The sequence below is a fragment of the Megalobrama amblycephala genome, linkage group LG7 (assembly GCF_018812025.1).
Source record: "Megalobrama amblycephala isolate DHTTF-2021 linkage group LG7, ASM1881202v1, whole genome shotgun sequence".
Taxonomy (NCBI): domain Eukaryota; kingdom Metazoa; phylum Chordata; class Actinopteri; order Cypriniformes; family Xenocyprididae; genus Megalobrama; species Megalobrama amblycephala.
The window spans coordinates 10,348,272-10,636,629 of NC_063050.1; the positions used below are offsets into that span (position 1 = coordinate 10,348,272).

The 288,358-nt window shown below is 37.8% G+C and overlaps 11 protein-coding genes and 2 long non-coding RNA genes across 19 annotated transcripts in view; 4 read left to right on the forward strand and 9 right to left on the reverse strand.

Moving 5' to 3' along the window:
* Positions 1–20,369, reverse strand: part of epn3b (epsin 3b) — a 22,387-nt gene extending 2,018 nt beyond the window's left edge. The window contains exons 1-10 of one of the 3 annotated variants that reach the window (XM_048195232.1): positions 19,078–20,369; positions 10,434–10,746; positions 7,423–7,771; positions 7,057–7,160; positions 3,929–4,021; positions 3,739–3,856; positions 2,089–2,265; positions 1,753–1,863; positions 1,432–1,662; positions 1–1,351 (exon numbers count right to left, since the gene is read on the reverse strand). The exon at positions 1–1,351 is cut by the window's left edge and continues 2,018 nt beyond it. In XM_048195232.1, coding sequence (XP_048051189.1) covers positions 1,062–1,351; positions 1,432–1,662; positions 1,753–1,863; positions 2,089–2,265; positions 3,739–3,856; positions 3,929–4,021; positions 7,057–7,160; positions 7,423–7,771; positions 10,434–10,661 — 1,701 coding nt within the window. In that variant the 5' untranslated portion in view covers positions 10,662–10,746; positions 19,078–20,369 and the 3' untranslated portion in view covers positions 1–1,061. Of the gene's footprint in view, positions 1,352–1,431; positions 1,663–1,737; positions 1,864–2,088; positions 2,266–3,738; positions 3,857–3,928; positions 4,022–7,056; positions 7,161–7,422; positions 7,772–10,433; positions 11,247–19,077 lie in introns of those variants that run through there. The other 2 variants (XM_048195230.1, XM_048195231.1) reach the window with 2 other exon arrangements.
* Positions 20,370–22,830: 2,461 nt separating this feature from the next.
* Positions 22,831–49,952, reverse strand: LOC125271200 (mycbp associated protein). Of its 4 annotated transcripts, none has more exons than XM_048195202.1 (20): positions 49,897–49,952; positions 49,666–49,756; positions 45,500–45,633; positions 45,247–45,412; positions 45,065–45,171; positions 44,101–44,275; positions 41,923–42,017; positions 41,081–41,255; positions 39,125–39,225; positions 31,985–32,091; positions 31,800–31,908; positions 31,357–31,525; positions 29,328–29,515; positions 29,105–29,251; positions 27,015–27,119; positions 26,211–26,338; positions 24,103–24,221; positions 23,927–24,027; positions 23,358–23,495; positions 22,831–23,231 (listed from the first exon to the last, which is right to left on the reverse strand). In XM_048195202.1, exons 2-20 carry the CDS (start codon positions 49,754–49,756, stop codon positions 23,160–23,162), a joined length of 2,427 nt encoding a protein of 808 aa, XP_048051159.1. In that variant the 5' UTR covers positions 49,897–49,952; the 3' UTR covers positions 22,831–23,159. The 4 variants fall into 4 exon arrangements, with proteins under 4 accessions (XP_048051159.1, XP_048051158.1, XP_048051157.1 ...); XM_048195201.1 differs by having other exon boundaries at positions 49,872–49,933; XM_048195200.1 differs by lacking the exon at positions 49,897–49,952 and adding an exon at positions 49,837–49,895.
* Positions 49,953–50,593: 641 nt separating this feature from the next.
* si:dkey-27j5.5 (GTP-binding protein Rhes) lies at positions 50,594–53,855 on the forward strand. The gene is made up of 2 exons (XM_048195300.1): positions 50,594–51,712; positions 52,418–53,855. Exons 1-2 carry the CDS (start codon positions 51,073–51,075, stop codon positions 52,939–52,941), a joined length of 1,164 nt encoding a protein of 387 aa, XP_048051257.1. The 5' UTR covers positions 50,594–51,072; the 3' UTR covers positions 52,942–53,855.
* Positions 53,856–78,892: 25,037 nt separating this feature from the next.
* Positions 78,893–94,444, forward strand: LOC125273103 (GTPase IMAP family member 4-like). Its single transcript, XM_048198372.1, has 3 exons — positions 78,893–78,927; positions 84,615–85,223; positions 94,309–94,444. Exons 1-3 carry the CDS (start codon positions 78,893–78,895, stop codon positions 94,442–94,444), a joined length of 780 nt encoding a protein of 259 aa, XP_048054329.1.
* Positions 94,445–114,609: 20,165 nt separating this feature from the next.
* Positions 114,610–117,141, forward strand: rac1l (Rac family small GTPase 1, like). 2 transcript variants are annotated; one of them, XR_007185546.1, is made up of 2 exons: positions 114,610–115,502; positions 116,753–117,141. XR_007185546.1 is itself a non-coding variant. In XM_048195383.1 (1 exon), exon 1 carries the CDS (start codon positions 114,826–114,828, stop codon positions 115,402–115,404), a length of 579 nt encoding a protein of 192 aa, XP_048051340.1. In that variant the 5' UTR covers positions 114,610–114,825; the 3' UTR covers positions 115,405–115,701. The 2 variants fall into 2 exon arrangements, 1 of the variants encoding a protein (XP_048051340.1); XM_048195383.1 differs by lacking the exon at positions 116,753–117,141 and having other exon boundaries at positions 114,610–115,701.
* Positions 117,142–118,353: 1,212 nt separating this feature from the next.
* Positions 118,354–119,727, reverse strand: LOC125271331. The gene is made up of 3 exons (XR_007185569.1): positions 119,682–119,727; positions 118,757–118,995; positions 118,354–118,671 (listed from the first exon to the last, which is right to left on the reverse strand). It is a non-coding gene; the product is annotated as an uncharacterized LOC125271331 (long non-coding RNA).
* A 163-nt stretch (positions 119,728–119,890) lies between these two features.
* Positions 119,891–128,376, reverse strand: LOC125273104 (B-cell receptor CD22-like). Its single transcript, XM_048198373.1, has 12 exons — positions 128,134–128,376; positions 126,093–126,350; positions 125,742–125,999; positions 125,391–125,648; positions 125,181–125,262; positions 124,878–124,917; positions 124,554–124,631; positions 124,398–124,481; positions 121,408–121,428; positions 121,072–121,318; positions 120,060–120,296; positions 119,891–119,976 (listed from the first exon to the last, which is right to left on the reverse strand). The coding sequence occupies exons 1-12, from the start codon at positions 128,372–128,374 to the stop codon at positions 119,891–119,893; spliced, it is 1,890 nt and encodes a 629-aa protein (XP_048054330.1). The 5' UTR covers positions 128,375–128,376.
* On the reverse strand, positions 120,340–122,253 carry LOC125271261 (B-cell receptor CD22-like). The gene is made up of 5 exons (XM_048195329.1): positions 122,224–122,253; positions 122,023–122,092; positions 121,072–121,428; positions 120,725–120,973; positions 120,340–120,638 (listed from the first exon to the last, which is right to left on the reverse strand). Exons 1-5 carry the CDS (start codon positions 122,236–122,238, stop codon positions 120,361–120,363), a joined length of 969 nt encoding a protein of 322 aa, XP_048051286.1. The 5' UTR covers positions 122,239–122,253; the 3' UTR covers positions 120,340–120,360.
* A 7,779-nt stretch (positions 128,377–136,155) lies between the features above and the next one.
* Positions 136,156–139,764, forward strand: LOC125271340. The gene is made up of 2 exons (XR_007185578.1): positions 136,156–137,700; positions 139,565–139,764. It is a non-coding gene; the product is annotated as an uncharacterized LOC125271340 (long non-coding RNA).
* On the reverse strand, positions 138,449–187,840 carry LOC125271309 (B-cell receptor CD22-like). Its single transcript, XM_048195398.1, has 11 exons — positions 187,761–187,840; positions 171,321–171,665; positions 170,971–171,222; positions 167,531–167,788; positions 167,187–167,444; positions 147,372–147,629; positions 146,687–146,944; positions 146,412–146,505; positions 146,154–146,199; positions 139,468–139,724; positions 138,449–139,369 (listed from the first exon to the last, which is right to left on the reverse strand). The coding sequence occupies exons 1-11, from the start codon at positions 187,819–187,821 to the stop codon at positions 139,312–139,314; spliced, it is 2,145 nt and encodes a 714-aa protein (XP_048051355.1). The 5' UTR covers positions 187,822–187,840; the 3' UTR covers positions 138,449–139,311.
* Positions 187,841–190,461: 2,621 nt separating this feature from the next.
* On the reverse strand, positions 190,462–195,144 carry LOC125273105 (B-cell receptor CD22). Its single transcript, XM_048198374.1, has 7 exons — positions 195,141–195,144; positions 194,799–195,056; positions 194,581–194,674; positions 191,797–191,836; positions 191,473–191,550; positions 191,323–191,400; positions 190,462–191,176 (listed from the first exon to the last, which is right to left on the reverse strand). Exons 1-7 carry the CDS (start codon positions 195,142–195,144, stop codon positions 191,153–191,155), a joined length of 576 nt encoding a protein of 191 aa, XP_048054331.1. The 3' UTR covers positions 190,462–191,152.
* Positions 195,145–198,215: 3,071 nt separating this feature from the next.
* Positions 198,216–202,187, reverse strand: LOC125271285 (protein turtle-like). The gene is made up of 4 exons (XM_048195364.1): positions 202,143–202,187; positions 201,936–202,005; positions 198,652–198,990; positions 198,216–198,553 (listed from the first exon to the last, which is right to left on the reverse strand). Exons 1-4 carry the CDS (start codon positions 202,155–202,157, stop codon positions 198,231–198,233), a joined length of 747 nt encoding a protein of 248 aa, XP_048051321.1. The 5' UTR covers positions 202,158–202,187; the 3' UTR covers positions 198,216–198,230.
* Positions 202,188–204,503: 2,316 nt separating this feature from the next.
* Positions 204,504–237,744, reverse strand: LOC125273106 (B-cell receptor CD22-like; the record flags this gene model as incomplete). Its single annotated transcript, XM_048198375.1, has 10 exons — positions 204,504–204,576; positions 208,368–208,624; positions 210,669–210,714; positions 210,845–210,941; positions 211,025–211,267; positions 211,359–211,616; positions 232,175–232,432; positions 233,927–234,184; positions 237,052–237,300; positions 237,399–237,744. Coding segments are annotated over 10 exons (2,070 nt in total), but the record flags the coding sequence as incomplete, so codon positions are not given.
* Between the last annotated feature and the right edge of the window lie 50,614 nt (positions 237,745–288,358).

Genomic DNA, 288,358 nt, shown 5'->3' on the forward strand with positions numbered 1-288,358 from the left:
CTGTTTAATAAAAAAAAAGCGATTTTATGTTTAGTTTTCTCCCCACCTGCTGTACCGAAAACCGTACCGAACTGTGACTTTAAAACCGAGGTACGTACTGAACTGTGATTTTTGTGTACCGTTACACCTCTAATAAATTGTGTTTTTACTAAGGCTGCACAAAAAAAAAAAAAAAAAAAAAAGGCAAATTTGCAATATGGCTTTTACGACTGTTGAATCGTAACACTTTTAACAAAGCCATGCCCTTTTTTTTATTGACAGCATATATCGTACCTGATTATTGGCTGTTTTTAAACTGTTGATTATTTTAAATACCGATTATTGGCCCATATATCAGTGTATCTCTAATAATAATAATAATAATATATAATAAATAAATAATACAACAGTATCTAAAGATACATTACAATAGTAAGTGGATGGAAAGGTAAATAATGTAACATTAAACAAACAAACAAAAAAAAAAAATCCAAATATTTTACACTTTTGCAATATTACCTTTTAATTAATATATAATTAATTTTTAATTTAATATATTGGGTCTTTAAACATGCAAATATATATCTGTCTTTTAAATGTTAGGATGAGGATCTGTGATTTTGGGGGTTCGTGGCATCGAAAAGATTGAAAACTCCTGACCTAGATGATGTCAGCCAATCAAGAGACAGAACATGTTAAAATATTGTGATTATGATAACAAATTTTGGAATAACATGTTCTCATGCCACAATAAGTGCACAGTAAGATCAGGATGGTGTATTAGGAAAGTAAATGGAGTTTGTTTTGAGTTCATGTTGACTTTAAGCTCGATATAAATCCAGGCTGAGCTCTTGCGCTTGAATAAATTATCACGCATAATACAGACGAACGAACGAACGCAAGTTAATAAAGTCAGCCGGCATAAAATGTGTCTTATTGGAAAAGTACCGTCACTAAAAACCAACCCTAGTAACATCGCAGGCCTCAAATCAGCTCTTCAGTCCGTTCACACTGAAAGCGAATCACCGTAATCCGGTTTCAGTGTCCGTTTCCCACACTTCAGTGTGAACCGAAGCGGTTCCTCAGAGGAAGGGGTTGTGGCTCTGTCGGCCGGAGGGCTGCAGCGGGACGGGCGTGAGGGGTAGCAGCGGCTGTGGCAGGTTGCTGGGCATGTCCAGCAGGCCGTGGGGTGGCTGCGTGTAGGACGAGGGCAGAGTCTGGGGCCTCTGCTGCAGGAGGGGCTGAGGAAGGGAGGCGCTGTAGGACAGAGCGGGCGCCGGCAGCGGCGAGGTGGAGTGAGGCCGCATCTGATTCAGAGTCAGTCTGGGCTGCTCACAGTGGAAAGGGTTCGTGGGAGACGGCGTGCTCAGACCTGGGACAGACAATCCCAATCATTTTACATGCTTAAAACAAGACACATTTACACCACTGTTCATTCAGAAGTTTTCCCACCTGACAGAAAGGGATTTTTGCTCTTGGCCGGCGGGTTCGTTGGAATCAGTGTGTCCAGGTTCACGAGGGAGGCGGCGGTGGGCCCGAGGAACGCTTCAGGGGTCCGGCACTGTCTGGGGATCACCGCGTCTAGGGGAGGCCCGAGGCGAGAGAGGTCAAAGGTCTCCGGACTGTCATTCGCCCGTCCGTTCACTTGAACGCCCACCACCAACTCCTCGAACTGATCGGCATCTGGAACGAGAGATGCGAATGAGCTTCAACTCAACTCAGAGAGGGAAACGAGCGTGAAGACGGTCTGGTGAGGACCTGCAGGACTCTCACAGCGAGGGCTGAACACTTGAGTTGGCCCCTCCCCCTCCACTACAGGCCCCTCCCCCTCCACTCTAAGCTCCTCCTCCTCTGGAATGGAAAACGGGTCCTTCCCACTCAGAACTAGAATGAAGAGCAGAGAATATAGAGATGGGTCTCTAGAGAACTGCAAACATTTACATATTTAAAGTGAAAGGCTGAGTTATAACATAAAGGATGTCTGGTATATTTACTGTGCCACAAACTGTATATAATGAAATTATTTGATATGGATCCTCTCTTCATTCTCTAAAGGAATGTATTATTTTAATTTACAGGGTCGTCAACTTGTTTAAAATTTTGTCTCACTTAGTCGTGCTGGGCTCCTCCAGGCTTTTTCATCCATATTAGAGGTGGAGTTTGAAGGTGGATCATCCCAGGGGTCAGGAGGCGATTGGTGGGTTCCCCAGGGGTGGGCGGGGCTACTGGAGGAAGGGCGAGCCGTCCAGGGACTACCAACCACCGGGTTACTGGACTTCACTACAGCTGAAACAACCAGATCGAACAACACCCACGCTGCACTGTGAAAAACCCTTGAAAATCCTTAAAACAAGATAAATTTACCCAAGAAGCAACGCTGCTTTAGATAAAGACTTGTTTTCATAGATTTTGTGTTTTGCCTTACTGCACTGCAGTTTTTTCCTCTTGTTTTTTTAAGTATAAACCAGTTTGTCAAATTACTTTTGAGACTAAAACTAAAACTGAAATAAAAGTGAATAAAAACTATATAGACAAAACCTAATAAAAAGACAAAAACACACAAAAAATAACTAAAACCTTCAAAAAATAAATTATATAATAAACACTGCAATAGTATCTCAATGATACTAAAATAATACTGGATTTTTGCTTGATAATAATAATGTCAGTTGTTATTTCAGCATTGAAAAAACATTAAAAAAATGTTAGCGACTAAGAGATTTGCAACTTAAACGAACTTCTTAACCAAAATATGGTTGAAATATTGTCAGTTGTTTCAAAATTGATAAAAACATAAAAAATGCTGTAACAACATTAACTGCTAAATCATTTTAAAAGGTTAACAAAATATTGATCAATCAACGTTGAAATTATAAGATCTGTACAAAAAGACACTGAAACAATGTTGCGATATCAACGAATCAATTTGCAAAATCAATATCCATGACATTGATTAACCCATTAATAAACATTGAAATACAGGCTGGGAAGTAAAAAAAGACAAATTAAACTCATTAAAAAGTCTTTTTTTTGCATTTTTTACAACTGAAGGGAATCAGCGACTGTCAGATTTGAGGCAATGATAATGTTTATATATTTTTTACGTAACTGACCATCTATGTTGAAATTTGGTTAAAATAATTGTTGTGTCAACGTTAAATAAAATATTTAAAAAACATTTACTGATACATAGTTTTAAAAGGTTAACAAAAATACTAATCAATCAACATTGAAATAGTAAGATCTGTTGAAGATCTGTACGAAAAAGATGTTATGTTAGGCATCAATGTTAATTTAATTTGCAAAATCAAAACAAAATTTAACATCCATGATGTTGATTAACCCATTAATAAATATTGAAATACAAGCTGGGAAGTCAAAAAGACTATTTAAACTCAGTAAAAAGTCATTTTTTGCTTTATTTTTCTATTGAATTAAAAGAGATACCAAAAGAGATTTATGGCAATGATCATTATTAGATATTTTTACACAACTGACCTTCTACGTTAAAATGTGGTTGAAATAATGTCAAGTTGTTGTTCCAGTGTTGAAAGAATGTTAAAAACAACATTTAATGCTACATAGTTTTATAAGATGGACAAAATATTGATAAATCAACACTAAAAAATCGTAACATTTGTACAATTGAAATAAAATCACAGTGACCGCAAGGTTTTTTTGGTGACGTGCCGAGGAAATCGCTAACTATTATTAAAAATGAATGTGTGAACGCAACTTAACAGCGCACACATCACTGACCTACAGACTCCCAGGGGTCAGAGTTCACGGAGCAGGTGGGCGGGGCGTCCCAGGGGTCGTCGCTCACCGGCGCGGCAGGCGTGGGACCAAACACATCCACCAGGTCGATCATGGCCGACTGTGAGACGAAAGCAAGCGTGAGGCGACCCAGAGCTCAGCAGATCATGCAGGTGTTCGGTGTCTGTCTCACCTCTGAAGGGCCCGGCTCTCGCCGTCTCTCGCTCTCCTCCACAACCTTCTGAAGACGAGGCTGAGGATCGTCTCCCTGACGGCTGCGCTGCTCCTGCGGGACAGGAAACAAGCTCAACGCAAACCCTGCTGAAGGTGACGCCGTTAGATAGTTAGTGAACGGATTAATTAGGATTAAAAGAGCGGGAGGTTAATGAGCTCCGTGACATTCACAGCAGATCCACAGAAAACACTGGAGGAAAAATACATGTGAGGAACAGAGAAATATAATTAGAGGAGGAGGAAGAAACGGTTAGTATAAGCAGGCCCGTTCACACCTAGGACAATAACTATAACGATAAAGATATGGTAATAAAATCATTCTGAATGTAAAAGAGTCCACAGCAAAACTGCAACGATAACGGCACAGAGGAACGATATCACTTGAATCCCTTTCAGAGTGATTTGATGAAACTGATGAATGATGAAAACATTGACAGCCAATCAGAATCCAGCTTGAGCATTTCAAACGGCAGACGACTGTATTGTCCGTTGGTGTGGACGCCAATTTTTCCAATATGGAAAAAAGATATTTAACATATTTATTCTGTCTTTTTGCAAAACATTCTGTTGCAGCTGAATACCATGAACAAAAATCAGCAGGCTAAAGAACAACTAACTAATAAACTAGACTAATGTAAGTTTCAAACATTATTAAAGACAAGTATACAGTCAGTAATACAATAAGAGCAAATTAGCAATAGCACAAATAAATACAACTGAACAAAGTTCAGAAATTGAAATCAAATGTAATATAACTGCATAGTTTTATTTGTATAAATAAAAATATAGATTAATCCTCATTATTAAAGTCACAAAAGTTATTCAGTCAAGAGCAATGAGTGATTTTTATTTCTTTTGCTCTTTGATTAACAGACAGCAGCAGGATTATTAGGCTGCTGTCACTTTAAGACCTAATGCACCAATCCAATATACTGTTACACATGTGTTTTCTTTCTGTTTATGTTCACTTAAGACAAAACCGACTGTGTTTACGAGGATATTTTGACATAATTTTGTGTGTATTTGTCTGTTCAAATGCAAGAAGATGCAAAAGAAAACTCATTTCAGTATTCGGCTTTTTGTGTGCGTGTTCTCCATGTTCCCAGCACAGAAAACAGCGTGCGAGTGCCGAATTAAGTTCTTTCGCGAGATCATTTTATTACAAATAACCAGTTCCTGATCTCAAGTATCCAGAATTGGAATTGATTTTCGATTTCCAACCCTAGTGGACGCTAATGTAGTTATCGTTCGTGGTGTGAACGGGCCTTAAATAAGCTTGAACCAGAGTTATTATAGTTAACTAAACCATAAAAAAAAATGTTACTTGAAATAAATACAAACATTAAATGAAATAAAATATAAAAAAAAATAAATAAATAAAAAAAACTAGTTACCAAGGAAACATTTCTCATTTAGTACTGATGTACTAAAACATAAATATATGATATAAAATATAAAAATACAATCTAATTCAAACTATTAATAAAAACTATAATAGTATCTCAATGAGACTAAAATAACTGGTTTGAATATTTGAAAAATGCAGAAAATAAAACAGAAATCCTAAAAACATCCTTTTTAACAGTTTAATCCAGTGTTTCTCAACCTTTTTGTCGTGAATATATTGGCTTTTACAGGTTTGTTTTCAAACATTTTTTCTGGGAGTACTGATAAATTAAATTAATTTACTGCAAATCATTTTCTGACTCCAGAGGGTTCAAGAACTGTATGTTTTTCAGTTAAAAGAGGGGAAAAAATTTTGTTTTAATTATATAACAATATGATATATATTACATATATTATTGTGAAATGTTTTGTGCTTTTTAGCATTTTATTTTAGTTTAATCTATTAATAATCATTTATTAATATTGATATAATATGTATAATAATATATATCATTTATATAATTAATGAATAATATTAACTGAAACACTGTTTAGTCATCTTGAGGTTCTCATGTTGAGAACGACAGGTTTAAATGAATGAAAGCATCTGCTGCAGGATCTACCGCTCCTCGGATACCTGGGCAGAGATACTGGACGTCCTCCTCCGTCTCCATGACAACAGCGCAGCAGCGATACACACAATAGCAGACAGTGATTGGCTGTTGGGGAGAGACGTGTCAGCGCTCATATTTAAGGCACATCGGAGCCGAACGCTGCGCCAGATTTGGGTTAATCGGAGTTATTTTCAGCAGCGCGTGCGGTTTCTGCACTTCCACTGCGTCCTGTGGGAATGGAAAAATTCCTGAAACAGCAAGAAAGGTCAACAGGAAAACTCTTCCTGCTCGTCTTTCTCCTCACATTTCCTCCTCGTCGTCCTCACAAACACAGTGGATCGAGATGAAAATGCTCCGGCTGCTGCATGCTGGGAATGAAAGACACTCTCACCGCTGCGTGTGTTCATTTACTACATCAAACACCACAGAAACTGGAGACCTACAGGGATCGTTTACAGTTCAGGAAACAGACTAATGTAAAGAAGAGAGTGTGTTTGAGTGTGTGTGTGTGTGTGTGTGAGAGAGAAGAATTGTGTGTATACAGGGCCTAAAACTAAGGGCCAAACCTGCCAATGGCCAGTGACTTATGAAAATTGACTGAATAATAGGCTGCTGTCACTTTAAGAGCTAATGCACTGATCCAATATACTGATACACATGCGTTTTATTTACATTCAGTTAAGACATTAACTGACTATGTTTACGACATAATTTCATTTGAATATGACTGTTCAAGCGCAAGAAGACAAAAGAGAGCTCGATTCAGTATTTGTAAACTGTCTTTTCTGGGTGCGTGCTTCGGAAAACGTCCTACACGGTGCGCGAGTAACGAAATGAGTTTGTCTCGCGTCTTCTTGAGCTTGAATAATTAAATTGGCAAGGCTTAAACTTTCATGAGCACTGGCCTGTCAGCTGTCCCGAACCTTGTTTACGTTTGTTCACACTCATGTTCTCACAATTTTGAGCCAGCCAACAGGCGGTTAACACTGTTTCATAGACTCACCAACACAGATTTTTACTCATATTTGGCGCTAGGCGAGTGTTAATTTTAAGCCCAGTGTGTGTGTGTGTGTGTGTGTGTGTGTACCTCTCTGCTCATGGCCAGCGCGAGCTGCAGCTGTAGTTCTTCTTCTCCACTGGTCTGCGGTCGAGTCTGTTCCAGATCAGACGCTCGAGGAGACGAGGATGACGCTGACAGACAGACAGATGGGTGAGGGATCATAATGCTTATTTATGAGTGTAATCATTGTGACTGATGTTCCTCTGTCATAAAGCATCAGCATCTCACTTCAGTCATCTTGTGTCACACGCCTCATTAAACAACACACGTGACAGAAGCAGCTGTGACGAGACTCATCAGTGCCGGAGATGTATATTTATGATGATTTTATCGTGCCATATAAATAAAACAAAGCTTATGAATTCAGAGTTAGTCATGCAGAGTTGCTCTCACAGTTAAAGGAGGACGGCGATCCTCTGGAGTGGTTGAACTCTTCTCCGTACAGCGCGGCCATGCTGGGCTGACTGCTGCGCCTGCTGGGATACGCGGGAGGAACGCCGCTGCCCGCCATCCTCTCTTTGGTCTTGAGGGCCTGCGCTCTCTCCAGCCGCAGACGCTCCTCGTCCCGCAGCAGCGCCACCAGCTGCTTGGCTTTCTCGCGCACGTTCACGCCCTGGTCGCGCCCGTCGCGGTCCACGTACTGGAAGTCGCGGAGCGTCTGGATGGTGAAGGCGTTCTCGCGGCACTGCTGGGCGACCCGCTCCGAACCCGTCTTGGCCAGATAGTCCAGCAGGGTCAGAGCCTGGACCAGACACACAAAACCGGCTCACTACACTCCACTACCAGACATTATTAATGATCAAGAGCCTCTCAAACTCTCTGACTCCTGTGTTCAACATACACAAATCTGCTGTAAAGATTTCAACACTTCATTAACTTACAGAAACAAGGAGGTTCCACAGATTCAAATAAATAACTAAAATAATTTTAATTAGAATTCAAATAATTACATTTCAGGATTCCAGAAATTTTAAGAACTGAATTTTAAGAACTTTTTTAACTTTTTTTTTTTTAAAGGTGCCCTCGAATCAAAAATTGAATTTATCTCGGCATAGTTGAATAACAAGAGTTCAGTACATGGAAATGACATACAGTGAGTCTCAAACTCCATTGTTTCCTCCTTCTTATATAAATCTCATTTGTTTAAACGACCTCCGAAGAACAGGCGAATCTCAACATAACACCGACTGTTACGGTAACAGTCGGGGCGTACGCCCCCAATATTTGCATATGCCAGCCCACGTTTCCAACATTATAAAAGGCATTAGACAAGGGCAGCCAGTATTAACGTCTGGATCTGTGCACAACCAAATCATCAGACTAGGTAAGCAAGCAAGAACAATAGCAAAAAATGGCAGATGGAGCAATAATAACTGACATGATCCATGATATCATGATATTTTTAGTGATATTTGTAAACTCTCTTTCTAAAAGTTTCGTTAGCATGTTGCTAATGTACTGTTAAATGTGGTTAAAGTTACCATCGGTTATTACTGTATTCACGGAGACAAGAGAGCCGTCGCTATTTTCATTTTTAAACACTTGCAGTCTGTATAATTCATAAACACAACTTCATTCTTTATAAATCTCTCCAACAGTGTAGCATTAGCCGTTAGCCACGGAGCACTATCAAACTCATTCAAAATCAGAAGTAAACAATACAACAGTATACAATACTCACATAATCTGACGCATGCATGATGAACACTTTGTAAAGATCCATTTTGAGGGTTATATTAGCTGTGTAAACTTTGTTAAGGCACTGTTCAAGGCAAGCACGAGCTCTGTGGGCGGGGAGCACGAGATTTAAAGGGGCCGCAGCATAAAATCGGCGCATTTATAATGATGCCCCAAAATAGGCAGTTAAAAAAATTTATTAAAAACAATCTATGGGGTATTTTGAGCTGAAACTTCACAGACACATTCAGGGGACACCTTAGACTTATATTACATCTTTTAAAAACATAATCTAGGGCACCTTTAAGAATCTTCCCGCTCTTTTCAACCAATGAATTTACATGATGACTTTTCCATACGTTTAGTTTACTGGATAAATGTTAAGGATGATGTTAAGGATACAGGTTAAGGATGAGTTTCCCTCATAAATTCTACTGGATAAAATATTGGCATAACAAGAAAAATGTGTAGTCTTTATAAAAAAAAATATTTAGGATTTTATTAATTTCCATGACTTCTTCCAGGTCAAGAAATCACACTTTGTATATTTAGACTAGAAATCACTTGAAATTACTAATTAGACTAAAAATAAACTAGAAATTACACTTTGTAAATTAGATAATAAACCAGTGTTATTTTAATTTAAAAATATTTTGAATCAGCTTTTATTTTTATATTTGTCTTGTCATTTTATTAGTTTTTTTTTAAAATAATGCTATTTATTTATTTTTAGTTTTTATGTATTTCCAGTTAATCATTTTAGTATTTCAACTTAAACTTATTTTAGTTTATTACCAAGACAACATTTCTAATTTTCATTTAGTTTATTTTTTTTAAATAATATTTATATTTATTTTTAATTTAGCTTTATTTCAATTAACATAAATGTTTTTAATAGTTTTAGTTAATGATAAATACCCTGAAACAAACTAGAAAATACTTCTTTTTGTTTTTAATTAGGCTACAATTCACTTGAAATTACTAGTTAGACTAGAAGTAAATTGTGTTATTTTTATTTTATTAATATTTTGAATCAGCTTTTATTTTTATATTTTTATCTTTTGTCATTTTATTAGTTTTTTTTTTTTAAATATCTATTAAATAATAATTTTAGTACTTCAACTTTATTTCAGTTTATTGTCAAGTCAGCATTTCTAATTTGCATTTAGTTCAAGTTTTTCAACAAATATTTGAACTAGAAAATAAATTATAAATGAACTAGAAATCACTCTTTTTAAATGAGGCTAGAACTCACTTGAAATGACTGATTCAGACTAGAGATGAACTAGAAATCACACTTTATAAATATTATTCAATTTGTGTTTAATTCAGTTTTTATTTATTTCCAGATCATAATTTTAGTACTTCAGCTTCAACTTATTTCAGTTTATTACCAAGAAAACATTTCTAATTTTCATTTAGTTTGTTTAGTTCAAGATTTTAAACTAATATTTAGATTTTATTTTAATTCAGCTTCATTTCAATTAACAGCCTTTTTTTTTTCTTTTTTTTTTTAAATAGTTTTAGTTTTAGTTATCAAAATTAACTAGAAATTACTCTTTTTGAATTAGGCCAGAATTCAGTTGAAATGACTGATTAAGACTAGAGATGAAGTAGAAATCACATATTTCCTCATATATTCAGAGTCCATGGGAATCCTGGTTCTTCAGGATTGATTTCTATCTGGTTTGGTGTGTCTGTGAGTGACAGCGGACAGACTCGGACACCTTGTAGACGTGTCTCCAGTTCTTGCCGTGGTCGTTGAGGCGTTTCCACACCATGGCCATGACCTCGCTGAAGGCCACCACGCTGAAGGTCAACTCGGCGATCTCCGACATCAGCGAGCTGGACGGGCCCCAGGGGTCGTTGGAGGTCGCCTCCCGCACCTTGATCTCCGCATCCGAGTAGTTGTGCACGATGTTCTTCACCTGCCTCCGGAGGGCCGAGGTCGTCATGGCGACGGCGAGAGTGTGTGTGTGGGCGGATCTCCGGCCTCCCGCTGTGAGACGAGGCAGACGGTCACGCTAAACAGAGCCGGAGCTGAGAGAAAAATGACACAAACAGGTGCTTTTACACTTCAAAAACTATAATTAAATGCTTTTCAGTTCTATGAAGTCACATAGACTCATAGTTTCATGAAATGCTAGTTTTAATCTGTAAAGGGATAGAATAATGCTGTTACCAAGGCAACAAACATAAGCAGATATTTTTGTCTTCAAAAATATCTGATAGACATTTTGCCTTCAAAATTGTTTAAAAAAACTGAAATGTATGGAATGTTTCATACAAATTATTGTTTATAGTGCATGGTTATTAACATTTCAATATATCAATATTTGTATATTTTGCTGTCGTATGTAAACGAAACATGACTATAATGTATCCTGAACATGCAATAAACTACATAGCAACACTAAAAACCTTAGCAACCACATAAAAATGTCTTGGCAACCCACATGTATCATGGCACTCTCATCTATCCCAGAATAGCTGTGGTTATTTCCAGCTAAAACTATTAAAAACCGTTTTTGTTAATTGAACCTGAAATAATATAAATATTAGATGAAAAAAAAGAGAAATGAGAAATGTTGCCTTGGATACTTACTGAAATAAAATTTTCAAAAGCTGAACTACTAAAATGATTAAAACTAAAACTGAAAAATAATTTTAAGTTAAATAGAAATAATAAACCAATCTCAAACTAATTAAAAATGATTAAGATTAAAATTAAGATGAAAACAGATCATGTAAACATAAAAGCTAATTCAAAATATACTTATATTCAACAGTTTCAAAATAATACTAAAGTAACTGTTCAAAGTATGCTGAAATCTTGTTTATTGTTGGTGAATCAAGATTTTTTAAATATATAAAATACATTTTAAAGAGGTTTACCGATTCAATTTAAAAATGAAATATGCTTTCAAATGTTTAATTTATTTATTTTACATATTTATTTTATAGTCCATTGTCAAGTATAAATGACAGTTTCCTATAGGTCAGAGGTCAAAAGTCATTTACTAAACATAGTTTATTGTAGTTTTAGTTCATCATGTGGTGTTGTAGAGGGTTAACAAGCTTTTCAACACATAAGTTGACGCAGTTGAGCTGATTAAAAATGCCCCACTCCCTCTTCATTTGCAGCGAGACGAGAGCGATTACCATTTTCAGGATCATCAATAATTCAGCGCGGCTCTCCAGTTAGCACTTATCTTGAAAAACACGGGCACGGGAAGTGGGACGGCGGGAAAGACGTGCGTTATCTGTCCGTCAGGCTCCAAAACAGACCGGCCAATCAGTCGAGCCCGTATACTGCATCTGCTTCCCTGCACTTGCAACATCAAGGTGAAGCGTTCATTTCCCAGATTACACACCCAGTGATAAAAGCATCTGAAATGCGGCCTGAAAGCATCTGCTAATGAATAAATGTGTATTTGACTCATGCATGAGTCACACTCGCCACCAAAGAACTGGCTCACGCTGTCACCCATCAGCCCACGGACACCCCGAGAACACCAGATGACTAGTGATGGATCAGCTGTGAATCACAGCGGCACGTTCAGCTCATGTCACAGTCGGCTTCGACCAGGTGTCTTTCATTCAGACGACACTGGAGAGCGAAGGGTTAATATGCTTACTCTGAAGGAGTCGTGAGTTTGGTGTTAATCACACTCTGCATCAGCAGCAGGCCTGATATCTGGAAACATCTGAGTCGTTCATTCACGAAAAGCCATCAAACTAACGGGATTATGATGAAATGACGTTTGATGGACACGAACACTGTGGGGTTGTGGTTGTCAGAACTTTATGGTTGCAACATTTTAAGTTTATTAGATTTATATTAAATTTACAGGACAAAACGAAGCTCGTGCTTCGGTAGCTCAACAACAACAAAGCTGGAGAATCTCACGCAGCCAAAATGAGGATTGTCAGTAACGGTGTTCAGCCTTACATTGGTCAAACCGGAGTCGACACTGATGGAGAGACTCAGGAAGAAGTTACAACTTTTAGACGTTTCTGAATGGTTAGTGGATAAATTTATGTAGTTGCTGTGGAGTTGATTCAACTCATCCACTAGCATGTGCCATCCTAAAGAAGGATTTTAACTTAATTTTAAAAAGACCAATAGATGTACACCCCTTTATATCCTAAGTTAGTGTGTAATGTTGCCGTTTGAGCACAAACAACATCTGCAAAGTTATGACGCTCAAAGTTCAATGCAAAGGGAGATATTTTCTTTTACAGAAATCACTTTTTGAGGTCTACAACAAATGGATGATAGGTACTACAACAAGCTTCTTCCTGGGTTAGTGACATCACTATGCCTAAAATTTACATAAACCCCGCCCCCAAGAACACACAACAATGGGGGTGAGGCAATGTTGGGCTGCTTTAGAGAAGAGGAAGAGTTGTTGTAGTAGAGTGTTGTTGTCATGCCGTCATTTTACACCGGACTGCTTCACAAACGAGGGTCAATTCAACGCTGGATTTGAACAAAAGATGAACATGACGGCACATGCTAGTGGATGAGTTGAATCAACTCCACAGCAACTACATAAATGTATCCACTAACCATTCAGAAATGTCCAGTTTCATTCTAAAAGTTGTAACTTCTTCCTGAGTCTCTCCATCAGTGTCGACTCCGGTTTGAACAATGTAAGGCTGAACACCGTTACTGACAATCCTCATTTTGGCTGCGTGAGATTCTCCAGCTTTGTTGTTGTTGAGCTTTTAAAGCTCCGCCCTATTCTGGAAAGGGGGCGTGGAGCAGCAGCTCATTTGCATTTATTGGTGTATTTTGAGCTGAAAATTCACAGACACATTCTGGGGACACCAGAGACTCATATTACATCTTGTGAAAGGGGAATAATAGGTCCCCTTTAACAGTATTTTACTGTAAATTTGCATTAATCCCATATAGATTAAATGAACATAACCAATTAACAGGTTTTTACTTTAACAGTATTTACCAGTAAAATTCTGATAATTTCTGGCAGTGTAGCGTCAGCTGACCTGACTGAACATCTCTGCCCTTCACACGGCTGCGCTCATTGACTTTGCATTTCTGTGTATTCGGCAAAACCTAATCCTTCCCGATCTGAATTGATCTGTCCTCCTTCTCTAAAGGCAGCGCTCCTCTCTGTGAAGAGCTCATGGTGTTCCTCAGAGTTCATCAGCTCCCGCCATTTACCAACAAGTCTTTAAAACACCATCTGGACATTTGAGATCCGTTCAACACATTTACAAAGAAGAAAAACTGGTTTTGCATCGGACACAAAACAAGGAGCTGCTAACATCAGCACTTTTTCAGAACTAGACTGACGCAACAAAACTAGATCATTATGATTAATGAAGATGGGCTTTAGTGAGAAGGAATGCAACACTTTCAGTTGTGCAACTACAAACCCGATTCCAAAAAAGTTGGGACACTGTACAAATTGTGAATAAAAAAGGAATGCAATAATTTAAAAATCTCATAAACTTATATTTTATCCACAATAGAATATAGATAACATATCAAATGTTGAAAGTGAGACATTTTGAAATGTCATGCCAAATATTGGCTCATTTTGGATTTCATGAGAGCTACACATTTCAAAAAAGTTGGGACAGGTAGCAATAAGAGGGCGGAAAAGTTAAATGTACATATAAGGAACAGCTGGAGGACCAATTTGCAACTTATTAGGTCAATTGGCAACATGATTGGGTATAAAAAGAGCCTCTCAGAGTGGCAGTGTCTCTCAGAAGTCAAGATGGGCAGAGGATCACCAATTCCCTCAATGCTGCTGCGAAAAATAGTGGAGCAATATCAGAAAGGAGTTTCTCAGAGAAAAATTGCAGAGTTTGAAGTTATCATCGTCTACAGTGCATAATATCATCCAAAGATTCAGAGAATCTGGAGCAATCTCTGTGGGTAAGGGTCAAGGCCGGAAAACCATACTGGATGCCCGTGATCTTCGGCCCTTAGACGGCACTGCATCACATACAGGAATGCTAGTGTAATGGAAATCACAATATGGGCTCAGGAATATTTCCAGAAAACATTGTCGGTGAACACAATCCACCGTGCCATTCGCCGTTGCCGGCTAAAACTCTATAGGTCAAAAAAGAAGCCATATCTAAACATGATTCAGAAACGCAGGCGTTTTCTCTGGGCCAAGACTAATTTAAAATGGACTGTGGCAAAGTGGAAAACTGTTCTGTGGTCAGACAAATCAAAGTTTGATGTTCTTTTTGGAAAACTGGGACGCCATGTCATCCGGACTAAAGAGGACAAGGACAACCCAAGTTGTCATCAGCGCTCAGTTCAGAAGCCTGCATCTCTGATGGTATGGGGTTGCATGAGTGCGTGTGGCATGGGCAGCTTACACATCTGGAAAGGCACCATCAATGCTGAAAGGTATATCCAAGTTCTAGAACAACATATGCTCCCATTCAGACGTCGTCTCTTTCAGGGAAGACCTTGCATTTTCCAACATGACAATGCCAGACCACATACTGCATCAATTACAGCATCATGGCTGCGTAGAAGAAGGATCCGGGTACTGAAATGGCCAGCCTGCAGTCCAGATCTTTCACCCATAGAAAACATTTGGCGCATCATAAAGAGGAAGATGCGACAAAGAAGACCTAAGACAGTTGAGCAACTAGAGGCCTGTATTAGACAAGAATGGGACAACATTCCTATTCCTAAACTTGAGCAACTTGTCTCCTCAGTCTCCAGACGTTTGCAGACTGTTATAAAAAGAAGAGGGGATGCCACACAGTGGTAAACATGGCCTTGTCACAACTTTTTTGAAATGTATTGATGCCATGAAATTTAAAATCAACTTATGTTTCCCTTAAAATGATACATTTTCTCAGTTTAAACATTTGATATGTCATCTATGTTGTATTCTGAATAAAATATTGAAATTTGAAACTTCCACATCATTGCATTCTGTTTTTATTCACCATTTGTACAGTGTCCCAACTTTTTCGGAATCTGGTTTGTAAAACAAAAATGCTTTTATTTAGAGTTTTGCATGTGAATTGATCACTTATTCAACTCTCCTAACAGGGAATGTTTTCAAAAATGTTGGATAAAATTAGTAAATTTTGGTAAACACCATTATGATGTTATTATTAATATCTGACAATGGTTGTAACAATATTAGGAGTAAACGTTCTTAGTATAATATTGTTTGAATGTTCTTTAAACGTCCAGTTTTTGGAGACAGTTGTGAAGTTCTTGTAGTATTCTGCGTGCTACTGTTAAAGAACATCATCATAAATGTGGGGAACATTTTTTGTACAGTTTCCAAATGTTTTTCAATGTTTAAATAATGTGGACAATCCAGTGTAGATGAAGCAGCATTCATGCATATTCAACAACATGATGTACTATTCCTAGCACGTTATGTAATTAAGTTCAAATAAGGTTTTCACTCACTCTAATAATGACAGAGTAATATATCAGCCAGGCCGGCTAATGAGCTGATATTTGGCCATTTTATGATTAATGACTGGCATCAGCAATCGACCATGTTCACTTGGGCAATAAAAGTTTTAGTTGGCCCTTTTTGTGAATTTTGAGTACATATTCTGCTTGTTTATGTCTCATTTACTATCATTAAACTGTAATACACTCCTAAAATGAAGGTTTCAGAAGGGTTTTTGCAGTGACGCCATAAATAGAAGAATCATTTTTTGGTTTTCCAAAGAACAGTTCTTAAAAAAATAAATAAAGTAAGTGCAAAGAACATTTTAATAATCTAAAGAACCTTTTGTACAATGGAAAGTTCCATGGAAGTTAAAGGTTCTTTATGGAATCATCAATGCCAATAAAGATACTTTATTTTTAAGAGTGTATATAATATTACCGTTATTCTGACAATCAGTCATCCTTACGGAAAAAAACGAAACTGGCGCCGTGTTCGTTCTGCAAGTAGAATAGGGAAGGCGTAGGACATTCAGCGTAAGCGTTTTGAAGAATGCGGAAACGGGAAGTACGTTCAAGGCGATATTTTGTGTTTATAAAGCATAAACGGTTGTAATTTTTTTGAAAATGACCAATCGTTTCTCTAGATAAGACCCTTATTCCTCGTCTGGTATCGTTTAAAGCCCTTTGAAGCTGCACTGAAACTGTAATTTTGACCTTCAACCGTCTGGAGGCCATTGAAATCCATTATAAGGAGAAAAATCCTGGAATGTTTTCCTCAAAAACCTTCATGTCTTTTTGACTGAAGAAAGAAAGACATCTCAGATGACACAGGGGTGAGTAAATTTTCAGGAAAGGTTTATTTAAAAATGGACTAATCCTTTCAGTTGAATTTAGAGGCCATTGGTGCGGATCTCCTTAGGCTTGTGATGATTTTGGCAAACACATCCCTGCATACAGGCCATTGTCAAGGTATTAACACCGCAGGTAAGTAAGTAACTCACTCATCATCTGCTGTAGATGAGCAGAAACAAACACTCCATGACTGGAGTAAAATGTGTGAGTAACTGAGCACAGATGAGTGTGATCTCAGCAGAGACATCTGCTCCTCAACATGACACACTTTCATCGAGCACATCCCCTCGGAGACGCTTAATTCTGTCAATGGCCTTTTATGCGTTCCTTATTGAATTATTCCACGCCATGTTCCTGCGGTGATCACAGATTCATCTCACTCACATTACTACAAATTAAGGGGCCAAAGACAGTTGTACAGCCTGGTGCCTCAGCAGAGCCTTCGGATGAACTTAAAAAGGTACTCCTGTGATGTCACAGAACTATTTTAAATGTCTTTTTTTTCAGTTGGGTGATGCCATAGATCATGTCCTAAAAAAGTCATAGCAGAACCTTAAGTTACTATGACGTCACTGAACATTTTAAGTCCTAATAAAGTCGTAGTAGAACCTTTTTAACCCCTTAACTGTGACCGTCCCAATTTATTATTTTTTAATAATTATTTTTTTTTTATAAAGCATAATGAAACAGAAAATTCTAGTTGGGAAATTTTCGAACTATTTGCAAATATTTGCATTAAATATATTGTTAGTCCTGAGATTCTTCACATTAGTAAATAAATACAAAGATCAGCTATTAACATTAGAATTTCCTAGTGGTCTGGTGATAGAATTTTTGTTAACAGTATCAAAGGTTGCTGGTTCTAATCCACCCTCGTATAGGTTTTTTTTTCCTCATGAAAATCAAAGATTGTATATCAAGAGCAGGGACTTGTTCGTGTGCATTTGCTTTGTGATTTCACCAGAAAGAACAGTCTCCGCAATGTCATTAAGTGACAGATTGCCGCACTTGTCTGTGTTGTGAAGACTGTGCACGAGCCAAAAGAGAACATAAACCTCGCCTACTTTGATTTGATTGGCCATCTCAATCATTTTGATATTGACGAGCGCTGTTAGACCACTGAGGTAGACCAGACTAAAAATTTAACTTTTAAACCTTTTTGCCATCCCTACAGAGTGCTGCATAATGAAATGCAGCAGAGCAGTACAAGAATTTCAAATATATTCATATAGTACAAGAATTTCAAATATATTCAATTTTTGTGATATCAACTTCAAATTTAGAACACAACATGGATAGACATATGGCTTTGATTTTATAGCAATTTTAAAGTAAAAATAATTTTGTAAAATATATAGGCCTATTTTGTATTAAATAAAAAATGTTTAGTACAGTACATTTGTTTTACAGTAAACTTCTATAACTTTTTTTACACTTTCATATTTTTAAGTGCTTTCACTTCAGCAATAATCAGAGTGTCTTTTTTGAAAAAGAGACCAACCTTAGGTCTGTATTCCATTTCGTGAATTACAACCATTTAAGTATGATTTTGTCAAATCTATGCACAAAAAGTTGTTCCAAAGTCATAAAACATTTAAAGTCCCAGAACATTTCCTATATGATGCTATTTAACCCTTTTGAATTCCTTGAATTCCATATAGAACATTTCAGTGTTCTAATAGTCAGTGTAGAACCTTTTCAAGTTTCTATGATGTCATAGAAGAATCTTGTTAGTGTTCTATGATTCTTTAGAAAGCCTTATGTGTACTGATGCTTTAAAGAAAATGGGTTTCACATTTACTGTGGTAATAGATGATACATAGACACACTAATCTGACCTGCAATATGAAATCAAGATTTTTTAATTCTCCAGAGAATCATTTATCCAGCATGAGCAGATCCCACACACCAGCATCAGAAATAGACTCAAGACTGTGTGTAAATGCTCCAGTAGGCCTTCAGCTCCTGCACTGAGCATCACACTTCTGATACAGATCACAATCACATCTACAATCTATCAGACATGCACAGTAACACACTGACAGCTATGCGCTTCATCTGCAGGGTTACTGAGAAGATAAATGAATCCCGCTTACCCGCAGCATCTTAGTGAGCAGCCGCGATCCGCCACACCGACACGAACCCAGAGAGACAGACAGACAGACAGACAGACAGGAATACAGACAGACAGAAAGAGATACAGATAGATTTGTCCGTGCTGCCGTCGATCTGTGCGAGAATAATCGCGTGGATGCTGCAATGTCTCCGGTGAAATGATCCATCTACACACGCTCACGCATGCGGTGTGGAGGCACGAACAGTCATCACGAGAGAGAGAGAGAGAGAGAGAGAGAGAGAGAGAGAGAGAGAGAGAGAGAGATGCTCTGCGCACTCAGCATTTAACCGCATTACTGCCGGACTCCCTCAACAAACAAATACATAAATCAATAATAAATACAATACATGTATAAATCATACATGAATTAATATTACAACATAAATTAATGATTAAATATTGTGAAAACAGAAAGGTATTTAGCAGTGTGTGACTGAAAGTTTTTCTAATCTTGACAAAAAAAAAATTCTAATCTTGACAAATATCATAGGAACGGTCTGAGACTCAAGATTCCACATATGGTTACTGTTTTGTGATAGAACTGATATTATGACAGAAATTTGTCACAGGAGAATGCATAAAAAAAATTCAATGGAATTTGGCTATTTTTGGTATAGCGCCTAAACACTTCAATTTTTGTGATATCAGCTTCAAATTTAGAACACAACATGGTTAGACATGGCTTTGATTTTATAGCAATTTTAGAGTAAAAATAATTTTGTAAAGTATATAGGCCTATTTTGTATTAAATAAAAAATGTTTAGTACAGTACATTTGTTTTACAGTAAACTTCTATAACTTTTTTTACACTTTCATATTTTTAAGTGCTTTCACTTCAGCAATAATCAGAGTGTCTTTTTTTGAAAAAGAGACCAACCTTAGGTCTGTATTCCATTTCGTGAATTACAACCATTTAAGTGCGATTTTGTCAAATCTATGCACAAAAAGTTGTTCCAAAGTCATAAAACATTTAAAGTCCCAGAACATTTCCTATATGATGCTATTTAACCCTTTTGAATTCCTTGAATTCCATATAGAACATTTCAGTGTTCTAATAAAGTCAGTGTAGAACCTTTTCAAGTTTCTATGATGTCATAGAAGAATCTTGTTAGTTAATGATTAAATATTGTGAAAACAGAAAGGTATTTATCAGTGTGTGACTGAAAGTTTTAATTGCTTTATTAATGATAGCGAGCTGATGGCTATTTACAATCTAATTATCCAGAGAATAATAATAAAACTGGCAAAAGGGAATTACTTCGGAATTACTTGCTTCGTTTTAAAAATATAAAACTCAGTTTTGGACTATATTTAAGTTTAAATACAGATAGTTCACCCAAAAATGTAATTCTATCATCATTTACTCGACCTCAAGTTGTTCCAAACCTGTATAAATTTCTTTGTTCTGTTGGGCAGTTCACACAGCAGGGGACTCCTAGGCGGATCCGCATTCAAGTTGCCAAACCCGCGTGACTGTCACATTCGTTTTGGCGCCGCACAGAGGATCAGCTCCGCCTCTGGGCGGCGCCGTAAATTCTACTGTCAATCAGCGGATCCTGAGCGGACCCATGGACGCGCACGCGCCTTTACTTTAACGGCTGTATCAATTTGCGGGTCCCAAACGGACCCGCCGCGGAGGTAAGGTTTTAAACGCGGATGCAGCGCGGAGCCACGGCGGGTCCGCGATCCGCCTTCGTTGCAGATCCGTCACTGCGCGCAAGTGGACGCCGATACGGGTCTGTTCGCGGATACGTTCCGGAAGCCGCGATACCTCCGCGGCCGATCCGCCACGGAGTCCTCTTGCTGTGTGTGGGGAACTACTATGGACGTGTGGGGGTCTATGGACGTCAATGCAAACTTTCTTCAAAATATCTTCCTTTGTGTTCAACAGAACAAAGAAAATGATACAGATTTGGAACAACTTGAGGGGGAGTAAATGATGATAGAATTACATTTTTGGGTGAACTTTACTTTTAAAGTTATAGCTAGGAGTTACAAAACGATATGACTGTTTTTTTAGGCTGCAGCTTTGGTCTGTTGGACTGACCGTTAAAATTTGAACCATTGCGCGGGAACAGTAGCTGCTTCCCATTTCTCCATTTCGGAGACTGTGTCCTCTGGAGGTCGCATTCAAAGGGTTAATTCACCACATCCGTAGACCTTCATTCATCTTCGAAACACAAATTAAGATCTTTTTGATGAAGTCTGAGAGGTTTCTGTCTTTCCACAGAGATCCAACACAACTACCACTCCATGGCCCAGAAAGGTAGGAAAAAGACATCAAAGTACTCCATGTGACTCCAGTGGCTTAAACTCAATTTCATGAAGCGATGCGAGTGCTTTGTTTGCGCAAAAAACAAAACAAACAAAACAAAGCAAAAATCTAGCAAAAATATTGATCTGCAACGCACATGCGTGAGTGTTCACGAGAGCTTCACGATGCATGTGTGTTGTGTTCATGCGAGAGCTGGCATTGTTGTTTAGTAAATAAAGTGGTAAATTATGTTGTTTTTTGTTTGTTTGTTTGTTTTTTGCACAAACAAAGCACTCATGTCGCTTTATAAAATTGAGTTTGAGCCTGGTTGGTTGAATTCTATGTGTTGCGTTCTTTAACGGTCCGCCAGGAAACTAATGCCGTGACGCTAAACTCCCTTGTAGAAGAAAACTGTCAGGTTTACAACTGTGACAACGAGCTCTTACCAAGATCAACTAAACTCTGGATTTTCACAAGTATATGAAGTTTGAATGAATGAATATTATATGCATGCCGGTTTGTTATTGTAGAGACGTCCCTAAACCTGACGCGGAACAAAAAGAAATGTGATTGGTTGCGTTACATGTCAGTCAAACATCTTCTTGGAAGCTCCTTAACCAATGAAAGCTGCCATAGAGTCCAGATCTTCTGCCGCAGTGTTGCCAAGTCCTTGGTTTTCCCGCAGAGTTAGGCTACTTTTACACTGTTGCAACTGGTTGTTTTTCGAATCAACCCAAAATAACGTGATATTTAGCCCTTGGAATGGAAATTTTACCACGGGAGCCCTGCCAAAACGCAATTTTTATCCCCTGGAAAGCGATTTTTACCGTGGGACCCCTCTGAAATGCGATTGGGCTAGTTTTGAGGAGCAATTGGGCGGGTTTTGTTGTGAAGACCTGGCAACCCCGTTCTGCCGTCAGTCTGAGGTCGGTATTTTAAAATTAAAACGGTATTTTAAAACTAATATGCACTAGTACAGGGCCAAAGGCTGTATATGTCATCAAGGATGTCTTATTTAAGAAAGTAACAGTAATACAATTGACTGTTATTCCTCGTGAGGTGTAAAATACTGTAATTTTGTTCTTACTTTGCAATCTAACGGTTAAGTTCTTAAATGAGATGTACTCGATGAAGCAGCCTTTAAATGCGACCTCTGGAGGATGCAGTCTCCGAAATTGGGCGCAGCTACTGTTCCCGCGGCAATGGTTCAAATTTTAACGGTCAGTCCAACGGACCGAAGCTGCAGCCTAAAAAAAAAATGTGTAACCCAGTGGTTGGGGTAAAAAAAAAAAAAAAAACCTACGTTTTTTACTGTGTATTTTACTTATTTTTGAAGGTTTGGTCTTCTATAATGTATACAGTATAAAGATTTATTTTTAACATATTTTGTTATTTTCTGCATATTTTATATAAACTGTCTATAACAGCATTGTGTTTATGCTGGGTAGTCTGAACAACACAATGCAGAAGCACTAATCAGTAGGAGTAAGCACTTTTTTTATTTTTATCAGAATATATTGATCAGACGGTTATACAATAAAGACTCATATGGCGCAGTTACATCATCCAGCAGCAGAGAGAAGTGACAATAACCAGCTAAACCTTTTGAACTTAACAGCTTGAAGGACGCGCTCATAAACTTCCTTCCTCATTACTGAACCATTTCAGAGTTGAACAACCATTTCAAGTGTTTCAAACTGAAGGAAAGATGTACTTATGAGCAGTAAAAGTACATATACTGACCAATACAATTAAGATTTGACACTTTAGACGACATGTAACTAGAGAAACACAGACAGGCAGATGTATTAATATGCTGTCTGAGAGTCATGGAGTAAATCACACAGAGAATCCACCATCCTCTCCATCAGCGCATACACCTGAAAAACACAGATATCATCACCTTATGACTAAATATGACAGTATGAATCATGACTGGATGTGTGAATGTGTGCTGAAACATCACTGCGTGTGTCCTCTAGTGTGTGTGTGTGTGTGTGTCTTGCCTGTGTGTGCAGCAGTGCTCTGTATGTGTCCTGCGGTGTGTGTTTGTGTTCAGCACTCTCAGTGGTAAAGCTGGAGTCTCTCTCTCCTGCACCCGTCCTCCTCTCTTCTGGCACGAGTTTCTTCACGCTCCCACGTTCCTGAACATACACACAGTATTAAAAGCACATATTTGTAAGATTGTAGAGCGTCAGTCTGAGTGTTTATACTCCCGCTGTGAGCGAGTGTGCGTGCGAGAGACAGACCGAGAGAGAGAGAGAGAGAGACAGGTTTGCGCTGTTACATGGTGTGAAAATGTGCACCTGTCCTCTCACTGAGAGCTGTTACCATGACGCCCACAGAGCATGAGTCAGCGAGAGATGCGCTGCCTACATAGACATCACAGCCTGTTTTCTTCACTTTCTGAAGAGAACTTGAGTGGCACTCAACCACACCCTGTGGGCGCTTTCTAGTAAAGCACCAGCACACTCTCCTCAAAGGCACACATGATCACTCATGTCTGGAGACTCAGTGCCTGAGATTTGATGGCATCTGCTGTCCTCTGCTGGTGAGCATCACTCATCACACTCACCTCCGCTGCTCTCGACTCCTCCAGCTCTCGAACACTTGCTCGTCTCATGGCGTCTTTCATGAGCAGCGCTGCCTCTGTCCTCTGCTCTTCCTTCTGCTCCACTGCAGATCATGATGTTAAATGTTAGACCATCCTCGGTCTTTCACACAAATGTGTGTTTATGTGTGTGTACTCACAGGTGTGGTGGTTGTGTGTCGTCTCACTCCAGGTGTTGTTCTCTGGAAGCCCCAGTTTGTGTCTCAATCTCACAGACTCGTTGACTAAACCGTCCATCAGCTCCCTCCATAACTGCAGACTACAAACACACACACACACGTTTTATGAAGACTTTTCATAGACATAATGATTTTTATACTGTACAAACTGTATATTCTTTCCCTTAACCCTAAACCTAGCCATCATAGAAAACTTTTTGCATTTTTACCTTAAAAAAAAAGAAAGAAAAAAACATGAATTAAGCTGTGTCCACCAAAGTGTTTTTAACCAGCTGAAAACACTAAGCGCTCTGCTGAAAACGGCTAGTAGGCTTGTTGCGATAGCCGGTGTTGACGGTGTTACCAGTGTTCAGCCGCAACACCGGTTACATCATTTGCCAGCCGTGGCACCGCCCCCATCATCGTTTTGATTTTTTTATAGTTATAAAAATCATTTAGTTCAGTTAGAGAACAGACACTTCAATTAAAAACTGCATGAGCCGAACAAGAGTCGCAGCACAGATCAGCAGCAGGAGTCAGATTTCACCTCACTTCACCAATTTTGCCACACTCCTGACTGACAAGACAATGGTGGAAGATTTGGTTTCAAAGTGAAATGTAAAAGCGCAAGTTTAATTTAAGCGATTTAAGCAAGTTTGTCATTGTACTGATTTGTTGTGTTTTTAGTGAAGAATAATAATGAACCTACCATTCAAGCAATTGACCCTTCTCAAAGACCTTTTTGTTTCCAAAGTTACTGTTGCTTTGTCCGACAAGCCATGGGCTGTCAAATACATCGTGGAGCAAAGAGGACACTGACAACACGTCGACAGACAAGACAGAGCAGGTTACTTATGATATTAAACAAAGTCCCAGCTTTCAAATTGTGTAATTTTTTAGGAAATTCAAACAATAGAAACGGTTTTGTCGTTCTTTAATGTGTCGTGACAGATCGCTGTAGCGCCTCAGCTCAAATGGCACATAAACCGATCATCTCTTCCTACTAGTTCATTTATAGCATCAAATAAACATGAATGAACATGAGAAGGAATGTTGTTTCAAACACAGAAAGATGTCAGTACACACCATTTTTCAAGTTCAAGTCCACTGAGGTTAATCTTCTAACTCCTGACTGCTTTGTCGGACAAAATGGCGGATTCTGCGTTATGATTGGTTAGATCGCTTGTCAATCAAACTCCAGGCAAAGGGTCAATTGCAGCACCCGAAATGGCTCTAATTCTAAAGCGAAAGTAAACTGCACATGGGCATTCATAATGGTGCGTGTCTACTGACACAGAGCAAAGCGAGCGTTTTCAGTTCATTCCTATGGAAGTTGAGCTCTGCACCACCCTGACGATACAGGTATTACTGGTGTTGTCACAGGTCGAATAACTTGTGGGAAAATGTCGGTTCGGTAGCGCAGCGTTTTTTCAGTTGAGACGCTTTGCTTGCTAAGACAAGAATTATCAGCATAAGTGTTACTAGTATTACTATGTGGATACTAGTAACACTTATGCGAAGCAAAGCGTCTGAACTGAAAAAACGCTGTGCTACCGAATCACTGATTTCACAGATGGTTGCTTCTGTGCTTTTTCTATATTAAAATGTCAATACAATGTAAAGTATTTGCTCTGGCTCTTGTTTTGAATGATTTTATTCCATTATTATGCTTGTTGTTGTCATCTGTTGATGTTGTACAAGCAGAATGTGGCGGTTGGTCGGTGTTGTATTTGTCCCGCCCCTTCTCCACTGTGATTGGACAGATGGGTACAAAGTGACAGCGCTGCGTTTTACCCAAAGTTTAGCATTCTTCAACTCGACCGGTAAAAAGCGCTCAGCGCTCAGTGTGAAATAGATGCTTAGAGCCTCGTTACGCTTCTGCCGTTTTAAAAATGTGGCGCTCCTGTTGAAAACAATTGGGAAAATACGCTAGCCTCGGAAAAAAATAGGCTTCGGTGGACATAAACAGGTAAGATTTTAAAATGGTTTCTTCTCGAATCATCATCTCATGTCCCTGTCATTATTTATGTGGTTTTCTTGTGATAACATGTGGCTGGATCTTCATCGTGAGGTGTATGTGTGTGTCTGACCTGATGATGTGTGATGTCACAGGTGGTGTGTGTATCTGCGGCCGCTGCAGCTCCAGCATCAGTGAGTTAAACTGACTCAAACACGTCTCTCTGATCTCACCATCTGTCTCAGGAATGGACAGCACCACCTAGAGGACACAACACACACTGAGTACATCATTTATTCTCCCTCATGACGCTCCAAACCTGTGTGACTTTCTTTGTTTCTTGAGACGTTTAGCAGATTGTTCACACTACCTGTTTCCATACAACCAATGGAGACTTTCAGTGAATTAATGGCTTAAATGTTAGTTTGATTCTCACACAAAGCGATCATACAGATTAATAATAGTTGATTATGGTAGACAAGTCATATGGTTATGCTGCTTTTTTGTTATTTTTGAGCTTTCGAGGTCACTTTGAACTGTCTTTGTAGTGAAAAAGTGCTGCGTGAAGATTGTGTCCCATATAAGAAAGAAAGTCATACGGGTTTGGAGCAACCTGACAGTGAGTGAATGATGACGGAGAGTACAGAGAGTTCACATTATATATATATATATATATATATATATATATATATATATATATATATATATATAGAGAGAGAGAGAGAGAGAGAGAGAGTCCAGAACATGTATATACACAGCCACAAATGCTCCCCAAAAAAAGGAACAGGCTTCATTTAAGCAAAACAAAATGTCTTATCTCTTTTCTTTTGATTTTGGGGTGACCTGAACATGTTCTTGACAGATAAGATTCATCCAGATAATCATCCTTAAAGCAAACATTGATATTTTATGATGAATCACGACACTCCTGATGTACCTGTCTGAGTGTGTTTAATGACAGATCCCAAACAGGTGTGTGTCGGCCGCTGACCTGCTCCCATAATCCCCGCAGCGCCTCCACAGGCTCACGGTGGTACTGCAACTGTGTAAAACACCCCAGTGAAAGAACACCAGACAAAAATATACCACAAAACCCCACTGTAACCCATCAGCTCTGCTTGGAGGAACAATGTGTTTCGGCCGCATTCATAATGCGAGGATGGTCTGTCAGTTCCAGGGTTCAATAACGCTGTTCTCCGGCGGGAACACGAGGGACCCGACACATGCTGAGCTGTACCGAGGCCCTCAGTCATGTTCTGGACTAAATTACACGACTCAAGCAATTATCCGCTTAATGGAGCTGATTATCGCCCAGCTGTCTCTGCTGTTCTCTGTGTGTTTTCACAAGACTGTGTGAGTTAAGGCCGAACAACGAGCAAACAATTAGAGGAAAAAGTCTGCAAAATGAGTGTCAGGCTGATGTTTATGTGTATGTGGTGGATGTGCAGTAAAGGACAGCCCTAGTCTTTAATGCTTATAAATGGAAATAAGTAATGAAACTTTGCAAAAGAGACACAATGCCCCAAATATAATACTCTATTATACAGTAACTTGGCTGAATGACTGTGTTACTATTATGTTCTTTTATATTAAAGATGATGTAAGGCTATATGGAGAAAATATTACTCAATGGAACAGCAAAAAATGTGACTAAATAACATTGGAAACAGCATTATGTTTATTAAACGTAATCATCTTTTGAACTAAAATGCATCCGAGTGCTGTTTTGCGTTTATTATGATGAGAATCTTTTCATCAAGCTGTTATGAAGGGCTGATGATCATCTCAAGGTTTTCTGGGTAAATCAAAGGAGTCTGACATTATGTTGTACGTGACATCTTAAGAAAACCCAGATTTATTCATTTGTGAGCTTGTATATTCCAGCTTTGATGTGATGCATTTGAAGGAGGGATTGAGATGGTTTTAAAATAATATCATTATATTTATTTAATTTAAGTTATAAAAAAATCATATAAATAAAAATATAAGTAAAATAATCACAATAAATGATTCCTATAGTACGCTTACTGGGGTACGCTTACCCCTGCGGGTACGTGAGGAGACAAAAGGGGGTACGTGAACAAAATACTGAGTAGTTCATTTAATTGTACCTTAAAATAATATTAAAATCGAGCATGTATTTCTAACTGCCAAAATTATGATATTTAATGATGATAACGAGCAAGAACGCAGTTGTTCCCAAATATCCACATGACTGCAAACGTGACATTATACAACAGGTCAAAAAAAAAAACGTACATTTTTAACACAGTACTGTCAGCCTATTTAATCTATTTTGCAATGAAATAATAGTTCTAACGAAAACCACAGCAGAATTACAACACGTCTGTGATTCACGAACAATTCTGTGGCGTTGAACGAATCGTGAGAGTCAATGATTCAATGATTCATTCACAGCCACTTGCTTCGTTACTGAATGAATGACTCGATGATTCACTCATAAAAACAGTGACTTGCTGCCACCTACTGGTAGTTTTAGTTTAATATTTAAAAGTTTTACTTAGTTTTACCATCATTGCATATTTCTATATTGAACATTTTTTATTTAAAACAGTATTTATTTTATAAAGTTATTCAGAAAGGTAAAAAAAATGCACTGGAAAATTAATTTAGGGGGCAAATATTGTCCCTTAATGGTAAAGGTGTGACTGCAGTCGGAGTGGAAGAAAGGGGGTACACGGAAGGATGGTAATGCCTTCAGGGGGTACTCCAAGCTAAAAAGTTTGGGAACCACTGAAGTAGAGCTCTTTGAAGCTGCACTGAAACTGACATTTGGACCTTCAACCCGTTGAACCCCAGTGAAAAATCCTGGAATATTTTCCTCAAAAATTTCTTTTCAACTGAAGAAAGAAAGATAAAAACATCTTGGATGACATGGGGATGAGTAAATTATTATGAAATTTGAATTCTGAAGTGAACTAATGGAATCCAATCAGTTGTCAGAGCAAGAACTCTCTGTCTGATAATGTCGGTTATAGTGGTGTGTATATTACTGTAATGACGTACATCAGGGTTGTGCGTGAGGAACAGCTCCTCATCTGTGACGTAGAGATCATCAGGAGAGCTCGGCCGTTCTGGAGAACGAACTCCTCTCAGCAGATCCGTGATGATCCATCGGCACAACGACACGGCCGCTTTCCGCTCCAGCTCCTTCTGCTCACACACAGTATCATTTTAACGATCAATATCATTGAATTTTACATATACAGTATACACACACACAACACACCTCGAGTGCCGCTCTCTGCTGTGCACTTTTATCTTCATCTAAGGCCACGCCCCTGAGAGTGACCTGCAGTGAAGCTCCGCCCATCAGCACCGGGTGTGTGTTCAAACGCCACACCTCAGTCATGATGCCCGCAGACGCACTCTTGAAGGTGAAGCTGATGCGTTTAGTGCTGCCAGGTAAGATCGCCGCTGATAGAGAGCCGAACACAGCAGTGTGTTTGTTTATAAAGGATTTTGTGTGTGCTCAGGAAGAGAAATAGTCTGTTTAAGGAAGTAATTTATATGTGATTTTTTACATGTGGACAAATGTGTATAGTGTGTGTTCAAAAGTCTGGAGTCAAAGTTTTTAAGGCCCATTCACACCAAGAATGATAACTATATTTGCGTCCACACCAATGAATTTATTCTAAGCTCACGCGCTGCGGTTTCAAAGTGTGTACAACATGTTTTTGCTGCATTTACACGGCTTTAACCAGCAGATGTCCTCAGCATGCTTCGAGTGAATAGCTAGTGTAATCGATCTAATCTAACAGTGAATTTAGCTGATGAAGTCAATATAGTGGAATAAAAACAACACCTATTCTTTTTCACTGCAATTTCAAAAGAAACAAGACAATGTTGTTGAAACTTGCGCTGGATAACTGAGGTAATTTTTATGTTACACTGTTTGCTAGCCTGGCATAATGATCTCATCGTTAATACTTCCCAGCATTTATTCCGAGGGTATGATCGATTGATTTTCATATATTAATTTTCTTTAAAGTATTCTTGAAAAGGGGGTTTGAATTGTCAAACAGTGGGACATTTTTCCGAACCTCAGCGATTAACATCTCCGCAATATCGTCTGCAATTTTAAATGCGTGTGCCTTTAAATTGGAATGGATTCTGATTGGCTGTCAGTGTTTTATCGTTCAACAGCTAGAAAAAATCGTTCTGAAAGTGATCCCAATGATATTGTTTCTCTATATCATTACAATGCTATCAATTTTTATAATTATATCTTTATCGTTATCTTTATAGTCCTTGTTATTGGTGTGAACGGGCCTTTATTCATCAAGGATGCATTAAAGGGTTAGTTCACCCAAAAATGAAAATAATGTCATTTATTACTCACCCTCATGTCATTTCACACCCGTAAGACCTTCGTTCATCTTCAGAACACAAGTTAAGATATTTTTTGATGAAATCCGATGGCTCCTGCATAGCCAGCAATGACATTTCCTCTCTCAAGATCCATAAAAGGTACTAAAAACATATTTAAATCAGTTCATGTGAGTACAGTGGTTCAATATTAATATTATAAAGTGACAAGAATATTTTTGGTGCGCCAAAAAACAAAATAATGACTTATATAGTGATGGCTGATTTCAAAACACTGCTTCAGGAAGATTCAGAGTGTTATGAATCAGTGTATCGAATCATGATTCTGAATTCACGTGACTTTGGTGCTCCAAACCGGTGATTCGACACGCTGATTCATTTATGCTCCGATGCTTCCTGAAGCAGTGTTTTGAAATCGGCCATCACTATATAAGTCGTTATTTTGTTTTTGTTGGTGCACCAAAAATATTCTCGTCACTTTATAATATTAATATTGAACCACTGTACTCACATGAACTGATTTAAATATGTTTTTAGTACATTTATGGATCTTGAGAGAGGAAATGTCATTGCTGGTGTTGCAGGCCTCACTGAGCCATCGGATTTCAACAAAAATATCTTAATTTGTGTTCTGAAGATGAAGGAAGCCTCTTACAGGTGTGGAACGGCATGAGGGTGAGTAATAAATGACAGAAATTTAATTTTTTGGGTGAACTAACCCTTTAAATTGATCAAAAGTGACAGTTGTAATGATGAACAAAAGATTTCGACTTCAGATAAATGCTGTTCTATTCATTAAGGAATCCTGACAAATAAATGCATCAAGGTTTCCACAAATATATGAAACTATTTTCAACATTGATAATAATCAGAAATGTTTCTGGACCATCAAATCAGCATACTAACTTGAACACATTGTGTGTGTGTACCTGTAGTGTTGTTGAAGTAGAAGTGTTGAGTGTGTGAGTGTGTTGGTGTCAGCCTCTCCCAGCTGTAGTAAATCGCAGTACTTCCTTCATTCTTTAGCTCCAGATCAGTGCTCACGCTCTGTCCCATGACCGTCTCAAACATCAGCCTGGTAGAGACGCCCTCCTGCCCCTGAACACACATGCACACAGGCCCATGTGACATGAGAGCACTTTGAAAAATTCAAATTCAAATTCTTAATCTGTTAAGCTCAAGGTTTAGGTACATTATCTATGGTTGCCGAGCAACATTGCAACATTTCAGTTGGTTTCATTTACTGCTCTGAATGTGCACTGCATCATGATATATATATACTGCTATATGGTGATATACAGTGACTCATACAGTGATATAAGATCCTGATCGTGCCGCCCACCCTTAGACCTTTAGTTTCGTCTCTTCGTACCTGGTGGGAGGAACTGCTGCCGGTCCAGAGCGCCAGATCCCCACAAACCCTCAGAGCGGGACGCAGCTCCACTTCGCTGATGACATCATCAAACAGCGCCAGAGGGTCTCTGTGGAAGAGAGGGAAGAAAACATGAACACAAGCCAATCACATCAGGATGAGAGCAACAGGACACAGAGTCATACTCGTTTTCCTTCTGCTCTTCATCCTCCTCCTCCTCTTCTCTGTCGTCCGGCAGAGGAGATCGTGTTTCTGACAGACCAGAGCCGAGCACCTCCAGACCCTCGACCTCCTGAAACAGCACAGATGAGATCTCAACAGCTTCTGATAGATTGAAATAGACTGAAATATAAACTGGAAGATTTCTTATCAAATGATCTGAGCTGCTCCACATTATCTTACTGTATGATAAAATCTGTTTTAATTTCTCCCGGGGAATTTAATGAGAAACATCTGAGACAAACAACCTCTGAGACTATGAAAGAGCAGATGTTGACTTGAGAGTAACAAACACTCCAGCTGAACATGCTGCAGTGTCTGTGATGATCTTCTGAGAGGGTTTATTTTAGAAAGGTAAGCTGTTTAGAAACCAGATCTGCAGATGAGCTGTGATTGGACCCGAGACCACGGAAAAGTACAGCGAGTCCGACAAGAACAGAGAGAAACACACACACACACACACACACACGAAGGAGTACTTTGAAAGGCTCATGCGAGTGGGACGTGGAAAATGAAGTAAGGCCTATACCCGGGTCTTAAGACAACTTTTATTTTCTTTCACACACAGCACAGAGAAACAACTTTCTAATAAAGCGACCTAACTGCCTGTCAAGTGATAGACGAAACTGACTTTTTATCTTTTTTAAACTAAAATGAAAGGCATTGTGGATAAACATTCAGAGCCACAATGTACAGAACACAACACAAAGATATAGAAGAAAATTAATAAAAACATTTTTGATCAATAAACCTAAAAAATATATATAAATAACTGCAGAAAGGACAAACTGCAGATACAGTAGGTATGCATGTCACATGTCAGCAAATCAAATTAAATCAGCTAAACTGCCTGTGCAAGCAAGCTTTAACTCCACAGCGCAACATCGATGCACCGAAAAACTATCAAAAATTAATTTACAAAACTGAATTAGAACAGAATATACCATTCTAATAAATAAAAATAATAATAATAAAAAAACCCTGAAATAGTCATAATCAAGTCACAAGGAGCAGAACAAATGTGTGCAAAATGCCTAAAGTGCAGGGGAACATACAGTACAGTCCAAAAGTTTGGAACCACTAAGATTTTTAATGTTTTTAAAAGAAGTTTCGTCTGCTCACCAAGGCTACATTTATTTAATTAAAAATACAGTAAAAAACAGTAATATTGTGAAATATTATTACAATTTAAAATAACTGTTTTCTATTTGAATATATTTCACAAAGTAATTTATTCCTGTGATGCAAAGCTGAATTTTCAGCATCATTACTCCAGTCTTCAGTGTCACATGATCCTTCAGAAATCATTCGAATATGCTGATTTGCTGCTCAAGAAACATTTAATGTGTACAATTGTACAAAATATTTGTGTACAATATTTTTTTTCAGGATTATTTGATGAATAGAAAGTTCAAAAGAACAGTGTTTATCTGAAATCTAATCTTTTGTAACATTATAAATGTCTTTACTGCCACTTTTGATTGATTTAATGCATCCTTGCTGAATAAAAGTATTCATTTCTTTAATTTCTTTTCAAAAAAATAAAAATAAAAATTCTTACTGACCCCAAACTTTTGAACGGTAGTGTATAATGCTACAGAAGCTTTGTATTTCAGATAAATGCTGTTCTTCTAAAATGATCATGTGACACTGAAGACTGGAGTAACGATGCTGAAAATTCAGCTTTGCATCACAGGAATAAATTACTTTGTCAAATATATTTAAATAGTACACAGTTATTTTAAATTGTAATAATATTTCACAATATTACTGTTTTTTACTGTATTTTTAATTAAATAAATGTAGCCTTGGTGAGCAGACGAAACTTCTTTTAAAAACATTAAAAATCTTAGTGGTTCCAAACTTTTGGACTGTACTGTATGTTCAAAACACAAGCCACAACTACAGTGGTGTGAACAAGTGTTTGCCCCCTTCCTGATTTTTTATTTTTTTGCATGTTTGTCACACTTCAATATTTCAGATCATCAAACAAATTTAAATATGAATCAAAGATAACACAAGTAAACACAACATGCAGTTTTTAAATGAAGGTTTTTATTATGAAGGGAAAACAAAATCCAAACCCACATGGCCCTGTGTGAAAAAGTGCTTAAACCTAATAACTGGTTGGGCCACCCTTAGCTGCAACAACTGCAATCAAGCATTTGAGATAACTTGCAATGAGTCTGTTACAGCGCTGTGGAGGAATTTTAGCCCACCTGTCTTTGCAGAATTGTTGTAATTCAGCCACATTGGAGGGTTTTCGAGCATGAACCACCTTTTTAAGGTCATGCCACAGCATCTCAATAGGATTGAGGTCAGGACTTTGACAATAATGGCCCACTGTGGTTCGCTGGAGTCCCAAATCTTTAGAAATGGCTTTATAACCTTTTCCAGACTGATAGATCTCAATTTCTTTCTTTCTCATTTGTTTCCTGAATTTCTATGGATCTCAACATGATGTGTAGCTTTTGAGGATCTTTTGGTCTACTTCACTTTGTCAGGCAGGTCCTATTTAAGTGATTTCTTGATTGCGAACAGGTGTGGTAGTAATGAGGCCTGGGTGTGGCTAGAGAAACTGAACTCAGGTGTGATAAACCACAGTTAAGTTATGTTTTCACAGCGGGGGGCAAGCACTTTTTCACACAGGGCCATGTGGGTTTGGATTTTGTTTTCCCTTCATAATAAAAACCTTCATTTAAAAACTGCATGTTGTGTTTACTTGTGTTATCTTTGATTCATATTTAAAGGTGCCATAGAATTGAAAATTGAATTTACCTTGGCATAGTTGAATAACAAGAGTTCAGTACATGGAAATGACATACAGTGAGTCTCAAACTCCATTGTTTCCTCCTTCTTATATAAATCTCATTTGTTTAAAAGACCTCTGAAGAACAGGCGAATCTCAACATAACACTGACTGTTACGTAACAGTCGGGATCATTAATATGTACGCCCCCAATATTTGCATATGCCAGCCCATGTTCAAGGCATTAGACAAAGACAGCCAGTATTAACGTCTGGATCTGTGCACAGCTGAATCATCAGACTAGATAAGCAAGCAAGAACAACAGCAAAAAATGGCAGATGGAGCAATAATAACTGACATGATCCATGATATTATGATATTTTTAGTGATATTTGTGAATTGTCTTTCTAAATGTTTCATTAGCATGTTGCTAATGTACTGTTAAATGTGGTTAAAGTTACCATCGTTTCTTACTGTATTCACGGAGACAAGAGCTGTCGCTATTTTCATTATTAAACACTTGTAGTCTGTATAATTCATAAACACAACTTCATTCTTTATAAATCTCTTCAACAGTGTAGCATTAGCCGTTAGCCACGGAGCACCATCAAACTCATTCAAAATCAAATGTAAACATCCAAATAAATACTATACTCACATGATCTGATGCATGCATGCAGCATGCATGACGAACACTTTGTAAAGATCCATTTTGAGGGTTATATTAGCTGTGTGAACTTTGTTTATTCAATGTATTATAGAGTCGTGAGCTCGGGGGCAGGGATCGTGAGTATTTAAAGGGGCCGCAGCCTGAATCGGCGCATATTTAATGATGCCCCAAAATAGGCAGTTACAAAAATTAATAAAAAAATATCTATGGGGTATTTTGAGCTGAAACTTTACAGACACATTCAGTGGACTTATAGACTTATATTACATCTTGTGAAAAAGCATTCTAGGGCACCTTTAAATTTGTTTGATGATCTGAAATATTAAAGTGTGACAAACATGCAAAAAAATAAAAAATCAGGAAGGGGGCAAGCACTTTTTCACACCACTGTAGTTAAATTAGATAACGCAGAGTGATCAATAAATAAATTAAAATGAAAGAAATTATTAAAATATTGAAAGTATATCCAGAATTGTCAACTCATCTTTTTAACTGCAAAGACAATAAACGTTAAACTGGAGTGACAGTCTTTTTAGCTAAACATTCACAGCATCCAAAAATCAAATGACAAATGACTGAAATGTTTGAAATCCCTTTTCCCCTACCTGATCGAAAAAAAAAAAAAAATCCAGTCTTTCATGCGATCTGCCTGTGTCCGTTTGAGTCTTTTCAACTCGTTAAAGTTGGCCGGCAGAAGTGGGACATGAGCTGTTGGCACAATTCGCATCTTACTTTTTTTTTTTTTTTGATCATTTTTTACTATTTCAAAGTGCATCCAATTCCACACTTTAGCTTTTCTTATCCCAGACATTGTTAAAGATTTAATCCCTGCCGGTGTAATCATCAGCAGGTGATTAACACTGGTGTGTGTTTGAAGGACACTCTTCATCATCACATGAGTAACTGCTCTCATTTTTTTTTTTTATCTCAGAGTAAGTCTGTTGTACTTTACAGCATCAGTGTTTTTACAGACGGATCAACACGGTCTGTCCCTGTCCTCGCTCTAATTGACATGCAAGTGCAAAGCCTTCTGGGATTCCTTTCTCCAATACAAGCAATGCTGCCAATCTTAAAAGTCTGATTTTGAACGAGAGCAAAAGAGTCCGTGTGTGAGAGAAAGGAACAACACAACAGCACAAACAGCACATCCGGCGTGTGTCGCTGTTCCTGTACGAGAGCTTGACTGTGATAATGGCTGGTAATGACCGCAGGAGATGCACGGATCTGCTCTCTGGGGGCTGATGGGAACATGTGTGCTGCTGAATACTAATACAAACCACACCGTAACAACAACAACACCATCGTCAGGCCGACTGAACTGATCCAGACGTCTGAATGAGAGGAGGACAGTGAGAAGAAGCTGCTTCAGTACTGAGGTGAAATCACATGACACAAGAACAATGCACGCACCTGAAGTCTTTCAAGCGGCTCCGGCTCTTACTGCACATTGAACATGTTCTCAGAGCAGAAAAAGACACACCGCGTCTGCTAATGGACATCATCAACCTGTCACTCACACAGGATTGTAATAAAATGGCTCTTCTCCTTTTCTTCACAATGCAAATCTGTGACTAATTCAGTCTGAAACTCTTAATGTGCAGACGCCATTCAGACTTTGTTCAATAGTTAGCTTCTGCTTTACTTTTTTTTTATATATATAAGCTTTATACTATGAGGAAATTAAGATGAAAGCTCGAACATCATCCATTAACTCAGTGTTCAAAAGTTTGGGGATTTTTTAATGTTTCTGAAAGAAAGAAGTCTCTTCTGCTCACCAAGGCTGCATTAATTTGATCAAAAATACAGAAAAAAAAAACTGTGAAATATTATTACAGTTTAAGATGGCTGTTTTCTATGTGAATATATAGTAAAATGTAATTTATTCCTGTGATCAAAGCTGAATTTTCAGCATCATTACTCCAGCCTTCAGTGTCACATGATCCTTCAGAAATCATTCTGATATGATGATTTGCTGCTCGAGAAACATTTCTGATTATTATCAATGTTGAAATCAGTCATGTTGCTTCATATTTTTGCAGAAACTGTGATACTCTTTGTTTTTGAGGATTCTTTGATGAACAGAAAGTTCAAAAGAACAGCATTTATCTGAAATGGAAATATTTTGTAACATTATAAATGTCTTTCATTTTTGATCAATTTGATGCATCCTTGCTGAATAAAAGTACTAATTTCTTATTGACCCCAAATATTTGGCCAGTTTATTGTAACAATATTCGCCATACAGAATCTCACAGATGGCAGTGGCATCCATAGACTGTAAAAAAAGATGGTCAATGTTTTTATAGCATCAAATAACTAACTAAAAACAAACTTATTTAAAGAATGAACACTTTAAGTAACATCAGCGTGATAAAAACTGCCTAAAATGACAGAAACCATCTTTGGAAAAAAAATATTTGATGTGTAATTTGACTGTTTAGTTTGTCTCATGTCCTATTACATTACATGTACTGCATCCAGCCACCTGGGGGCAATCGAGAAGCTTTGGCTTCACTTTTCAGGTTTTGTGTGGCACGCAATGTGTCGTCACTGTAATATTTGCATCCTGGTTACATTATTGCTTTCCTTGCCTGGCATTGCTACTGTCTTTCTCCTTGAACACATCTATTTAATGAGAATTTGACAAACACACTCTTCTACTGCCTCACAAGCGCCTTCATGAAATGAAAACATGTTTAAACCTGATTTAATTTTCACTGGTTTGAGCAGCAATGAACACAAGTGCACTGACTAACACACTGAATTTTCATGTCCAGCAGGTTTTTCCCATTGTTGTTTAAGTTTTATTGATCTTTTGAATTTGGTTGTTTCACCTTCTTTTGAATTGCTTTATGTCAATTTTAGTTTACAATGTAAAAATCTCCACGTATTTCAACTTAAAAACATAAGTTCAGTTGCTGCCTTAAATTTTTCAAATTGGCTGTACAAGTAATTTCAACTTGAATTATAGTCTATAAAAAAAAAAAAAATGTAGATAATCTTATATAATTTATAAAAAAAAAGTTGAAATTGCTTAAAGTAATGTAAAAACAAGTCATTGATCATATTTTTAGAGTGTAATTATTTGTAATTTCATTTGTCATTTTAAAAATATTGCTATTTTGGGTTTAATTTATTTTTATTTCAGTTTTAGTTAGTTTTAGATTTTATTTATTTACAGTTAATCGTTTTAGTGCTTTTCAAATTCAGTTTTAATTAAGTTTTTCAACTAATATTTATATTTTATTTTATTTTAGCTTTTCAATAAAATTTAGCTGAATCTCATATAACTTAAAAGTTGAATTTGCTTAAATTATTTTATTTTGATGAGTTAATGTAAAAACGTTATATATATTTATACATCACAATGTAATTTTAGTAATTTCATTTGTGATTTTATATAATATTTCCAGTTAATAATTTATTTAGTTTTAGTTTTTCAACTAAAATTTGGATTTTATTTTATTTCAGTTTTATTTCAATAAACAGAAATGTTTTTAACAATATCAGTTTTAGTTGACGATAATAACCCTGGTTTTTCCTACACTGTGGGACTAAATGTCTGCAGAAGGACAGTAAATCCTGAAATCATGTTTTTGATGAAAGCATAGAAATGTTGATAAACAATATCCGAGCACAGAAATCAGTGGAAAGCCCCAGTATGATAGAGTAAGGAGTGTGTCTTACAGGACTGAAGTCTCTCAGCGTGTCCTTGAGTTCATGAAGCCGCTGCTGCAGGTACAAACTCTGATCCCAGCCGCTGATGACTGCGTCAGACGCCACAGTACCTACAAACACACACCATTATCTACAAATACCACACAAACACATTCAGAGGACATTACACTAGCTTTCCTGCAATCTAGGTGTTATGTATGCGGCGTATTGTGTATTGATGAAAAGGCAGACAAACAGATTTCCTTTCATTTGACTAAATCAATCTGTAAATGACCTTCATATTCATTACAAAGCTTCATCTTCAGACAGTTAATCAACAACAGTCTGATCTGATATAATTCAGACAGCCGATGACCTTACAGGATTCGTTTTTCATGATCAACAGGTTCGAAGTAAATGTCTGCTTTAATCAGAGAGACTGTTGCTATAGAGACAGAACATGTGGAAAGGATTACATGACTTATAATCACAATATGTGCTGCTGTTAAAGTTCTTCCGTGAAAACATTGACACGTTTGCAATCTGTTGTTGTTGTTATAGTTATGTAACGTCAAAGAGTTCTTGAGGAGTAAAGCCTGATTCTGTCACGTGGGTTGAGTTTGTGCTGCAAAACCGCTTGAAAGTAGTTTTGAAGACAATTATATGTAAAGTTTTATTTACCCTTTAAAATCTGACATATGAAATAATAGTCAGAAAAATCGAATTTTCCGAAATGGAAGAGGTTACTGAACCTTTAGACAAAACATTTAAAAAAAAGCTTGCATGTGTGTATCATATTTGATCCATCAGGTTTTTATGGCTCATATAGTCTGATACAGCAGCCCAAACTGAGCAAAAATATGCAATTTGGTGCATGTGCTGATATTTATATGAAATTCTGATGCTTGTAATGTAAATCCATCCTTATAACATTACAGCAGATACGTACATTAAATTTATATAAATATCACTCTATATCTGCCAATATTATGTCAATATTAATAAGATGATATTTAAATGCTTAGTTTCATGATCAGAACTCTGTATAGTTTTAAAACATATCATGCAATACAATAATGATTGAGAGATGAACAAATAAAAAAGCCTGATGATCATTTTTGATTTTCTATAAAATGATGTCTGGATAATCAAGTTGCTTCAGTCCAGTAAGTGTTCATCCTGACAATATCAAACACATTCTTACATTTACTTTATAAAACCAGTACAAACTGCACAGACACATGAAGCACGAGCTGAAGGTGGACGTTTGTACAATTAAAAGAACTTTTACTTGCTAAAAATGTCTTTTTTATTTAGATTTTGTTTTTTTTTTTAGGTTTTTCAGCAAAGTTTTGATCATTTAGAGGCCTTAGAAATGCATGTATTAGATATGATATGGTAGACTTTATAGGGTTGATAACAATAGTAATAATAATGATAATAATAATAATAATAATAATAAACAATATTAACACTCTGGTTTACATCATTTAGGCGTCACATTAAGTGCCTGAACACCTCAAACATAACAATAATATTTAATAATAATAATATTCAATAATATTTTGTATATATTTTTTTTATATTCTGAGGGAATTTTATGGAACTAAATAATATTTATGCAGTATTTATGATCCATTTTTTTACAATACAATTAATTAATCCATACAGTTTTTTAAATAGTTTTTTTAGTTTTTTTTGTAATTTTTTTAAAAATATTTTTCGATTAACCCCTTCATTGCTGTGCGCAATTCTGTTTTGCTGGGTTTTTTTCTGCATCCTGGCTGATTTGTAGATTGTACCTTCAATTTTATTATTTTTTTTTTATTTCCCATTCATTTCTACAGCAGATTTAACCCTTTTTAACCCTTTCACATAGCAAATGCCACAAAAGTCACCAAGTGTCATGCCTTTCCAATGAAGTAAAGCCTGTTGAAACAATCAAAAGTGTGTGAAGAGCAGCAGAGAGTTGGGAAGCGTGTTCACCTGACTCCAGGCGTGTGGCGAGCGTCTGTCCGATGCGCGTGGCGTCTGGAGGGTTTCCTCTCTCGCTCCGTGTGAGAGTGGCTGTGATCCCGCTCATCTCGTCTCCGTATCGCTGCGGGAGGCTCCAGAACTCACTGCCCACACGCCGATCCTGAAAACACACGCCAGCAACATGCTGAACGCAGGACAGTCCATCAAACCTCGTTCAGCAGTGTGAGAACGAGAGAAACTGTGACTTTATATTTATGTGCTTTCATCCAAACTGACTTACAATGCATTGAAGCTACACATTCAGTCAGGTGTGACGTTCCCTATGAATCAAACCCATGGTGTTGACATTACTAGCACCTTCTCAATCACAAACTTTCAAATGCTACTGTACTTATATAATTAAGCCTAGAAAAAACTTTAGGAAATACATTACAAAAAAAAAAAAAAAATTAACAAAATTCAAATTTCAGTTCATTTTGCTCTGGCCTTATTTCAGAGAGCAAGTCAAATTAATACATGTGAATGTGAAAGTTCTGCACTAAAAAGGCAATAAATACAACAAACAACACAAATAACTCCATCCTAGAAACAGGTATTAGTCTGAAGACAAATAAAGTTCGATAAAAAGATCAACTTTATGCAGCTGAGCAGGAAAAACTGTGAGTGATTCGACTGTTTCACATGATTTATCTGTGCCCACATGCTGTGATATAATACAGAACAGATGCATGGGAAACCGTGTTGGTGTTTTCCACTGCAAACAGGCCTGGACACGTCTTAACAGAGGAGATTTATCACGACACGTGTATAAACATAGTATAAAGGGATGGGACGGATGGACAGAGCCTCACATGTCCTCTTTGAATCCGATCCCTCTGTTCCTGGATCCGTCTGAATCTGCCGGAGCGGTTCATCAGTAGAGACGCCGCTGGCTTCTGCAGGAACCCTGAAACACACGCAGTATGAGAGCAGACGGTCTCTTTGTGTGGAGCTTTTGATCAGATGAATATCATCATTGCACACTATTACAGGATATAATCCAGTTACAAAACACAGCGTCTGAGGAGTCAGATTACGTGTTTTATGTAAGGATAATAAGACTCATAAAGGTGCGCTATAGGAAATGGCCTTTGATGCGGTCAGGAGTGAGTTGCAGTCTTTACCGACTCATCACATTAGCAAAAGCTTCTCTATATATGGAGACCAGACTGCAGGACTAGTTATATAAGGACCCAACAGTGTTTTGAGGGGCGTCAGGACACCCATTTGAGTCAAAAAGCATCAGTTCAGTGGTCTGAGAGCGGTTTACATACAGCTAACAAACATGTGAATGGTCCAGCTACACTTTAAACTGAACTGTGACCATCTGAGGAGGAGGTGATCTTGTATGGTTTGTAAGTCATTGTTTACAAAATTAGAAAATTTGGTTTTATATTTTCATTATACTAAACCAAATACTTAGAATATTATTTGGAAAAAAAGTAGTGTTTTATATCTGAAATGAGCACTTTTTTTACAAAAATATATGCATATTTGTTTATTTTTAAATAATCACTATAAATCGCATGATTTCTGTCCAGTCTTTAGAAAGCAGAAAGAAATTTAAATGTAATATTATCAAATTCGGTGAAAGCTAATTTAAAGGGGTACTTCACCCCTGGAAGGATGAATGTGTATTTAAAATTGGTCATTTATGTAGTAGAAATGTGAAATTATTTTTGAATTTAGAGCTTTCTAGACTGAGAAAAGGCAGAAAATGTATTTTTGACTAATGTGGATGAAAGACAACAACTCCCAGAATGCACTTGTTTTGCTGCCCTTGCGAGGCCACGCCCAAACTACGCCTATCGGTTACAGGCGGCATTACCAGGAAAATTCAAACAACTAGGCTTGCTTTGTTACATATTAATTCTATAAATCGTGAGTTAGTTCATACATTTACAGCAAAATGGTGCTAAATTGCTTTGTACCTGGATGTACACCCAAAACCAGGAAAGGACAAGTAAGTTTCCATCATTTTCCGATTAAGTTAAAGATTTGGAGCGATGTGAACAGTGGCTGCGGGCCATCAAACACCCGAAGTTTGGAGATGACACCGTTATAGAAAACCTAAAAAACCACAGAATATGTAGTCTCCATTTCAAGCACGAGGACTACGAACCAAATATCCTTGCAATGAAGAGAACCATTCTGAAGGACACCGCGATACCATCGATATTCACTTTCCCAGAGGACGAACAGCCTGGGCATCTGGTACTAAGCGTATTCGCCTAGAGGTAAGACTCGCTGATACTAGACTGATAACACAGTAGCCTATATGTAGTGTTGTAGGTAGCAGTAAAACTGCAAACTTAGAAAAGTAACGTTAGTTAGACAATTACATATAAGTTGCATATAAGTTGACTGTTATCAAAGTAAAGCCACTGTTCTGTAAAACTGAGTTAACGTTAGTCTATTTATCTATTTATGCTAACGTTACCACAAAAGCCTGTTGCTGTATTGGTTGAGATGACTGCAGAGACCGATAAATTTGCGAGATGAACCACTGATGTAGTGCAGACAAAATAAAGTTAATTACTGTAAGCTTAAAAATATAATTGACACCCACTTTTGATAAAATCTTTGATCTATGTCCGTGAGTAACCTCAAACCTATGCCTCAAACGCGCATATGTTATGGGCGTGGTGAAAAAAATGCGGAACTACCTGCTATTACTGGCTGTAGTTTTAAGCCTCTGGCCAAAAAAGCCTCCGATGACGCAAAATGACGATTTTTGCATCATCGGAGGCATTTTTACAGAATAAAAATGCATAAATCTCTCATCTCGGGCTGATATGAAGGGGGAAAGCACGGTAATTCGAAAATACTAGTGGTATTCTACTAATACAAAGCTTAATGCTAAATCCTGAAGTAACCCTTTAAAAGAGTCACATGTATTTCATTAATATCTTAAGTGCGCACATTAATTTTTGACAGACCAAAAATACATTTTGTACCCTACTACCGAGAAATAGGACAGACGGACTCACGTGAAATGAAGTCCTGCTGTCTGCGTCTCTCCGTCATGTGACGGTACCAGTGCTGGAGGGCGTGGCTCTGGTGGCTCCGCCCCTTTTCTGAAAGATCTTTAGCTTTATCGCTGTCATTCTCAGTCTCCACCACTAGAGGGGGGAGTGTCTGTCCGTCTGGAATCCGCCAAACCAGCTGAAGAAGAGAAAGTGTAAGAAGTATAACAGCCCTGCATCTGTGTTACAAACAACCCTAACTTTCCTAATTTTATATATCAATAAAAACTTTCCATCACAGTTTTTTCACAAAATAAAATGTGAAATTTTACATAAGAATGAAGATTTGATGAACTCATCAGAATAACAAAAGCAGTCAAATGTCAAAAATTTTAGTTTTAATGACAAAATGAGTATTCAAAATGCATAATTTAACTTACAATCAGCAAAGGAGTGGAAACAAATATAACCAAATACTCAATTTAATGTCAATTTAAAGTTTACGATTAACAAATAAGCAAAATCTATCATTTTTTGCCGATGTTTGGATGTAGTAAAACACCCACAGATGCAGAAGAAAACATCTGGGTCATGTTTGCCTTTTCTAGACGTAGTTCTAAAATCAGGATTAGGCTTAAAAAAATGGTCAGCATATGTGAAAATTTGAACAGAAAGTCATAATCTGCTCAGAGGAAGATATGAATCATGTCTTTGTGGCAGTTTTTCTGGTCATTTAGGGATAAAACAAGACTTCCTCACTTTTATTATTATTATTATTATTCAAATGGTCATCGAAAGCAAAAATGCAACATATGCACCATATTTTGTGAGAAAAATAAAAATAAAAAACAGCACTATTTTTGAAAGTAACAACCCCAAATTAGTAAGAAACAAGTATTGATTTCATTCAGCAAAAATGATGCAGGGAAATGTAATTATTAAAACAACACAAACATGATGTGTCAGTTCAGCTTTTCGCCACTCTCACCTCCGTCTCTCCTCGCAGCTGCATCTCTGTCTTAAAATCCTCAAGGCATCCCAGAATGCTGTGCGGCAGCACCATCCCCTGCGCATCAAACCGCGGCCCACCGGGACCTTTGGACACAGAAACATCTAGTCAGAAACACCAATCACACTGAACTTCCTGTTCAGCAGCCACGCCCACCCTACCTGCATATTCAAATGGCCAAGGCGGAGCATCATCTTGTGGGAGGGGCCTCGCTACGGTAACCCTGACCTTTCTGCCGAGTTCGTCTGGGGGGCGTATCTTACGTACGTACACGCGGGTCATGGATTTGGGCTTCTGGGAATCTGTAGGCGGTTTAGGGACTCGCAGCTGCACAGAAAGCAGCAGCAAGACGTGAAAACACAGAAGCTCCAGAACCTGAAACGAGTTCGAGTGTGAATGAGGAGTGAGACTCACCCTCTCCAGGTCTTGTGCTGTGATGGCCAGACTCTGGATGTCATGTCCGTTCAGAGCGACGCTGCGATCTTCCTCACCCACACATGATGATGACGACGATGAGATCTCCTCACAGCTTCTCAAGAGCTTCTTATCTGACACACGAGAGATGACGAGACGCTCACTCACCACAAACACACAGATGTGTGAAGAGATGTGATATTTCATGTCATTCATTTCAATTTTTGTCTTTTGTCAATTTTTTTCAACTTTTGAGCAATTTAATGCATCCTTGATGAATAAAAGTATTATTTAAAAAAAAAAAAAAAAAAAAAAAAAATATATATATATATATATATATATATATATATATATATATATATATATATAAAATTATTTTGGCCATTTGCTAAAATCATTTCTGTTCATTTTTTTTCCTCATTAATGTACACACAGCACCCCATATTGACAAAAAACACAGAATTGTTGACGTTTTTGCAGATTTTTTTAAAAAGAAAAACTGAAATATCACATGGTCCTAAGTATTCAGACCCTTTGCTGTGACACTCATATATTTAACTCAGGTGCTGTCCATTTCTTCTGATCATCCTTGAGATGGTTCTACACCTTCATTTGAGTCCAGCTGTGTTTGATTATACTGATTGGACTTGATTAGGAAAGCCACACACCTGTCTATATAAGACCTTACAGCTCACAGTGCATGTCAGAGCAAATGAGAATCATGAGGTCAAAGGAACTGCCTGAAGAGCTCAGAGACATAATTGTGGCAAGGCACAGATCTGGCCAAGGTTACAAAAAAAATTCTGCTGCACTTAAGGTTCCTAAGATCACAGTGGCCTCCATAATCCTTAAATGGAAGACGTTTGGGACTACCAGAACCTGTGGCTGAGCTCCAGAGATGCAGTCGGGAGATGGGAGAAAGTTGTAGAAAGTCAACCATCACTGCAGCCCTCCACCAGTCGGGGCTTTATGGCAGAGTGGCCCGACGGAAGCCTCTCCTCAGTGCAAGACACATGAAAGCCCGCATGGAGTTTGCCAAGATGGTGAGAAATAAGATTCTCTGGTCTGATGAGACCAAGATAGAACTTTTTGGCCTTAATTCTAAGCGGTATGTGTGGAGAAAACCAGGCACTGCTCATCACCTGTCCAATACAGTCCCAACAGTGAAGCATGGTGGTGGCAGCATCATGCTGTGGGGGTGTTTTTCAGCTGCAGGGACAGGACGACTGGTTGCAATCGAGGGAAAGATGAATGCGGCCAAGTACAGGGATATCCTGGACGAAGACCTTCTCCAGAGTGCTCAGGACCTCAGACTGGGCCGAAGGTTTACCTTCCAACAAGACAATGACCCTAAGCACACAGCTAAAATAATGAAGGAGTGGCTTCACAACAACTCCGTGACTGTTCTTGAATGGCCCAGCCAGAGCCCTGACTTAAACCCAATTGAGCATCTCTGGAGAGACCTAAAAATGGCTGTCCACCAACGTTTACCATCCAACCTGACAGAACTGGAGAGGATCTGCAAGGAGGAATGGCAGAGGATCCCCAAATCCAGGTGTGAAAAACTTGTTGCATCTTTCCCAAAAAGACTCATGGCTGTATTAGATCAAAAGGGTGCTTCTACTAAATACTGAGCAAAGGGTCTGAATACTTAGGACCATGTGATATTTCAGTTTTTCTTTTTTTTAAAATCTGCAAAAATGTCAACAATTCTGTGTTTTTCTGTCAATATGGGGTGCTGTGTGTACATTAATGAGGGAAAAAATGAACTTAAATGATTTTAGCAAATGGCTGCAATATAACAAAGAGTTAAAAATTTAAGGGGGTCTGAATACTTTCCGTACCCACTGTATATATATATATATATCAATGACTCCAAATTTTTGAACTGTAGTGTAAATAGTATGAATGACCTTTCCTCATCAAATATTCAACATTTAGAACAAATGATCAATCCAACACAAACTCACTGTCTGCTCACACAAAAACCCCACATTACAATATGTAATTTCTACAAACAACATCTCTTATTGTCAAGAGAAAACAAAACACTTATCAACAAAAGAAGTGCTGCTGGTGTAAATGTCAGTAAGTGACTATCAAAGCAACGCGACAAAAACACTGATGTAATAATGAGGGGAAATAATGATATCAGATATTCAATCAAATATGACAGCTGCTTTTAGTTTTGGAAACACCTCGGGGGCGCGTCGAAACACACAATGACTGTAAATGAGCGGTTTATGTGTGTGTGAGAGTAAAGAGCTTTAGTTTTGAGAGATTACAGTCCGCTCATCATGTGACAGAACATCATTAAGGAATTTCCTCAACTGGAAAATGCATTAATGAATAATTAAAATAAGGCTAGTTTGTATTTAGAAGTTTTTTTGTATTTGTATTTAGAAGAAAAAAAATCCAAGAAAAAAGAAAAAAAATAGGATATAAAATTAACATTACCGCAATATAACAATTTGTTATATTAATAATATTACAGAAATAGTGTAAAAATAATAAAATGTAATTTGAAATGAAAAAAAATGAAAATATAAAATGAAAAAAAGGGTATAAAATTAACATTGGTACACTATAACAAAAAATATATTGTTGTTATTATTGTGTTATGTTATATAAATATTGTAATTAAATACTGAACAAAATAGGATAAAAAAAATTAACATTAGTGCAATATAAAACATTTCAAAATATTGTATTGAATTAGGCCTATATTATATTAGAGAAATATTGTAAATGTAATATAATGTAATTTTAAAAAAATGACAATATAAAAATAATATTCTATATATATTGTACATAACATTATAATATAATATAATCTTAATTAAAATTTAGAAAGCCAGCAGTATAGTGGTAAGGCATTAAAAATATCATTATTTCATTATCAAACTTAAAACATACTACAGAAATAGTGTAAAAATGATCAAATGTAATTTGAAAAAAAATATATATCAAATGAAACAATAGGATAAAAAATTAACATTAGTGCAATATGAAACATTTTAAGTGTATTGAATTATATTATATTATATAATTATTGTAAATGTAATAGAATGCAATTTAAAAATTGACAATATAAAAACAATATATATATATATATATATATATATATATATATATATATATATATATATATATATATTGTACATAACATTATAATATAATATAATTTTAATTAAAATTAAGTGTATTGAATTATATTATATTATTATTGTAAATGTAATGTAATTTAAATATTGACAATATAAAATGAAAATTATAATATCATAATATAATATAATATAATAATATGTAGAAAGCCAGAGGTCTAGTTGTAACTGTAAGGAATTAAAAATATCATTAATTCATTACCAAACTTATATATATAAATAAAATCATTATGAAAGTCATTGGATGTCCCACCAGAAGACAAATGTGTGTGTTTAATAAACAGAGGAAGAGAGAGACGAGCAGCCCACACAGATGAGAGTGAATACTAATGAGTCACTATACAGCTCCACACCGACTCCAGCTGACCCAATGTACTCTCACACTCACACACACACACACACACACACGCACAGTCATTTAGAGTTGACATGCTGTTATATAAGCCTGCGCATCCTCAGCGTTCTGGAGACGAATCGCCGTTGCCATGGTAAAAACACAATAACCTTCTTTTTTTTTACCCCATTCAAACACATCCCAATGTCCTCTGCTTCTTCCAGCCTTTCCTTTTGAGGAGTCAGAACATCCTGTATTGTTTCACTGGTGGGATGTCGGAGGAGAAAAAAAGAGGTGAGACTGATCTCAGAGAATAGAGAATTCACAGGAGGACACCAATTGAGGAGAAGTCTCTTCTGCTTCATCAGAGCATCATGGGAAGTGAGAAAATTAGAGTGACCAGAGTCTATGTCATATTGACACTCAAACACACATAAATCTCTCTGTCAAACCTCATATACACACAGTTTGTCACTTAGATGTTCAAAACAAGTGGCATTTAATGCAAAGAATCAGCACAAGCATTCTGCTCACGTGATCTGATCACCTGACTGAAGCTTTTTTTCTAATATTCACCATATTAACTGGAACATGAAGTTGGTCTCGATTTAATCGTGTATTTGAATGACTAAACATGTTAATAAGTAAATATTATTATGGTTTAATACCTGATGGAGTTCGAGGCCTCGTTTCTCTTTTATTAATCTTGCTGGTTGATTTCCCGACACTCGCCATGAAGCCAGAGCTCAAGCAAACCATCTACAAACAAACAAACTTTCGTCAAAACATGTGGCAGTCTTATATGCTGTTAAAGACCGTCTTAGGAACTCAGGAACTACTTCATTAGTAAAATCAAGCGGACAGGCTTTATTACAGATTAAGTTTAGACGGTTGAAGACCTTCTGCTGGGTCTGTTTACAGCACGTCACGTCCAAGCGCAGTCGCGTTGTCGTAGCAACGGCTGCGCGCGCAGGATCCAGTTGCCGCGAAAGAGCAGTGCTAGGTAAGCTGAGGTAAGTTTAAAAATCATATTTTACAGCATTTCACCGCTGCAGAGCTCTGATTAAAATGAGGGGAAATCAAAAGCGCAAAAAAATGCACAGAAAAACGTCGTTTCCAAATGTATTCATTTACTTAACTGTTTTTGTTTATGGGTCAGTTTCGTGAGGCGAATTTTAGAACAAATACATTAAACTGCATTAAAATGTAATTTATATGCATTTATGTGTAAAAATGACGGTTATTAGTTATTTTTATTTCAGAAATTCCTATTAAAAACAAAGTGGCTTAATCAACACATAGGAAGCTATTTTGAGAATGTGACAAGAAAACTTTTTTCTTTTTTTTTAAAAAGGGACCTTTCAGACCCTTTAAACTGCAGGTTTTATTAATAATATTAAATATGTATTAATATTATATACTTTTTTAAAGTCACGTTTGGATCAGGTAAAATTGAAAAAGGCTATTTGGCATTTTTGTTACTCAGAAATTCGTGATATTTGTGAAAACAATTAATGTATAAAAGTAGATTTTGAAAGATTTTTCTTTTTCTTTTTCTTTTTTTTTTTTTTTTGCATCCCAGGCATCACTGAATAAATTACATTAATACAAATATTCGGCAATATTTTCAGCTAAAATTGAAAAACTCCAAGAAAACTGTTAAATTTGTTACTCATAAACTCGTGATATTTGTAAAAACAATATTTTCTAAGTAGATTTTGAAAGATTTTTTTTTTTCCTTTTTGCATCCCAGGCAATAAAATACATTAATAAACCTATTCAATATTTTCCTTTGAAATAAATGTATGTATGTATTCACTTTTTAACTCTCTTTTCTTTATTGATATTAATTTTCTCTGTCCTAATTAGCCCTCATTAAACAGCCTTTATCGCAGCTGTAAGCAGCTCTTATTATGAGAGTTGGCCTATATCATCGTGCACTGCTCCGCAAAACGTTTTGTTCCTTGCGGGTACACGCGTTGCGCACCTGTCAATCATACGAATGACGTGGACGCGGGTATAAGTAGCGCGCTGGCACGCTGAAGTACTCGTGCAGAGCGAACAGCTCGAGGTGGATGTATCAAACAAACATAAAACAAATCTGCCTGTCTTCAATGTGTCCCGTCATGGACCTGCACCAAAGTGCGAAAGCTGCTGCCCTGCAGGTGATCCAGCACCAGTCTCGCGCTCTGCCCGGTGCCAGCTCGCCCAGCGTCCTCCTCGCATACAAAAACGCGACGCAAAGACTCGGTGCGACCGGGTTTAAAGTCAGCACGCTCTCCAAAGCAGGAATGGGCATCTTGAAACTGGCCACGACGCAGCTGAAACAGCAGGAAAAGAAAGCGAGGGTGGTGCGGGCGTCTAGTCTGGGTAAAGCGCATCCGTCCATCGACTGTAAAAAATCCCCTCTGGACCAGCTGGCCGCGCTGGTTCTACACGGACACGCGCGTCTCCAGCCGCTGGCGAACGAGCCTCACGGCAGCACCAAACCGCAGAACTGCAGGCGCATCGTGGTTCTCGGCGCGCCGCGGGTCGGTAAGACCTCCATCCTGCGCCGGTTCCTGCGCGACGGCTTTGAGGAGCGATACGAGCCCACATGTGAAGATTTCCACCGGAAACTTTACCACATTCGCGGCGAAACCTACCAGATAGACATCCTGGACGCGTCCGGGGAACGAAGCTTCCCTGCCAAGAGGAGACTCTCCATCCTAACCGGTGCGTAAAAGTTTCAAATACACTTTTATCCAGATCAATTTGGCTTGAATAGCGTTCCTGGACTGCTAAATGGTTGTTTTGGAGATGTTGATGCCTCATACTTCAAATTAGTGTATTGGTTTATTTAGCACCATTACACAGATGTAGACAATAGCTAACTAAATATTTTTGGTTCTGACTGGAACCTTTTTGTTTTCAAACATATTTTTCACTGCATTTATTTGTATTTATACAAGCTTAATGGATGCACTAAGTTTTAAAGCATAAGAATCACTCAAAGGTTCAATCTCAGATTAACCCTCTAAATGAATAATGATGAAATATTATGTTTTATTATTTTAAAAAAAATGGCACCAAGATCAAAAATAAGACTTTCCAGGCAAATTATACATTTCTCTAATAAACGTAAATTGATTTTTTTTGTCCTTTTTCATAAAGCAAATGTGTTTATTAATTTTGAGCATATTGAACATAAATCATAAATATGTTACTTAAGCATAAATACATTTATATTATCATACACTCTTTTAAATAACAATGAATGCCACTACTTTAAGCAGGAGTGTCTTTGGTTCATGTGTTTAACTTTCTTCATGCACTTTTAATTACAACAATGTTGCATTTTTTTTTATTTTTTTTTCTGAATAGCCTGACAATTATGTTTCCAGATATTGTTTTGACTCTCTCTCGCCTCTCGTGTTTCAGGTGATATATTCCTGCTCGTCTTCAGTCTTGACGACCGCAGCTCGTTTGAGGAGGTGCGCTCTCTGCACGCCGAGATCGTAGCGGCCAAAACGGCCTTGCATAAACAGAAGGTGTGTGTGCCGACGGTGGTCTGCGCCAACAAGGTGGACTTGCCCTCGGAGCAGCGCGCGGTGTCGCGGACTGAAGTGCTGCGTGGTCTCGGGAATGGCTGCGCTCTGTTCGAGACCTCCGCCAAGGACAGTGTGAATCTGGAGCAGGTGTTTGAGGCGCTGGCGCGGCGCGGAGGGCTCCCACTGGAGACAGGACCCTCGCAGCACCGGAAAGTGTCCATCCGCTCTTACCAGGCACTCAGAGCGGCAAGGCAGGCGGACAAAGGGAGCAAAGCGTCGGCGTGTGACGCTCCCTGCGGGGCGGTCTATCCGCTGGCACGCAGGCCGAGCTTCGGCACAGACCTACGGCTGGTTCTCGGCCCCAAAGGCAACAGAAAACAGGGCAAAGCACTGGACAAGTGTCCGATTCAGTGAAACAACAGACTGAGAGAAAGAGAACTGCTTTTATTTCTTGTAAAAACAAAGAGCACTGACAACATTTGCCATTTGTGTATGGCAGCAAACATTATTTATTCAAACTTTTTCATTCTTTGGTGCAAATGGATGAATAATATATTATATATGAAACTGATCATTGCATTTTAATCCTCGCCTATAAAATGCATACAGTTTCATATGAATGTATTTACATAGTGCACACATTGCAAATCCATTAAAATAATATTTAATCATGTACAGATACATAATTTTTTTACTTAATGAATGATGGAGGGACAATGAAACATGTATCTGAACTTTAGCGTCTTTAATGTTGGCTGAAGTTGTTTTAATATTGAATTCAGACAACAATTTAAGGATCCTCTGTTGAAGACTCCTGCCTTAATGCCATATTTAATGAAAACAATACAGAGAATGATGTCTGAGGCATAATATTTAAAACAGTATGACAATCTGAATGGACTTTAGGCCTCTTTTATCACTCACAGATTTGTTTTTATTCCAGGTAAATAGGGTATCTTCCTGATTAAGATCCACTGAAAATGATGGAAAAGCCTGTTGCACGACTGGTTTGTTGCTGTATAATATCTGTACACATTTTAAATTAAACATTTTCATACAAAACATGATGTCATGAGTGCAGTCTGATGATTTGGTGAATCGCTGCTCTGACAAGATGCCACCCTTACCCGCGTAATGAAGTTGAGAGATGTTTGTCACGATTCATTCACTCAAAATAAATAAATTATTGAGAACATGAGTGTGGGCGTTTTGATGAAACGATAAAGCCTTGACTCCTCTGATTGCATAAAACCCTTCACTCACTGCCTGCCACACAGGATGTGCCGTGTGAAAGAGGAGAGGAAATGAACCAGAAAACATCTGTTGTTCTGCTGGAAACCTTCACAAATCAAGGCTGCGTGAATTTAAGCCATAATGAATATAAGAAACTTCAACATTAATTCGATTAGTCTATCTATCTATCTATCTATCTATCTATATGTCTACTTATCTGTCTGTCTATCTGTCTATCTTTATGAGAGCTGTGTGTGTAAACCTCACTCCCCTGAACTCGAGAGGTGCTCTAGCAACTGACGATAGATACTGTGGTTCGTTAGCCACCTTGTTAGAGTGCCCACCTCCCATGCGGACGGGCCCTGGTTCTATCTATCTATCTATCTATCTATCTATCTATCTGTCTGTCTGCCTGTTTGTCCGTCCGTCCGTCTATCTACAGTTGTGCTCAGAATTATTGGCACCCTTGGTAAATATAATCAAAGATGACTGTAAAAGTCAATCTGAATTGTTTATCCTTTTGATCTTTAATTAAAAAATGAGCAAACATCTAACCTTTTATTGAAGGAAAAGAATTGAAAGTGGGGGAAAACACGTTGGCCACAATTATTGGCACCCCTAGAATTTCTTATGAGTAAAATATCTCTGAAGTATATTCCCATTCATATTTTATTTTTTTTAGCACACCAGGGTGATCATGAACATGAAATTGTCCAGCCATGACTTCCTGTTCCACAGGAGTATAAACATGAGGAAACACAAAGGCCAAATTCCCTTAATCATTCATCACAATGAGAAAAACCAAAGTAAGTAAAATATATTTCTGATGTGCAGCAAAAGATTCTTGGGCTTCACAAAATAGAAAATAGCTATAAGAAAAAAGCTAACGCATTGAAAATCCCCATTTCCACTAGCAGGGCAATAAGAAGTTCCAATCAACTAAAGATGTTACAAATCTGCCTGGAAGAGGACGTGTGTCTAAATCGTCCTAATGTGAAGTGAGGAGGAAAGTTTGAGTGGACAAAGACTCTCCAAGGATCACAGCTGGAGAATTGCAGAGAAAAATCCTCTGCTCTCATCCAGAAACAATCTCCAGCATATTCAGTTGTCAGACACTGGAACTTCAAACGGGACCAGCTTCTGTGGTCAGATGAAACTAAAAAAAGAGCTTTTTGGCAGCAAACCCACCAGATGGGTTTGGTGCACACATGGATAATGCCCACGGTTAAATATACTGCTGGATCTTTAATGTTGTGGGTCTATTTTTTCTACTGGAGGTCCTAGACATCTTGTTCAGATACATGGTATCATGGATTCTATCAAATACTAGCAGATAAAAAATCAAAACCTGATCGCTTCTGCTAGAAATCCTATAATGAGCCATGGTTGGATCTTCCATCAGGACAATGATCCAAAACAAACATCAAAACCAACACAAAAATGTGTCACTGAGCACAAAATGAAGCTTCTGCCATGGCCATCCCAGTCCCCTGACCTGAACCCTAAAGAAAATGAGTGGAGTGAACTGAAGAGAAGAAGCACCAACATGGAGCTGGAATCTGAAGGATCTGGAGAGATTCTGCATGAAGGAATGAACTCATCAGGCATTATAGGTGAAGACTCAGAGCTGTTATCTTGGGAAAAGGAGGATTTATTTCATAATGTGAGTTTCCCCCCACTTTCAATTCTTTTCCTTCAATGAAAATTTTGATTTTTGCTAATTTTATGAATTAAAGATCAAAAGGATAAACAATGCAGATTTATATTTATCTATCCATCCATCCATCCATCCATCTATCTATATTGTTGTTGTTTTTTTAAGTTAGTTTGTGTTATAATTTACAGTTTTTCAGGCACTTCATCATCTCACTGGTTAGATGTTGTATCAGTGTTTGGTCAGTGGAGGGTTAATGTGTGTGAGAGCGAGTCGGATATTTGTTTTTGCGCTGGCTGACATTTATGCAGCTGAATAGATTGAAAGGCAGTGGAGGTTGTTATTCATCCTCTGGAGGGTAGTTTCATAATTACACCTATTCAGATCTGTGGACACAATTTTTATCTCAACAGGCAGAAATGATGGTTTTACACGAGAGTGCTGAAATGAAATACTGACCCACTGAGAGGATGATGAACATAAAAAATATGTTGTAAACTGCACGGATTAGGAAATATATTTTTCAGGTTGTTCAAACCTCCAGTTGTCAAAATATCTAACAAAATATACATTATAAATCTTAAATTGCATTTTGAGTAAATGCAAATATATTTTTAAAATTTATTTTGGACAATATATATGGTATTTAGACAATAAATTTACAGGTAAAAATGTGCAAAAATAGATGAGTAACTTAAACGACTCAAAGATATATTTATGTAAATATTTTTCTGTATTTTTCAAATTTATTTAAAATATAGCTTAAATATGTTGTATGTCAAACATTACATTATTATGCATCAAACAAACTATTTATTTTACATTTCTAAGATGATAATCAAACTGCACTCATTTAATTACAATAAATGAATAGTTATTTGAAAGATTAGTTATTCAAATTTGGTGTGTGTCACAAGATTAGAGGCATGCAAAATCATGAACACATAAAGACATGAATAATGACTTAGATTTGTTTCTGTTCCTGGTGTTTTTTGACATAATTGTTACCAATATCTTATTTTGGGTTCCACCAAAAAAGAAAAACACATGCAAAACAACTAGGCAGTATATACTATCTATAGTATGCAAGCAAATAAGCTCACTTGAGGTACTCAAGGCTCTGTTTATGTTCTGATGGAAAGTATGTTCATCATCTGTTAGAGACTGAGTTGTTATGTGGATGATTGCAGGAGACATTCAGAGCACATCTGATCACACAGATGCTCAGTACTTACAGCAGCTTGTTAAAATGTTCAGTCTCTCCTCTCAGATTTAACAGTGTGATGCGACAGGAATCATCATGACCTGCATTTGGAACAGCACTGGGTTTGTTTCAGGCTGCGGATCACATCAGGAACGCAAACAGACAGTCTAAACTCAAGATGAGAATAGCAGCTATTAAATTCAGCCTTCATCCGGTCCTGTACCTGCACACCTACACACAGATCTGCCTGTATCTCTTTGAATATATGTGCAGAGGTGTGTGAAGGTCATTACTGACTGAATAGAGTTTGCTTGATTAGTGTAAATGCAAGAGATTGAGGACTAATGTTTGTTCTCTTTCATTCCTCAAGAGACTTAATGTTTTATTTATTTATTTATTTAAGTTTTAATGAATATTATTAATTATCAGCTTTGGCCCATGTCATTTCATTCTTTTTTTTAAAAAAAGACCCAAAATGAGTGAACAATTGCCATAAAGTAAAAGTATACAGCTATAAAATGAATGTGGGTATATGTTTGAAATGGAATACTTTACTATTCCGTGCTATTTCCAGAGTATACAATATGTATGTACATTTTCTTATTCTATATGAGCTTGTCTAATTGTGCAGTAAACAACTAAACAAGGAATATGGAAATCATATTTAGATATTTAGTAGCATGCTAAAACTATTCAGAGAGTTGAATGTCATTTCATATTGAGACCTCTGGCACATTTGAGACATTTAGAGGAGATCTCTCCTTTCTGAGAGAAAACTGAGTGATGCTTGTCCATTATAGTTTTCATAAAAACACCACCAATGAACAGATTTCTGGAGATCCTTTGCTTTTTGCCATTTGCACGTGTTTCCACATGTAGCACAGAGGCTAAGGACAGTAGCGACTCTAGTTAATGTGCGTTTCTGTGGCGATGCATTGTTGACATGGCAACAGAACCTCTGCAATGTGTCCGTGTGGCACGCATGTCCTTCATAACACACACTCAAGTGCCTGCTTCCTTTTCTCCTCATGTTTTAAGACCTCACTTACTGTGTGAGTTTGAAACCAAGTGATAGAGACCAAAACAAACACTCCTTGTGCTGACCTTCAACTTTATCTCTGAGAGTCAAGCATAACTATTCATTGTTAAAGAGGTGGTTGATTATGATTTCACTTTTTTTTAACTTTAGTTAGTGTGTAATGTTTCTGATTGATTATAAACAGCATCTGCAAAGTTACGACGCTCAAAGTTCAATGCAAAGGTATATTTTCTTTTACAGAAATCGCTTTTTAAGGACTACAACAAATGGTTGGTAGGGACTACAACAAGCTTCTTCCTGGTTTAGTGACATCACAAACCCTAAAATTTACATAAACCCCACAGACATATTCTGGGGACACCAGAGACTTATATTACATCTCGTGAAAGGGGCAATATGATCACCTTTAAAGGTCCCGTTCTTCGTGATCCCATGTTTCAAACTTTAGTTAGTGTGTAATGTTGTTGTTAAAGTATAAATAAAATCAGTAAAATTTTAAAGCTCAAAGTTCAATGCCAAGCAAGATATTTTATTTAACAGAAGTCGCCTACATCGAACGGCCAGTTTGGACTACATCCCTCTACTTCCTTCTTTAATGACGTCACTAAAACAGTTTTTTGACTAACCTCCGCCCACAGGAATACACAAGAGTTGCGTTTGTAGAGTGTGTTTGTCGCCATGTCGTCGAAACGCTGTTATTTTCATCCCGCAGTCCAATCACCGGGTCTGATTCCGGCTCAAATTGATAGGGTAAAATTAAAGACATGTTTACAATAACACTGAGCGCGTGCATCTCCACGTTATGGTAAGAGGCGTGACCTTTCCGGCAAGATGCGCTAAACTGCTGTCGAATCACAACACAGGAACCGCTGGCACAATCAGAACTCGTTACGTATTTCTGAAGGAGGGACTTCATAGAACAAGGAAGTCATCAGCCCGTTTTTATGACAGTGGAAACAGCGGTATACAGATAAGTAAATTATGTGAAAAATACTGTGTTTTTTTACACGCGAAACATGAACACATGTTATATTGCACACTATAAACACAATCAAAGCTTCAAAAAAACACGAAAAACGGGACCTTTAATACTTAATCAAGTGAATAGACAAAAGAATGATAACGATAAACACAACTATAACAATATTGTTGGAATCACTTTTAGAACGATTTTTTTTTTTTTTTTTTGCAGTGCAGGTTTTGTCGTCTGCCGCTTTAAATGCTCGAGCTCTGAAAGTAGGATGGATTGTGATTCTGATCATTATAGTTTTTGTTATCGTTCTTGGTTCTTCTTGGTTATTGGTTCATCATAATGAACATCGACTAAACTCTGGAAATCAATAATGTCAACCCAACCCTATTGTGTGTGTGTGTGTGCGTGTGTATGCTTCACGACACCATGGTAAATGTCAGCAATATTCACACCTGTTTGACAAATGACAGGTTCACCAGTCTGCGTTTGTGTTTGTTCTGTGTTCACCTGGTGTGAAGTTTATTAACCTCTACTGAAAAAGAAAGTGAATGACACAAAGATTGTCAAAGGTTCTTGTGCTGTTTGAAGGAGATTTAAAATTTGGTGAAACATTTTTCACTCAGAAATTGCTATTAAATTTCACAAATAAACAGCAAGTAACACTGAATAAAACAGTGTATGTTATTCTGGCAGAAACTGTGGTTAGCGTGAGACATTTTAGTTGAGCAGACACTACGTAAAAAGCCTCGATTAGATCAACCTGAAGTCATCGTGATGAGCTGCGGTTACGCAGAAGCACAGCGGTGTGTGGACAGATGAGAGACGGACAGGTGTTTGGAGGGGAAGATGGAGGGACGGAGGAGAAGGACTGGCACGCAAGAGATGTAATCACACACTAATTGTGGAAGAAAGAAAAGAAGCGATGACAGAACGATGATTATGTAAAAAAGCGGTAGAGAGAGAGAGTCGACCGCTGTGATTATTGCTTCGGTGGTTTCTCACGAAACCTGTTCAGAACATGTCTGGGTCATTGTTCACCCCAAAATCAAAAGAAAAAAAAAAAATACTACACATTATATTTTTGAGAATGAAGCCTGTTTTAGGAAATTCATTTTATTTAACCAACATAATTATTATTATTATTGAATACTGTATGACCTGTGATATTCACCCTTTTATGTACAACATTTTTAGTATCTTTAATTAAGATAGTTCAAACTTTCAAATACACTGTGTACATTGAGACAGATAATGTGATTAATTCATTAATATTTCTACCATTATGTCACCTTCTGTACTCACCGATCACATGAGGGTTGTTATTGTTACTCTCCGTGTTTAATGACATTCAGTCACGAGCCGTGGCATTGTCCGTATCATCATGCTAATGGGCAACTTCCTCTAAAAACACCCCAGATTTAAAACCTGAACTCTGCGTCACTCTGCAAACGACTTTGTTTGTGTAGAACAGGCCTGAAATAAAGATTACAGATCGGCCCTCGAATACCCTCAGCATGATTATTCATGGGTTTAATGTGAGATATTATCACATAATCATCTGATGAAAACACTATTGTGGTCGACAGCTCTCAGAGGGAACACGCTTTTCAATGTCGCGTGGAGCACTGGAGATCTGCGGCCTTCAGAACGAAAGAAAGAATTCAAAGCAGCTCAGATTTTCAGTGTATTTCAAAGCAATTCATTCAGCGGTTGGATTATAAGAAACATAAAGTGGAACATTATTACAGTTTTTCTCAGTCGGTGCATTTTTCAGATCACAACTGAACTTCTCAAAACTATCTCCACAACATCTATTCACTTGTGCACATCATAAAAGCAATTTCTCATTCTTTTGAACAAACCGCAAATGCTTTAGTACGTTCATTCAATTGATTTTGTACAGTTGTCTTGTTTCCTATCAATTGTAACAAATATCATGTTCAAAATGCATTATATTGGCTCTCTGTTGAATAGTCTTACCCCTCAAAACATTTTACCACCAAAGGCTGTCTGCCTTTAAATCTAGTCTTAAAATATATTTTTATTCAGTTTGAGAGTTTTTTTTTTTTGTCTTGTTGTTTGTTTCATGACCCTAAATGTACAGCACTTTGGACGACTCCTGTTGTATTTAAGTGTGCTCTAGGAATAAATTAAACTCGAAACTTGAAATTAACTAAGGATTTTGAGCAAGTTACAGGCTTTTGCAGGTAATCCATTGTGTTTAACTATATATACTTAAAGAAATAAACTTGATTCGGATGATTTGAGAAATGTACCAAAGTTACTGAGAAAAACTATAAGACCTGACTTGCCTCGCAAAATCACAGCCTGCCATCAAAAACTCATGGCGTTTCATCAATACTAGGCCTCATGGGAGCCCTTGATTGGTCTACGCTGCAGGTAGATAAAGTAAAAATAGATCAAGTTAAGTAGAACTATTCTGTTTACGTTCATTGTACATTATAAGCCTGTTGAATACTCTGTTTTTCCCCTAAAGATGAAAGATAACATGCCCGGACTCATGTCTGCTGGTATCATTGTTTCTTGGCAGTTTTGTTTGCATTTTTGGAGATAGTTTTTCTTAAAAATTTTCCAGCATGGATTCAAGCCTGATTTGATACTGGTTTAATCCTCTACACAATGCCCATCTTATTCCATTAGGTGGTACCATTGTGTAAAAGGGGTATTGCTACATGTAATTTGTATGTCTGTGTTTATTGTTTTAACCTAGGTGTCTGTTTTGTTTTCTGTTTGCTCATTTTCCTTTGACTTAGTTTTCCCCACTATTAATTCTGTGTCTAAAGGTCTGTCACCTCAGAAAGAGAGTTTCTTCACAGGACATGAATAATGCAATTGTTTATTCATATTGATGTTTGTTATCCAGTTTAAGTGTAAATAGCTGCTATTGGAGAGTTTCTTGTATCACTTTGTATAAATGAATATGCATAAATATAGACATAAAAAGAAAGTCATACTGTTAAGTTTTTGGGTTGGTGATAACTTCATCAAACAAATAGGTAATTTATAAATATGTAACTTACACAATAAAATTGTCATGATCATGAGTTGGAGTGCCCTGTTTAGCCACCAGAGGGCACTCCAACATAGACATTGTTCACCTTAGACTACATTACCCATTACTCACCTCCTGGACTCATTATCCTCGTTTCATTGCACCCAGCTGTTTTGTGTCTGCTCATTAGTTTCTGTCTATTTAGTCTCAGTTGTTTCTGTCTTTGGTTGTGGTTTGTTAATGTTTTTGTTACGTGCACTTTTGTATTCCTGGCTTTTTGTTTTTGTGGACTGTTTACATGGAGTTTGACCCTTGCCTGTTTTTGGATTTACGACCTTGGATTTCCCTATAATAAATGCTGCGCTTGGATCTTAACATCTTGTGTCTGTGCATTCCGTGACAGAACAAACCACCAATGCAAGGATCCAGCAGCAGGAGAGTCCGGCCACCGTCCAGCACACGGGGAAGTGGGAGCAGTCCCCAAGATTTGGCTGAGCTTCGGCAGAGGGGTATGGAGGTGCGGAAATTCACCCAACGATTTTGGTCGCGGGCGGAGAAATTTAATCTCCCTGATTTGGTCCTCAGGGACATATTTAACCTGTCTTGACGAACCCCTGCCGCAATGGGAGATGGAGTTTGTGGGAGATCTAAGTTTCTGGAATTTCTCTAAGTACCTGCATCTGCGTAAGATTGGGCAGGTTCGATTACCTCCAGCACCCCCTCCAGTCCATCAGTCCGCTCCAGAGCCCGCTCCAGCCCATCAGTCTGCTCAAATCTGTGGTTCCGCGAGTTCGCTCCCGAATCCACAGAGGAGGTGGGCGCTGAGTCTCCGCTTCCCACACGTAAAAAGAGGAAGAGGAGGAGGAAGGCTTCCATCCCTCAAGAATCCGCCCCAGCCAGTGAGTCCGCTCCAGCCAGTGAGGCCACTCCAGAGCCCGCTCCAGCCAGTGAGTCTGCTCCAGCCAGTGAGGCCACTCCAGAGCCCGCTCCAGCCAGTGAGTCCACTCCAGAGCCCGCTCCAGTCAGTGAGTCCGCTCCAGCCAGTGAGTCCACTCCAGAGTCCGCTCCAGCCCCGCATGCTCTCCCTGTCAGTCCTGTGATGGCCAAGAGGGCTGTCTTTACTTTTTATGTTTTGGCGGTCTTGCATGCCTGGAGGAGGCACTCAGGTGTTTTTGACCCTGGACCAGTCTGCCAGCCCGAGCCCGCTGCTGTCTCAGAGCAGCCCCAGCCTGAGCCAGCTGCCATCCCAGAGCAGCCCCAGCATGAGCCCGCTGCCATCCCAGAGCAGCCCCAGCCTGAGCCAGCTGCCGTCCCAGAACAGCCCCAGCCTGAGCCCGCTGCTGTCCCAGAGCAGCCCCAGCCTGAGCCCGCTGCCGTCCCAGAGCAGCCCCAGCCTGAGCCAGCTGCCGTCCCTGAGCAGCCCCAGCCTGAGCCTGCTGCCGTCTCAGAGCAGCCCGCTCTCCCTGAGCCGGCCACGGAGGCCGTCACCGAGCTGTCCGCTCTCCCTGATATGGCCACGGAGGCCGTCACCGAGCTCTCCGCTCTCCCTGATACGGCCACGGAGGCCATCACCGAGCTGTCCGCTCTCCCTGATATGGCCACGGAGGCCATCACCGAGCTGTCTGCTCTCCCTGATATGGCCACGGAGGCCGTCACTGAGCTGTCTGCTCTCCCTGATACGGCCGCGGAGGCCGTCACCGAGCTGCCCGCTCTCCCTGATATGGCCACGGAGCACCCTTGGCCAGCCCTGCCGCCGCCGCCGCCCAGGTCGTCTGCCCTGCCGCTGCCGCCGCCCAAGCATCTGGCCCTGCCGCCGCCACCCAGGCCATCTGTCCTGCCGCCGCCATCCAAGCCTTCTGTCCTGCCGCCGTTGCCCAGGCTTTCTGCCCTGCCCCGGCCGTCTGAACCGCTGAAACCCGCCTGGTCAGTTCCTCTAGTGCCACCCTGGCATTCAACCAGGACTCCAGACCTGCTGGAACCCGCCTGGTCTGTTCCTCTAGTGCCACCCTGGCATTCAACCAGGACTCCAGACCTGCTGGAACCCGCCTGGTCTGTTCCTCCAGCGCCGCCCTGGCATTCAGCCAGGACCCCGACCTTCTTAGAGCCCCCGTGGTCTGTTCCTCCGGCTCCTCCCTGGCCTTCAGTCAGGGGCTCTGGTCCTGGCCCACTGTCCCTCCCCCTGGTCCTCCTCCAGTCCACCTCCCTCCTGAGAGTTGTGTTGTTGTTGTCTCATGGAGCGTCTGGTAGCCGCTCCGTAAGGAGGGGGTACTGTCATGATCATGAGTTGGAGTGCCCTGTTTAGCCACCAGAGGGCACTCCAACATGGACATTGTTCACCTTAGACTACATTACCCATTACTCACCTCCTGGACTCATTATCCTCGTTTCATTGCACCCAGCTGTTTTGTGTCTGCTCATTAGTTTCTGTCTATTTAGTCTCAGTTGTTTCTGTCTTTGGTTGTGGTTTGTTAATGTTTTTGTTACGTGCACTTTTGTATTCCTGGCTTTTTGTTTTTGTGGACTGTTTACGTGGAGTTTGACCCTTGCCTGTTTTTGGATTTACGACCTTGGATTTCCCTATAATAAATGCTGCGCTTGGATCTTAACATCTTGTGTCTGTGCATTCCATGACAAAAATCAGTATAACAAACATACAAAGGTTGCACATTAGATATCAAATGATATCTGAGAACAACTTTGATTATGAATTTATAGAGGAATTCAGATAGGAGCGTTGTGTTTGACTGTAATCAGATGTGATCTTATTTTTGGTTTCAATATGAATGGAGGGCAACTATCACACATGACCAACCTAAAATTATATGTCTCCTTTGGTTCTTTTTATTTACAGTCATTTTCTTTTCTTTTAAATTGTACTCAAAACTCTGTAAAATTACAAACAATATCTGTAAATTAACAACATTGGCTGTTATTTTAAGTATTATGCCATTAATGACAAGTTACAGTAATTTTCATATTTATACTGAAAAATTACTCTATTTATACAGTACTTTTTTGTTTTCTTGATTTGCTTACAAATGTATGTAAAATTACAAAAATAATGCCATTAATAATTTTAAAAATCACCACAAGAGGGCACAAAGGGACTGCTGTCATGTGGGACATTTCTGGCACTATGAAATATAGAAAGAAAAAAAACGGTCAAATGACTGTAATAAACAGCTGTAAAATTAAAGTAAAATATCCTAATTTTTTAAATAAGTGCACAAAGGAGAGAAAAACTTTTTTTTGGAATTTAACAGTGGTTTAGATCTTGATGTTAAATTGAAAATAATAAGGTTTAAGTCACCATTATGATGATCAGTGTTTGCTTTAGTTAGGCTCTTTACCCTTAATTTTTGAACATTACTTTTTTTTCTGGCTAAAGTACATTTGTATGGCAAAATTAACCATAATGGCCTGACTCACTGATCTCATCCAGAGTCAACTCTATGAGAATATTTACTGTTAATTTCACATTATTTACTGCAGTCTTGTAATTGTGTGGCATCAGCATTATGACAAACAGATATTCAGATTTTTTTAAAGTTATTATGTAAATGTTTTGAGCTGTCTTTTAGATGCACAGAGGGATCAGGAAATACAGAATGAATCTAAACAACAACAAAACTTGTTTTGTGACGTTCAGAGTTGACCTGTTTATCTGAATAGTTTGTCGATTATGACCGTTGTTGAGATTTATACGCTGATTCTTGATGTCTGTGTGTCTAAGTGATCCTGTATTTACTGCATAATATTATGAAATCTTTCAAAATATCAAAACACTGCAGGATTTTGTGTAGTAGTATAGTAGGGCTACAATAAACAATGTAAAATTAATAATTATCATAATATTACATAATTTAGTCCAAGATTAGACTGGACGAGATCAATCAGGCCACTACATGATAACTAATAAATAACCAAAAACATATGATCAGAATTTCTCCTTTATTTTCACCATAACAAACGTGCTTTAAAAACACATACAGCAGCCAGAGAAAAACTAAAGTTTAAAAAGTCAAGGGTCAAGATCCCAACTAAAGCAAACACTGATCACCATAACGGTGTTAATTCTCATTAAAAACTTTAGTGTGAAAGAAATAAAGTAGTGGTTGATGCAGTGAGGTTGTATTATTATTGTTGTATTATTATGTTACTTCTGTCTATTGTTTTCTGCAGTTGATTGTCTGAATTTGTTGCAATATGTTGTAATTGTATCTGTACTGTCTCTACACTGTATTTATCTATAGGTTTTTATGTATAGCTGTGTTTTTCACTGCTCGTTTATGTTTGCTCTGTTCTTAACCTTTTAATATTAATTATGTTTTTTTTTTTTGTTTTTTTTTTTTTTTTTAGGGAGACACTTTTTAACAACTGTCCAGGGACTATGGATGAAAAATAGCCTTTTGGCTAATTCTAGTGCATTTACAGCAATGTTAATTAATGTACATTGTCCCTGTCAAATAAATAAATAAATAAATAAAAATAAAAATCATATGTGTGCTATTGTCAACAAATGGTTGACTGCAAGAGATTGGCAGTTTAGAGTGAAAGTGCTTGATCCTAAGGTGGGAAATACCTGTAAAATAACTATGTTTTTTTATATATATATATAAAACTTTTAATCAAAATTTCTGTAAGACTTTTTACATTTTTTTTTTTTTTTAATTAGGATATTTTACTTTCATTTTACATGTTTTGTTTGGCAGCCATAGCTCTCAGTCATTTGACTGTTTTTTTGTTTTGTTTTGTTTTGTTTTTGTTTTGTTTTTACAGTGCATGTCTTTAGATATTAAATGATAACTCTGATTATGAATTTATAGAGGAGGTCAGATAGGAGCGGTGTGTTTGACTGTAATCAGATGTGATCTTATTTTTGGTTTCAATATGAATGGAGGGCAACTATCACACATGACCAACCTAAAATTATATGTCACCTTTGGATTTAAAAGAATAGTCAAAGACTTTGAATATTTCTTTCAAAAATGAGAATTCAGTCATGTACTCAACCTAGTGTTGTTCAAATGCTGTATTATTTTATCAGACTATAGAAGAGTGGTCTGAATGAGCTCATGCTCATCCATATGATGACAGTGAACAGTGAATATCTTTAAGCTTTAGTAGAAGTTGGCTATAAAGCTGTATATTTTAATGTTCTGAAAGAATACTATAGCACTGTAAAAAAATATATGCCTCTCCAACATAAAAATTTCTAGTGACCCCTAAAAGTTTTAGTTGGCCCAATTTAAGTTGCGGAAACCAACTTTTTTGTGTTGTGCTGACTACCCCTGCATGTAGACTGAACTTGAAATAGAATGTTGTGTCAATTAAATATTTTCTGTTGACTAAACATAGCTTGTTGGGCCAACAAGCAGACTCAAATTGAAATAAAATGTTGTATTAAATATGTAATGTTGGCCAATAAGTCTATTTTTCATTAATGTTGGTCAAAATAGTCTATTTTTAATTATTTCAAATAAATTACACACTATGCTTTGATAAAGAACATTTTATGTATTTATTTAAATACATATGAACTTGCCTGTTAGGCTCAAGTAAAATATTACACAAGTATTCAACCAGTGCCGAAACAAGATCTGAGAGTTCAAGAAAGCATGACATATCACTCTTAGTCAATAGCTGTACTGGAAAAACAAATATCTGCTTTACAAAATGAAACTCAGTAAAACATGACAACGGCTTTGCCTGTAAACATTTGAAAATTTTTGTCTGTTAGTCTAAGACTAAGTGCAATTACATTACATGTAAAAAAAAAAATACACAGTACTGCCCACTACTGTCAGGTTACAATGGTCACTATTTAACAGTTCTATTGGCAAAAACAATCTCTGCTTTAAAAATGAAACATTTCTGATATTTCTCAGGGATGACTGCTTTACAAATCAAATATCAGCATAAACTCAGATGTTGCTGAAACAAACTTTTGAACTGAAATTCTAATTCCCCACAAATAAACTGTGTGGGGGAAAAAAGTAATCAACAAGTTCCTGAGCAGTTACAAAAATTCAACAAAAAAAAAGTCACTGGCATTAACAGAAACTCTTTTTCACTTCTTTCTCCACCAATGACATTTCCTTCTCCAATTCTTCTTCATCCAAACCAACAGGACGGTCGGGAAGAAAGTTGAGTTCAGATCTTCTGGGTCTCTTGAGAGATCCTCGAGATGAACCTTGTCTAGAGTGGGTATTCACAACCATCTCACTGCATCCTGCAGTTTCTGACGATAATTAGCCATTTTAAACTTCAGGCTAATTTTCCATGCTTCACATCCTGTTGTGTCAGATCCTGGGTCTTTGAGACTGGGGTGTTTTTCTACCAAAGCAGATGCAACCTTCTCTATTTCAGAGTCTTTTGGGTAGGCTTTGTAAGAGTACACAGTTTCAGCCAATTTCTCCAAGATATTCATTTTCATGTCTCTTGGAACAATCAGGGCTGTTCCATTTGCTTGAAGATCCTCATTAGCTTTTTTCAGCCTCAGCTCCACATCATATGAAAATGAAGGCACTGGAAACATGCTTGGCCACTGCTCAAATCTGGATGTAGAGAGAGGAGAAACTGAATGGGGTGATAAAGCTGATGACTGAGTGGATGTCATGCTTGCTGTATCCACAGTGAAATCTGAAACGTGAGCATCATCCACCACTGGGCTTAAAACTACTTCCCAGTGGATCCTCAAAGTAGCCTTGTCTTTTGGAAGCTCTGTGATGTCATGTAAAGTACAAAGTTCATTGTTGAACTCAGGGTCTTCATACTGGATAACAAAATTTCCTATCTGTATTTTTTCACAGAGAACTGCAGAGAGTTCTTCAATTGATGATGGTGTGGGTATTGATAACTTCCTGATGTTGTCAGGTGAGAGAATGACTCGAAGTAACATTGTTTCCTGGGAAAGAAAATTAAGAGATTACATTTTAGCAAAGTAAAAATCTCTTAGCAGACACCATAATCTTTCCACCTATATTGTATGATGCCAGAGGGTAGAAATCAATGAGATCTTGTGGGTTGACAATGGCTACATTGCAGTAAGTACTTCCAACAATTTCATATGCTCTAAAATGTTCAAAGTACCATGAAGACAGTTGTTCCACTATGAATGAGACCTCTGTGCCAACAACCAGAATACTGTGAATTCGACCAAACTCTGGAAAGCCATCACTAAGTCCAACTGGTAGAAATCATTCCTTTACTATACAAAGTCCCAAGCAATGTTGCATTTGTTGCAAGGGACAAGGAACTCAGATTGGATATTTGTTTTCAACAGCTGTCCGCAGCCGCGGTTCAACAGCTGACAATTTGACCACTTTCAATTTTTCAACATGCAATGGTGCTTTGAAGAAATTTTGGGCGTCCAAAGCAAAAGCTTTCATTGGGAAAAACATCAGTGAACAACTGGCGATGATCAGAAATTTTACTCTCTAGATAACAGAGAGATTCTTCTGATAGCTATGAACTAACCACTAATTCCACAATGTCTTTTAAGTCCATTAAAAGTTGCCATGCTTTTTCATCTTCAGGCACCATACCACCTACCATGAGAGGGAGCAGTCTAATTAAGGCCCAATTTTCATGTGCATTTCCTCCAACTGTTTTTTTCAAGTGAAAGGTCTTTGGAATTCTTTGAGGACGATTCACTTTATCTGAATATGAATAGTGAAATGATTGGATAATGTTATTGAGCTGATCAAATGTAAAGTACTTGGCACCAATCAGTTTCTGCAGACACAGAGCCAATTCCCTAGGTATTACCCCTTCAAACAGATCATGCAAAACATCTGGAGGAAAACCAGTGATGACATGAAAGAAGGATAGGTGTTTCTGAAGAACACATTCAGCTTTCACACCATGCACATTTGTTACAAACTCATTGCTCTTCAACTCAGCAATGCATTGATCATGTTGCTCTGTGCTTCTGAGTGGAAAGAGTCCCTGCCTAACTTCTGTGGTCTGAATGTCTTTCAAAGATGCCAAGCAAAATCTGCAGAATTTTTCCACACGAAAACTTTCCTGAAAACCTTCAAGTCCATGCGCACCAAGATTGTCTGCAGACACGTTAAGCACAGTTCCCCTGACATTCTCACCAATCTGTTCAACATACAAGCCTTCCTGCTCTAGGCTCCTTAAGTCACATAAAAGTGGTTCAAAAAATGGTTCATAACCATATACTCTCACTTCAGAACTTTTCCCAAGCAGTGCCAATTGGATAGAGTGGAGACTCGATCTGTACTGTGATTCCCAATTCAAAATGACCCAATAGACTGCTGTAATTTTATGCTTCTTTCTAGAAGTTCCCAATGGATTGGCAATTTCAAAATCATCAATATAAAACCCAAGTGAAAGTCTGAAATCTTGATCATTAACAAGCTTGTTAATTTTGAAATACTGACCATCAAAAGGTGAGGTGTAAAATCCTGGTGTACTCTCCTTTATGGGAAACGTCTTCTCAAGAACGTCAGGTCTCTCCAACAAAGACTTCAAAGTCTTCAAAAGAGGAACATAAACAAATGAGTGATTTTGTACCCTATTGAACACATATTCAACAGGTTCAATTATGCCAAAATTGTTGTTGAAGTAGATGTTTCGCTTGTGATTAGTTGAAAGGGGACCTTTGTCAGTGGTGGCACTCAGAAACGGGTTTGTTTTTTGTAATGTGTCAGTAATGTCAGCAACAATTGACTCATTAACATTGCAGTTGTGCTTTAGCAGAATATTCTGAATTGCACACAGTGTATTTGAGTTAGCAATTGACAGAATGTCATTTACATTATCAATAATCTGTTGAGAGGCACTTTGGGACACATGCAACTGTGACTGCATACACAAGAATAAGGCAGCAAGTTTGTGTTCAAGTACTGGCTGACATTCCTCAAGGTTCGAATCTGAAATATGAGAATCTGCCTGAATGTCATCAGCTTGATCTGATGGACTTTGTGAAACTGAGACTGTGTCAAACTCATTGCCTGCACTGCCTACTGTACAAACAGATGTGCAGAGGTCATTCAAAGTTTGTTTTCTGTGTTTCTTGGACTTGTGAGCTCTGAAAGTTGTGTTGTTGTTGCTGCTAAAATCACAGTTGGAGAATGGACAATGAACTCGCTCATGGTTTTGCAAATGTCTTCCTAAATGTTTCAGAAATTGAGTAAGTGAGCAAATATCTGAGAATTCACATAATTCACACCGAAAACCGGCATGGTCAGTGTCTGTCTGAGTGGGCCTGCCTATTTTAGGGTGTGCTCTCCATAAATGGGTTTTTAAGGCCCCTGTTGTTGTAAAAATACAAACACAGTCTGGATGAATGCAGGGGAAAGAACCTTTACCTGCTTGCCAATGATGAAGCCTGTAGTGCTTAAGCAGGATGTCTTGCTGCAGATGTGAAAATTTACAATAGCGGCACTGCATAGCTTTAAGCCTGAAAAAAATACCTGAAATACAAACAAAGACAAGTGCATAAATAACTCATAGTTCTATACACAGAACAACCATACTTCAGTATTTTTTAGGCTTTTCTTAAACCTAACAATGGCGCATTAGCCATCATGCCTCTTGTAGGCCAAGTACAGCTGGGTACCAGGCTAACAGGGGGTTTGGTGAGGCAAACTGATAAGGTTAAACAGCTTACAACTCTGGTAAGGTTAGCAGCTATTCGTTTTCGTGTTAACACAACTGTTTCTTTTATCGGACTAAAATGTTATTTCACTCTTGCAAAAGGAGGCTTTGTGCAAAGTACTAACTTAGCTGCTAACACGAAGGAACACGTGCTTTGAATGCCAACTGTTAGAACTAGCCTAAATTATTAGTCACTCTGTGATAGCAAAAGCACAAGTTGTCAATACTAGCTGTCTGTTACAGTCAATTATCATATATATCATAAGCCAAAATGCAAATGGAATTTGAAAATATAGACCATTAAAAATATTAAACAGACACATGTAATGCTTAACGTTAACCGTTGGCAAACTGATAACGTTAAACAGCTTACAATTCTGGTAACATTCGCAGCTATTCGTTTTCGTGTTAGCACAACTTTTTATTTATTTATTTATTTTTATCGGACTGAAATGTTATTTCACTCCTGCAAAAGGAGGCTTTGTGCAAAGTACTAGCTGCTAACACGAAGGCACACGTGCTTTGAATGCCAACTAACTGTTAGAACTAACGTTAGCCTAAATTATCAGTCACTCTGTAATAGCAAAAGCGCAAGTTGTCAAGACTAGCTGTCTGTTACAGTCAATTATCATACATATCATAAGCCAAAATGCAAATGGTATTTGAAAATATTGACCATTAAAAATATTAAACGGGAACATGTCATGCTTAACCGTTAGGGTCAACGTTAAAATCACATGCCAGTTGGAAAGGAATGCTAAGCTTTATGGAGTTAAACATGTGGTTTTCCAGCACTGCTAATCACTATAGGTACTCACAATAAAGCTATTTCAAACTTTGTTGATAGACAATAGATATATTCTTAACCTAAATTTGATCATTACCTCGCAGCACAAAGCACTCACCACTGCAATGTCGTGACTCGTGGTGGGGGAAATTCCAGAAGGCGCCTGGTAGAACTCCTTTGCGTATGCTCAGACGATTGACGCTGTTCCCTCTTGCTCGGCCAACATAATATTTTTTGTGCAACGTTAAAAGTTCTGTCAACACAATTATTTATTTTCTCTTGATGAACATTTTGTAGTACAGTCATGGAAATCATGCAATCATTGACCAAACATATTTTTCTTTTTTGACACAACCATTATGTTGAGCCAACATGTATTTCCTCATTTGTACAACTTTTTGCATCAGTAATTTTTTACAGTGTAGGGTGAGAAACAAACCAACACTTAACTGAGTGAACATGGTGACCTCGGCTGTTGGTCTGCTGTGCACTACTGCACGTACCCAGAAATACACACAAGCACACAAGGGTGGTGTCTGTTCAAGATATCTGATAACCCTATCCTCTCTCCCAAAATTGGTGTAGTAAATATTTACAATCCTTTTGTTCTGGTCTGGGTATTTCAGGGAAAATGGCAGAGCAGCCATTTAGGAAATTCTGTAATCAGAAACCCCCAAGCACTGATGGGTGTGTTAAAAACACTCACACACTGTGTGTGTATGCATTTCTTACTCTTAGAGTCATCTTTGAGCAATGCTGTTATGTGCTGTAATTTATTATTTCTGGATTGGCTTATATTTGTCTTGTCTAATCGGTAATTATACATTTTTACCTGAAAAAATTGATTTGATTTGTATTTGTGATATTGACACGGATTCGTATTGTGTAAAAGAGCCAACTACCACTCCTCTGGTGTTAATGTCTGTTGTTCAACAGAGCACTTGTTATATATATATATATATATATATATATATATGTATATATATATACCAGTGGTGTGTGGTGGTGTTTTAAAATGAGGAGGCAAAGTCCTCACATTTTTTATATATCAAATGTGAATGTATGTCCCTGTTACACTTAATTTTCCTGGTTAAATAAGCATTACATAAAAAAGAGAGACCAAAAACATTCTATTTTGTAATTTTATACTAACTATGTAATGTTCTATTTATTAAAACTAAGTATAAATTTAATCAAGTTAGTGTTTTTATGCATTTTACATTTATTCATGTAGTAACTAAATGCAGTAACAAATTAAACAATATATATTATTTGCCATTCATATCCAATCATAACCGATCATATAGCTCAATGGAGGCATTGCCTCTCACTGGACATGTGTCTATTTTGCACTCTTGACATTTTAGAGTGTCCCCCCTTCATTGCTGTGCACTTTTTTTCTGCACAGTGGCTGATTTGTAGTTTGTACCATGAAAAGATTCTCTGAGTTTTTGCATTTTTTCATATTTCCCATTCATTTCCTATGTCGGTAATTTTTGACTGCGAAGACAATTTTTTCCAGATTCTCTAATAATTCTTTACCAAATCATGTCCTTGATATTTTTTTGTGTTCACATAGCTAATGCGACAAAAGACACCAAGTGTCATTCCATTCAAAAAAACATTTCAAAACAAAATTGTTCTGTCATTTTTGACTGAAGAGGACCAGAGGTTTAAAAGTTAATATGAAAGAAGCCAGCAGTAAAATGGACAGTGCCAACACACCTGGCAAATGAGTGAACGCGGTGGCCAGAGAAACTAAAGAGTGCAGAAAAGTGCAGAGTGTTGCAGATGGTGTTGAGAATGTTTTAGACGATTAAGATGCATGAAAAACTTTGCCTTAATAAACCTTTAACACTCATATTACACCATTCAATAACTTTTGTCTGTGAATCATCTGGAAATACATGATAAAAATAGTGAATTATATGAAAAAGACAATATTTCAAACACTCACAGTTAATGATGGTTTGACAATGTCTCTACAAATTATTTGATAATATTGTAACATCAAAAATCAACACTGATCTTTCACAATTATGTTAATTAAACTTCACTATGTCACACATTTTTTATTTTTTGTAAATTGTCTTTAGTCCCTCTGTTTTCAGCGTTTGAATATTTAGAGTGCTTAAAGGGGTGGTTCAGTGTTTTTGGGGCACAGTTTAACATGTCTTAATGCTTCGTTTTTTTGAAAACACTGTATTTTTCATATATTTTACCTTTATTCTACACCTTTGTTTCCACTGTCATATGAACGGCTTGTTTGACTTTCTGCTTCTATGAAGCCACTCCCTCCGAAATACGCAATGTGCTCAGATTGGTCAGCAGGTTGGTAGCTGGCCCAGTGTATCGTGATTCGCTGAAGCTTTCGGAAACGCCACGCCCCTTACCATTCGTAGTAACAAGCTTCGGTGAAAATGTAAATAATAGTGCTGTATCAAATTGAGCCGAATCAGACCCAGATGAAGAGGAAAAAGCAGAACCTCTGCAATCGCGGCTTTTAAAGGAAGTTTATGCACGCACAGCAAAATCCCCAGTGTTAAATTAACACCCAAAGTGTACATATGAGTCCATCTTGCTGGGTGTTAAAAGGTAACACTGAAGCAGTGTTAAAGTTAATGAGATAATTGATTGATGATTGAGTGATGATTGACAATTAGTGGAGACACCTGATGTTAATAAGCAGAATCATTGAAGGAAAGAGAGAAAAAAGGTGTTAATTAATGTTTTATGAATGTTTCATTTCAAGTCACCATGAAAGAGGTCAGCGTTTGCTTTAGTTGGGCTCTTGACTCTTTACCTTTTGTTATTATTTGTTCTCTGGCTGCTCCAACTTTGTGTTAGTAAAGCGCATTTGTTATGGTCACAATATAATTTGATGATATATTTGTCATGTGATGGCCTGATGATGTTTAGAGTCTAAATCTCTGACTGTGTGCTTGATGTGTAGCTTTAGTATTAATGATTGTAGTCCTGTGATTTCACAGCTTGAGATCCAACAACAGTATGACTTTTCCTTTTTTTTTTTTTAGAGAATAATACATTATGCACTGAAGCTCCAGTGTTTAAACACACACAGACATCAAGAATCAGCATCTGATTCTCAAGAACGGTGACGATAAATAAATACAAAATACTGACAAACAGATCAACTCTGAACATCACTAAACAAGCTACTGTCACAACAAAACAACAGAAAAATAAAAGCAAACATGAACAATCTACGAAAATTACAGGACAATACAGCTGCATAATTTATTCATGCAGCAATGCATGATGGGAGCCATGGATGAGTTTTGATTGGTGGCTCCCATCATGCACTGCAACATGAAGCACTTTGTTTGATTGTCACCATTGTTGAGGGTCATATGCTGATTCTTGATGTCTGTGTGTGTTTCAAAAAAACCCTTCAGATTATAAAAGCTCTGCTGGATCTCAAGCGCTAACAGAGAGTTACTATAAAGAAATAATATAACATCTATATCACCAGTTAATACTGGATGTCACCAATGAATCCATTTCACAATGAGAAAACACAACCATTATGACATTTTGAGCATTGTAAACCTAAATTGATCAACTTTGGCTCACAGCACTTTTGGGAAATACAGCTCAGATCATAGTTTCTCTGGCCATAATAAATGTGCTCTAAAAACACAAAGTTGGAGCAGCCAGAGATAAATTAATGTTAATAAATAGAGTCAAGAGCCCAACTAAAGGAAATGCTTTTCACCATCATGGTGACTTCAAACTAAACTTTCATTAAAACATTAACATCTAAACATCTGTTAATTCTCAATATGAACTTTTGTTGATGTATGACAGAAATCAAATCAAACGTTAATAATAAGTGTAATAATGTTTAATGGCTGGAAGTCAGTTGTAGTTGTTGTGTCTCTCTCTTTTTCTCTTGTTTCTTCAGTGATTCTGCTTATTATCATCAGGTGTCTCCACTAATTGTCAATCATCACTCAATCATCAATCAATTATCTCATTAACTTTAACACTGCTTCAGTGTTACTTTTTAACACCCGGTAAGATGGACTCATATGTACACTTTGGGGTGTTAATTTAACACTGGGGATTTTGCTGTGCGGTATTTCATATAGTATTTGTGTCAAAGTGTTTAGATGCTGTCACTGCTGTTTGTTAGCTTTCAATATACAGTTTTATCCTGATTAAAGCTTTACTGTAGCCGAATACATGACTGAGTAGTCGCATTTTTGTAAAGGTTGCGTTTAATTTATAGCATGAATAACTGTTTGTCTATGAACATAAACGTTTGTTGGTGTTTGTTGCACTAGAACTTAGCTAACTGGCAAACAGAAACGAGTTGCTCTTTGTATATGTCCTTGATGCATTAAAAATAGCAACAGAACTATAAGTAATAAAACAATAAAACTTACTTACAGTTTGAAGCCAAAAAACAGCAGCTTCTGCTTTTAAAGTGAGAACTGCTCCATCTTTCAGTAAAAGCCTTTGTGCAAATCCAGCATTAATCTAGATTCTGGAAGCTTCTTCAGCGCCGCATCCAGTGTAGAAAATACCACAGATTATTATGGGTTCTATTATCTTTTGACGCGTCGCGTTGCGCAGCTCGCGCTCGGTGTAAACAACTCTTCCACTTCCATTATGCCGTGTGACATGGCCTCGCCCACTTTGTTGCATGTTCCCGGGAGTGTGTTTTGCAGGGTTTATGATGTCACCAACCTGGGAAGAAGCTTGTTGTAGTCCAAACCGGTTGTTTTTGTAGGCATTAAACTGCCATAACTTTAAAAGACAATATCTCCGTTTACATTGAACTTTCAGCGCTGTAACTTTGCAGAGACTGTATATGCTCAAGCAGCAACATTACACACTAACTAAAGTTAAAAAAGTGAAATCGCATTGAACCACCCCTTTAAAGCTATGGATAGGTAATTCTTTTCATAAACACTTAGCTGTATACATAATAGGGATGGGCAATATATCGCATGCGATTCTCACGCGCATTTCGTCAGTAAAGCCGGTTCCCTGATTACCTCTAAATCGCCATCACCTGCTTTCAAATCATCATCAATCATCAATCAATTATCTCATTAACTTTAAGACTGCTTCAGTGTTACTTTTTAACGCCCGGCAAGATGGACTCATATGGAATGTTTAAAAATGCGTTTAAAATGGAATGCTGTAAAATGTGAAAATGAAAAGGATTTAATAAATTCTGATTTTAATTCAGCGTGTGTGTGTGTAAAATATATATATCTCATTATAGTCAACGATTGTACGCTGTCAAAAAGCCAATTTTGTACTCTTTTGAAGGGTCAATTTTTGTACTGTTAAATAAAGGTACAAAATTGTCACCAAAGGTACAAAACTGATCTCTTAAGGTACAAATCACAAGGGTACAAATTTGTACCTTTGAGGGTACAGCCCCAGTGACAAGCTATTGTACCCCTAAAGGTACAATTTTGTACTTTATATTCTGAGAGAGTACAAAATTGTCTCCAAAGGTACAAAACTGTTCTCTTAAGGTACAAAACTGTTCTCTTAAGGTACAAAACTGATCTCTTAAGGTACAAAACTGGTCTCTTAAGGTACAAAACTGATCTCTTAAGGTACAAATCACAAGGGTACAAATTTGTACCTTTGAGGGTACAGCCCCAGTGACAAGCCATTGTACCCCTAAAGGTACAATTTTGTACTTTATTTTCTGAGAGAGTACAAAATTGTCACCAAAGGTACAAAACTGTTCTCTGAAGGTACAAAACTGTTGTCTTAAGGTACAAAACTGTTCTCTTAAGGTACAAATCACAAGGGTACAAATTTGTACCTTTGAGGGTACAGCCCCAGTGACAAGCTATTGTACCCCTAAAGGTACAATTATGTACTTTATTTTCTGAGAGAGTACAAAATTGTCACCAAAGGTACAAAACTGTTCTCTTAAGGTACAAAACACAAGGGTACAAATTTGTACCTTTGAGGGTACAGCCCCAGTGACAAGCTATTGTACCCCTAAAGGTACAATTTTGTACTTTATATTCTGAGAGAGTACAAAATTGTCTCCAAAGGTACAAAACTGTTCTCTTAAGGTACAAAACTGTTCTCTTAAGGTACAAAACTGATCTCTTAAGGTACAAAACTGGTCTCTTAAGGTACAAAACTGATCTCTTAAGGTACAAATCACAAGGGTACAAATTTGTACCTTTGAGGGTACAGCCCCAGTGACAAGCCATTGTACCCCTAAAGGTACAATTTTGTACTTTATTTTCTGAGAGAGTACAAAATTGTCACCAAAGGTACAAAACTGTTCTCTGAAGGTACAAAACTGTTGTCTTAAGGTACAAAACTGTTCTCTTAAGGTACAAATCACAAGGGTACAAATTTGTACCTTTGAGGGTACAGCCCCAGTGACAAGCTATTGTACCCCTAAAGGTACAATTATGTACTTTATTTTCTGAGAGAGTACAAAATTGTCACCAAAGGTACAAAACTGTTCTCTTAAGGTACAAAACACAAGGGTACAAATTTGTACCTTTGTACCATTGTACCCCTAAAGGTACAATTTTGTACTTTTTTTTCTGAGAGTGTAAAGGAGATTTAAAGGATACAGAACATTTCAAGAAAAATTAAACAAAAAATAAATTCTTTTCAAAAAATTTAAACTTTACGACAGGTAACTTGATATAAAATTAAAAGTAAACCTCTACAATTTTACAGAAAATAAAAATCCATGTACTCCTCCAGAGAACATAACTGTGCAGTAAAATGAACCTAAGCCTTGCAATCTGATATAAAAATAAATTTCTGTAAAGTGTAAACTTTGCTGAATAAAAATTTACCAATGCCAACAATGGATTACAGGAGTGCCAAAATACAACAAATAATGTTTTTATAAAACAATAATAATGTAATAAAATATTTCACAGTGTCAAAACTACCTCAGTGCTAACTTAAAAACATTAGAGGACAGCAGTGCAGAAGATCACTGAACCTTTAAATCTCCTTTGTAAAGCTTTACAAGGCATAAATAGTCGGCAATTTAGATGAGCTCACAAAAATTAACTGACAATTTCTAAATGTTTTATATCTACCTGAATTAATCATTAATTACAGTAGGAATATGAGTTAATAAAGCATTTATTAACACACTGAGTAATTATTATGTCTAAATAATGTGTATAAATGTATGTCTAAATAGGTTATTAATCATTTACTTATATTTCCTAAATGATCTTATGAACTACTGACAACTCCTAAATAACTGGTTTGTAAATAATGCAATACTTAATTTAGAAATGATAAATTGATAATTAATAAATACAATTATTAAACACTTTATAAATATGATTATAAATCAATAACAAAACATTTATAGGTGTATTTATAAACTGCTTATTAATGTCTGTTAATGCTTTATAAATGATGAATTGACTGTTTACTAATGCTTAACCAATGCTTCATAGTGTGAGTTATTATAAAGTGTTACCAATATATCTTTTGTGGAAGTCTCAGGAACAAAAAATGCTTGTCCAATCATGGCATTCGGTCCTAATGCTATGATAGTATGTCCTACCTGTCTGTCAACATATGTATTTCCATTTGATGTGCACCTTTTTTTATCATCTCTGGTATTCCTGATTTTTGCAAGCTACCAATCCATTTTTTTTTTACCGGTAGTTGTTTTTGCTCAAATCCAGTTGTGCCAAAACTGCAGTAACCATAGCCAACGATTAGATGGGAAAATAGTCCAATTACCCTCTCAAGTGGAAGACTAAAATTTACTAGTAAAATCTCATATTTACAGCTGTTTCATTTGAGAATTTCATTGTTTCACTTCTGAACAAGTTCTTCAATAAACAAGTTCTCATGCCCCCGCCCCACAGATTGAAAACCCCTGCTATATAGTATGAATATGAATGTAATCTGGACATACTTCAATAACTTTAAATAAGCGCTTTGGTTTTTTTGCCTCTCCCTGCACAGCATATATTGGTGCAAATAAACTAAAACCAAAAAAAAAGATCTTACAGGTGTAGAATGACACGAGTGTGAGTAATAAATGACAATTTTTATTTTTAGATGAACTAAACCTTTAAACCTTCTTCTGCTACACTGTCAAATTTAAAATGTAAAAAGCATGCAAACTGATTGATTGCTAAATGATGATAAAGATATAATCATCATAAAGTGGTCTGATTCACTGATGTCACCCAGTCAAATCTATTACATTGTCATTTTGTGTTAATAATAAAAGCAAGCCTTTAATTCTACAATATGAAATCCAACATTGTTTTAAGAATTTAAAACAGACATTGTACACTAAACATTTTGAACTCAAACTTTCATAAGACTTATTCAGACATCAATAAACAGCATATGAATCTCAACAATGGTGACATGCTTAGTGCTGCATTGCATTCTGGGAGCCATAGAGGAATTTTCTATCACTCTGATTGTGACCAAAGTGATACACAACTACATGCTGGTCACAGCTTAGCTTGCTGTTCTTGCCATAACAAAAACAGTTACAGCAGCCAGAGGGAAAAAAAGTTTTATAAAGCCCAACTAAAGTAAACACTGACCTCCATAACGGTGACATCAAACCAAACAATTATCTTCAATCAATTAACCTCTAAATTTCTGTTAATTCTCTATTGAACTTCTGTTGACATCTGACAGAAATAAAGTCAATCTGGTTAGTAATAAGTGAAGCTGGTAATGCTGTTTGTGGAGTTGTTGAATCATCTGCTGAGATCTTGAGAGATTTAATGATTTCTTTTATCTTTAAATTTTTAGGTGACGTGATGGTCACAGTCTTTAAACCAGATATCTGACCTGAAAGCTGAAAACAGTTATCAGTTCTGTTACTGAGATTACACTTTGAATAGTCTTACAAGAACAGCCTTGGTTTACAGGAAAAGATATGAATATTAATGAGAAATGAGCAGGAGTGGCTTTTCATCTGTTTAATATGTATCACACCCAAGACTATTTAAGTTGTCTCCACACTGGTGTGATGCAGATCAGGGAAGGAAACCTCAAATCTTAGGATACAAGACATTAACACAGCCAACATCAAGAAGTAAGTTTTCCTCTTTATGACTTTTTGGGTTTCAGGCTTAAAAATATAAATAATATAATACAAGTCACTGAAACAATAACTTGAATTTTTTTTTAATTACATCCCTCATGTTCTGAGCAAACGAAGATTCAACAACTCCTGAAACAGCTGTACCAGCTTTCACTTTATAATTGAAAATAACAATTTTGTTTGAAGTCACCGTTTTGGTGAATATTGTTTCATTTAGGTGTGCTCTTGATCCTTAAGTTTTTCAATGAACTTTTTTTTTTTTTTTTGGCTTTAACACTATTTAGAAAATATTTTTAGAGAATACTTTTTGTTTTTGTTAAAAAGTAGTTTAAGAAAAGCCAAGGGTCAAGTGCTCAACTAAAGCAAACCCTTTTCACTATAATAATGATTGATTAAAAAAAAAACATTGATTAGAGCTAAACCTGTTAATTCTCATAAACAATTTATGAAAGAAATCAAGATGCAAGTGAAGCTGGTAAAGCTGTTTTTGGAGTTGTTTAATCATCCTCTGCTCAGATCTTGAGAAATGTCATTGATTTGATTTGCAGTTGATGTTTCAGTGGCTGAAATCAGATCAATTATTATTTACAGTAGAAATCAATTTAAATGGGAATTAAGTTATCAACCAAAACATGGCTGAAACATTTGAAATAAAATAATTATTTACAATTCTTAAATTGAAAGAACAATTTAAATAAAATTATTTATTTGGTTGAATTAATTAAGTAATTAGGTTAAATGAACATGAACACTTTGGTTTTGAAAACTATTGAACTGTAAATTTAAATAACTACATTTGTCAAGTTGAAAATACTTAATATTCTAAGTAATTTAAAAGTAAATAAGTCAGTGGAAATTAGTACCTCAAAAAGTTTAGTTAAGTGAACATGTTGTGGAAAAATTCTTTATTCCTTTAGTGGTGAGAATGTAATGAAACAAACACTCAGGAAATGTCTTTGTTGGTTTCATTGTTGTTCAATGCAGATACAGAGTTGTTCAGAGAAGAACACCCTTGTCTATTGTGGACTGTCTTCACCCCTCTTATTGTCATCATAATGCTCTAGTCAACTCCCTTGCCTCACTTCCTTTGTTAGTTTCAGAAGTGCTTCTCAAAAAAATAACAGCATAAGCAGTAATTTTCCACTGTAAAGAAGCAGATTAGTTCACGCTCGATCCGCACAATGGAAGAAATTGTTTTCCATCACTGAACAATAAAAAAAGGTAACTGCAAATTCATCTCTCAATTCCGACTTTTCCCCTCTCAGAATTGCATGAAATAAAGTCGCAAATGCGTGCATTATTGTGAGATGTAAACTTGCAATTCTGCAAAAAAAAAAGTCAGTCTCTTCCCCCTCAGAATTAAACTTTATATCTAGTCAGAATTGTGAGATTAAAAGTTGCAGTTATCTATTAAATTGTTTTCAACAGAATTTAAAACTTGAGAAGGACTTTGTTTCATATTTAAGCAGAGTTTATTGTTATTATTGGATAGGTGTGCTACAAATTTTAGTGTAGTTTTGTTCACGCATCAACAAAAAAAAAAAAAAGACTGAAAGATTGATCTTGAAAATACATAGGCATTCAATAATAATAATAAAAAGAATAAAATCAACATATTTGTGGTTTATCCATAATGTGCACGAATTAGAACACAGCCAAAACGTGAGGAAAAGCTGTTTCGGTCAATGATTTCACCCCTCCAAAACTATTTCGATCAAAAACAAAAATTGCTGTTTCAGCCGCAAATTTCCAGTAATTTCAATCGGTGCATCAAATGATATAGGCCTAAACTAAATTCATGTATTTATAGTAAAAGAATACTGTAAATAAATAAATAATGTTAGTCTTATTGGCTAGGCTACATTTGGAGAAGAACTTCAGTCATTATAGCTTACCATTAGCAGAGCTGGCGATGGGGTAATACGTTTGTGCAAAATATAATAATAATTATAATAATAATAATAATAATAGTAATAACAATAATAATGTCTCAGCAAAGACCAAACATATCTGTCTCAGTTAACGGTACACGTCCGCTAACAGTAACACAGCACTTCAAGGCTTGCTGTTGTCTTACCTAACAAACTGGCGATAGAAACAATGGTGAATTTTGTCCCCCTTTTGTGGTAATTTAGCACTATTTTCTATGATCTTCTGGTTGCATTTTTGGGCTTCACTTGGATGAAAAAAAAGAAAAGAAAAAGCAAAGGCTACATAGTAAATAGGTGAATCTGCGATGGGGCCCATCATAGGGTGGGGGCCCCCACGCTCTGCGGGGACTGCAGGGGTGTCCATATGCCCATGGTGACCAGTGTTTGCTTTAGTCTTCTCTGGCTTCTGTAACTGGACTTGGACTTGTCTGATTTACTGAACTCTTTCTGTCTTATCTTTGATTTCATAACATTTGATAAAATTAAAATTTTATGATGATTGATTATAGTATCTCAACAGCATAAGATCCAGCAATGTTACAGTAATAAGGAATAATTAAAAACATAAAGTGCATAAACATTTGAGCTCCTGCATCCCTTAGACACACAGAAACATCAACAATCAGAATATGAATCTCAACAATGTTGACCTTCAAAAGTTTGAGAGTTGAAAATGAGAGCTGAGATCCCACAGTGTTCATGAGGATGATGATCATGTTTGTACAGTCTGACAAGCAACAATCTAAAGGACTGTTATAAATCACAGAGTGTGAACCAGCCTTTACCTTTACTCTGTAGTGTGGACAGTAGAGGATGTTCCTGTGGGGTTGAAAAGGTTAAAGGTGTAAGATAAAAAGACACACCCACAAAATGTATTTTAACAGTTACAAACTGTAAGTTAAAAAACAGTTTTATACTGGCAACACTGTTGCCAGTAGTTTACTGTAAAATTGAGTTTTGTGGGTCACCATTGTGCTGAAGAGTAGAGCCTGTGCTTAGGTTCAGGAGAAGATCAAGAGACACTGGTGATATGTTGCATGTTGTTTTATTTAACAGATGGTGACTGTGTAGTTGGTGGTGCAGTGAAAATGTTTATTTAAATTGATAGTGGACTCTAAAGAAATATGTTCATAGTAATAATATGCTCATATTTTTAGCATATTATAAATATTGGTTTAAAATACAATTTCAGGCAGTTGGTTTCTGCAAATGAAATGAGGTAACACGAGTTTTAATTTATTGCATGGTATCTTTACAGTAACATACTGTAGATTACAGTAAATAACTGTACAATCAGTGTTGCCAGTATTTTACTGTAAAAAAAAAAGCCCGGCAAGGTCTAACAGTGTAGAACTTAATAACTGTATAATTGGTTTGAACACATATACTATACATGAAATTGCGGTGTCTAATACAAAGACAATATTGGCTATAGTTTGATTCAGTTTGATGCTTTCAAGTGAGTAAAGAAACTCATAAATAATGACTTAAACTGTGAAATAAAAAGGGTAAGTTTATTTTAACCTTTGCTTCACAGTGGAAGAACTGAGGATTGTTCTGCTGGGTAAAACTGGATCAGGAAAAAGTGCAACAGGAAACACCATCATCGGCAGAAATGTGTTTAAAGTGGGCTTCTCCTTTGAATCTACAACTCAACAGTGTGAGAAACATGAGGGAAATGTGGAAGATAGAAACATCTCAGTGATCGACACACCTGGACTGTATAACACATCCATTACACATGAAAAACATCTGAAGGCTGAGATTGAGAAGAGTTTACAGATGTCTGCTCCTGGTCCTCATGTGTTTCTGCTGGTCATCAAACTGGACAGATTCACAAAGGAGGAGATGAATACAGTGAAATGGATTCAGAAGAACTTTGGAGGAGATGTTATTCGATTCACCATGTTGCTGTTCACTGGAGCTGATCAGTTAAGCAAACCAATAGAAGAATTTCTGCAAGAAAACCCAGAGCTGATGAAGTTAGTGGATGAATGTGAGAGAAGATATCATGCCTTTAATAATGTGGAGAAGAATGATGGAGCTCAAGTCACTGAACTGATGGAGAAGATCAAGACAATAGTGCAGAAGAATACAGAAGAGTACTACACCACTGAGATGTTCAAAAAGACTCAGAGAAAGATTTACATTATAAAGATGTTAATAATTACAATTCCTGCTTTTGTCTGTTGTGTTGTATTCTGTCTATCAAAAAGTTTCTGGTGTGACTTGCTTCGTAAGATGTGGACATTTTAATGAAACTATACTCATAATAATGTTTATATTATTTTACTATTAGTGTATTTGAGCCTTGTTTAACAGTGGAAAATAATTTTGAAAGGTAACAATCTTTAAAAGATAATCAAAACAAATTGTTTGTTTTGATGGTTTTAAATCACTCACAGCAAAAAAAAAAAAAAAAAACTTTCATGTAAAATGAGCTTATGTAACAATCACTGCATCAGCAACTACACAGTTACTGTCTTTAAATAAAGCAACATGCAGCATAACATCAGTGTTTCTGGATCATCACTAACTGAAGCATAGGCTCTACTCTCCAGCACAATGGTGACACACAAAACTCAAGATTACAGAAACAACATTAAACACTAGGTCCGTGTACTTTTGCGTCCATTCCTTTTTCGTTTTTTAACCACGTCAAGAAAAACAAAAAACGAACGGTTGTTGTATTTTTAAATTCTATGGTGAATACCAAAATTTAAATTAAAACCGAATACACAAATTTCATGTGCACAAAATAAATATTGACCTATTTTAGGATTTTTGTTTATTACGTTTAGCATCTTTATAAACCAAAATTTAAAAAGGACAGATTAAAGTCGAAGAAATGTCAATTTACAAGTTTTCTTTTGTAAAATTGTTGTTTCTCCGCACTTTCGAGATACATGTCTCTGAAACATGATAATACTTGACTTGATTTCCACCCCATTCTCACTCACGAGGGGTCCGATACTGCTGCATGTCCAAGAGAATGCTATACTGGCGGCAAACACGTCCAGCGAAGCGGGACATTTAAGCGCTTAACATGAAAATAATGTGGCTTAATGTAGGTGATATTGGAGGAGCAAATTTTGTTATAAGAACGTTCTCTAAATATTCAGTGTTGGTTCTGGGAATGTTAAAAACGTCCAGTTTTCTTGACGTTAGAGGAACGTTTTTATAAGGTATAATGTTCCTCAAACGTTCTTTCAACTTAATTTTGATCTAAAATTCAACATTGTAGGAACGTTGATTTGTAACATTCCAAGAACATGAAAATGTTCAGTTTCCTTAATGTTAGTTGAATGTTATTTAAAGGTTAGTATGATGTTCCTGAAACGTTCTTTCCAGAGGTGTAAAGTCCAAGGTTCAGAAAGTAAAGGTCCTGCCATATTTTTTATTCCACCCACTGAAGCAATGTTAAAGTTAATGAGATAATTAAGTGATTAATTGAGTGATGATTGACCATAATTGAAGACACCTGATGATAACAAGCAGAATCACCAAAGGAGAAAATCACAATTTTTAAGCCACCATCGTGGAGATGAGGGTTTGCTTTAGTTGAGCTCTTGACCCTTGACTATTTAATACTAGATATTGTTTGGGCTGTTATATCTGAATTATAACAGCCAGACGAGCAAAGAGAAAAGATGCTCAGGAGGTGTTGATTAAATGTTCAATATCTGTCCTGAATCACTGAACTCATTTAGAGCCCAATCTCTGAGTTAGATTGACATTATTGATTACAGCAGCACTGTGATTACACAGCAGAAGATCAGCTTTATTGATATAATCTGAAGGATTTCTCAAAAGGTGTTCTGATCAAAAAAAAAAAAAAAAAAAGGTTATTCATTTAGAGACACAGACATCAAGAATCAGCCTGTGAATCTCAACATCACCTGATCAACTTTTTTCTTTGCTTGTGTGGCAAATCAAACTGGTGCTACAACTGTGGCTGTTAAAACAGCCAAAACAAAATCTAATATTAAAAAAGTCAAGGGTCAAGAGCTCAACTGAAGCAAACTCTGATCTCCATGATGGTGACTTAAAAATTGTGATTTTCTCCTTTGGTCATCAGGTGTCTTCAATAATGGTCAATCATCACTCAATTTATCACTTAATTATCTCATTAACTTTAACACTGCTTCAGTGGGTGGAATAAAAAATATGGCAGGACTTTTACCTTCTGACCCCTGGACTTTACACCTCTGGTTCTCTATCGTATCGAGACTATCCCTCCATTACATATTCCATATGTATGGGAAATTGATTCTCCATATTTGGTAACGTGGATACTCTTTAAGACAATCCGACTGTGCCGGCCATGCCCTAATTAGCGCCCTATAAAACACTCATAGTGGCGTGCATTCGTTGCTTCTTTGATCTCCACTTTGGTGCAGGACGTGGAAGCTCTATACTTCGTTCAACATTTATCCACTTACCGTAAGGTTGGGCGTCTGTCTTCGGGCAGCCTCCCGGGATTGCTGTTGTAAGTTTCTCATATGTTGCATTGATTATAGTGCTCTGGGAGGCGTATTGCACGTGGTGGCGGTAGCTAACGCGCCTAGGAGCAGCTTGGTGTTCTTACTGTTCATAGTAAGATCTCAGCGAACTTCTGTCATCTAATTCTCAGTGTCTCTGGTGTGCTGCGAAGTGGCTAATCCAGATACGGTGAATGTATAACGGTGTGTAAACATTCACAGAGTTTCTCTGGTGACGTCAGAGCAGCACATGTTTGAGCCCAGCTTATTGCGTCACTTCCGGGTACAGTCAATAAATCGCGGGTTCAAATCCCGACAAAAAAAGAAAAAAAAAGATGGCAAGCAATATCTGCAGAACGTGTGCTGTTGCTCTGCCTGTTGAACATGTCTGGGATATGATCATGCATTTAAGGCTCGTGAGGATCCCTCAACATGCATGGACTGTTTTATTATGCCCTTGCGTACAAGAGAGGCTCGTTTGCATTTCTTTGGGACCAAACAGCCACAATCTCCTCAAGCTAAATGTATGAGAATTGACCCTCCCAGTGAGGGCTCGTATCAGACAAGTTCTCACAGCTTAAATATACGACCATGTTGAATTTTAGCCCTTAAAATGCAAGTCTTAAAAATACAATGCATCTAAATGCAAGCACAGCTAATGTAATGCAATTTTTTTTCAATTAGTGCAATTCAACAAGCTTATTAATTCAAAAACATTTGGCATTAATTTACTTCCATAAGAGTTTCACTACAATTTAAAATAAAAGAAAACATTGTACATTGTAATAGCAAAATATTGTTATTTTATATAAAATTTGGATTTCTTTTTTTACAGTGTAGATCATTTTTGTATGTACTGTTACACAGTAAAATCCCCAGTGTTAAATTAACACCCAAAGTGTACATATGAGTCCATCTTGCTGGGTGTTAAAAAGTAACACTGAAGCAGTGTTAAAGTTAATGAGATAATTGATTGATGATTGAGTGGTGATTGACAATTAGTGGAGACACCTGATGTTAATAAGCAGAATCATTGAAGGAAAGAGAGAAAAAAGGTGTTAATTAATGATTTATGAATGTTTCATTTCAAGTCACCATGAAAGAGGTCAGCGTTTGCTTTAGTTGGGCTCTTGACTCTTTACCTTTTGTTATTAATTTTTCTCTGGCTGCTCCAACTTTGTGTTTGTAAAGCACATTTGTTATGGTCAGAGAAAATAGGATCTGGTCACAATATATTTGATGATGATGATATAATCTTCATGTGATGGCCTGATGATGTTTAGAGTCTAAATCTCTGACTGTGTGCTTGATGTGTAGCTTTAGTATTAATGATTGTAGTCCTGTGATTTTGCAGCTTGAGATCCAACAGCAGTATGACTTTTTTTCTTTTTCTTTTTAGGAATAATACATTATGCATTGAAGCTTTAGTGTTTAAACACACACAGACATCAAGAATCAGCATCTGATTCTCAAGAACGGTGACGATAAATAAATACAAAATACTGACAAACAGATCAACTCTGAACATCACAAAACAAGCTACTGTCACAACAAAACAACAGAGAAATAAAGCAAACATGAACAATCTACGAAAATTACAGGACAATTCAGCTGCATAATTTATTCATGCAGCAATGCATGATGGGAGCCATGGATGAGTTTTGATTGGTGTCTCCCATCATGCACTGCAACATGAAGCACTTTGTTTGATTGTCACCATTGTTGAGGGTCATATGCTGATTCTTGATGTCTGTGTGTGTTTTAAAAAAAAAAACCTTAAGATTATAAAAGCTCTGCTGGATCTCAAGCGCTAACAGAGATTTACTATAAAGAAATAATATAACATCTATATCACCAGTTAATACTGGATGTCACCAATGAATCTGGCCATTTCACAATGAGAAAACACAACCATTATGACTGTGCTTCCCAAAGCATTGTAAACCTAAATGATCAACTTTGGCTCACGGCACTTTTGGGAAACACAGCTCAGATCATAGTTTCTCTGGCCATAACAAATGTGCTCTACAAACACAAAGTTGGAGCAGCCAGAGATAAATTAATGTTAATAAAAAGAGTCAAGAGCCCAACTAAAGGAAATGCTTTTCACCATCATGGTGACTTCAAACTAAACTTTCATTAAAACATTAACATCTAAACATCTGTTAATTCTCAGTAAGAACTTTTGTTGATGTGTGACAGAAACCAAATCAAACTGGTTAATAATAAGTCTAATAATGTTTAATGGCTGGAAGTCAGTTGTAGTTGTTGTGTCTCTCTCTTTTTCTCTTGTTGTTTCTTCAATGATTCTGCTTATTATCATCAGGTGTCTCCACTAATTGTCAATCATCACTCAATCATCAATCAATTATCTCATTAACTTTAACACTGCTTCAGTGTTACTTTTTAACACCCAGTAAGATGGACTCATATGTACACTCTGGGTGTTAATTTAACACTGGGGATTTTACTGTGTAGTGATGCTGGTGTGAAATTAGTAAGGTACTTTTTAAATTTTATTAACTTTTAGATCTTTATCCTTTATTATGACAGAGGAAGAAAAATCAGTTCAAACTGAAATAAAAAGCAAGATGCAGAGAAGCAGCAAACAACCTCTAAGTAAGTACTGAATATTTCATTCATCTATCCATCCATCCATCCATCCATCCACCTCATCAATATATCTGTCTGTCTTATTTAAAGTGTCAGATCTGTGTATTGTGCTGTTGGGTAAGACTGGATCAGGAAAAAGTGCATCAGGAAACACCATCATCAGAAAAAAAATTTTTAAAGAAGATTTTTCTCCTGCGTCTGTGACCAGAATCTGTCAATCAGAACAAACAGAGGAGGATGGACAAAGAATCACAGTGATCGACACTGTAGGACTCCCTGATACCTTAAAGACGATTACAGATGTACAAACTAAAATAGAGCAGGTATTTAATTGTGCACGTCATGGTATTAATGTGTTTCTGCTGGTGATCAAACTGGGTGGGAAATTCACAGAGGAGAGCAGGAATGTTGTGACATGGATCGAGGAGAATTTTGGAGAAAAGTTCACAAATCACACAATAGTGCTCTTTACTCATGGAGATCAGTTACTTGGGACAGTAGAGAATTATCTGAACAAATCTGAAACACTGAATTCAGTAATTAATAAATATTCAAGACGTTATTTTGTTTTCAATAACACAAATAAAGATCGTCATCAGGTGAGTGACCTCCTGGATATGATAAACATGCTGCAAGAGAAGAACAATGGCATGAGATACACTGAGAAGGAATATAAGGAGACTCAGGATAAAATATTACAGAGAAAATATTGTACTGGAGCAGCAGTAGGAGGAGGAGTAGGTGGATTAGGAGGAGCAGCAGGATGTGCAGTAGCTGCTAAAGTAGGATCAGTTGCATTAACTATAGGAAAAGCAGCAGTAATAGGAGCAACAGGAGGTGCAGTTATAGGAGTAGCAGTAGTTTGTGCTGGAGTGTATTTATTTGCAAGAAGATACATCTGCACCTCAGGAACAGGAGAGAGTAAGAACAAGAAACAGAACTGAGTATTTCCACTGTAAAACACAGCAGTTGTTCTAACTAACAACTCTACTTAATGTCTCAACTAAATTGTAAAAATATAGTAATCTGTACTATTCGCATACTGTGCCTTTACTCAGAAAACCCAAGTTAAGACTATTTGATTGGTTTAAATGCCATTCTCTCAAGGTGAAAAGACTAGACTTTTTCCTCATGTCCTCCATTTCTGCAGTTATCTCTCTATAGTTGCATTCACTCATTTCCCAAGTCATCTTAAATGGTGAATTGTCAAAACAACTGAAAAAGAAAATGTATTAGAAAAAATCTAAAGTAAATCATCAAGTACTCTCTACAGTTCTTTTTATAGTTACTAGAACATGTGTAAGTGAACTATAGGCCTACTAACTATGCTTTTGTCAGTACAACATACTATTCCTTTTCCACTTAGTTTTTTTAATAAATCGGTTTGCATGTCTAACTAATTGGATTTTACAGCATGGGCTGTAGTTTTACTTACATAAACTTTGACTTCTGTATGAAAAAGATGTTGTTTTTATTTTTTTACACTGTAGATCATCAATAGGTGCAAATCTGAAATGTTTCACATATTATTTTATGGTTGATAGTAAAATGGCCCCTAAAGCTTGTAAAAATAAATGTCTGTTGTTATCTTTGCATGTTAACTTTTGTTGTTCTTCTTTTAAATGTTATTGTTATCAGAGAGCAATAAAAAAATGTGTTTAAGTTCATTCTTACAGTTTTAAAACAGCATAAATACAACAATGCCATCATTATACAAAATTATTTAATTGTATTTTCTCAATAATAATTATCTTCATTTTCAAACAGCAGCTGTCACAATCCTTAAAGCATCATATTTGCAAAAATAGACCTACCCAGCTAACAGAATTTTGTTATAAGAACGTTCTCTAAATATTCCGTGTTGGGTAACACTTTATAATAACTGCACACTATGAAGCATTAGTTAATAGTTAATTAATCATTTATAAAGCATTAATAGACATTAGTAAGTCATTTATAAATACAGCTATAATTGCTTTATTCTTGATTTATAAGCATATCTATAATGTGTTTAATAATTGTATTTTCATACTTTATTAATGATCAATTTATAATTTCTAAATTAAGTATTACATTATTTACAAACCAGTTATTTAGGAGTTGTCAGTAGTTCATTTAGGAAGTATAAGTAAATGATTAATAAACTATTTAAACATTCATTTATACATCTTATTATTTAGACAATAGTTACTTAGTGTGTTAGTAAATGTTTTATTAACACATATTCCTACTGTAATTCATGATTAATTCAGGTAATTATAAAACATTTAGAAGTAGTCAGTTAACTATTTTTGTGAGCTCATCTAAAGTGAGGACTGTTTATGCTTTCTAAGGCTTTTATAAATGAGATTTAAAGGTTCAGTGATGTTCTGTACTGCTGTTCTCTAATGTTTTAAAGTTAGTACCGAGGTAGTTTTGACACTAGGAATATGTTAATAAAGCATTTATTAACACACTAAGTAACTAATACTATATGTCTAAATAATAAGATGCATAAATGTACATTTAAATATTTTATTAATCATTTACTTACACTTCCTAAATGATCTTATGAACCACTGACAACTCCTAAATAACTGGTTTGTGAATAATGTAATGCATAATTTAGAAATGATAAATTGATCATTAATAAAGTATGAAAATACAATTATTAAACTCATTATAGATATGCTTATAAATCAAGAACAAAGCATTTATAGCTGTATTTATAAATGGCTTACTAATGTCTATTAATGTTTTATAAATGATGAATTGACTATTTACTAATGCTTAACTAATGCTTCATAGCGTGAGTTATTCTAAAGTGTTACCGTGTTGGTTCTGGGAACATTAAAAACGTCCAGTTTTCTTGACGTTACAGGAACGTTTTTATAAGGTATAATGTTCCTCAAACGTTCTTTCAACTTAATTTTGATCTAAAATTCAACATTGTAGGAACGTTGATTTGTAACATTCCAAGAACATGAAAATGTTCAGTTTCCTTAATGTTAGTAGAATGTTATTTAAAGATTAGTTTGATGTTCCTGAAACATTCTTTCAATCATTCAAACACCTGCTGTGAACAAACACTGAAAGAAAGAGAAATAAGAACACAAACTACAACTTTCTTCAGCCACAGCGTTAGATGAACTGAAGATAAAAGACATTAAATCTTTGAAGATCTGATTAAACAACTCCATAAACAGCATTACCAGCTTCACTTATTACTAACCAGACTGACTTTATTTCTGTCATACATCTACAGAAGTTGTTCATTGCTAGTTTTCTGTTTAAAACATTGTTTTGTGTCATTTATACGCTCACAGACATCAAAACTCATCATATGAAACACAACAATGGTGACATGCTTCATGCCAGCATACAAAACACATTCATGGCTCCCAGCATGCATTGCGACATGAATATATTATGCTGCTGATTTTTTTTCACCATTGTTGAGGTTTGTATAATGAGTGCTGACGTCTAAGTGTGTCATCTTTTTTAAAAAAATTGCTCAGTGTTAAAAAAACATTTCTACTAAATTTTTTGTTGATTATTTCCTGTTCACATAACACTTCAATATCCACAGAAAACTACAATAAAGAAGTTTGTTAAACCACTTTAATGCAGTTGTTAGTCTGTTATTGAAATAGACATGTTGATCTGATTTATCAATGCAGAAATGGTTTCTGAAATCATGAAATTGATGATAAAGAAGCAGCTCTATAACAGTCAGGGGTAGGGGTGTCCCGATCAGGTTTTTTTGCCCTCGAGTCCGAATCCGTCATTTGATTTTGAGTATCTACCGATACCGAGTCCCGATCCGATACTTCTATAATACATAAAAAAAGAATAAAGAAGAGCGAAAAAACAGATCCAGGATGTTCCTTATTTTTTATTTAATTCACCTTATGTTAACATTCAACAACTCTGTTAACAAACAGAGCACTTCTGTGAGGTAGCTTGAACAATCAAGTAATAAATAACATAAATTCTTCACTTCACTTCACTTTAGTGCAACAGTAAATATTGTTACGTCCCAGGATGTATATCATTCATTGTTTTGTTATTCTGTGAATGTGTATGTGACACTGTTTCCCTGATGCCCAACAGCCTGCTGGGAAGTGTAGTTTTTTCCCTGTTTCCTCTGTTCCTCCCTGTCCTCTTGCAGGAGCCCAATTGATGCCACCTGTTCCTCATTTGAGTATGGAGAGGAACTTGCATTTACACCAAGGGAGCAGGCTGTTCCCCAGAGAGAGTGTGGCCTGTCTTCCCTCCCAGAACTGTTGTTGTCTTTGCTGTTGTGAAAGCTCCTTTAAGAGAAACCTGTTGTGGCATTGTGTAATTGCCCCATTATCAATGTTGCAGATGCAGTAGCGAGGTGGGTGCCCTTTTGTTTTTACTAACCCCTGTTTTCCCCTGTTTTTGGTTAGTAAGGCAGTCAGGTAAGAGATTTGTTGTTTATTTGATGTTTTGTTTTGATAGGTTATTTAGACTCCCTTACTCCAGTTAGCCTATTCCTTTTGTTTGTTATTTTGGCTTTAACCCCCTCCTGAAGCCAGAAGCGTCTTGTTGTTTATCATTACTTGTTTGAGTTTCTTTATTGTTTTGCCTTATCCATGCTTGTTACAAGAGACTTTACTTAGAATAACTTTTCAAAGGTTTATTTAGTGTTTGTGTGTGTTCTGGGAGTGCTGACAGAACCAACTCTCTCTCTCATTTTTGCCCTGTGTTTTCGAAGGGACATATCTTTATTACTTTTTTTTTTCTATATGTTACTCTCCCGCCACCCCTAGACAAAAGGGGGACATAACAATATAAAAAGTCTAATATAAAAAAATATATATATTTGGTTTGATTTGGGTATGATGCAGTCTGTGTAATAACTAAAATAATGATTATATATATATCATATTTTCTGGCTAGTTTACTTTAGATTTTTGTAATACACCATACTTTAACCCAAACTGAATAAATAAAAACAAGTTTAAATGGGTAAATCTCCAATACTAATTTTTGATTCTTAATTTTCTTTTGTCTCATACTCAAATTCTTGTTAAAACACATTAGACATGCTTATTCTGTGCATTTTGAGCACTTTTCTGTGTGGAATGAAATTTTATTTTGTCCATCAAAAGTGTGCTTTCACTTTAATTGAGTGTCAGCAGCGCAGCGTGTGTCTCAATCAGCTCCCTAGTTCAGTAGTCAGGGCACTGATCAGGGTATCAGCCACATTCACTTTCATTATATACTGATTCACGACCTAGGGAGCTGATTGAGACACAGGGATAGACTCGGTGCCGAGACGCCTCCCAGCCAGCAGAGGTGTAAAGTCCAGGGGTCAGAAAGTAAAAAATCCTGCCATATTTTTTATTCCACCCACTGAAGCGGTGTTAAAGTTAATGAGATAATTAAGTGATAAATTGAGTGATGATTGACCATTATTGAAGACACCTGATGATAACAAGCAGAATCACTGAAGGAGAAAATCACAATTTTTAAGCCACCATCATCGAGGTCAGGGTTTGTTGTAGTTGAGCTCTTGACCCTTGACTTTTTAATGTTATATTTTGTTTGGGCTGTTTTAACAGCTAGTCAAGCAAAGAGAAAAGATGATCAGGTGGTGTTGGTTATGTTTTTACACAATCATTATTTGTCCTGAATCACGGAACTCATTTAGAGCCCAATCTCTGAGTTAGATTTACATTATGAATTACAGCAGCACTGTGATTCTACAGCAGAAGATCAGCTTTATCAATATAATATGGAGGATTTCTCAAAAGAAAAAGAGGATTTCACATCAGAGAAAAAAATCTTTCTTCTAGGCACACACGGACATCAAGAATCAGCCTGTGAATCTAAACAACGGTGACAAGCAACATATTCTGATGAACAAATCAACTCTGAACATTAGAAAACAAGCTACTAAAAAGTCACATAAAAACAGAAAAAAATAAATAAATAAAAATAGTGACAATAAAGGAAATTACTGAGACAGTTAACCTCATAATTTATTCATGCAGCAATGCATGATGGGAGCCATGGATGAATTTTGATTGGTGGCTCCCAGAATGCACTGCAACATGATGGCCACCACTGTTGAGATTCACAGGCTGATTCTTGATGTCTGTGTTTCTAATTGAACACCTTTTTGGAATTCCTTTGGATTGCATTGATAAAGCTGATCTTCTGCTGTAGAATCACAGTTCTGCTGTAATCAATAATGTAAATTTAACTCAGAGATTGGGCTCTAAATGAGTTCAGTGATTCAGATCAAATAATGATTATGTGAAAACATAACCAACACCACCTGATCATCTTTTCTCTTTACTTGTCTGACTGTTATAACTTAGTTACAACAGCCCCAAACAAAATCTAATATTAAAAAGTCAAGGGTCAAGAGCTCAACTAAAGCAAACACTCATCTCCATGATGGTGGCTTAAAATTGTGATTTTCTCCTTTGGTGATTCTGCTTGTTATCATCAGGTGTCTTCAATAATGGTCAATCATCACTCAATTAATCACTTAATTATCTCATTAACTTTAACACTGCTTCAGTGGGTGGAATAAAAATATGGCAGGACCTTTACTTTCTGACCCCTGGACTTTACACCTCTGCCAGCCAGCACACCCATGTAGGGCCCACGTGGTTTAGCCCAGATGAAATGAACATTGTTCAGAGAGCACACTACAGGCTGTTAAATGTAACACTGAATCAGTGTTGGAGTTAATGAGATAATTAAGTAATTAATTAAGTGATGATTGAGAATTATTGAAGATAGCTGCTGTTAACAGGCAGAATCAATGAAGGAAAGAGAAACACAAGAACAGAAAAACAAAAACACAAGAACTAGAACTGACTTCAGCCGCAGCCTTAGATAAAAAAGACATTAAATCTCTCAAGATCTCAGCAGAGGATTAAACAACTCCATATACAGAAGCTCTTACTGAGAATTAAGAGAGAGAGTTGTTTTTTATTGTTGAATTTTTATTTAATTTTTTATGTCACCTTCATGGTGATGTAGCGTCTGGACCAATCAGGCACACAAAATTATTCAATATATTTAATGAATTACCCATGAACTCACTTTATCAAAGTTCTCTGAACTCATCCCCCTAAAACTGCAACCAGCATCCCAAGTGTAGCTAGCACACAGGCACAACTAGGTGTCCTGTTACAGTTATATGGTACTTTTACGATCAGAAAGAATGCTGTAGAGACTAGTGACTCATTCTTCCTGAGAAGGACAAATAAACTCTCTTAATCCTATGTATTCTCTATATAACCACTTGGGAAATGTATAAACATGTATCCAATTTTCCCATCTCATGACTTTCCTTTTATAGGCTTTATTCTATGTATTAATTCTTTCTATTTTGGTATTAATGTTCCATAGTTGCAAATGTATAGATAACTGAAATCACATGGGTAGCATGTTTGGTATCTACGGACTCCAAATTCCGTTTCCTATTTGGAAATTTATGTTACATGTTACTAACTCTGTGACATGTTAGTATTATAGGAATCTAGAAGGTTATTCTCTCATTCATCCAATCCAGTGTCTTATGCTAATATCTTGCTACAGAACAAAGACTTCCCTCTGAGGGGGCAACTCCTTATTGGCTCAGACACCTTAAGAGGGTGTGACATCTTCACCCCTTATATTCACTGATCACAAGATCAAACTCTCTCTTTCTCTTCTTCTCTTTTACTGACAAACGCTGATGTCAAGATGACGCTTTAAGAAGCTAGAAGCTTCTAAGGAACCCCAAGCTTGTGCCAGGCCTCGGCCTAGACCTTCCATTCACCAAAGATCCTCTGAATCCAACTGGTTCTCTTTCATCAAGACAATATCAGCAAAGATTCAATGGGAGCCTCCACAAATTGCATCAGGACAGTTTTAATTCAACTTGGAGAGACATGCAAGTATCAAACTTAGTCTTATTATCGGATACATCGAGTATCCTTACCCCTTTTAAAGAAGGGCCTGTTAAAACTAAACTGATGGTTTGCTCAAGGCTGTTGATCGGCTGAATGTCAAACAATGCTGTAACTTCTTGCTTCCTGTAATCTGCTTTCTCTCTCTCTCTTGGTAAACTGTATGCATGTATGTGTGTGAATGTTAGAGTAGTTAAGTGTTTAGTCTAGTTAATAAAGTCTTGTTCATTCCCGTGTTTTGCGCTCATATACTGGAGTCCCTATTCATGTCGGTCCTGACTACAGGCTTTTAGTAGAATAAGACTGTTATTTCCCATAACCTGGAAATGAACATTTCTTAGAATTAATAAACAATTAACACTGTGTGTTCATTGGACAACAGGTTAATTGATTGTAATATTAATTTTATTACATTAAGTTAATTTTATTAACTGATTCAAATATTAATAATTAATTATAACTAGTTATGATTGATTATTCATATTTATTTTGAGCTAATTTGCTACAGTGATTAGTGTTTTCTTTAGTTGGGCAGTTTAACTTGTCTTTGTAATGTTAGAGTTTCTCTGGCTGCTGTAACTGAGTTTGTTATAACAAAAAAAACAAGAGAAAACACAATCTGATGCTGTGGTTGCTTCATAATAAGATTATAATCATTGTGCATTGGGTAAATTTTCTGATCTTATGATTTAATATGAACAGTATCTTACAAATTTTGTTTTATTATGATTCATGTAAAGAACCAGCACAGTATTAGTCAGAAAATCTGGATGAGTTTTAAAACAGATTGTACACTCAGCACTTTAAACTACAGTGAGATTTACTCACAAACAGACATCAAGAATCAGCCTATGAATCTCAACAAAGGTGTTTTTTTTTTTTTTGCATGATGCACCCAGAATGCATTGTGGCATGAAGCATGTCACCATTGTTGAGATTCATATGCTGATTCTTGATGTCTGTTTGTGAGAAAAGTTTGCTAGTATTTCAAAACTCATTCAGCTTTTTCTGATTAAAATTGTTTTATCATTGTTTTTCTAGAAGAGAGTCAACTATGGAAGTAAATTAATACCAAATGATTTTGAAATTAAAAAGCTTGTTGAATTTCACTAATTGAAAAAAAATATCCATTACATTAGCTGTGCTTGCATTTAGATGCATTGTATTTTTAAGGTTTGCATTTTAAGGGCTGAAATTCAACATGGTCGTATATTTAAACTGTGAATATTTCAATTCAAAATATTTCACACACATTTTCATTATTAAAAATGTAATAGTTTATTTTCACCTTTCAGATTTCACTTCCAAAATATTCATTCTGTTTAAAAATACATCCTATAAAATTCGACTAGCAATTTTCAGTCCATTTTATTTCGCTTTACACATTCAGTGGTTCAAATTCGGCAGAAAATTCAACATTTCACATCCGGGAACTGCAGGAAAAGCAGTAGAGTGCCGATGCATGATCTCCATCTGCTGTTAGTCGGCTTCACCAGCAGGTGGCGCTAGCGGCTGTTTACGAAGACCAGAGCAACGGCTAGTAAAGGCTCCAGTATACTTCAAACGAACTTCTTTTTCATTCTTCGTTTAGGGGTAAAACGAAGTTCAAAATGCATGATCAGAGATATACTGTAATCGAACATTTGACGTCGCCCACACCGCTGAGAGCGACGTTTAGATGAATATGTAAATATGTGCCGTGCACTTTCTTCTCAGTAACAAAATAAACACAACAAAAATGAGAAAACAGCCAGCATTTATTATAGAAAGCATAAGAAAAGCATCTGATCATAACAGCATGGGTATGTTAGCACGAGCTCTGCAAAGTAGCACTCCAGTCACGTCACGTCTTCATATAGCACAATGGATTGCTTAAAATCAAGCAGCTTTACAGTATCAAACATGAAAAACAGTGTTAGTGCCTCATTTTTTTTACAAGTACAACTTCATTTTGTACTATAAAGCAGCTATCTAGTCTGTTCATGTTTTCACCTGCAGAGATCTTACCTGAACAAACTCTACAGATCAAATGAGTCAGAGATGCGTCCCACACGAGTGAAGGCGGAGCCTCGGCGCACGCCTCCTGTTACGTTATCGTCACTGACCAATGGTAGTATGAAGGTGTTTTGCAGCTGGAGCGAACTTTTCCTGAAAGTTCGCTTTGGCAAGCTGTTTCGAACTTCCAAAAAGAACACAAAATGAACTTCGTTTTGCCTGAATTTGTTCGAAATGACGTCACATCAGTTCTTTCTTCGATTTCGTTTGAAGTATACCAGGGCCTTAAGTCATCATTCATTCATAAAAACGGATTTACAGAAATGGAGCAAGCGGTAAGTGAATGTGTGATGATTATCAGGGCCAATATAAATGCAAAAAAGCTGATAAAGACACAAAAGCTGCATTTATGTTTAATTCAGTGTCTTTACGGTTACTTTCCCTGTGTAGGCTACATAAGCAGCTTTCTCTACAGTGAATGAGATTATAACGTTATTGCCCGATGCTGGTGTACAGATCAAATGTTAAATCTTAGGTAGACATATATTTCTCTCTGTTGTTTAGTTTCCTTAATTTTATATCGCTGCACTGTATTGTAATACTAGAGTTTCCCTCATAGGATTCTCCTGCCATCAGGACACGTACAGTGATATAAAAGACCAAACTCGCACCTCATTTGTGATGTAGGTTATACTATATAGACTCCAAGAAAGCAGATACACTCTTAGAAAAAAAAAAGTACAAAATTGTACCTTTAGGGGTACAATGGTACAAAGGTACAAATTTGTACCCTTGTGATTTGTACCTTAAGAGACCAGTTTTGTACCTTTGGTGACAATTTTGTACCTTCATTTAACAGTACAAAAAGGGTACAAAATTGGCTTTGATAGTGTACAATCGTTGACTACGAGATATATATATATTTTACACACACACACACACGCTGAATTAAAATCAGAATTTATTAAATCCTTTTCATTTTCACATTTTACAACATTTCATTTTAAACATTTTTAAATATTCCATATGAGTCCATCTTGCCGGGTGTTAAAAAGTAACACTGAAGCAGTGTTAAAGTTAATGAGATAATTGATTGATGATTGAGTGATGATTGACAATTAGTGGAGACACCTGATGTTAATAAGCAGAATCATTGAAGGAAAGAGAGAAAAAAGGTGTTAAAGGTGCTAAAGAGGATCTTTTCATCGACTAAGAAACCAAAGACTGTTACTGAGTTTTTGAAATGAGCGCATGCTTAAGAACAACCCCCCTCCTTCGAAGGAACGCCTCCCAAAACTCGTAAACACTCGTATTGGAACACAAGTGTTTACCACCGGCATTCACTGTGTCGTGTTAGTGGATTCATTATGTCAGGCTCACCGCAGGTAACAGCGTTTCAAATCAGCGTTTGCTTTAGTTGGGCTCTTGACTCTTTACCTTTTATTGTTAATTATTCTCTGGCTGCTCCAACTTTGTGTTTGTAAAGCACATTTGTTATGGTCAGAGAAAATAGGATCTGGTCACAATATAATTAGATGATGATATAATCATCATATAATGGTCTGATGTTGTTTAGAGTCTAAATCTCTGACTGTGTGCTTGATGTGTAGCTTTAGTATTAATGATTGTAGTCCTGTGATTTTACAGCTTGAGACCCAACAATAGTATGACTTTGTTTTTCTTTCTTTCTTTTTTAGGAATAATACATTATGCACTGAAGCTTCAGTGTTTAAACACACACAGACATCAAGAATCAGTATCTGATTCTCAAGAACGGTGACGATAAATAAATACAAAATACTGACAAACAGATCAACTCTGAACATCACAAAACAAGCTACTGTCACAACAAAACAACAGAGAAATAAAGCAAACATGAACAATCTATGAAAATTACAGGACAATTCAGCTGCATAATTTATTCATGCAGCAATGCATGATGGGAGCCATGGATGAGTTTTGATTGGTGGCTCCCATCATGCACTGCAACATGAAGCACTTTGTTTGATTGTCACCATTGTTGAGGGTCATATGCTGATTCTTGATGTCTGTGTGTGTTTCAAAAAAAAAAAAAAAAAAAAAAAAAAAAACTTTAAACCCTTTAGATTATAAAAGCTCTGCTGGATCTCAAGCGTTAACAGAGATTTACTATAACAAAATAATATAACACCAGTTATACTATATCCACTATATCACCAGTTAATACTGGATGTCACCAAAGAATATGGCCATTTCACAATGAGAAAACACAACCATTATGACATTTTGAGCATTGTAAACCTAAATTGATCAACTTTGGCTCGCAGCACTTTTGGGAAACACAGCTCAGATCATAGTTTCTCTGGCCATAACAAATGTGCTCTACAAACACAAAGTTGGAGCAGCCAGAGATAAATTAATGTTAATAAATAGAGTCTAGAGCCCAACTAAAAGAAATGCTTTTCACCATCATGGTGACTTCAAACTAAACTTTCATTAAAACATTAACATCTAAACATCTGTTAATTCTCAATAAGAACTTTTGTTGATGTATGACAGAAATCAAATCAAACTGGTTAATTATTTTAATTAACAGAAACATCTTCTGATGCATAACCTTGGACACATCATCAGTGTTGTTTCCAGGAGTCACTGGGTGTTTCGGGTCTTACAACAGACACCCTCATCCTGGCGACCCCACCAAGGCTGATCAGACCCCGGCCTGTGTCCAAGTGGCATTCTACTGCCCCCACGGCTCTCCCCTCTTCACCCAGAGCCATCTGGATGCTTTTTCTGCTGCCTCCACGTTGTTGCCTATGGCTCTTATTCGGTTGGCACCTGTTATGCCCAGCGTTCCGTAGGCCTTGATCAGGGAGTAGCTGGCAAATCCCCTGCAGCCCACCTCTACTGGCATACAACTGGTCCTCCATCCATTCCTCTGACAGTCCTACACCAGTTCTTGATATTTCTCCCTCTTTCTCTCTTGAGCCTCCTCCATCCTCTCCTCCCAGGGCACTGTCAGCTCCAACAAAATCAGTTGTTTCATGGCCTCAGAGACCAAGATGATATCAGGTCTCAACTTGGACTGAGTGATGTGTGTTGGAATTTTGAGTTGCCTTTCCGGGTCAACTGTCATTGCCCAGTCCCGAGCTGTAGAGAGCACACCTACAGAGCAGTTTTCCGATGCTTTCTCTGGCTTTTGTCCCTCACAGACAAAGTGAATGGCCCTGGCTGTAGCTTGGGTATGTCGGCTGTCCTTGATCCCCTTGCTGATTGTCTCAGCAATGGATTTGAGGACCTGGTCATGCCTCCATTGATACCGGCCCTCACCCAGCGCCTTTGGGGCAGCTGCTCAGGATGTGTTCCAATGTCCCTGATTTGGAACAAAGAGGGCATGCAGGTGTTTCTATTTTGCCCCATCTGCACAGGTTGGATGGACTTGGGAGGACATCATAGACCCCCTGAATCAAAAACTTGATTCTCTGGGGGTTCCACTTCCTCAGACCTCAGAGCGTTAAACATAAATGCAGCTTTTGTGTCTTTATCAGCTTTTCTGCATTTATACTGGCCCTGATAATCATCACACATTCACTTACCGCTTGCTCAATTTCTGTAAATCCGTTTTTATGAATGAATGATGACTTACTAGCCGTTGCTCTGGTCTTCGTAAACAGCCGCTAGCAGCACCTGCTGGTGAAGAAGACTAACAGCAGATGGAGATCATGCATTGGTACTCTGGTATTCCACTGAATTTGTGGAAGCGAATTTGTAAAGCGAAATAAAATGGACTGAAAATTGCTAAACGAATTTTATAGGTTGTATTTTTAAACAGAATGAATATTTTGGAAGTGAATCCTGAAAGGTAAATTATTGAATATTGAATTATAAATATAAATTATTGAATTTTTAATAATGAAAATGTGTGTGAAATATTTTGAATTGAAATATTCACAGCTTAAATATACGACCATGTTGAATTTCAGCCCATAAAAGGTCTTAAAAATACAATGCATCTAAATGAAAGCACAGTTAATGTAATGCATTTTTTTCAATTAGTGCAACTCAACAAGCTTTTTATTTCAAAAAACATTTGGCATTAATTTACTTCCATAGTCAACACAAACGTAACATTTTATTCATATAAATCTCAGTCATTAGATCAGTGAATTAAGCCACTACATGACAGTTATATTCTTATCTTAAAGCAGATGACAGTAGATGATCACTTCTCTTGTCATTGTTGCCATAACAAACAGCTACAACAACCACAGAAAAACTAACACTAAAAAAGTCAAGAGTAAAACAGCCTAACTAAAGCAAAGAATGACCTCGATCATGGTGACATCAAACAAAACTATTATTTTCAACAAATCATTAACATCTAAACCTCTGTTCATTCTCAGTAAGAGCTTCTGTAGATGTGTGACAGAAATAAAGTCAGTCTGGTTAGTAATAAGTGAAGCTGGTAATGCTGTTTGTGGAGTTGATTAACTCCCTCGGGTCGGCGGTCACGCCGGCGTGATCACCGTGGTTTTTTTCTAACTAGTGTGAAAGAGACTCGAAATATTCCGTCAATGTTGCACATACACCATTTTAATCTGTTGAATATCTTCTTTTATTTGTGTACACTCAGAGTAAAAACAAAATGTTGTGCTTTTTGTAAAATAAAGAAAACTAACATGATGCGTGATCTCTCGTCTCCCTCTGAACGAACTCCAATCTGATAGTTCTCAGAAAATGAACTGTATACTAATGACAAAAAAAGACACATATGTCTAAAGAAACGTTGAAATGTCAGGTTTTAAATCGTGTAAGTCAAATCGAAAACAAACCTTCTGTGTTTATGTAATCTGTATGAAAAGAGAGCCATGTCAGAAGTCCTTGATTCAGCTCATTATCCGCTAATGCGGCCACGCCCACGGAGCCAGCGCTATTCAGACGCAAATTCAGTCAATACATGCATACATCGTCTCAATCGTGTATTTATTGTCTTGAAAAGTGTTTTGAATAGCCATAGTTAGCGATCTCTGGCCTCTGTTAGTTCAGTTATTTCCTGGATTGCCTATTCTTCTTTAGCATTGGCATTTGTGGACTAAAAGTGCACATAACTGTTCAGACACTTTGTATCATAGAAATGCATTATATTTTAATAATAGAATACCATTATTTTAAATTGTAATAATATTTCACAGTATTGCTGTTTTTTCTGTTGATTTACATTATGATGAGCTTGAGACATGATCAACAGGGTTTTTTCACAGCCTACCTGACTGAAAGAGCTCATTATTTATGCAGGTCATTAGAGCTCTTTATCTGATTCTTTTGTCTTCTCAGGTGAGAATCACCCATTATTCATGATGATTCACGCCTCCATGCATACTGTGTTTCTTGACCAAAGATGTTTTAGAAAATTTAAATCTCTCTATTGTTTTATATGAAGGAGTAGGAATGATAATTTTTACATAATTTTGAAGCAAAAACTCTAGTCTACAACCTCCAATACCCAGAAGTCTTGTGAACACAGATTTAATATATATTTTTTGGCTTTATTTCAGTCACTTAAGTTTTTTGTTTTTTCAATAACCACGCATAAACATTATTCCTTCAAAAATACAAACATGTACATACATGTTCCTCACATATTATTGTAGCCTAGTTTGTGCTGAATACAGTGTAATGACACTTTTTCCATTAATATGTTTATGAACAACTGAAAAAAGCACAAATGTCAGGGCATGTCAAAACTTCTCCAGGCCCCAAATCAGCCTCAGACCCCTGAGGGTTAATCAGATCTTCAGAGATTTAATGTCTTTTATCTTCAGTTCATCTAAGACTGTGGCTGAAGAAAGTTGTAGTTTGTGTTCTTATTTCTCTTTCTTTCAGTGTTTGTTCACAGCAGGTGTTTGAATGATTGAAAGAATGTTTCAGGAACATCATACTAACCTTTAAACAACATTCTACTAACATTAAGGAAACTGAACATTTTCATGTTCTTGGAATGTTACAAATCAATGTTCCTAGAATGTTGAATTTTAGATCAAAATTAAGTTGAAAGAACGTTTGAGGAACATCATACCTTATAAAAACGTTCCTGTAACGTCAAGAAAACTGGACGTTTTTAATGTTCCCAGAACCAACACTGAATATTTAGAGAACGTTCTTATAACAAAACTCTGTTAGCTGGTACATACTCTTCTATTTGGCAAGAATCCAAATGTTTCTATAATTGCATGTAACATTTTGATTGCTAAGTTATTATTAATTATGCAAACAATTAAGGCCTTGTACTTCACTCGTGTTTCAATATCCACATAAAACATCATCCTTCCCATGTGCAAAAATGTATTTGGCTAGGTGCTGGGCACGCTGATTTACAGCGGAACATTACATTTGAGCAGTGTAACTTTTATGTTTGGTTTACTGTATTTATTTTGATGATAAATGGCTGAAATATCAAGGTAGAAACTTTAGAACTGATGTTGTGTGTGCGTGTGAGGCACCTGTGTGATCACAAAACAAAGATATAAAGAAAATAAATACAATGAGTTAGAGTGTCACAAAAAAGAGCATCACAGTTTTTTTTTCTTTTGTTAATCTGTTAATTATTTAAATGAAATATGTTGTGTAGTCCTATTTATTTTATTTAACTTTAGTTAAATAAAGAAACTTTAGTTAATTTTATTCTTTTTTATTGGTTCACAGAAACACCCCAGCTAACAGAATTTTGTTATAAGAATGTTCTCTAAATATTCAGTGTGTCAGAGTTTTCTTGACGTTACAGGAATGTTTTTATAAGGTAAAATTGTATTCTGCTGCCAGGCCTGTAGTTGGTGATGTCGCTTAGTAAAGAAAGACTATGTGCCTACGAGCATATGCATTCTTTTAGCGCACTCGTGCAAAACAAAAGTTTTCAAAAGTTAGCTTTTTTTAGAAATCCAAAATGCTGTTGTTGTGTAAATGAACAGCAAAACACATAAAAAGTTTTCAGTTTTTAGTTGAAAACGGTGTAGTGTAAACAGCCCTTAGTCGTTCCCACATAAACACAGAGCGGTGTTAATTTTACACTGGGATTTTGCTGTGGCTGTTCCCTCAAATAACCTACTGTATATATAAGGCTATGGGAGTGGTTTTGGGCACAGATTAGGACTGCTTTGTAAAAGCAAATATTTTTGTTCACAATATAAGAGCTCTAAATCTACAGTATTAAGAACACATTAACTTCAGCACACTACATCTTCACATCTGCATTAACAGTACTGTGTGAAAGAGAAGCTACAAGAAAACCCCTAGTTTACTGGAGAGACAGTTGAGGTAAAAAATAAAGACTTTCCTGTAAACTGTGATGATTCATAAAGGCCAGTGGTCTGCCCTCACATTTCAACATGGTGTTTCTTATTCAAACTGATGGGCTCATGGATGATGAGGAGCATGTTCGTCATCAGCCTAATGCCAGAGATACTGTGATTTCTGAGAATGGAAGTTCATACATGAAAGTAAGTCGATGTCTTCTCAGACATAAATATCTTCACTAACAGCTTCACTTGGGGGGTTTTGATTTCAGTTCCTCCAGTGAGTCCATAAAGACCATAGAGATGATCTGAGAGAAACTCAACATTGATTCAAAGAAGTTCACCTCTACAACATCAAGACCATCTGTGACAGCAGGTTAGTGTTGATAATCTGTTTGGTGCATTATGATTGACTTTGTGTATGTTTAGCATTAACACAAATGCTCAATTTAATTTACATTACAGCTGTTTAAAACAACTTTACAGACTCTTCCGACTCTTGTGAGGGTGTGTGGTGACGGTAAGAAATCTATTAGATGCTGTAATCATAAATCATAAATCATAATATACAATAATGAGTGAATATTGTGTCATGGATATAGTTCTTTAATGTATGTATAGAACTATATACTGTTCAAAAATACAAAAGTACAAAAATTAATTTATTATTATTGATTAATTTATTATTATAGTAATTTATTCCTGTGATCAAAGCTCAATTTTCAGCATTATTACTCTAGTCTTGAAGAGCTGCATTTCTTAGAAATAGAAATATTTTGTAACATTATAAATATTTTTGGTGTCATTTTTGAGCAATTTCATACATCCTTGCTGAATAAAAGTATTAATTAAAAAAAAAAAAAAAAGTTTGAATGGCTGTGTTTGTGCAATATAGGCTACACATTCATTGTTACTGGATTTTTACTGAGTTTGCAGTCACAATAATAATAATAATAATAATAATAAATAAATAAAATCCCTAATTGAAATGTGTATAGAAACATTTATACTCTATTACTAATATTACCAGGATTCCATGACTGTGGGAATTCAAGAGTAAAAAATGGACTAAAATCTATACTGAAATAAATATTGTCTCCATATTCTGCTTGCAGGAATCAGAAGGCAAATAAGCTCGAGACAGCATGGACCTCTTCAACATCGTTGGTTCTGTGGTATTGGGTGTGGGCGAGTGCGCGGTGGGCGTGGCCAGAGCCGTGGTGGATGTTCCTCTGGGAATGGTGAAGGGAGCCGCTTACAGCACCTTTGAGGCCGGCGGTAAAATCGCCAGTGTCGGCTCGGCAGCTGAAGCGGTTGGGGCTACTGTTGGTCTGCTGGTGTCTCCAGTGACCGGAGCCGTGACCGGAGGAACTAAAGAGATTGTCAAGGCACCAGAAAAAGTTGTGCATGGTGTTGTTAATGGTGTTAAGAGAGTTTTTGACGATTAAGATGTATGAAAGTTGGAAGGGTTCATATCGATCCTGCTCAAACAGCGCCGCCTGCTGCCAATGAGAATAAATACAGCCTGCATATATTACAAAAACATCTGAGAACTGGACAAAAAGGTGAATTAGGAAAAAGAAAATGTTTCAGTTAAAGATGGTTTTGACAATGTCTCTATAAATTTCTTATTGTAACATCATAAATCATGACTGATCATTTCACAAATATTTCAACCACACTAATTAAAATTCACTCACACATTTTGTCTCCATTCGTCCTGTTTTCAGTGTTTGAATACTTGACAAACATCATATCAAATCAATCTTTGATTTTTCTTCAGAAAACAGATACTGTAAGCTTATATGTCAAGACTCGTTACAGCGGAGATGCTTTCAGATACTCATCATGGTCACTTCGGGGATAGATTTGCTTTGTGAATTGTCCATACAAGCATATTTATAGCATTTCTATCAGACATCATTCTTAGATCATATGCATGTCTGTGTTACTGATCAAGTAAAACTTGTAATCTAATCATCAAGTGGAGAATTTAATATGCTTTTAAATAAAATTTTAATACACCTGAATTGTGTTGATTTTCATCTCATTCGGGCACACAATGTGGATCGCTGCACAAATATGAATGTAAAGATAACTTACTTTAATAATTATTCTACAAAACGGTACATTTTGGAGCTGGGGCTTAGTTGTTCAGATACACAAACAATAAATAAAGAAACACTGATGTCCACCTCCATCAGAAAGATTTAACTGTTGCATTGGGACAATAAATAAAAATAAAAACACAGCAAGATGCCACTTTATTTTCCATAGCTTTCTTAGAGGAATTTATCATAACTAAACCTATCTTTTGTCTCAATTACAAATTGTGTTAAATCCTGAGCTAAAAAACCCTGTGAGTGAGAGAAGACTTTCAGCTGTGATCATGAATTCATTTAACATGTAGCATATTGAGTTTTGATCTGTTTTCATGCTTTTTCCCTGTCTTCAGTTTCAAATTCAGTTTTCTAGTTTGTTAATTGTTTCAGTTCTCCTTGCATGTCTGCCTGTTTGTCTCCTTGGTTACAGATTAATTAGTGTCTTCAGTTCAGGTGTGTCTAGTTAATTAGTCTTGGTTAGTCCTCTGTATTGTATTTAAGCCCTCAGTTTCTGTCTGTCCTTTGTCTATCTTTCTTTGACATTACATGGTGTTTGTTAGTTTATTTTCCTGGTTATTTCTCCTGTTGTTTGTTCGGATGAATCCATTGAAGATTCCTAAAGATATCTCCTTTGTCGTGCAATTGAATATACAACCCTCCCCTCCGTAACAATAGCCGTAACGTAAAAATGTAAAAGTACATTTTATCAGCTTGGATTGCCAATATAAATTGTGAACTATATTATTGCAATTTTTTTTTTCCATCTGACTGCAGCCACACATGATGTTCTGTGGAAAGCAGACTATCCTTACGATTACAGATGTATGTTTCCCTGGAACAGACTCATTTTGACTTGATTTAACTTAGAGATATCAACAAAGATCACATAGATATATTTTACATTTACATTTGCGCGCACACATAAACTCACTGTTTTGAACGTGTTTTATTAAAAACTTTGAAATGAAGCGTTTTGCATTGTTTTGGCTGCAAAATATCCCTTTGAAGAAATCATTCACACAAGTTATATATTTACATGCAGACATTAAAACGTCTTGTACTGTGACATTTTTGCATCTTTTTTGAGATTCTGCATGTGCATGATAATCCTGGAGACTTTTTCTAAGTAAAAATGAGATGCCGGTTAGAAGTATCTTTCCTCGATAAATATTAATGTTGCATTGTATTGCAGAAGCGTTGTGATATAATCACTCCCAAAGTGTGTTTCTCTGTGCCGTGAGTATATAAAGACACTTGAGATGATCTGAGAGTCACTCCTCCATCTACTCTGCTGATTTACTCCATCTCATCAGACAAACATCAGCATCTTCAGGTGAGAACAACATCATATCCACTTATTAATGTGTCTAGCTTCTGGGTTTGATGTGAAATCTTTTTGATTGCATTATTTATAAATATAAAACACTCAAATGTTTCTTCAGGACAATAAAGGGAGATTAAGAGAGACTTTTATTTTGTTTTACATAAAATCCCAGTAATCTCACATGTCTAGAGTTTCAGAAGAGATTTGCCAAGATAAAGTCTGCAAACAAAATCTCTGAATGAACTCAAATATTTCTCATCAAAGAGCAAATGATCTGAGCTGCTATTCAGGTTTATAGTTTATATGTAGCTTAAAGGGATAGTTCACCCAAAAATGAAAATGTGATGTTTATCTGCTTACCCCCAGGGCATCCAAGATGTAGGTGTGACTTTTTTTCTTCAGTCGAACGCAAATTATGATGTTTAACTGCAACCGCTGCCGTCTGTCAGTCAGATAATAGGAGTGATTGGGAACTTGAACAATAAGAGTCGAAAAAACTTCCATAGACAAATCCTAATTAAACCCTGCGGCTCGTGACGACACATTGATGTCCTAAGACACGAAACGATCGGTTTGTGTGAGAAACCGAACAGTATTTATATCATTTTTTACCTCTAATACACCACTATGTCCAACTCCGTTCAGCTTCCGGTTAGTGAGGTCTGATCGCGCTCTGACAGCGGCAGTGATGTCTCGCGCTCATTGAAGTATATGTGTGAGACATCACTTCCGTCAGCAGAGCGGGTTTTTTGACCTCACTAACAGGATGCTGAACGAAGTTGGACATAGTGGTGTTTTAGAGGTAAAAAATGATATAAATACTGTTCGGTTTCTCACACAAACCGATCGTTTTGTGTCTTAGGGTATCAATGTGTCGTCACGAGCCGCAGGGTTTAATTTGGATTTGTCTATGCAAGTTTTATTTACTGTTACAGTAGAAGTTCCCATCCACTGCTATTATTTGACTGACAGACGGCAGCGGTTGCAGTTAAAAATCATAATTTGCGTTCGACTGAAGAAACAAATTCACCTACATCTTGGATGTACTGGGGGTAAGCAGATAAACATCAAATTTTCATTTTTGGGTGAACTATCCCTTTAATGTAAGTCTATTGACTCATATTTCTTTCAAATATTTTAAGTGGCAAAGTTGATACTGTCGATTTTAATACTAAAGCTGAAACTTCAATGTAATTCCATTGTTTCCTGAGCAATGCAATATTGTTCATATAAATAATGTTTTCTTTGCTTTATAGGTGTAAAAGGTGTAGAAAGTGTGAAAGCAGCTCAACTGACTTCAGTGAGTGTCTGGTGAAGATAAGATATCCTCTAGGTCCTCTGATCTCAAAATCCTCATAGATCAATAAATCTGAATTGAATTGCTCACGTGGCACCGTATTGTGTTCTGATATTAAAACACTTTTTTCTTAAAACTTGCAGAAATCACATGCATAAGAACAATTCAAATAAAATATAATAGTGGGAAGACATGGATTTCCTTAAAAAAACTACCAGATGTTCCCGAGCTGCTGAATGAAGCTGCTGACGGCATGAAAGATGCCAGTGACAAACTAAACAAAGTCGCGTCTGGAGGAACCAAGAAGATAAAGAAAACCGTGCCTGGAGGAACCAAGAAGATGTTCAAGAAACCAGGAAAATTTGTGCAGAGCATTGCAAATTATATTAAAAAAAGTTTTAGATGACTAACAAAATAGTGTTATTATATTTATAATATAATGTTAACTTTCTCATATAACATTTATAGTAACACTTTAGTAACACAACTAATTAATCACCTTTATGTTCCCTTGAATATTTGAATTTTACTGTGTACCCTTATTTATTTATTGCTACTAATTGTTTTTCATAATTTTTAATCAAAAATCTTCCTTTAAGAGATGAGCTTGTACACAGTAAAAACTCTGGTGTTAAATTAACTCTTCTGGGACTATGTGAGACAATACTCAAGAGTGTTAAAATAAGGGTGTTTATGAACACTGAAGCAGTGTTAAAGTTAATGAAATAATTAAATGATTAATTGAGTGATCATTATTGAAGACACCTGATGATAACAAGCAGAATCACCAAAGGAGAAAAACACAATTTTGAGTTACCGCCACAGGGATCAGTGTTTGTTTTAGTTGAACTCTTGCCTTTTTAATATTAGAGTTTGTTTAGGCTGTTGTAACTGAGTGGTGGTGTTGGTTATGTTTTCACATTATCATTATTTGACCGTACTGAATGCTATTTCTGTTCTGTTAGCATCAGGTACCTTAACAGAATATCATAAACTATAACATATCTGATAGTGCAAATGTCTACGCAGATACATGGCAATGGACATATTACTCTTTATACCACACTCAATTCTCAAGAAATACATGCTCTAAATCCATAGACATTGTAACAAATGAGATCTGAATGTGTTCGGTGCTCACTCTCACAAGGTTTTAAGGAAAAGTATGATAAATAACATCACTAAAATATCACAAACTCCTTTAAAATGAACACAAGCAAGTCATGCATAAACTCAATAAACATAACTTTGAAAATAACTATTTAGTATGTATCCGCATTACTCCAGCATTAAAGGATTAGTCCACTTTTAAATAATATTTTGCTGATAATTTACTCACCCCCATGTCATTCAAGATGTCCATGTCTTTCTTTCTTCAGTCGAAAAGAAATTAAAGTTTTTGATGGAAACATTCCAGGATTTTTCTCCATATAGTGGACTTCAATGGGCACCAAACAGCTGAAGGTCATAATTAGTTTCACTGCAGCTTCAAATTGTTCTACATGATCCCAGATAAGAAATAAGGGTCTTATCTAGTGAAACCATCACTCATTTTCTGAAAAAAATTGAAAATTATATAAGTTTTAATCATAAATGGTCATCTTGAACTAGCTCTCATCTTCTTTATTAGAATTCCAGCAGTGTAGAAACTGCTAAGTGTATTACTGCCCTCCACAGGTCAAAGTTTGAACTAATTGTTATATACTATTGAACTAGCATATTGCATATAAAAATTAGTTCAAACTTTGGCTTGTGGAGGGCAGTAATACGCTTAGCAGCGTCTACACTGCTATATATATATATATATATATATATATATATGTATCAGGGCCATTTCCTCTGAGGAGGCAAGGGAGGCAGTGCCTCCTCAAAAACAAATAGGATGAGAAATTAATCCATATTACACACAGCAAAATCCCCAGAGTTAAATCAACTCTGCTCAGAGTACATATGGTCCCTCTCTAAATAGTGTTAAAATAACACTGAAGCAGAGTTAAAGTTAATTAATTCCTTAATTATCTCATTAAGTGATTATTATGCATTCGTGATGAACACCTGCTGTTAACAAGCAGAATCACTGAAGAAAAGAGAAACACAAGAACTACAACTGACTTCAGTCACAGCCTTATTAATTGCTTAATTATCTCATTAACTTTAACTCTGCTTCAGTGTTATTTTAACACTATTTAGAGAGGGACCAAATGTACTCTGAGCAGAGTTGATTTAACTCTGTGGATTTTACTGTGTATAAAACAATACAAATATTACAAATTACGACATTAAAAAGATCACAAGTCACTCATATTTCTAAAGGAACACTGCCCAACAGTGACACCCGCAGGTAAAGTTACAGCAGGAGTCATGCCTCCCTTTCAGCTCATAGAAAACCATTATATATATATATATATATATATATATATATATTTATTTATTTTTTTTTAATATATTTAGATATATATTTATCTTGCACTGCTTTGTGATGCGCCACGCATTATGTAATCATGTTGGAAAGGTCATTTTTGGGTGAACTATTCCTTTAACATCTGAGAGTTTGGAGGAGTGGTTGTTTAACTGGAACAGCAACAAACATGTTGGAATGCAGTCGATCAGGTAAGTTAACTTCAAATCGAAACTTCACATTTTCCTTTCATCGACTGTACTTCTTTTCTGTCTGGAATCGCTGTGTGTTGAATTGTGAGATCAGCTTTTATTGATTAATTTCGCAGATAAAGCTAACAGGATAGCATGATAAGTGAACACAGATGCAGGACATAAAGTGTGTGATTGTCGGGGAAGGGGCTGTGGGAAAAACATGCCTCCTGATGAGCTACACCACCGGGGCTTTTCCAGAGGTGTTTGTCCCCACTGTGTTTGAGAATTACTCTGCCAATGAGACGGTCGATGGGAATCCAGTGAAACTGGCACTGTGGGATACATCAGGGGCAGAGGAATACGACAGGCTTCGACCACTTCAGTACCCTCAGACGGATGTGGTTTTGATCTGTTTCTCTCTTGTGAATCCAGACTCGTTTGGGAAGGTCCGTGAAAAATGGTTTCCAGAGGTCAGACATTTTTGCCCCAACACTCCAATAATTCTCATTGGGACTAAACTTGATCTGAGAGATGACAAGGACACCGTTGAAAGGCTGAAAAAGATGAAACTGACCCCCATCACCTATGCTGAAGGTCTGGATATGACCCAAGAAATAGGAGCTGTGAATTACCTGGAGTGCTCAGCCTTAAAACAGACGGGCATTAAGAAAGTGTTCGATGAAGTCATTCATGCGGTTCTATACCGGGGTCCAGTGAAGAAAAGAAAGAGAAAGTGTTTATTGCTCTGAACTGACTGAACACACACCAGCTGTAATCTGAGCTCACCTGAGAGGCAGGGATGATGGGAAGAAGAAACTATGAGAGTGTTCAGGAAATAAAACATATTGTATGTATTGTGTGAATATGCATTGATTTACAGGTGGAATATATGCTTTAATGACAAACCCATTGGTTATGTTAGTTTGATCAAACACCCATTGCTTTCAAGTTGTCCAAATATTATTTATATGAAAATAATGGGTTGATCTTAAAGACACAGTGCATAACATGCACATGGTGTGCAAAAAATAAATGAATTAAACATACACTCCTTAATCTTTATTACTCATGTAAAATTGTGGAGGTATTTTATTTGGTAAGAAATGAACAACACACTCACACACATAAGAACAGTGTTAAATAAACACATTGAGTCAGGCCTGTTGGGTTTGCAGAATGGACAGTATTTCAGTTAAATGCATTATATATAGTTTGCAACAATGTATATAGATAGATAATGCTTGTTCTTATGCAATGATGTTACATGAGCTGCAACATAAAACAGTGTTTCTGAAAGAGAGTGTATATATATATTCATATTCTTTCTGTGAGGCGACAGTACTTCCCAATGAGCCACCATGCCAAATAGGGGCCCTCTCAATAAAACAAAAAAAAACAAAAACAAAAAATAACTGAATTTAACTCATTTGTCACTAGATGGAGCCAGAGGTTTCATTTAGACATTGGGTTGCAGCTGGGCTATCTATATGGGGCCTAGCCAGTTTTAACAGAGATTTAGATTCTGAAAATTGAAAATTATTATTATTACTGTCACCATTATGGTGATCAGTGTCCATCTGTGGCAGTTTTATATATATGTATGTATATTTATCAATGTTGAAAATGGTTGTGTTAAAACTGTGATGTAGTGTTGATTCTATGATGAACATAAATTTTGAAGAACAGCATTTATTTTGAAAAAGATTTTTTTTTGTAACGTTACAAACGTCTTTACTATCACGTTTGATCTGTTTAATGCATCCTTGCTGAATAAAGATATTAATTTGTTAATTTGTGTAAAAAAAAACACTGACCACAAACGAATGAACAGTAGTCTGTGTGTGTGTGTGTGTAATAATTTTACTGAGTTTGCACTCACAAAGAAATTTTTATGAATTGTGTATAGATAGAAACATTCATACATATTCATAGAAATGTAATTAATATGGCATTTCTAGACCTAGGGATCCAACTTTTAACATTCCCTGATAATTCCAGTTTGTCCATGACTGCAGGAATTGAAAGAGGTCTAAAATGTAGTAGAAAACGATTACTGTAAATAAACATGCACATATTGTCTCCATATTCTGCTTGCAGGAATCAAGTGACAACAAATAAAATAGAGATGACACTGCATTAAGGCTGTAAGTTGTAAGTAAAGACCCTCACCAGGTATTAATAAGATTTATAACCATTGTTCTTCCTCCAATAAAAGGAGTTTCATGCACAGCAATTTCCCATATATGGGTGACATATTTTTTTGCAAGGTATGTAGCTGTTGTATACTTGAATTATACTTGTTCACCGTTTTCCTACTTTGCAGAAGCACATCTACTAGGGGGAGATTTGACCTTCTCATGCACAGAGACCAATATCGCACACATGCATGCAGACCTGGGTCTGTGTCTTCTAAATGAATCAGGTTTTTTATTATATTAATAAGACCACAATGGTGACTTCAAACAAAACCATTGTCTTTAATAGAACATCAGCATCTAAACCTCTGTTAATTCTCGATAACTTCTGTAGACGTGTGACAGAAATAAAGTCAGTCTGGTTAGTAATAAGTGAAGCTGGTAATGCTGTTTGTGGAGTTGTTTAATCAGATCTTCAGAGATTTAATGTCTTTTATCTCCAGTCTATTGTAGTTATTGTGTTTTTCTTTTTTCTGTTCTTGTTGTTTCTCTTTCCTTCAGTGATTCTGCTTGTTAACAGCAGGTGTTCATCAGTGTCTGAATTCACGCTGTCAAGTGGACTATATTAGTAAACTAATGTATGGAATAGTGAATGAGGCTGTGATTTAGGACACAGTCTCCATTGATTCTGAACACTGAGAATTCAGAGTTATGTTGCAGTGGGCTACTTTATTGAAATAACAAATGTTACTCAGAATGCATTGTTTTCTATGGTATATTACTGTTTTAATGGATAACGGTATGTTACTGAATTTGTCTGTTTTCTTTTTGCATCACAGTTTTACAGTGTAAATAAAGTGCAACTTACTTTGGCTCTTCACACAGAGTCAAAGCACTGCACCTTATGGTATGTGTACTACACATGTAAAAGAAACAACAAAATTATTAATATTGCCAATAAAACAGCTTTACTGTATTTAATTGATTTATTTCCCCATTATAAACTTACAAGCTCTTTTATAATTGTTGTTTTTTGACTAGCCTTTCAAGACAGACCTCTCATGTTTCTCAAAGCTTGTGCGTAGCAGAGTTCAACCCTTATGGTAACTAAATGACGTATCAATGAACATTAATTCACAAATCAACCACTAGAGGTCCTAACAGTGCTGTGTAACCAACAGATCAGAGACACCACAGATTAAATAGCTGGAAGGTTAATCAGCAGTTTATTAAAGCATTAGCCATAGTTGTAAAAACACACATATAGTAACACACGCAGAGGAAACTCTTTATGAAATATAATATTACATAAAATAAAAATACTTAATGCATTAGAATATTGATAAGTTGTGCAGATATCACTTCTCTGATTTCTACTCTCACCCCAAACTGAAGACCAAAAATACTGAATAACAATAAACTCTGTACTAATAGATTCAATTCAAACAAACTTAAAAAAAGTGTTAAAAAAAGCAATGACGATTAAACACACACACACACACACACACACACACACACACACACAGACAGACAGACAGACACACACACACACACACACACACACACACACACACACACACACACACACAAAACAAAACAAAAAAAACCCCTAAAACAAATAAGAAACAGACTACACCAATCCAGCACATAATGACCATCATTCTTTCACACAGAGTCAAAGAGAACAAATGAGTCTTACTTAATGTGGATGTTGAACATGTTGGTTGTGGTATGAACCAATGGGTAAATTATTTCACAAATATACAATTATCAAACAATCTTTCATTTAACGATTGAGCACAGGCTTCATGACGGTCTGTCTCTCATTTGACGCTGCTGTAGATCACTGATGCGTCTTCCACAGTTTCAACAGCTGATTGCCTAAAAAACACAAAACAAACAGGAGAACAACAATGTTACAGCTCAGATTATATGATCTGTGCTGGTTAAGATGTTTTTTACTCACCTCACGGCAGCATCAGGCTGATGAACTCTTATATTGTCGTACTGGTTTTCATTCTCCTCTTCTCTCTTTGTCTCTTTCTTTCTGTGATGATGGACAGTTGCGTACTGGATCTCCTCAGTATCTCTGGATTCAGGAGTTTTTCCTCTGAATCTCTTTGGAGCATCATTGGCTGAATCCGGTTCAGAAAGAGGCTCGTCATGGACTGAAACTCTCTGTGACGCGTCAGAATAGAGATCATTCTGAAACACAAGAAAATAAGTGATTAAGACAAAATAGGTGCGGCTTTTCTACAGCGACAGGTCTCAAACTTTTCAGACCAAGTACCACATCAAATCAAATCACATCAGTGTAGTGATGTAAAAGGTACGTTTCATTGATTCACACATGGAGTGGAGAAGAATAGGACAGAATGAGTAAATGAAGTCGTAGAGCCGTAGATCACTGAACTCTCCAGAGCCGTAGATCACTGACAAGCCACGCAATATCGCGTTCATGATGAATCGCCTTCGATAATGAACGCGATATTGCGTAGCTTGTCAGTGAACTACGGCTCTGGCTATTAAATGGTGCTCCATTTGAAAGCAGGTGATGGCGATTTAGCGGTAATCAGGGAACCGGCTTTACTGACGAAATACGCATGACAATTGCATGCGATATATCGCCCAGCCCTAATCACACTGTATGTTAATTGTTATGCAATTAGTCCAACAAATCTATTAAAACAGTAAATATATCTGTATTTGAATTAAATCAAATAAAACTTAGTAAACATGTTTTCTTCAGTTTTATTTATTCATTTATGTTAATAAAGACTTTGATAATGTTAGTTTCCCATCAGTCTGTTCAGTTACAGTCTGAAACACAGATAACAGCTGATCAATTGATTTTCTGCTTCTGTAAAGTTGTGTGTGTCTGAATGATTTACCTGTTTCACTGTGAGATCTTCAGTTTTATCTCTCCTTCGTTTCTTTCTGCTATAATGACAGACATTAACAGTATGGACAAATATTAATTTAAGAGAAAATATGAATGCTGTTTTTAAAAGATTACTAATAATCAAACACTAATAAGCCATTTTCTTCCACATTAGACCAAAGGTGAATTTATACTACCGCTCTAGGTTTTATATTGAGCTCACATTATGATGATGATGATGATGAAGAATAATCCTCCAGATGTCGCTGCGATCACAATCACATTCCTACCAGCACCATGATGAACTGAAAGAGGAAGATCATCATGATTAACTCTCCAAACTGATGAATGATGTGAAGATACAGGAGTGTGTTAATAAAAGCTTCACCTGTGACAGTTACAGCGTCTGATCTCTGAGATCCATGTTGATTGTGAGCCTGACAGTAGAAGCGTCCACTCTGTAGTGCACTGAAACTCTGTCCAGATCCAACAGCTGAGCTTTCATTCTCCTTAAACCAGCTGAAGTTCAGAGCAGGAGGGTTTGAATCACTGCTGCAGATCAGAGACACTGAATCTCCTGCCCAAATCTGACCAGACTGAATGATGGAGACGTTCCTGGGAGGATCTAAACCAGACAACAAAAGTGTAAATTAATGATTGTTTAACCATTAAATTGATGGTTACCACAGTTACTGAACCATCATTAACTCACACATGACGTTTAAAGTCACAGCATCAGAGTATTTCTCTCCATGTTCATTGATGGATCTGCACTTGTATTCTCCACTGTCATCAGAGCTGATCTTTGAGATGTTGTAGATTCTTCCAGATCCTACAAATGTTCCTCCTTTAAACCAGCTGATTTCTGCAGGAGGGTTTGAATCACTGCTACAGATCAGAGTCACTGAATCTCCTGACACTGTTTCACCAGATGGACTGATGGACACCAAGGCTTTCTTTGGAGGATCTAAAAGGGACAAAAAATAAATCCTTAAATAATCTCATTCAAACACGATCTCCAGTTTTTAAAAGAACAAATTAATCTGTACTCACACGTGACATTGAGCTGAACAGCAGGAGAGATGTGATTGTGTCCGTGTACAGCACAGCTATATCTGCCTGCATCCTCTCTTCTGACTGACTGCAGCAGGAGTTCATTGTTTCTGTCTCTTCTCTCAGTTAATGGCTGTGAGTTTCTGTACCAGATGAATGTTGCTCTGTCAGTCAGAGTGCAGCTGCTTTTACATGTCAGACGGACTGAATCTCCCTCTGTCACTCTCTCAGGAGACTCCACCTGAAGATCTGAACACAACACACACATTATATCTAGTGCTGCTGTCATACACTGATTATTATTCAACATAATGCACAGAAGAAGAGAGAAACCTCATGAAAGTCACCTGTGACAGAAAGAGTCACTCCTGTTTTACCAGTCCATTTGTCTTTATCAGTGATGAATCTGAAATAGTACATGTGTGAATCCTTCAGTGTCACATGACTCAGTCTGATGGTGCAGTTCTGCTGTTTATCTCCCAGATACTGAAGCCTCTGACTGTATTCAATGTCATTAGACAGATCTGGAGGATCTATACCTTTATTTTTATTATTACCTCTTATAAAGACTTTTGTCCAGAACACTTTCTTGATCTGATGTCCAGTAGGGTATGTATAAGTGCAGCTCATTATCACTGATGAGTTCTTTAGTGCACAGATGTGTGAAGGACTGTAACTCACACCCCAACCAGCACTAGAAACACCTGAAACACAGAATTCATCAAGATGAACATGTTGTTTTATCAGTTACTGGACCATGAAAATATGACAATACTTTATTATTTTTTTAAATTAGCAACTCTTTACAGGAAATATAAGCTCATCTTCTCAGAATCTATTGAGTGATAAATGATCTCAGTGTGATTTACTTCATCTTTTATGGAGGGTGTTTCAGAAAAGCAGAAATAAATGTACAGAGACAGAGGAGTGAAGAGAGAACCAAGAAATCAGCCAAAAACAACAAGCTGCAAAATTCAAAATCATGGGATATGACATGATAAATATTTAACATATACACATTCACTTCCGAGAACATGAGCAAAAAAATAATACATCTGGTGCTACAGTGATTTTTGTCAAATGAAATACTCTGAAAATCAAGAAAGTCCCTCCCATAAATCACCTGACAATGACGAACAAGTAGCAAAAGACTATTGGACATTTCTAAAAAGGATAAGAGTTTGACATGTCTCGCCCTAACTTCCTGTTCCTGAAATATAGTACAAGACAGAAGAAAGTGCTCATTGTGAGGCTTTGAATAAAACAGTGTTTCTAGTGTGAATGAAACAGAGACTCACTGTGAATCATGAGCAGAAAGATCAGAGGAAGAGCAGGAGCCATTCTGACCAACATCAGCATCAAATATATCTATAATACAGCATTAGTATAATCATCATTGCACTCAAACAAGTATATATATATCACCCTATTCTTAACATTTCTCATGTTAACACACGCATGTTATGAGTAATAATTATCATTTTTCATTATTGTCTTACCGTGTTGAAGCTCATCAGATCAACAGCAACCGAATGTCTGACAGTTTTAACTCAAGCACTTTAGCTTCACAGTGAAGGACTCTGTGTGGTTAACACTGTTTATTAAAGTCCAGCGACGGAAATATCTGTTTCCCTCCCTAAACAAAAGAACAACAGCACTAAGCTAAACCTACTTAAAGAAAAATTATGATATTTTTCTTGAAGTTGAAGATGAATGATTGTGAAGTGAATGATTGTGATTTACAGGTGACTCTCATCAAGGTTGATGTCAGTAGCAGGAGATGGTGACCTCTGGTGGTAGTTTGAGGGTTTGAACAAGCTCATATGAGATGAGATATGTCTAACTGCTGAACCGCAGTGCTAGACGTGACAGCAGTTTCAGGCCAGCAGCAGAAGTTAGGGTGGAGCTGACAAACGTCTAAAGCCTATACCAGAGATGGTCTTATTATTGGGAGATATGAAGATCCGTGGCTCTACCATTGGAAAAAATGTAATGACTAACTTGAATCATGTGTGACTTGATAACCAATCACATTACAGCCTTGACATCATCGAGGCTGTGTCCAAAATCGTCCCCTATACCCTTAAATTGGGCACTATTAAATTGTTTAATTAAGGTTTATACATGCTAGTTTATATGGCAGAGTTCAAGATAAATATTTTCATCTTACTACTAGAGCTGCCAGTTTAAGATTCAAATGATTATTAAACAGAAAGCACAAACTATGTAAAAGCGGCAGCTCTTCCACTCTGTCCGAATTCACTCTCTCGTTTTCATTCACTCCCTCAAGTGAACTATATTAGTGAAGTGATGTAGGGAATAGTGAATGAGGGTGAAGGGGGTGTTGTGGAAAAATTCTTTATTCCTTTAGTGGTGAGAATGTAATGAAACAAACACTCAGGAAATGTCTTTGTTGATTTTATTCTTGCAAGAACAATGTTCAGAAGAACAACCACACCTACTGCGTTGCCTTTTATACCCCTCTTAATGTTCTTTGTTACCCCAAACCAATCATAACACAGGTTACCATATACAGGTCAGAAAAAAATAGAAAAGAGAGGAGTCTAAAACTTAGCAGATGCCCTATTGAACTCCAGGCTGTCTAGACAAACACATTTACACATTAGCCTTACTTCCTTTGTTAGTTTCAGAAGTGCTTCTTGAAAGACAACAGCATAAGCAGTAATTTTCCACTGAGCAAACTGTTTTAAATGCCACACAAGACAGAGAGAAAACAAGAATCAATGCATTATTTTATCATTATTTTAAATCAAGAGAATAAATGATAAACAATAAAAATCCCACTACACTGGCGATTTCATTCAGAGTTGTGCGACAGTCAGTCTCTGTTTGTGAATACCATAGAAATGAATAAGAAGTGCCATGAACTGAATCCTGCCTCCCAGATAACACATTTTCCAAACGTTCAGTTTGTGTTATGGAAACATTAAAATGTTTTCTTGATGTTACTGGAACAGTATTTTTTAAGGTTAGTATAATGCTCCTGAATCATTCTTTCAACTTTTTTTTTTTACTAACAACTTAATATGAACATTGATTTGTAACTTTCCAAGAACATAAAAATGTCCAGTTTCCTTAATGTTAATAGGACACCATTTAAAGGTTAGTATGATGTTCCTGAAACATCCAAACACCTGCTTTTAAGAAGCAGAATCACTGAAGCAAAGAGAAACAACAAGAACAAGAAAATATATCATCATACATTCAAACCTCAACAATGATGACAATCAAAAAATATTCAAATCTAAATAGTAAAAGAATACAGCTGCATAATTTATTCATGCTACAATGTATGCTGGGAGCCATGAATGTGTTTTGTATGTTAGCAGGAAGCATGTCACCATTGTTGTGTTTCATATGATGACTGTTGATGTCTGCGAGTGTTTAACTAACAGCATTAACTTCTTGCTCACAACATGTGTTCATTTTTTTTGAAAGTCTGATTTTTGCAATAGTATCACGTGGTCAACAGCACAATATATAAACAAATTAATCACAAAACACTTTTGATCTAAACAATAAAATGGTATGAAGAAAGACTGACTGAAGTTCATCAACAACATTATAAACCTTTCACAAGATCCACAAATCAATCACACTAGAGCTGAAGAGAGTTTGATGGATGATATTGAGAAGAGCTGCAGGTTCAGACACTCACTGATGGATTCTCATGTTTAGAAAAGCTCTGAGGATCAAGAGTCCTGCAGGAGTCTTCAGGAGCTCTGGGATGAACCGTCTGTGTGAAAGAGAGAGAGATCGGTCATGTGATCATCTGTGATGGATCATCTGACTGTGACGTCTCACTTACTGTGAGTGTGTCGTACGGGTCAGAGGTCGTGGATTTGAGCTCAAGAACTGTATATGTGTCTTCATCGGGATCAGAGATCTACAGGAGAGACAGAAGGACACAAACATTGAGAGTTCATGTTTAAATCTGATAGTCTAACTGAACTGACTGTAATGTTGAGAGGATCTTGATGGAAATCAGTTTACTGGATCTAGAACTGAATAATCAGGTGTTTGGACTCGAGACTCGTGTCTTTTACTCTTAATATCTCTGAACGGCTCATAATGGCTGTAGGAAACATCTCTGCCTGCAGAAAAACACTGTAAATAATTGTGATCATCTCACCTCCTTCACAGCAGATCTTCTTTTCATTCTTCTAGAAAGACTGTCAGAAGAAAGATGAATAAACAGGTGTGTTGAGGCAAGTTAGAGCTAAACTCTGACCCTCGAGTTTTTTAGTTGCATTTCTTGTCAGAAGTAACATGCAGTATTATAGAAGAACACAGTGAGCTAGGCAGATTTTAGGCTGAGTTTACTTTTATCCCAACGACAGAAGGGAGTGAGAGGTATATATATATATATATATATATATATATATATATATATATATATATATATATATGTAACACATAAGAAGGAATGTCTTACCAAATGTACATAACAAAAGCACCTGATGCTCCACCGAGTAAAACACCAACAGCAACAGCTACAGATGAGAAACATCTGACTGCTGAAATAGACAAAAACACACACCAATGTTTAACAGGACAGACAAAAGATCGATCAAAATATAATGACAAATAAGGAAGTAAACAGGTGTATGTGGTTAAAATACAGAATATGATTCATAAAACTCACAAATGATGATTAAAGTCACAGCATCAGAGTATTTCTCTCCATGTTCATTGATGGATCTGCACTTGTATTCTCCACTGTCATCAGAGCTGATCTTTGAGATGCTGAAGATTCTTCCAGATCCTACAAACGTTCCTCCTTTAAACCAGCTGAAGTTCAGAGCAGGAGGGTTTGAATCACTGCTGCAGATCAGAGTCACTGAATCTCCTGACACTATTTCACCAGATGGACTGATGGACACTGAGACGCTCCTGGGAGGATCTAAAAAAAGGAGAAAAATGAATATTTACAATAAATATTAGAAAAATATGAATTTTAACATTTTAAACAATGTACAGATGATCATTAACTCACACATGACGTTTAAAGTCACAGTATCAGAGTATTTCTCTCCATGTTCATTGATGGATCTGCACTTGTATTCTCCACTGTCATCAGAGCTGATCTTTGAGATGTTGAAGATTCTTCCAGATCCTACAAACGTTCCTCCTTTAAACCAGCTGAAGTTCAGAGCAGGAGGGTTTGAATCACTGCTGCAGATCAGAGTCACTGAATCTCCTGACACTATTTCACCAGATGGACTGATGGACACTGAGACGCTCCTGGGAGGATCTAAAAAAAGGAGAAAAATGAATATTTACAATAAATATTAGAAAAATATGAATTTTAACATTTTAAACAATGTACAGATGATCATTAACTCACACATGACGTTTAAAGTCACAGTATCAGAGTATTTCTCTCCATGTTCATTGATGGATCTGCACTTGTATTCTCCACTGTCATCAGAGCTGATCTTTGAGATGTTGAAGATTCTTCCAGATCCTACAAAAGTTCCTCCTTTAAACCAGCTGAAGTTCAGAGCAGGAGGGTTTGAATCACTGCTGCAGATCAGAGTCACTGAATCTCCTGACACTATTTCACCAGATGGACTGATGGAGATCACAGGATTCACTGGAGGATCTACAGATCCAAAGTAGTATTCATCAGTGGCATATTTATCAGTGGCGGCCGGCTGGTAGAAAATGTTCTAGCTAGAGCTGCAGTTAGTTATTATCCCAGTATGATTTAAAGGGTTAGTTCACACAAAAATGAAAATTCTGTCATTAATTACTGTCCCTCATGTTGTTCCACACCCGTAGGACCTTCGTTCATCTTCAGAACACAAATTAAGATATTTTTTATGAAATCCATAGTCCATAGACAGCAATGTAATCAACACTTTCAGACATTGTTAAAACAGTCGACGTGACTGCAGTGGTTCAACCTTAATGTTACAAAGAGACAAGAATACTTTTTGTGCGACTTTATTCAACAGTCTCTTCTCTTCCCTGTCATTATTCTTATACAGGTGACTCGAAAGTGTGTTTACATCTGAATGCCGGCTTAGTATTGGCTAGAGCTGATCACATGATCAGCACAACGCATGCGTGTGATGCTGACGCAGGAGCCGGCCAATAATGAGCCAGCGTTTGGACGTAGAACCTGGAAGCACTGGACATAAACAACATTTGAGAATGACACAGAAAAGAAGAGATTGTTGAATAAAGTCCTTATTTTTGTTTTGTTTTTGTGCACAAAAAGTATTCTCATCATTTCATGACATTAAGGTTGAGCCACTGCAGTCACATGACTGTTTTAACGATGTCTTTAGTACCTTTCTGGACCTTGAAAGTGTTGCTTATATTGCCGTCTATGGACGAGTCAGATACCTCTCGGATTTCATAAAAAATATCTTAATTTGTGTTCTGACAATGAACGAAGGTTTTACGGTTGTGGAACAACATGAGGGTGAGTAATTAATGACATTATTTTCATTTTTGGATGAACTAACCCTTTAAAGCTAATCCTTTAAACACAAGGAAAAACTATTAAGACTAGAATTTGAGAGGCTTGAAATATTTGAAATACAGATAAATGTTTTACCAAGTTCTGGATTATTGGATGATTCTCATAAAACTGTACTTTGATTAAAACAAGATTGCTTTAAGGTAAATTAAAAATAATTTCTACTTTTCCTAATTCACAATGTATGTATATAATGCAACCGCAAAAACTGTGAGAAAAAAATAAATATTACACTTGTTTAGAGATTTTTATAAATATAAATTGATGTGCGATACCAAACAGAACCACATGGAGAACCCAAAAGACAACAATCATGACCTGACTGCATATAGAGACTAATACAGATCTACAGCGATCTGAAGGTCAGTCAGTGAACAGTTCCTCTGTCAGAGCGAGTGTTTGTGTCTCTGTTTGGACTGATGTTCAAATGTACATAAAAACCACTGACACTCTCAAACTCCTCCAAAACATGCTTCCTCCATGAGTCCATTATAAAACACTCGACCATATTGATATGTGCTTGTGTCTTTACCTTGATTACAATCGTCATCCATCACACTTTTACTAGCGAGACACTGGTTTGCTTTATTCAGCCCATAGACCTGACTAGGGGGTGATAAAATAATCTTTTTGGATTAGATTTTAGGACATTGACTGACTAAATTTTATGTCATATCTTCAATATGTTTGTATCATGACTCAGAAACTGGCTAAACTGCTACATAGATTTCTCTCTCACCCCAGAGCTGAACTTGAGACATTATTTTTTCTTCCAGATTTTAGTGATAACACAAGAGCTCCCACGATACTTCATGATCATTTATTAGCATGATGTAGTGTCAAACTCCACTTGCTTTTCAAAGACAACTTTAAAGAGAAAAAGTCAATCTGTACTCACACGTGACATTGAGCTGAACAGCAGGAGAGATGTGATTGTGTCCGTGTACAGCACAGCTATATCTGCCTGCATCCTCTCTTCTGACTGACTGCAGCAGGAGTTCATTGTTTCTGTCTCTTCTCTCAGTTAATGGCTGTGAGTTTCTGTACCAGATGAATGTTGCTCTGTCAGTCAGAGTGCAGCTGCTTTTACATGTCAGACGGACTGAATCTCCCTCTGTCACTCTCTCAGGAGACTCCATCTGAAGATCTGAACACAACACACACATTATATCTAGTGCTGCCGTCATACACTGATTATTATTCAACATAATGCACACAAGAAGAGAGAAACCTCACCAAAGTCACCTGTGACAGTAAGAGACACTCCTGGATCACCAGTCCATTTTCCTCTTGGTTTATCAGTGATGAATCTGAAATAGTACATGTGTGAATCATTCAGTGTCACATGACTCAGTCTCATGGTGCAGTTCTGCTGTTTATCTCCCAGATACTGAAGCCTCTGACTGTATTCAGGGTCATTAGACAGATCTGGAGACTCTACACCCTTTTCAGGGTTTTTGATCCAGAACACTTTCTTGATCTGATATCCAGTAGGGTATGTATAAGTGCAGTTCATTATCACTGATGAGTCCTTTAGTGCACAGATGTGTGAAGGACTGTAACTCACACCCCAATCAGCACTAAAAACCCCTGAAACACAGAATTCATCAAACTGTTTTATCAGTTACTGGACCATGAAAACATGATAATACTTTATTATTATTTGAAATCAGTGACTCATTGCATGAAATCTTCTCAGAATCTATCGAGTGATAAATGTAAATAAATGATTTTAGTGTCATTTACTTCATCTTTTATGGAGGGTGTTGCAGAAAAGCAGAAATAAATGTACAGTGACAGAGGAGTGAAGAGAGAAAAAAAGAAATCAGCCAAGAACAATACGCTGCATAAATAAATAATGGAATATGACGTGACAAATATTTAACATACACACATTCACTTCTGAGAACATGAGCCAAAAATAAAACATCTGGTGCTACAGTGATTTTTGTCCAATCAAATGCTCTGAACAATGAGAAAGTCCCTCCCATAAATCATCTGACACTGACGAACAAGTAGCAAAAGACTACTACATTTCTAAAAAGGACAAGAGTTTGACATGTCTCACCCTAACTTCCTGTTCCTGATATATATGAGTACAAGACAGAAGAAAGAGCTCATCATCTGCTCATTGTGAGGTCTTGAATAAAACATCAGAGTGTTTCTAATGTGAATGAAACAGAGACTCACTGTGAATCATGAGCAGAAAGATCAGAGGAAGAGCAGGAGCCATTCTGACCAACATCAGCATCAAATATATCTATAATACAGCATTATTATAATCATCACTTGCACTATCACTATTCTAAACATTTCTCATGTTAACACACGCATGTTATGAGTAATAATTATCAGTTTTCATTATTGTCTTACCGTGTTGAAGCTCATCAGATCAACAGCAACCGAATGACTGACTGTTTTAACTCAAGCACTTTAGCGTCACATTGAAGGGCTTTCTGTGGTTAACACTGTTTATTAAAGTCCAGCGGCGGAAATATCTGTTTCCCTCCCTAAACAAAAGAACAACAGTGCTAAGCTAAACCTACTTAAAGAAAAATTATGATCTTTTTCTTGAAGTTGAAGATGAATAATTGTGAAGATGAATGATTGTGATTTACAGGTGACTCTCATCAAGGTTGATGTCAGTAGCAGGAAATGGTGAACTCTGGTTTTAGTTTGAGGGTTTGAACAAGCTCATATGAGATGAGATATGTCTAACTGCTGAACCGCAGTGCTAGACGTGACAGCAGTTTCAGGCCAGCAGCAGAAGTTAGGGTGGAGATGACAATTGTCTAAAGCCTGGTTTATACCAGAGATGGTCTTATTATTGGGAGATATGAAGATCCGTGGCTCTACCATTGGAAAAAGTGTAATGACTAACTTTAATCATGTGTGCCTTGATAACCAATCACATTACAGCCTTGACATCATCATTGAGGCTGTGTCCAAAATCGTCCCGTATACCCTTAAATTGGGCACTATTGAATTGTTTAATTAAGGTTTATACATGCTAGTTTATATGGCAGATTTCAAGATAAATATTTTCATCTTACTACTAGAGCTGCCAGTTTAAGATTCAAATGATTATTAAACAGAAAGCACAAACTATGTAAAAGCGGCAGCTCTTCCACTCTGTCCGAATTCACTCTCTCGTTTTCACTCACTCCTTCAAGTGAACTATATTAGTGGAGTGATGTAGGGAATAGTGAATGAGGGTGAAGGGGGTGTTGTGGAAAAAATCCTTATTCCTTTAGTGATGAGAATGTAATGAAACAAACACTCAGGAAATGTCGTTTGTTGATTTTATTCTTACAAGAACAATGTTCAGAAGAACAACCACACCTACTGTGTTGCCTTTTATACCCCTCTTAATGTTCTTTGTTACCCCAAACCAATCATAACCAATTATTTTGTTCTAAGAACATTTTCCAATTTCCAACAGTTTGTGTTATGGAAACATTAAAATGTTTTCTTGATGTTACTGGAACATTTTTTTAAGGTTAGTAAGATGCTCCTGAATCATTCTTTGAACTTGTTTTTTTACTAATAACTTAATAGGAACATTGATTTGTAACTTTCCAAGAACATAAAATTGTCCAGTTTCCTTAATGTTAATAGAACACCATTTAAAGTTTAGTATGATGTTCCTGAAACATCCGAACACCTGCTTTTTATAAGCAGAATCACTGAAGGAAAGAGAAACAACAAGAACAAGAAAATAAAACTGACTTCCAGTCACAGCCTTAGACAAATCAACTGAAGATAAAAGACATTAAATCTCTGAAGATCTGAATAAACAACTCCACAAACAGCATTACCAGCTTCACTTATTACTAACCAGCAGGTCTTGACATTAACTTTTTTGCTCACCAGCCACTGTGGCTAGCGGTTTTCCAAAGTTACTAGCCACTCAGCAATTTTAGCACTTTTGTTGTTTGATTAACATTAATAGCAGACAGGTATTTAATTGGGCGGTTGAATGCATGTACGTAATATACTGACACATATTCAGTTTTTTACCCACCTGCTTACGTCCACTTAAGCCATAACCGACTATATTCACGTGAGATAGTCCACACAATAGCCATTTTGACATCTGTGTGTGCCTGTATTTGACTATTCAGGCGCAAGGAGAACTGATTGAGCATGCAAGAGAGCGCTTCTGTTGTGTGCCATTCAGCGCAATTCCACCTATACCGCCTTCACTAACAGCAAGTTAATCAATAAAGAATTGTGATTGAATTGTAATTTTGTGATATGATGAGCTTGGCTACCTTTCATTTAGCTGTAGGGTGAAATTATATTCAACCCGCCAAAGTGGCTAGTCGGAGTGGAACACCATCATGGTGATCGGTGACCTTGACATTTGTTGAGTTGCTTCTCTTTCAGCAAGTATTTTCAGTGAACATTTGTGCATTGCTCAAGAAAGAGAAAGATTAAAAAACAAATTGACATGTCTGTTTTAATGACTATCAAATTACAGTACTGTAGTTTCATGACTGGTTTAAATAATGATGAATTTGAAGCATTAATAAATAAAAAAGGTAATAAATTCAGCCATTAGAAAAAAAAATGCACGAGTGTGGTTTCTCTAGAGAGAAATCACACATCATAAGCAAATTTAAGTCACTGTGGAGACAGTACATGCCACATCGATGTCATGTGTCTTTACAGGATCTTTATGAGATGTGTGTGAATTCACACAGGCTTATTTGTGATAATGGATTCCAAAATGTCACAACCGCTGTTCACTGTCTGTGATGTGGAAGTTTCTGTCGTTCCACACCCGTAAGACCTTCGTTCATCTCCAGAACACAAATCTGAGAGGTCTATGACTCTAGCAATATAATCAACACTTTCAAGGTCTAGAAAGGTACTAAAGACATCGTTAAAATAGTCGACATGACTACAGTGGTTTAAACAAATTATTTCTTTTTCACAGTTTTATATTTCAGTTTTTGATCACACATACCGATTGTTTCCTTCGACTGGAGCCGATTTATATACTCACACATGGAATTTGAACACCGACTGTAATCGCAGACTGAACGCAACTGGCTCTGACTGGACGCGTTTGAGTGCGATCAGTCATAAGTATCAATTTACATTAATAATCGGCCTTACAATCGTTAAGTGTGTGCGTGGCTTAAGTCCTTCGTTAATCTTCGGAACATATACAGAACTAAAATATCTTCGGAAGATATTTTAGTTGAAATCCGATGGCTCCGTGATGCCTACATAGGGAGCAATGACATTTCCTCTCTCAAGATCCATAAAGATACTAAAAACATATTTAAATCAGTTCATGTGAGTACAGTGGTTCAATATTAATATTATAAAGTGACGAGAATATTTTTGGTGTGCCAAAAAAAAAAAAAAAAAAAAAACTTATTTAGTGATGGCAGATTTCAAAATACTGCTTCAGGAAGCATTGGAGCACAATGAATCAGCGTGTTTTTAGTACCTTTATGGATCTTGAGAGAGGAAATGTCATTGCTGGCTATGGAGGCCTCACTGAGCCATCGGATTTCAACAAAAATATCTTAATTTGTGTTCCAAAGATTAACGAAGGTTTTACGGGTGTGGAACGACATGAGGGTAAATAATAAATGACAGAATTGTCATTTTTGGGTGAACTAACCCTTTAAGTCCTCAAAGTTATTTAAACCACTTTAATGCAGTTGTTTGTCTGTTATTAAAACAGACATGTTGATCTGCTTCATCAATGCAGAAATGTTTTCTGAAATAACCTGCAATTGCTGAAAAAGAAGCAACTCAACAAAAGTCAAGAGCTCAACTAAAATAAACACTGATCTCCATGATGGTGACCTCAAATGAAAAATCTAAACTTCTGTTAATTCTCAATAAGAGACGTGTGACAGAAATAAAGTCAGTCTGGTTAGTAATAAGTGAAGCTGGTAATGCTGTTTGTGGAGTTGTTTAATCAGATCTTCAGAGATTTAATGTCTTTTATCTTCAGTTCATCTAAGGCTGTGGCTGAAGAAAGTTGTAGTTTGTGTTCTTATTTCTCTTTCTTTCAGTGTTTGTTCACAGCAGGTGTTTGAATGATTGAAAGAATGTTGAATCGGGTGTGTCTCATACGTCCTGAAAAGTGAAGCTGCGGGCTCTTTGATCGCCCCCTGGAGGCTGGATGCAGTACAGGTCATAAACCCCGCCCTCTCAATGCAGTCGAATGAGACTTCAGTGAAAACTTAAAAATAAATTCTGCTTCAAATAAAACTTTCTGAAAGATGGTTTTGGTCATTTAAGGTAGTTGTTATCACGATGATATATATTCAATTGTTCGTTTTTGTGATAATTTAGATTTTAGCTAGCAATTTGATGCTATAAAAACGGGGCGTGTCGTCATGATTCGAAGTTGATTGACGGCTTGTCTGAGGACTGTCGGAGCTTCGAGGGGAGATTGAAGATGTATTATCTAACTATTAATTTTCGATTTCTTTGTTATTTAACACCAACAAAATGAGTTGTTCAGCAGTAAACTGTACTAACTGACCTACAGGATCTGACGGATCACTGAACCTTTTTCTGTAACAATAAATATGGGCGTTATAAGCTAATTAATAAATGTTATTAGTTAAGATAACACGCCTAACGTTAGCCATGACGGGGAAAAAAAGCAGGTGATCGTTATCTGGCAGTTATTTATTATCTTTATGGGTATAAAATAATAATTAGCAGGACAAAACTAATGATAGCTTACAGCAATCGATCTCCTAACGTTAGTTGAACTTGATTTAAAATGGCAGGACCATTTCTGACGATTTAGAGTTGTTTCTAGTGGCATATTATTGATTTTATCTACTGAATTTGCTGTTTCAAAAATATTATTGCTCTAGAAACAGAATAGCCTATTATTTTATAGGTATAATTTTAAATTGTGTATAATTTTTATAGTCTATTTAAAATACATGAATGATGACGCAGTCGTCTGGGCGGAAGTTTGATACCGCGACTCCGCCTGCGGGCTCCACTGACGATTCCTTCTGCGCATGCCCAGGCTCCAAACTTTTTTTTTTTTTTTTGACGTATTGCGTAACGTGTCAGCGCCCATTCATCTGCCCATTTTTTTTGGGTGTCGTTTTGCTATTTACGATGCTAACTAAGCAATCAGTCGTGTCGATCGTCGCGTACCTTGCCGTGAGCAGAAGCCGTGACCAATGACGTGTGATAAGAAGCGTGACACTTTCGTCGCCCCCCTTCTCGCCTGAGAAACCGTGTGAGAAGCTAAGTGACGTCTGCGCCGTGACGTCTGAAGTAACTTTTGCCAGTTGCTATTTTGTAAATTGTCTGAAGTTCTGTAAATTAGTGTTTTTGCTTTGTTTTGAGCAAAAAGAAAAAAACAACACACATTTAAGCACCTCACAATCGCTGAATATTTCTCCATTCCTAATTTTGTTTAAATATGTTGACGAAAACATGACCTACACTATTAGCCAATCAACTGACATTAAAAGTTGTGCTATTGCTTAACTTGAAAATGCCTGGGCTTAATGTCCATAATGTCCTTAATGACAACTAATCAACACATTTCTCCTGTCATAAACACTACTGCTAAGATAATGACAGCATTATCCAAGTAAAACATATTGTTTCAGGGTTTTGCCCCCCATAGAAATCCTTTATAAAAAAAAAAAAAAAATGCATGATGCATTAAAGACAGTTAAATTAAAAGACCAAAATTAATTCAGAGTGCAAGCTATGGCCTATTATCAAACGCTTTAATCATGTATTTTAATAGAAATTATAATATTGTAAGCTATAGCCTATACCGGAAAAAAGAAATACACATGCAGAACAAACTGTCATATTAGTTAAGACAGCATATTAGGATAAATAAAAATAATTATTCTTGGGATAAGCATTTCTCAGATGTCAATGTACAGTAAAACTATATTGTCAGAACATGGTTAAAAAAATTTAATGGTTATAGTTCAAAAGTATGGAAACAGATAAGCTTAAAAATAACGAAAATAAGCTTAAAATATTCCTTATCCTGTGGCTCCCTCTATTGGACAACATTTTCAGGCGAACCTCTTTCAGATGAAATGCTGATCGTTAAGAAATTGCTGTTAGCTTCCCGAGCATCAATCTGTATTTGGCTTCGATGAGTCTGAGACTCCCGGCCTGAGATTGTGTCCCAGACGGCAATAATTAGTTCGTGAATTTGTAAATATTCATGGCTTAAACAGCTGGAAAATTGACTGTAGCTACTGCAGCTGTGGATGTTTTTCCCAGGCAGGGTTATTATAGTTAACTAAGAAAAAATAAAACTAGCTATTAAAACATTTATGCTAATCGAAATAAACCTGAATATAAGAAAAAAAAAAAAAATGTTAAAAAAAACTTAAACTAAACGAAAACTAAGTGTTGCCTTGTCGATGCCATTTCCTCCCCTGACTTTCAACCGATGAGATCATTATCTTTTCATTAACCGACAAGGTAAAATAAAATTAGAATTAAACGAAATTACAATGGATGTGTCTGTGACCCATTAATAAAATCCCAGGGGTTTAATTAATTTTAGCCTACATGAACAAATAGCAGAATAAACAACAGAACATGAGGATTCATCATCATCATCATCGGGCAGCAGCGCTTCTGAATGGAGAAATCCTATAAAAGGAATAAATAACCTATGCGCGAAATTTATTTCACCTAGCCTAAATAATAAACAGATTAACAAAATGAGAGGAACAAACTGCGACAAGTAACTAAGTTATATATGATGAGTTTCGGTTCATTTTTGAGAAGTCCACAGAAAGGAAATTATTTTTGCTTTCTTTGTTTTACAGGCAATTTTTTCTTTTTATTGTGAAATAATAGGCCTATTTAACCCTTCACAGATTCGAAATGTTACATAAATGTGACCATAAATGTCTGAGTATTTTAATTTTTTCCCGCTTTTATAAGAAAATGTAAGTGATCGCGTCGGCGCCTCACGCACACACAACATTATTTTTTTATGACTGAGCACTGTTCTTAATTCACTTACCCAGCAACATCACCTAAAATATAAATAAAGCTTAAATATAATAATTCAATTTATTGCATTAGGCAAATCGAATGCAAGCACATGAGAACAAATAAATAAGTCTAGGCCTGCTAATAATAATTAATGCAACACATCTCAAACGAGCGTGTATAACCATGCAATATATTTGTTTATTTCGTTGTGCTAACCTTAAGGTTTTTTTTATGCCATTGCAGCACTTTTCCATTATTTTTTCTAAGTAAACATGCGCGTAAAAAACAAAACAAACCAAAAAACAAAAACATGTTTGACCGTTGAGCTCGTCTGTTATTTTATTTGTTTAGCTGCTTCAAGCCAAGCGCGCACTTGCAGTGTTACTATCGCCACTTATATGCATTTTTGGGCGTGTTATTTTATTATTATTATTATTATTATTATTATTATTATTATTATTAGCGTATTATTATTATTATTATTATTATTATTATTATTATTATTATCCATATTAAGAAGTGAAAGTTCAGCTGGAATGGCCGGTGTGTCCTTTAAACGGAGAAAAGTCAGCAAATACGGTGCTTGCGCAACAGAGGTGGCCGGAGGAATGGCTAAGCTTCATTCAGGGAGACAGATTTGTAATGCTTCCTACAATTACGAACATTTACACCTTAATTAAAGCTTCCTTTGGACAAAATAAGAATAAAGCTAAAATATTATTATCCACACATACATTATCCAGACGCTAGTCCACACGTACGTTATCCAGGCGTTTATCCACACTCACGTTATCCAGACGTTTATCCACACGTACGTTATCCAGACGCAAAGTAAAAAATAAACTTTCTCAACTACGTCGCCGCCATCGCCGCCGCGCACTTTGAGCGCAGCTCCAACACGTGACCGTGACGTCTAACGTCTCATATCTGACGTCTGACGCCTGAATACTATGGGATTTTGGCCAGACGGCTGGCGTGCGTATACACGTTAGTTCTCCTCTCAGTTTGCTTAGCAATCATCACATTTTGTTGAAGTCACCCCTCATACATTTTGGCTTCAGTTCAATACAATGGAAGGAAGCGGCGTCGCGTCGTCCATCTTTTTTTTACAGTCTATGGTATGAATGTGCAGCGAGAGTCAATCCCGTATTCTCTTATTAGTAACCATGACGACAGTGACCAACGTAATATTAAAGATGGCGAAGTCCATAAGACTGAAAAGTATTATCACTTTTCACATGACAAGAGACTAACTGAACCACGAGTTCATCCATCAAAACTTCATTAACCAACAGCAGTATGTAAACACACGCTAGCCAGAGTCTTTAACCGCTGCACACGCGTGTCACGTCCTTTGCGACATCTCGCGCATGACACGCAATTTGAAAAGAAACACAAAACTGAGATGAGCCGCTCCGGTGGAGAACAGACTGGATCTAACACCTTAAGATGACGCACAGCTCACATCTCTGTCGCAGTAAGTTACTGAAAGTGAAACCACACACAAAACACTTTAGAGCGTCTCTTTCGCACTGTGTGATGTGACAGACAACTATTTGTCCAGTCCTGTTCCGTTCACACAGTGCGAAAATTCAGAGAATGCGGTTGTGAGTCCTGAAAATTTACAGGTGTGAGTTCGGTTATAAAATGCAGTTGTCACTCCCGTAAATAACTGTACTGCGTGTGAACGCAACCGTTTTAAGGACTTAAATACAGGACTGACAACCGTATTCTGCTGCTGTGTGAACGTGGCCTAACAGTAATAGACTTCGGTAAAGTTGGTTTTATATTCGCACATTCGGACATCCGTATTCAATGGCCTTGTTAATCACACTACATTGGACATTCAGTGGACATTCACAAGTAAATATGCCATTAAAACAATACTTGCCTATTTTGATCGACTGTGAAAAATGTTGTAAGTTGACAATCGTTGGTTGTCAATATCATGTCGGTGCTTAAAATTCGCAAACATTAATTTATTGCACATTTATTGGAAAGTCTGAATTTATCAGAAGTCCGAATGTGTGAATATAAAACCAACTTTACCGAAGTCAGTAATAGCCATATAGGCAAGCCAGGCATAAGTTTTTCATTTTTAATGTGTTTAAAGTTTTGATTCATATTTGTTATTCTTTTAAATGCACTTTTAATTTTTTGATTCAGGCGTATTATATTTTGAGCTGTGACCACTGACCACGTCGTTTGATACGTTTTTCATTATTTTTTTTTTTATTATATTTTTCAGTTTGTGCAATATATTTTTGTTTTTAAATTTTTGATTCACACTTATTATTTTTTGATCCGCAAGACAGTAATTTAATTCCATAATCTGTTTATGCCCGTCCATGAATAATAATTCTAGAGGTCCTACCAGTGCTGGGTATCCAGCAGATCAAATACACCACAGACTTAAATAGCTTGAAGGTTAATCAGCAATTTATTAAAGCATTAGCCATAGTTGTAAAAACATACAAAGTAAAACATGTAGAGGAAACTCCTTATGAAATATATTAAATAATAAAATGCCTAATGCATTTGAATGTTGATAAGCAGTACATATAACACTGTTGTTAGCTTATGTCAAAACATACTTTAATTATTAATAAATGCATTTTTTTAAAAAAAGTTACAATCTGTCAATTTTATTTACAGTAAAACTGACTTTCTTTGACTTGACTTCAGATGAGAGTGCGATGTATAAGATGTGAACAACATTGTTCAGAATCAGATTGTGATTTTATTTCTCTCTCTAAAGTATATTTTTGATTTCTAAACTTATGCCCAAAACTGAAGACCAAAAATACTGAAAAAACTATATGCTACTAACAGATTCAACTCAGACAAACTTAAAAATAGAAAAAAAACAAAACAAAAACAAAACAGAATAGAAAGAAAATCAGTCCATCACACAATGACTGTCATTCTCTCACAAATGGTCAAAGAGAACAAATTAGTCTTAATGTGGGTGATGAACATGTTTATATTGGTTGTAGTATGAACCAATGGGTAAATTATTTCACAAATATACAATTATCCAACAATCTTTAATTTAACAATTAAACACAGGTTTGTGTTTGCTGGTCACTCATTTGACGCTGCTGTAGATCACTGATGCATCTTCCATAGTTTGAACAGCTGATCGCCTAAAAACACAAAACAAACAGAAGCACAACAATGTTACAGCTCAGATTATATGATCTGTGCTGGTTAAACTGGTGCTGGTTAAGTTGGTTTTTCTCACCTCATGGCAGCATCAGGCTGATGAACTCTTATATTGTCGTACTGACATTCACTCTCTTCTGGTCTTTCCATCTCTTTCTTTCTGTGATATTGGACAGTTGCGTACTGGATCTCCTCAGTATCTCTGGATTCAGGAGTTTTTCCTCTGAATCTCTTTGGTTTCACACTGGCATACGGAGCATCATTGGCTGAATCCGGTTCAGAAAGAGGCTCGTCATGGACTGAAACTCTTCGAGATGCGTCAGAATAGAGATCATTCTGAAATACAAGAAAATAATTAATGAAGACAAATCCCAAGGTATAGATTCTTAGTCAAATTGTTCAGATACAAATTGTTACAGTCTGAAACACAGCACAGTAAATTCCCCGGTGTTGAATCTACACCATTCTGTGTTCATATGGGAAGTGAAAGTAGTGCCCTGTCCAAATAGCCACACTTGCGGTCTTGGGCACGCGACAGGAAGTAAGTGCGCAAGACTGTTCCATGTCTTAAAAATGCACACCTTAATGCACACTAAACCCACACTACCTTGAATACCTCTTCAGAGCGCTATTCAAGGCTAAGCGTATCCCATCATGCATTATGTTCAGGAACTCACATGCCCCGAAATCGCGAGATGTCAAGGAAAACAAACGACTGTAAGTTAAATTAATTATATAATACATATAATTTGGTAGTAAAATATAAAGTGTTGCGCATTTTATTGATGCAAAGATGAATAGACTGTGTATTTTGTACAACATTTGCAACTGATTTTTATCACTCAAAGAAGCACCATAATTTTAAAATGATGTCTTCTGTTAGTTACATAGCGACCACTGAACAGACATGTAGAAGTGCATTTTAAAATGCAAAGTATTGAAAATAATAATTAAAAAAAAGCTGTAAACGCTTGCATTTTTTGCAAGACTGTAAGTGTGTCCCATCGGGTAATCAAACGTTCTACACACGCTTGCAGTCTTCACACCTACTTGAACACTTGAGCCAAATACAGGAAATTGTTATGTAAGTAGACAAGTGGTCAAGTGCAAAGACCGCAAGTGTGAATTGTGAAGTGTGTGTGAAGCAGCTCTGATCAAACTCTTTTCTTCCTTCATTGTTAGGAGTTAGATTTGACCGGCAGTGCGCAGAACTTTCTCTCCCTTTGTTCCTTTTTCAACTGTCTGACAAGTGAAAAGTGAACACACATACATTATATTTTATATATTTGAGAGAAAGTCATGGTTGAACAAAGCAAACGGTGTGTGTCTCCATGTTCCATCTCCGAATCGGACACACACCATTATTGTTTTGTTTGTTTGTTTGGGGAAGAGCACCCTGCCCTTGCGTTGTAACAGGGTGAGTGCGAGCATTGTGAATGTTCACAGATGAAGTGCTTCGCGTTCACTTTGCTTATTTCAAAGGGGTAGTAGCACTCACAATGTGATTGTGGGGCTCGCATGGCGATCTGGCTGAGGATTGAGAGACCGGTGCAACCCTGTTGCTCTCTCTCTCTCCGGATCACGCTGTCCTTTTGCCGGGACCGAAGCGTGTCTCGGCGCTTCTTCGGCTCGGGTGGAGGACACCGAAGTGTTTTCCACTGGAATAGAATGTGAGTTTGTCTGTCTCCGAGCATTTATCCCGTGATGAAAGCGAAAGGGAACTGCTCTGGGCGGTCATTCATCTACTGAAATACTAGTCAGACCCCCAAAGCATTTCTAAAATAAATATGTGTCTTTCTGCCCGTGACGTCGACACGCTCAACTATCGCGGGTGCGAAAGCACGCGTTTATATGATGCTCTCTCAAATCGGAGAGACGCTCGCGTGATGATGCGCATCTTCAGAGGCGTTTCACAGCGAGTCAGCCTGGTACTGCGCTGTACACAATGTCTGTTGCAGGCATATCAGACTGATCTATGAAATATTTAAAGGATTAGTTCACTTTCAAATGAAAATTTCCTGATAATTTACTCACCCCCATATCATCCAAGATGTTCATGTCCTTCTTTCTTCAGTCGAAAAAGAAATGGTTTTTGATGAAAGCATTCCAGGATTATTCTCCATATAGTGGACTTCAATGGAGCCCAAACGGTTGAAGGTCAACATTACAGTTTCAAAGCAGCTTCAAAACGTTCTACACGATCCCAGACGAGGAATAAGGGTCTTATCTAGAGAAACCATTGCTCATTTTCCAAAAAAAAAAAAAAAAAATATTATACATGTTTTAACCATAAATGCTGATCTTGAACTAGCTCTCTTCTTCTTATCTATTAGAATTCTGGCAGTGTAGACACTGCTAAGTGTATTAGTGCCCTCCACAGGTCAAAGTTTGAATTAATTGTTATATACTTGCACTAGCATATTGTATATGGCAATTTAGTTCAAACTTTGACCTGTGGAGGGCAGTAATACACTTAGCAGTGTAGCTAGTTCAAGATGAGCATTTATGGTTAAAATGTATAAAATTAGTTTTTGTTTTTTTAGAAAATGAGCGATGGTTTCTCTAGATAAGACCCTTATTCTCGTCTGGGATCGCTGTAAACTGTAATTTTGAGCTTCAAACGTTATTGGGCTCCATTGAAGTCCACTATATGGAGAAAAATCCTGGAATGTTTTCATCAAAAACCTTAATTTCTTTTCGACTGAAGAAAGAAAGACATGAACATACTGGATGACATGGGGGTGAGTAAATTATCAGGAAAGTTTAATTTGAAAGTGAACTAATCCTTTAAGCACAGCTTTTCATTCAGACTGTGTTTACTTGTCTGATAATTAGCTGCATTAAATTCTGAGGAATTAGTAAGTGAAATGGCCATCTATATAAATTATAAAATTATTTATAATTATTATAATAATATATATATATATATATATATATATATATGTATATATAAGCCAAATTAAATAGGTCCTCCATGACGTTAACTTGTTCATGGGGGAAAACCTTATTTTTTGTGTGCCTTTGTGCCCTCAATGTCAACTTATTCAACTATCGTGGGTGCAAGGGCGTGTGATTATACGATGATGCTTCAGTTCAAAGAGACGCTTGCAAGCTCTCTCTTCTCAGGAGCTCATAGTCACTTAAAGAGACAGCACTCCCCACCGAGCTATGCATAATAACATCCATATTGGCGGGAAGGCGTTTCAATCTGTGTGTCAGACTGGTACTGCTCTGCACACTATGGCAGTGTTGCAGGTGGACCAGGCTGACCTACTGAAGAAAGGCTCAAAAGCAGACTGTGGCCAGTTGCGCTTCCCCTCGTAAAACTGGTGACCAGCTCGTCACACTCAGCAGCCCTATAATATCTAACACCCGCCCCTTCTCAATATCTTCACATAAACCCTCCTTCCCTGCCACCTCTGGTGCTCTGGAGCGGTTTTCAGTGAAATGTTAGGTGTTCCGTTGATTCCTGTAACACATCAGGATGTGGAACATCTAACATCTCCTCAAAGGGAAGTATCAAAATTAGTGTCCATTTCAGAGAACTTGGCAGCGTAGAAACTACAGCCAGGGATTTCTGCGTACAAGCATACAGAATCCAATTTATTAATCGTTCTTCGCGTTTCAACGGCGTGGTCTCCACTACCATGAAGCCGGGGCAAGGGCCTTTACTGTCACAAGAGTTGCAATTTCTTCTGAAGAAAGGGGCCATAGAGCATGTTCCCCCTCTAGAGAGAGAGTCAGGTTACTACAGCAGACACTTCTTAGTTCCCAAAAAGGACGAGGGGCTGCGTCCAATCTTAGATCTTCAAGGCTTAAACCATTCAGTCAAAGCTCTCAAGTGTAGCATCTGGACCAGACACACAATTATTCATTTTAGTTAATGAATAATCCAGAAACTCTCCCTCACAAGTCATGTTAATTCCATCCCCCACAACTGCAACACAGAGACAGAATAGGTATCCTGTTCCTATTTTATTGCTGTCAGGAATGTGCAGAGAAGATAGTGATTCTGACTTCATTCTTTCTGAGAAGGACAAATAAACCCTCTTAATCCTATATATTCTATATATAACCATATGAGAAATGTATAAATGTGTATCCATTTTTCCCATCTCATGATTTTCCTTTTTTAGGCTTTATTCTATGTATTAATTATCTCTTTAGAACTATTTTGGTATTAATGTTTCAAAGTTGCAAATTTATAGTTGACTGAAATCACATGGGTAGCATGTTTGGTATCTACGGACTCCAACTTTCATTTCCTATTTGGTAATTTATGTTACTCTGTGACATGTTAGTATTATAAGAATCTAGAAGGTTCTTCTCTCATACATCCAATCCAATGTCTTATGCTAATATCTTGCTACAGAACAAAGACTCATAAAACTTTCCTTATTGTCTCAGACACCTCAAGAGGGTGTGATATGTTCACTCTTTAAAATCACTGATCACAAGACCACGGTCTCTTCACTCTTTTCCTTTACAGAAAAACGCTGATGTCAAGACGATGCTCTACTAGAAGCTTCTAAGGAACCCCAAGCTTGTGCCAGGCTTCGGCCTAGACCAGGGGTCTCTAATCCTGCTCCTGGAGGGCCACTGTCCTGCAGAGTTTAGCTCCAACTTGCCTCAACACACCTGCTTGGAATTTTCTTGCCTATAGTAAGACCTTGATTAGCTGGTTCAGGTGTGTTTAATTAGGGATGGAGCTAAACTCTGCAGGACAGTGGCCCTCCAGGAGCAGGATTGGAGACCCCTGGCCTAGACCTTCCATTCATTCACCAAAGATCCACTGAATCCAACTGGTTCTCTTTCATCAAGACAGTATCAGCAAATATCAATGGGAGCCTCCACAAATGATGTTTTATTAACAAAATTAGGGAGGAGCAGTTGCAGATAATTAGACGAATTAGCACAAGTGGAAAGCATTCAGCTAATCAACCAACAACAAGAGGTATATATACTGCAGACTTACCTCTGTTCGTTGACAGTTTATCAGCATCCCTCCACCACCCCATCTCCTCACTTCTAGTTCTATCTCTCATTACCACATCCGAGGGGAGTACTCTGGGTTCGGGCCAAAATTCCGAGCTCGGAGCCCTCCCCCAGACAGCACGCCAAATCTAATTATATGTATATGTGAACTCGTGAAATTGCATCAGTGCAGTTTTAATTCAAATGGGTGAGACATGCAAATATCAAACTTAGTCTTATTATTTGATACAGTCAGTATCCTTACCCCTTTTTAAAGAAGGTCATGTTAGAACTACACTGATGGTTTGCTCAAGGCTGTTGATCTGCTGAAATTCAAACAATGCTGTAACTTTTTGCCTTCCTGTATTCTGCTTCGGCTCTCTCTGTCCCTTGGTAAACTATGCATGTATGCGTGTGAATGTTAGAGTAGTTAAGTGTTTAGTCTAGTTAATAGTCTTGTTCATGATACACGGAAAGTTGTCCGAGTTTAATGCTCATATACTGGAGTCCCTAATTACGCCGATCCTGACTATGCTCTAGTAGAATTACGTAGACGACTGGCTGATACTAGCACAGTCACAAGAGATGGCGTTACAACACAGATGTCATACTAAAATCCATGTTTATGGTAAGGGTTGCGTGCTATGGCTTCGTTCCCTTTCTATGTGGCTCAGACCCCAGTTCTTCACCTTGGGTCCCACTCTATATGCGTTGATGTTGCAAGATGCCAACAACAGACGCTTCCCGTACAGGCTGGGGAGTGGCCTTAGGTGGCCGTCCAGTCCAAAGGGATATGGTGAGGTCATCATCTCAATTGGCACATCAATTTTCTCAAACTGATGGCTGTATTTCTGGCCCTGAAGTACTTCCTCCACCAGTTAAGGGGTTACCATGTCCTAGAGCGGGTGGACATTACTGCGGTAGCCTCTAATATGAATCGCCAGGGTGGACTGCACTTGCAACGTCTAGACAGGCTAGTGCAGCACATTCTGCTCTGGGCTCAGGACAAGTTCCTGTCCCTCAGGGCGATTTTTCTCTGATATGGTTTTCCTAATGGCTATAACTTTTCTAAAAAGAATTGGGGACTTGCAGGCTCCATTGTGCCATCCTGCTTAGACTTTGCCCCAGGAATGACTGTGTCCAGACCGTGCTCTACAGACTTATGTCAGTGGCGCAAGTCAGAGCAACTATTCCTTTGTCATGGCCATAACAGGGGTGCGGCCACCACGAAACAGACCATGTCACATTGGGTGAGAGATGCTATTGCCCTTGCCTATGAGGCGCGTGGTCACACTTCGCCAACAGGCATCAGGGCTCATTCCACCAGGGGGGTTGCCTCTTCTAGAGCTTTGGCAGGGGGTGCCCCCTTACAAAATGTTTGTGATGCGGCAGGCTGGTCCTCTCCACACACATTCATAAAGTTTTATAGTTTGAATGTTCCTGTTACTCTGGGCTCTTGTGTCCTTGAGTCAATATCGCAAGCTAGTGCCTAAGACTCTCTGCACTTTGCGAAACACTTCACAGCCTGGGGGCCCAGACACACAGTGCGGCGGCGTGGGTATTCTCGTTCCCATAGCACTAAGTGAAGCTTGAGTGTAGACTTTGAAAGGGAACGCCCCGTGTTACTTCACTGTAACCCTGTTCCCTGAAAAGGCGGGAACGAGAAGCTGCGTTTCATTGCCACACTGGGATGTCCCAGGACTGCTCTTTAGAACAAATATCTACAGACGCACTCGCGGTTCATCTAATTATAGCCTCACATCTGTAAAGTCATGAGTCTGGATGATTTACCTGTTTCACTGTGAGATCTTCAGTTTTATCACTTCTTCGTTTCTTTCTGTTATAATGACAGACATTGACAGAAAATGGATGACTATTAATTTAAGAAACATATGAATGCTGTTTTTAGTAATCTTTACTAATAAACAAACACAAATGAGCCATTTTATTCTACATCAGACCAAAATTTAAATATAAAGTCACTTCAGTCCATCTCCTGTCCATCACTTCAAATATAAATTCACTTTTTTTTTAAACAATTGAGCTCACATTATTAACAAGATGATGATGATGGTGATGATGAAGAATAATCCTCCAGATGTCGCTGCGATCACAATCACATTCCTACCAGCACCATGATGAACTGAAAGAGGAAGATCATCATGATTAACTCTCCAAACTGATGAATGATGTGAAGATACAGGAGTGTGTTAATAAAAGCCTGGGAGGGTCTAAAAATTACAGAAGCAACTCTATACTCATGTTTTAAATTGTTAAACCAATAATTTGTTGTTACCACGGTTAATGAACTTTCATATACTCACACATGATGTTTAAAGTCACATTATCAGAGTATTTCTCTCCATGTTCATTGATGGATCTGCACTTGTATTCTCCACTGTCATCAGAGCTGATCTTTGAGATGTTGAAGATTCTTCCAGATCCTACAAACGTTCCTCCTTTAAACCAGCTGAAGTTCAAAGCAGGAGGGTTTGAATCACTGCTGCAGATCAGAGTCACTGAATCTCCTGACACTATTTCACCAGATGGACTGATGGACACTGAGACACTCTTTGGAGGATCTAAAACAGACAATAAATAAATAAATAAAGATGAGAAAATTTTGAATTTATATGTAAACAATGTGCAGATGATCATTAACTCACACATGACGTTTAAAGTCACAGCATCAGAGTATTTCTCTCCATGTTCATTGATGGATCTGCACTTGTATTCTCCACTGTCATCAGAGCTGATCTTTGAGATGCTGTAGATTCTTCCAGATCCTACAAACGTTCCTCCTTTAAACCAGCTGATTTCTGCAGGAGGGTTTGAATCACTGCTGCAGATCAGAGTCACTGAATCTCCTGACACTATTTCACCAGATGGACTGATGGACACTGAGACACTCCTGGGAGGGTCTAAAAGAGACAAAAATAAAAAAGTAAATAAATAAATATAAAATTGTGAATTTATATGTGAACAATGTGCAGATGATCATTAACTCACACATGATGTTTAAAGTCACAGTATCAGAGTATTTCTCTCCATGTTCATTGATGGATCTGCACTTGTATTCTCCACTGTCATCAGAGCTGATCTTTGAGATGTTTAAGATTCTTCCAGATCCTACAAACGTTCCTCCTTTAAACCAGCTGAAGTTCAGAGCAGGAGGGTTTGAATCACTGCTGCAGTTCAGAGTCACTGAGTCTCCTGACACTATTTTACCAGGTGGATTGATGGACACCGAGACGCTTTTGGGAGGATCTAAAACAGAAAAATACAAAAACTAGTGCACTATGAATGAAGGCTGTATCTCAGCTACTGATACTGATGCCTCTATTAAGTGGATTTTACAGTATATTTGTAGTCACAGTTTTTAACATAAAAATCTAGGCCTACATTGTGTTTATGTATCATTTATTAACAATTCCAGAATATTTAAAAAAATCTTACAAAAACTTTTAATTTAAGTGAATTGGGATTTAAGTAAAATTCTGTCATTAATTACTCACCCTCGTGTCATTCAAAACCTGTCAGACTTTTGTTCATCTTCTGAGCACAAATGAAGATCTTTCTGATGAAATCTGAGTGATATCTGTTCCTCAATTGTCTGCCTTTGTAACAACCACTTTGACGCTTCAAAAAGGTCATGAAGAGATCAAAAAAGTAATCCATATGAATTGAGGTGTTTAAGTCCAAATTTTCCTTCTTTCACTTTTTATGATGAACTAATTTAATTTAGGCTTTTACTCACATATAAACATTAATCACAAACAGAAGCTCAACTGAACCTAAATAACACAAGAACAAACCTCTTTGGGAAGCTCAAACGTGCTGCGTAACCAATGCGGTTCATTCTCGTGTGTCACGCAGCACGTTTGAGCTTCAGGACGAGGTTTGTTCTTGTGTTATCGGTTGATCTTCCTCTTATGTTCACTGATTTGGAGCAACATGAGGGTGAGTAATTAATGACATCATTTTTATTGAACTAACCCTTGAAAACAATATTCACATAAACCCATTATAATAATTGTCACATTTAGCTGTGCCTTTAATATATTGTTTGGTGATGTTTTTGAATGAGGGCTGTTCATTTTCCCCACTGGAAAGCTCATATTGTGCATTTGTTTTCATGAAAAATAATATGAATTACTAGTTAAATTTGGTAATAATGTTTTTATTTGAGGATCGACCCTCTCGATACAACGTCAGTATCGCATTAGTAAGTATTCAAATTTATCTCCACACTTACACTCATGTTTCTTAACCCTTGTATACTGTTGCGGGTCAATTTGACTCGTTTTGATTTTGAGTTGTCGGAGACATCAGTTAACATATGTTTTTTTTTTCTTGAAATTTTGTGACTTTCTCATTTAGGATCATGAACATTCATGCAAAGTTTCAACATGCTGATGTGTTCTGACATATACAAAACGTTGGTTACGTTGGTGATGTTCAATTTGACCCACAGAACTGTACAGACCCAAAACATTTTGGATTTTACTACCCTATGAAGCTAAAAAAAATGAGCTTTTTCTCACCTATTTCAATACAAAAAAATATTTTGTCAGCGACATATGGTAAAAAATAGCTATAATTTATTTTTTCAATCTATCTGAAATACTATCTAACCTACATTGTTCTTGAAATTTTGTGATCTTTTCTCATTTAGGGTCATGAACATGCATGCAAAGTTTCAACATGCTGATGTGTTGTGAAATGTGCATACAGAAATTTTATACGTTCTTACTGTTTGTGGGTCAATTCCCTGACAGCAACATAGTGGTCCGTGTCCACATCTGGTCCGCGTGTAATCCACATGTGCCGGATCTGGGCCACACTATGTTGCTGTCTGGGTTTGACCCATATAGACAGCCATTCAAAATCAACTACAGACCCAAAACACTTCTGTGTTGTATGTCAGAACTCCTCAACTCTAGTCCTGAAGATCCAGTGTATTACTGAGTTTAACACCTTTGTGAAAACAAAGTTGTTTTACCTGTTAATTGTCTCTCTCACTTTTTGAACATAAATATGAAAATGACTTTTCCAACTTAAATTATTAAAAATCTTAAATATTTCAGAGCACAGACTTGTGTTTGGTATCTTTTCAAAGGGAACACTTCACAGATTATTGTAGAAGTTAAAAGTTGTAAAATTAAAGTTTAAAAAAAAGTTTTTTATTATTAAAAATTTTAAATTTTTTATATTTTATATAAAATATATTTTACAAAACATGTTCAACTCTAAAACTTCAAGAAGATCAAAGTTAAATATCTGAACAAGTTCTGTGTCAAATTTTAGGTTGATATCTAAAAAAAAAAAAAAAAAAAAACTTGCAGTAAGATTTTTTTTTTGTGTGCAGTACCAAACTTTTCCACTAGATGACATTCAGACTATACTGGTGACCATATAAGGACTTCTTGATATCCATATATGGTTTGAATGATCTGAACCATATTTTTCCATACATTTCAAAATATTAATGAAGTAGACATCCTATTCAGAAGAAGTTTGTGCAGTAATGTTAATATTTGATTTGAATTCGATCCCTAAAACAACAGAGCGTGTGTTATATTCTGGCACCACAACACAAATAAAGAATCTATTGCTTTTTATTTATTGCTCTGTCATTTCTTTTGAAAATCAGTCACCAAATATGAAAACTAGAGTCTGAAAGCTTTCAAATGATAGTTTGTCAAGATTACTTTAGGTTTAGACTAAGATATTATTGTTATTAATTTATAATGGTCAATGTCCCACAGGAGGGGGAGGGGCAATCTTAAAAATAGTGGTTAAAAACATTTTTATAAATAATAAATTCGGATATTTATTCTTTGTAATATTTGAAAAGAATTTATATTAAAAGTTAATTATTTGTTCATGATTGTATGTTTTTTTTTGGGGGGGGGGGGGGGGTGTTTTTGTTTTTGTTTTTTAATATTGAGATTTTTTGGGAATTTTATTGAATCCAATTAGGGTCAATTTGACCCGGACCTACAGACAGTCACCAGAAATCGAACAGTGCATGAGGGTTAATCTCTGAGGCTGGCACATTACTGACAGGATACAAAACAAGTAGTCAGATGGAGTTTGCAAAGCACGAGCGTCCTACATGAGGGTCTCGCTCGTCACGGGGGTGAGTGTGTCTGATCATAGGATCATGCGGCCCATCCTCGGTCGGCAGATCTCTCTCACTTCACTCGCTGGTGAACGGCGCACAGGTAACGTAATCATATACTGCAATGCCAGGAAGTGAAAAAACAGATGCTGTGTTCAGCCAGGTGCACACTGTGAGATTTTGGCCACGATTTGGTCGTCTGAGACAAATTTAGAAAATCTTCTGCTAATAGGCTAAAATCTGTGGTCTTTGGTTATTAGTTTGACATGTTCATCGGCAACTGATTATTTTTCAAGACAAGCCGTGATCAAAATTAACGCTAGAGATTTCTTTGTTAGTCACCGGTTCAGTTGCGGGTGTAATGCAGTTTTCATTGAACACCATTGTATTAGGTTTCCCATTCAAACTATTGCATTGTTAAACTGATTGAAACAGTTTTGGCTCAACTCAATATTTTCATTTTGAAAGAATGTGTTTCAAGTACGCCAAAAATAACATTTGATGCTTGTTCGATTTACTTAAGTAAATGAAGTTAATCCAAAACAATTCGTTTCAACCAATTTAATTAATCCATTTGAGATGAGACTACATAAACATGATTTCCCCTTCCCATCATGCTTTGCACAACACTGGATAGGGAGAGTAAATGTTGAAATAAAATGTTATTTTATGCATTTTTTTTTATCAAGATGATAAAATTGTGAGACTTGTTAATGCTTAATGTTCTTGTTAATGTTTGTTTAATTCTCTGAGAGTGCAAGCATGATGTTGATCACATTTAACATTGATTCAGTGCCATTACAAATGATTTTTCAACATTAATTGCAGGTGATGTTGATTCAATGCAGTTAACGTTGACACATTAACATTAATTTAAATATTGATTGAACATTATTTTGATGGTTGTTTGCTATCTGGGCTGCATTTGTAAAGAATGTCCTTCTCAGCAGAGATGTGATCTGAATCTGTTATTTTTCCTTTCAGACCCACAAAACCTACTGATCATTTATCAGAGATATGTGGTGTCAAACTCTGCTTGCTTTTCAAAAACAACTTTAAAGAGAAAACTGAATCTGTACTCACACATGACATTGAGCTGAACAGCAGGAGAGATGTGATTGTGTCCGTGTACAGCACAGCTATATCTGCCTGCATCCTCTCTTCTGACTGACTCGAAGTTTAGTTTGTTACTCTCATTTAATAACTTCTGTGAGTTTCTGTACCAGATGAATGTTGCTCTGTCAGTCAGAGTGCAGCTGCTTTTACATGTCAGACGGACTGAATCTCCCTCTGTCACTCTCTCAGGAGACTCCACCTGAAGATCTGAACACAACACACACATTATATCTAGTGCTGCTGTCATACACTGATTATTATTCAACATAATGCACAGAAGAAGAGAGAAACCTCACGAAAGTCACCTGTGACAGCAATAGTCACTCCTGGATAACCAGTCCATTTACCATCATCTTTATCAGTGGTGAATCTGAAACAGTACATGTGTGAATCGTTCAGTGTCACATGACTCAGTCTGATGGTGCAGTTCTGCTGTTTATCTCCCAGATACTGAAGCCTCTGACTGTATTCAGGGTCATTAGACAGATCTGGAGGATCTACATCCTTTACAGGGTTTTTGGTCCAGAACACTTTCTTGATCTGATATCCAGTAGGGTATGTATAAGTGCAGTTCATTATCACTGATGAGTCCTTTAGAGCACAGATGTGTGAAGGACTGTATCTCACACCCCAATCAGCACTAGAAACCCCTGAAACACAGAATTCATCAAGATGAACATGTTGTTTTATCAGTTACAGTGGACTATGAAAACAATGACAATACTGTATTACTATTTGAAAACCGCAACAGGAAGTATAAGCTAATCTTCTCAGAAACTATTGAGTGATAAATGATCTCAGTGTGAATTGAGTGACACACCAAAAAATAATCATGATCTGGTGATTTGGTAACACTTTAGTCAAACACTTTTGACTATAATTGTATTTAATTGTACTTGTTTAGAATAACAGCCGCATTTCCAGAGTTTATTGGTGTTATTGTTCACTCTTAAGCTGCTGTAGTTTCGGTTTTCAGCCATTCATGGGTTTAGGCTTTTGCAGTTCTAATTTTCAAGGCGGTCTTGGCTGTTTTCAATCACGTGTTAATAAGCAGTATATTTATTGTATGTGTGCGCTGTCGCGGAAGACCTGCGACTCTACCTGCGCGACTCCACCGAGCAACTACACCGGTAGGCACTTAAGTTTCTTCCTTTCACACTTTTCCTCTTTCTTCATACTCACCATGTGCTTTCAATACATTCCTGTCGGCAACGCTCCACTAACCCACGTAAAAGGCAGCTCAATGCTTCTAACCTGCGCCCTATTTACTCCTCTTCTAACACTAACACTCCTCTCTCTGTCTCTGTGGGTCTATAGAATTGTCAGTCAGCAGTTAACAAAGCTGACTTCATTCCAGCCTTTGCTACTATTTCTTCTCTTAATATCTTGGGCTTGACTGAGACCTGGATTCGTCCAGAGGACTCAGCAACCCCTGCTGCTCTCTCTAACAACTTCACTTTCTCTCATTCCCCTCACAAGTCTGGGAGGTCTTCTCATTTCTGACAATTGGAAATATTCAACTTACTCTTTTCTATGTACTAACAATTCGTTTGAGTTTCATGCTATTACAATCACAACTCCAGTCCAAATTCATATTGTAGTAATTTATCACCCCCCAGGCCAACCCCAGGACATGCTGCTGTCCTCATTCCCAGAGGATGGTAGCCCACTTGTAGTTTTTGGCGATTTCAACATTCATCTAGAGAAGCCATATGCTTCAGACTTCCTCTCTCTTCTAGCCTAATTCGATCTCAATCGGCTCATCACCACAAGTACACACAAATCGGGCAACTTGATCTCATTTAGACATGCAACTGCATCACTGACAACATTTTGGTAAAACCTCTGCACATTTCCCATCATTTCTTCATTACTTTTAATCTACAACTCCTCATTTGTTCACCACCAGTTACCTTCAGACGAAACCTGCGCTCTCTTTCTTCTTCTCATCTTTCCTCTGTTGTGTCATCCTCCCTTCCCTCACCCACACAATTCTCATCTCTGGATGTGAATACAGCAACAGACACTTTATGTTCCACCTTAACTTCATCTCTTGATAGTATCTGTCCTCTGTCATCCAGGCCTGCACGTGCTACTCCCTCTAATCCCTGGTTATCCGATGTTCTTCGTGAACGACGGACCAAACTCAGGGCTGCAGAGAGGAAATGGCACAAATCAAAAGACCAATTTGACCTATGTAGCTATCAGTCTCTGCTCTCAACCTTTTCTGCTGAAATTCATGCTGCTAAATCCTCCTATTTCCACAACAAAATCAACAGCGCCTCAAACACACGCTCACTTTTCAAAACATTCAACTCTCTCCTCTGCCCCCCTCCACCACCACCCACCTCATCTCTAACTGCTGATAATTTTGCTAACTTTTTCACTGACAAAACCTCTACCATCAGCAGTCAGTTCTCCGCTCCACACACACAGGAACACAGACCAACCACACACACAGCCACACACCTCCTCTCTTCATTCTCCCCCCTCACTGAGACAGAAGTATCCAAACTTCTCCTCTCCAATCATCCTACTACCTGCCCTCTAGATCCCATCCCCTCACACCTTCTACAAGCCATCGCTCCTACACTTTTACCAGCACTGACACACATCATCAACACTTCTCTCCACACTGGCTCTTTCCCTAACACATTCAAGCAGGCTCGAGTAACCCCACTGCTTAAAAAACCCACATTAAACATGTCTCTTGTAGACAGATGATCCCACAGAAGCTGTCTGGCGCAGTGGCGGAGCCAGGATTTATTCATAGGGGTGGCCAGGCAGGGGCCACCAACCAGTCTGGGGTGGCACAGAAATCTTCATTATTTAAACATAAAAATTAGTCTGATTATAATGTAGCTACTGGACTGTGCCTACAACACAACTGAATACAGTTCATTTTTAGCCTACTTAATTGTAATTGAGATCATGGAATGCTGAGTGAATTTGACCCTTTTTTCATCTTCTTTTTTTTTTTTTAATCATTCCTCACTTGCAGGCATATTAATAAAGGGGCTGATACTATAGCTAAATTTCAACTTGTTTAGTCAGTTCTGGTTCTCAGAACCCCCAATAGCTTGTTCTTCATTGTTGCATCTCCATTGATGAGACATGCAGATACCTACATACTGTACTTCAAAGATTATTCAACCTTTATTGAATTGTATGTATAATCAATGAACTCTTCAACAATTCTGAGTTTGTCTGTTTCAAAAAGTAACCAAAAAAGTAAACACTAAATGTTTAACTTTTTATATTGTCAAAATAAATAATTGCAACAGTTCTATCATACTTAAAATTAAACTCAGTAGGCCTACAAAGAAAAAAAAAAGTTCTCTTTTGAATTCCCATTTGCTGATGTGGAAGTCAACAGCACATAAATGCCAGAATGTAAAATTAATTATGCATTTAAATGTGATACATTTTTATTTGTACTTTATAAATTAACGCAAAATTAGCATCTATTAGCCATATTTGCGCGTGATTGAAAATTGCGTGGTCTAGCAACCCACCAGTTGAGAAACATTTACGTAAGCTATAGATGTATATAATGTTCGCCATTCACTGTTGTTCTGCTGAAGCTCATTTGGCACCAGTATCGTTTCCGCGTGTGTTTGACTTGCGCCTGGCGCAAAAAAAGTAGACAGAAACGGCAATTGTGAGCGGGGTGGCCAAAGGGGTGGCCAAGCTTAGGCCAAGGGTGGCCACGGCCACCCCTGGCCACCCCCTGGCTCCGCCCCTGGTCTGGCGGACATCTCAGCATGGATGAAAGAACATCATCTACAGCTCAACCTGGCTAAGACTGAGCTTCTTGTCTTCCCTGCCAATCCGACTCTAAAGCATGATTTCAGTATCCAGCTAGGTACATCCTCAATTACTCCATCAAATTCGGCCAGAAATCTTGGAGTAATCCTTGATGACCAGCTGACCTTCAAAGACCACATTGCAAAGACAGCTCGGTCATGCAGATTCGCACTATTCAACATCAGGAAAATCAGGCTCTTTCTAACAGAACATGCAACACAACTTCTGGTCCAGGCTCTGGTCATTTCTAGGCTTGATTACTGCAATGCTCTTCTGGCTGGACTGCCATCATGCACAATCAAGCCTCTACAAATGATTCAGAGCGCTGCAGCACGTCTCATCTTTAACGAGCCCAAAAGAGCCCACGTCACGCCTCTCTTCATCTCTCTGCACTGGCTACCACTTGCTGCTCACATCAAGTTCAAGGCGTTGACGCTCGCTTACAGATCAACCACAGGCTCAGCACCCTCCTACTTCCACTCACTCTTACGAGTCTACACCCCTACCAGAAGCCTACGGTCTTCAATGGAGCAAAGGCTTGTGGTACCATCACAGAGAGGCACGAAATCGCTCTCCAGGACATTCTCATTCACTGTTCCTTGTTGGTGGAATGATCTTCCTGCATTCATCCGTAATGCTGAATCCCTGGCAATATTCAAAAGACAGCTGAAAACTCATCTCTTTCGTGAGCACTTATCCTCATCCTAAAAAAAAAAAAAACTTCTTATACCTATCCTTTCACTTCCTCTAATCCCTCTCTATTGTAGCTTGTGATACTCTGAGCAATGTCTGAAGCTTGTATTGTAAACACTTCTTGTGTCTATTTGCCTCGTCATGACGACTCGCTTGCTGTATTCCTCACTTGTAAGTCGCTTTGAATAAAAGCTTCTGCCAAATGAATACTGCACAGGTTGTCCATAACTAACATGCATAATGTATATAATTAATTCTAAAGTAAAGATCATGGTAGCATAACCTGATTTTGCTGAGTTCAACATGTTCCTGGGTCAACATTTTTGTTGATCCTGGAACAACATTCAAATCAACCAATCAGATTTGAGGGACAAGTTTACAGATTATGTCAAGTTTGGGCTTAAAATCATGAATTGGTGCTTCTACATCAGTGTTATTCATCTATCATTTCCCTCTGATTTTTGGGATAACTTATGGGTAGGGTTAGGTTTAGGGGTAGGAATAGGGTTAAGACTAAATTTTCGGACTAGAATGTTGTTCCAGGATCAACAAAATATGTTGACCCAGGAACGCATCTAACTCAGCAATATCAGGACATGCCTTATGGTAACCCAGTAGCAAAGACTGATGTATTACCAAATCTTTCAGAAGGAAATACTAATTATTTGGATCAGTATTTTAAAGTGAATAGCATAATATCCTCGTAATAACCAAAGTCATTGTAATCTTTTGAGGTTTCTAAGGTTTTTAAATAGTAATTCCATCAAATGGATTTGGTTACACTTCAATCACTAGTGGGTTACCATGATCTTCACTTATACTCACATTATGTATTTTTCACATTAATTACAAACCTTTATATAGTAGTTCTTAGGAGTTCTCCAGGAGATATGAAAAAATAGTTATTGATTATAGCTAACAGTGAACTAGTTATTTGTAGTAACTAGAGTGTTAATAGTGAGTTACTCATTTGTTCCTGTGTAGTTATTCATTAATAACACAACAGTATTCTAAAGTGTTACCAGTTATTTTTGTCCAATCAAATGCTCTGAACAATGAGAAAATCCGTCCCCTAAACCACCTGACACTGAATCGCAAGTAGAAAAAGACTACTGGATATTTCTAAAATGGGACAAACTTCCTGTTTAAAAGGAAAGATGTGAATACAGGACAGGAAATGAAGCCTTAAATAAAACATAGAGTGTTTCTAATGTGAATGAAACAGAGACTCACTGTGAATCATGAGCAGAAAGATCAGAGGAAGAGCAGGAGCCATTCTGACCAACATCAGCATCAAATATATCTATAATACAGCATTATTATAATCATCACTTGCTCTCAAACAAGTATATGTATATCACCCTATTCTTAACATTTCTCATGTATGCTATATGAGCAATAAACATAATTTTCATTTACGTATGAGCGTGTTTGTCTTACCGTGTTGTAGCTCATCAGATCAACAGTAACTGAATGGCTGACTGTTTTAACACAAGCACTTCAGCTTTACAGTGAAGGACTGTGTGTGGTTAACACTGTTTTTTAAACGCCAGCAACGGAAATATCAGTGTCCCTCCCTAAACAAAAGAGCAACCTTATACTGGACTAAACCTAATTAAAGAAAAAATATTATCTTTTTCTTTAAGTTGAAGATGAATGATTGTGAAGATGAATGATTGTGCTTTACAGGTGACTCTCATCAAGGTTGATGTCAGTAGCAGGAGATGGTGACCTCTGGTGGTAGTTTGAGGGTTTGAACAAGCTCATATGAGATGAGATATGTCTAACTGCAGAACCGCAGTGTTATACGTGACAGCAGTTTCACGCCAGCAGCAGAAGTTAGGGTGGAGCTGACAATCGCCTAACACGCTAACCCTAACTTCACTACAACTATAAGCTCCAGCATAACACATGCTCCACCCCACCACTAAACCTAACCTTAAAGGGGTCATGACACACACACACTGTCATAGAGTATGGCGTTAGGGACCAAGAGAGATGATAGGAAGGCATAGGCGAACACCGGGATAATCCAAAGAGCACTTTTTATTTATCCAAGCAGCAACAGCTGGGGTGATATTTACAAATAAGTGAGTAATGCATAAGAAAAAAAAACAAAACAATAAATGAGCAAAAAAAAAAAAAAAAAAAAAAAAAAAAAAAAACAGAAAAATATTACAAATGCTTTACACAGCGTACACTTGCTCTATCTTACCAAGAACAAAGTAAATTGCTTAAACAGCATAAACGTAACCTGCAGTTTAACTCACTGACCTCTCTTTCCCCAAAGGCTGAGAAGGTCTGGCTTAAATATCTTAAATTCTTGCCAGAATAGTAAGTGGACTATACCACCTCTTTAGCCAGACAACATAAAGAAGAAAAAAAAATAATAATAACTAGATAAAAAAGTTTGTAGACAAACTTTAAGTTGGCTTGAAAAAGTTTGTCCAGAAATTTTAAAGTAGTTTATAAAGTTTAAAGTTTTAAAGTTATGAGTTTGAATGAGTTTTAGTAGATAGATAAATTTGATGAGTTTGAGTTCATGAGTTTTAATAGATAGATAGATAGATAAGGTGTTGCTATGCGGTTGCTAGGGTATTTGGGGTGGTTGCTAAAGTGTTGCTATGTGGTTTCTAGGGTACTCAAGGTGGTTGCTAAAGTGTTGCTATGTGGTTGCTAGGGTACTCGGGGTGGTTGCCATGGTGTTGCTATGCGGTTGCTATTGTACCCAGGCTGGTTGCTAGGATGATGCCAGGGTGATTTGTGTGGTTGCTATGCAGTTGCCATGGTGTTCTGGGTGGTTGCTAGGTTGTTTTGGGTGGTTGCTATGAGAGTTGATCATAGATAGATAGATAGATAGATAGATAGATAGAGTTTATGAATTTGAATGAGTTGATAGATAGATAGATGAGATGTCATAGATGAGAAGTCATAGATGAGAAGAGAGATAGATGAGAAGAGAGATAGATGAGAAGTGACAGATGAGAAGAGAGATAGATGAGAAGAGATAGATGAGAAGTGATAGATGAGAAAAGATAGATGAGAAGTGATAGATGAGAAGAAAGATAGATGAGAAGAGAGATAGAGAGATAGATGAGAAGAGAGATAGATAGATATATAGATAGATGAGTTTGAATGATAGATAGATAGATGAGAAGTGATCGATAGATAGATAGATAGATAGATAGATACATACATAGATACATAGATAGATGAGTTTGAATGATAGATAGATAGATAGATAGATAGATAGATAGATAGATAGATAGATAGATAGATGAGAAGTGATAGATGAGAAGAGATAGATGAGAAGAGAGATAGATGAGAAGTGATAGATGAGAAGTGATAGATAGATATATTGATAGATGAGAAGTGATAGATAGATAGATAGATAGATAGATAGACAGATAGACAGATAGATAGATAGATAGATAGATAGATAGATAGATAGATAGATAGATAGATAGATGAGTTTGAATGAGTTTGAATGGCTCAGTAATAGTACATAGAATGGAAGCTTCATTGAGTTTAATGGGCTTCAGTGTGTTTAGATTTGAATTTTTGACAGTTGGAGTTTGATGGAATGTTCAGATTTTCAATGGGAGTCAATGGGAGTTTTTTTCAGTTTTAATCAGCATTTTTAGGAAAACCGTAAGTCGGATCAGTCTGAAAAGATATAGCACACTAAGTCAGAACAGTCTGAAGGTCTAGTCCGAGTTTGGTGGTTGTAGCTTGAACAGTCTAGGAGGAGTAGCATTTAGAAATTTAGTCTAAGAAGAATAATAATAAGCTTAAGACGTAGATCAATAAGTTGGCTTTTTCAAGCCAACTTAATAATAAAAAAAGAACAGTAATCTCATGTTTAAAGAAGAACTGGACAGCCATCACAACAGAAAATAAACAGATGCATAACAGTTAGACATGTTTTCTTATTCAGTTCATTTGTCAAAAGAAAACACCTAAAAAAAAACCCAAACTAACAAAAAAAACAATTGGTTCGTCCCAGCCTTTTAAATACACAACCTTGAAAGCGCCCCTCCCCTTGGGAAACCCCTGATTCAACCAGGAAGTGAATGGAAGCGTCTAAGCCAGAGCAGAAGAAATGGCAATCGTCTTTAATCTTACAAATAAACGGTATAGTAACAAAACAAAGGTGTTCTTATTTAATGAAAACTGAACTGATAAATGAAGCATGTTGCGATGTTCCTTGATATGTGTACCTATCACCGAACATCCACCACAGCGTCCTCATTCTCCCATTCATGCCATCTTACCCAAAACATGACGACTGACAAAGGTACCTAAACTTTTGAAATATAAGCGGTTTTATTGTCTGAGTGTGGAAATAATTTATGAAAATCATATAAGGACTGTATATCACACAGAACCGGTGACGATATAAATACATAATTAAACACATCTCATCGTCACACACACAAAAAAGGGTTTAAAATATACCTTTAGGGGTACAACAGCTTGTCGCTGGGGCAGTGACTTTAAAGGGACATTTTTGTACCTTTTTATTCCAAAAATGTACTAATATCAGAGGTGTAAGTCCAGGTTCAGAAAAGTAAAATTCCTCCTCAGTATTTTGTTCCAGTCACTTGGATTTGCTAATTAGCACAGTTTTTCAGCCAGGAGGTACAAAGCAAAAGGCTTGTTCGAGATGCACCAGCGCTGTGCAGACTGATCAACATATGAGATCAAAGTATCGTAAGAGCATTTGGAGAGCTTACAACTTGTTATGCTTTTGAATCACTTTCATGATACTTTGATGACATACGCCTATAAGTAAAACATTTAAAATTTAAAAATTTAAACAAAATTTAATTTTAAAAAGTCAAGGGTCAAGAGCCCAACTAAAGCAAACACTGATCTCCATGATGGTGACTTAATTTTTAGCTTTTCCCCTTCAGTGATTCTGTTTGTTATCATCAGGTGTCTTCAATAATGGTCAATCATCACTCAATTAATCACTTAATTATCTCATTAACTTTAACACTGCTTCAGTGTTCATTTAACACTCTTATTTAACACTTTAACACTCTTGAGTATGGTCTCACCTATACTTCCAGGAGAGTTAATTTAACACTGCAGTTTTTGCTGTGTACCTCCTGGCTGAAAAACTGTGCTAATTAGCAAATCCAGGTGACTGAAACAAAATACTGAGGAGGACTTTCTGAACCTGGACTTTACACCTCTGATATTAGTACCTTTTTGGAGTAAAAAAGTACAAAAATGTGTGATGTGTTAGTAATAAGTGAAGATTGTAATGAAGTTTGTGGTGTTGTTTGATCAGATCTTCAGAGGTTTCTTGATTTTTATCTTCAGTTGATTTCATCTAAGGCTGTGGCTGAAGTCAGTTGTAGTTCTTGTTTCTCTTTTCTTCAGTGATTCTGCTTGTTAACAGCAGGTGTTTATCATTAATGTTCAATCATCACTTAATTGCTTAATTATCTCATTAACTTTCTTGTAATCTTGAATTTGAACGCCTGTACGCGCTCTGCATGAGAGGAGTGTGATCAGCGCGCACACAAGCTTGATTGACACTGCTAAGACACTCCTCCTGGCTCTGATTGGTTGTTTCTTACCGGGAGCGGTGTATTTCTGCAAATGGCAATAGGACCACTGGGAGGAGCCAGAGGAGCTTGATTTTTTCACAGATTATCTGTCTCATATTCTACTGTCAGGACATAATGACAGGTTTAACAAATATGTAAAAAATACATTTTTACAAAAGTTACCTACTGCAGCTTTAAGCTAGTCCTAGAGTAAAAGGCATGTTTCAGCTGTTTTAACTGAAAGCAACTCGTACTGACATATCTTAAAATATGTCACTGTCATTGTTTTGTATCAAGATGCACACCAGTGATGTTTATTTTTTTTAGGATATGTCTATGAAAACATCCCAATTGAACTATTGCCTGTCTGTGAAACCGGGCCTGTGTGGTTAACACTGTTTTTAATGTTTTTAAGATGGAAATATCAGTGTCCCTCCCTAAACAAGAAAATAACTTTATGGAACTTAAGAAAAATAATGATTATTATTTTTATTTATTTATTTTTTTTGTTGAAAAATGAAGATGAATGATTGTGTGACTGTGAATAAGGTTGATGTCAGTAGCAGGAGATTGTGACCTCTGGTGGTAGTTTGAGGAATTTCACATTTTAAATTCGATATGATGAAGACACTTTTTGTTACTGTTTTAACAATACAAATGTCACTACTAATTATTTCTTAATGGGTATGTGATTTTTCAAAATAAAGTTCATTTTTGGAAAAAATAATAATTACACTTAAAGTACACATGAAATCAAAATTGACCTTATTTATTTTGTTAGCTCAAATTGCTAGTTTTGTGGTGAACAATTCATCCGTGCAAGTCAATCCACACAAAAAAATTGTTTGGCTTCGTAATATTTAATAAAAATCTGAAAATGCTCCTCCCCTCTGCAACAGTGCCCCTTCTCTGATGACATCAGTTTGACGGCTTGGGTTGAAAACGCTCCATCCACTCCTCTGCAACCGTTAGTCTGCTATGAGCGAGAGATGGAGAGGAGCAGCACTAAAGTAAAACTTTGCCCTCTATTCAATATTCCGTTTCACTTGGAAATACGTCACAACGCTGGAGAAAAGTCGTTTGCAACTTCCGGTTCACATGAACTTTAAAGGTAAATCACATGTACATCCACACACTGGCCAATAATAACAAATGTATTGCTAAAAACTATGAGCACATTTAAAAATATTTGCACCAAAAATGGTAAATATTATGATTAGTCACTCCGGCGTGATGAACACTGTCACAATTTGAAGGCTCCTCCAAATGCACAAAGTACTGAAAACATGTGAAAGTGATACAGAAACCCATGTTTGGTAATTAATATAATTTTAATATAGATATTTTTAATGGAATCAATACTAAATAAGCTTGTGAGTATCAATATATACAGTATCAATGTGCCCATAAGGTTTGTACAAGCACATATTAGACAATCACAAATAAAACTGATCACTTAAAGGAAAAGTTACAGGAACACAAAAGACAATAACTGAAGCTGATAATATTGAGCACTTTGAGAGCAAAAAATGATACATTTTCCTTTGTGAATGCGCACAATTATGATTTTGTTCAGTGTTTCAGGGTAAAATGATCAATTATGATTTAAAAACATGAAAATGTTGTAAAATGAGAAAAAAACTGAACATCATTTGAGGTGTTTTGCTCTGCTGACTTAAACTTAACATTATCTATTTACACAATGACAAATTCACCATTTTTTTACTTTCATTTAATTCCTCTGTTACATCATGTTTCTTCAACTATACAGAAATGAAACTCTTTAGTGACTCATCACTGATGATCCTGTCAATCATATGTGGCTCCGCCCACAGAGCTCAGGATTGGCTCCTTCATGCCCCGCCTCTTACTGCAGCATCTTCCTGTTGATCTGAACAAACAATAAGATGAAGAAAGACTGACTGAAGTTCATCAACAAAATTATAAACCTTTCACAAGATCCACAAATCAATCACACTAGAGCTGAAGAGAGTTTGATGGATGATATTGAGAAGAGCTGCAGGTTCAGACACTCACTGATGGATTCTCATGTTTAGAAAAGCTCTGAGGATCAAGAGTCCTGCAGGAATCTTCAGGAGCTCTGGGATGAACCGTCTGTGTGAAAGAGAGAGAGATCGGTCATGTGATCATCTGTGATGGATCATCTGACTGTGACGTCTCACTTACTGTGAGTGTGTCGTACAGGTCAGAGGTCGTGGACTTGAGCTCAAGAGCTGTATATGTGTCTTCATTGGGATCAGAGATCTACAGGAGAGACAGAAGGACACAAACATTGTGAGTTCATGTTTAAATCTGATAGTCTAACTGAACTGACTGTAATGTTTAGAGGATCTTGATGGAAATCAGTTTACTGGATCTAGAACTGAATAATCAGGTGTTTGGACTCGAGACTCGTGTCTTTTACTCTTAATATCTCTGAACGGCTCATAATGGCTGTAGGAAACATCTCTGCCTGCAGGAAAACACTGTAAATAATTGTGATCATCTCACCTCCTTCACAGCAGATCTTCTTTTCATCCTTCTAGTAAGACTGTCAGAAGAAAGATGAATAAACAGCACATTTAAAGATGTATGAGTGAGTTAAACCAGTGGAGTCCAGACTCTGTCCTGAATTTGACTCAACGCTCCTGCCTGAAAGTTTCTAGTATGTCTAGTATAAGACCTTGATCAGGGTTGGGCAAAAATACATCAAAACGTATTTTAAAATAAAATACCAAATATCTTCATTTTAAATGTATCAAAATAAACTACAAAATACAGCAGCCACAACATCAAAAAAAAACAAAACAAAAAAAAAAAAACAGTATTTTTGTATTTTAAAAATAGTAAAAAAAAAAAAAAACCTTTACAAGGGAGCATGAAATTTCTTCACAAACCTTCCATCAATTGGCCCATTTGATTGATCCCTTCACCATTACTGACTCAGTTGATTAAGTAAACAATGTTTGATAGCAACAGCTTTTCTCTGCCCGAGTCATGCAATAAATCTGACATATGCAACCAGTTAAAGGCACAATATGTAGGATTTTTAGATTAAAATATCCAATAACCACTAGAACAGTGTTGTATAGTTTTTTGACTTGTGTACTCACATTATCCCAAATGATTCAAATAATGTTTAAATCCAGAAAAAAAGCAATTTTACTGAAGACACGGACCGTGTCCATGCGTCACCTCTCAATGACATCATTACAACAACTTTCAACACACAAATGTATCTAATATGATAAACAGCGCTGCTTTACCCGAAGTGCACATGACCAGAAGAAGTGGAAGCAGCGACTGCGGCATATTAAAAGATCTGCTGCTGTCGCCCTCACAGCATTTGGCCATGCTCCGCTTCATACTACAGTAACGTTAATAATCTCATCCATGAACATGATTTCTACCTGAATCCCATCCCGATTCTTTTCCACTGGCTGTGGACGTAAATATGGAAGCCCGTTTCCGCCACTAAAAAACAAAAAAAACAAAAGATAAATTGCGACTTTTTATCTCAGAATTCTGACTTTTTTTCTGACAATTGTGAGATATAAACGCAATTGCAAGTTAAAAAGTCATAATTCTGAGATAAAAAGTCGCAATTAATCTTTTTTTTGTTTTTGTTTTTTTTAGTGGCGGAAACGGGCTTCCATACGTAAAGACAACACCTCCCGTGATTCTGTGAAATCAAGGTGTTATCGAGCTACGCCTTAGTTTTGAATAAGCGACCTCTAGTGGCGAAAATTTAACAGATCAAATATTCACTTATCCCTGTGATCTCCCAGATGTTTCGTTTTAAAGGGGTGATTCAATGCGATTTCACTTTTTTAACTTTAGTTAGTGTGTAATGTTGCTGCTTGAGCATAAACAGTATCTGCAAAGTTACAGCGCTGAAAGTTCAATGGAAACTGAGATATTGTCTTTTAAAGTTATGGCAGTTTATTGCCTACAAAAACGACCGGTTTGGACTACAACGAGCTTCTTCCCGGGTTGGTGACATCATAAACCCTGCAAAACACGCCCCCGGGAACACGCAATAAAGTGGGCGAGGCCATGTGGCACAGCATGTGGAAACGGAAGAGTTGTGTACACCAGAAAAAGATAATATAACCCATTATAATCTGTGATCTACACTGGATGCGGCGCTGAAGACGCTTCCAGAATCTACACGAGTTCAATGCTGGATTTGCACAAAGGCTTTTACTGAAAGAAGCATTTCACACTTTAAAAGCAGAAGCTGCTGTTTATTGGCTTCAAACTGTAAGTGTTGAAAAGGCCCAGTATTTTCCATACTATTTACTGATTTGATGTTGATATGATTGACAGACTAGTTGGGCCCGCCCATTAGAAGGACGACATTTTAGTTCTTTAGTATTTAGTTCTTACAGCTCTGTCAACTGCTCGCTATATTTACTGCTGCTGTTATTATGTATAGTGTATTATTTCAGTTGTTATTTATTATGTATATTTCTTTATTTATTTTAGACACCACACACGTGCCATATGTATGTGAAAGTGTGCATAATAAACAGAGCATCAGTTGAGCACCGACATCTGGCTTTTGTGCGTTCTTACCGACGCCCCCTGGTGATCACAAATTAAAATAAGTCCTTTAAATCTATTCAACAGTAAGTATGTTTTATTGTTTGTACATGTCTTTTAAAGGTATAGTTCTGTTGCTGTTTTTGGTTGCATCAAGGATATAAACAAAGAGCAACTCGTTTTTGCTTCGCTAGCCAGTTAGCTAAATTCTAGTGCATACTTCAACAACAAACGTCTAAACGTCTAAACAGTTGTACAGCTAACAAACTGCAGTGACAGCATCTAGGTGTGAAAAACTTACTGCATCTTTCCCAAAAAGACTCTATTATTAGATCAAAAGGGTGCTTCTGCTAAATACTGAGCAAAGGGCCTGAATACTTAGGACCATGTGATATTTCAGTTTTTCTGTTTTAATAAATCTGCAAAAATGTCAACAATTCTGTGTTTTTCTGTCAATATGGGGTGCTGTGTGTACATTAATGAGGAAAAAAATGAACTTAAATGATTTTAGCAAATGGCTGCAATATAACAAAGAGTGAAAAATTTAAGGGGGTCTGAATACTTTCTGTACCCACTGTATATATTTGAAATACATGTATCATAAATACTGCCCATCCCTGACCTTGATTAGCTGTTCAGTGTGTTTTGGGGATCCTCCAGGAGCAGGATTGGACACCGCTGACTTAACTTGAGTGTAATAAAGTAACACTTCATACATACAAAATACATTTTTGATAGGAACATCTTACCAAATGTACATGACGAAAGCACCTGATGCTCCACCGAGTAAAACACCAACACCAGCAGAAACACCAGCAGCAACAGCTACAGCTACAGACGAGAAACATCTGACTGCTGAAATACAGAAAAAACACTCACTAAAGTTTAACAGAACTAGATCAGACAACATATAATGACAAATAAGGAAGTAAACAGGTTTATGTGGTTAAAATACAAATTTTGATTAATAAAACTCACACATGATGTTTAAAGTCACAGCATCAGAGTATTTCTCTCCATGTTCATTGATGGATCTGCACTTGTATTCTCCACTGTCATCAGAGCTGATCTTTGAGATGTTGAAGATTCTTCCAGATCCTACAAACGTTCCTCCTTTAAACCAGCTGAAGTTCAGAGCAGGAGGGTTTGAATCACTGCTGCAGATCAGAGTCACTGAATCTCCTGCCCAAATCTGACCAGACTGAATGATGGACACTGAGACGTTCCTGGGTGGGTCTAAAACAAAATGTAAATTAATGTTTTGCAATTGTTAATCTATTAATTTGATGGTTACTACAGTTACTGAACCATTTTTAACTCACACATGATGTTTAAAGTCACATTATCAGAGTATTTCTCTCCATGATCATTGATGGATCTGCACTTGTATTCTCCACTGTCATCAGAGCTGATCTTTGAGATGCTGTAGATTCTTCCAGATCCTACAAACGTTCTTCCTTTAAACCAGCTGAAGTTCAGAGCAGGAGGGTTTGAATCACTGCTGCAGATCAGAGTCACTGAATCTCCTGACACTATTTCACCAGATGGACTGATGGACACTGAGACGCTCCTGGGAGGGTCTGAAAAGGACAACAGAAATATATAAATAAATCTAAATAAATATTAGAAAATTGTGAATTTATATGTGAACAATGTGCAGATTATCATTAACTCACACATGACGTTTAAAGTCACAGCATCAGAGTATTTATCTCCATGTTCATTGATGGATCTGCACTTGTATTCTCCACTGTCATCAGAGCTGATCTTTGAGATGCTGTAGATTCTTCCAGATCCTACAAACGTTCCTCCTTTAAACCAGCTGATTTCTGCAGGAGGGTTTGAATCACTGCTGCAGATCAGAGTCACTGAATCTCCTGACACTATTTCACCAGATGTACTGATGGACACTGAGACACTCCTGGGAGGATCTAAAACAGAAAAATACAAAAACTAGTGCACTATGAATGAAGGCTGTATCTCAGCTACTGATATCAACGGCTCTATTAAGTGGATTTTACAGTATATTTGTGGACATAGTTTTTAACATAAAAATCTAGGCCTACATTGTGTTTATTTATCATTCATTAACAATTCAGAATATTTTTAAAAAATCTTACAAAAATGTTTAATTTAAGTGAAATTAAAGGGTTGTTTCAAAATTCTGTCATTAATTACTCACCCTCGTGTCATTCTTAACCTGTAAGACTTTTGTTCATCTTCTGAACACAAATGAAGATCTTTCTGATGAAATCTGAGTTATATCTGTTCCTCAATTGTCTGCCTTTGTAACGACCACTTTGACGCTTCAAAAAGGTCATGAAGAGATCAAAAAACTAATCCATATGAATTGAGGTGTTTAAGTCCAAACTTTCCTTCTTTCACTTTTTATGATGAACTAATTTAATTTAGGCTTTTACTCACATAGAAACATTAATCATAAACAGAAGCTCAACTGAACCTAAATAACACAAGAACAAACCTCTTTGGGAAGCTCAAACGTGCTGCGTAACCAATGCAGTTCATTCTCGTGTGTCACGCAGCACGTTTGAGCTTCAGGAAGAGGTTTGTTCTTGTGTTATCGGTTGATCTTCCTCTTATGTTCACTGATTTGGAGCAACATGAGGGTGAGTAATTAATGACATCATTTTTATTGAACTAACCCTTGAAAACAATATTCACATAAACCCATTATAATAATTGTCACATTTAGCTGTGCCTTTAATATATTGTTTGGTGATGTTTTCGAATGAGGGCTTTTAATACGAAATATTAGTTAAATTTGGTAACAATATTTTAATTTGAGGATCAACCCTCTCGATACAACGTCAGTATCGCATTAGTAAGTATTCAAACTTATCTCCACACTTACACCTATGTTTCTTAACCCTTGTGTACCGTTTTGATTTTGAGTTGTCTGAAACATCAGTTATCATATGTTTTTTTTTTCTTGAAATTTTGTGACTTTCTCATTTAGGATCATGAACATTCATGCAAAGTTTCAACATGCTGATGTGTTCTGACAAGTTTGGTTACGTTGGTGATGTTCAATTTGACCTGCATACGCAACTGTACAACCCCAAAACATCTTGGATTTTACTACCCTATGAAGCTAAAAAAAGGAGCTTTTTTTCACTTATTTCAATACAAAAAATATAATAAAAAATGGTCAGTGACATATGGTAAAAATTAACTATAATTTATTTTTTCAGTCTATCTGAAATACTTTCTAACCTACATTGATTTTCTTGAAATTTTGTGATTTTTTCCTCATTTCGGGTCGTGAACATGCATGCAAAGTTTCAACATGCTGATGTGTCTTACTGTTTGTGGGTCAATCTGGCCTATAGACAGCCATTCAAAATGGCTGTCTATAGGCCATATGATTTATTTTGTAAATCATAAATTCAGATATTAATTCTTTGTAATGTGTGAAAAGTATTGATATTAAAAGTGAATTATGTGTACATGATTGTATGTTTTTTTTCATAGTGTGATTTTTGGGGAATTTTATTGAATCCAATTAGGGTCAGTTTGACCCGGACCATACAGACAGTCACCAGAAATCGAACAGTGCATGAGGGTTAATCTCTGAGGCTGGCGCATTACTGACTGGATACAAAACAAGTCAGATGGAGTTTGCAAAGCACGAGCGTCCTACATGAGGGTCTCGCTCGTCACGGGGGTGAGTGTGTCTGATCATAGGATCATGCGGCCCATCCTCGGTCAGCAGATCTCTCTCAATTCACTCGCTGGTGAGCGGCACACAGGTAACGTAATCATATACTGCAATGCCAGGAAGTGAAAAAACAGATGCTGTGTTCAGCCAGGTGCACACTATGTGATTTTGGCCACGATTTGGTTGTCTGAGACAAATTTAGAAAATCTTCTGATCCTAGGCTAAAATCTGTGGCCTTTGGTCGTTAGTTTGACATGTTCATCGACAACTGATTATTTTTCAAGACAAGCCGTGATCAAACTTAACGCTAGAGATTTCTTTGTTGGTTCAGTTGCGGGTGTAACACAATTTTCATTGAACACCATTGTATTAGGTTTCCCATTCAAACTATTGCATTGTTAAACTGATTGAAACAATTTTGGCTCAACTCAATATTTTCATTTTGAAAGAATGTGTTTCAATTAAGTTGACCAAAAATAACATTTGATGCTTGTTTGATTTACTTAAGTAAATGAAGATAATCCAAAACAATTCGTTTCAACCAATTTACTTAATCCATTTGAGATGAGACTACATAAACATGATTTCCCCTTCCCAGCATGCTTTGCACAACACTGGATAGGGAGAGTAAATGTTGAAAGAAAAATGTTATTTTATGTATTTTTTTTTTTTGTCAAGATGATAAAATTGTGAGACTTGTTAATGCTTAACTTTCTTAATGTTCTTGTTAATGTTTGTTTAATTCTCTGAGAGTGTAAGCATGATGTTGATCACATTTAACATTGATTCAGTGCCATTACCATTGATTTTTCAACATTAATTGCAGGTGAAGTTGATTCAATGCAGTTAACGTTGACACATTAACATTAATTTGAATATTGATTGAACATTATTCCGATGGTTGTTTGCTATCTGGGCTGCATTTGTAAAGAATTTCCTTCTCAGCAGAGATGTGATCTGAATCTGAGTTATTTTTCCTTTCAGACCCACAAAACCTACTGATCATTTATCAGAGATATGTGGTGTCAAACTCTGCTTGCTTTTCAAAAACAACTTTAAAGAGAAAACTGAATCTGTACTCACACGTGACATTGAGCTGAACAGCAGGAGAGATGTGATTGTGTCCGTGTACAGCACAGCTATATCTGCCTGCATCCTCTCTTCTGACTGACTGCAGCAGGAGTTCATTGTTTCTGTCTCTTCTCTCAGTTAATATCTTCTGTGAGTTTCTGTACCAGATGAATGTTGCTCTGTCAGTCAGAGTGCAGCTGCTTTTACATGTCAGACGGACTGAATCTCCCTCTGTCACTCTCTCAGGAGACTCCACCTGAAGATCTGAACACAACACACACATTATATCTAGTGCTGCTGTCATACACTGATTATTATTCAACATAATGCACAGAAGAAGAGAGAAACCTCATGAAAGTCACCTGTGACAGTAAGAGTCACTCCTGGATAACCAGTCCATTTACCACCAGGTATATCAGTGATGAATTTGAAACAGTACATGTGTGAATCCTTCAGTGTCACATGACTCAGTCTCATGGTGCAGCTCTGCTGTTTATCTCCCAGATACTGAAGCCTCTGACTGTATTCAGTGTCATTAGACAGATCTGGAGGATCTACATCCTTTACAGGGTTTTTGGTCCAGAACACTTTCCTGATCTGATGTTCAGTAGGGTATGTATAAGTGCAGTTCATTATCACTGATGAGTTCTTTAGTGCACAGATGTGTGAAGGACTGTAACTCACACCCCAACCTGCACTAGAAACCCCTGAAACACAGAATTCATCAAGATGAAAATGTTGTTTTATCAGTTACAGTGGACTATGAAAACAATGACAATACTGTATTACTATTTGAAAACCGCAACAGGAAGTATAAGCTAATCTTCTCAGAATCTATTGAGTGATAAATGATCTCAGTGTGAATTGAGTGACACACCAAAAAATAATCATGATCTGGTGATTTGGTAACACTTTAGTCAAACACTTTTGACTATAATTGTATTTAATTGTACTTGTTTAGAATAACAACCGCATTTGCAGAGTTTATTGGTGTTATTGTTCACTCTTAAGCGCTGTGTAGTTTTGATTTTCAGCCATTCATGGGTTTAGGCTTTTGCAGTTCTAATTTTCAAGGTGGTCTTGGCTGTTTTCAATCACGTGTTAATAAGCAGTATATTTATTGTGTGTGTGCGCTGTCGCGGAAGACCTGCGACTCTACCTGCGCGACTCCACCGAGCAACTACACAGAGTAGGCACTTAAGTTTCTTCCTTTCACACTTTTCCTTCTTCCTCAGCATGTGCTTTCAATACATTCCTGTCGGCAACGCTCCACTAACCCATGTAAAAGGCAGCTCAATGGTTCTAACCTGCGCCCTATTTACTCCTCTTCTAACACTAACACTCCTGTCTCTGTCTCTGTGGGTCTATAGAACTGTCAGTCAGCAGTTAACAAAGCTGACTTCATTCCAGCCTTTGCTACTATTTCTTCTCTTAATATCTTGGGCTTGACTGAGACCTGGATTCGTCCAGAGGACTCAGCAACCCCTGCTGCTCTCTCTAACAACTTCACTTTCTCTCATACCCCTCGCCAGTCTGGGAGGTCTTCTCATTTCTGACAATAGGAAATATTCAACTTACTCTTTTCTATGTACTAACAATTCGTTTGAGTTTCATGCTATTACAATCTCAATTCCTGTCAAAATTCATATTGTAGTAATTTATCGCCCCCCAGGCCAACCCCAGGACATGCTGCTGTCCTCATTCCCAGAGGATGGTAGCCCACTTGTAGTTTTTGGCGATTTCAACATTCATCTAGAGAAGCCATATGCTTCAGACTTCCTCTCTCTTCTAGCCTAATTCGATCTCAATCGGCTCATCACCACAAGTACACACAAATCGGGCAACTTGACCTCATTTAGACATGCAACTGCATCACTGACAACATTTTGGTAAAACCTCTGCACATTTCCCATCATTTCTTCATTACTTTTAATCTACAACTCCTCATTTGTTCACCACAAACCCCTCTACCAGTTACCTTCAGACGAAACCTGCGCTCCCTTTCTTCTACTCATCTATCATCTGCTGTATCATCCTCCCTTCCCTCACCCACACAATTCTCATCTCTGTATGTGAATACAGCAACAGACACTTTATGTTCCACCTTAACTTCATCTCTTGATAGTATCTGTCCTCTGTCATCCAGGCCTGCATGTGCTACTCCCTCTAATCCCTGGTTATCTGATGTTCTCCATGAACCAAACTCAGGGCTGCAGAGAGGAAATGGCACAAATCAAAAGACCAATCTGACCTACACTGTTAAAAATAAATGTAAATTTAGGTAATGGTCTGTATTTTTTACAGATTTTTCCCGTTTTGTCATTATACACTGAAATGCCTGTTGTTTTACTGATATTTGCTGTAATTTATTTTACACTATTAAATTTACAGGGAATTGCATGTATTTTAGTATTACATTAAATTTCTGTTTTTCAAAAGAAATGTTTTGTATTTTTACAGAATAATGTGTAATTTTACATAAAATGTTGATTAATATTTTACAATTTTTTTCTGTATTTTGAATATTCTGTAAAATCACAGAAATATAATGTAAATTTACATATCCACTGTAAAATAATGTGGAAAAATATGTAACTGTGAAATAACATAAAATTTCCGTTTTTTTATTGGACTTAATCCGCTTGTCAAAGTAGTTCTGCTGCGTTCAATGTTTTGTTTCGTAACGAATTTCTTTTCATAATATCATCTCGTAATATAATATAATCATACATTCTTTGTTGAAATACGCGGACATTTCAACAATGTAGAGTTTAAATATCGAAATGAAGGAATTCCCGCAAGGATACAGTCTCTTCAAAGCACACGGTGGAGCAGCGGAGCTGACTGGAGTCACTCGACCGTTAGGATTGCTGCTGCTCGTGGACGTGAAGCGAAAATAAGCAGGTAAAACACACATTTTCTAAACTTATCTCTATTATTATGTTCACTCAAAAAAATATTTCAGTCTAAACTTAAGTTTTATGTAATTGAATTACATTCAAATTTTCCATCCATTTGGATTATATAGTTTTTACATAAACAAACTAATAAACTTAACGTGATTCATATTTTTAAGTCATATGTAAATGAAATAGGCAAGATATATCTAATAGTATGCGGAAAACTGCCCAGGTTATACAACACTGCTTAGTGTTCATGTGTTTGCGCACTACTGAGTTAAAGTACCACTGAAGCAGTGTCAGAGTTAATGAGATAATTAAGTGATTAATTGAGTGATGATTGACCATTATTGAAGACACCTGATGATAACAAGCAGAATCACCAAAGGAGAAAATCACAATTTTTAAGCCACCATCGTGGAGATCAGGGTTTGCTTTAGTCGGGCTCTTGACCCTTGACTTTTTAATGTAAGATTTTGTTTGGGCTGCTGTAACAGCTAGTCAAGCAAAGAAAAAAGATGAATCAGGTGGTGTTGGTTATGTTTACACATAATCATTATTTGTCCTGAATCACTGAACTCATTAAGAACCCAATCTCTGAGTTAGATTTACATTATTGATTACAGCAGATACAGTTTTTTCCATATAATCCAAAGGATTTCAAATAAGTTGTTCTGAATAAAAAAAATTTTTTTTTAGGCACACACAGACATCAAGAATCAGACTGTGAATCTCAACGACGGTGACAAGCAACATATTCTGATCAACAGATCACATTAGAAAACAAGCTACTAAAAAGTCACAGAAACAGAATAAAATAGTGACAATAAAGGAAATTACTGAGACAATTAAGCTCATAATTTATTCATGCAGCAATGCATGATGGGAGCCATGGATGAATTTTGATTGGTGGCTCCCAGAATGCACTGCAACATGCTTTATTATTCTCACCACTGTTGAGATTCACAGGATGATTCTTGATGTCTGTGTCTCTAAATAAAGAAGTTTTTTTTTTTTTTTTTTTTAAATCAGAACAACTTCAGTTAAATCTTTCAGATTATTTGGAAAATGCTTCTGCTGTAGAGTCACAATGCTGTTCTAAATGAGATGAAATCAAACAATGATTACATATAAACATAACCAACATCACCTGATCATCTTTTCTCTTTGCTTGACTAGCTGTTATAACAGCCCAAACAAAATCTGATATAAAATAGTTAAGGGTCAAGAGCCCAACTAAAGCAAACACTCATCTCCATGATGGTGGCATTTTTCCTCATACTATTAGATAAATCTCACCTATTTCATTTACATATGACTTACAAATATGAATCACGTTAAGTTTATTAGTTAGTTTATGTAAAAACTATGTAATCCAAAAGGATGGAAAATTTGAATGTAATTCAGTTACATAAACTGAAGTTTAGACTGAAATATAGGCCAAGGAGCAACGCTGGAGCTCTTGCAGAGGTACGAAACCAGCAGTTAATTTCATACATCAAAACAGTTGAAACTCTCTCTCTACATTATCTATCTACTCTCTCTATCTACATTAATCCGGACACATTTGAAAACTTTGTTTTAATTTTGAGATGTTCTTAGACCACATTATTGTTCCAGCATTTTCCAAAAGTTTCTCTTTCACACTGAGATGTCGGAAGACTCTTAAATCATCTTCCTGCGCATGCCGTTAAACGTAAGAAATGATCATGTTTTCTCAGGACTCAGTGTGAAAGGAAGGCCAAAACATAAAGAGAAATATGCAAAAGTATCTGGGTTAATGTAGACGTAGACCCTCTGGCATTCACACGGTCTCTCTTGCAAATTCCCTCCACAAACACGCTTTGTGTCCTTTTCCACTATTCTGATATTTTTACTGTTAATTTATTAAAAGAGTTCTATAGTAGAGTCTGTTTCATTACTCATGGTGTTTGTTTGACAGATGCCTTTTCAAGATAAACCGCAAGGGATCAAAAGCTGAGAAGAAACTTCAAGAAAGCAGATGACGTTCAGTCCACAGCATGTGTCAAACTCTGCTCCTGTGGGACCACTGTCCTGCAAAGTGCTCCAACCCACTCCAGAACACCGGCCTTGGAAGTTTCTAGCAATCCTGAAGACATTGATTAGCTGGTTCAGGTGTGTTTAGTTTCTGTAGGGCCACTGTCCTGCAGAGTTTAGCTCCATCCCTGAGTTTGACACCCTTATTCAAAAGGTTCTTACACTCTGAACTGAAACTGCAGACTATGACTAGAAGACAAACATGGAGAACATTCTTCAATCTCCCTCCATTCACTTGCACAGAAATTTTCATCAGTGTCACACAGACTTTAAGAACATTCACTCTTTCCTGCTTTGTTTAATTGTTTGTTTTTTAACGACTCCTTGTAATTCATCTGTCGACCAGTGGTCAGGTTTTGAAGGCAGACTGTTTAATTATTATTCCACTGTAACATTTTTTTCTTTGTTGTATCTGTATATTTAGTACTGCTGTAATTGAAACCATTAGTTTTAAAGCTGTTTTTGGCTTTTTATAAAATAAACTAATAACAAACATTATTTTGCAGTTAAGACCAGTTATTTGTATATAGCAGCATTTAACCTTATTTATAGGGAATTTTATTGTTTTTATTGTTTTTATCGTCTTAAGTAAATGTCCTTCATTTAACATTAACCATAATTTTACATAAAATCTTCTGTATTTTCTTTAACTTTTTAATGTAAAATTATGGTTATAAACTGTATTTTATTAAAAATTAAGTAAGAAAATCCTGTAAAAAAAGCAGCAGGGGCGCCAGAAAAATGCCATAAAATAATGGAAAATAACTGTTATTTTAAAACATTTAATAAGACATTTATTTTCCGTTAATTTAAGGTATTTTTCTGGCGCCCCTGCTGCCAGAAAATAACCGTTTTTATAAAGGATTTTGTTTTTTAAAGTTTTTAATAAAATGCAGTTTATAACCATAATTTTACATAAAATCTTCTGTATTTTCTTTAGCTTTTTAATGTAAAAGTATGGTTATAAACTGTATTTTATTCAAAATTACCATAAAATAACGGAAAATAACGGTTATTTTAAGACATTTAATAAGACATTTATTTTCCGTCATTTTACAGTATTTTTCTGGCACCCATGCTGCCAGAAAATAACCGTTTTTTTAGGGGATTTTTTTTTTAAATAAAATACAGTTTGTAACCATAATTTTACATAAAATCTTCTGTATTTTCTTTAGCTTTTTAATGTAAAAGTATGGTTATAAACTGTATTTTATTCAAAATTAAATAAAAATATCCCTTAAAAAAAAAAAAAAAAAAAAAAAAAAAAAGGTAATTTCCTGGCAGCAAGGGTAATTTTCTCAACAGAAGATGATTAAACAACTCCACAAACAGCCATAATATAGGCGTAATTCGCGGGTGGTACTTTTTGAAAGGATCGATATTGTCCCGACCACTTTTTGAAACCTCTCGCGGCACGGATATGTAATACAAAAGAAACTGCTCTAGTTGATTATCAATTTGAGTTAATAATAGGCGATCTGGCGCTAGAATGTGTTGTTTTTGAAATCTTGTTGAGTGCTCGTTGTCGCTGCTATCAGAGGCGCTACAGTGTTCTCTTGGCGCTCGTGCACACTGAGCCGTGTTCACACGGACGAGCGCTTCAATCTATCGCTCTGTTGCAGAGACTCTCTATTTGTTAGGTTGAAATCACAAAACAAAATAGCTACACATAAACGTTTCCCTGCTCTTGATATACAATCACTGATGAACATCTTTGGTTTTAATGAGAAAAAAAAACATACATGGTTGGGTTAGAACCCAGAACCTCTTACATGCTAAACGAAAATACTGACACGAGGCTATCAGGACAACGAGTTATCAACAGCGGATCCTCGTATTTATTAACTAAAATACATACTCTCGGTACTAATGGCATATTGTATTATAGCAGATGTAAGGCAGAAACTATCATATTAATTTACACCACTGCAAACAGCATCCCCAGCTTCACTTATTACTAACCTTGACTTTATTTATGTTAGACATCAACGAAGGTTGTTATTGAGAATTAACAGAGGTTTAACTCTAATGTGTTTCATTTGAAGTCACCATAATGGTGAATAGTTGTTCCATTAGTTGGACTCTTAACTCTTATTATACATTTGTCTTTTCTGGCTGCTGTGACGGTGTGTTTGTAAAACACGTTCGCAGTAGTAAAGAAAGCTAAAACAAAATGACATCAGGTGATGATGGTTATCTGTTGATTGTTTTGTGGGCTTTATGAAATGGACTGACATCATTTGAATCAAACAACTGTGTTGTGCTATTGATACATTTACATTATAAACCCTGCGTTACTTCAGCATGGGTGCTTTTAAATAAATAAAAAATTCCGTAAAAAACGGTCATTTTCTGGCAGCAGGGGCACCCGAAAAATACCGTAAAATAAACGGAAAAATGTATTATTAAATGTCTTACAATAACGGTTATTTTACATAATTTTTCTGGCGCCCCTGCTGCCAGAAAATTACCATCTTTTTACGGGATTTTTTTTTTTTTTTTTTTTACAGTTTATCCATGGTTTTTTTTTTTTTTCTGACAGTATTTTTCTGTTTTTAAACTGACATTTTCTGGCACCCCTGCAGCCAGAAAATTACCGTTTTTTAACGGGATTTTTTTTTTACAGTGTGATAATATCTCGTTATTTCAAGATATTAAGTCGTTATTTCGAGAAATTAAGTCATTGTTTCAACATAATATCTCATTATTTCAAGATATTAAGTCGTTATTTCAACATAATAATATCTCGTTATTTCAAGATATGAAGTTGTTATTTCAACATAAGTCGTTATTATGATACAAGTCGTTACTTCAACATAATAACTTGTTATTTCAACATAATAACTCTTTATTTCAGGATATAAAGTCGCTACTTCGACATAAGTTGTTATTTCAACATAAGTAGTTATTTCAAGATATTAAGTCGTTATTTCAGAATATTAAGTCGTTATTTCGACATAAGTCATTATTTCAACATAATATCTTGTTATTTCAACATAATAACTCTTTATTTCAGGATACAAAGGCGCTACTTCGACATAAGTCGTTATTTCAACATAATAAGTAGTTATTTCAACATAATAACTCTTTATTTCAGGATATAAAGTCGCTACTTCGACATAAGTCGTTATTTCAACATCTCGTTATTTCAAGATATTAAGTTGTTTTTTCAACATGATAATATCTCATTATTTCAAGATATTAAGTCGTTATTTCGAGATATTAAGTTGTTATTCAACATTAAGTCATTATTTCCGACATAATATCTTGTTATTTCAAGATAAGTCGTTATTTCAACATTATAATATCTCATTATTTCAAGATACGAAGTCGTTATTTCGGCATTAGTCGTTATTATGACAAAAGTCGTTACTTCAACATAATATCTCATTATTTCAACATAATAACTCGTTATTGTATATCAAGTATGATAAATTATGCTATCTACTCAATGTCTTCAGTGGCGCAACAGTAACGTGCAGGATAGCAGTACCAGCTTTTACTGTGATCGCCGCGGTTTCAAATCCTCCTTTTGCCGAGTTCGCTCTTCTCTATTTTCACATCACATATCAATGAACAATTAGCGTTGCACACCTGTAGGTAATAGATAGGTGCGTAGGAAAAAAGACTGGTATAGTCAAAATATGAAAAAACAGGAAAATCCCGCACACTATCAACTTGCAGAACAATAAAAAAGGTACTTTATTCATCATCACATATCACATATCAGAAAGGCATTAGAATGTGTCAAAAATCATTTGTTAAAAAATGACTCAAATTGGCTAAATTCTTACACATCAGTATGTGAGTTTAGGGACAACACTCGTGTTAATTTTGACACATTCATTGTGTAATGATTTTAACACAGTAAATGTGTCAGGAAGGTGATCTAATGTTAACAAGCAGAATCACCAAAGAAAATCAAAATTTTTAAGTCACCATCATGGAGATTAGGGTTTGCTTTAGTTAAAGGGGTACTTCACCCCTGGAAAGATGAATGTGTATTTAAAATTGGTCATTTATGTAGTAGAAATGTGAAATTATTTTTGAATTTGGAGCTTTCTAGACTGAGAAAAGGCAGAAAATGTATTTTTGACTAATGTGGATGAAAGACAACAACTCCCAGAATGCACTTGTTTCGCTGCCCTTGCGAGGCCACGCCCAAACCACGCCTATCGGTTACAATCGTGAGTTAGTTCATACATTTACAGCGAAATGGTGCTAAATTGACACACGGCCTAAGGCTGAAACAAATTCCTGCAAAATCATTTACAAGTAAACAGTGACATGGATATTCCGTATCATAGCAACAAAGCGTCTCAACGGAAAAAAAACGCTGCGCTGCAGAAGCGCTCTCACGGCTCACAGCGCGCTCACAGACGGACGTTTTAAGCAGAGCGCCTAGCGTTTTCAGCTGGCTAAAAACGCTCTGGTGGACACACGGCCTAAGCGTATTCGCCTAGAGGTAAGACTCGCTGATACTAGACTATTTCTGATAACACAGTAGCCTATATGTAGTGTTGTAGGTAGCAGTGAAACTGCAAACTTAGCAAAGTAACGTTAGATAGACAATTACATATAAGTTGCATATAAGTTGACTGTTATCAAAGTAAAGCCACTGTTCTGTAAAACTGAGTTAGTCTATTTATCTATTTATGCTAACGTTACCACAAAAGCCTGTTGCTGTATTGGTTGAGATGACTGCAGAGACCGATAAATTTGCGAGATGAACCACTGATGTAGTGCAGACTGTAACAAAATAATGTTACTGTAAGCTTAAAAATATAACTGTGACACCCACTTTTGATAAAATCTTTGATCTATGTCCGTGAGTAACCTCAAACCTATGCCTCAAACGCGCATATGTTATGGGCGTGGCGAAAAAATGCCGAACTACCTGCTATTACTGGCTGTAGTTTTAAGCCTCTGGCCAAAAAAGCCTCCGATGACGCAAAATGACGATTTTTGCGTCATCGGAGGCTTTTTTACAGAATAAAAATGCATAAATCTCTCATCTCGGGCTGATATGAAGGGGGAAAGCACGGTAATTCGAAAATACTGGTGGTATTCTACTAATACAAAGCTTAATGCTAAATCCTGAAGTAACCCTTTAAGCTCTTGTCCCTTGACCTTTAAAAATAAAATTTGGTTTTAACAGCCAGACAAATAAACAGAAAAGATGATCAGGTGTTGTTGGTTATGTTTTCACTTGGTCATTTTTTGACCTGAATCACTGAACTCATTTAGAGCCCAATCTCTGAGTTAGATTTACATTATTGATTACAGCAGCACTGTGATTCTACAGCAGAAGATCAGCTTTATCAATATAATCTGAAGGATTTTTCAAAAGTTGTTCTGATTTTTATATATATATATATATATATATATATATATATATATATATATATATATATATATATATATATATATATATATATATATATATATATATATATATATATATATATATATATATATATATATATATATATATATATATATATATATATATATATATATATATATAAAGTAATTCATTTCGAGACACAGACATCAAGAATCAGCCTGTGAATCTCAACAGCGGTGAGAATAATAAAGCATGTTGCAGTGCACTCTGGGTGCCACCAATCAAAATTCATCCATGGCTCCCATCATGCATTGCTGCATGAATAAATTATGTGCTGAATTGTCTTAGTAATTTCCTTTATTCTCACTATTTTTTTCTGGTTTTATGTGACTTTTTAGTAGCTTGTTTTCTAAAGTTCAGAGTTGATCTGTTGATCAGAATATGTTGCTTGTCAGCGTCGTTGAGATTCACAGGCTGATTCTTGATGTCTGTGTGTGCCTAAAAGAAATTATATAAAGATTGGGCTTTAAATGAGTTCAGGTCAAATAATGATTATGTGAAAACATAACCAACACCACCTGATCATCATTTCTTTGTGTTTGTCTAGTTGTTATGATTCAGTTACAGCAGCCCAAACAAACTCTAACATTAGAAAGTCAAGAGTCAAGAGCTCAACTAAAGCAAACACTCATCTCCATGATGGTAACTTAAAATTGTGATTTTCTCCTTTGGTGATTCTGCTTATTGACATCAGGTGCTCATTGTTAATGTTCAATAGTCACAGGATTAATGAATTATCTTGATTGAATGGTCTGGTTTTGGTCTTGGAAGGTCTGGTTTCGACCACACCTCTAGTCTTGAATGGTCTTGGTTTTGGAGGTCTGGGTTCTTATTTAGAAAACGTTGCATAGATTTCATCCTAAAAGTGTACATACGCGCAAAAGCTAAATTCTGCGTACACACAACAAAAGATTTATAAAACCATGCGTACGCCAGAACCTGCGCACAAATCCTTTTATAAATCCCAGTCAGCGGAAGATTGTGTGTACGTGCATCTCCACCCTGTCTCCTCCCCGAAATCACCATATATGGAGCTTACGACGCCTAGTTTTACTATGCATAACCTCATCTGCATATCATTTCCATGCACGTTCCCATCCACGTGACACTATGGTTAACACCGTCAAAGGTACAAGACATTGGAAAATATTAGATACGGACTATAAATGCTATTTGTGCCATACACTACATTGCTAAAAAATCATCCAATATCCTCATTATGTTTTAGAAAAAATCTATAAAAATATACATTAAAACAAAATTGTATAAAATATTTCAGATAAAGGTTTTAATATAGAGTTGATTTATTCATTTCCACTGGCCAAACAGTATTTTAATAGTTTAAAACAATTCGAATTAAATTTATGCTTTTAGGAAGTTTATAGGCTATTTTTAGTGGAAACGTATAGGCTTACTTATTTATTGCAGTGTAACGGTCTGTCTCGGCGCGTCACTGACAAAGTATTTTAAAAAAGGAAATGTGCAAATGGTGGTAATTGTTTGAAGATTCTTCACACGACATCAACACCTCCTGCAGCTGTTGTTATACAGTAAGATAGTATCATTGGAGCTCTTCAAACTGGACAACGGACCGTTTGACCACCGAATCCAGCAGTGTCTTCCATAATATCCAAGTTAAGTGTGCATCACTGATCATTGTTCTCGCTAAAATATTTTGTCATAACATTTGCAGTTTAGTTTAAAGAGGAATTATTGTGCACCTATCACTCCTCGCTGTCATTAGCGTGTCACAGGAAAACTGATCGAAAGTAGCACATCTGCTATCTAAATTCATATTATTTTTGTTTAACTTCTCCGTAATGATTGCATAATGTAATTTCAGTGCTTATCACCATTACGCTGCATTCACATGGGGCGCCGGCGTTAACGCTTCTCGTTTACTTTGAATGGGTGACGTCATGCGTTGCCGAACTGAATTGTGGGTTCCGTCGCGTCGCTTCACTCGTGTTGCAAGCGGCAGAAGTTGAAGATTTCTCAACTTTTCAAGTGCCAACGCAGGCATCATCCAATCAGATCGCCCTATGCAAATACCCTACAGCAGTCGCAGCCAACTGCGTTCGTGCAACAACGGAAAGTAATGTGATCGGCTGTAATCACTATAACGGTGGCCAAGGGTGTAACTTTGGTTTGAAAATTGGGGGGACACACACCCTATAGGGGGGTCCGGGGTCATGCTCCCCCGTAAGAAAATTTTAAAGCCACATTAAACACGTCTCTTGTAGACAGATGATCCCACAGAAGCTGTCTGGCGGACATCTCAGCATGGATGAAAGAACATCATCTACAGCTCAACCTGGCTAAGACTGAGCTTCTCGTCTTCCCTGCCAATCCGACTCTAAAGCATGATTTCAGCATCCAGCTAGGTACATCCTCAATTACCCCATCAAATTCGGCCAGAAATCTTGGAGTAATCCTTGATGACCAGCTGACCTTCAAAGACCACATTGCAAAGACAGCTCGGTCATGCAGATTTGCACTATACAACATCAGGAAAATCAGGCCCTTTCTAACAGAACATGCAGCACAACTTCTGGTCCAGGCCCTGGTCATTTCTAGGCTTGATTACTGCAATGCTCTTCTGGCTGGACTGCCATCATGCACAATCAAGCCTCTACAAATGATTCAATACGCTGCAGCACGTCTCGTCTTTAACGAGCCCAAAAGAGCCCACGTCACGCCTCTCTTCATCTCTCTACACTGGCTACCACTTGCTGCTCACATCAAGTTCAAGGCGTTGACGTTTGCTTACAGATCCACCACAGGCTCAGCACCCTCCTACTTCCACTCACTCTTACGAGTCTACACTCCTACCAGAAGCCTACGATCATTAAAGGAGCAAAGGCTTGTGGTACCATCACAGAGAGGCACGAAATCACTCTCCAGGACATTCTCATTCACTGTCCCTTGCTGGTGGAACGATCTTCCTGCATTCATCTGTAATGCTGAATCCCTGGCAATATTCAAAAGACAGCTGAAAACTCATCTCTTTCGTGAGCACTTATCCTCATCCTTTTTATAAAAAAAAAAAAAAAAAAAAAAAACTTCTTATACCTATCCTTTCACTTCCTCTAATCCCTCTCTATTGTAGCTTATGATACTCTGAGCAATGTCTGAAACTTGTATTGTAAACACTTCTTGTGTCTATTTGCCTCCTCATGACGACTCGCTTGCTGTATTCCTCACTTGTAAGTCGCTTTGAATAACAGCTTCTGCCAAATGAATCCTGCACAGGTTGTCCATAACTAACATGCATAATGTAATTAATTATAAAGTAAAGATCATGGTAGCATAACCTGATATTGCTGAGTTCAACATGTTCCTGGGTCAACATTTTTGTTGATCCTGGAACAACATTCAAATATCAATCAGATTTGAGGGACAATCAGATTATGTCAAGTTTGGGCTTAAAATCATGAATTGGTGCTTCTACATCAGTGTTATTCATCTATCATTTCCCTCTGATTTTTGGGATAACTTATGGGTAGGGTTAGGTTTAGGGGTAGGAATAGGGTTAAGACTAAATTTTCAGACTAGAATGTTGTTCCAGGATCAACAAAATATGTTGACCCAGGAACGCATCTAACTCAGCAATATCAGGACGTGCCTTATGGTAACCCAGTAGCAATTACTGATGTATTACCAAATCTTTCAGAAGAAAATACTAATTATTTGGATCAGTATTCTAAAGTGACTAGCATGATAACCACCTAGTAATGACCAAAGTCATTGTACACTTTTGGGGTTTTTGTAAGGTTTTTAAATAGTAATTCCATCAAATGGATTTGGTTACACTTCAATCACTAGTGGGTTACCATGATCTTCACTTATACTCACATTATGTATTTTTCACATTAATTATGAACCTGTATATAGTAGTTCTCAGAGATGTTCACGAGTCTTTTATCTGGAGTCCGAGTCAAGTCTGAAGTCTTTATCACTGAAGTCTGAGTCAAGTCTGGAGTCTTTTGTCACGAGTCCGAGTCGAGTTTCGAGTCATTCAAAAAAAAAAAAAAAAAAAAAAAAAAAAAATCTCATAATCAAAATCAATCTTTCTATAATCTGTTTTATTTAAAATTAAGGTCCTATGATGTAAGGGATAATGTACATCCAGTTTGTTGCTTTATAATCCATTACAATGTACAAAATTGTTCTGGCAACGAGTAGTCATTTTCAATACAGTTGCTAAACGGACACAAGATGGCGCCAGTGAGTCACGGTTTGTTATACAGCAGATTGTTTTACAGCTTCGTTGTTATATTGACAACAGTCATTATCAGAAAATATCAAACCTCGGAATGTTTAAGAATGTCAATTGAAAACTCTACACCATAGACTGTAAAAAAAGATGGACGACGCGACGCCGCTTCCTTCCATTGTATTGAACTGAAGCCAAAATGGGCTGATGAATGGGCGCTGACACGTTACGCAATACGTCAAAAAAAAAAGTTTGGAGCCTGGGCATGCGCAGAAGGAATCGTCAGTGGAGCCGGAGGCAGAGTCGCGATATCAAACTTCCGCCCAGACGACTGCGTCATCATTCATGTATTTTAAATAGACTATAAAAATTATACACAATTTAAAAGTCTACCTATAAAATAATAGGCTATTCTGTTTCTAGAGCAATAATATTTTTGAAACAGCAAATTCAGTAGATAAAATCAATATATGCCACTAGAAACAACTCTAAATCGTCAGAAACGTTCCTGCCATTTTAAATCAAGTTCAACTAACGTTACAGGAGATCGATTGCTGTAATTAGAGTAAGCTATCATTAGTTTTGTCCTGCTTATTATTATTTTATACCCATAAAAATAATAAGTAACTGCCAGATAACGATCACCTGCTTTTTCCCGACATGGTTAACATTAGGTGTGTTATCTTAACTAATAACATTTATTAATTAGCTTATAACGCCCACATTTAATGTTACAGAAAAAAAGTTCAGTGATCCGTCAGATCCTGTAGGTCAGTTAGTACAGTTTACTGCTGAACAACTCATTTTGTTGGTGTTAAATAACAAAGAAATCGAAAATTAACAGTTAGTTAATACATCTTCAATCTTCCCTCGAAGCTCCGACAGTCCTCAGACAAGCTGTCAATCAACTTCGAATCATGACGACACGCCCCGTTTTATAGCATCAAATTGCTAGCTAAAATCTAAATCATCACAAAAACGAACAATTGAATATATATCAGTGTGATAACAACTACCTTAAATGACCAAAACCATCTTTCAGAAAGTTTTATTTGAAGCAGAATTTATTTATAAGTTTTCACTGAAGTCTCATTCGACTGCATTGAAAGGGCGGGGTTTATGACCTGTACTGCATCCAGCCTCCAGGGGGCGATCAAAGAGCCCGCAGCTTCACTTTTCAGAACGTATGAGACACACCCGCTCTATACATGCTGAATGTGATACATTAAAATATGAGCTTTAAGTAATAAATGGATTAACATCTCTTTCTCTCTCTCTCTCTTTTTTTTCATATTTTACCAGGCTGGCAATTCAAAAGAGCCATGCAGCTACACCACAGAGTAATAGCTAGTTTTGTGAGTTAATGTGACTAACCTTTATGGATGCGATGTCTCATAAAATTTGATGATGTTGTTCCGGTGTCTTTAATTGTTTTCCCACATTCTATGCGTCTAGCTGATCTGACGTGATAATAAACCCAAACGAAAGAACATACGGCACGGTGACTCTAGTCATGTTGCATGGGACTCTTATTATGACATTTCAGAGTTTATGCGCACATACGTAATCAAATTCTATGACAAGAGTCCAATCTACCACGACACGCAAGGAAATATATGTGACACAGATATTATAAAACCATTTAAACACAACACAAATTCTTTATTTATTATATCAGTAGTTATGGGTAAAAGACTTGAGACGTTTTTAAAATATTCCGAGTCTTTTGTGCCGAGTCGAGTCAAGTCTGAAGTAATTTCAGGTCGAGTCCGAGTCCGAGTCTGAAGTCTGTTAAAATGCGACTCGAGTGCGACTCGAGTCCGAGTCTCTAACTCGAATGCCCATCTCTGGTAGGTTCTCCAGGACATATGAAAAAATAGTTATTGATTATAGCTAACAGTGAACTAGTAACAGTAGTATAGATTGTTAATAATGCGTTACTCATTTGTTCCTGTGTAGTTATTCATTAATAACACAACAGTATTCTGAAGTGTTACCAGTGACTTTTGTCCAATCAAATGCTCTGAACAATGAGAAAATCCGTCCCCTAAACCACCTGACACTGAATCGCAAGTAGAAAAAGACTACTGGATATTTCTAAAATGGGACAAACTTCCTGTTTAAAAGGAAAAATGTGAATACAGGACAGGAGAAAGAGCTCATTGTGAGGCCTTGAATAAAACATCAGAGTGTTTCTAATGTGAATGAAACAGAGACTCACCGTGAATCATGAGCAGAAAGATCAGAGGAAGAGCAGGAGCCATTCTGACCAACATCAGCATCAAATATATCTATAATACAGCATTATTATAATCATCATTGCACTCAAACAAGTATATGTATATCACCCGATTCTTAACATTTCTCATGTATGCTATATGAGCAATAAACATCATTTTCATTTAAGTATGAGTGTGTTTGTCTTACCATGTTGAAGCTCATCAGATCAACAGCAACTGAATGGCTGACTGTTTTAACACAAGCACTTTAGCTTCACAGTGAAGGACTGTGTGTGGTTAACACTGTTTGTTAAAAGCCAGCGACGGAAATATCAGTGTCCCTCCCTAAACAAAAGAACAACCTTATACTGGACTAAACCTAATTAAAGAAAAATTATGATCTTTTTCTTTAAGTTGAAGATGAATAATTGTGAAGATGAATGATTGTGCTTTACAGGTGACTCTCATCAAGGTTGATGTCAGTAGCAGGAGATGGTGACCTCTGGTGGTAGTTTGAGGGTTTAAACAAGCTCATATGAGATGAGATATGTCTAACTGCAGAACCGCAGTGTTATACGTGACAGCAGTTTCAGCCCAGCAGCAGAAGTTAGGGTGGAGCTGACAATCGCCTAACACGCTAACCATAACTTCACTACAACTATGAGCTCCAGCATAACACAAGCTCAACCCCACCACTAAACTTAACCTTAAAGGGGTCATGACACACACACACACACACACACACACACACACACACACACACACACACACACACACACACACACACACACACACACACACACACACACACACACAAAAAGGGTTTAAAATATACCTTTAGGGGTACAACAGCTTGTCACTGGGGCAGTACCTTTAAAGGGACATTTTTGTACCCTTTTATTCCAAAAAGGTATTGATATCAGATGTGTAATGTCCAGGTTCAGAAAGTATAAATCCTCCTCAGTATTTTTTTCCAGTCACCTGGATTTGCTAATTAGCACAGTTTTTCAGCCAGGAGGTACAAAGCAAAAGGCTTGTTCGAGATGCATCAGCCCTGTGCAGACTGATCAACATATGACATCAAAGTACCGTAAGAGCATTTGGAGAGCTTACAACTTGTTATGCTTTTGAATCACTTTCATGATACTTTGATGACATACACCTATAGGTCAAACATTCAAAATGTAAAAATTTAAACAAAATTTAATATTAAAAAGTCAAGGGTCAAGAGTTCAACTAAAGCAAACACTCATCTCCACGATGGTGACTTACAGTTTTAGCTTTTCCCCTTCAGTGATTCTGCTTGTTATCATCAGGTGTCTTCAATAATGGTCAATCATCACTCAGTTAATAACTTAATTATCTCATTAACTTTAACACTGCTTCAGTGTTCATTTAACACTCTTATTTAACACTTTAACGCTCTCGAGTATGGTCTCACCTATACTTCCAGGAGAGTTAATTTAACACTGCAGTTTTTGCTGTGTATCTTCTGGCTGAAAAACTGTGCTAATTAGCAAATCCAGGTGACTGAAACAAAATACTGAGGAGGACTTGTGTGAAAATAAAGTCAATCTGGTTAGAAATAAGTGAAGCTGGTAATGCTGTTTGTGGAGTTGTTTAATCTGATCTTCAGAGATTTAATGATTTTTATCTTCAGTTGATTTCATCTAAGGCTGTGGCTGAAGTCAGTTATTTCTCTTTTCTCCAGTGATTTTGCTTGTTAACAGCAGGTGTTCATCACTAATGCTCAATCATCACTTAATTAATTGCTTAATTATCTCATTAACTTTAACTCTGCTTCAGTGTTATTTTAACACTATCTAGAGAGGGACCAAATGTACTCTGAGCAGAGTTGATTTAACTCTTTTAGCCTTACAGTGAAGAACTCTGTCCCCCGGTTTCACAGACAAAGTTTAAGCTAGTCCTAGAGTAAAAGGTTTGAGCTGTTTTAACTGAAAGAAACTCGTACTGACATTTCTTAAAATATGTCACTGCCATTGTTTTGTCTCAAAGATGCACACCAGTAATGTTTATGTTTTTTTAGGGTATATCTATAAAAATATCCTAATTGAACTATTGCCTAATCCTGGCTTAGGCTAAGCCCTGTCTGTGAAACTGGGCCTGTGTAGTTTTTAATGTTTTTAAGATGGTAATATCAGTGCCCCTCCCTAAACAAGAAAACAACTTTATGGAACTTAAGAAAAATAATGATTATTTTTGTTTATTTATTTTTTTATGTTGAAGAATGAAGAAGGATGATTGTGATTTACAGGTTGATGTCAGTAGGAGATGGTGACCTCTGGTGGTAGTTTGAGGAATTTAACTTTTTTTAAATTCGATACGATACAGATACTTTTGTTACTGTTTTAACAATACAACTGTCACTACCAATTATTTCTTAAAGGGGTAAGTGATTTTTTAAAAATAAAGATCATTTTTGGAAAAAAATAATAATTACACTTAAAGGCAGATCACATGTACATCCACATGCTGGCCAATATTAACAAATTTATTGTAAAAGAATATGAGCACATTTAAAAATATTTGCACCAAGATGTAAAAATGTGAAGAATATTATGATTAGTCACTGTGGCGTGATGAAGGCTGTCCCAATTTGAAGGCTCCTCCAAATGCATTTGGTGCGCACTGCGGTGATGCAATCAGCCTTTGAATGCTCTGAATTAGGACACAGCCCTAGTCTGTGGCTGTACGCTCACTTCTCATAGTCATGTGACACGAGCCAGCTAAATATGTGTTTTGGAGCAAACATTTAAAAAGTACTGAAAACATGTGAAAGTGATACAGAAACCCATGTTTGGTAATTCATATAATTTTAATATAGATATTTTTAATGGAATCAATACTAAATAAGTAGCTTGTGAGTATCAATATATACAGTATCAATGTGCCCATAAGGTTTGTACAAACACATATTAGACAATCACAAATAAAACTGATCACTTAAAGGAAAAGTTACAGGAACACAAAAAACAATAACTGAAGCTGATAATATTGAGCACTTTGAGAGCAAAAAATGATACATTGTCCTTTGTGAATGCGCACAATTATGATTTTGTTCAGTGTTTCAGGGTAAAATTATCAATTATGATTTAAAAACAGGAAAATGTTGTAAAATAAGAAAAAAAAAAATACTTTTTTGCCATAACTGAACATCATTTGAGGTGATTTGCTCTGCTGACTTAATCTTAACATTATATATTTACACAGTGACAATTCACCAGCTTTTAACTTTCATTTAATTCCACTATTACATCATATTTCTTCAAATATACAGAAATAAATCTCTTTAGTGACTCATCACTGATGATCCTGTCAATCATATGTGGCTCCGCCCACAGAGCTCAGGATTGGTTCCTTCATGCTCCGCCTCTTACTGCAGCATCTTCCTGTTGATCTGAACAAACAATAAGATGAAGAAAGACTGACTGAAGTTCATCAACAACATTATAAACCTTTCACAAGATCCACAAATCAATCACACTAGAGCTGAAGAGAGTTTGATGGATGATATTGAGAAGAGCTGCAGGTTCAGACACTCACTGATGGATTCTCATGTTTAGAAAAGCTCTGAGGATCAAGAGTCCTGCAGGAGTCTTCAGGAGCTCTGGGATGAACCGTCTGTGTGAAAGAGAGAGAGATCGGTCATGTGATCATCTGTGATGGATCATCTGACTGTGACGTCTCACTTACTGTGAGTGTGTCGTACAGGTCAGAGGTCGTGGACTTGAGCTCAAGAGCTGTATATGTGTCTTCATTGGGATCAGAGATCTACAGGAGAGACAGAAGGACACAAACATTGAGAGTTCATGTTTAAATCTGATAGTCTAACTGAACTGACTGTAATGTTGAGAGGATCTTGATGGAAATCAGTTTACTGGATCTAGAACTGAATAATCAGGTGTTTGGACTCGAGACTCGTGTCTTTTATTCTTAATATCTCTGAACGGCTCATAATGGCTGTAGGAAACATCTCTGCCTGCAGGAAAACACTGTAAATAATTGTGATCATCTCACCTCCTTCACAGCAGATCTTCTTTTCATCCTTCTAGTAAGACTGTCAGAAGAAAGATGAATAAACAGCACATTTAAAGATGTGTGAGTGAGTTAAACCAGTGGAGTCCAGACTCTGTCCTGAATTTGACTCAACACACCTGCCTGAAAGTTTCTAGTATGTCTAGTATAAGACCTTGATCAGGGTTGGGCAAAAATACATCAAAATGTATTTTAAAATAAAATACCAAATATCTTCATTTTAAATGTATCAAAATAAACTACAAAATACAGCAGCCACAACATCAAAAAAAAAAAAAAAAACAGTATTTTTGTATTTTAAAAATAGTAAAAAAAAAAAAAAAACCTTTACAAGGGAGCATGAAATTTCTTCACAAACCTTCCATCAACTGGCCCATTTGATCGATCCATTCACCATTACTGACTCAGTTGATTAAGTAAACAATGTTTGATAGCAACAGCTTTTCTCTGCCCGAGTCATGCAATAAATCTGACATATGCAACCAGTTAAAGGCACAATATGTAGGATTTTTAGATTAAAATATCCAATAACCACTAGAACAGTGTTGTATAGTTTTTTGACTTGTGTACTTACATTATCCCAAATGATTCAAATAATGTTTAAATCCAGAAAAAAAGCAATTTTACTGAAGACACGGACCGTGTCCATGCGTCACCTCTCAATGACATCATTACAACAACTTTCAACACACAAATGTATCTAATATGATAAAACAGCGCTGCTTTACCCGAAGTGCACATGACCAGAAGAAGTGGAAGCAGCGACTGCGGCATATTAAAAGATCTGCTGCTGTCGCCCTCACAGCATTTGGCCATGCTCCGCTTCATACTACAGTAACGTTAATAATCTCATCCATGAACATGATTTCTACCTGAATCCCATCCCGATTCTTTTCCACTGGCTGTGGATGTAAATATGGAAGCCCGTTTCCGCCACAAAAAAAAAAAAAGATAAATTGCGACTTTCTATCTCAGAATTCTGACTTTATATCACGCAATTGTGAGATATAAACGCAATTGCGAGTTAAAAAGTCATAATTCTGAGATAAAAAGTCGCAATTAATCTTTTTTTTGTTTTTGTTTTTTTTAGTGGCGGAAACGGGCTTCCATACGTAAAGACAACACCTCCCGTGATTCTGAGAAATCAAGGTGTCATCGAGCTACGCCTTAGTTTTGAATAAGCGACCTCTAGTGGCGAAAATTTAACAGATCAAATATTCACTTATCCCTGTGATCTCCCAGATGTTTAGTTTTAAAGGGGTGGTTCAATGCGATTTCACTTTTTTAACTTTAGTTAGTGTGTAATGTTGCTGCTTGAGCATAAACAGTATCTGCAAAGTTACAGCGCTGAAAGTTCAATGGAAACTGAGATATTGTCTTTTAAAGTTATGGCAGTTTATTGCCTACAAAAACGACCGGTTTGGACTACAACGAGCTTCTTTCCGGGGTTGGTGACATCATAAACCCTGCAAAACACGCCCCCGGGAACACGCAATAAAGTGGGCGAGGCCATGTGGCACAGCATGTGGAAACGGAAGAGTTGTGTACACCGGAAAAAGATAATATAACCCATTATAATCTGTGATATTTTCTACACTGGATGCGGCGCTGAAGACGCTTCCAGAATCTACACGAGTTCAATGCTGGATTTGCACAAAGGCTTTTACTGAAAGAAGCAGTTCACACTTTAAAAGCAGAAGCTGCTGTTTATTGGCTTCAAACTGTAAGTGTTGAAAAGGCCCAGTATTTTCCATACTATTTACTGATTTGATGTTGATATGATTGACAGACTAGTTGGGCCCGCCCATTAGAAGGACGACATTTTAGTTCTTTAGTATTTAGTTCTTACAGCTCTGTCAACTGCTCGCTATATTTACTGCTGCTGTTATTCTGTGTATTATTTCAGTTGTTATTTATTATGTATATTTCTTTATTTATTTTAGACACCACACACGTGCCATATGTATGTGAAAGTGTGCATAATAAACGGAGCATCAGTTGAGCACCGACATCTGGCTTTTGTGCGTTCTTACCGACGCCCCCTGGTGATCACAAATTAAAATAACAACGCCAGTACAGTCCTTTAAATCTATTCAACAGTAAGTATGTTTTATTGTTTGTACATGTCTTTTAAAGGTATAGTTCTGTTGCTGTTTTTGGTTGCATCAAGGATATAAACAAATAGCAACTCGTTTTTGCTTCGCTAGCCAGTTAGCTAAATTCTAGTGCATACTTCAACAACAAACGTCTATGTTCATAGACAAACAGTTGTACAGCTAACAAACTGCAGTGACAGCATCTAGGTGTGAAAAACTTGTTGCATCTTTCCCAAAAAGACTCTATTATTAGATCAAAAGGGTGCTTCTGCTAAATACTGAGCAAAGGGTCTGAATACTTAGGACCATGTGATATTTCAGTTTTTCTGTTTTAATAAATCTGCAAAAATGTCAACAATTCTGTGTTTTTCTGTCAATATGGGGTGCTGTGTGTACATTAATGAGGAAAAAAATGAACTTAAATGATTTTAGCAAATGGCTGCAATATAACAAAGAGTGAAAAATTTAAGGGGGTCTGAATACTTTCTGTACCCACTGTACGTATTTGAAATACATGTATCATAAATACTGCCCATCCCTGACCTTGATTAGCTGTTCAGTGTGTTTTGGGGATCCTCCAGGAGCAGGATTGGACACCGCTGACTTAACTTGAGTGTAATAAAGTAAAACTTCATACTTAGAAAGTACATTTTTGATAGGAACATCTTACCAGATGTACATGATGAAAGCACCTGATGCTCCACCGAGTAAAACACCAACACCAGCAGCAACAGCTACAGCTACAGACGAGAAGCATCTGACTGCTGAAATACAGAAAAAAACACTCACTAAAGTTTAACAGAACTAGATAAGACAACATATAATGACAAATAAGAAAGTAAACAGGTTTATGTGGTTAAAATACAAAATTTGATTCATAAAACTCACACATGACATTTAAAGTCACAGCATCAGAGTATTTCTCTCCATGTTCATTGATGGATCTGCACTTGTATTCTCCACTGTCATCAGAGCTGATCTTTGAGATGTTGAAGATTCTTCCAGATCCTACAAACGTTCCTCCTTTAAACCAGCTGAAGTTCAGAGCAGGAGGGTTTGAATCACTGCTGCAGATCAGAGTCACTGAATCTCCTGACACTATTTCACCAGGTGGATTGATGGACACCGAGACGCTTTTGGGAGGATCTAAAACAGACAATAAATAAATAAATAAATATTAGAAAATTTTGAATTTATATGTGAACAATGTTCAGATGATCATTAACTCACACATGACGTTTAAAGTCACAGCATCAGAGTATTTCTCTCCATGTTCATTAATGGATCTGCACTTGTATTCTCCACTGTCATCAGAGCTGATCTTTGAGATGCTGAAGATTCTTCCCGATCCTACAAACATTCCTCCTTTAAACCAGCTGATTTCTGCAGGAGGGTTTGAATCACTGCTGCAGATCAGAGTCACTGAATCTCCTGACACTATTTCACCAGATGGACTGATGGACACTGAGACGCTCCTGGGAGAATCTAAAACAGAAAAATACAAAAACTAGTGCACTATGAATGAAGGCTGTATCTCAGCTACTGATATCAATGGCTCTATTAAGTGGATTTTACAGTATATTTGTGGACATAGTTTTTAACATAAAAATCTAGGCCTACATTGTGTTTATTTATCATTCATTAACAATTCAGAATATTTTTTAAAAATCTTACAAAAATGTTTAATTTAAGTGAAAATAAAGGGTTATTTCAAAATTCTGTCATTAATTACTCACCCTCATGTCGTTCTTAACCTGTAAGACTTTTGTTCATCTTCTGAGCACAAATGAAGATCTTTCTGATGAAATCTGAGTGATATCTGTTCCTCAATTGTCTGCCTTTGTAACGACTACTTTGACGCTTCAAAAAGGTCATGAAGAGATCAAAAAACTAATCCATATGAATTGAGGTGTTTAAGTCCAAACTTTCCTTCTTTCACTTTTTATGATGAACTAATTTAATTTAGGCTTTTACTCACATAGAAACATTAATCATAAACAGAAGCTCAACTGAAGCTAAATAACACAAGAACAAAACTCTTTGGGAAGCTCAAACATGCTGTGTAACCAATGCGGTTCATTCTCGTGTGTCACGCAGCACGTTTGAGCTTCAGGACGAGGTTTGTTCTTGTGTTATCGGTTGATCTTCCTCTTATGTTCACTGATTTGGAGCAACATGAGGGTGAGTAATTAATGACATAATTTTTATTGAACTAACCCTTGAAAACAATATTCACATAAACCCATTATAATAATTGCCACATTTAGCTGTGCCTTTAATATATTGTTTGGTGATGTTTTTTTTGAATGAGGGCTGTTCATTTTCCCCACTGGAAAGGTCATATTGTGCATTTGTTTTCATGAAAAATAATATGAATTACTAGTTAAATTTGGTAACAATATTTTCATTTGAGGATCGACCCTCTCGATACAACGTCAGTATCGCATTAGTAAGTATTCAAATTTATCTCCAGACTTACACCTATGTTTCTTAACCCTTGTGTACCGTTGCGGGTCAATTTGACAGTTCTCTGAAACATCAGTTATCATATGTTTTTTTTTCTTGAAATTTTGTGACTTTCTCATTTTGGATCATGAACATTCATGCAAAGTTTCAACATGCTGATGTGTTCTGACAAGTTTGGTTACGTTGGTGATGTTCAATTTGACCTGCATACGCAACTGTACAGACCCAAAACATCTTGGATTTTACTACCCTATGAAGCTAAAAAAAGGAGCTTTTTTTCACTTATTTCAATACAAAAAATATAATAAAAAATGGTCAGTGACATATGGTAAAAATTAACTATAATTAATTTTTTCAGTCTATCTGAAATACTTTCTAACCTACATTGATTTTCTTGAAATGTTGTGATTTTTTCTCATTTAGGGTCGTGAACATGCATGCAAAGTTTCAACATGCTGATGTGTCTTACTGTTTGTGGGTCAATTTGGCCTATAGACAGCCATTCAAAATGGGGGGGGGGGTCTTAAAAATAGTGGTTAAAAACATTTTTGTAAATCATAAATTCAGATATTAATTCTTTGTGTGAAAAGTATTGATATTAAAAGTGAATTATGTGTACATGATTGTATGTTTTTTTTCATAGTGTGATTTTTGGGGAATTTTATTGAATCCAATTAGGGTCAGTTTGACCCGGACCATACAGACAGTCACCAGAAATCGAACAGTGCATGAGGGTTAATCTCTGAGGCTGGCACATTACTGACAGGATACAAAACAAGTCAGATGGAGTTTGCAAAGCACGAGCGTCCTACATGAGGGTCTCGCTCGTCACGGGGGTGAGTGTGTCTGATCATAGGATCATGCGGCCCATCCTCGGTCAGCAGATCTCTCTCACTTCACTCGCTGGTGAACGGCGCACAGGTAACGTAATCATATACTGCAATGCCAGGAAGTGAAAAAACAGATGCTGTGTTCAGCCAGGTGCACACTGTGAGATTTTGGCCACGATTTGGTCGTCTGAGACAAATTTAGAAAATCTTCTGATCCTAGGCTAAAATCTGTGGCCTTTGGTCGTTAGTTTGACATGTTCATTGATGGCTGATTATTTTTCAAGACAAGCCGTGATCAAACTTAACGCTAGAGATTTCTTTGTTAGCCTCCAGTTCAGTTGCGGGTGTAACGCAATTTTCATTGAACACCATTGTATTAGGTTTCCCATTCAAATTATTGCATTGTGTTAAACTGACTTGAAACAGTTTTGGCTCAACTCAATATTTTCATTTTGAAAGAATGTGTTTCAATTAAGTAGACCAAAATTAACATTTGATGCTTGTTCGATTTACTTAAGTAAATGAAGTTAATCCAAAACAATTCGTTTCAACCAATTTACTTAATCCATGTGAGATGAGACTACATAAACATGATTTCCCCTTCCCATAATGCTTTGCACAACACTGGATAGGGAGAGTAAATGTTGAAAGAAAAATGTTATTTTATGTATTTTTTTTTTTTTTTTTTTGTCAAGATGATAAAATTGTGAGACTTGTTAATGCTTAACTTTCTTAATGTTCTTGTTAATGTTTGTTTCATTCTCTGAGAGTGCAAGCATGATGTTGATCACATTTAACATTGATTCAGTGCCATTACAAATGATTTTTCAACATTAATTGCAGGTGAAGTTGATTCAATGCAGTTAACGTTGACACATTAACATTAATTTGAATATTGATTGAACATTATTTTGATGGTTGTTTGCTATCTGGGCTGCATTTGTAAAGAATTTCCTTCTCAGCAGAGATGTGATCTGAATCTGTTATTTTTCCTTTCAGACCCACAAAACCTACTGATCATTTATCAGAGATATGTAGTGTCAAACTCTGCTTGCTTTTCAAAAACAACTTTAAAGAGAAAACTGAATCTGTACTCACACATGACATTGAGCTGAACAGCAGGAGAGATGTGATTGTGTCCGTGTACAGCACAGCTATATCTGCCTGCATCCTCTCTTCTGACTGACTGCAGCAGGAGTTCATTGTTTCTGTCTCTTCTCTCAGTTAATGGCTGTGAGTTTCTGTACCAGATGAATGTTGCTCTGTCAGTCAGAGTGCAGCTGCTTTTACATGTCAGACGGACTGAATCTCCCTCTGTCACTCTCTCAGGAGACTCCACCTGAAGATCTGAACACAACACACACATTATATCTAGTGCTGCTGTCATACACTGATTATTATTCAACATAATGCACAGGAGAAGAGAGAAACCTCATGAAAGTCACCTGTGACAGTAAGAGACACTCCTGGATCACCAGTCCATTTACCATCATCTTTATCAGTGATGAATCTGAAATAGTACATGTGTGAATCGTTCAGTGTCACATGACTCAGTCTGATGGTGCAGTTCTGCTGTTTATCTCCCAGATACTGAAGCCTCTGACTGTATTCAGGGTCCTCAGAGAGATCTTGATACTCTCCATCCTCACCTTTGGTCCAGAACACTCTCATGATCTGATGTCCAGTAGGGTATGTATAAGTGCAGTTCATTATCACTGATGAGTCCTTTAGAGCACAGATGTGTGAAGGACTGTAACTCACACCCCAACCAGCACTAGAAACCCCTGAAACACAGAATTCATCAAGATGAAAATGTTGTTTTATCAGTTACAGTGGACTATGAAAACAATGACAATACTGTATTACTATTTGAAAACTGCAACAGGAAGTATAAGCTAATCTTCTCAGAAACTATTGAGTGATAAATGATGTGAATTGAGTGACACACCAAAAAATAGTCATGATCTGGTGATTTGGTAACACTTTAGTCAAACACTTTTGACTATAATTGTATTTAATTGTACTTGTTTGGAATAACAGCCGCATTTGCAGAGTTTATTGGTGTTATTGTTCACTCTTAAGCTGCTGTAGTTTCGATTTTCAGCCATTCACGGGCTTTAGGCTTTTGCAGTTCTAATTTTCAAGGCGGTCTTGGCTGTTTTCAATCACGTGTTAATAAGCAGTATATTTATTGTGTGTGCGCTGTCGCGGAAGACCTGCGACTCTACCTGCGCGACTCCACCGAGCAACTACACCGGTAGGCACTTAAGTTTCTTCCTTTCACACTTTTCCTCTTTCTTCATACTCAGCATGTGCTTTCAATACATTCCTGTCGGCAACGCTCCACTAACCCACGTAAAAGGCAGCTCAATGGTTCTAACCTGTGTCCTCTTTGCTCCTCTTCTAACACTAACACTCCTCTCTCTGTCTCTGTGGGTCTATAGAAATGTCAGTCAGCAGTTAACAAAGCTGACTTCATTCCAGCCTTTGCTATTGCTATTTCTTCTCTTAATATCTTGGGCTTGACTGAGACCTGGATTCGTCCAGAGGACTCAGCAACCCCTGCTGCTCTCTCTAACAACTTCACTTTCTCTCATACCCCTCGCCAGTCTGGGAGGTCTTCTCTTTTCTGACAATAGGAAATATTCAACTTACTCTTTTCTATGTACTAACAATTCGTTTGAGTTTCATGCTATTACAATCACAACTCCAGTCCAAATTCATATCGTAGTAATTTATCGCCCCCTAGGACAACTGGGTACCTTTGTAGAGGAACTGGACATGCTGCTGTCCTCATTCCCAGAGGATGGTAGCCCACTTGTAGTTTTTTGGCAATTTCAACATTCATCTAGAGAAGCCTTATGCTTCAGACTTCCTCTCTCTTGTAGCTTCATTCGATCTCAATCAGCTCATCACCACAAGTACACACAAATCGAGCAACTTGACCTCATTTAGACATGCAACTGCATCACTGACAACATTTTGGTAAAACCTCTGCACATCTCCGATCATTTCTTCATTACTTACTTCATTACATAATCTTCAACTCCCCATTTGTTCACCACCAACCCCTCTACCAGTTACCTTCAGACGAAACCTGCGCTCTCTTTCTTCTTCTCATCTTTCCTCTGTTGTGTCATCCTCCTTTCCCTCACCCACACAATTCTCATCTCTGGATGTGAATACGGCAACGGACACTTTATGTTCCACCTTAACTTCATCTCTAGATAGTATCTGTCCTCTGTCATCCAGGCCTGCACGTGCCACTCCCTCTAATCCCTGGTTATCCGATGTTCTCCGTGAACGACGGACCAAACTCAGGGCTGCAGAGAGGAAATGGCACAAATCAAAAGACCAATTTGACCTAAGTAGCTATCAATCTCTGCTCTCATCCTTTTCTGCTGAAATTCATGCTGCTAAATCTTCATATTTCCACAACAAAATCAACAGCGCTTCAAACACACGCACACTTTTCAAAACATTCAACTCTCTCCTCTGTCCCCCTCCACCACCACCCACCTCATCTCTAACCGCTGATAATTTTGCTAAATTTTTCACTGACAAAACCTCTACCATCAGCAGTCAGTTCTCCGCTCCACACACACAGCCACACACCTCCTCTCTTCATTCTCACTGAGACAGAAGTATCCAAACTTCTTCTCTCCAGTCATCCCACCACCTGATTTCAGCATCCAGCTAGGTACATCCTCAATTACCCCATCAAATTCGGCCAGAAATCTTGGAGTAATCCTTGATGACCAGCTGACCTTCAAAGACCACATTGCAAAGACAGCTCGGTCATGCAGATTCGCACTATTCAACATCAGGAAAATCAGGCTCTTTCTAACAGAACATGCAACACAACTTCTGGTCCAGGCTCTGGTCATTTCTAGGCTTGATTACTGCAATGCTCTTCTGGCTGGACTGCCATCATGCACAATCAAGCCTCTACAAATGATTCAATACGCTGCAGCACGTCTCGTCTTTAACGAGCCCAAAAGAGCCCACGTCACGCCTCTCTTCATCTCTCTACACTGGCTACCACTTGCTGCTCACATCAAGTTCAAGGCGTTGACACTTGCTTACAGATCTACCACAGGCTCAGCACCCTCCTACTTCCACTCACTCTTACGAGTCTACACTCCTACCAGAAGCCTACGATCATTAAAGGAGCGAAGGCTTGTGGTACCATCACAGAGAGGCACGAAATCACTCTCCAGGACATTCTCATTCACTGTCCCTTGCTGGTGGAACGATCTTCCTGCATTCATCTGTAATGCTGAATCCCTGGCAATATTCAAAAGACAGCTGAAAACTCATCTCTTTCGTGAGCACTTATCCTCATCCTTTAAAAAAAAAAAAATATCCTCGTAATAACCAAAGTCATTGTAGACTTTTGAGGTTTCTGTAAGGTTTTTAAATAGTAATTCCATCAAATGGATTTGGTTACACTTCAGTCACTAGTGGGTTACCATGATCTTCACTTATACTGCATTATTCACATTAATTATGAACCTGTATATAGTAGTTCTTAGGAGTTCTCCAGGAAATAGTTATTGATTATAGCTAACAGTGAACTAGTTAACAGTAGTATAGATTGTTAACAGTGCGTTACTCATTTGTTCCTGTGTAGTTATTCATTAATAACACAACAGTATTCTAAAGAGTTACCAGTGATTTTTGAATAAAACATCAGAGTGTTTCTAATGTGAATGAAACAGAGACTCACTGTGAATCATGAGCAGAAAGATCAGAGGAAGAGCAGGAGCCATTCTGACCAACATCAGCATCAAATATATCTATAATACAGCATTATTATAATCATCACTTGCACTAAAACAAGTATATGTATATCACCCTATTCTTAACATTTCTCATGTATGCTATATGAGCAATAAACATCATTTTCATTTAAGTATGAGTGTGTTTGTCTTACCGTGTTGAAGCTCATCAGATCAACAGCAACCAAATGACTGACTGTTTTAACTCAAACACTTTAGCTTTACAGTAAAGGACTCTGTGTGGTTAACACTGTTTATTAATAACCAGTGCTGGAAATATCAGTGTCCCTCCCTCATCAAGAAAACAACCTTATACTGGACTAAACCTAATTAAAGAAAAATTATGATCTTTTTCTTTAAGTTGAAGATGAATGATTGTGATTTACAGGTGACTCTCATCAAGGTTGATGTCAGTAGCAGGAGATGGTGATGAACATGATGTCATGAACAATAGCTGCACTATCATATAATCTTAATAAGACACATTAAGATTAAGACTAAGAAAATAATCAATGATTTAAAGAATCACAGATATCAAAAAAATGTGAGTTTCATGGCTTTTAGTTCATGTCGGTCAACTCTGAGATCTTCGATGTAAACAAAGTCCTTTGACACATAAACCTCTACAGTATCTCCACACAATCTTCTGAGAAAACAAGTCAAAAATATTAATGATCTGGCGATACACTGATGTTTGTCCAATGCGTGAGAAAGTCCCTCCCCTAAACCACCTGACACTGACTAGCGAGTAGCAGATTAACAATTCATGTTCAAGACTGTGATGTAACTAAAAACTATTGGATATTTATAAAATGGACAAGCCCATTGACACGCCTGACCCAAACTTCCTGTTTCAAAAGAAACACACCAACATAGCACAGAAAACCGCCCAATTCTGAAACCCTTATCAGATGTAAATTTTCACCACTTCTGATGCATGTGCAAAGTTTCAAGAGTTTTTGAGCATGTTCAGGCCCTCAAAAATGCGATCCATTTCGGAGAAGAATAATAAATGGAGCAATCCCTATACGGTCCTCACACCATCAGGGCTCGGGCCCCAATAATAATAAAAACCTTTATCGGCCCCAAAGTGCGTCGGCCCACTGAGAAAATGCCCGGTATGCCTGATTACCAATGCAGCCCTGACTATGAGCAATATACAAATATCTAAACCAGCCCTGCACATTTTGTATGTCTCCCTATGTCTTGCAGTCTCTACTAATGAGCTGATGAGTTGAATCAGGTGTAATAGATGAGGGAGAAACCTGCAGGGCTGGTGGTACTCCTGGACAAGTTTAAAAACCACTGATCTAAACAATTGTGATTGCAAATCTTATTTAAACTGTAATTCATGAACAAATATATTAATGAGGTAGGCTTCATGTGTTATATTCTCTTGTGCAAAAGACAGGAATTGAAGAGGCAACAAGCAAGCATTTATTATTACTATTGTATGAATACTAAAAAACAGTACTAACAGTACTAGCCATAACGTGAGCCAGGCACAAGTTTGTTTTGTGCAATATATTTTTTAATGTGTTTAAAGTTTTGAATGCTTGTTATTCTTTTAAATGCACTTTTATTTTTTATTATTTTTTGATTCAGGCTTAATATATTTTGAGCTGTGACCACATAATTTGATATTCTGATTATTTTGCATTATTTATTTATTTATTTTTCAGTTTGTGCAATACATTTTTGTGTTTTTAAATTTTTGATTCATGCTTATTATTTTTTGATCTGTGACCACTATACATTTGATGGGAATTTAATCCCATAATCTGTTTATGCCCGTCCATGAATAATAATTCATGACTCAACCACTAGAGGTCCTACCAGTGCTTTGTAACCAGCAGATCAGAGACACCACAGACTTAAATAGCTGGAAGGTTATTGAGCAATTTATTAAAGCATTAGCCATAGTTGTAAAAAGTAAAACATGCAGAGGAAACTCCTTATACAATACATTAAATAATAAAATACTAATGCATTTGAATGTTGATAGCAGTACAGATATCACAGTTGTTGTTAGCTTATGTCAAAACACACTTTAATTATTAATAAATGCATTATTGTTTTAAAAGTTACAATCTGTCAATTTTATTTACAGTATAACAGACTTTCTTTGACTTGACTTCAGATGAGAGTGTATAAGATGTGAACAACATTGTTTAGAATCAGATTGTGATTTTATTTCTCTCTCAAGTATATTTTTGATTTCTAAACTTATGCCCAAAGCTGAAGACCAAAAATACTGAAAAAACAACAAATTACATGCTACTAACAGATTCAACTCAGACAAACAAAAAAACAAACAAAACAACAACAAAACGGAAACAAAAAAAAATCAATCCAGCAGATAATGACCATCATTCTCTCACAAAGAGTCAAAGAGAACAAATGAGTCTTAATGTGGATGTTGAACATGTTGGTTGTGGTATGAACTGATGGGTAAATTATTTCACAAATATACAATTATCCAACAATCTTTCATTTAATGATTGAGCACAAGCTTTGTGTTCGCTGGTCTCTCATTTAACGCTGCTGTAGATCACTGATGCATCTTCTACAGTTTGAACAGCTGATCGCCTAAAAACAAAACAAACAGGAGCACAACCCAGCTTATAGAATTTTGTTATAAGAACGTTCTCTAAATATTAAGTGTTTTAAAAGGTAAAATGTTCCTCAAACGTTCTTTCAACTTGATTTTGATTTAAAATTCAACATTGTAGGAACGTTGATTTGTAACATTCCAAGAACATGAAAATGTCCAGTTTCCTTAACGTTAGTAGAATGTTATTTAAAGGTTAGTATGATGTTCCTGAAACATTCTTTCAATCATTCAAACACCTGCTGTGAACAAACACTGAAAGAAAGAGAAATAAGAACACAAACTACAACTTTCTTCAGCCACAGCCTTAGATGAACTGAAGATAAAAGACATTAAATCTCTGAAGATCTGATTAAACAACTCCACAAACAGCATTACCAGCTTCACTTATTACTAACCAGACTGACTTTATTTCTGTCACACGTCTACAGAAGCTCTTACTGTCACAGTTCCTTCGTCTCCAGGACTCCATTTCCCATGTTCCTCGTGTTTCCACACCTGCACTCACTTCCCTCGTCATCTCCCCATCATCACGGATCACCTGCACCTGTTCCTGATCATCATCACTCCCTATATAATGGACTCACTCCCTTCACTCCTTGTCTGTCCTAAATGTTATCTCATATGTGTTTGTTGTTCGTTTTGCTCCTGTATTCATTAAAGACCCATTAATTGTGGATTTCCGTTTACTTCTCGTCTCTGCAATCAGCACCCGTAACAGAAGGACAGACCCAACCGCTGGACTTCCACAATTATTAAGATGGGGATTTTCCTTGTTCCCTTACCCCCGACACCTCTCAAAGCGGAGGAAAGACTTTGCCATTTGCGACAGGGTGGCAGGCCGTTGGAGTTTTTGGAGGTTTCCAATTTGGTGAGCTGGACTGATGCCTGCATAAACGTTGTGTTTCTGATGGGACTGGACCGGGACGTAATTCGTAATTCGTAATTCGCTCCAGCCCTCAACAAGCCCTCAGCTCCAGCCGCCGCCGCCGAGCCCTCAGCTCCAGTCACCGCCGCCGAGCCAGCCGAGCCAGCCGCTCCAACCTATCACGAACCAGCTCCTATTATGAACTTTGTTATGGAATTCTTCAGCCCAAAGACTGTTTTCCCTCCCTGCCTCCCTCTCCCACCTCCTCCCATTTGTGCCTGCACTGCACCTCCGCCTCAAGCCTCCTCACCCAGATCTCCACCTCGGCCCTCTGGTCGATTACCTTCAACCTGGCTCCAACCTCCCTCTGCTCCACCGTTGCCCATCAGTCCACCAGTCTCACCAGTCTCCATCCTGCCTCTGCTCACACCTTGGTCCCTCGTCAGCCTGCCCTCCCCTCTGGACTGCATTCCTCCGTCTCCACTCCGTCCATCCGTCCCTCGGTTCCAGTTGGCCTCCTCACTCCCTCCGGTGTTCACTTTGTTGTCTGTCGTCTGTCTTCAACTGCGGCCTTCTGGAGCTCCGGCTGCGCTTCGGTCGGCGGAGCCGCTGGTTCCGCCATCTCCCGCCGGTCCTTCAGCGCCTCCTGGGCTCGACGGCATCAAGGCCTCGTTAAAGGCTTTAGACCCACCATGGCTGCCTTCGGCCCCTGAATCGCCATGGCCGTCCACGGCACCTGACCCTCCATGGCAGCCCGCTGCACCTGACCCTCCGTGGCAGCCCGCTGCACCTGACCCTCCGTGGCAGCCCGCTGCACCTGACCCCCCGTGGCAGCCCGCTGCACCTGACCCGCCGTGGCTGTCCGCTACACCTGACCCGCCATGGCTCATGGACCCGCCCTGGAGACCTCCTCTCCTACCCATGCCTCTCCCTGCACCGGCATGAGGTCTCCAGGGCACCCACCCCCCCCTCCCCGGTGTTACATCTACGGCACGAGGACGCGCCTACCGGGAGGGGGCGGTACTGTCACAGTTCCCTCGTCTCCAGGACTCCATTTCCCATGTTCCTCGTGTTTCCACACCTGCACTCACTTCCCTCGTCATCTCCCCATCATCACGGATCACCTGCACCTGTTCCTGATCATCATCACTCCCTATATAATGGACTCACTCCCTTCACTCCTTGTCTATCCTAAATGTTATCTCATATGTGTTGGTTGTTTGTTTTGCTCCTGTAATCATTAAAGACCCATTAATTGTGGATTTCCATTTACTTCTCGTCTCTGCAATCAGCACCCGTAACACTTACTGAGAATTAACAAAGATTTAGGCTACGTCCACACGAAGCCGGAGCTTACCCTAAACCGGTCTTTTTTTTTCCTTGTCTCAAAAAATATCTGCGTCCACACAAAACCACTGAAACGACTCAAAATGATGTAGTATACATGCAAAGACGCAAAGACAGCGTTTTCAGATTTATCCACTCTGGGACCTGGTTTAAAAAACATAGCGGTTTCACCCTTCGAAAACGCCGGATCCGTGTGAATGAAACGCCTATCCGATACAAAATTTGTGCGTATTCACAAAAATGCACATCCGTGTGGACGGGGCCTGAGATGCTGATGTCTTATTGAAAATGTTTAGCTTGAGGTCACCATCATGGGGATCAGTGTTTGGTTTTATCTGACTTTTGTCGAGTTGCTTCTTTATCATCAGTTGCTGGTGTTTTCAGAAATAATTTCTGCACTGATAAATCAGTCCAACATGTTTGTTTTAATAACAGGCAAATGACTGCATTAAAGTTATTTAACAGTTTTTTTTTTCTGTAATTGCTGACATAAGGAATTGAAGCATTATTGAAAAGTATAAAACTCAACCTATGTGAAAAATATAATTTGTAACTCCGTTGTTGCATTTCAGATGCTGAATGTTGATGTCCGTCAGTTTATATATAAAACTGTTATTGTTAACTTTGTTTAAAACATGTTTTGTGTCATTTATACACTCACAGACATCAACATTCAGCATCAATGGTGACATGCCTCATGCCAGCATACAAAACACATTCATGGTTCCCAGCATGCATTGCGACATGAATAAATTGTGTAGCTGAATTTCTTTTTATTGTCAGCATTGTTGAGGTTTGTATGATGCACGCTGATGTCTAAGTGTGTGGCATATAACTTTTTAAATAGTTTTGGACAATTTTATATAAATCACTTCAGTGTTACAAATGATTTTTATCACATTGGTTGAGTTTATTACTTTAATTTCAAATAATGTTTAAATTCCAAAAGTAAGTAAAACTACAGATAAAGCAGTTGATTAAACCACTTTAATGCAGTCATTTGACCATTAAAACAGACATGTTGATCTGCTTTATCAGCACAAAAATGTTTTCCATAAACACCTGCAATTGCTGATAAAGAAGCACCTTAAAAGTCAAGGGTCAAGAGCTCAAATGAAGCAAACACTGATCTCCATTATGGTGACACAAACAAAACATTTTCTATAAGACAACAACATCTAAACCTCTTTTGTTTTCAGTAAAAACTTCTGTAGACATGTGTGTGTGTGACGGACGTTACTATGAGTATATACTCGCAATGTTAACACGTGTTGGGAAATGCACTGGCATGTTTTGCTAGATTTTTTTCACATAGCAGCAAAATCAACTTAAAATACTCAATTTTTTGTCATAGAGTCAGAATATATCAATTAAAACTATAGAATGTCTTCTGAACGTCTAGAACTGTAACATCAAGAAAACTGAACACATTTTATGTTCCCAGAACCAACACTGAATATTTAGAGAACATTCTTGTAACAAAATTCTGTTAGCTGGGACAATGTCACAGCTAAGATTATATGATCTGTGCTGGTTAAGATGTTTTTTACTCACCTCACGGCAGCATCAGGCTGATGGACTCTTATATTTTCGTACTGACAATCATTCTCCTCTTCACTCTTCGTCTCTTTCTTTCTGTGATATTGGACAGTTGCGTACTGGATCTCCTCAGTATCTCTGGATTCAGGAGTTTTTTCTCTGAATCTCTTTGGTTTCACACTGGCATACGGAGCGTCATTGGCTGAATCCGATTCAGAAAGAGGCTCATCATGGACTGAAACTCTCTGTGACGCGTCAGAATGGAGATCATTCTGAAACACAAGAAAATAAGTAATTAAGACAAATCCCAAGGTGTAGATTCTTAGTCCCACAGTCTGTCCAGTTACAATCTCACACACAGAACAGTAAATTCCCCGGTGTTGAATTTACTCTGCTCTGCGTTCATATGGGAACAACTGGCAGGGTGTTAAAGTAACACTTGAGCAGTGTTAGAGTTAATTATATATGTAAGTGATTGACTGAGTGATAATTGTTCAATTATTGAAGACACCTGATGATAAGGAGCAGAATCACTGAAGGAAAGAGAAACACAAGAACTGACTTCAGCCACAGCCTTAGATGAAATCAACTGAAAAGTCTTAAATCTCTCTTATTACTAACCACTAACTGACTTTATTTGTCTACAGTTCTTTTTGAGAATTAACAGAGGTTTAGATGTGGATTTTTATTAAAAATGTTTGGTCACCATTATGGTAATCAGTGTTTCATTGAGTTGGTTAGTTTGACTCTTTGCTTTTTATGTCAGGGTGTAGTCTTTGTAACAGTTTTTATACTTAAAAAAATAAGCCGTAAACAAAGATGTTAAGCTGATATATGTTTCATCATCAAAATGAAAAATTACTAATTAATGTCATTGTGAAGAGCAGGGCAGGCGAGAGCTGTGAGGGATGCAGCGAATCTCTCACGGAGGAGCTCCAGAAGCATAAAAGGAGGAGTGATGACAGAGAAGGACGAGAGAGGACCAGGCCTGGATTTTATTTTATGTTTTATTATGTTTGGGGTAGATATCCGTGAGGGTCTGCCGGCATTACTTTCGTTTTGTGCTTTGTTTATTTTATATTAAAGTTATATTGAACTTTCGCCAGTTCCCGCCTCCTTCTACCTGTACATAAACTACGTTACATTGGTGCCGAAACCTGGGAGGAAGGAGGGAGAGCCCTCGCTGCTGAGGGGGATCGGGGTGCTGCGGATTTGGGCAGTGCGGGAGTGTGAAGACCACGAGTGGCTGCCTGAGGTGGTGCTGGAGCAAGTATACATCGGGTGGGACGGAGAGCTCACTGCCATGCTCCTGGGATGAGGTGGGGTGGCTGCCGTCCGAGAGGGAGCGGAGGAGTCGCCGCCGTTTGCCGTGGGCCGGAGCCTGCTGCCGTCCGCATGAAGGGGAGGAGCAGGGAAAGGTGAACTCACTGCCGGCTGCCCTCAGCCAGAGGAGCCATCGCCGGCCACCAGGGGACGGAGGAGAATAGAGCCGTCTGCCGAGCGTCCAGTACCATCGCATGGCACAGTGAGAAAGAGCCTCTTGGCTGGCTGAGGACCGAGCGGCAGTGTGTCCGGGAACCTGAAAAAATATATTTTTTCCTTTCTTTTCCTTTTTCCTCTCTTCCCTCTCTCGTCTCTCGCTCCCTGTGCTTCCGTCTCCTTTTCTCTCGTCTTTTTCCTCCATTTTAACACCTATTTGCCATCTGTTTGCCACCTGATGTCACCTGTTGGAGTTTGGGTTCCTTGCCGCTGTCGCCTTTGGCTTGCTTAGTTGGGGACACTTGACATGTGATATTCAACAGTGCTTTGGTCTGCCTGCTGTGCAGCCAAAATTATATACCAGTTATCACTGTAAAGCTGCTCTGACACAATCTGCACTGTAAAAAGCGCTATATAAATAAAGGTGACTTGCCTTGACTTGACTTAAAAGGAGAAGCGATGACAGTGAAGGACAAGAGTGGATCAGGCCTGGGTTTTATTTTATGTTTTATTATGTTTATGTGGCATTACTTTCATTTTGTTCTTTGTTTATTTTATATTAAAGTTATGTTAAACATTCGCTGGTTCCCGCCTCCTTCTTCTCGTACATACAAACTGTGTTACAGTCATCACTGACCTAAAGTGGTTATTTGTTATTAATAAAAGCTCGCCAACAATATGCTTTCTTGCCTGAGATCAAACATCCTGAATTTTGATTTTTAAATACATTGTGAGAGAAAATAAATTACACAAACACACACAAACATCAAGAATGAGATAATGGCTGATTGATTGATTTTCTGCTTCTGTAAAGTTGTTTGTGTCTGGATGATTTACCTGTTTCACTGTGAGATCTTCAGTTTTATCACTCCTTCGTTTCTTTCTGTTATAATGACAGACATTAACAGCATATGAATGACTACTAATTTAAGAAAAAAAATTGTTTTTAAAGATTACTTATAACTAAACACATTTTTTTATTATTATTAGTTATTTTTTACTATTGAGCTCACATTATTAATAAGATGATGATGATGATGATGATGATGAAGAATAATCCTCCAGATGTCGCTGCGATCACAATCACATTCCTACCAGCACCATGATGAACTGAAAGAGGAAGATCATCATGATTAACTCTCCAAACTGATGAATGATGTGAAGATACAGGAGTGTGTTAATAAAAGCTTCACCTGTGACAGTTACAGCGTCTGATCTCTGAGATCCATGTTGATTGTGAGCCTGACAGTAGAAGCGTCCACTCTGTAGTGCACTGAAACTCTGTCCAGATCCAACAGCTGAGCTTTCATTCTCCTTAAACCAGCTGAAGTTCAGAGCAGGAGGGTTTGAATCACTGCTGCAGATCAGAGTCACTGAATCTCCTGACACTATTTCACCAGATCCAGTTATCAACACTGAGACGTTCCTGGGAGGGTCTAAAACAATATGTAAATTAATGTTTTGCGATTGTTAATTTATTAATTTGTTTATTTGGTTACTACAGTTACTGAATCATCATTAACTCACACATGACGTTTAAAGTCACATTATCAGAGTATTTCTCTCCATGTTCATTGATGGATCTGCACTTGTATTCTCCACTGTCATCAGAGCTGATCTTTGAGATGTTGTAGATTCTTCCAGATCCTACAAACTTTCCTCCTTTAAACCAGCTGAAGTTCAGAGCAGGAGGGTTTGAATCACTGCTGCAGTTCAGAGTCACTGAATCTCCTGACACTATTTCACCAGATGGACTGATGGACACCGAGACACTCTTTGGATGATCTAAAACAAACAAACAAAATAAAAAAAATACTGTAGATGAATTCTGACATCACATCCCATGTTAAACAAACTACAGCTCGTACAAAATGCAGCAGCTAGAGTTCTTACTAGAACTAGGAAGTATGACCATATTAGTTCTGTCAACATTACATTGGCTCCCTATTAAACATTGTATATATTTTAAAATCTTGCTACTTCCCTATAAAGCACTAAATGGTTTAGCTCTCCAGTACCTGAGTGAGCTCTTAAAGCATTATAGTCCTTCATGTCTATTGCAATCTCATTATTCTGGCCAGTTGATAATACCTAGAATATCAAAATCAACTGCAGGTGGTAGATCCTTTTCCTATGTAGCACCTAAACTCTGGATCTTCCTATCACTGTTCAGGAAGCAGACACACTCTGTCAGTTTAAATCTAGACTAAAAACACATCTGTTTAAACTTGCATACACATAACACATTATCTACTTCTATAATTCAATTCATGTAGATTAGGTCAGCCGGAAACCGGGAACACTTCCCATAACACCTGATGCACTCGCTACATCATTAGAAGAATGGCGTCTACACTAATATTAGTCTCTCTCTGTTTATCCCGAGGTTTGCCACAGCCTGCCAGATCCGGGCCGTATCCAGATGAGATGAAGGACCTGCATCTAGACATGATGATAACACAGCCCTGAAATTTCAACGAAACTATCCCCTGTGAAAGTTAATTTCCCGTTCCTTTCCCTATGTATATATAATATGTCATCAAAATTATTCCAGTTCGCATAGATCCGCGGACACAACTAATTTTTCTGTATTATGCGGACCAGACAAGTAATTTGGCAAATATTACTTTTTTATAAAAAGACCAAGCTTCTTTGCACACACACACTCAAACACGCAAACCTATAGACTAAACACATAAATGAACGGCAAGAATGCATTAAAGGTATTCAGTTTTTAGTGTAATTTAAGCGGCCCCTAAAGTAATAATTAACCATTTTTACAACGGAAGTGATCCAATCAAAAAACAACTTTAGTTTGATAATAATTTTCCTATCATCACTGTGAAACTGCTTTGACACAATGTGTATTGAGAGAAGTGCTATATAAATGAAGATGACTTGACTTGACACATACAGTTTAGAGGATTAAATGTCACAGTTACTGAATCATCATTAACTCACACATGACGTTTAAAGTCACATTATCAGAGTATTTCTCTCCATGTTCATTGATGGATCTGCACTTGTACTTTTCACTGTCATCAGAGCTGATCTTTGAGATGTTGAAGATTCTTCCAGATCCTACAAACGTTCCTCCTTTAAACCAGCTGATTTCTGCAGGAGGGTTTGAATCACTGCTGCAGATCAGAGTCACTGAATCTCCTGACACTATTTCACCAGATGGACTGATGGACACTGAGACGTTACTGGGAGGATCTAACAGAGAAAAATACAAAAACTAGTGCTGTCAATCTATTTAAAAAACAAACAAACAAACAAACAAAAACATTTAGCTGTGCCTTTAATATATTGTTTGGTGATGTTTCTCTCTCTGTTTGAATGAGGGCTGTTATTTCATTTTCCCTCATGTGAAAATTTATTTTGCACATTCGTTTTCACGAAAAATAATACAATTAAATTTCAATATTTTTATTTGAAGATCGATCCTCTCGATACAACGTCAGTATCACATTCACAAAGATTCAAACTTATTTCCGCACTTATACCCGTGTGTCTTAATCTCTGAGGCAAACGTTACTGACAGAATACTAAACAGGAAGTCAGACGAAGTTAGCAATGCGCAAGCATCCTACATAGGTATCGCACATCGCGGTGATGACAAGCGGCAACCTCCCCAGTCCATTAAACTGCGATTCATCGACTGGCCGCTAGGGACAGGCTCCAAAAGAGAGCAGAATCTCATTGAGTCCCATGTTAAATTGGCCAAGTTTATAGCAGAAAAAAACATGTTTACAAGTTGGTTCAAGTTGTGGTTTTGGTCTATACTGCTATTTTTGCCCTTCATGACAACTGTGAGGGGGTTGAATTTTTTTCTAACTCATTAGTTTAAATTATATTAAGCCTTAAAGTTCTGCATAATTAAGGGCGTGGTCACTTGAGTGACAGGTAGATGCTGCTGCTGTCTGTGAGCCGTCACTTTACCTCAGCTAATTCCAGACGCTGAATTTGGCATCTCAGCCGTATTTATGCTTTTTTCACGATTACTTTATACAATTATGGCTTGCTGCATAATATTCGAGACTGATGTGTGTCTGTGTAGATGTGCATGCATGTGGAAGAAACAGAACACACATTGTTGGATCGTGGCATTGGCTAAAAGTTTTGTTTGTGAGATTTACTACAATGACAATACCAGGAGGATATACAACTCTGACAGCACTGCTTGGATATTATAACTAAAACTGCTGCACTATTTTGAAGAAATATACTTTGGACGCGGCTCATTTGTTTGTTAGATACGATCGTATAGACTTTTACAACATAAACGCTGCTCAGATTGCATTATTTCTTGAAGAACGATGACAGAGAGCAGATAATTCAGAAGAAATGTGATGCAAACAATGGATAATATATCAATATTTCATGGACAAAAAGTACTGTTTTTTTGTTTTGCAATGGACATTCATATTTGACCCAAGTGCCACAGATTGGATTCATCTCGCGATCTCTATTATAAAGGTATGAAGTCCCATTTTGATTTTCCATGTTGTTACTTGCACACCCAACACAAATTACTGGTGTTGGAGCATCTATATCTTAAAAAAAAAAAAAAAACACTGTAGATTGACAGTAAACCTTTAGAACTTTCTGATGATAAAACAGATAACTGCTAACATGGTCACGTCGAGCTAGGCGGGCGTGGTTTCAGCAACCAGTCACATCAGCTCAAACCACCTCCCGCCTCTTTGCCCATTTTCAGTTATCCGGGAGTGACGTGCGGTGACGCGCAGCTAAGATGGCCGCGGCCTCATTTTCGTGTCAGAACTGCTGTTCAGAACTATATGGGTGACGTCACGGACACTACGTCCATATTTTTTACAGTCTATGGGTGATGAGCGTGGATGATGATATGATCGTGACGTGCGGCCCATCCTCGGTCGGCAGCTCTCTCTCACTTCACTCGCTGGTGAGCGGCGGACATGAAGTGTAATCATGTACTGCAATGCCAGGATGTGGGGAAAGACATTAACAAAGCTACTTCAGGAAGTGAAAAACGGATGCTGTGTTAACTGCGTTAATATATATATATATATATATATATATATATATATATATATATATTTTTTTTTTTTTTTTTTTTTTTTTTTTTTTATATGTTGAACAGCAAAAAGTAATCACAGCAATTAATGCATTACTTTTGACATACTTATCAAAAGCATAAACAATTTATATTTGCAGAATTATGAACCACCCTTCATTACAATAGGCCTACCTCATGGACTGATGGAGATCACAGGATTCACTGGAGGATCTACTGGTGTCAGGTGGAAATGGTATGTATATCAGTTGCGAGCGGTGACTTTTTTAAAGGGAAGGAGGGTGTAATGCTAGTTCATGCATTCTGACTTATTAACACTGTTGAAGAGTTGGATTCTCATGCTAAACATGGCCAAAGTTTCAAAACACAAAACACATGACGGAGTATTTCTGTGCTAAATGACTACTTCCGGTTTCGGTACAGGTTTCGGAGAGTTTTTTTTTTCGAGTATGGCCCTTTATCACGTAATAAAGAGCAGGATTCCTTGTATAAGCACTTCTCTCTGATAAGCGTACGCTCACACATCTCCCATAGCAAGAGCAAGATCACAGCCATCAACGCTTTTCGTTCGGGATATGAAAGCTGAGAGATTTTTCAACAATGGCTGCGTCCCAATTCAGGGGCTGCACCCTATGAAGGCTGCATACATCATCGAGGCGGTCTCATTTAAGAAAAATTTGATTGCAATGTAAGAAAGAAAGTACAGTATTTTACACCTCACATAGAATATCAGTCATTTTTATTACGGTTACTGTTCTTAAATATGTCATACTTGATGAAGTATTCAGCCTTCAAATGCGACCACTGGAGGACACAGCCTCCGAAATGAGATGCAGCTCCTGTCACTGAAGGAGTGTGTTTTTGGTTATGAGGGAAAGATTACCCTTTTCAGCTTCCCAAAGAACCCAGTGTTAAGGGAACAGAGGATGAAGTTTGTTTTTCCGGGGCAGCAACGGAGTTGTGCACGTATGTTTGATTGTTCCCGGGATTTCGGTGATGAATGCTTGACAAGTCCCAGTTCTGCGCTGGATTTGCAGATTGGTGATGAGTAAAGCTGCATCAGATGTCTGTGTTTTGTTGGCAATTGCATATAATGTAAACAACATGAACGCTTTTGTTCCCTTTGTATTTATAATGATGTTGCAGAAGCTGCGTGCGCTCGTGACTCTTTACTGACGGCAGACACACCTCCAGGGTCTTCGTTTTTCTGGAAAGACTCGGTTTAGCGCATCTATCTTTTATTAATATGACAAAACTAAAGACTTTCGGATAGATGAAGGATGCATTGTTACGCTATATATACTCAAGTTTAACATGAGATGGGCAGAAACTGTGAGACGTGCCCTCACAAACACCTGTAAGAGCTTTTGTGACGTTTGAGTCGACGGAGGCGCGACAGGCGAAAGGTGCGTTTGCAAAAAATGCTGCATTTTTATCATCTGCTAGGTGCCGCTAGTGTCACACAAACAACATACTTCACCTTTACAGTTTAGGACACAGATTTAAATAAGACAAAACAAATAAAAAAACACCATGGCGTCAATTTAAATGTATGCCAGAAGTGTTTTTTTAAACTAATAATTAAAAAATAAAGTATTAGCAGCCTATTATAAAAAAATGTAATCAGAATAAATATCAGTATTCTTTAAAAAAAAAATTGAAATTGTGCAAACTGATGACTTTAACATACGCACAGACTATCGATTAACATCCTCTGATACAGTAGAACTGTCTTAAACAAGTTTTGACAAGGTTTCATTAAAATATTCTCTATAGAGAAAATGAAATACTATGAAAATATTTTTAGTTATAAAGTCTAATTAGTTCTGTATCAAATACAATGTGAGATCCGCTCACAGCTTATCCTGCTAATGAAAAATGCAAACCAATGAGAATGCGTGACAATGACGCTCCATAACAAAAGGTTGAAGGCGCAAAAGCTGCTATAGATCAGCTCAGTCGGTAGTCTCAGTAACTGGCAAACTTAGAGAAAATGACCATTGTATGGCAAATAAATAAATTATGGACAGTTACATACGTATTTCCAAACATGTAGGCTTTATGGTACACCTCAAACAAGGGATTTAATAGTAATTTATAATTTATAATTTATAATTTAGTTGCTGAGTCCACAAATGGCTTATGTAGAGCATTCACAGCTTATATGGACCGCACACCACTGATATATAGCAAAAATATTTCCACCTGACACCTTTAGATATGTATATTATATATTAGTTATATGCATTTTTATTGATTGACAAAGCACTGCATTTGTAAAGAATTTCCTTCTCAGCCTTAGAAATTATCTGTTGTGTTTTAGAGAAACGTGATCTGAATCTGTTTTTTTTTTTCAGACCCACAAATCCTACTGATCAATTATCAGAGATATGTAGTCCTTCCCTGCTAGTTTTTCAAAGACAACTTTAAAGACAAAAAGTCGGTCTGTACTCACACGTGACATTGAGCTGAACAGCAGGAGAGATGTGATTGTGTCCGTGTACAGCACAGCTATATCTGCCTGCATCCTCTCTTCTGACTGACTGCAGCAGGAGTTCATTGTTTCTGTCTCTTCTCTCAGTTAATGGCTGTGAGTTTCTGTACCAGATGAATGTTGCTCTGTCAGTCAGAGTGCAGCTGCTTTTACATGTCAGACGGACTGAATCTCCCTCTGTCACTCTCTCAGGAGACTCCACCTGAAGATCTGAACACAACACACACATTATATCTAGTGCTGCTGTCATACACTGATTATTATTCAACATAATGCACAGAAGAAGAGAGAAACCTCATGAAAGTCACCTGTGACAGTAAGAGTCACTCCTGGTTTACCAATCCATTTGTCTTTATCAGTGATGAATCTGAAATAGTACATGTGTGAATCCTTCAGTGTCACATGACTCAGTCTGATGGTGCAGTTCTGCTGTTTATCTCCCAGATACTGAAGCCTCTGACTGTATTCAGTGTCATTAGACAGGTCTAGATACTCTCCATCCTCTTTTACAGCACCTTTTGTCCAGAACGTTTTCGTGATCTGATGTCCAGTAGGGTATGTATAAGTGCAGTTCATTATCACTGATGAGTCCTTTAGTGCACAGATGTGTGAAGGACTGTAACTCACACCCCAGTCAGCACTAGAAACCTCTGAAACACAGAATTCATCAAGATGAAAATGTTGTTATATCAGTTACTGGACCATGAAAATATGACTATTTGAAAACAGTGATACAGAAAATACTATCAAAAATATTATCTTTTTTCTCACTATTGAGTGATAAATGGTCTCAGTGTGATTTACTTCATCTTTTATGGAGGGTGTTGCAGTGAAGCAGAAATACATGAGACAGAGGAGTGAAGCAAGAAACAAAAAAATCAGCCAAGAACAACATGATGTTACGTCATGTATTGTCACAGGCATGAGGACAAAGGAGAATACGAATAATGATCTTTAATGACAAAACAGGCAGAAAACTCAATATAACACAGGAAACATCAACAAGAACGGACGAAGACTGAATGTATCAAACAAAGGAACTAATAAGGGAGTAAATGAACACAGGTGAACAACTAATTACATGATTAACAGACTGACAGACAGAAGCTGTGTCCCAACTCAGGGTCGAAGTGCATGAAACGGGCGGGGCTTTGGAGTGGAGGAAGATCTAACTGAGGTTTGGGGTTGCCAGTAGTCTGTCAGTCTAATGACTTTATTATTTAATTAACTAACACTGTTCACACAGTAGAGTGGACCCCAGGAGACACCGAGCAGTGTTAATTTAACACCGGGGATTTTGCTATGTACAGTTCAAGTTCACTTGTGCATTTTCTTCATTTAGTGAAAATGTAATTTGTAATATTATGTTTTATAAATATATGATTAATCTCATATAGGATGTGTTTGGTAGAGTTAATGAACTCTCTAGCAAAGTGCTTCAGTTTCCCGGTGTTCATTAACTCTTCAGTTTCAAATGGCAATGCTGTAATTTGAAACAGTAATATTGATTTTAGATGTTTTTTTGTTGTTTTTTTTCAAAAACATTGATGGATTTTTAATAATAACTAGCACTTAAGTTTATCTTATTATTTTCATCATCAATATGGTTTAGTTAAAATCATGTCATTATTTTTCATGCGTAGGCTATTTCATTTTATTTATCCATGATGAAACATGTCTTTTGATTCTTTATACTCAAGTGTTTTCCAGTGATTGTTTGCAATATTTAGGCATTATTTTTTTTTTTGATACAGAAAAAGACCAAAGAAGTGTAAAATTTATTTGAAAACTTACACTGTTTCAAACTGTACACTATATATTTCATGTATGTTGCTTGGGACATGGCTTTTAATGGAGAGACTTTTGTTTTTTTAATCAGGCTTTCAAGTATTATATAAAATTATATATTATCAGTCAATATATAGTTGGTTATCAGCTTTCAAGTTTAACAAATGATTGTTTATTGGTATCTGACAAAATTGTCATATCGGTGCACTTTTAGTTCATATCTATCAGCTCTGAGCTCATTTATATGGAGCTGAACTCCTTTGACACAATAAAGATTTAACATATAAACTTCCGAGAACATGAGCCCAAAATATTCAAAACCTGGTGATTTTTGTCCAATCAAATGCTCTGAACAATGAGAAAGTCCCTTCCCTAAACCACCTGACACTGATGAGCAAGTAGCAAAAGACTATTGGACATTTCTAAAAAGGACAAGCCCACTGACATGCCTCACCCTAACTTCCTGCTTCAAAGTGAAATATGTGAATACAGGACAGGAGAAAGAGCTCATCATCCGCTCATGAGGCATTAAATAAAACATCAGAGTGTTTCTAATGTGAATGAAACAGAGACTCACCGTGAATCATGAGCAGAAAGATCAGAGGAAGAGCAGGAGCCATTCTGACCAACATCAGCATCAAATATATCTATAATACAGCATAAATCATCACTCATATACTCATAAACAGTGTCGGTTCATCACTCTAAACAGCTCTTAGTGTTAGTAAGATCTTTGCTCATCTGAAGATTATTAATGCTCAACATCAGTGTGTGTAAATGAACTGATCATTAGATGTTCAGAAGATATTTCTCATGTCAGGAATCATGTGTTATATGAGCTTCATCTATAGAAATAATCATCAGTTTTTATTGAAGTATGAATGTGTTTGTCTTACCGTGTTGAAGCTCATCAGATCAACAGCAACCAAATGACTGACTGTTTTAACACAAGCACTTTAGCTTTAAACTGACAGACTGTGGTTAACACTGTTTTTACACAGTTGCAGAAATATCACTGTCCCTCCCTCAACAAGAGAACAACATTACTGGACTAAATCAAAAGAAAAAGAATGGTCTTTTTTTTAGGTTAACTTAAATATATTCAATACACACTGCTCAAAAAACTAAAGGAACACTTTGAAAACACACCAGATCTCAATGGGGAAAAACATCATGCTGGATATCTAAACTGATACGGACTGGGTAATGTGTTCGGAATGAAAGGATACCAAATGAAAATTGTCAACCTACAGAGAACTGAATTCAAAGACACCCTGAAAAGCAAAGTGAGGAAATGATGCAGCAAGCTAGTCTATATTGCTGAAATTTCATTGCAGCAACTAAAAATGGTACTCAGTAGTTTGTACGGCCCCCGTGTGCTTGTATGCATGCCTGACAACATCGGGACATGCTCCTAATGAGACAACGGATGGTGTCCTGGGGTATTTCCTCCCAGATCTGGACCACTGAGCTCCTGGACAGTCTTAGGTGCAACCTGGCGGCATTGGATGGACCGAAACATAATGTCCCAGAGGAGCTGTATTGGATTTAGGTCAGGCGAGTGTGGGGGCCTTTCAATGCTATCAATTCCTTCACCCTCCATCCTCCTGCATGCTCTCGCCACGTGAGGCCGGGTATTGTCATGCACCAGGAGGAACCCAGGACCCACTGCACCAGCGTAGGGTCTGACAATGGGTCCAAGGATTTCATCCCGATACCTAATGGCAGTCAGGGTGCCATTGTCTAGCCTGTAGAGGTCTGAGCGTCCCTCCATGGATACGCCTCCCCAGACCATCTCTGACCCTCCACCAATGTTACAGGCAGCATGACGTTCCCCACGGCTTCTCCAGACCCTTTCACATCTGTCACGTGTGCTCAGGAACAGAAAGCTCTCAGATTTCATTAAAAATATCTTAATTTGTGTTCTGAAGATGAACAAAGGTCTTATGGGTGTGGAATGACACGCGGGTGAGTAATTAATGACAGAATTTTCATTTTTGGGTGAACTAACCCTTTAAAGGTTCTTCATGGAAACATCAGTGCCAATAATGAACCTTTATTTTTAAGAGTGTATCAAGTATCTCTGGTTTCCACCTGCTCTCATTCTTGCCATCACTCCTCCTATTGCTGTTGTTTGCACTGATAGCATTATTTTGTCCCCTAGAAAAGGTAAATCCAGAGCAGGAGCAACAACAACTGCTCCTGCAGATATAGCCTATACTGTGTTCATATTATTATTTCTCTCAATGCTTTGAAAGTCCTCTAGAGTGTGGTAATGTCTCCTATTGTTCTGTAACATTTGGTCCATCTTCTGGTCGATCAGGGACTGGAGATCATCTTCCTCATTCAACGGTTCAGAGTCATTCTGACCGACATCAGAATAAAATATCACAAGCACTTTTAGCCTTACAGTGAAGAACTCTGTGTGGTTAACACTGTTTTTAAAAGCCAGCAATGGAGGTGTCCCTCTCTCATCAAGAACCTTACTGGAACTAAAGGAACTATGTTGAAGAATGAAGATGAATGATTGTGATTTACAGGTGACTCTCATCAAGGTTGATGTCAGTAGCAGGAGATGGTGACCTCTGGTGGTAGTTTGAGAGTTTGTTAGGGATGGGCGATACCAAACTTTTTAAATTCGAAAATTTAACAATATAAATATAAATAATTAGCAATTATTTCTTAAATAGGTATGTGATTTTTTTAAAATAAAGTTTATTTAAAAAAAAAAAAAGCTAAATGTGTGTTTTAGAGCAAACATTTAAAAAGTACTGAAAACATGTGAAAGTGATACAGAAACCCATGTTTGGTAATATAATTTTAATATAGATATTTTTAATGGAATCAATACCAAATAAGTAGCTTGTCAGTATCGATATATATGCAGTATCAATGTGCCCATAAGGTTTGTACAAGCACATATTGGACAATCACAATTAAACTGATCACTTAAAGGAAAAGTTACAGGAACACAAAAGACAATAACTGAAGCTGATAATATTGAGCACTTTGAGAGCAAAAAAATGATACATTTTCCTTGCTTAATTATGATTTTGTTCAGTGTTTCAGGGTAAAATGATCGATTATGATTTAAAAACAGGAAAATGTTGTAAAATGAGAGAAAAACAACATCATTTAAGGTGTGTTGCTTAACATTATCTATTTTTTCACAATGACAATTCACCATTGTTTAACTTTAATTTAATTCCACTGTTACATCATGTTTCTTCAACTATACATTTTGTGTATACATATTGTTAGACTCAACACTGGTGATCCTGTCAATCATATGTGGCTCCGCCCACAGAGCTCAGGATTGGTTCCTTCATGCCCCGCCTCTTACTGCAGCATCTTCCTGTTGATCTGAACAAACAATAAGATGAAGAAAGACTGACTGAAGTTCATCAACATTATAAACCTTTCACAAGATCCACAAATCAATCACACTAGAGCTGAAGAGAGTTTGATGGATGATATTGAGAAGAGCTGCAGGTTCAGACACTCACTGATGGATTCTCATGTTTAGAAAAGCTCTGAGGATCAAGAGTCCTGCAGGAGTCTTCAGGAGCTCTGGGATGAACCGTCTGTGTGAAAGAGAGAGAGATCGGTCATGTGATCATCTGTGATGGATCATCTGACTGTGACGTCTCACTTACTGTGAGTGTGTCGTACAGGTCAGAGGTCGTGGACTTGAGCTCAAGAGCTGTATATGTGTCTTCATTGGGATCAGAGATCTACAGGAGAGACAGAAGGACACAAACATTGAGAGTTCATGTTTTAAATCTGATAGTCTAACTGAACTGACTGTAATGTTTAGAGGATCTTGATGGAAAACAGTTTACTGGATCTAGAACTGAATAATCAGGTGTTTGGACTCGAGACTCGTGTCTTTTACTCTTAATATCTCTGAACGGCTCATAATGGCTGTAGGAAACATCTCTGCCTGCAGGAAAACACTGTAAATAATTTTGATCATCTCACCTCCTTCACAGCAGATCTTCTTTTCATTCTTCTAGTAAGACTGTCAGAAGAAAGATGAATAAACAGCACATTTAAAGATGTGTGAGTGAGTTAAACCAGTGGAGTCCAGACTCTGTCCTGAATTTGACTCAACGCTCCTGCCTGAAAGTTTCTAGTATGTCTAGTATAAGACCTTGATCAGGGTTGGGCAAAAATACATCAAAATGTATTTTAAAATAAAATACCAAATACATATAATGTATCAAAATAAACTTCAAAATACAGCAGCCACAACATCAAAAAAAAAAAAAAAAAAAAAAAAAAACTGTATTTTTGTATTTTAAAAATAGTAAAAAAAAAAAAAAAACCTTTCCAAGGGAGCATGAAATTTCTTCACAAACCTTCCATCAATTGGCCCATTTGATTGATCCCTTCACCATTACTGACTCAGTTGATTAAGTAAACAATGTTTGATAACACAGCATTTCTCTGCCCGAGTCATGCAATAAATCTGACATATGCAACCAATTAAAGGCACAATATGTAGGATTTTTAGATTAAAATATCCAATAACCACTAGAACAGTGTTGTATAGTTTTTTGACTTGTGTACTCACATTATCCCAAATTATTCAAGTAATGTTTAAATCCAGAAAAAAAGCAATTTTACTGAAGACACGGACCATGTCCATGCGTCACCTCTCAATGACATCATTACAACAACTTTCAACACACAAATGTATCTAATATGATAAAACAGCGCTGCTTTACCCGAAGTGCACATGACCAGAAGAAGTGGAAGCAGCGACTGCGGCATATTAAAAGATCTGCTGCTGTCGCCCTCACAGCATTTGGCCATGCTCCGTTTCATACTACAGTAACATTAATAATCTCATCCATGAACATGATTTCTACCTGAGTCCCATCCCGATTCTTTTCCACTGGCTGTGGACGTAAATATGGAAGCCCGTTTGGTCCATGTACTTTTGCGTGCATTCATTTTTTCTTTTTTAAACCAGAAATGAAATATGGAAAATGCAGTTTCTTTGTTTTTTATTTTAACACTGATGAATAGAATTAGCAGATACAAGCTAATTTTCCTTATGCAAGATTATTATTATTTTTTAAAATAATATAAATGATATACATCTTGTTTTTTTAATACGTAAAAAAGCTAAATTTAATTTCCAGTGTTTTGCGTCATACACACAGATGCTAAAGCGCCCTCTAGTGCCTTTTCCTCTGGCATCAATAGAATGATTCGCTTCAATAGCCTACCTAAATGCTTACTATTTATTAAATTACTATTATTATTATTATTTGTACATTTATACTTTAACCTAAACATTACATTTCTAAACCTTATAGCCTCTTGTTTAGCGCTCTAACATTATCGAGTTCCCGCTTGTGGTCTAATCCCGTCATTTTGCTTTTTACTCTTTTTTTATATGAATAAAGTCCAAAACGACTTTTTGTCTGGCTCTGTTAGGTGTTTTATATTTTTTTAATATTGAGAAATTGTTTGGGATTAGCAGTCACTTATGCTGTTCAAATTGAAAATATACCAACATTTGTTATGATGACAAAATTATACCCGAATATGTGATTTTCATGAAGACAAAATTCCCACGCCCTTTGCCTCAGTGGAGGTTTGACATGAAATATTTCTCAATTCTCATTGAAAGCAATGCGTTAGAGTCGCGTTGCTGGACATTAATGCTTGTGGCTTAATCCTGCTAAAACAACAACCAGGAGAAACTATTTTCTCGCACATTTTCTTGTCATCAACAGCATCTGCCGAGACAACGGCAACGTAAACAAAGTGGAAGGACAATATTTTTATGTTAAGCGTTTATAACGGTTTTCTATAACGCTAAACATTGAAAGCGCATTGCCTTTATATTCGGCCTGACCTGCTTGTCTGCATAATCTTTATTGGTCATTTAATATCAGTATCTTTATACATTAAGCGCTTGTTTTATTTTCAAGGAAAAAGCTTAACGTGTTCATAGGGGCTGCTTATAAGTTGTGAATTTGCTCCTCTAATATGGTTTGCCGCCATAAAGTCGCAATTGCGAGTTATAAAGTCACAATTCTGAGATATAAAGTAGAAATTGCGAGAAAAAAAAGTCAGAATTCTGAGATAAAAAATCGCAACTAATCTTTTTTTTTTTTTTTTTTTTTTTGTGGCGGAAACGGGCTTCCATACGTAAAGACAACACCTCCACCTCCAAATCAAGGGCCATTTCTCAAAACCAAGTTCGCAAACTTCAGACTCGCGTACTTGGTAGTTAGGACTTGGCAAGTTCGACTCAGGAGAACGAACTCCCGTGGACGGGAGAACAGAAGTCCGGTGATTCTGCCAGAGGTGGAGATTCCAGGGGTCAGAAAGTAAAAGTCCTGCCATATTTTTATTCCACCCACTGAAGCATTAATGAGATAAATAAGTGATTAATTGAGTGATGATTGAGCATTATTGAAGACACCTGATGATAACAAGCAGAATCACCAAAGGAGAAAATCGCAATTTTTAAGTTACCATCATCGAGGTCAGGGTTTGTTTTAGTTGAGCTCTTGATCCTTGACTTTTTAATATTAGATTTTGTTTGGGCAGTTTTAACTGCATTAAAACCAAACAGACAAGCAAAGTTAAGAGATGATCAGGTGTTGTTGGTTATGTTTTTACACAAACATTATTTGATCTGAATCACTGAACTCATTTAGAGCTCCATCTCTGAGTTAGATTTACATTATTGATTACAGCAGAACTGTGATTCTACAGCACAAGATCAGCTTAAAAAAAAAAGTATTGTAAGAGTTCTGATTTAAAAAAAAAAAAAAAGCACAGCTCATTTAAACACACAGACATCAAGAATCATCCTGTGAATCTCAACAGTGGTGGCCATCATAAAGCATGTTGCAGTGCATTCTGGGAGCCACCAATCAAAATTCATCCATGGCTCCCATCATGCATTGCTGCATGAATAAATTATGAGCTTAATTGTCTTAGTAATTTCATTTATTCTCACTATTAAAATTTTGCTGTTTTTCTGTGACTTTTTAGTAGCTTGTTTTCTAATGTTCAGAGTTGATCTGTTGATCAGAATATGTTGCTTGTCACCGTTGTTGAGATTCACAGGCTGATACTTGATGTCTGTGTGTGCCTAAAATAATTTTTTTTTTTTTTTTTGTGATAAGGACAACTTTAAAAAAAAAAAAAAAAAAATTCTGTATTGTATAAGCTGATCTTCTGCAGAATCACAGTGCTGCTGTAATCAATAATGTAAAACTCAGAGATTGGGCTCTAAATGAGCTCAGTGATTCAGATCAAATAATGATTTTGAGAAAACTTAACCAACAACACCTGATCATCTTTTAACTTTGCTTGTCTGGTTGGTTTTAATGCAGTTAAAACTGCCCAAACAAAATCTAATACTAAAAAGGCAAGGGTCAAGAGCTCAACTAAAACAAACCCTGACCTCGATGATGGTAACTTAAAAATAGTGATTTTCTCCTTTGGTGATTCTGCTTGTTATCATCAGGTGTCTTCAATAATGCTCAATCATCTCTCAATTTATCACTTAATTATCTCATTAATGCTTCAGTGGGTGGAATAAAAATATGGCAGGACTTTTACTTTCTGACCCCTGGAATCTCCACCTCTGGATTCTGCAAATGGAACAGCAGCGTTCTTGATAATGTCACTCAGCTCGCTCTGGCTTCTCCGGTTATCTCTTTATGTATATTTTAGCCAACAATAGAACGAAATTTGTTATAAAACACCACTCTGCCTCTTTTCGTTTTATTTAAAAAAACAAACAAAAACATATTAATAGTCTCAGGCAACGAGTGATTGATTATCTGCAATATCTGCATATATATTTATAACAAAACGAAATACAGTATTAAACAACCCTGCCTCTTTTCGTATATATTTCAAAAATATTTAATGTAATACTATTTGTGCATACTCTGATTAACTTCACTGTAATAAAATGAAATAGGCTATAACATAAAACAAAACCTATTTGTTTTATGTCAGTTTTAATGATCAATAATAGCCATTATAAAAGGTAAGAATATACAATAAGAAATAAAGCAAACAATTCAGTCAAGTGTACAAAATCAGCGCTTTAGTATACAAAAGTTAAATAGCCATATATAAAGTTATGAAACGTCATGTTGCCCTCAGCCAAAACGGAGCCAGCGGCAAAAGTCAGAAGGACTAGCCGAGGTAAGGCTGCTCTCGGCTGGGTACATGAGCGCTGAGCGTCCGGTGATCGCCTGGATCTCACAACTCTGACAACGTCAGATCAAATTGTCAGAAAGGCGCAATCTTTATCAATAAACCACAAATTTGAGCTTTAAACCAGCACATTCTCGCCTGAAAAACTCTTAAAACTACATATCATGACATAATAACAGTAAATTATGCGGGCTTTCTCCTTTACTATTGACGCTTGCTGGTTAGTGCGAGATGCATTCTGGGATACCTGGCTGTCTCAAGTCTGCACAAGTCACCTCTCGATGCATCCTCGATAAAAGGGGCGGATCAAGAACACATCCGGGGATTTGAACTGAACTTGGCTAGATGCGAACTTTGAATTGGAACAGTACTTGGACAGCGACTGATGACGTTTCACAAGTACACAACAACACAAGTACAGACAAGTACGCATATTGAGAAACGGCCAAGGTGTCATCGGGCTATGCTTTAGTTTTGAATAAGCGACCTCTAGTGGCGAAAATTTATATATTGTGGCTTTAACAGATCAAATATTCACATATCCCTGTGATCTCCCAGATGTTTAGTTTTAAAGGGGTGGTTCAATGCGATTTCACTTTTTTAACTTTAGTTAGTGTGTAATGTTGCTGCTTGAGCATAAACAGTATCTGCAAAGTTACAGCGCTGAAAGTTCAATGTAAACGGAGATATTGTCTTTTAAAGTTATGGCAGTTTAATGCCTACAAAAACAACCAGTTTGGACTACAACAAGCTTCTTTCCGGGGTTGGTGACATCATAAACCCTGCAAAACACGCCCCCGGGAACAAAGTGGGCGAGGCCATGTAGCGCAGCATGTGGAAACGGAAGAGTTGTGTACACCGGAAAAAGATAATAGAACCCATTATAATCTGTGATATTTTCTACACTGGATACGGCGCTTAAGACACTTCCAGAATCTACACGAGTTCAATGCTGGATTTGCACAAAGGCTTTTACTGAAAGAAGCAGTTCACACTTTAAAAGCAGAAGCTGCTGTTTATTGGCTTCAAACTGTAAGTATGTTTTATTGTTTGTACATGTCTTTTAAAGGTATAGTTCTGTCGCTATTTTTGGTTGCATCAAGGACATAAACAAAGAGCAACTCGTTTTTGCTTCACTAGCCAGTTAGCTAAATTGTAGTGCATACTTCAACAACAAACGTCTATGTTCATAGACAAACAGTTGTTCATGCTATAAATTAAACAATACCTTTACAAAAATGCTACTACTCAGTCATGTATTTGGCTACAGTAAAGCTTTAATTAGGATAAAACTGTATATTGAAAGCTAACAAACAGCAGTGACAGCATCTAAACACTTTGACACAAATAAAAAAAAAAATAAGTACCATTCATAAACGTCCTTTAAAAGCCGCGATTGCAGAGATTCTGCTTGACCCTCTTCATCTGAGTCTGATTCGGCTCAATTTGATACAGCGGTATAGATGCCATTATTTACATTTCCACCGAAGCAACGAATAAGGGGTGTGGCATTTCCGGGCGCTTCAGCGAATCATGATACACTGGGCCAGCTACCAACCTGCTAACCAATCTGAGCACATTGCGTATTTCGGAGGGAGCGGCTTCATAGAAGCAGAAAGTCAAACGAGCCGTTCATATGACAGTGGAAACAAAGGTGTAGAATAAAGCTAAAATATATGAAAAATACAGTGTTTTCAAAAAAACGAAGCATTAAGACATGCTAAACTGTGCCCCAAAAATACAATCAAGCCTAGAAAAAAAAACACTGAACCACCCCTGTAAAGTAACCAACAGTTTAATGTTTGCGAATGACTCATAATTGTATCCTAATTTAGTTACTTGATGTTTGGTAACGAAGGACCTACTTTGCATCAGCAACACTGACTCAATGACAAACAAGTCAATTATAAGACAACTGATGGCTCCTGTATTCATGGCAACTAGTTTCTAACTAATTAATCAATTGATTGTTAATCATAAATATAGGGGGCTGCCGCTCGGTACAATAGTTTTCAGGAACAATATGTAAATTGGTAAACTATTTAGCCTAGGCTACCAAAACTAAACCAATTTTATGATGTCATCATGTAGACTCCTTACAAAGTATTTTACAGTATTACAAAAATACAAAACACTAAAGTATTTTGATACAAAATACGAAGCTATTTTCATCAACCCAATCAAATACAAATTACAAAATACTATTTTGTATTTGAAATACATATTTGAAATACATGTATCATAAATACTGCCCATCCCTGACTTTGATTAGCTGTTCAGTGTGTTTTGGGGATCCTCCAGGAGCAGGACTGGACACCGCTGACTTAACTTGAGTGTAATAAATTAAACTTCATACATACAAAGTAAATATTTTAAAGGAACATCTTACCAAATGTACATGACGAAAGCACCTGATGCTCCACCGAGTAAAACACCAACAGTAACATCAGCAGCAACAGCTACAGACGAGAAACATCTGATGGCTGAAATACAGAAAAAAACACACACTAAAGTTTAACAGGACTAGATAAGACAACATATAATGACAAATAAGGAAGTAAACAGGTTTATGTGGTTAAAATACAAAATTTGATTCATAAAACTCACACATGACGTTTAAAGTCACAGCATCAGAGTATTTCTCTCCATGTTTGTTTCTGGATCTGCACTTGTATTCTCCACTGTCATCAGATCTGATCTTTGAGATGCTGAAGATTCTTCCAGATCCTACAAACGTTCCTCCTTTAAACCAGCTGATTTCTGCAGGAGGGTTTGAATCACTGCTGCAGATCAGAGTCACTGAATCTCCTGACACTATTTCACCAGATCCATTTATCAACACTGTGGTGTTCCTGGGAGTATCTAAAACAGATAAATAGATAGATAGATAGATAGATAGATAGATAGATAGATAGATAGATAGATAGATAGATAGATAGATAGATAGATAGATAGATAGATAGATAGATAGATAGATAGATAGATAGATAGATAGATAGATAGATAGATAGATAGATAGATGAATGAATGTAACTGGGGCAAGAATAATATTTGCTATTTGATTAATTCCCCCCCTGGCGGATCACCTTTATGTTTGCTCCGACTCAAGTATGTGTGCTGTCCCCTTTAAGAGTTTGTGTATGCGTCAGAGAGGAGTGCACGTCAGACTGAGAGAACGCGCAGTTCAAAACGGGAGTTAAAAGAGGAAGAAATAGTTGATAAAACTATCAAAGAGAGGAAACTTCCAGTTTTATATCAACCTGTATATAAACGGGTATATAAACTCTTGTGAAAGTTGTTAAAATGTTAAATAGCGCTGTTTATTTCTTAGCTGAACATACAGTAATTTTTGCCCTTTATGCTGTGTTAGAGGGGAGAGCAACGATATATGTGATCACACGTGTGCCAGTTACCACGTGAGCTTATTCTGTGACTCAAAAAGTGAGTTTTGCTCATTTTATTAATATAAAGTATGTAAGTTTAAGACATAAAAAGCTTTGTATTCTGTATTGAGTGCATACTGTTGTCTTTGGTTACAGATTCATTTATACAAAGGGGGTTAAAGTGTGAGAGATAATATGTGTGATGTATTAATGTGGTAAAATGTGCTGTTTTCTCATTTATTCTGTGTTCTATTTGTTTCATTTAGGCACGTGTAGTCCACTACCATTGTTTTGCACACCTGTAATGTTTTTTTTTTTAACATTGTTTGCACTATTTCCAGTGAAATTGGACTGGTGATCTGGTGTTTTGAATAGGGGTTATCGATGTAAAGAACCCATTTCATGTTTTAGAATTTTTCTAGTACTTACTGCTCTTTTTTGGTATCCATTGGAGTCAAGTGGGGTGGTTTTGTTAGATTTTTTGGATTATATAAGCCAACTTTAACTTTAATTGGATTTTCTAAAACTGTTTATTTTGCCCTGAACAAAGAATACATTAATGCTGTGGCCCTTTTTAGGCCCAGTCAGGAATAAAAGAACCCCTTTGCTTTAGATGTTGTGGCTGTGTATTATTTCCATACATAATATTGAAGGGTAAGAGGCCACATAAATAAATAAATATTATAAAATTGTGAATTTATATGTGAACAATGTTCAGGTGATCATTAACTCACACATGATGTTTAAAGTCACAGCATCAGAGTATTTCTGTCCATGTTTATTGATGGATCTGCACTTGTATTCTCCACTGTCATCAGAGCTGATCTTTGAGATGCTGTAGATTCTTCCAGATCCTACAAACGTTCCTCCTTTAAACCAGCTGATTTGTGCAGGAGGGTTTGAATCACTGCTGCAGATCAGAGTCACTGAATCTCCTGACACTATTTCACCAGATGGACTGATGGACACTGAGATGCTCCTGGGAGGGTCTAAAAGAGACAAAAATAAATAAGTAAATAAATATAAAATTGTGAATTTATATGTGAACAATGTTCAGATAACTCACACATGATGTTTAAAGTCACAGCATCAGAGTGTTTCTCTCCATGTTCATTGATGGATCTGCACTTGTATTCTCCACTGTCATCAGAGCTGATCTTTGAGATGTTGTAGATTCTTCCAGATCCTACAAACGTTCCTCCTTTAAACCAGCTGATTTCTGCAGGAGGGTTTGAATCACTGCTGCAGATCAGAGTCACTGAATCTCCTGACACTATTTCACCAGATCCAGTTATTAACGCTGAGACGTTCCTGGGAGGATCTAAAACAGATAAATAAATACATAAATAAGTAAATAAATATTAGAAAATTTTGAATTTATATGTGAACAATGTGCAGATAATCATTAACTCACACATGACGTTTAAAGTCACATTATCAGAGTATTTCTCTCCATGTTCATTGATGGATCTGCACTTGTATTCTCCACTGTCATCAGAGCTGATCTTTGAGATGCTGTAGATTCTTCCAGATCCTACAAACGTTCCTCCTTTAAACCAGCTGAAGTTCAGAGCAGGAGGGTTTGAATCACTGCTGCAGATCAGAGTCACTGAATCTCCTGACACTATTTCACCAGATCCGTTTATCAACACTAACACGTTCCTAGGAGGATCTAAAACAGATAAATAAATAAATAAACAAATATTTATTAGACAATTTTGAATTTATATGTGAACAATGTGCAGATGATCATTAACTCACACATGACGTTTAAAGTCACATTATCAGAGTATTTCTCTCCATGTTCATTGATGGATCTGCACTTGTATTCTCCACTGTCATCAGAGCTGATCTTTAAGATGCTGAAGATTCTTCCAGATCCTACAAACTTTCCTCCTTTAAACCAGCTGAAGTTCAGAGCAGGAGGGTTTGAATCACTGCTGCAGATCAGAGTCACTGAATCTCCTGACACTATTTCACCAGATGGACTGATGGACACTGAGACGCTCCTGGGAGGGTCTAAAAGAGACAAAAATAAATAAGTAAATAAATAAATATAAAATTATGAATTTATATGTGAACAATGTTCAGATAACTCACACATGATGTTTAAAGTCACAACATCAGAGTATTTCTCTCCATGTTCGTTGATGGATCTGCACTTGTATTCTCCACTGTCATCAGAGCTGATCTTTGAGATGCTGAAGATTCTTCCAGATCCTACAAACTTTTCTCCTTTAAACCAGCTGAAGTTCAGAGCAGGAGGGTTTGAATCACTGCTGCAGATCAGAGTCACTGAATCTCCTGACACTATTTCACCAGATCCAGTTATTAACGCTGAGACGTTCCTGGGAGGATCTAAAACAGATAGATAAATAAATAAATAAATAAATATCAGAAAATTTTGAATTCATATGTGAACAATGTGCAGATGATCATTAACTCACACATGACGTTTAAAGTCACATTATCAGAGTATTTCTCTCCATGTTCATTGATGGATCTGCACTTGTATTCTCCACTGTCATCAGAGCTGATCTTTGAGATGTTGAAGATTCTTCCAGATCCTACAAACTTTCCTCCTTTAAACCAGCTGATTTCTGCAGGAGGGTTTGAATCACTGCTGCAGATCAGAGTCACTGAATCTCCTGACACTATTTCACCAGATCCATTTATCAACACTGAGATGTTCCTGGGAGGATCTAAAACAGATAAATAAATAAATAAATAAATAAATAAATAAATAAATAAATATCAGAAAATTGTGAATTTATATGTGAACAATGTGCAGATGATCATTAACTCACACATGACATTTAAAGTCACAGCATCAGAGTATTTCTCTCCATGTTCATTGATGGATCTGCACTTGTATTCTCCACTGTCATCAGAGCTGATCTTTGAGATGCTGAAGATTCTTCCAGATCCTACAAACTTTCCTCCTTTAAACCAGCTGAAGTTCAGAGCAGGAGGGTTTGAATCACTGCTGCAGATCAGAGTCACTGAATCTCCTGACACTATTTCACCAGATCCAGTTATTAACGCTGAGACGTTCCTGGGAGGATCTAAAACAGATAAATAAATATATAAATACATAAATAAGTAAATAAATATTAGACAATTTTAAATTTATATGTGAACAATGTGCAGATGATCATTAACTCACACATGACGTTTAAAGTCACATTATCAGAGTATTTCTCTCCATGTTCATTGATGGATCTGCACTTGTATTCTCCACTGTCATCAGAGCTGATCTTTGAGATTCTGAAGATTCTTCCAGATCCTACAAACGTTCTTCCTTTAAACCAGCTGAAGTACAAAGCAGGAGGGTTTGAATCACTGCTGCACATCAGAGTCACTGAATCTCCTGACACTATTTCACCAGATGGACTGATGGACACTGAGACACTCTTTGGAGGATCTAACACAGAAAAATACAAAAACACTAACAATCAAAGTAAATTTGACATTACAGACTAGGTAGTATTTACAGACTGTTACAGGTAGTTGCAAGCAAGAGAGGATGCAGGAACGAACTTCCACGGCGGGTCAGGTGCCTCGTGGATCCACAGCGGGTCAGATGCCTCGTGAATACACAACGGGTCAGGAGCTGTGGGACGCCACGGAGGGTCAGGTGCCTCGTGGATCCACGGCGGGTCAAGAGCCGTAAGATGCCATGGCGGGCAAGATGCCTTGTGAATCCACAACGGGTCAGGAGCCTTGGGATGCCATGGCGGGTCAGGAGCCGTGGGACAGCACGCCAGGTCAGGTGCCTCGTGGATCCACGGCAGGTCAGGTGCCTCGTGAATCCAAATTTCTTTGGGAGGTTCAGGGCTCATAGGCTGGAGCTGACTCGGGCGCTGGAGCAGAGTCTGGAGCTGATTCCCCCGAGGGGAAGTGCTTAGGGAAGTTCACGGGTGCATGTCTAAAAGTGGAGTGGAACGCAGCCATAGACTTCCTTCTGTAAATGTTAGAAAGTCTGGAAAATATTTCCATTTTGCTCTCAGGAGTGGATGATATTTATGCAAGCACAAACTTCCGTGAACGAGGCGGAGCTCAATTGAATAAGAGTACAATAAAATATACATTTTGCTAAAATTGTTGAATATTTGTTCTTGTTGTTGGTGAACATAAATGTGCCATATGTAGAATTTTGAACCTACAGCTAAGTGTATTTTTATGATGGCAGTAACTGTAAAGTGACTATTGTAGGGTAAACAAAATAACCTAATAATTATTCTGTGCTTTTGCTTTTATTTATTTTCATTTTTAGTTTAGTGAATTTAACTTCTGCTTTATAAAGCATTATTTTGTTTTAGATTGTAATGTTACAATGTTAGAATGTAGGCCTAATGTGATTTGACCCCTTTTTTGCACAAAATAGCTATCCGCTTGTTAAGTCGTGACATAAGGAACGCCGTTTCTGGGTCCAAGCCTCAACTCGTTTCACTTGCAAATGCCATCGGCGGCCGTTTATGAGCGCTATTTATTCATATTAAACATCAAACATTTTAAAAAGTTAAAGCTGCTGTCCGCAGTTTTTCTTCTTTGTCGCCATCTCTGTTTGAAACATGCAATTGCAGTCATATGTGGAACAGTTATCTGTATGTGCGTTGTGCCTCGGCACAGCTCGTCAGCGCGAATTAATCTAATGTTTGCTGTCAGTCACCACACCGGTGTGGATACTGAACTTCAGAATCACAGATTCTACTTCTTGAAAGTATGACCAATATAAGAATTTTCACTGGAAAATATCATCTGAACAAGTAAGTAACATTTCTGCCACTTTTGTTCTGACCAACTGAGGGAAAAAGCATTAGGCCTACAATAAATCGCACTGCCAATGATGATTAAATCTAACGATCGCTTAGCTCTGATCACACCAAACCGTGCAAATTATTATTACGGTTATATTGTTCTCAAATTGTTATTGTTAACAACATCAGCACTGCGTGACTGTGTATTTAGTGTGTATTAGCGTTACCTGTAGATTTCAATTTCTGTAGCCACTCCAGTCCAAAGTCTTTTGCTTTTTGTCTACGGCTGAATCTCCAGTTGTCACTGATGATTGTCATTTGGACCTTTCTGAATTACAATCCACCATCAAAGTGATAAGTTTAATTTTTTCAGCTGCTGTGAGAAAAAGCTATAAATGTGCCACTACCGGCAGCTTCCTCACATGATAAAACCAACTAGCCTGGACGGGACTCCTTCCTTTGTTTACGGACGTGACGTAATGATGCACAGAGGAACTGCTGCATGCTTGAATTTCCCGCGGAAATCCGCCATGTCGCTCTTATTATAAAACATTATTAAAAGCTTACCGTTGTGAATCGAGACAAGATAATTTGATAGTTTTGAACACTGGCTGGTTATGTACTTGTTCAGAAGTTGATTTTGGATAATTTTTAACCAAAAAAAGTTGCGGACTGCAGCTTTAAATATTTTAAATACTTACAGTCTACACAACAGTCTCCATGCTCACAGCGTCACAGACATTAATATTTTGACGATTTATAAAAGATGAATCACTGTCTGGCCATCTGGAATATTGGTATGGAGATAAAGGTTATAATTATAATGTTTTGTAGTATTACACCACACTGTGTGTGTATATTAGCACCATTTGTTGTTTTCTTGTGGTATGAGATAGAGCGTTTGGACCCGGAAGCGCTGCCGCATGACATCAGACTTAACAACCGAATAGCATATAGACTACACGGTTACATTGTTTGTTTTCATAGCCTTCAATATGAACATTGTTTGTAGCACAATATTGGGCAGGATGTGAAATAACATGTTTTAAATAAATAAAGATTTGTTTCATTCAAATAGAAACATGTACAAAATACTGAGACTATACATCACCATTCAGCCCAAAAATACAGAGATATGATATTTTTTTGGGGCCATATCATGCAGCCCTACATTATGGCATACTTTAAATGCTGAACTTCCCATTTAGCTAAACAGTAATGATATATTCTTAATTATATCACTTGTTATTAAATTAACAATTACATTCAGTCCTGTATTTCTAATTCGGTTTGTTGTACTGTAAAAATTACATTAAATGTCTGGTAAGATCTTTTTCCCTGTATATAGTACAGGAAATAACCTATTAGCAATTTTTTTTGTAACATTTTTACAATATTTTACAGTTACAATTACACTCATATATAAATTTATTTAGCTTATATGGATTTTTAATATTTCTGAAATGCTGCATTTTTAAAGGTCTTTACAACATTTGTATTAACATGTCATTGTATTACTTATCATACTCACACATGACATTGAGCTGAACAGCAGGAGAGATGTGATTGTGTCCGTGTACAGCACAGCTATATCTGCCTGCATCCTCTCTTCTGACTGACTGCAGCAGGAGTTCATTGTTTCTGTCTCTTCTCTCAGTTAATGGCTGTGAGTTTCTGTACCAGATGAATGTTGCTCTGTCAGTCAGAGTGCAGCTGCTTTTACATGTCAGACGGACTGAATCTCCCTCTGTCACTCTCTCAGGAGACTCCACCTGAAGATCTGAACACAACACACACATTATATCTAGTGCTGCTGTCATACACTGATTATTATTCAACATAATGCACAGAAAAAGAGAGAAACCTCATGAAAGTCACCTGTGACAGTAAGAGTCACTCCTGGTTTACCAAGCCATTTGTCTTTATCAGTGATGAATCTGAAATAGTACTCGTGTGAATCCTTCAGTGTCACATGACTCAGTCTGATGGTGCAGTTCTGCTGTTTATCTCCCAGATACTGAAGCCTCTGACTGTATTCAGGGTCCTCAGACAGATCTGGAGGATCTACATTATTTATTACAAGTGTTTTGATCCAGAACAGTTTCTTGATCTTATATCCAGTAGGGTACGTATAAGTGCAGTTCATTATCACTGATGAGTTCTTTAGTGCACAGATGTGTGAAGGACTGTAACTCACACCCCAATCAGCACTAGAAACCCCTGAAACACAGAATTCATCGAGATTAAAATGTTGTTTTATCAGTTACTGGACTATGAAAAAATGACAATACTATATTAATATTTGAAAACAGCAACAGGAAGTATAAGCTAATCTTCTCAGAATCTATTGAGTGATAAATGATCTCAGTGTGATTTTCTTCATCATCTTTTACGGAGGGTGTTGCAGAAAAGCAGAAATAAATGTACAGAGACAGACGATGTTACAGATCCCTTGTTCCCCTGGACTCCATATCCCATGATCCTCCTGTTTCATCACCTGCACTCACTTCCCTCGTCAGCTCCCCATCATCACGGATCACCTGCACCTGGACTCTATTGTCAGCACTCCTATACATTGCACTCACTCCCTGCACTCCTTGTCCGTTCTCTGTTTGTGTTAAGCGTATGTTTGGTTTCTCCTTGCCTTTGTTTGATTAAAGTTCTATGTTATTGTGGAAATCCGTATCTGCCTCATCTCTACACCACCATACCGTAACAGACGAGTGAAGAGAGAAAAAAGAAATCAGTCAAAAACAACTTGATGCACTCTCAAATAATGAAATATATAAAATATGATTGGAATCACTCTGACAAGGAAAATACAGTTAAGTCATCTGCAGACTACATAAAATTATTGTATGCCCGTGTTTCAGTGCGTTATCGGAAGGGCACATCCACAACTGAGTTACACCTTCATAACTGCTTGTGCAATCACAGCCTTTTGTTTCGTGCAATTATAAGTGGTAATACTATGATTAATTTGTGTATATACACTGTAAAAAAAAAATCCCCTAAAAAAACAGTAATTTTCTGGCAGCAGGGGCGCCAGAAAATGTCCGTTTAAAAACTGAAAAATACTGTCAAAAAACATTGTCTGATCTGTGATTCTACAGCAGAAGATCAGCTTTATCAATATAATACAAAAGATTTCACAAAAGTTGTTCTAAATATATATGAAAAAAATCTTTATTTTAGGCACACACAGACATCACGAATCAGCCTGTGAATCTCAACGATGGTGACAAGCAACATATTCTGATAAACAGATCAACTCTGAACATTAGAAAACAAGCTACTAAAAAGTCACATAAAAACAGAAAAAAATAGTGACAATAAAGGAAATTACTAAGACAATTCAGCTCATAATTTATTCATGCAGCAATGCATGATGGGAGCCATGGATGAATTTTGATTGGTGGCTCCCAGAATGCACTGCAACATGCTTTTTGATGGTCACAGGCTGATTCTTGATGTCTATGTCTCTAAATGAAAGTGCTTTTTTTTTTTTTTTTTTAAATCAGTCCAACTTTTGTGAAATCATTCAGATTATATTGATAAAGCTGATCTTCTGCTGTAGAATCACAGTGCTGCTGTAATCAATAATGTAAATCTAACTCAGAGATTCAGATCAAATAATGATTATGAAAACATAACCAACACCACCTGACCATCTTTTCTCTTTTCTTGACTAGTTGTTACAACAGCCCAAAAAAATATAATATGAAATAGTCAAGGGTCAAGAGCTCAACTAAAGCAAACACTCATCTCCATGATGGTGGCTAAAAAAATGTGATTTTCTCCTTTGGTGATTCTGCTTGTTATCATCAGGTGTTTCCAATAATGGTAAATCATCACTCAATTAATAACTTAATTATCTCATTAACTCTGACACTGCTTTCAATACTTTAACTCAGTAGTGCGCAAACACATGAACACTAAGCATTGTTACATAACCTGGGCATTTTTCTGCATATTATTAGATATATCTTACCTATTTCATTTACATATGACTTACAAATATGAAACACATTAAGTTTATTAGTTTATGTAAATGTAATGACTGAGACAAATCAGACACAATTATTTGTTAGTTCACCAATAGTTTTAAGCTCACTCTGGGATTTGACTGTCCCCATCCCCCGAGAAGTTTATTGTACTGAGGAATGTGCTGCCACATTGAGAGCAGAGAAGAGACACAGGAAATCTGCATCTTCCCTGCATTTTCCACACAGAACAAAGACGTTACTGCATTAACTCTATAAATGAACAGGCATATTCCCAGGAAATGATATCTATTATTACTGTGTTGTATTGCAGTCATTGTATTTACATGTTTTATGATTTTTAAGTTATATGACATTTAAGGTAACTTCAATCATGCCATGTTTAGTGTCTATACGTTCGTAGCAGGAAGATTTAAATGCTTGTGTATGCGGTATGTCCATACCAGTGCAACACATCAGTATTACAAGAATCTTTAATAGTTCTTATTCAAGAACTCAGCTTGTTAATCTTTCTGGGTTGTAAAAGCCCTGACAGGAGGGGTGTTGCCACCTGGAATTACAACATCTTCATTGGTCCGGTCAACAACTGAGAGGTGTGACTTTGACCAGAGGTTAAAAACCAGCGAACAGTGCCACTCCCTCTCTTTTTTCCTTGCCTCGTGGACAACCGAACAGAACCCTCTTGGCCGAAGGCCGCTTCAGGCCTAGGCCTGCTGGCCTCTGCCTATAAACCAGCCATGTGCTCAACATCCAACACAGAAAGACTGGCACCAACTTCAGACGAAATCCTCAAGATCTCTCCTCGACCTGCCGATCTGACGCTCCTCAGCCTAAAGGCATCTTGCAAGTATTGTACATTTTAATGCTAAACAGTGATTTAGTATTGATTTGTAAGACTTACCTTTGCTATTGCTAAAAGAAACTGATGAGTCCTTTCCAGATGGTCTTTGACTTTTTCCTATAGCTCTAGTAACAGTATCTCTTCCGGTTCAACTCCATCATTACTCATTCTGACCTACATATGTGTGTGACCCTTTGTGTATGTTATGTTATGTGTTTGTTAGTTTAGTTATGTGTTTGTGAGTTAGTTAATAAAGATTGTGCACAATACATGTTTGGTTCTGACTCCATCTGCTAATGAATTGCCTCTTAAGTGATATAGACCCCGAACCTATGCTCTAAGTAGCACGGTGCGATAAGAATGTTATTTTTCCATAACCTGGAAATGAACATTTCTTAGAATTATTAAACAATCAACACTAAGTGTTCCCTGGACAACAGGTTAATTGATTGTAATATTAAGATTAATGTAGCTATATCCAGTAAATCTGATTAACAGATTTACATATTCATAATTAATCATAATTAATAAATCATATTGAGTTATTAATAATTATTAATATTTCCCCTTTTAGTTAATTCGCTACATAAAACTATGTAATCCAAATGGATGGAAAATTTGAATGTAATTCTGTTACATAAAACTTAAGTCTAGACTGAAATATAGGCCAAGGAGCAACGCTGGAGCTCTTGCAGAGTTACGAAAGCAGCAGTTAATTTCATACATCAAAACAGTTGAAACTCTCTCTCTACATCATCTATCTACTCTCTTTATCTACATTAATCCGGACACATTTGAAAACTTTGTTTTAATTTTGAGATGTTCTTAGACCACATTATTGTTCCAGCATTTTCCAAAAGTTTCTCTTTCACACTGAGATGTCGGAAGACTCTTAAATCATCTTCCTGCGCATGCTGTTAAACGTAAGAAATTATCATGTTTTCTCAGGACTCAGTGTGAAAGGAAGGCCAAAACATAAAGAGAAATATGCAAAAGTATCTGGGTTAATGTAGACATAGACCCTCTGGCATTCACACGGTCGCTCTTGCAAATTCCCTCCACAAACACGCTTTGTGTCCTTTTCCACTATTCTGATATTTTTACTGTTAATTTATTAAAAGAGTTCTATAGTAGAGTCTGTTTCATTACTCATGGTGTTTGTTTGACAGATGCCTTTTCAAGATAAACCCCAAGGGATCAAAAGCTGAGAAGAAACTTCAAGAAAGCAGATATAGTTCAGTCCACAGCATGTGTCAAACTCTGCTCCTGTGGGACCACTGTCCTGCAAAGTGCTCCAACCCACTCCAGAACACCGGCCTTAGAAGTTTCTAGCAATCCTGAAGACATTGATTAGCTGGTTCAGGTGTGTTTAGTTTCTGTAGGGCCACTGTCCTGCAGAGTTTAGCTCCATCTCTGAGTTTGACACCCTTATTCAAAAGGTTCTTACACTCTGAACTGAAACTGCAGACTATCTGTTTTCCACGTTGCTATTTTAAACAAACCATATTAACCAATAGATGCGTCGTCATTCGAGATGGACCGCGGTGCAAGTGCGTACCGAATCGTAAGTGGAGAACCGTACGTTTCGATTTTTTTACAGAGAACCGTTGCACCCCTAATACATATATATCCGAGTCCTGATCGGGAGGTAACGTCCGATTCCGATCGAGTCTGAAACCACGTGATCGGGCCCGATTTCCGATCATGTGATCGGATCTGGACATCCCTATTTATAACCATAATTTTACGTAAAATCTTCTGTATTTTCTTTAGCTTTTCAATGTAAAATCATGGTTATAAACTATTTTACATAAAATCTTCTGTATTTTCTTTAGCTTTTTAATGTAAAATGATGGTTGTAAACTGTATTTTATTAAAAATTAAATAAGAAAATCCCTTAAAAAAAACGGTAATTTTCTGGCAGCAGGGGCGCCAGAAAAATACCATAAAATAACGGAAAATAGCGGTTATTTTAAGACATTTAATAAGACAGTTATTTTCCGTTAATTTGAGGTATTTTTCTGGCGCCACTGCTGCCAGAAAATTACCGTCTTTTTTACGGGATTTTTTTTTTTATTATTTTTTAATAAAATACAGTTTATAACCATAATTTTACATAAAATCTATTGTATTTTCTTTAGCTTTTTAATGTAAAATTATGGTTATAAACTATTTAATTTTTAATAAAATACAGTTTATAACCATAATTTTACATAAAATCTTCTGTATTTTATTTAGCTTTTTAATGTAAAATTATGGTTATAAACTGTATTTTATTAAAAATTAAATTAAAAACAATCTGTAATTTTCTGGCGGCAGGGGTAATTTTCTCAACAGAGGATGATTAAACAACTCCACAAACAGCCATAGGCATAATTCGTGGGTGGGACGGGTGGGTTAAGAATTAATGTGATAATAAAGCGCACTGGTGATCTTTAGCTTCAGGGCATGCATCTCAAACAGCAATGCACAACATTAGTAATGACTGAGATTGTCATATACTGTACATATCATGATATTGAGAACATTATTTTAATAAAACATTTTGAATTCTTTGGGTTTAGTTGGCATGTTTCACCTCATTTTACAGGAAGAGCGCATTCACCACAAGAGTTACACATTCTGACCAGCACATAACTTAGTTAAAGTTCATTCATGTCATTTTGTGAAGATACAAGTTGTAATATGTTTATTTTGTATACATATCTTATTAATCTAGGACATGTTTTGTTGAGTTAAATAATCCGCTAATAAAGGGCTTCAGTTTACAATCAGCTCTTCAGCTTCAGTGCATACAGCTCAAACCACAAAGAACAACATTAATAACTATGATTAGGACTGTCATATTACATAGTCTAACATTATAGAGAGAACTCTATAAAAAGTTGTGATTTGTTTGGGGTTTATTTGCCTTGTTTCAGCATGTAGCATCCACAAGAGGAGTTACACATTCTGACATAACTGTTCATTCAAGTTCATTCATTTTCAAGTTGTGCATTTGTGTCATTTTGTGCAGATATAAGTTGTTATATTATGTTTATGTTGTATAAATGTAACAGGGTGGTATTAGAAAATAAACCCCCAAAAAAGACGTACTTCCCCTTTAAGAGAGCGGCCGCTGATGATGACGCGCTAAGTGTGCTGGGGAAAATCCATGATTTGTGTGAGTGAATGTGATGATAAAAATTTAATTTGATGTAATAGTCTTCATTTCACCCTGTTTATGTAACGTGTGTTTTACGGTTAGGGTTCGAGATGATCAAAGATTGTGTGCAATTGCACGTGAGGGGTGTTACGAGTTCTCTGTAAAACAGAATTCGGTAAAGCCCCGGGTATACTTCATTTTCCGCGCCCGGACGCGTCACACGCGCAGTCACGTCTGCGCGTCTTTCAAAGTATACTACACCACGGATGCGCGCGGATGACCGCGTTCGTCACATGCGCAGTACAGCTTTTTTCATTGTGTTTTTCTCTTTTCAAGTGTGTTGTTTTTAAAACGGTCTTTTAAACTCTTCACACTCTTCTTTGACGGCTGAACACTGTGCTCAATACTGTGCGTATTGCCACCTAGTGGACTCTTCTATACTGCTTGCGCATGCGCTGTTGCACGCGGACTGTCCGCGCGGTCTCAAAATTTGGCCTGCACGCGGCTAGGGTGTGCGGCCGGCCGCGAGCCCTCCGCATGACGAAAATTACATCATGCGGACGGTGCTCGAATGCGGACGGCCGAAGTATACACGGGGCTTAAGTGTTCAATGTGATGTTCATGTGCGTAACGTGTGAGAATGATGTGCATAAGATCATGAGCATGTTATATTTGATTTTCATATAATGGTATTTCAGTTAATGTAATATAAATGCTGACGGTGGGTTTTGTGTTTGTGTAGGGTGCCACTACCACTTAGGTAAAGTTGGTTTTATATTCGCACATTCGGACTTCTGATAAATTCAGACTTTCCAATAAATGTGCAATAAATTAATGTTTGCGAATTTTAAGCAGCGACATGATATTGACAACCAACGATTGTCAACTTACAACATTTTTCACAGTCGATCAAAATAGGCAAGTATTGTTTTAATGGCATATTTACTTGTGAATGTCCAATGTTGTGTGATTAACAAGGCTATTGAATACGGATGTCCGAATGTGTGAATATAAAACCAACTTTACCGAAGTGCCACTACCGTGTTTGTATAGCTCTAACGTGTATTGTTTCACCCTAGATGTGTGCCCTAACATTTGCAATTTAAGAAAATTAGTAAAAATTGACACTTTATTTTAGTTTGCTAAAGTTTTCGTTTTAATATTCCTGTGAAATCAGAGTTTGGAGATTATACGCTGTTATAGTGACCCCGTGTGGTGAATTTTGAGTATTACTATCTTTGATGTTAGTTAAGTGAATGATCACCGGTTATTTGTGAAACTATTCATTTAATATTTTTTTTAAGACCACAACAAAGAAACTCCAAACAACTGATTGTGTTGAACAAAATAAATCACCAAAATATAAAACGTGATTCAGTGTCAATTGATTTCTTTTTGTTAACTGGCAACATAAATATGATTAATCTCATATAGGATGTGTTTGGTTGAGTTAATGAACTCGTGTGTAGTCTTTGATTTAATGGGTAATTTATCTTTATTGATTGTATTATATCCGTGATTCAACAGCGTACAAACAAGCAACGTTTCAATAATCAGTTATTTAGGAGAATATATAAGTCCTTATAATGCATAAAATATTTTGAGCTCCTGTTTAACTTGCACAGCAGAGACATCAACAATCAGAATATGAATCTCAACAATGGTGACGTCCAAAAGTTTAATGTTGCAATGCATGCTGGATGCCAGCATAGTAGAAAAATCCCAGCATGCACTGCAGAATGAATAAATTATGCAGCTTTATTGTCACCATTGCTGAGATTGATGTGCTGATTTTTGATATCTGTGTGTGTCTAGATAATGCTGCAGCTGTTTTTTAGCGCATTTTTTCTTGCCATATCAAACATGTTTTATAAACACTCAGTTACAGCAGCCAGAGAAAGCACTGTAAAAGAGTCAAGAGCCCAACTAAAGCAGACACTGGTCACTACGATGGTGACTGCAAACTTCAATAAATTTTTATTTTCAATAAAACATCAACATCCATATCTGTTAATTCTCAACAAGAACTTCTGTACATGTATGAAAGAAATAATGTCAAACAGGTTTGTGAACTGGTTTGACACTCAGTGTGGCTGAAGTCTGTAGTTCTTGTGTTTCTGATCGTCTCATTTTACTGGATGCTTGTTTCTCTGTCCTTCAGTGATTCTGCTTATCAGGTGTTCATCAGTGTCTGAATTCACTCACTTCTTTTCATTCACTCTGTCAAGTGGACTATATTAGTGAACTAATGTAGGGAATAGTGAATGAGGGTATAGGGTGTGATTTAGAACACAGCCTCTGAGTGTCAACTTTGAGCGATGTTAACTCACAGTATATTCTTGTAGGCTATTTTCTCGAAAATGACAAATATTACCCAGAATGCATTGTTTTCTACAGTATGTAGCGTCTGGACCAATCAGCCACACAATTATTCATTGTATTTAATGAATTACCCATAAACTCAATCTCACTATCAAAGTTCTCTGAACTCATCCCCCTAAAACTGCAACCAGCATCCCAAGTGTAGCTAGCACACAGGCACAACTAGGTGTCCTGTTACAGTTATATGGTACTTTTATGATCCAGAAGAATGCTGTAGAGACTAGTGACTCATCCTTCCTGAGAAGGACAAATAAACTCTCTTAATCCTATGTATTCTCTATATAACCACTTGGGAAATGTATAAACATGTATCCAATTTTCCCATCTCATGACTTTCCTTTTATAGGCTTTATTCTATGTATTAATTCTCTCTTTTGAACTATTTTGGTATTAATGTTCCATAGTTGCAAATGTATAGTTAACTGAGATCACATTGGCAGCATGCAGACTCCAAATTTCATTTCCTATTTGGTAATTTATGTTACATGTTACTAACTCTGTGACACATTAGTATTATAAGAATCTAGAGGGTTCTTCTCTCAAACATCCAATCCAGTGTCTTATGCTAATATCTTGCTACAGAACAAAGACTCGTAAAACTTCCCTCCGAGGAGGCAACTCCTTATTGGCTCAGACACCTTAAGAGGGTGTGACGTCTTCACCCCTTATATTCACTGATCACAAGATAAAACCTCTCTCTTCCTGCTCTTCCTCCTCTTCTTCTTTTTTTTTCTGACAAATGCTGACATCAAGATGACGCTTTAAGAAGCTAGAAGCTTCTAAGGAACCCCAAGCTTGTGCCAGGCCTCGGCCTAGACCTTCCATTCACCAAAGATCCTCTGAATCCAACTGGTTCTCTTTCATCAAGACAATATCAGCAAAGATTCAACGGGAGCCTCCACAAATTGCATCAGGACAGTTTTAATTCAACTTGGAGAGACATGCAAGTATCAAACTTAGTCTCATTATCGGATACATTGAGTATCCTTACCCCTTTGAAAGAAGGGCCTGTTAAAACTAAACTGATGGTTTGCTCAAGGCTGTTGATCTGCTGAAATGTACAACAATGCTGTAACCTCTTGCTTCCTGTACTCTGCTTTAGCCCTCTCTCTCTTGGTAAACTGTATGCATGTATGTGTGTGAATGTTAGAGTAGTTTAAGTGTTTAGTCTAGTTAATAAAGTCTTGTTCATGTCACACGTAAGGTTGTCTGTGTTTTGCGCTCATATACGGGAGTCCCTATTCATGTCGGTCCTGACTACAGGCTTTTAGTAGAATAAGATTGTTATTTCCCATAACCTGGAAATGAACATTTCTTAGAATTAATAAACAATTAACACTGTGTGTTCATTGAACAACAGGTTAATTGATTGTAATATTAATTTTATTACATTAAGTTAATTTTATTAACTGATTAAAATATTAATAATTAATTATAACTAGTTATGATTAATCATTCATATTTATTTTGAGCTAATTTGCTACAAATGGTGGAGAACGTGCCCGCATTCTCCACCAAAAATAATATGTAATGATTTAGCGGTTCGTACAGTTATTAATCAATCTATGGATGAAATATGAATATAATAATTCATAAAGCTTTATGAATAAATTATGATTCATATATCGACCCAACGGGGAATTAAACATATATTGTGAATCAATTACAACGAATTATAATTAATTACATATATGATTAGTTCAGGTTCAATAATTATTTAGAGAAACTACCAGTTCGTCCAGCAAACCGTTGCTTCTCGTAGAATATTATGAACGGAGTTATTCTCTGGCCATGAAAATAACTATTATAGCATCAAAGCATAAAGCGATCAAAAAACGTTAAAGTGACTTGGTCTTCAGTTGAAAGAACAAACAGAACAATCGAGCATGAATTAATTGTTTAATATATGCAGCTACGACTACAGAGATTATACGTCTAAAATATATACAGAAGTATACACATATATATACACAAGAGTGAAAATGAAGAAAAGACAGGGAAAGAAAGATGATCAAAGAATGGCAAATTACACAGTTAAACCTTTTTGAGAGAGCCAGCACAGAAATCAGTTTAGACAAATTTCAGATAAATGATAATACTTGCTTATTGGTTCAAGTCCGTGTGTAGCAGTTTCAATGCGCTTGGCTTGGTTGGTCCTTTCCGAGAGGGCTTCTCCGGCGGGGTTTTCAAAAGAGGTTTAAACTTAAGTAACTTAACCGAAGAGAGAGAGAAAGAGAGAGAGAGAGAGAGAGTCCAAAGAAGTGGTCCCGAAGATGAGCGCGATGGCAGCGCGTGGTCACCGGCGGCGTCCAGGAGAGACGTGCACGAGGTGCTCGTGAGACAATCGGGAGACACACCAAGAGAAGAGAGCGGAGAAGGTGTGTGTCGTTGTTTTTATGGAAACCCAAGCTAACACACCTCCTGAATTGTAGCGACCAATAGATGCGCAGCACTATTTGGCGGGCAAAGTTCCTTTGTTTGGTCTCCTAGCTGAATTTGCATACTTAATGACTATCAGATCGGATTTCGAGATGGAGTCCGTTCTTCACAGGATCATTAAACACATAGAAAAATGCATTTGTCAGCTATGTGACACCTCGAGTCCGGAGCTTTAAAACGAGATCAAACTCGATACATCAGAAATGCATATAAAAGAAGTTATGGTTTACAGACCAAATTCTATCATTAAAATGCACACTAGCACAAATACACTCATTTAAACACTAGGAAACATGCATAGGCCCTAAAATACATGATGGATATATTTCAGCCTAGTTGTATTTTACATATACAGTCAAAAATGTATGATTGTGTGTTTCTGTGTGTGTGTTTTTGTGTGTCCCTGTGTGTGTGGGGTGTTGGAATGTGGATCTGGTCAGTCTCTGTGGGGGGTGCTCCTTTTGAAGTCACCAAAGTGAGGAAGTTGGAGTTTTCTGTTTACCCTCGCAGGTCCACAAAAGTGTCAAGTGGGCTCATCTTATGGCAGACTGTTCGGAGCCGGGATGGTTTTACAACCCAGTCCAGCATGCTAAAAGCGTTCTGAACATTCCAAAGTTTATTGATTATCCTGATACGTGTGCATATGCTACAAGTATATTACTGTTTTAATGGAAAATGGTTTGTTACTGTAAGAATTTGACCATTTTTCTACAGCAAGGTCTAACAGTGTAGGCTACCCTATATGTTTGATTTATGTTGAAGTGCTTGGGACATGGCTTTTAATGGAGAGATTTTTGTTTTTGTAATCAGGCTCTCAAATATTATATAAACATTTGTATTTGGCCAATATATCAGCTTATTATCAGTTATCTCTACTCCTTTGTCACAAAAAATATTTCATATTTACACATTCACTTCTGAGAACATGAGCCAAAAATAAGCCAATAGCTAATAAAAATGAGCCAATTTGGTAACACTTTAGAATACTGTTCTGTCATTAATGAATAACTAGGAAATATATACTTTACAGGTTGTCTATAATTAACATTCAACTTTTAAGGTTTTTGTAAGGTTTTGAATTGGATTTGGTAATACTTCAGTCATTACTAGTGGGTTACCATGATCGTCACTTTAGAATACTGACATTATGTATTTTTCACATTAATTATGAACCTGTATATTGTAGTTCTTAGGAGTTCTCCGTGAGGTATGAAAAAATAGTTATTTATTATAGCTAACAGTGAACTAGTAAACAGTACACTGTTAGACCTTGCTGTAGAAAAACGGCCAAATTCTGACAGTAACAAAACATTTTCCATTAAAACAGAAATATACTGTAGAAAACAATGCATTCTGGGTAATATGTCATTTTTGAGAAAATAGCCTACAGGAATATACTGTGAGTTAACATCGCTCAAATTCAACACTCAGAGGCTGTGTTCTAAATCACACTCTATACCCTCATTCACTATTCCCTACATTAGTTCACTAATATAGTCCACTTGACAGAGTTAGTTAAAGAAGTGAGTGAATTCAGACACTGATGAACACCTGATAAGCAGAATCACTGAAGGACAGAGAAACAAGACCAAAAAAAAAAAAAAACAGAGAAGAGACGAGCAGAAACACAAGAACTATAGCTGACTTCAGCCACACTGAGTGAGAAACCAGTTTCCAAATCAGTTTGACATTATTTCTTTCATACATGTACAGAAGTTCTTGTTGAGAATTAACAGATATGGATGTTGATGTTTTATTGAAAAAAAAAATTTATTGAAGTTTGCAGTCACCATCATAGTGTCTGCTTTAGTTGGGCTCTTGACTCTAACATTAGTTTTCTCTGGCTGCTGTAACTGAGTGTTTATAAAACACATTTGATATGGCAGGAAAAAGCCAACATGAAGTTGATCAGGTTTTTTGGCTGTTGTGATGATCCTGTAATCATATTGGGCTTGTCTAATTCACTGATCTCTTTCTGTATCTAGGCTTTGATTTTAATGGGTATTTTTTTATCTTTTTTTGATTATTAGGGGCCAAGCACCAAAGGTGCTGTAGCCCCTCTTGTATCCGTTAGTTTTCTTTTTATTATTCCTCCCCAATGGGAGTCTATGGCAGCCCTATCAACGGAACATGATGAAATTTGGCACAGTTGTAGAGACGCTCATGAAAAGTGATTGGACCAAATTTGGAGTCTCTAGAACCAGCTCTATAGCGCCACCACCAGTTCAAAAATTCAACATTCTAACGGTTATAACATTTGAACCATTTGATCTAGAAAAATCTAATTTAGTACATCTGATTTGTCCATTGCATTAGTGGCCATTTTGAAAAGTACAGTATTCATTTTTTTCGCTACTCCTCCTTCAAATTTTGTCCAATTTTGTCCAAACTTTGATCACATGATCTTTGGACCAAGCCACATAGAAATGACTGAACAGAATTTTTTTCCCTATGGGTAAAACAAAAATTATGATGTCATGAAGTTAATGAGGTTGACCCGAAATTGCTATAGAGGCTGTATCTAGCCAAACTTTGAGAAATCGAAACAAAAATTGGTACACTTGATCAAAACCATGATCTGAGGTTCCATGCCAAATTTGGGAACAGCGCCACCTATAGGTCATGAGATCTGAAAAAATGGCTATTTTGGCCAATATCTTTTGAACACTTTGTTAGAAAATCAAGATCTTGGTGTCGATGCATTGTCTATGGCCGAATCTGAAGATATGGAATTTGTCAACATCGGATGAACCATGTGTCCACCATTTTGAATTTTATCATAAATTGCAATATCTTTTAAACAATTTGACATATCTTCACAAACATTGGTACGTATGACCTTTAGAAGGTCCTGAAGGTACCTGAGAAGTTTCAACACAGCGCCACCTACTGTTCCACAGATATAATGTTTTTTTGCAAAAATGCTTATAACTTTTGAAAACACTTTCCAAAATGTGTATGCTTTATGTCTTTTTATTCCCTGGCTAATGGCAATTCCAACAATGTGTCATTTGTCATTTTCCTTAAATGTACCTGTCCGCCATATTGAAATAAATGAAAAATTGTTTTTTCGTTACTCCTCCCACAAATTTTGTTCCAATTTTGTCCAAAATCAGCTCAGATGATCTTTGGACTGAGCCGCATAGAAATGACTGAACGGATTTTTGATATTCGCTACCGTTCCCGAGATATTCGTCTCTGAATGTGACCTAGCTTGTGTTCGTTGTCTTATGTTAGTTAGCTTAGCATGCTAATTGCTTAGCATGCTAACCAGTTGTCATTATTTTTAATGTGGCTCTTCAGTTATCAAGTTAACCATGAGCTTCATTAGCATTAAGTTAGCTTAACATGCTAATATGGTTAACATACTAAGTAATGTTTTTTTTTTTGTAAATTCTTTCTTACACTAAAAGTTCTCTTCCACAGCCTGTTGAATGTGCATCCTCAAGTAGCTCAATGTGTAAAGCCAGATACCTGAAGAGCACTGTATCCAAAGATAGAGGGATCGAATCCTGGGTGGACTGGTTTTATGAAATTGTGTGTTTTGATTCCTTTATTGCCTCTTGGATTAGAAATAGAAAATTAGAAATGCTTTTTGTTCATGCTGTGTTCATTTTCATCTAAGCTTCTGTACATTCTGAGTTCATTCTTGCCCGTAATTATGAACCAGCTGTTTCATGTTTGTTCATTTTCTGCTGTTTTTCCTCTTCCTGCTCTGTATTGCGCTACAGCATGATGAGCTGCAGAATGATCTAAAGTAAAGTTATTAAATATAACATTCAGTGCAGTTTTATAAAAATTCTTCATTTTGAGTCCATTTTCACATAAACTACTAAGCTTTGGCAATTGTGAAAACATTCACTTTCCCAGTGGTGCAATGAGATGAGAAATAGACACTGGACCTGGAGGTTGTGGGTTCAAATCCTGCGTTGTGCAACTTTATACAATTGTGTGTAGTGAGTCAGTTTGATTCCCTTTTCCTCTTATTTCTTATTCTGTTCATTTTGAGTTCATTCTCACCTCTACTTCTGAACCACCTTTTTTTCAAGTACATTCAATTTCTGCTGTTTTTGCTCTTCTTGCTCCGCACTACACTACAACCCAAACATTTTTCTCATTATTTCTTATTTCATTTTTCTCATTATTATTTATTCCTTATTTCAGTGGCCTTCGGTGCTTGGCCCCGCATTGCTGCTTGCAGCTATATTTATTATTTTTCCCCACTGGGAGTCTATGGCAGCCCTATCAACAGAACATGAGAAAATTATGAAATTTGGCACACTTGTAGTGATGGTAATGTCTAGTAATCTGACCAATTTTGGAGTCTCTGGGACCAACTCTATAGCGCCACCACCAGATCAAAAATTCACTATTCTAATGGTTATAACTTTTGAACCATTTGCTCTAGAAAAAGCAAAATTTAGTACATCTGGTTCATCTCTTCATGCTGATGCTTTGCGATATTTTACATTAAGACTCTGCCCATTACACTAGCGGCCATTTTGAAAAGTACAGTATTCTGTTTTTTCACTACTACTCCTCCAAATTTTGTCCAATTTTGTCCAAATTTTGATCAGATGATCTTTGGTCTGAGCTGCACAGAAATGATTGAACAGATTTTTTTTGTATTCATTTTGTTCAAAAGTTATGATGTCACAAAGTTAACGAGGTTGACCTGAAATTGCTATAGAGCAGGGGTGGGCAAACTCGGTCCTAGAGGGCCACTGTCCTACAGAGTTTAGCTGCAACCCTGATAAAACTCACCTGCGTGTAATCCTGAATACCTTGATTAGCTGGTTCAGGTGTGTTTGATTATGGTTGGAGCAAAACTCTGCAGGGACAGCGGCCCTCCAGGACCGAGTTTGCCCACCCCTGCTATAGAGGCTGTATCTCGGCCATACTTTGAGCAATTGAAACAAAAATTGGTAATCTTGATCAAGACCATGATCTCAGGTTCCATGCCAAATTTGGGAACAGCGCCACCTACAGGTCATGAGAGCTGAAAAATTGCTATTTTGGCCAATAACTTTTGAACACTTTGTTAGAAAATCAAGATCTGGTGTCTATGGATTCCTTGGGCCATGCGGAATCCGCGGATATCAAATTTGTCAACATCAGATGAACCACGTGTCCGCCATTTTTAATTTTGTCATAAATTGCAATATCTTTTAAACAATTTGACATATCTTCACAGAAATTGGTACGTATGACCGTTAGAAGGTCCTGAAGGTCCATTTAATGATTTTTGCAAAAACTCATAACTTTTGAAAACATTTTCCGAAATGTGTATGCTTTGTGACATTTTATTTCCTGGCTAATACCAATTCCAATGATGTGTCATTTGTCATTTTACTTAAATGTGCTTGTCCGCCATATTGAAATAAATGAAAAACAGTTTTTTCGGTATTCCTCCCACAAATTTTGTCCAATTTTGTCCAAAATCGACTCAGATGATCTTTGGACCAAGCTGGAACGGATTTTTAATATTTGCTACCATTCCCAAGATATTCATCTCTGAATGTGACCTTGCTTGTGTTTGTTGTCTTATGCTAGTTAGCCTAGCACAGTTATTGCTTAGCATGCTAAACTATTGCTGTTCTTTCTAATGTGGTCTTCAGTCATCAGGTTAACCAAAACTTAGTTGGTATTAAGTAACTTTGCATACTAATATGGTTAACATGCTATGAAGCTTTTTTTTTGTGAACTCTTTCTCACACTGAAACCTCTGCTTAGCAGACTGCTGAACATGCATGGCTGATTAGCTCAATGTGTTACGCCACGGATCCTGAATGCACTGCGTCATGGGTTCGAAACTCAGTGTGACACATGCCCAGACCGCATGAGGTACTGTGGCAGGAAAAGATGCAGAACTTGTGTCTGTTCTAGGCATTGTGCCTAAACTGGTGTAATCTGAAGCTATTACATGCAGTTCTTTTATGTACAAAATACATTAAAAGTAATTTGACCAATTTTGAATTATCTAAGACCAACTCTATAGCGCCACCACCAGTTCAACAATCCACTATTGTAAAGGTTATAACTTTTGAACCCTTTGTTCCAGAAAAATGAATCTTAGTACAACTGATTCCTCTCTTCATACTGATCACATTCAACATCTTACATTAAGACTCCACCCAGTACAGTAGTGGCCATTTTGAAAAGTTGAGTATTCCATTTTTTCACTACTCCTCCTACAAATTGTATCCAATTTTGTCCAAAATCAGCTCAAGTGATCTTTGAACCGAGCTGCATAGACATGACTGAACGCACTTTTGATATTCACTACCTTTCCCGAAATATTTGTCTCTGAGTGTGACCTTGCCTGTGTTTGTTGGGTTATAGGTTATGGGTTATTTTGTACAAATTGCTTCTGTTCCAGATATTGAGTGTTTCTGAGAATGATCTAAACTAAAAATTAATAAATATAACATGGTGCAATTTTATAAAAACTTTATTGTGAGTTCATTCTCATGAACTACTGAACTCCGACAGCTGTGTGACACTGTCTGCCCGGTAGCGCAACAAGTACAGTGACTGACACGTGATCCAGAGACTGTGCGTTCGAATTCCGTGTGTGGCGACTTTATAAAATTGTTTGTAATGTAGTTATTTCAATTCCTTTATTATCCCAATAAGTACTGTACTAGTCTTTCTTCTTTTAATTAGAAATAAATCTATTTTTGTTAATTCTGTGTTAATTTTCATCTCAGCTTCTGGTCATTTTGAGTTCATTCTTAGCTCTACTTCTGAACCATCTGTTTTTCATGTACATTCAATTTCTGCTCTTTTTTCTCTGCATTGCACTACAACTCAGACATTTGAGTGCATGAAAAGTATGCTGTGTTGCTCTTTATTGTGAGTTCATTCTCATGAACTACTGAACTCTGACAGCTGCGTGACACTGTCTACTCAGTGGCGCAAAGATCTGAGTGACAAACACATGATCCAGAAACTGAGGGGTTTGAATCCCATGTGGGGCAACTTTATAAAATTTTTGTAATGTCGTCATTTCAATCCCTTTATTATCCCAACATGCTTCTGGTCATTTTGAGCTCATTCTCACCTCTACTTCTGAACCAGCTGTTTTTCATGTACATTTAATTTCTGTTGTTTTTGCTCTTCTTCCTCTGCATTGCGCTAAAACTCAGACATTTGAGTGTTTGAAATGCTTGCGGTGTTGCTCTACTTTAAAAGCTGCTCTTTTTGCTGCGCTGTTCTGTTTGCAGTGCTGCTCTGTTTGATGTTCTGCTTTGCTTGGTGTGCTGCTCTGCTTGCAATGCTGCTCTGTTTGCTGTGCTGTTCTGCTTACAGTGCTGCTCTGCTTGAAATGCTGCTCTGCTTGCTGTGTTGCTCTGCTTGTGGTGCCTTCGGTGCTTGGCCCCGCATTGCTGCTTGCAGCTATATTTAGGGTTCAAGCACCGAAGGTGCTAAGGCACCCTCTTGTATCCATTAGTTTACTTAATCATCATCATCATCATTATTAGTGGCCAAGCACCGAAGGTGCTTAGGCACCTATTGTATCTGTTGGCGTTCTTTTTCTTTTCGATTATTATTCTTCTTCTTCCGCTCTTGAAGTCTATGGCAGCCCATAGAACCGCTTGCGGGAAAGTTGTGAAATTTGGCACACAGTTAGAGGACAGACTGACCTTTGACCATAGCAAATTTGGAGTCTCTAACTCAATCCCTCTAGCGCCACCAGCTGTCCAAAGTTGCACTTATGTTTATGCTAATAACTTTTGAACCATAAGGGCTAGAAACAAAATTCTTGAAATTTTTTCTGCCATTTTGAATTTTCTGAAAAATGTACTTGTTCGAACTCCTCCTAGGTTGTTACTCCGATTTTCACGAAAATTGAACCAGATCATCTTCAGACCATGCCGACAAAAAGTTATGGAATTCAAGTTGATTCCTTAAACCGTTTTCAAAAAAGATACAAACTAATTATACGTAGTGCTTGTGAAAATGGACATAAGGCTGTATCTCAGTAACGCTTTATTGTATTCAGACCAAACTTGGTACATGTCATCACAAGCATGACCTGAGGCATCATGCAGTGTTTCGGCGCAGCACCACCTACTGGTGCAGAGATATGAAAAATGGACATTTTTGCTTATAACTTCTGATGGGTTTGTCCAAAAATCATAAATTTGGTCTTGTTAGATTCGGGGCATCATGTCGAGTCGATTGATATCCAATTTTCCATATCGGCCATTTTGAATTTTGTGCTAAAATGCTGTATTTTATTAATGCATTAGCATATCGTTACGAAACTCGGTATGGGTCTTTGGCAGCATGCCCTGACAATGCTCAAAATGTTTTGACACAAAATTTAGAAAAATGCGAATAACTTTTAATATAATTAACCGATTGTAATGGATCTGGTCTCAGTAGATTCCTTGTTTCATGCTGAGACCACAGATATCAAATTTGCCATAGTCGGCTGAACTTCCTGTCCGCCATATTGTTTTTCTTTTAAAACTCCTCCCAGACCGTTGCTCAAATTTTCACCAAAATTGAAATGAATCATCTTCAGACCATGCCAACAAAATGTTATGGATTTCAAGTCGATACATCAAACCGTTTTCGTATACCCGAGCAACGAATTTGAGGCGTGATGCAAAACCCACTCTTGAAGCTGTATCTCTGCAATGCTTTATCATATTCAGACCAAACTTGCTACATGTCATCACAAGCATGACCTGAGGCAACATGCAGCGTTTTGGCACAGCGCCACCTAGTGGTGCAGAGATATGAAAAATGGCTATTTTTGCTTATAACTTCTGATGGGTTTGTCCAAAAGTTTGGTCTCGTTGGATTCGGGGCATCATGACGAGTCGAATGATACACAATTTTCCCATATCGGACATTTTGGCCGTCGGCCATTTTGAATTTTGTGCTAAAATGCTGTATTTTACAAACGCATTAGCATATATTTACAAAACTCGGTATGGGTCATCAGCACAATGCCCTGAAGGAGCCTGAGAAGTTCCGGACCAGCGCCACCTTGTGGCCAAAAGTTATAACAAAATTTACAAAAATGCTAATAACTTTTGACCATTTTAACTGATTGTAATGAAACCAGTCTCAGTTGATTCCTTGGGTCATGCCGAGAACACAGATATCAAATTTCCCATAGTCAGCTGAACTTCCTGTACGCCATATTGTTTTTCTTTTAAAACCTACTTTTTTTAAACTCCTCCTAGACCGTTCCTCCGATTTTCACCAAAATTGAACCGTATCATCTTCAGACCATGCTGACAAAAAGTTATGGATTTCAAGTCGTTACTTCAAAACCGTTTTCGTATACCGGAGCAAGGAATTTGAGGCATGATGCAAAACACACTCTTGAAGCTGTATCTCTGCAATGCTTTGACATATTGATACCAAACTTTGCAGTTGTCATTGTCAACTCACTCTGACTATACCGCATGAATTTGGTCACAGCGCCACCTATTGGTGGAAAGTGATAAACCAGTAAATCTTTATTATTGACTGTATATGTGATTTTTCAGCTCTCTTGCCTAAAATGATCCTAATAGATCTTTAATTGCATACTGTTGCAGTTGGTCTGATGCTCACGGCTGTGTTGGCTGGCTTGTTGTGCCGCTTTTGTGCTTGGCCCCGTAATTGCTGCTTGCAGCTATATTTATTATTATTATTATTCATCCCCTATGAAAAGTCATTGAACCAAATGTGGAGTCTCTATGACCAACTCTATAGCGCCACCACCAGTTCAAAAATTCACTTTTCTAAAGGTTATAACATTTGAACCATTTGATCTAGATAAATCTAATTTAGTACATCTGATTCTCTCCTCGTGCTGATTACAATCAACATCTTACATTAAGTCTCCGCCCTTTACAGTAACTGCCATTTTGAAAAGTACAGTATTACATTTTTTCACTGCTCTTTCTTCAAATTTTCTCCAATTTTGTCCAAACAAAATCTTTGATCTTTGGACCAAGCCGCACAGAAATGACTCAACAGATGTTTTTTCATTCATATTTGTTCAAAAGTTATGATGTCACAAACTTAATGAGGTCTACCCAAAATTGGTTCAGAGGTTGTATCTAGGCCAAACTTTGAGCAATTGAGACACAACAGATATACCGTTCTGAGTCTGTCGTGTACAGGGATAGACATTAACAGATTCAACACTGTTCTGAGCCTCTGGTCCATCCAGAAAGACAACAACAGATCCCATGATCTGAGTCTACAGCTTGTGAGGCAGCAACAGAGACGACCACGTTCTAAGCCTCCAGCTTGTGAGGAAAGAGACATCAACAAACACTACGTTCAGAGTTTCTGTCCAGTGAAACAGTAACAACATCTGCAACAAGGTAAGCTCAGGAGAGCAAACCTTCATTCCAAGGTACCTTCGTCTGTGTGTTCCAGATTGTTAAGGACCTTCTGCACCTACACCAGGGCCTCATCTGCGTGTTCCAGATTTTAGGACCCTTTGGTGCTCCAGGAGATCAGCATCCCACAGAGCTTCGTGTTCAAGACTGTTGAAACAGATTCTGGCTCCTCTCCCCACTGCATTGTCACCCCGCACAACCAGTGGAAGACGTCACCATCATCGGATGTTTATTTGTTTATTTGTTTGGTGCATAATAAGGTTCTCCACCTTATTATTTTCAGAGAAACAGTTTATCTTTCCATAAGATAACGTTACTCTTCCATAGCCACACTCAACTTAATCACTTGTATTCTATGTATCTTATGCACTTTATTCCTTTATCATTCATGGTATTCATTGATCCTTCAATGCTGATCATTGAATGTGAGAGTTATGGGCACAGTAACACACATGTCAGGGTTGTAGCGTTGATAAATGACACTCACCGGCCTCAGGGTCTCAGATCAGGGACGAGATGAACAGGAGTTCTTCATATGACCAGAATTACCACAGTACAAACAGAGTTGGTGAGTCAGCCTCCGATTTCTCTCTTCTTCAGACAGATTGACCTGCATGGGTTCAGTGTCATCATGAGCAATGGGAGGAGAGGAATGAACATTGTGAGGATAAGTGGACCTTCTGGATCGAATGAGGTTATCAATCTGTATAGCCAGTTCTATGAATTGATCCAGATCCCTGCCTTCATCACGGCAGGCCAGTTCTGCCTGTAGTTCATGAGATAAACCTCTTCGAAATAATACTTTGAGCGTGTCACTCACCCAATTTGTCTGCGCAGTGAGTGTACAGAAGGCAAGTGCATACTCAGCTGCTGTCCTCCGCCCCTGAGTGAGCTCCATTAAGTGATCGCCGACCCCTTTACCCTCGCTGGGGTGATCAAAAACTTCCTGGAATATCTGCATGAAGGAATCAAATGAGGGGAAAGCTGACCCATCCTCTCTCCATACTGCCGTAATCCACTCCAGTGCCTTGGAAGTGAATAATGAACAGACGAACGCGATCTTCCCAGCCTCGGTGGTGTACATTGCAGGTTGTTGACTGATGAATAATGATCATTGAAGAATGAACCCCTTACACTTCATTGGATCGCCATCGAATTTCTCAGGGAGTGACAGGCGGGGATTCCCCAGCGGTGGCGTCTCAGCCGCGTGGGGAATGGCGGCCGCAGCGGGTGGTGATGGCGCCGCTGGTGTGGCGGTGGGAAGATTCTGTAGTGCCTTTACCAGTTCTTCTGTGAGTGAGGTGAGTTGGTTTAGCTGGTGCTGATGGGCGGCGAGCTGGCTGGCCTGAGCCGACATCATTGCACACAGGTGGGAGAAAGCCGCTGGATCTTGTGATGTCGAGGGCTTCTGTAATTAATCGTCACACGAGTTGGGATCCATCAGCAGGCTTTATTCACAGAAATCGTAGTCAAACAGGCAGGGGTCAAAACAGAGGCAAACAGGTGTGGCAGGTAACAGGTAGAATCATAGTCGTAACACTGGCAGAAGTTCAGGGCAGGCAGATATCAATCACAGTCCAATAAACAATAAAGAGTCCAAGGGCTGGCAGCAGAGAATCATAAACGGGAATCAAACAGCTTCAACAACAGGCAGACAGTCAGAATAAGAAACGCTCAGAAATGTACACCGTAGCAATACAAGACCTCGCAATGATGGTGAGGTTGCGAGTGCCTTAAATAGTCCAGTAAATGAGCTGCAGCTGGATGTGGTGATTAGTCCAAAGTACGGGGCAGATGGGAAATGTAGTGCATGTGAATGTGAGTGTCTGAGTGTATGTGTGTGTTAGTATTCGGGAGAGGGCGCCCTCCGATGGTCAGAATCACGGAGTTCGTCTCTGTGACAATAGTATTCTAAAGTGTTACAATGAGAAAACCCGTCCCCTAAACCACCTGACACTGAATCGCAAGTAGAAAAAGACTATTGGATAATTCTAAAATGGGACAAACTTCCTGTTTAAAAGGAAAGATGTGAATACGGGACAGGATAAAGAGCTCATCAGCTACTCATGAGGCCTTAAATAAAAGATCAGAAAGTTTCTAATGTGAATGAAACAGAGACTCACCGTGAATCATGAGCAGAAAGATCAGAGGAAGAGGAGGAGCCATTCTGACCGACATCAGCATAAATTATATCTATAATACAACATTATTATAATCATCACTTGCACTCAAACAAGTATATGTATATTACCCTATTCTTAACATTTCTCATGTATGCTATATCAGCAATAAACATCATTTTCATTTAAGTATGAGCGTGTTTGTCTTACCGTGTTGAAGCTCATCAGATCAACAGCAACCAAATGACTGACTGACTTAACACAAGCACTTTAGCTTTACAGTGAAGGATTTTCTGTGGTTAACACTGTTTGTTAAAAGCCAGCAACGGAAATATCAGTGTCCCTCCCTCATCAAGAAAACAACCTTATACTGGACTACACCTAATTAAAGAAAAATAATGATATTTTTCTTTAAGTTGAAGATGAATAATTGTGAAGTGAATGATTGTGATTTACAGGTGACTCTCATCAAGGTTGATGTCAGTAGCAGGAGATGGTGACCTCTGGTGGTAGTTTGAGTGTTTGAACAAGCACATATGAGATGAGATGCATCTAACTGCAGAATCGCAGTGTTATACGTAACATCAGTTTCAGCCCAGCAGCAGAAGTTAGGGTGGAGCTGACATTCGCCTAACACGATAACCCTAACTTCACTACAACTATGAGCTCCAGCATAACACATGCTCAACCCCACCACTAAACCTAACCTTAAAGGAAGACTCCACTTTTTTTGAAGATCATTTTCCAACTCCCCTTGTTAAACAGTTGAGTTTTACCCCACCACTAAACCTAACCTTAAAGGAGCAAGATAACAATGTCTACTTTTACATAATCACATTATTGTCCCCGCCCACTAATGTTCAGTCGATGAGTGGTGAGTGGATCTAAAGTAGGCCTAGTTGTTTACAACAAAATTGCATAATAACAAGATTGAGATGCCAAGCAGATGTTGTTTTGTTCCTGGCTGTGGAAAGACATAATTTTTACTTAAACTGCCAAAGGATCCCGATGTCATAGAACATAGATTCCGTTTATTTTTAACAAACGCTCTAGTCATATCAGTGCTGACTTGCATATTTGTACTGTATATTTTACCAGTGCCTGTTTTGGGAGCAAGTCACAATATGACTGTTATGGTCTTGTTTTTGTTTTATTCATCCACTTGTAATTAAGAACACCTGGCTGCAGGGATAAAGATGGCTGCCTGTTTGCTAACAGGAGGGTGTGTGGAGTTCTGTTTTTGTTTTTGCTCTTGCAGGATTGGGCACAGGTGGCAGGTGTCCTTGGTTTAAGAATTCTACGGCAGCAGATCCTTGCTATTCCTTTTGTTTAGTGGCCTTGGATTCGATCGTCTGAGTTTGAACGTTTCTTCTATTTTTTCCCTTATGTCGTCCCCTAGACATTTATAATACAATATACTTTTACAATGTATTTCTTTGTGATTGCCCATTTTTTCCCACTGAACTGGAGCCACAATGAGAGAGGATGGAATAATGGTTTCGAGTAAGTGAGGTGTTGGTGCTCCTTCAAACTGCCTGGACAAGGCATCAGCTTTGGTATTTTTGGAGCCAGGATGATATGTGACAGTAAAGTTGAAGTGGGAGAATAATAATGACCAACGGGCCTGTCTGGGATAGATTCTTTTGGCTGTTCGGAGATATTCTAGGTTCTTGTGATCTGTAAGAACGACAAATGGACATGTGGCCCCCTCCAGCCAGTGACGCTATTCCTCAAATGCTACCTTCATAGCTAGCAACTCACGATCACCTACATCATAATTCTGCTCTGCTGCCGTAAGCTTTCTGGAGTGGTAGGCACATTTATAGAGTTTTGGTGGATTACCTTGTCTTTGAGATAATACTGTGCCCAGGCCAGAGCTGGAGGCATCCATTTCGACCACAAAAGGGAGGGCTGGATCAGAATGGTGTAAGATGGGAGCAGTGGTGAAGCGATCCTTCAGTTGCTGGAAGGCCTGGATGGCTGTGGGCGACCAGATGAGGCGATTGAGACCCTTCCTCACCATGCCCGTTAGAGGACAGGCTATGGCACTAAAGTTACGGATAAAACGTTGCTAAAAGTTCGAGAAGCCCAGGAGGTGCTGCAGTTCCTTGAGGGTTGTGGGTTGTGGCCAGTTGAGGACAGTGGGAACTTCTTCTCATCCATGGCGATTCCATCAGGGCTGATGACATAACCCAGGAAGGAGGTTGATGTCTGGTGGAACTCACATTTCTCTGCCTTGGCATATAGCTGGTGTTGGATGAGTCTCTGGAGTACGGTTCTGACTTGTTGAATGTGATCTTCCATGGTGTCGGAGTAGATTAGGATGTCGTCAATGTAGACAATTACGAATTTGTTGAGCATGTCTCTGAAAACGTCATTGATGAATGCCTGGAACACGGACGGACTGTTGACTAGCCCGAACGGAATGACAAGATATTCGTAGTGCCCAGTGGCTGTGGAGAAGGCGGTCTTCCACTCATCCCCCTCTCTAATACGGATGAGATTATATGCACTATGAAGATCAAGCTTGGTGTACTACTTGGCGGTGCGCAACTGTGCTAATGCTGCTGGTACCAGGGGCAACGGGTATCTGAATTTGATGGTGATGTCGTTCAGACCACGGTAATCGATGCAGTGTCAGAGACCGCCATCCTTCTTATTCACAAAGAAGGTGGAAGCGGGAGACGTAGATGGACGAATGAACCCCTTCGCCAACTCCTCCTCAATGTATTTCTTCATGGCTTCAGAGTCGGGTTGAGACAGTGGGAATATATGGCCCTTGGGAGGAGTGGAACCTGGAATGAGATAAATGGCACGGTTATGGTAAGGTCGATGAGGAGGAAGTTGGGATGCACGCACCTTGTGGAAGGCTATGGTCAGGTCTTTGTATTTGACGGGCAGATTGATATCAGAGGGTGGTTCTGCAGGCTGGATCATTCTGACGGATAGAGAGGACAGGTGAGACAGACATTTGTTATGACAGGACTCGTTCCATTGAGTTATCTGACCATCTCTCCAGGAGATCTGTGTGTTATGACGGTGCAACCAGGGCAGACCCAGGATGTTGGATGTTGTGGAAGTGGGCAGAATGTAGAATTGGATGGTTTCTCTATGAAACAGTCCCGTTTGCATGGTGAGTTGTCACCTCCACTGTCAGAGAAGAAGAGCACTTGATTACAGCAATGTGGTGAAGCTGCGCAAAACCATGGGACATGAAGTTCCCCGCAGCACCCGAGTCCAGTAATGCAGAGGTTGTAATGCGCTGATCATTGAATGTGAGAGTTATGGGCACAGTAACACACATGTCAGGGTTGTAACGTTGATAAATGACACTCACCGGCCTCGGGGTCTCAGATCGGGGACAAGCTGAACAGGAGTTCTTCATATGACCAGAATTACCACAGTACAAACAGAGTTGGTGAGTCAGCCTCCGATTTCTCTCCTCTTCAGACAGATGGTAAGCATTGACCTGCATGGGTTCAGTGTCATCATGAGCAATGGGAGGAGAGGAATGAACATTGCGAGGATAAGTGGACCTTCTGGATTGAATGAGGTTATCAATCTGTATAGCCAGTTCTATGAATTGATCCAGATCCCTGCCTTCATCACGGCAGGCCAGTTCTGCCTGTAGTTCATGAGATAAACCTCTTCGAAATAATACTTTGAGCGTGTCACTCACCCAATTTGTCTGCGCAGTGAGTGTACAGAAGGCAAGTGCATACTCAGCTGCTGTCCTCCGCCCCTGAGTGAACTCCATTAAGTGATCGCCGGCCCCTTTACCCTCGCTGGGGTGATCGAAAACTTCCTGGAATCTCTGCATGAAGGAATCAAATGAGGGGAAAGCTGACCCATCCTCTCTCCATACTGCCGTAATCCACTCCAGTGCCTTGGAAGTGAATAATGAACAGACGAACGCGATCTTCCCAGCCTCGGTGGTGTACATTGCAGGTTGTTGACTGATGAATAATGAGCATTGAAGAATGAACCCCTTACACTTCGTTGGATCGCCATCGAATTTCTCAGGGAGTGACAGGTGGGGATTCCCCAGCGGTGGCATCTCAGCCGCGTGTGGAATGGCGGCCGCAGCGGGTGGTGATGGCGCCGCTGGTGTGGTGGTGGAAAGATTCTGTAGTGCCTTTACCAGTTCTTCTGTGAGTGAGGTGAGTTGGTTTAGCTGGTGCTGATGGGCGGCGAGCTGGCTGGCCTGAGCCGACATCATTGCACACAGGTGGGAGAAAGCCGCTGGATCTTGTGATGTCGAGGGCTTCTGTAATTAATCGTCACACGAGTTGGGATCCATTAGCAGGCTTTATTCACAGAAATCGTAGTCAAACAGGCAGGGGTCAAAACAGAGGCAAAAAGGTGTGGCAGGTAACAGGCAGAATCATAGTCGTAACACTGGCAGAAGTTCAGGGCAGGCAGATATCAATCACAGTCCAATAAACAATAAAGAGTCCAAGGGCTGGCAGCAGAGAATCATAAACGGGAATCAAACAGGTTCAACAACAGGCAGACAGTCAGAATAAGAAACGCTCAGAAATGTACACCGTAGCAATACAAGACCTCGCAATGATGGTGAGGTTGCGAGTGGCTTAAATAGTCCAGTAAATGAGCTGCAGCTGGATGTGGTGATTAGTCCAAAGTACGGGGCAGATGGGAAATGTAGTGCATGTGAATGTGAGTGTCTGAGTGTATGTGTGTGTTAGTATTCGGGAGAGGGCGCCCTCCGATGGTCAGAATCACGGAGTTCGTCTCTGTGACAACAGTATTCTAAAGTGTTACAATGAGAAAATCCGTCCCCTAAACGAGTGGTTCTCAAACCTGTCCTGGGGACCCCCCACCACTGCACATTTTGTATGTCTCCCTCCTCTAACACACCCAATTCAACTCTTGCAGTCTCTACTAATTAGCTGATGACTTGAATCAGGTGTGTTAGATGAGGGTGACATGCAAAATGTGCAGTGGTGGGGGGTCCCCAGGACAGGTTTGAGAACCACTGCCCTAAACCACCTGACACTGAATCGCAAGTAGAAAAAGACCATTGGATAATTCTAAAATGGGACAAACTTCCTGTTTAAAAGGAAAGATGTGAATACGGGACATGATAAAGAGCTCATCAGCTGCTCATGAGGCCTTAAATAAAAGATCAGAAAGTTTCTAATGTGAATGAAACAGAGACTCACCGTGAATCATGAGCAGAAAGATCAGAGGAAGAGGAGGAGCCATTCTGACCGACATCAGCATAAATTATATCTATAATACAGCATTATTATAATCATCACTTGCACTCAAACAAGTATATGTATATTACCATATTCTTAACATTTCTCATGTATGCTATATCAGCAATAAACATCATTTTCATTTAAGTATGAGCGTGTTTGTCTTACCGTGTTGAAGCTCATCAGATCAACAGCAACCAAATGACTGACTGACTTAACAAAAGCACTTTAGCTTTACAGTGAAGGACTTTCTGTGGTTAACACTGTTTGTTAAAAGCCAGCAACGGAAATATCAGTGTCCCTCCCTCATCAAGAAAACAACCTTATACTGGACTACACCTAATTAAAGAAAAATAATGATATTTTTCTTTAAGTTGAAGATGAATAATTGTGAAGTGAATGATTGTGATTTACAGGTGACTCTCATCAAGGTTGATGTCAGTAGCAGGAGATGGTGACCTCTGGTGGTAGTTCGAGTGTTTGAACAAGCACATATGAGATGAGATACATCTAACTGCAGAATCGCAGTGTTACACGTAACATCAGTTTCAGCCCAGCAGCAGAAGTTAGGGTGGAGCTGACATTCGCCTAACACGCTAACCCTAACTTCACTACAACTATGAGCTCCAGCATAACACATGCTCAACCCCACCACTAAAGCTAACCTTAAAGGAACACTCCACTTTTTTTGAAGATAGGATCATTTTCCAACTCCTCTTGTTAAACAGTTGAGTTTTACCCCACCACTAAACCTAACCTTAAATGAGTCATGATATGAGAGCAAGATAACAATGTCTACTTTTACATAATCACATTATTGTCCCCGCCCACTAATGTTCAGTCGATGAGTGGTGAGTGGATCTAAAGTAGGCCTAGTTGTTTACAACAAAATTGCATAATAACAAGATTGAGATGCCAAGCAGATGTTGTTTTGTTCCTGGCTGTGGAAAGACATCATTTTTGCATAAACTGCCAAAGGATCCTGATGTCATAGAACATAGATTCAGTTTATTTTTAATAAATGCTCTAGTCATATCAGTGCTGACTTGCATATTTGTACTGTACATTTTACCAGTGCCTGTTTTGGGAGCAAGTCACAATATGACTGTTATGGTCTTGTTTTTGTTTTATTCATCCACTTGTAATTAAGAACACCTGGCTGCAGGGATAAAGATGGCTGTCTGTTTGCTAACAGGATTGTGTGTGGAGTTCTGTTTTTATTTTTGCTCTTGCAGGATTGGGCACAGGTGGCAGGTGTCCTTGGTTTAAGAATTCTACGGCAGCAGATCCTTGCTATTCCTTTCATTTAGTGGCCTTGGATTCGATCGTCTGAGTTTGAACGTTTCTTCTATTTTTTCCCTTATGTCGTCCCCTAGACATTTATAACACAATATACTTTTACAATGTATTTCTTTGTGATTGCCCATTTTTTGTTGCAGTTATGAGCCAAACTGTAACAAAATTGGGGGCTCGTCCGTTTCCAAATTTAAGTTTTTTTTTTTCTTTCAACTGGAATGTGTTTGAGAATGCTGTAGTTGCGTGCATTGAACTTGACTCCAATTAGAATCACCTGCGTGTGCTCTGGTCTGTTAGCTTTCTCAGTTGGTGACTTGCAAATGTTTGGTTATTCGCTGCTGTGTTCAACAAGTTTGTCACACTGTTTTGGTTAAAAGGAGAAGAAACTTTGGTAAGTAACTTCTCTATCAGTTTGAATGCAAATTTATAATGGTTAATCTTGTGGATCGGTAATGAGTGAGATCGTTTTGTGCAGTGTTTGTTCTCTGGGCCGCAAGCATTTTGAATCGTTTATTGTAGCGATGCTTGTTTCTCATAAAAGGTGTCTTTTCCCAGCTAGGTTGTAGCAATGTTTTTCCGTTGTCTTTTTTTTATTTTAGTTTGTTATTTTTGTGCTGATGCTGGGCTGAGGGCACTGCCTCTGTACTGCATCTGTCTGGTTATCTGAGGGGTATCAGTGCTGTCGGTATATAAGGGCTTAAAGGAACTCAGCTCTTGGTTGAAGCACAAAGTCTAGGGTTGAGTTATTTATTTATGTTTTTTTTGTTTGGTAGTGGGAAAAGATTCTGATTATGAGAAATTAGAATTTATTGAATTAAACACACACTTGTTGGTTTAACTTTGAGGGGACAATGGCTTTGCAGGAGTTTTTTAATAATGTCTAAAGATTAATTATTAGAGGTGGCTGCACATTTTGAGATTGGACTTACAACAAGGAAAAACATCTAAAAGAGGGTGTAGGACTTATTGTAAAGTCAGCTTTAGCAGACTTGGGTGTGCTTACAACTAGGGCTGAGAAATCAGCTGTGTCTCAAGTTCAAGATCTTGTAGAACAAGTTGATCCTCCAAGAAGTTTTTCTTCGTTGACTTATGAACAGCAGAGAGCTTTGTTGCTTTTAGAAATGGAGAGTAATAAAAGAAAGCAAGAAGTTGGACTTCGTAGACTGGATATTGAACCACAGAGACTGCAGTTGATTAGAGAAGGTAGGCTGGAGAGTGTGCAGTCTCAGATAGGTAATTCATTTGTACAGGGTTTTGATGTTGCAAGGAGTTTTAGTCTCATGCCCAAGTTTAATGAGAATGATTTGGACACGTTCTTTAGTTTATTTGAGCGTTTAGCTAATTTGATGGGATGGAAAGATGGCGAACGAACAGTACTGTTACAGTGTGTGTTCCAGGGTAAGGCTCAAAAACCATATTCTACACTTAGTGTAGCAGATAGTCAAGTCTATGCAAATGTAAAGGAAGTCGTCTTAAAAGCATATGAACTAGTTCCTGAAGCATATTGTAATGTCATTACTAATGTCAAGATGAGATAGGCTATCATGTTACAAGCTGCTGAAGCTGGCTTCGCGCCTCCCTTTGCCCCGCGCAGTGAGTTTGTACATCAGCAAATTGGCGCCGACATGATGGTGCATGTGCAGCCCGGCACAACGCACTCTCGCGATGATGTGAAGACGCAGGTTGTAAATAAACATGGCGGCGCCCAGGCCCACAGCAAATACATCAGAGACTCAGACACACTCGCTATTAAAACACCACGGTTCTCCAGTAAGACGGATTGGGATGCATTCAAAGCCCAGTTTGAACTGTTAGCTGATGCCACCATCAGTCCAGAATGAACTCGCTAGAGACAGATTTATCCAGGCACTCAGCCCAAGAGAGCTCTGTGTGCAAATGCAGCTGGCTCACCCAACCACACTGAGTGAAGCGCTGGAACTGGCTATTGAAAGGGAGATATTGGGGGCTGAAATTGATGCAGATAAAATTACATTAATAGTGAGAGCTGAGAGCTGCAGCCAGGCCATCTGATCAGAAAGTGCCCCAGGATCAGTCAAATGCAGGGAAACACCCAAGGGCCTATGTAGACGGGGGGACACGGGCCCATAATGATATTTCCCATACCTTGCCCCTGGCTGCAGACGAGAGACAACGGGTGGAGGAAGGGGTTCAACTGCGACCTACAGAGACTATTCTGGTAGTGGGCTGGTCTTATGCTGGAAATTTCTGTCATATACCCATTATAGTGGTGGGAGTCGCTTGCACAGCCCTCATGGACACTGGATCAAATGCAACCCTGGTTCGTCCTGATCTGGTCCCAGTGGGGACAGCTTTGGAACCGACGTCTGCTCGTCTGAAAATGTGACTGGTGACTTTGCACCAATAAAAGGGAAAGGTCTCTTCCTGTTTGACATGGGGGGTCTGCCCGTCTCATTCCAGGCGTGGGTGGCTGAAGTGCAGGACCCCTGCATTCTGGGGCTGGATTTCTTGAGGGCCGTTAGCTGTGTGTTGGACCTATGTAGAGACTCACTTACCCTCCCTGATGGACATTCAGTGCAACTGACCCACCCTGCTCCGAGCCTGACCCCAGTGTCCCTCTCTGAGTATTCAGCAGACACATCCAGGCATGCCCTTGGTGTAGAAAACCCAGCCTGTGGGCCACCACCTCACTCTGTGGAATCACCGCCCATTACTTCAGATGGGTACATGCACCACGATCCCGGTTGTAATGCTGCATCCCCTTCCCCCCCTTTTCCGTCTACACAGAATGGCTATTGTTCGGATGTTGGGCTGTGCAATGATGAGAGAGAGACCTGGCTCTCAGCTGTGAGAGACATTTGGTCCAAAAACTGTGATGGCTTAAGTGAGCAACAAAAAGTGCGCTTGTGGGAGGTCATGGAGAACTTTAAGGACATTTTTGCTCTCAGTGAGAATGAAGTGGGCTTAACCCACTTAGTGCAGCATGTTATTTACACAGGAGATGCCAGCCCAATAAGAGTAAGGCCACGTCATCTCCCTCTAGCCCAGCAGGAAGCAGCTGATAAGGAGTTGGAGGAAATGTTGCAGGCGGGTGTAGTTGAGCCCTCAGAGAGCCCATGGGCTTCAGCACTCATCATGGTGCCGCGGAAAAATAGTCCCAGGTGGTGATTCTGCATAGACTATAGGCAGCTCAACAAAGTCACAAAAAAGGATTCATACCCCCTGCCTAGAGTGGATGAGTCCCTCGATTTGGTGGCTGGTTCGTCCTGGTTCTCCACCCTTGATTTGAGGAGCGGCTACTGGCAAGTGCGTCCTGAGTCCGCTGGCAGTTCAAGGTCCTTCCTTTCGGGCTCTGCAATGCTCCTGCCACGTTTGAATGACTAAAGAAAAAAGTGTTGGCTGGAGTCCCTCACCATGATTGTCTTGTATATCTGGATGATCTCCTAGTCCATGGTGAGTTGTTTCATGAAGCTCTCGATTCTCCATAGGGTACTGGGAAGAGTGGCAGCAGCAGGCCTGAAACTGCATCCAGATAAATACCATTTTATGAGGCTGGAGGTGGAGTTCCTTGGAAACAAGTTGGGCAGGGAGGGCATAGGCACCCTGGAGGAAAAAAATCACACCATTAGAGACTGGCCAACTCCTACTGACCTGAGACAACTGAAGAGTTTCCTGGGAGTAGCCTCTTACTATAGGAGGTTCGTAAAGGGGTTCTCGTGCATAGGGGTGCAGCTCTTCCACCTCCAGCAAAAAGATCATGCCTTTGTCTGGACCGACGAGTGCCAGAAGGCATTTGATACCCTGCGGCAAGCATTAATTGAAGCCCCAGTCCTGGTTCTACCTGACACCGCACTGCCTTTTGTGTTAGACACAGATGCCAGCAACATCGGCATGGGGGCAGTGTTATCACAGGAAAGACCAGACGGGGAGAAGGTGGTGGCGTACTTTAGCAGGGTCTTTAATAAATGCGAGAGGTGCTATTGTGTCACCAGACGTGAGCTCCTTGCAGTGATAATGGCAGTGAGACACTTGAAATACTTTCTGTGTGGTGCGCCATTCACGTTAAGGACAGACCATGCTGCGCTTCAATGGTTGATGTCCTTCAAGGAGCCTGAAGGGCAAGTGGCACGATGGCTGGAAGAACTCCAGTCATACGACTTCACCGTAGTTCATAGACCCAGGTCTAGCCACACCAATGCCGATGTTTTGTCACTTCGCCCCTGTGCTGCTGAGGGCTGCCGTCACTGTGAAAAGAGAGAGACACAGGAGAGGGAACTGCGTATGGAGAACGAACCAGCACAACCTGGCACTGAGGGTGGTTGACACTCCAGAGTGGAAGTTGCAGCAGGAGCAAGATGAGGACCTGAGGCCTGTGCTACGTTGGCTGGAGGCACAGCAGAAACCCGACTGGGGGACATTACAGGGTGCTCATTGGTCACAAAGGGACTGTGGTCCAAATTCAACTCACTGCAGCTGAGTGACGGAGTGCTCCAGCGGGCATGGAAGGAGCCTGTCACCGGGGAGGACAGATGGCAAGTGGTAGTGCCCAGAACAATGAGGGAAGCAGTGTTAACAGCTTGTCATGGGAGTACGGGGTCCGGCCATTTTGGGGTGTCCAAAACACTCCGCCGTCTTCACCAGGGGTTCTACTGGGGCCAGCAAAGAAGGGACGTGGAGGATTTCTGCCGCAGATGTGATGCCTGTGCAGCTTATAAAGGTTCTCTTGACCAGTCCCAATGCCAAACTTCAGCAGGTTTGGTATGGCAGAAGTTATTCATAGTGATCAGGGGAGGAATTTTGAATCCAAGCTGTTTGCGGCCCTGTGTGAACGGCTCGGCATGGAGAAAACACGTGCAACACCTCTGCACCCCCAAAGTGATGGCCTTGTTGAAAGATTTAACAGGACCTTGGCCCAGCAGCTAGCCATCCTTACTGCTGACCATCAGCGGGACTGGGATACCCACCTTCCTTTCATTCTTATGGCCTACAGATCTGCGGTACAGGACTCCACACTGTGCAGACCTGCTTTGCTTATGTTGGGGCGTGAGCTTTGGACCCCCCCCAGAGTTATCATTTGGGAAGCCTCCTGACATGCCGGCTGTACCAGCTGGACCAGAGTATGCAAGGCAGTAGCAGGATCGGATGGAAACAGCCCATGCGTTTGGGAAAGGCTGGCATGAGACAAAAGAGGGGGGGGGGGGCAGTGTAATGTCATTACGAATGCAGGAAGAAACTAGTTAATGTGAAGATGTTCAACAGTGTTAATTTAATAAGACGAGGTTCTAGCTGTTAGTCCCTTGTTCACTTTAAGGGGCGGGGGTTCAGGTTGTCAGGTGGCTGGTGAGAGAGTTGAAAGCTAGGAGAGTGAGTTCAGTGTGAGTTCATGAGCCAGAGCAACGAGCTATATTCCTGTTGTTTTCTATGTGTACGGCGTGAGTCACGGCCATAACAGTAACTCTGCAGTTCTTTAATAAAGTCTCAGAAAGAGAAAAAACCTGCCTGGTCACTCTTAGTAGCGATACGTTACAATATAGACAAAAGTTTAGGGCTTTCTGTAAAGGAGCAAACAAATCTTTTTCTGAGTTTGCAAGAGATCTGCATATTCAATTTGATAGATGGTGTTCCTCATCTCGTGCAGATACCTTTGAGGCTCTGTATGAGTTGATGTTATTAGAACAATTTGAGAATACTTTATCTGAAGAGGTGGCTGTTTTTATAACAGAATGAAAAGTTAAAACTGTAGAGGAGGCTTCCATTCTCACTGATGAATATGTTCTGACACACAAAGGTGAGGTTAGGAAAAATTGTTGGCGTCATACAGACAATTCTTTAGAGAATGTTGAGTCCTTTTCATTTGGTGGTGGTAAGCCTGTGAGAAACCTAAAGTCCTCTGAGAGAGATGATCAGTGTACTTACTGTCTTAAAAGAGATCATTGGAAAAAAGACTGTCCTACTCTAAAAGCGAAAATAAGTCATGTCAAGCCTGAACCAAAATCAGCTCTGTTGGTGTCTTTGGTAGTGCCTGAATTTTCCCAACTTCCTGTTAATGATTGCGAGTGCATGTTGGAACAAGAAAAAGCAGTTTTGTACTGTATGCTCCATTCATTACAGATGGTTTTGTGTCTCTTGTAGGGGGCAGAGATAAAGTTCCTGTCAAGATTTTAAGGGATACAGGAGTCTCAGAGACATTTATTTTGTAGTCTGCTTTACCCTTTTCTGCTGATTCAAGTACTGGTAAGGAGGTACTGATAAAGGGAATTGGACTGCAAAGTTTGTCTGTTCCACTACACACAATAGTCCTTCAATCGGGATTGATTAATGGTACAGTGGTTGTAGGTGTGCGACCATCATTGCCTGTTGAAGGAATTTCTGTGATTTTAGGTAACAACTTGGCTGATGGTCGTGTGTGGAGAGACATTCCACCACCTCCAATTGTAACAGCTTATCCCTCTTTGGAGGATCAAACTGATGCATCACAATTTCCTGATGTGTTCATGTCCTGTGCAGTTACTCGTGCTATGACTAAGAATAATTCTGATGTTTTGCAGGATTTGGAGCCCAAGTCTGAAGATACATTGAAGATGACTGTAACCGGCCTCTCTGTTCTTTCTTCTTTCATTTCTTCTTTAAAAGGAATGTATACTTCTGTTTTGCCTTTAAATAAGGGGGGAGAAGTAGCAAGTGGCTATTTTGTTGAAGATGGTTTGATGGTTAGGAAGTGGCTGTCTGGCAAGGATGTATTGTTGGGCCAGGCCTCTTTTCAGGTTGTTGTCCCTACATCTTTGAGGGAAACAGTCATGAAAACGCCACATGGAGATGTAACGGGTCATTTCAGGGTAAATAAGGTGTATGGACAGTTGTTGCATTACTTTTATTGGCCTCGTATGAAAAAGGATGTTAGACAGTACATTAAAACTTGTCCAACATGTCAATGAACCGGTAAACCCAACCAGCCTCTTAAACCAATTCCTCTGTATCCTATTTCAGCTGTGGAAGCACCTTTCCAGCACTTGATAATTGATTGTGTTGGTCCGTTACCACCGTCAAAGTCAGGTAACACCTATCTTCTTACTGTTATGTGCCAAAGTACAAGATATCCAGCTGCTTATCCTCTCCGTTCCATCACGACCCATTCCATAGTGAAGGCCTTGACTCAATTTATATCTATTTTTGGTATTCCAAGGTCATTCAAAGTGATCAAGAAACTAACTTTACCTCTGGTATGTTTCAGGAGGTGTTAAAACAACTTGGGGCGAGGTATAATCGATCTACTGCCTACCATGCACAGAGTCAAGGGGTTTTGGAATGCTTTCACCAGACCTTAAAATCTCTGTTGCGGGCGTATTGTGTGGAGCTCAATCGTGACTGGGAGGAGGGTTTGCCATGGTTTTTGCTAGCGGCTCAGGAGGTCTTGCAGGATAGTTTGGGCTTTAGTCCAAATGACTTAGTTTTTGGGCACAAAGTGCATGGACCACTGGCAGTTTTTCATGATGGGGTAAAGGAGCATGAACCACCAGTGAGTTTGTTACAGTATGTAAATGGTTTCTGAAGACTTTTTTTTAGCTGGAGAGATGGCTAAAGAGATTTTTTTGAAAAAGCAAAAGAAAATGAAGTGCTGGTTTGGCAAGAAAACTGGGTCCCGTGAGTTTTGTGCTAGAGATCACATTTTAGCGTTGCTACCTCTGCCTGAGTCCCCTTTCTGTGCTAAGTTTTCTGGTCCTTATGCTGTGGTTCGCAATGTATCTGATCAGAACTACTTGATTTCTACACCTGAACGTAAAAGACTGCAAGACTGATGCCAGAGTGCCTGGACAAAGAAAAGGCTACTCTTTGAGAAAACAAAGCAAATTAACATTTGAACTCTCTCTTGCAAAATTAGCATCCTCATCCGAGACAGTCAATCACACCTCAGCATTGCCTTAATCTACATTTCCCTTCCTTCACTCCCTCTTCCTGACTAATAAATTGCATGATACATTTACCTGACTAATAAATTGTCACATTTGATTTTATTCTGACTTACTCTGAAATTATTGACTTCAGTAGATTACGATGTATCCATTGTTACCGCAAATCTGCGTCAGGTTAGTAACGGACTAAAGTCTTAGTGGAGCATTGGGGCACACCAACCCTGATTTTAGAGCTCTGACTAACGCTTGGCATTGGTTCAAGTGTACTTAGACTGTAAAGGCTAAAAAGGGAATTTCCATTTAGGACAACAAAATGTTGATCGACCAACCTAAACAGGGTGAGCCTTACCTCTGTTTAATGTAATGTTACTCTAGCTAAGTGTACGTGGGAAACCATGGCATAACCAAACCAAAGCTACTATAAGAGAAGTAATATTGGTCGGCTTATCTGTAGTAGTGGTTATGACCTCTGACTAGAGATAGTGTTACTTTAATTCAAGTGTATACAGATCTATGGGGACTAAACAAAATATTTTTAGATAGAGCAAGCATGAAAGTGGCCTTCTAAACAGTATAGTCAATTACCTCTGTCTACTGACCAAGACTGGTGAGTTTGTGATTGTGGGCCCGCATAATTAATGAATGGCCAGTGCGAGGACCCTGTGCGACTGAGAACCAAATGAACGAGTAAAATAAGAGTAAAGAGTTAAATAGAATATTCAAATGTAGAGCCAAATTATTATACAAATGACCAATAATCAATTTCCAACTAAATTGACAAACTAAATCTGAGGTCATAATAACATGGAGTCAGATAAAAATTTACTTGGAATTAAAATAATTTGCCATGCTGAAAAGGCCGAACACACAAGAAACCTTCCCTGTCCTGTGGGAAACCGTCGTTGGGCCGATTGGGCGGGCCTTACAAGACTGACTCAGTTGTGCCATGTTAATCTATTAAAACCTTTTTATATTCGTTCTGTTGTGACTGAGGTGACTCCAGTTGCAGTTGCGGTGGCTGCGGCTTCTTCACTACTGACAGTTTTGCCAGAAGATGTTGCAACACCTGACGGTTGTCTTTTTCAGCCACGTTTGAAAAATTCTGAGACTTTAACTAATTTGGAGAGCTTGGTGAAACATTTACCTGATCAACAAAGAGCTGAGCTGATGTCCTTAATTTCTGAGTTTTCTGTTTTGTTTTCAGATGCTCCGACCCAGACACATCTAATAGAGCATGACATAGACATTGGAGACGCCAAGCCTATACATCAGCGCTTCTATCGTGTATCACTGGATAAGCAGCATTATATACAATCTGATATCAAGTATATGTTAGAACATAATATCGCAAAGCCATCTTCTTCCAGGTGGACATCTCCTTGTTTACTGGTTGGTAAACCAGATGGTACATACCGTTTTTGTACAGATAAATTAATTAAACTATCACAAAACCTGATTCTTTCCCTCTACCATGCATGGAGGATTGTATAGACTAAATTGGTTCTGCTACCTACGTCAGTAAATTCAATCTATTGAAGGGTTACTGGCAAGTACCACTCACTGAAGAAATTTCTGCATTCATCACTTCATTTGGCCTATATTCGTACTCCGTGATGAGTTTTGGCCTTAGAAATGCACCTGCTACCTTTCAGCACCTAATGAACCAGGTATCATCTGGTTTAGAGGGTTGCACTGTATACTTGGATGATGTTGTGGTTTATAGTTAGACCTGGAAACAACATCTCTCCCGCATCCGAGCCCTATTTGAACGTCTTGCTGAAGCTCAATTAACAGTTAACTTGGCAAAGTGTGAGTTCGCCAGAGCAACGGTAACCTATTTGGGTAAGGTAGTTGGGCAGGGTGTGGTGCACCCTGTGAGGGCTAAGGTTTTGGCTATTGACAGTTTTCCTCCACCAAGTACTAAAAGGCAGTTAATGTGATTCTTTGGCATGGTTGGATATTACAGGAGCTTTTGTCCAAATTTTTCATCTGTAGTAGCTCCTTTAACTGATTTGTTGAAAACAAAAGTAAAATTTGAGTGGTCATTATCTTGTCAACAGGCCTTTGAAAATGTCAAGATGTTGCTTAGTACAGCACCAGTCTTCGCTGCACCCCGCTTTGGTTCACCTTTTCAGGTCCAGGTGGATGCAAAGCAAGTTGGTGATGAAGCTATATTATTACAGACTGATGAAAGTGGTGTCGACCATCCGGTCTGTTACTTTTCTAGTAAATTTAACTCTCATCAAGTACATTACTCAACAATTGAGAAAGAGACATTAGCATTGATTTGGGCATTACAACATTTTGTTGTTTATCTGACAAGTGGTACTGCTCCTATAGTGGTTTTCTCTGACCATAATCCCCTGACTTTTTTACATTCTTTGCAGAGCCAAGATCAATTTGTCAATTTGTCAAAGTCTCTATTTCTACAGCCCTACTCTTTAGATATCTGCCATATACGGGGTGTGGATAATATTCTGGGTGACACCCTGTCCCGTGTGTGATTCCCCAATTGTTGGTCTTTCACAATTGATGTATTTAATATATTCTCTGTATGTTTAAATACATTGAAGGAATGGTGGTTCTGCCAGACCAGTAGAGGGCACTGTGTGAGTGCAGTGCAGTGTGTTGTTATGGGTCTGCTGCATTGATCGTCATAACCCAGCAAGACCAGTGTTACAATATATTCAGTTCCTGAAATATTATGTTCCTTCTATTGTGGGCGTGTTCTTGAGACAACACGCAAGCGAATGGAACTGAAAATATTAGCACACGCTCCTCAAAGCGCATCGGTTTAATGGATTATTTCGAAAAAGGTAATACAATATCCAATGTTAGTCAACAGTTCACATGTTCAAAACAATGCATAGTTTGTGTAGTATGATAAATCGTCTGAGCTAATTGAGTACAAGACAGGCATTCAGATGAATAGTTAACGTAAGGATACAGCAGAGCAAACATGAGCCAATAACCTTATTTTACACTGATGTGTTTTCTGTTTAGCTTTTTTATTTATTTGAGGATTTAGAAAGTTTTTGAATAGTTTGATTAGTCTGCTTCCTTCGTTGTCATTCTGTGACTACAGTACTGCATAGTGTTGACAACTTGAAATAAACCTCTACAAATGTATCTGTGTCCTAATAAAAATAAGCTATAGACTGGTGTGAATATTTGATGTCAATCTTAATTTCTTGATTATTATTCAATCAATATTGGTGCACATTGAGATTTTCACTTTCAACTGTTTTTCCAGCAAATTTCTTAACATGTAAATATTTGTACAAACAAAAAGATTCAACAACTAAGACATAAACTGAACAAATTTCACAGACGTTTGATGAACATCTGAAAGTCTGATGTGGCACCTGCAGCTGCTTTACAGAGCATCTCATCCTCATGGACAGCACCAGATTTGGAGCTCTTGCTGTGAGATGTTACTCCACTCTTCCATCAAGGCAATTCACATTCTCAAACATGTCTGGTGGGACTTATGGTTACATGTGGTTTGGCACTGGAAGGACAATCAGCTGTCCTTCTGTCTCTCTGTAGCACTGTCTTGGGCATCTTACATTACAGACATTGCAGTTTATTGCTCTGTTCTCATCTGCAGTCCTCGTGTCTCCAGCAGCAGGACTAAGGCACGTCCACACAGGTGATCAGAGACCCTGGGCATCTTTATTCTGGTGTTTTTCAGAGTCAGTAGAAAGGTCACGCATCTTTACTTTCGCTATATTGCCTATTGGCATATTGTGGTTATGAACTTTTTTTTTGAACTTGGGAACTGTTGAGTTTATTTAATCAATTGTTTGCTTCACTCTTTTATGTTTTTTTCTCTTCTTGTTTATTTATTTATTTATTTATTTATTTGTTTGTTTTCTTTTTTTAAACTGTAAAAATTGTACTCCTGTACATTGTTTTTTTTCTTTTTTTCTGATCCCCTGATGCCCACAAAACTGACACACACACATTCCGAGTCACTCATCTCATTTATTGATCATTTACACAACATTTTACATACGTCATTGACATACACCCAAAACAAACATGGCCACTTCTACGCCTCCTTCAACCCCCTCCAACCACTTTTGTGGACATCGATCCACCTCCAGACATATCAACCCCTGTCTGGCCTCCTGAGCAACAACTGCTGCAGCAGCAACCAAGAGTTTACCCACTACCACATGTTCCCACCTTCTATTCAACACCCACTCAGTCCAGCAGTGCCCTGCCTGGAACCCATGTGTGTTTTGTCTCCCCAACACCAGATGTCAGTCCACCAGTCCAAGTTCCCACCTGGCAAGTAGGATCAGATCCCATGCAATTATGCACCTCTCCTGACACTTCCCCATCATCTTCAGGAGCTCAGCATGATCTGCCTGGTTATCTTCCAACTCCTGGAAAAAAAAAATTACAACATCTTACTACACAAGTACAGGGTAATTGGGACAACCTGTTTGACTTCATGAAACAGCAGGAGAAAGCTGTGAGTGAACACACCCAACAGCAAAAAACTGACAACTTGGAGACCTGACTGCCAAAATGGAGGCCAACCAACAAAAAATTCTCACCACATTAACTGCAACTAAAGCCGATTCATCTGATTCAGCTCAGCTAGTCAAAACCATAATGATGATCTCACAGGAATTACAAAAAGTGGAGTCTACCTTGATTGCTGAAGTCCGTTTCATGGTGGATCAACTTCAGGTTGAACTTCAGAGAGACCTCAGAGATACCTACAAGAATCTTCAAACAGATCATGAGCAGCTCTCCACTGAATGTAATCAGTGCATCACCCAGGTTGACAAGCTTGCAACTCAATTGAATTGAATTGAAGTGAACTTCAAATAAACATGGCGAAAGACAAACCACAAGAAAAGGAAATGTCTGATCAAGTAAAGGGGTACAACCACCACCTATTGCCACACTTACCACACCATCACCACTAGAAAATGTCCCAGAGTGTCCTCCTATACCTGCTGGGAAAAGTAACCATTTAAAGTTGACCTTTCCCACATTTGGAAGACTGTCTGATGACGGTGATCCTTTGTTGTACCTTACACGGAGTCAGGACTTTTTGGCATTGCACCCACTTGCAAAAACTGACATCCTAGCAACCTTCTGCCGCATACTCCATGGCACTGCACGTGACTGGTGGGAGGTCGCCCGATCGTTATTAACGACATGGAATGACTTCGAGACTGCTTTCCTCTCAGCTTTCCTCTCGGAAGACTACGAAGACGAGTTGGCTAAAAGAGTCCGCACAAGATATCAAGGAGAGAGAGAAACCATCAGAGATTTTGCATTTACATATCGTGCTCTCTGCAGAAGATGGAAACCTTCCCTAACTGAAATTGAAATGGTGAAAATGATTCTCAAAAAAATAAAACCTTATCTTGCCAGCCAGCTACGTAGTCGGATGAGCACTGTGGAAGAATTGGTAAAACTGGGACATCAGATAGAGAAAGACCATGAGCAGCAACTGCAGTATGAAAGATGTATGACCAGAAAACCACCACAAGAAGCCATTCAAAAAACCATCATTAATAAATCAACTGTTCAGCCCCAAGTACAATGCTGGAGGGGTAAGCGACTTCACTCACCTGGATGTTGTCCACTTTATTCTAACGCCAACCCATCAAATCAACCTGCAAAATAGCAACATCCTTTCACCAGGCCATTTAACACTCTGAGGTCTAAAAACGCGCCGGCGCGTTTTGCAGTTTTTTTTTCACATTGCAGCAAAACAGACTTAAAATACTCCGTCATTTTTTATCATAGAGACATAAGTAATATATCAATTGAAACTATAGAATGTCTTCTTTTTTTCGTGTACACTCACAATCAAAATAAAACTTTGTGCTTTTTAAAAATAAATAAAATATACAGGGTGTGCTGTCCTGCCATCTCCGTCTCTGCAAACATCATTCTAAAAGGTCACTAAAAGTAACTAAAATAGACGGCTTATACATGCTACATGGACATGAGAGATATGTCTTTGCAAAGCTTTAAGTGTCTACTTTTAAACGAAACAAATAAATTCTAAAAAAAATATTCTCTCTTTATGTAATCAGTATAAAAGTAAAGAGAGGTACTGTTTCTCCTGTCTTACCTAATTATCTTTAATGTGTGCCCGCCCACGCGCAGAGCGCTCTATTCATAAGATAATGTGCTGAGGCGATCTATGCAAACTGTAAACGCCCCTAACAGCGTCTTAAAAAGCATCAAGTTTCATCAGATTCATTCGCTTTCCTGCGCGTTTGGAAGATGGCACGCTACTCAGGTGAGCAGGCTCTTCAGATGGTCCTGGACAGTGAGGAAGAGTTCACTTTTTCCTCGGAAGAAGAACACGACTCTGACGATGAACGTCTGTATTTTGAAGAGCGACTTGATCCAGGTGAAGATACAGTTTCTGATGAGTAAGTGATTTAGTTTTACTTAAATTATTTGACGTGTTTTTTCTATATAAGCGTACATATATATTTGCCTTATATTTACATCTAGGCCTATCTATATAACTCTATATAACTTTATCTCATAAAAATGCTTATAAATAGAATGCTTTTCTGTTGATATACTTAAATTATTTGACGTGTTTTTTTATATAAGCGTACATATATATTTGCCTTATATTTACATCTAGGCCTATCTATATAACTCTATATAACTTTATCTCATAAAAATGCTTATAAATAGAATGCTTTTCTGTTGATATACTTAAATTATTTGACGTGTTTTTTTATATAAGCGTACATATATATTTGCCTTATATTTACATCTATCTATATAACTTTATCTCATAAAAATGCTTATAAATAGAATGCTTTTCTGTTGATATTCGACTTGTTATTAATATGCATAGATACGTTGGATACACGCGTTAGATCGATTAACTGCATGCAGTTGAATAGCATATTATGATAGACGTGAATGTGCTAAAATATGCTTGGTTGTGAAATGCGCGAACATGTTGCTATTCACTAAATGTGCTAACTGATATAGCAGACTGTAACGTTTACACATTCGCACACTTTGTCCGGTAATGGCCAATTGACAGACATATACAGCATGCTTGTATACCTGTTACTTTCCTGTCCGTTATGCATAGGTAATGGTATGAGAGTAGTATCTTATATGCTAATAATAACAGTTTTTTTGTTTTGTTTTAGAAATGTGGATCCATCACTCTCGCATTCACCTGCAATTCTCACTAAGAGGGCACGCAGCAACACAGGCGATAATGAGAAAGAGTAAGTACACGTTTACCCACTATATGTGCAAACTGATATAGCAGACTGTAACGTTTACACATTCGCACACTTTGTCCGGTAATGGCCAGTTGACAGACATATACAGCATGCTTGTATACCTGTTACTTTCCTGTCCGTTATGCATAGGTAATGGTATGAGAGTAGTATCTTATATGCTAATAATAACAGTTTTTTTTTTACAATTTGTTTTTTTTAGGAATGTGGATCCATCACTCTCACATTCACCTGCAATTCCCAGCTCCAAAACGGACCAAAAGTGACCATGTACCGGTTCCAGCAGCAGAGCTGACATCAGATGCAAGGAATAATGCCACCGCTGGTCGTCGGAACTGCATGCTTTGCAAAGTACAGCTTGGTAAAAGGCAAGACACACCTTGGAAATGCCAGGCATGTGACATTTACTTGTGTCTTCAGCTGAAAAGGAACTGTTTTCAAAAATGGCACACAGATGTGTGACTGTTCAGATTCTCTGTTCACCACCTCTCACTGACCATTGGGCTGCAAAGATTATCTATATGTGATCAAGCAGGTTATGTATAGGGTGTAAAAGTGGGCTTTTTTTATAAACCTTACCTTTATTTGCCTGTATACACAAAATGTGCCTTTGACCCTAGTTTATATGTGGATTATATTGTTAACTTTATTTTAAATAAAAAAGAAAAAAAACAATGATATGTCTTGTCTTTGCATTTTCTTAGTTGACTCAGTCACATTCCTGACTGAATGGCTCATTATGCGGCTCATTAGGGGCAGGGTCTTAATCTCCCCAGGTGTAAATCACTTCATTATTCATGAAGAGTCACACCTCTTCGCATATGGCCTACCTAAACAAAAAGTGTCTTAGAAATTTAAAATCAATACAATGTTTTATGTGTCAGAGTAGGGAGGATCATTTCCACATCATTTTGAAGCAAAAACTCTACACTAAAATATACAATTCTCAAAAGTCTTGTGAAAAAACATTTAGTATGCATTTTGAGGTATTGTTTCAGTTACTTTTTTTTTTTTTTTTTTCTCAATAACCACGCATAAACATTATTCCTTTAAAAACACAAACATGTACATACATGTTCCTCACATATTATGGTAGCCTAGTTTGTGCTGAATACAGTGTAATGACACTTTTGTCATTAATATGTTTATAACCAACTGATAAAAGCACAAATGTCAGGGCATGTCAAAACTTCTCCAGGGCCCAAAATCAGCCTCAGACTCCAGAGGGTTAATTCCCGTAAGTCTGGAAATCAAGCAATGAATAATTCGGTGACTGCTACAACAAATAAAATGTTGTCCACTGCCAAGAAATCACCCTCTAAGCTAAAACCTGTTACTCCTCCAGTCATCCCAAAACAACTTGTTGTTCCAGTTCGCATCGGTGGTTGGTCTGGAAAGGCCATAGTGGACACAGGGGCCAGCTACACCATGATCCACGAAAGTCTGTGGCAAAAGTTTTCTCCGCAAGAGAGCCTCCAACCTTGGTCTCTTGGTCCATTGTATTTAGCTAATGGTGAAGCAGAGGTTCCCTTGGGATGGTTTCAGTTACCAATTCACATACACAACAAAACTTTCACTTTACCTGTTGCTCTCCTTTCCCCTAAAGCTCTTGCCTATGCTGTAGTTCTGGGACTGGATTTCATCTTCTTCAGTGGCCTGCAAATCAATGTAATTGATCAAAAATATTAATTTAAGTCCACACCACAAGGAGATCATCCATTTCAATGCAAGTGTTCCTTATATAAATTCTCAACGCCAAAAGACAGGACAACATTTAAAGACTTTTAACCAAAGCCTCACCCTGTTAAGTTCTATCCCTCCACCACAACCTGTATGCCGATCCTCACCACTTGAAAGTACAGATGTACAAACTTTAATTGACAGTGCTGTGAGTGAAGCTCACATACCTCTTGCTGAAAAAAAATACATTGAGAGGAATCCTGGAGTCCAACCCTCAAACGTGTTCTCTCCAACCAGGTCGTACGGATGTCCTCCAACACACCATTTACACCCAGCATCCAGTTCCCATTAAGCAGAGACCTTACCACATGTCCCCTGGTAAACGAGCAGTGGTACAAGAGCAACTTGTGGAGATGTTGAATGCAGGAATTGTGGAACCCTCACACTCCTGTCGTCCTTGTTCCAAAGAAAGATGGCAGCCTTAGATTTTGTGTTGACTACCGTAAGCTCAATGCTATCACAGAGAATGATGCTTACCCACTTCCAAACATCACTGAGATCCAACAATATTTTTGTTTTCAACAAATGACCTCAACAGCGGCTACTGGCAGGTGGCCATGGACTCCCAGAGTAAGGAGAGTAATGCACCTGCAACATTCCAACGTTTAATGGAGACTGTACTGGGAGAGCTACGTGGAAACATTTGTTTTGTCTACATTGACGATATTATCATATATTCACCCTCTGTAGCTCAGCATTTCAAGGACCTCCAAACTGTTCTCCACACTGCAGGAAGCAGGTTTGACCATAAACCTTAAAAAGAGCATGTTCTGCCTTGAAGAACTTACATTCCTGGGACTCATCCAAAGTGGAATCTATCAGATCTTACCCTGTGCCACGGTTGCCTGGAAAGGCCAGACTGATATATCTTCTACAATATATATCAGTCTGGTCAGTCCGCCCTCGCGATTCGAGTCAACTCCAAACCGTACCGTGCAATCAGATTCATTTATTTCAGTGACGCAAACAGCATCACTCTAGTGCGGTGAAAGTCCCTTCAATATCAACAAAGATTGCACACGGGAGACCTGAGAGTTTGTTCTATTCAGCCGTGAATTCAGTATTAAATGACCAAAAACACATTATTTACTTTTCACTGTTGACTCTCTTGTCACTTTGCTAATGTCATATTTGCTCTTCTCTGATTGGTTTACTCTGCTTCCTCTTTGCTCGGATTTGCTCCGCCCTAGAAATCGAATTAATTCAATGGCCGACCAGACTCATCTGCTGGTACAGTGGTGAGGCTGGATTTTATAGGGCAAGTGCCACGGAACATCAAAGAGGTCCAGCGTTTTCTTGGATTAGTGGGATGGTATCACCGTTTTGTCCCCGATTTCTCCAAGATCGCGGAACCCATCAACGCACTGAAAAAGAAAGGACATTCTTTTCGTTGGTCACCCCGATGCCAGGAAGCTTTTGAAAAATTGAAGGCTCATCTCAGATCACCTCCTATTCTGGGCCATCCAAATCTCCAACTTCCTTTCATGGTTTATACCAATGCCAGCGATACCGGTGCTGTATTAACACAATGGAAAAACCAAGGACTGGAGGAAATCATTGCATACGCAAGCCGCACCCTTAACAAAGCCGAATCCAACTATTCTGCTACTGAGAAAGAGTGCCTAGCAGTCGTATGGGCACTTGAAAAATGGCAGCATTACCTGGAGGACAAAATGTTCACTGTTGTCACCGACCATACTGCTCTACATTGGGTAATGGGTTCCCCCGAAAACCACCAGCCGTCTCATTAGATGGGCCCTACGATTGTTTGATTTCATCATTGAATATCGCAAATGCAAACTGAATGTAGCACCTGATGCTTTGTCCAGGATTTCCAGCTTACCTTGTTGCAGCTTGTACTCCAGCCAGGAAGAGGCTGTTGAATTTCCAGTCTCTGCTGTGTCGATTTGGGAGGAACAACACAAAGATTCTGAAATCATAAAGGTGTTTAAAGCATTGGCAGAGAACAACAACAACCACAACTTGAAAGACAAATATGAGGTTAGGGAGGGCAAACTGTATCATAAGACCCACCTGTCAGATGGCCAAGTCCACTACAGAGTGTACCTGCCTCGCAGTCTCATACCAGCTGTCCTTAAACACTATCATTCCCATCCTTTAAGCAGCCATGCAGATATATATAAAACCTACAAGCATCTGCAAGATGTTGCTTTCTGGCCAGGGATGTGGACTGACATCAAACATCATGTTAAGTGTTGTTCCAAATGTCAAACACTGAAAAGTGAAAACCAGAAACCGGCTGGCAAACTACAACACGTTTCTGTGTCACAACCCAACAAGATGGTGGGTGTCGACATCATGGGTCCCTTGCCAAGCAGCATACAACGTCATAAGTACCTTCTGTTTTTTGTCGACTATTTCTGTCGCTGGGTTGACTTCTTCCCCATGCACAATGCTAATGCTCCAACCATGAAAAGTTGAAGATACTTTGACCATGGCTGAACTTTACATCTAAAGCGCAACAGCTGCTTTGTCCCATGGCTGATTTTCCATTGAACAGTCACTGACTATCTTCATCCACGAGCTGCGCAGCTGATACTTCTCACCCAACAGCCGTTGAAATCCAGAACTCCAAAACACTCCGTGAACTATCTGACCAAAGTCTCCCAAGAAGAGAGCCGCTCAAGCCAGACGCTCAGAACAGCGCGTTTCACCAGCCTGCAACTTCCTTCAGAGCTTCCGCGCAACCCAACGAAGGGCTTCCCTGAGAAGACGTCACCGCAAAACAGCCAATCCGAGTTGGGATTCCACTCAACAAGAGCCACGAACAACCCACCTACCTCAGCTGTCAGAGTGAACGCAGGTACTTCTCTCTCTCTCTCTTGCTGGAAACTGGTGAAACTCCTTTAAACCGAAAGAATCAAGCCAAAGCTCTGCTTTTGTGATTTTCCTCAGGTTACGAGTTAAGTTAGCACTGAACTTGGGACTTTTCATAGCTCATATCAACTCCGCGAATGTGTGTGCATGTATGTATGTGTGTGTGTGTGTGTGTGTATGTTTAGCCTTAGATTCTTGTAATCATTAGAAGTAGTCAATAAAGCTTGTTTTGATTTTCACATATACGAGTTTCTTGTGCTGTGTATCAAATTACTGTCTTAAACTTAAAGATCAAGTTACCTCACACTTATAATAATCATAATAAAATATTGTTACTGTTGGCCACAGGAAAATATTTTATCCAGAATTGGTAAAATACTTTAACCTCAATTTTTCACTGGATGAATAATTGATGAAGTGTTAATATTGTTCTGAATCATTTACAGTGAATCAATTACAGTTGATTCGATTCTTATTCCTTGTAACTTAATTACCCCTCTTTATAATTAATTGAGCTAATAAATAGGCGAAGTCCTACAGTATTTACCTGAACTCTGTTTTGCCATGAACTCAGCAGTACAGGAGAGCATTGGGATGTCCCCGGCAGAACTTCAAATGGGAAGAAAACTGCATGGCCCCATGGATAAATTACTCCAGGGTAAATGTCTATCACCATCCACTCCATCCTATGATGTTGTCCACCATCTTGCACAGCTGAGGTTGAAAGCAGATGAGTGCTGTAAAAAAGCCCAAAAAAGACAGCTCAGAAGTTACAATAAAACCCGGAGAGAAGCCTCCTTTGAGGAAAAGAGCCTTGTCTGGTTAAGAAATTTTCACGCTCAACACAACTTTACTGCAAAAAAAAAGTGGAAAGGTCCTTACCGGGTATTAAAGCGGTTAGGTCACTGAATTATCAGATAGCACTGGAGGAAACCGGAGAGGACATCCGTACAGCTCGTATATGTAACCTCAAACCATGCTACCCAACCTCAGAAGAGTTCGAGTCCCAGGAAAGGGAAAGCAGTTATTCCAGCAAAGCTCTGATGATGAAGAATTCTTGGGCTTCTAAAAGATAGAAAAAAAAAAAAAAGAAAAAAAAACCTGTTTGTTTGTTTCATCAACCACGGGTTGTTTCTTCCCGGGGGGGAGAGTGTGATGGTGCGGAAGTTCGCAAGCCTTCCAGCATCCGTGCCCATATCTGGAGAGAAACAATTAAGTGTAAACTTATAAAAGGACGTCAACTTGTAGAGAGGATGTGAAGTATTCGAGAGAGGAAATAGAATGGACTTACCTGGTGAAGCA

Bases quoted from the DNA above. Each gene is read 5' to 3' on its own strand.
- si:dkey-27j5.5 (XM_048195300.1), top strand. From the start codon at position 51,073: ATGTATCAAACAAACATAAAACAAATCTGCCTGTCTTCAATGTGTCCC. The intron at 51,713-52,417 runs GTGCGTAAAAGT...CTCGTGTTTCAG, and splicing joins GAGACTCTCCATCCTAACCG to GTGATATATTCCTGCTCGTC.
- LOC125271261 (XM_048195329.1), bottom strand. The intron at 121,429-122,022 runs GTGAGTCTCTGT...TCTGTGTTTCAG, and splicing joins CTTTCTGCTCATGATTCACA to GTGTTTCTAGTGCTGGTTGG. The intron at 120,639-120,724 runs GTGAGTACAGAT...TGTCCCTTTTAG, and splicing joins TGTTCAGCTCAATGTCACGT to ATCCTCCAAAGAAAGCCTTG.
- rac1l (XM_048195383.1), top strand. From the start codon at position 114,826: ATGCAGGACATAAAGTGTGTGATTGTCGGGGAAGGGGCTGTGGGAAAA.
- LOC125273104 (XM_048198373.1), bottom strand. From the start codon at position 128,374: ATGGAGTCTCCTGAGAGAGTGACAGAGGGAGATTCAGTCCGTCTGACA. The intron at 126,000-126,092 runs GTGAGTTAATGA...TCCTTTTTTTAG, and splicing joins TGTGACTTTAAACGTCATGT to ATCCTCCCAGGAGCGTCTCA. The intron at 124,482-124,553 runs GTAAGTGAGACG...TCTTTCACACAG, and splicing joins ACCCGTACGACACACTCACA to ACGGTTCATCCCAGAGCTCC.
- LOC125271309 (XM_048195398.1), bottom strand. From the start codon at position 187,821: ATGCTGATGTTGGTCAGAATGGCTCCTGCTCTTCCTCTGATCTTTCTG. The intron at 146,506-146,686 runs GTGAGTATATGA...TTCCTCTTTCAG, and splicing joins TGTGACTTTAAACATCATGT to TTCATCATGGTGCTGGTAGG. The intron at 146,200-146,411 runs GTGAGCTCAATT...TCATTATAACAG, and splicing joins ATCATCATCTTGTTAATAAT to AAAGAAACGAAGAAGTGATA.
- LOC125273105 (XM_048198374.1), bottom strand. The intron at 191,401-191,472 runs GTAAGTGAGACG...TCTTTCACACAG, and splicing joins ACCTGTACGACACACTCACA to ACGGTTCATCCCAGAGCTCC. The intron at 191,177-191,322 runs GTGAGTGTCTGA...TTGTTTGTTCAG, and splicing joins CTAAACATGAGAATCCATCA to ATCAACAGGAAGATGCTGCA.
- LOC125273103 (XM_048198372.1), top strand. From the start codon at position 78,893: ATGGATTACAGGAGTGCCAAAATACAACAAATAAT. The intron at 78,928-84,614 runs GTTTTTATAAAA...GGAAGAACTGAG, and splicing joins GCCAAAATACAACAAATAAT to GATTGTTCTGCTGGGTAAAA. The intron at 85,224-94,308 runs GTTAATAATTAC...GTCCTCTTGCAG, and splicing joins AAGATTTACATTATAAAGAT to GAGCCCAATTGATGCCACCT.
- LOC125271285 (XM_048195364.1), bottom strand. The intron at 198,991-201,935 runs GTGAGTCTCTGT...TCTGTGTTTCAG, and splicing joins CTTTCTGCTCATGATTCACA to GGGTTTCTAGTGCTGGTTGG. The intron at 198,554-198,651 runs GTGACTTTCATG...TGTTGTGTTCAG, and splicing joins AGTGTCTCTTACTGTCACAG to ATCTTCAGGTGGAGTCTCCT.
- LOC125271200 (XM_048195202.1), bottom strand. From the start codon at position 49,756: ATGGTTTGCTTGAGCTCTGGCTTCATGGCGAGTGTCGGGAAATCAACC. The intron at 29,516-31,356 runs GTACACACACAC...GCTCTCTATCAG, and splicing joins CTACTTCAACAACACTACAG to CGGCGATCTTACCTGGCAGC. The intron at 24,222-26,210 runs GTCAGACACACA...GTGTGTTTGTAG, and splicing joins GTGACATCACACATCATCAG to TCTGCAGTTATGGAGGGAGC.